At 39.0% G+C, this 236,484-nt stretch overlaps 6 protein-coding genes and 1 long non-coding RNA gene across 11 annotated transcripts; 1 reads left to right on the top strand and 6 right to left on the bottom strand.

The window, feature by feature from the left end:
• Nucleotides 1-3,904: 3,904 nt before the first annotated feature.
• On the bottom strand, nt 3,905-12,759 carry eef1a1a (eukaryotic translation elongation factor 1 alpha 1a). 4 transcript variants are annotated; one of them, XM_062995585.1, is made up of 10 exons: nt 12,715-12,749; nt 11,912-12,124; nt 9,187-9,304; nt 8,846-9,028; nt 8,518-8,697; nt 7,530-7,826; nt 6,932-7,082; nt 6,080-6,336; nt 5,717-5,951; nt 3,905-4,741 (listed from the first exon to the last, which is right to left on the bottom strand). In XM_062995585.1, exons 4-10 carry the CDS (start codon nt 8,987-8,989, stop codon nt 4,617-4,619), a joined length of 1,389 nt encoding a protein of 462 aa, XP_062851655.1. In that variant the 5' UTR covers nt 8,990-9,028; nt 9,187-9,304; nt 11,912-12,124; nt 12,715-12,749; the 3' UTR covers nt 3,905-4,616. The 4 variants fall into 4 exon arrangements, with proteins under 4 accessions (XP_062851655.1, XP_062851656.1, XP_062851657.1 ...); XM_062995586.1 differs by lacking the exon at nt 9,187-9,304; XM_062995587.1 differs by lacking the exons at nt 9,187-9,304; nt 11,912-12,124 and having other exon boundaries at nt 12,715-12,759.
• A 3,258-nt stretch (nt 12,760-16,017) lies between these two features.
• slc17a5 (solute carrier family 17 member 5) lies at nt 16,018-23,967 on the bottom strand. The gene is made up of 11 exons (XM_062994795.1): nt 23,883-23,967; nt 21,275-21,471; nt 20,466-20,699; nt 19,476-19,563; nt 19,304-19,390; nt 19,096-19,214; nt 18,812-18,973; nt 18,262-18,394; nt 16,807-16,954; nt 16,328-16,418; nt 16,018-16,149 (listed from the first exon to the last, which is right to left on the bottom strand). Exons 1-11 carry the CDS (start codon nt 23,965-23,967, stop codon nt 16,018-16,020), a joined length of 1,476 nt encoding a protein of 491 aa, XP_062850865.1.
• A 4,767-nt stretch (nt 23,968-28,734) lies between these two features.
• On the bottom strand, nt 28,735-77,052 carry rin2a (Ras and Rab interactor 2a). The gene is made up of 12 exons (XM_062995584.1): nt 76,908-77,052; nt 63,047-63,148; nt 53,770-53,858; nt 51,651-51,849; nt 49,639-49,750; nt 48,102-48,174; nt 46,550-46,641; nt 41,625-42,902; nt 34,718-35,026; nt 34,437-34,568; nt 32,700-32,863; nt 28,735-31,859 (listed from the first exon to the last, which is right to left on the bottom strand). Exons 2-12 carry the CDS (start codon nt 63,104-63,106, stop codon nt 31,539-31,541), a joined length of 2,829 nt encoding a protein of 942 aa, XP_062851654.1. The 5' UTR covers nt 63,107-63,148; nt 76,908-77,052; the 3' UTR covers nt 28,735-31,538.
• A 2,729-nt stretch (nt 77,053-79,781) lies between these two features.
• si:dkey-187a12.4 (uncharacterized) lies at nt 79,782-83,648 on the bottom strand. The gene is made up of 4 exons (XM_062995590.1): nt 83,110-83,648; nt 81,545-81,762; nt 80,964-81,123; nt 79,782-80,804 (listed from the first exon to the last, which is right to left on the bottom strand). The coding sequence occupies exons 1-4, from the start codon at nt 83,411-83,413 to the stop codon at nt 80,629-80,631; spliced, it is 858 nt and encodes a 285-aa protein (XP_062851660.1). The 5' UTR covers nt 83,414-83,648; the 3' UTR covers nt 79,782-80,628.
• Nucleotides 83,649-89,430: 5,782 nt separating this feature from the next.
• slc24a3 (solute carrier family 24 member 3) lies at nt 89,431-158,848 on the bottom strand. The gene is made up of 17 exons (XM_062994794.1): nt 158,657-158,848; nt 143,209-143,328; nt 109,795-109,871; nt 103,477-103,551; nt 103,292-103,376; nt 103,062-103,165; nt 97,265-97,339; nt 96,584-96,609; nt 95,826-95,879; nt 94,337-94,464; nt 94,053-94,213; nt 93,224-93,494; nt 92,900-93,066; nt 91,672-91,786; nt 90,942-91,054; nt 90,358-90,423; nt 89,431-90,214 (listed from the first exon to the last, which is right to left on the bottom strand). Exons 1-17 carry the CDS (start codon nt 158,829-158,831, stop codon nt 90,071-90,073), a joined length of 1,956 nt encoding a protein of 651 aa, XP_062850864.1. The 5' UTR covers nt 158,832-158,848; the 3' UTR covers nt 89,431-90,070.
• A 9,984-nt stretch (nt 158,849-168,832) lies between these two features.
• Nucleotides 168,833-203,921, top strand: ccdc85a (coiled-coil domain containing 85A). 2 transcript variants are annotated; one of them, XM_062994792.1, is made up of 4 exons: nt 168,833-169,162; nt 174,602-175,586; nt 202,131-202,188; nt 203,689-203,921. In XM_062994792.1, the coding sequence occupies exons 1-4, from the start codon at nt 168,923-168,925 to the stop codon at nt 203,705-203,707; spliced, it is 1,302 nt and encodes a 433-aa protein (XP_062850862.1). In that variant the 5' UTR covers nt 168,833-168,922; the 3' UTR covers nt 203,708-203,921. The 2 variants fall into 2 exon arrangements, with proteins under 2 accessions (XP_062850862.1, XP_062850863.1); XM_062994793.1 differs by having other exon boundaries at nt 203,692-203,713.
• On the bottom strand, nt 203,665-213,961 carry LOC134314238 (uncharacterized). The gene is made up of 3 exons (XR_010012355.1): nt 213,898-213,961; nt 211,007-211,147; nt 203,665-203,777 (listed from the first exon to the last, which is right to left on the bottom strand). It is a non-coding gene; the product is annotated as an uncharacterized LOC134314238 (long non-coding RNA).
• Between the last annotated feature and the right edge of the window lie 22,523 nt (nt 213,962-236,484).

The following is a 236,484-nucleotide window of genomic DNA, read 5'->3' as shown; positions in this document are numbered from 1 at the left end:
CCAACCTCTGGATATGACGCCGAACACGTGGACTCGACTTCTTTGGTCGACCCTGGCGAGGCCTGTTCCGAGTGGAACCTGTCCTGGAAAACCGCTGTATGACCTTGGCCACCATGCTGTAGCTCAGTTTCAGGGTGTTAGCAATCTTCTTATAGCCCAGGCCATCTTTGTGGAGAGCAACAATTCTATTTCTCACATCCTCAGAGAGTTCTTTGCCATGAGGTGCCATGTTGAATATCCAGTGGCCAGTATGAGAGAATTGTACCCAAAACACCAAATTTAACAGCCCTGCTCCTCATTTACACCTGGGACCTTGACACATGACACCAGGGAGGGACAACGACACATTTGGGCACAATTTGGACATGTTCACTGTGGGGTGTACTCACTTATGTTGCCAGCTATTTAGACATTAATGGGTGTGTGTTGAGTTATTTTCAGAAGACAGTAAATCTACACTGCTATACAAGCTGTACACTGACTACTCTAAGTTATATCCAAGTTTCATGTCTATAGTGTTGTCCCATGAAAAGATATAATGAAATATTTGCAGAAATGTGAGGGGTGTATATATATATATATATATATATATATATATATATATATATATATATATATATATATATATATATGTTTATAATCTGTTTTATTCCATATATATCAGTGTTTGCTATATATTTTCTGTTTGGCTTGCCATAATACATGCATAATACGTGCAGCCAATGGGGGGGCAGTGAGGTGGGTGGTTGAGTTCATGTGGAGGGCCCCCCCCTGCCATGGGCCCCAGTGCACCTGTCCCCCCTGTAGTTACGCCACTGTTGCCAACCGTCCCGTAAAATACGGAATCGTTCCTTATTTGGAAACTAAACGTGGTGTTCCGTATTGAACTGATATGGGACACGCTTTGTTCCGTTATTTTATCAGTGGGAGAGAAATGCTGCAGATTAGACTGAGACAGGTCGATATGTAGGAAACCGAAGGAAACTGCTGCTACAGTGGTAATCAGAAAGCGTTTGGTTATTATTTTAAGTAGTGTTCACTTTTAGTCTTAGTAACGCCGTGTGTGCGCAGGCATATCAGCATAACAACTTATTTATTACTCTGCTGTTTGAGTAGCGCAGTGGGCAGAGCGCAGCGCGCGTATTTTTCCGCCCTAGGTTCGAATCCAGCTTAGGGTGAAACTAAAGTAACACAGGCAGGCCCGGCGCTATGAGGGCGCTGGGGTCAGCATTGCCTCCCTAAGCAACGCAGTCCAGTACCGGGGCTGCATGTCAGTGTGAAGATGGATTATGTAAAAATGTTGTTGCACTATTGAGAATAAATGTTACATGATGTTCTTTATGCATGTTGTTTTACCTAAAATATGGTTCTGATTTATTATTATAAAGAATGAAAATAATAAATGTTAAACAGCCTAAATAAAACATTTTGATAATGTTCCTATGATGGTGTAAGACCCGTTATATTTTTTATAGGTGCAACCCTAACCACCTACCCCCCGCTCCCGCTCAAGTAAACACCCGCCATCACAACCCACACCCTATGCCGTCCGCCAACCCGCCAACCCAGGGTGTTCCTTATTTCCAGTTTTGAAAGTTGGCAACCCTAGCCTCTGTGCTACTATGCAGTATCTGCCTGATGGTTACTGTACACTGATCACCTCTTTAGTTTGTCTTGCATTGAACACAGTAACATTGTTATATAATTTAATTTCTTATATTTCTTTTAAGTACATTTTTGTAGACACTATATAGCACCCTGCACTTTGGGAGCTTGGCTGCCTCATATGTGTACCTTATATCTGAACTGAATTCTGTTTACTGTTCTTAAATTGCTGCCACACTGTTACATTGAGTAAGTTTATTTAGTACTCAGATTAGTTTTATCGCATCACCCACCTTACTGACTAGCAGAGGGAATTCCACATTTGTTCTCTACCACCTGGAATTCAAATCTGTACAGTTTTTGGTTTTTGAAGTTTCTCACTTTCACGTTTCACTTTTCATTTGCCTATCAGACACAGTTCTGTTTTGTTGTACATTACTGTCTGTGTGATTCAACTCACACCAAGTGGTTCAGAAACCTGTAAAGGGCTCTGAACCTCTGAAAGCTGTTCTTTTTGTGCTCTCATTAGTTTTTCCCCATTGTATACAAGGGAACTACACACAATGTTCTGAAGATAAGCTCATGTATTAACAATATGACTGCAAACTGCTAAATTCTTATCAGAAGTCCATTTGTTCTCACTCAAATATTCTGAATCAAATTTGGAAATCCCTGAACACATTGCATCATTGAGCACACTTTGGTCACCTAGAAACACTGGCTTTCAAAAACCAACACACTGATTACTAGTTCATTCTAACTCATATTGTACCTGTGCAAAACTCAGTTGGAAGAAACTTCAGTCATTCGCCAGAGCATAAAAATAACATCGCTGCTCTTTCCCTCGATCAGCGCTGCACTCAAGACATGATAAACCAGTTGGTGTTGATTTAATACATCACATACCTGTTAGTCTGGTCCATGACTGGTTCACCAAGAATTGTAACACCACATTTTGTAGTGCGGTTACTGTACCTTCCACCATATTCCTCATAAATTTAATAAATGAAAGTGTATTAACCCCAAACCTGCTTGGCCAGGGAGAACATCACAGCTGATGTGGATGAGGTCCTCTGGGCTGACCAGGATGCAGAGTGATGGCTTTATCCTGGTCAGGGTTGTGGTGGGTGGCCAGTCCATCACAGGGCAGACACACACTCACAGTTAGGGCAATTTATAGCTCCTGACTGCATGTCTTTGGACTTGTGGGTGGAAAACTAAGCACCAGGAGAAAACCAACTTGGACTCAGGGAGAGCATGCAGTCTCCCCACAAAAAGGACCCTGGCTGCCTGGCTGGGGGCAACTCAAACCTAGTATACCTGAGCACTTGAGTAAACCAAGGGGCAAGGTGATGGAATTTCACAACCTGTGTCTGGAGAGGGGCATTCTGATTGAATGTGGCTGAAAGGTCAGTGGGAGTGAAAACTGGTAAAGGGTGTTCAAAAGAGCAGTTGGACTGACTTTTTTAATATTCCAGAAAGTGATGCTACGAGGAGTGTGTGTTCTTTTAGAATGTGAGATTAATGATAGTTCAGAAAGAACTGCTCTGTGATCAGAAATATGATAATCAGTAACATGCTGGTTGGAGGGAGACACACAGGGAGTGGTACAAAGAAACGCAAGGATATGACCCTTATTGTGAGTGGGAGTGGCTACATGTTGGGTGAGATCATAACAGTGCAGCAAATTAAGAAAATCCACAGCATGGATACACTTATTTGAATCAATGTGAATATTAAAATCACCCAGCACTATCACTGAGGAAAACAGAGGAGAAAGTGAGTTAGATTTAGTTGGACGGTAAGACCAACAGAGGTGAGGACTCAGCTATTTTTTAGAGCAAGGCATTCAAATGACCTTGTAGGATCCACGACCAGAAGTACTTGGCTTATCAACATACTGATACCCAGAAGGTTTGGCTTCATTCAGTGCTAGAAATTCACTTGGTTGCTGCCAAGTTTCAGTCAACAACATAAAATCAATATTATTGTCCAGAATGACATCAGATATATTTCTTACTAATTACCAGCACTATCGTTTTCTTAGGCCAGAGGTTGTTAGCCAGTACTGTAACCTTGTAATTGTGAGAAGGCCCAGCTAATTACTAAAACGGTTAGGAACCACTGTGTTATGGTGCCATCTAGAGACCAATGGGAGTTTTACTGTTGTAAAACTTGAAGAGCCCCAGCATGCAGTCCTTAGAGCTGTGTTACATATTAGGTATACAGATTTACTGCTACTTTTATCACTGAACCCAGTTTATCAATTTAATTAAAAAATCAAACAATTAAAACTGAATGGATGTTGAAAGGATTATCTTTAATGTGGCATTAACATTTCAAAACTTTAAACAGTAAGGTGCATAAGCTAGAGCCAATTAAAGTTAACAAGTGCATGTGCAGTACCAGCTTAACGCCAATCAAAGTGCTTAGAGGTTCAGTCAGTGCACCAAAGCTAGAGACCACTACGATAGATTAGTGCAGAAACTAAAAAACACAGCAGTACTCTGAGAACACATAACAATAGCAAGACAACTGTGTCAGAACCAGAGTGAAACTGCACTCCAGAGTAAGAGAGGTCAGAATAACATTTCCTTTCAGAAATTGTAATTTCACTTAGTTCCATGAAACACCTTGACGGTGCGGCTTGGACACATCGTCAGTGATGAACCGATGTGTCCAAGCCGCACTGTCAAGGTGTTTCATGGAACTAAGTGAATTTACAATTATTTCACTTAGTTTCAATTATAATAGTATTATAATCATAACCCAACCTTTAAAAAAAGGAAAATCACATTCCAGATGGTAAGAAGCTAATATTACCAATAACTAAGATGGTATGCAAGTCAAACAAGTCATAGTTTGTATTTTTTTTTCCTTCTGATGCTTTTGCGATGCATTGGAATAATTAAGCAGTCTCTGACTATAGAGTTTAGGCAGCCAATCAGATATCGTTGGATGACCTCTGTTCTGCTGTATGTGACTCTGGAGTTGGCAGTTAAACACAAAATTCATTTGGCCTTCTGGGCTTTCTGAGCAGACTTGGTGACCTTGCCACCGGTCGGAGCTTTCTTTTCAACTCCCTTGATCACACCGACAGCCACGGTCTGACGCATATCACGAACAGCAAAGCGCCCTGTACAACACACACAGCACAGATATTTTTCTACATTAGTGACTTCAATACATTAATCAACTACTTTGAGTTTCTGTATTTATTCTCAGTGTTGAAATGTAAACATCCCAGTCAACACTTCTTCTTTCAAAATAACTAATCAGTAAAAAACAAACTTTTACCTTGAAATGTATTAAGACAGAAGTGGCAGGTTATTACAGAGCACAGCTAATAGGTTAAACCTACATACACCGATCAGCCATAACATTAAAACCACCTCCTTGTTTCTACACTCACTGTCCATTTTATCAGCTCCACTTACCATATAGAAGCACTTTGTAGTTCTACAATTACTGACTGTAGTCCATCTGTTTCCCTACATACCTTTTTTTAGCCTGCTTTCACCCTGTCCTTCAATGGTCAGGACCACCACAGAGCAGGTATTATTTAGGTGGTGGATCATTCTCAGCACTGCAGTGACACTGACATGGTGGTGGTGTGTTTGTGTGTGATGTAAAGTCAGAGACGATCGCTCATCTATTGCTGCTGTTTGGGTTGATCTTCTAGACCCTCATCATTGGTCACAGGATGCTGCCCATGGGGCGCTGTTGTTTAAAAACTCCAGCAGCGCTGCTGTGTCTGATCCACTCATACCAGCACAACACACACTAACACACCACCACCATGTCAGTGTCACTGCAGTGCTGAGAATGACCCACCACCCAAATAATACCTACTCTGTGGTGGTCCTGACCATTGAAAAACAGCATAAAAGTGGGCTAACAAAGCATGCAGAGTAATAGATGTGTAATAGGAGTAATAGGAGGTGGTTTTATTGTTATGGCTGATCGATGTAATTAGCAATTATTAAACGCTCTAGCTAAACGTATTGCGGTAGTTCCGGACAGGATACCAATCCATCCCAAGGCCTAGTGCAAACCCACCTGTTTTGGACAAGAATATCATTGTGAATTGGGACAAAATTCAGGCACTTACCAAGTGGGGGATACTCAGAGAAGCTCTCCACACACATAGGCTTTCCAGGGATCATGTCCACAATAGCGGCATCTCCAGACTTGAGGTTCTTAGGATTATCCTCAAGCTTCTTACCAGAGCGACGGTCGATCTTCTCCTTGAGCTCAGCAAACTTGCAGGCTATGTGTGCAGTGTGGCAATCCAGCACTGGAGCATAACCAGCACTGATTTGGCCTGGATGGTTCAAAATAATCACCTAGTGGAAAAAAGTAGACTTAATTATAACTGTACAGTCACTGTTAACCAATAATTCACCAAAAACCTGCATTAAGCTGCAATAATGAAGATGATTTGGGGTAAATTGGCAGCACAAAATGAGCTTACTTGAGCAGTAAAGGAGGCTGCCTCCTGCGGTGGATCATTCTTGCTGTCCCCTGCAACATTTCCACGACGGATGTCTTTCACAGAGACGTTCTTGACGTTGAAACCCACGTTGTCTCCAGGCATGGCTTCAGACAGAGCCTCATGGTGCATCTCCACAGACTTCACCTCAGTGGTTACATTAACGGGGGCAAAGGTTACCACCATGCCTGGTTTCAGAATGCCAGTCTCCACACGACCCACAGGGACAGTTCCAATACCTAATAAAAAATTTTATTCAGCTTTCCTTTTTTTTTTTTTTTTTTACCCCTTTTTCTCCCCTTTTTAGCGCATCCAATTGTTCAATTAGCATCGTGCTTCCTCTCTGTCTATGCCGAACCCTGCCCTGACGGAGGTGATTGAAGCTAACCCGTATCCCCTCCGAAACACGAGCAGCAGCCAGATGCATCTTTGCCACCCACACATGGACGAGTTTGGCGCCACCCAGCGTTGCATGCGGAGAGACACACCCTAAGTGCACCCCCTCCCATCTCTGTGTAAGCGCCTCCAATCAGCCGGCAGAGAATGCAACCGCATTCTGACAGAGAGAGACCCACATCCGGTTCTTTGTCCCACCCCCCACATGAGCAACCGGCCAATCGTTGCTCATATAGCCACTCAGCTTCGAACCGGTAAAGCAAGGCTGGATTCGATACGACGCTTCTCAGAATCCAGCCCTGGTTGCAGCGCGTTTCTTTTTACCGCTGCTCCACCTGAGCGGCCCTATTCAGCTTTACTTAACTGTTTGGTTACTTAAACAATTAAATCAATAATAAATCAGATAAGAATGAATCAGATTCTTGCTGAATGAATCACCTCCGATCTTGTAGACATCCTGCAGAGGCAGGCGGAGTGGTTTATCAGTGGGCCGACTTGGGGGCTGGATCGCATCCAGAGCTTCCAGAAGAGTAGTTCCTGATACACTGCCGTCTTTACGGTTAATCTTCCAGCCTTTAAACCAAGACATCTGAAAAATGACAAAAAACATGAAAGTATTATTTTCATATTAATCAGAAATGTGTTGAAAATGAGCTAAAGCTAGCTGTTTACAAACTTAACATTTGAAGAGTACAGCCAGTTCCTTTAATGTTTCATTTAATCCACAGTCCATACTACACATGCACTAATGCTGTTTAAGATTGGATACTGATGGTCCACATGTTTTTTTCCAGTTTACAGAGCCTGCAGTCCACAAGTCCTGATATTTCCGAGAATAGATTTGATTGGCAGCTTTCATAATAGGATATGACAAAATGTTTTGGCTTGAAAATCACTGACCACGCCTTTAACTGCTGTAGCCAAGTTTTAAGTAGAGGATTTGTCAAAGATGAATTAGTACTTATAATAACAACAACAACATTAATAATAATTGTATTTTGATGAATAGTAATTGGTTGTGATTGGGTGCACATACATTGGGGCTGGCCTCCAACATGTTATCACCATTCCAGCCAGAAATGGGGACAAATGGCACGGTTTCTGGGTTGTAACCAATTTTCTTGATGTAAGTGCTGACTTCCTTAACGATTTCTTCATAGCGCTTCTGGCTGTAGTTGGGCTCAGTGGAATCCATCTTGTTGACGCCTACAATAAGTTGCTTGACACCCAGTGTGTAGGCCAGTAGTGCATGCTCTCTAGTTTGGCCGTATTTAGAGATACCAGCTTCAAACTCTCCGACGCCAGCTGCCACGATCAGGACAGCGCAGTCAGCCTGAAGTAGAAAAACAAAACACCAACAAATACTTTTATTAATGAAGTGTACTTTCATTGAAATCTATCCATTTTACCTTGATGCTGGAAATCAAAGAAATCACTAACAGATAAAAAGTTGAATAGCGTGCTGCTGAACTAATGTTTATGAGCTCAGCCAGCCATACATTCTGTGTGGTGGAATCAATATAGGATGAATCAATATTCACTTTAAACAGCAGAGGGCGCTGGCGCTATTCACCTCGCCTGGTTGACAGCACTTCACGAAGTTGCCAGGTAGGGGATTTTCCAGCCAAATGTATTTATGTGAGGATACTTTCTTTATTTGTATTATTCATTTATTTATATAATGTTGGATTTGTTTTAAAATTCAAATTTAATTTTTTTTACACAATAAGCATTATTTGGCATAGTTTGTACCTACCTCAGAAATAAAAGGGAATTCATTATTTAGATAAATAAAAGATAAGCACAAATACAGTATTTTATTTTAAGAGAAATAATAAAAGAAAACTTTGTCTTAATTTGAAAAATCAGGAAAAAATCTTATCGTAAACCCAGTATCGTGAATAGCATCGCATGGTGGGTAGAGTGTATCGTTACATCCCTAACCACTAGACCTTGTGGTTTTTACATTTTATCCAAAGCAACAAATGTAGATTTAAAAGATCAACAAAACTTTAAAGACTTACCTGGGAGGTGCCAGTGATCATGTTTTTAATGAAGTCCCTATGACCAGGAGCATCAATGATGGTGACATAGTACTTGCTTGTCTCAAATTTCCACAGGGAAATGTCAATAGTGATACCACGCTCCCGCTCGGCCTTCAGCTTGTCCAACACCCATGCATACTTAAAGGACCCCTTACCCATCTAAAACAGTTATAATATAACATAATCAAATGACATGTCAGGATAAGCACTACCATGTATGAATGTAAAATCCAGTACATTATATTACACAACAGACAAGTTATCTCATTTAAAATAAATAATAATAATAATTACACAGCCGCACTACCTCAGCAGCCTCTTTCTCAAACTTCTCAATGGTTCTCTTGTCAATCCCGCCACACTTATAGATGAGGTGGCCAGTGGTTGTGGACTTTCCAGAGTCAACATGGCCAATGACCACAATGTTGATGTGGAGCTTCTCCTTCCCCATCCCTGGTTAGATTGTTAAAGATGCAACAATGCCTGAATTCTAAAAATATAAGAGTACAAGTATAGCATTAAATACAAATGTTGCAGGCTATTACATTACTCTTACGACTCTTTGTAGAAGTCCATGGAATTGGATGGAGCCATTTTAAGCTTAGCAATACAACTTGACATTGTTGTCATCCCAGTGAGCACAAGTACATTTAAAGTAGGGATGCACCGATCCAACTTTTTCAGTTCCGATACCGATCCAATCCATGTAGACAGTAAGACAGCAAGGCAGCTCCTTAGGTTTTCGAACACACCCAAAATGTGGCTGCTGACAATGAGAAAAACAGTAGTAGCTTAAATAACTTTTTCAAATAAACGTATCCGTAAATATTTAGTGCAAACAGTAATTCAAAATAAAATATAGCAGCTAAACATGAGTAATAAACATGTTGCCATCGAACTTGTTAGCATAGCAAGCGTGAAATACCTCCATGCAGCTGACTCTTTGGCTCGCTCCATGTTGCTCTTTTTGTTTGTGTTATTCGCCATATGTCAGCAGCGCGTCCTGTATGGGCTTAGCATGCGTCGCAAACGAACTAATGTGAACGTATCGGACCCATGGATCGGCCTGATTATCCGATATCCGATCCATCTCATTTTGGTAATATCGGGACCGATATCCGATCTTAATATCGGATCGGTGCATCCCTAATTTAAAGGCAGTAAATTATCCCTCAACTTAAAAACATTATTTACAAATGGTTAATTGCTCCTGGATGACTGTTTTCAAAATACTGACAAGGCAAAGGGTAAGACTGTCTGCAAATTCCCATGAATGCAAATGTATTTAAATAGGTTTGGCTACTAGAAGCCTACCTATGTTAACAAGGTTAAAATGCAAATGACGTAGGATACTAATAATTAAACTGGAACCACCCTTGGCAAGTTGTTTTAACATTAATTTGTGTAACCAGACTTACATTATAAATATCTGGAATTCATTTATGACTGAATTAAGGTATTTCTAATTATATTTAGACTAGGCAAAATACTAGTTTGAAATATCTCTAATTATATTTTGATTAGGGAGGCACGGTGGCTCGGTGGGTAGCACTGTCACCTCACAGCAAGAAGGTCATGGGTTCGATCCCCAGGCAGGGCGGTCCCAAACCTAATTGGATAAGAGGTTAAGAGAGTGTGAGTGAGTGAGTGAGTAAGTGAGTATATTTCGATTAGTGTGAATAAAGTTGTATGGAAGCTTTATTTCAAATATCTGCGTTTAACTTCTAACTATCTTAAGCATAAATTTCAGATATCTACAATTAAATTAGAACTAGTCATAAAGTTAACTAAAATATGTCACCTTTTGTTCTGATTAGTCATGAATCCAATTAAACATATCTTCAATTTCCTCTTTATTTAGGATATCTTAAATATATTTTATACTTTACTAGTGCAGATTAAATTGTTAATATGTTGAATGCAAGTCAAACGAAGTTAAAACTTTGGATTTAAAATTATGGATATCCAAAATTGTACTTTTGACTACCCAAAAGGGTTAGGATAAAGCCAGAGGGGGAGACGCAGTTTGAGCATAATATTTTTGCTGTGCCAAATTCACTAAAGTAAGCACGTGGCCTTGATTGCGGTCACAAATCAGTGGTCCGTACGCTATGTCAGGACAGTCTGATTCACATTCCTGTGTTTTTAGCACATTTTTTAAAATGCTGCAGCAAATTTAGCCACCTGAAATTCTGCAGGCTGCAGTTAAGACGACCCTGTGACAGCGCATACAGCAGGGCTTAATGCACGCAATGTCTATAATTCAGATATCTGAAAAATGTAATTTTTATTATTATAAATTAGGATTCGTATAACATCCGTGCAATTGATAAGTACAGTGATGTTGTTTGAGATATCCTAGACGGCAGTTTGACTTGTCGAAATGTAATAGTAGATAACTTGCTATTCGTACTAGTAAGATTGTAAAATATAATTGTTACTAGTCATACAGTTAATAGTTGTACAGTGATGTCATTTGAGATATCTTAAAAGGCAGTTTGACTTGTTAAAATGTAACTTGTTATTCTTACCAGTAAGATTGTAAAATATAATTGTTACTAGTCATAATCGAAGCAGAGATAGCTTTTATTATAAATTAGGATTTGTATAATATCCGTGCAAATGATGAGTACAGTGTTGTTGTTTGAGATATTTTAGAAGGCAGTTTGACTTGTCGAAATGTAATAGTAGATTGCTTGCTATTCTTACTAATAAGATTGTAAAATATAATTGTTACTAGTCATAATAAAAGCAGAGATAGCTTTAATTATAAATAAGGATTTGTGACTTTGCAAATGATGAGTACAGTGATGCCATTTAAGATGTCTTAGAAGGCAGTTTGACTTCTAAGTTTGAAATGTAACAGTAGATAACTTGCTATTCTTACTAGTAAGATTGTAAAATATAATTGTTACCGGTCATAATCGAAGCAGAGATAGCTTTGATTATAAATTAGGATTTGTATAATATCCGTGCAAATGATGAGTACAGTGTTGTCATTCCACATAACTTAGAAGGCAGTTTGACATCTAAGTTTGAAATGTAATAGAAGATAACTTGCTGTTCTTACTAGTAAGATAAATACAGTTGTTACTAGTCAAAACTAATGTTAGAAATGTTAGAAATCTAACATTTAAAAGGCATTTAATGTTAAAACAGCTTGCTACAGTCTAACCACTGCATTGAAGCAAAGATGCAGTGTGTTTACAGCACCATGGACAAGGACAGAAACCAAAGCCCAGCTCATACATGTACCATTCTTATGCATTTTCACATCAAAATCAGTGAGTGAATACTGAACTGAGATCATTACATGCTTATGTTTAGATTTTATTATAATTAAGCTTGCAGTATTATTTCTAAGCAATGCTACCTGACACCACACTGACGTCCAGCCAGGGCTCATTATTCTGTCCCACACACCCTGACCTGCTCCTGCGTGTTTGCAAATTCTTGGTTTTCCTAAAGCACAGCTGATGCAAGTGCAGGAGAATTTCCCTGTCCTCACAACAGGGCCAGTCGTTCAGACGTCCATTTTGTACAACTAAAAGCCTCCAGCAGCCATTTAAGATTTAAGAGTTGAAATCTGCCATAAACACAAGCATTACATCTTACATACACATGTCAGTCAATAAACTGTTCAAAGCTGAACTGTGTATGCAACTCAGAACTAATAGTTTATTCTAAAACTGGCTGATATTATAAGACTGAGTTTAATAATAATATAGAATAAAACATTTAGCTTGTTTTCAGGATCAATACGTCATGCTGTTCAGATTAAACTTAATCTCATGTTAGCCAACATTCACACACTAGTTTAACATGCTGACTGAATAACCGCCTCACTAACAGCTTATGACAGCATAATACACTTTAAATGTCACACTTAGATTACTAATTACTCTTATAACGTTATATTGTGGAGAGTTTACTAGAATAAATGTACTAAAACGCATATGTAATCCATCAGCAATGCAGGCGCCGCCATATTCTCTCATCCAACAACAAATATACAGCCTGTAGTGAATCCAACCGCAGCATCACTAACCATCACAAAACTCAACTAATAACTCACAAACGTAATCACATCTTTTAAAATAACAATGTCATACAAAGTCGAATTCCAAATCAAATAAATAAACAACATACGTGAGTGTTTTAAAGCTGATACTGTACCTGTGTTTGAGAAATTTACTGTGACAGTGCTGAAGCGCTCAGACGCGAATTATATACAGCCGCAACGCGCATGCGCACTTTCGCCCAGCAATAAGGTCCAACGTCATTTGTAATGTTTACTGTGTTGTTCTCTGTTGTTTTGTTAGATTTTTAATTCTTAAGTTACTTTTTAGATCTTATTTCAAACTATTTTTATTGTTATACTTAATAAATGGGCATTGGTCTGTTAAAGGCACGTTAATGAATAATAAGGGGTTACTGTTTGTGCACACAAGGCACATATGCTGTGGATCAAATGTCAAAAAAATTCCATTATTGACAAAAAAAAACCTAAAATCGATTAACTAAAGACATTTATGTAAATGTGCGCCTAAGGGCAGTTAAACATTAAATTTATTTTTATTTATTAGAATTATTTTGGTTACATTAATGACAAATGGTAGTTGCTGGTTACACAAGATTCATCAGTTCACATGGTTATATCGAACATAGTCATGGACAATTCAGTGTCTCCAATTAACCTCACTTGCATGTTTTTGGACTGTGGGAGGAAACCGGAGCTCCCGGAGGAAACCCACACAGACACCAAGAGAACATGCAAACTCTACACAGAAAGGACCCAGACCGCCCCACTTTGGGATCGAACCCAGGACCTTCTTGCTGTGAGGCAACAGTGCTACCCACTGTGCCGCCCAAAACAGTAAAATGATTGAAATGTGACATTAGGTTATAACAGGAATTTACAACTACGGTACAAAAAACAGTGAATGCATTTGGATGAAAGAAATATTTAAGAATGTTGTACAAAAACGTTTCAGATTTAAGCAATAGAGCATGAGAGAAGAGAAAGTGTACTATAGCAAATAACATCACAGCCACAAGTTGAAGACGAGCGCTGCAGATTATTGCTGCCCTGATGTTATTTGTGATAACACATGAGATTAACTGATCTATTGCAATAATACAACCAACATACCACAAAACATAGTATGCCTTTCAGTTAGTTTATCTTATTTAATGGTAAATGAATAGCATATGAAGCAGACATCACTGCTAAATGGGAATCCATGTAAAAAATACATGGCTTATACAGTATACTCCTGCAGCTTGAAAAAATATTTCTGACATAAAGAAGACATATGAGCTCTTTTAACTGAAATTTTTATTCTTATACTTGACCAGCTTTTTTTACCCTGAGGTATTTGATGTCATCTTAAGTAAACAACAGACTTCAATAAAATGAAAAGAAAAAATTGTAAAAAAAAAAACAAAACTATATAAAAAATTTATAACAATAATCATTAGAAAGAAAATACACCCATTCCCTTTTATGGTGTCACATTACAACACATTACAAAGCAAAACAATGTAAAGTATAATGCTTAACCATTTTGTGCAAAGTGTTTTAGAAGTGTTTTATGTTTTCTAAAACATAAACAAGCAACGGCTTTACAGTAAAATTAAGGCACAGTAACAATAAAAATAAGAATGTTGTTCCCTTTTAGCTAATAAGAGCAATGGCATGTTACAGTTGTAATGAGCAATGACAGTTTGCAGTTGTAATGAGCAATGGCAGGTTACAGTTGTAATGAGCAATGACAATTTGCAGTTGTTATGAGCAATGGCAGGTTACAGTCTTCATAAACATTAAGTAGGAAATAACCAAAATAATGAAGCATTTAACTTACATGTATATTAGTGAGGAGACTTGATTTGCGGTTTCAGAGGAGCCATAAATTAAACTCGTTTTCTTTTACACTGTTCACAATTAAACAACCCCCCTCCCCATTTACTGTACATTACAACCATTTATATATATATTGGGAAAACTGGGTTTCTTTGCCCAAACCCAATTTTAATCTAGCACAGTTTAATAATCCTGTTGTAAACACTGCTAGCATAAATGTACATATAATGTACCAGTTCATACTGTAAACTTGCATTCAATAGTTTATACAGTATGTACACCTAGGATACATTTAATAAGTGTTATTGACCTCTAGTATATCAGTGTTAACACTGCTGAAAGTGACATGCAAGGTATATTGTGTAGCCTGGTTAGCATTCTGGGTCATTAAGACTTAATAACCACTTTTGTTGTTATTTAATAAACATCCCATGTATATTTCCACTTCACATTTACTCACCTTTTTATATGTTAAAAACATAATTAATAGGGAAAACATATTTACATGTTATATTAATTACTTACTAAAGCTACCTTAAAAATAATAAGTAAATAATACTAGTAAACCACAAGTAATTATGTCTGGACAGGTGGGTCATGCAAGATGCGCTCATCTTGCTTACAGGCTAACAAAAAAGTGAGCAGTTGCCCAAAAACTGTCATAGGTTGATCTGAAAGCAGCAGGAACCACAGTTGTATAGTGAACGATAGGCAATAAATAGACTGCAACACAATCATCTCAGTTTCTTCGACCCACACAAGCTACAGAGATTCATATATAAAAATTTTACACAGGACAACAACACCAAGCATGGCCTAGCAAATACTCTCACATTAAAAACTTATACACTATATGACCAAAAGTATTTGGACACTTGACCATGAGCTTGTTGGACATTCCATTTAAAAACAAATGGTATTAAAATAGAGTGACCTTTATGTTATCTTCTTAGCTATAACAACAGCCACTCTTCTGAGAAGACTTTCTCACAAAACTGTAAAGTATGTCTATGGGAACTTGTTCCCATTTAGTAATCTGTCTGGCTGAGTACTGATGTTGGTCAATAAAGCCTAAATTGATGTTTGTGTTTATTCCAAAGCTGTTCAGTGGGGCTGAGGTCAAGGCTCTGTGCAGGCCACTGGAGTTTCATTAGGGCAAGACTTTCATCATAGCTTTATAGTCTTTTATAGATAACAAAACAATTAGGACTTTAAGTCATTATTTGCATTTAAAGCCAAATTTTTCTTTTTTTTGTGGCATCAGGGAGCTTTTACCCTAATAATTTTATTGTTTAAGTATATTTGTTTATGCTTATAAAAGCCTATGTCTATGTTAAGATTCATAGGTACAAGGATTTACAAAAGATGTGTGAATCTGAAGTGGATATATGCACAGGAAGTTTTTCAAATATTAAAATTAGTTATGCAAAATGTTTAAATACAACATAATTGCAATTACTAGAAAGAGTACAAAAAAAACAATTTTATAACATAGAAATCTGATTTCTGAAAAAGCAGATGTGCATTATTCTTCATTTAGAATAATCTAAATCTTCATCTTCAGGTGCACAAGATTTCAAACACTAGGTCCCTTTAGGCACTTAGAAAATACTTTCTTATTGGTTGTGCGCTCTTTGGACGGCCCAGGGCTGGACTGTACCTTTTCCGAACAGAGTGTAGACGAGAGCACCAAACAGATTAATTGCAGCTGAGATGAAGAAGACTGTCCTCCACTCAGCAATTGTGTTCTGAAACCAAAACCACAGATTAGTACTTAACACAGTGTAAAGACATTAAACTGCTGCATGACAAGTGTAATTTTATATTGACATCAGAGTTCTTACACTTCATATTGCCCGAGAATGTCTTTCAAAAGCAGACCTGTTGAAATATAAATGAAATATACAGCAAAATATGTAAACTTACAGATTTGGTCAGCGATCTTGCTATCACAGGACCCACCATGCCTGGTATGGTTGCAAATGAGTTTGTGATTCCAAGTAATATTCCAGCATACCTAAGAACACAATGTTAGAAAAAATACACTGTAATCAATGTTTTTAATAATAGAAAATGAATATTGCTACAAGTAGATACACTGATCAGCCATAACAGTAAAACCACCTCCTTGTTTCTACATTCACTGTCCATTTTATCAGCTCCACTTACTCAGAGAAAAATAAACCAATAAACCTCAAGCATGTTTTGGACAATAAAAGAAAGCCAAAGTGCTTTTAAGATATCTGCACATGGCTTTTTACAGACAGTGACTCGAGGAGAGGATTTACCTCAGGAACCCATGAGTTACATTGCTGGACAGCACAGACTTTACCAGCTGCACCACTCTACTGAAAATGGGTTCAGAATATTCTTTTAAAAGGAAGAACCTGCAAAAAGAGACTTACGAAGGTGCAATGTCAAGATGGTTGATGTTAAAGCCAGATGCTGAAAAGCCACCCAGAGATGAGGAGATGGTCAGAAAAACCACAGCCAGAATGTAGTTGCAGTTAGTGTATCCTGCTGCCACTAGAAACACTGCTGGTCCCACCATACCTAAACATACGCACAGTTACTACGATGAATCAGTTATAATTATTATAATTCCCTTTAAAATTATGATTTTAAGCACAATTCCATGACTCAGCAGTTTATAAATTCTATCTACTTTAACTACCAGTAGTGAGGGCTAGATGTACTTGTTTTATAGGGTGTCCCAAAATTCACGCAAGATTTGAATTTGGACCATTCTTCATTAGAAAATGCGGTTGGTCAGGCAATAACAGTTAATGGTGCTCGCTATCGCGACATGATAATCCAGCTTTTTGTGCCTAAATTGCAAGATATGGATGTGGACGACATGTGGTTTCAACAAGACGGTGCCACATGCCATACAGCCCGAGAAACAATTCAATTACTGCATGAGTCATTTCCTTGTCGTGTAATTTCCCGTTTTGGTGATCAGAATTGGCCGTCCAGATCATGCGATTTAACGCTGTTGCACTTTTTTCTTTGGGTTTTTTTTAAGTCTAAGGTTTATGCCATCAAGCCCACGACCACCCACGCCTTGAAGGAGGAAATTGAGCGCTGTATCAATGAAATTCAGCCACATTTATGCAAAACGGTCATGGAAAATTTCGACAAAAGAGTGCGTATGTGCCAGCAAAGCCGTGGAGGCCATTTACCCGATATGCTATTCCATACATAACCCTATACTGTATACTTTATAAATCAATTAAAAATTTAACATTTTTAATTAAAAACCTGTGTTCTCTATCAAAATTACTTCTTGCGTGAATTTTGGGACACCCTGTATATGTGCAGTTTGGTCACATGCTGCACTAAAAATGTATGACTGCTGTTATGCAGATATGACTTTATATTATGTAATATGTGCTTCACTTTACAGGACAAGTAACAAAATTACATTATTCTCTTCATCAAACAAACAATAGTGGAGCTCTGCTCATTTTATATTCTGTTCCATTATGTAAGGTGTGGGCGGTACATTTCTAAATCAGGTGTAAACCAAAACAGCTGTGTTGCTGGAAGTACGACCGTTAAATCAGTTAAAAAGGAGAGCATTAATGAGCTGCCATTTGATGTGGTGTCTTTTTAAAAATCCTCTTGTTCATCAATCATTCTCTGTTACTGGATTCTGACATTTAACTTATTAAATCCAACTGTTCTCATTTTTGTGTAAAAATAATAACAATAATGTCAGATGCAATGTGAAGGCGACTGAAGCAGATTGCACAGATTTGCATTGCACCATGTCATCTTTGTTCATCTTGCCCGTGGTGCAACTCAGTATGGCTTTCTTACATACCACAGGCTTTCTGTAGAGGCAACAACTTCCTTACCCACTATACTGAAGGCTTTGCGCACAGACACGGTGCGGAACAGGCAAGTTTCCCTTAGGTAGTCAGCCAGCTGGCCTCCTCCCATAGCCAGCAACCAGCAACCAAGGTAGGGCAGAGCAGAAAGCATCCCGTTCTAATGTAACAAACACCAAACCAATACTTTTATTACCAAAAGACTGAATTATTTATGTGTGCAAGTGGGGTGGACAAATTGTACATTTAAAAGCTATTCCTCAGGGTCCAGATTTGGTTGCCTGGAAATGTAATAAACTGGGTTATGTGTAATGGATCCCTAATGCACAATGAATACAGACTGGCTATAAATAGAGATCATAAGTCATTATCAGTATACTGTAGTTACAAGTAACAGCAATCTATTATTGTTTATTTAATTGTATATGTTGGTTATATCATAATATAGAACTTTATACTGTATTTTTCAAAACTGCCTCATATTCAAACAACAGATCATTTGCACTGTTTTAATTACAAGACACTTTATATCTTTTTTTATGGTACTCATTAAGGAAAATAGGTGTCAAGCACTAACCTCCTTAATACTGAAGCCCAGTATGTCATTCATGTATGTGGGTAGGAGAGTCAGCAATGTGTAAAATGTCCAGTTGTAGGAGAAATGTGCAACTACGATCGCCCACAATGGCACAGAAGTAAAAATAGACATCCATGGTATGCTACCTGTAGTGGGAGAAAGCTACAACACAAAAGTTAAGGTACAATGTGCACACACAGGAATTGCTGTAGTATGTGAAATGTGTCAAGCATTTCAAGAACACTGTTAAAAATCTTCCTCAAAACAGAGGAATTGCAGATTACCTCGTTTTTTAATGAGGTTGTTATGTAGATCCTTTCAGCCTCTGATATTCTTTTGTGTGTTTCGGGGCTGTTACTGACTAGGCAAGTCCACATCATAAACCAGAGCAGCCCTGCAGCTCCTGCAAAATTATGGAACCAATAAATATTGATATAGAATTAAAGTAAAATACATATAAACTGTACAGTTACAGCATACATATGACCTTACCAAAAATGTAGAAGACATATGTCCAGTCCAAGTAAAAGCATATCTGGCCAGACAAAGGCAAGGCTATCACAGTGCCTAACTGAGCACCTGAAAAAACATTTGAGTGAATGAGTGTGAATATTTTCAATCAGGAAAACATACTGGCTGCAAATCCAAACAGGTCATGTTCTACCTGCATAACAGATGGTGAGCAGTCGACTCCTCTCAAGGGGTGGAGCCCAAGATGCCCACATAGCATGCATAGCAGGAAATGTCACTCCCTGTTAGAACATACAAAATACATTACAATCAATATTTGTATATACACAACAAAGCACAGGCTGAACATACATACCCAATCCAAAATGCCAACGGCATGGTTAACCTGCACATCTGTGAAGGCATCATTACAGATGATGGGTTTGTTTGTTTATTAGGATTTTAACGTCATGTTTTTTACACTTTGATTACATTCATGACAGAGACAGTAGTTATTCGTTACACAAGATTAATCAGTTCACAAGTTTAATTTCAAACATAGTTATGGACAATTTTGTATCTCCAATTCACCTCACTTGCATGTTTTTGGACTGTGGGAGGCAACCGGAGCTCTCGGAGGAAACCCACGCAGACACGGGGAGAACATGCAAACTTCACACAGAAAGACCCGGACCGCCCCACCTGGGGATTGAACCCAGGACCTTCTTGCTGTGAGGTGACAGTGCTACCCGCTGAGCCACCGTGCCGCCCACAGATGATGGGTACATATACATTTGGAGCAACATACACTGCAATCTAGCAATGTCTTTTTCAGGTACATCCCTGCTTGTTTTTTCAAGACACCATGGCTTCGTAGTAAGATAGTGCAGGCGGTGTACGGATCTGTCGGGGGTCCAGACCTGTCTCCTGTTAAAAACGTGGCACATTATAAAACACAATGTATGACAATGGAGACCCCAGACTGTTGAGTGGTTATATGAAACAAGAATTGGCAAAAAATCTATTGTTCTCACAATATCACAGGACGTACACTGGGGGAAAACATGCCAATGTCGCAACTTTTTGGTACATACCACAAATTTCTAAATTAGAATTAGTGTATTCAAATAAAAAACAATGAAGTTCATTAAACCCTGAATATCTTTGGTGTCTGTTTTTATTTGGAAAAAAGAAAAGAAAATACCTCCCCAATGCCCTCCAACACCCTGACGGCAATTAGATAACCAGAGCCCAGGTCTGCAGCCACAGGCGTAAGCAGAGTGAAGATCACAGTTCCCAGGATACCAAAGCCCAGCAGCCACTTGGCACCATACTTGCGTGCCAGATAGCCACCTGGTATCTGAGTGAAGATGTAACCATAAAAGAAAGAACCCAGGATCCAGCCCTGAGTCTCTGAGTCCCAGTTATACACGCTGGCCTGTGTGGGAGGTAAAAACATCTCATGTTAAATACAGTTTTCAAAATGATTCAACAGATGTGAAACAGCATAAAATGTCTATGATATATTTTAGCAACTTAGTTTTTCCTTGATTTTTAGCCCCCTTATCTAGCTTTCCGTTCATTCATTTATTATTGCTTTATGTTTTTGCTGATTGTGCTGTGGAGAACTTTTGACCTGCAACTGATACACAGTTCTCTTTTAAAAATGGCTTAATAATGTACTGTAATATAAACTGTACTGTAAAATAAAATTAAAACCCACATGTAAATGTAAATCCAATTGTTACCACTGTGTTAATACTTTTTCAGCCCTTTACCACTAGCAGTTCTGTTTTGTGGTAGGCAGAAAACTGCTGCATCCCTATTTAAATCACCATGTAAATGTAAACCTGTGCAGAAAATGTCCCACCAACCAAACATATCTGCTCAGAGGTGATCCAATTAGTGGTGGTATCAGTTCACTGTAGGACAGCACAACACTGACTGGGATAAAGTGGCGGTAACACATGAAAGTAAAATGAAATACAGTTTGTTGTGTTTAAATCTCCTTACTGTGTGGTTGTGTTTGGGGCGTGCAGGACTGGCGTGCCTTGGGCACACAGAATCACTGGTATTGCTATTGCTGCTGCTACTGCTGTTTAGCATGTCCACCATCGCTACACTGAGATTGACCCGTAGTGCATAAGCCACAAAGAAGCCATAACAGGAAAGCAGCGCCAGGCCATAGCGTGAAGAGCAGAGCGCTGGGGCTGTGGAATAAAACAGATGTATCCTCCATCACAAACACACACTGACATAAATATGCAAAGAAATAATTTAAACAAGGAGATCAAAATTTTATAAAGAATAAAGTCAGTACCTGTAGTCTATATAGTCTAACAGCATGACTGTAGCAAAGAGCCACACCTATAGCCAGGTTATTCTAGGTAAATGTTTGCAGTGCAGCCTCAATGTTGCAATGGAAATGAATCATGTTAGTAGTCTTTACAAAAGCTAAAAGCTTAAGCTTATGAAACAAAGGCAGATGACTAAATAAGAAATGAGCTAAAGTGAACATTTGTATGCAGCTGTTAACTTTAAATGAGCACTTGCATTACAGCTATAGCAAAAGCAGCCAGGCTATTCAATGTATTTACTTTATTGTTACATATCTACATTGTAGACAATTTCACAGATAAACATTGTATTGTTTGTTTATTAGGATTTTAACGTCATGTTTTACACTTTGGTTACGTCCATGACAGGAAACTGTAGTTACTCATTACACAAGGTTAATCAGTTCACAAGGTTATATCGAACACAGTCAGGGACAATTTTGTATCTCCAATTCACCCCACTTGCACGTCTTTGGACTGTGGGAGGAAACCGAAGCACCCGGAGTAAACCCACGCAGACACAGGGAGAACATGCAAACTCCACACAGAAGGGACCCGGACCGCCCCACCTGGGGATCAAACCCAGGACCTTCTTGCTGTGAGGCGACAGTGCTACCCACTTAGCCACCGTGGATAAACATTGTATAATTTAAGCTTATGTCCAAACATTTTATGCATTTTTCCTCCTATTTTTTCCCAATGTAGTCGTATTCAATTACCTAATTTGTATTTCCTCTACTGCTGCGGACCTCCACTTCTGACCAGAGAGGGCTGTAACTAACACACGCCCAACAGATTTTTCCTACCAACCACAATGGCAAATTGGCCAACATTTTAATAATTATTTTCGTCAGTTTATATAATTTATTTTAACTAGTTAAATTAACTAGCTGTCATTTCAGTTTAAAAGGCCCACCCATCCCTGCTGCAGACTTGTTTACAATATGAAACAGATTGTCAAGCCTGTCATGTGGACTGTTGTAACACCTTATACCTAGAAAAGTGGTTCTTAACACACTGCTCGTATTTCTATATAATTTGATACTGCATTACTATATTTATTTATTAGGATTTTAATGTCATGTTTTTACACACTTTGGTTACATTCATGACAGAAACGGTAGTTACTCGTTACACAAGATTCATCAGTTCACAAGATTAACGTCAAACACGGTCATGGACAACTTCGTAACTTCAATTAACTTGACTGCATGTCTTTGGACTGTGGGGGGAAACCGGAGCATCCGGAGGAAACAGACACGGGGAGAACATATAATAATGAATAATATAATAATATAATAAATATAAATAATAATGAATGTATTTAGACCATGAGATTTCATTTTGCTTACTGCTGTCTCTAGGTTAATAAAAAACTCATTCATTGTGTTAGTGCACAATTGTCCTAGTGGACAGTTAATGTGTTAGGTAGCAAAATCAGATTTTTTTTTATCTACACTTGTTTAAAAGAAAAAGGTAAAAGTGTTGAGCTACCTAAAAGTGTACACACACCATGGATGCCACCTAAACACGTGACAGCAAGTCCAACACCACAACTTCCTGTCCCGTGACAATCAGCACACTGACTGACTGTTTGTTTGCAGTTACACACTAAGCAAATGTATTATAATAAACACATTTTATTAACATTACTGTAATATCACGTTAATGTGATATTACATTTAATGCCATCATTACAGATCACCCTAAACTAGCTATCATTACAGAATATCATGTATCCAGTCTGGTCAGAAATACTAGGTTTAAATTACAAGTGAATCATTTTACATTACATTACATTTTATTACATTTTATTTTCATACACTGAATGTGACCTACTGCACAACAGAAACGTGTAATACTGAGCTATCTAGTTAGCTAGACAGCTAGCTAGTTTAAGCACAAAGGCTGCAGCTTATACAGCATACATACTTCTGTACTAGTTAGTACGCCAGAACAGTGCACCGCAAACAAGGGCGCTGTACTTGATACATACTATTTAGTACGGTAGTATAGTACCCTTAAGCCCCAGTCAATAGTGCAATAACAACTTACGATTCAGCTAACATTAGCAAGCGTGTTTCTATAGATTAATAAAACTTATTATGCAAATAATGTTATTTATGTATGACTTTCAGCACAAAATAATACATCATAAATACATACACATAAAGCGATTTAAGTGTTCTAGAGCCATAACGCTCAATGAACTATTGTGTTATGTGCAGTCAGCTAACATCATGCTAAATCAGTTTTCCAAGCATTCACATAGAACTAATATTTACCTCTTTTTCTGTACTCGTCCTCTTTACGGTGAATTAAAGGCTGCTCATAATCGTCCGTTTCTGAATCAGACATTGTGTGATCCATTCTTTACCGAAAGTCTGCATGCAGTGTTTACCTCCCGGATACCGGCTGATTGTAAATACGGTCAAGGTTGCCAGATTGGGAAGAAAAACCCAGTACCAACACCCACAATACGCACTTCAACCTCTCGGTCGGATATAATGAAAACAGCAAAATGTAATGCATCATAACAGCAAAAACCTCACAAACATGCCGCTTTTCTACATCTTTTCCCAATTCCCTAAATGCGCCTAGAATTTACATTTACATTTACAGCATTTAGCAGACGCATTTATCCAAAGCAATACTGTGACAGTATACAGTCCAAGCAATTGAGGGTTAAGGGCCTTGCTCAAGGACCCAACAGTGGCAACCTGGCAGTGGTGGGGCTTGAACCAGCGGCCTTCTGATTACTAGTCCAGCACCTTAACCACTAGGATACAACTGCCCTTAGTATTATTAAAGCTTTAGTAAATAACTTCTGAAACTCAGGGACATGGCAACCCATTGTTGAAACCCAAGTATTCACTGTGCACAGGGATCTGCTGCAGTCATGTTCAGATAGTGCCAGATCCCAGAAACACTAGTTTGTGTACAGCTTTATTTTATTTTATACTTCATTTCCTTAAATAACAATAACTATAGTTATTCTCAAGTATAAGATACTCAAGTACCAATCACTGTAAAATGTTATCTGCATCTGTTAATTGCAACTACTACAGTCAATTACAGCACAGAAGTGGGACCAGTTGTTTTTCCAATGAGATCCTCTGCATGGATTTTTGGACTTCTGGACTTTTTTTGGACTTTTTTCACATAGCCAGGTGGATTTTGTGCTGTGCCATAATATTTGAACTTTTTATAATTCCTTCCACCTTGACTGAAACCACAGTTTTAGCTGAACAGACCCAACACATAATGCTGGTTTGTGTACAGCTTAGAATCTAGGTTAGTGGTGGTCTACTGTATTAAACTGCTGTGCCAACAAAACTCCAGACTAGGTCAGTTGAACAGACCCAACACATAATGCTGGTTTGTGTACAGCTTTATTTCATTTTATACTTTATTTTCTTAAATAACAGTAACTATAGTTAAAGCTACTCAAGTGCCAATCACTGTAAAAAAGTTATCTTCATCTGTTAATTGCAACTACTTCAGTTAGTTACAGCACAGAAATGTGCTTGCTAGTTCAATCGCACTATTGAGAGGTTACCATTGTTAGGCCTGTGAGCAAGGTCCTTAACCTAATTGCTAGCATTGTACTGTATTCAGTCACAATTGTAACTTGCTTTTTAATAAGCATTTTGCTATATGTCCTAGTGATGGGTCGGTCGCGAACGATCCGGCTCTAAGAGCCGGCTCTTTAAAGTGAACGACGGGATCCGGCTCCTGACTGGGAGCCGATTCGTTTTTTTCCGGGGGTTTTTTTCTGTCAAAACCGCACGTGATTGGTCAAGATACGTGGTGGCGTTTGTGTAATTACATTGAGCAGGAGGGGAGGGGTTTTACACACACACACACACACACACACACACACACACATACACACACACACACACAGACAGCGTGCACACGAACAGGAGGGAAAGAGAAAGAGAGTGAGAGAGAGAGAGAGAGAGAACTCAGCGCTTTACACAGCCAGACATTACACACTGGAAAGGTGAGGAAAATTAGTGAGAGGAGACATAGTAAAGTTTGGACACGAGAAGCCCCTTTTACAGAGAAGTTCAGACCCACTACATGTGATGGCACATAGACTGTGTATCTGTCCACTCAGAGAGAATCTATTTTAACAGGGCACATCATAACAGAAAGGAGAAACAGGATCAACCCATCAAAGATGAGCTCCTTGGTTTTCTGAATGCCAATCTTCACTAAATACTTACAAATACTGTCACCTGGATGCTTTCACCTGGATTTTCTTTTTGTTTTGCACATTTTCATTTATATTTTGTTGAGTTTGAGTGATGCTTCGTTGATGTTGTGTTGCTTCACTCTAGATGCTTGTTTATTTTGTTTTGTTTATTAGGATTTTAACGTCACATTTTACACTTTGGTTACATTCATGACAGGAACATTCACCTCACTTGCATGTCTTTGGACTGTGGGAGGAAACCGGAGCACCCGGAGGAAACCCACACGGACACGGGAAAGACATGCAAACTCCACACAGAAAGGACCCGGGCTCTTCACCTGGGGATCGAACACAGGACCTTCTTGCCGTGAGGCGACAGTGCCAACCACTTAGCCACCATGCTGTCCCACTTTAGATGCAAACGTACAAATAATATACACAATCAGATCTTTTTGTCTAATTGAGATGGGTCTTTGTTTTTGTATTTTATAATTTATTGTTGGAGCACTCTGTTCCATGTTGAGTATATAAATAAAGCAATTTAAATAATAAACATTTGATACAATGTTTTTTTTACATTAATAATTCATTTTACATGTAATTTGGTAATAAATTAATTTAAGCAACAAAAAAATCTAAGTAGCCACTTGGGAGCCGAAAGAGCCGGCTCTTTTTAGTGAGCCGAGCCAAAAGAACCGGCTCTCTAAAAGGAGCCGAAATTCCCATCACTAATATGTCCTAAATATATTCATCCACTGCTCATGATGAAACCTTGACCAAACAGTGAAAATTGCAGTGGCACTCCTTCAAACACAGGAGTGCCTGCTGAGTGCCCGTGGCACTGAAGAAGCTCAAACTAGGTTAGTGGTGGTCTACTGTATTAAACTGCAGTGCCATCAAAACCCCAGACAAGGTCAGTTGTATGGAAAATAAAAACTACTAGGTATGCCTTGCAGTATCCATATCTACACAGACTTATTGGCCATTTTTCTACACTTATTATTGCTAAATTCAGACAACGAAATTCTGTTGTTAAGACTTTTCATCCATTCATTTGTATGTTTTACCAATGCTTTATCGTGGTCAGGGTTGCGATGAGTCCACTTTTTCCTAAATCATTTATTTTGGCTGTATGCTTCGGTTATTGTTTTTGAAAGATGAATTGTCACCCCAGTCCGAGTTTGCATGCATTTCTACAGTTGGCGTGTTCACCACTAGATGGAGTTAAATCTCTCTTTGAGTAAATGTATGAAGCAGGAAATCTCTTGTGTAATAATTTTAGTCATCTGATAAAGATGAGGAGTAAACATGCTTATGTATACACTGATCAGCCATAACATTAAAACCACCTCCTTGTTTTTACACCCACTGTCCGTTTTATCAGCTCCACTTACCATACAGAAGAACTTTGTAGTTCTACAATTACTGACTGTAGTCCATCTGTTTCTCTGCATGCTTTGTTAGCCCCCTTTTATGCTGTTCTTCAATGGTGATGACTACAGAGCAGGTATTATTTGGGTGGTGGATCATTCTTAGCACTGCAGTGACACTGGCATGGTGGTGGTGTGTTAGTGTGTGTTGTGCTGGTATGAGTGGATATGACACAACAATGCTGATGGAGTTTTTAAACACGTCACTGTCACTGCTGGACTGAGAATAGTCCACCAACCAAAAATATCCAGCCAGGCAGACTTTCTTTCACGCCATAATATTTAAAACTTCCAGACAGTTGTATTTATAGGAATTACAGGTTATACCTACAATCTGTACAATTCAGTTGAAAAACAAAATGAAATGGTTGCATGAATATGTATACCCTTGAACTAATACTTAGTTGAACTCTGAATTTAGGTCTGGGCTCTGACTGGGCCATACCAAAACTTTGATCTTCTTCTGGTGAAGCCATTCTTTTGTTGTTGTGAGGGTATGCTTTGGGTCTTTGTTGTGCTAAAAACATCTTCAGCTTTTTAGCGAAGGCCTGAATATTTTGTGCCAAAATTGATTGATATTTCAACTGACTGATATTTCCCCCTACCTTGACTAAAACCACAGTTTAAGCTAAACAGACCTGCAGTGTTGTTTTTCGTGCCAAACACACCTTTTGGATTTATGGCCAAAAAGTTCAACCTTGGTCTCATCAGACCATAACACATTTTCAGTTGGAATATGATTGTTTCATCCTGAACACAGCCACATCCCCAATTCTATGAGGGTGGGCACACTTATGCAAACACCATTCTTTTTTGCAGTTCTGTTGGTTTTTCAATTAAATTGTACAGATTATGGGTCACATTAAATTTGAAAATGAATCTAAAATGATTTATATTATATCATAAAACCTGGCATTTTGACTGGGGTGTGTAGACCTTTTATATCCACTGTATGTTAAATTACTTATGAGAGGTGTAATATTTATTGTCATAATGTTAAAATCTTTCAAGCTTTAATCCTTGATCACTTGGCCCATTTTTCTCCATGTTTCCTTAGATAATGTATGTAGTCAATATTGCATGCAGAGATGAAGCCCCATATCATGATGCTTTCACCTTCTTTCACATTTAATGATGTGTTTCTGGGATTATAGCTAGCTAATGAAAATAAAATGTCATTAAATACTCATTATTGTACAGTATATTTACTTCTAAAAAATGTGTTAATTTAGCAGTAGCTGTATAGACTGTACACATCAACAAGCAGTCAGTAAAGCAGTCCCCCACCCAAAAACCCCAAAAAAGCTCTCACCAAATTCCCCACATCACTAGAAAAAACATCACTAGAAGCTACCAATATACACAGAAATGTCTACGTCCGTATGTCATGGAGAATTCATTTGAATTTTTTTTGTACTTCCTCAATTCTTACATCTGACCAGACCTGCCAAATAATGAGGCAACATTAGTGATACTATGATAAGAGACATAAAAAAACAAATACAGTTTTAAATTCATATATTTTTATTTTATTATGTGCAAAAGAGTGTTGTTAAAGAATAACTGTCACATACAAAACATATTCTTACTGGAGTGCTTACTGTGGAGAGTTTGCAAAAGAATCCACTAACACATTTCTGTTAGGACATCCTTAATACAGTTATTTCCAGAATATCTGTGATAATCCCTGCACAGACTGAATATAACTATATACTCAAAATATCGTGTTAAAATTACATTTGCACTAACAGCACATGTGTTTCCAGACTGACTTGACAAGTGTTTTTATCAATGCTATAGGAGCTACGTTATTGCATCACCATTTTTTACACTTCCTGTTTTCCCACAACAATAACATGAAGAAATGCACTTGGTTAATCTCAGTATTTGTCTTAATGAAGAGAATTATAGACAACCTTAATGATCCTAAATGTCAGTAAATCATAAACATAAATACTTGAGATTTTATTTTTATGTTTTACCACCCCTTGGTATCCTGGTCAGGGACACGGTGGGTCTAGCTTTCTCCGTATCACTGGGTGCACCAGACCGGGAACCAATCTATGAAGGGGCCTCAGTCAAACCCCCCAGTCAAAGCCAATCATGTCTGTATATTGACGCTGACCAGCCAGTAGCACCACTGGGGATTCAAACTCTGGACTACAGTGGTAATAGGTTAAAGTAATTTACCCCTACTACTTAAAATATTCAACTAACAAATTCAATTTTATTATTTTCATTTTATCAATCTCATCTTTCTCACACTCTTCATTGTTTATGTCTTAAATAAGCAGTCACACCACAGCAATACTTGTCCTATTCATTGCTTTACATGTTAGGTCTTGTTTTTTTTCTGCTAAATGAATCTGAGAAATCCTAAGTGACTAAAGATGGCATGTGACCTATAACTATATTCTGATTTTTAATGGTTTTTCTGACTCCACAAAACCAAACCATAATAGAGCTGACATATTAGACCAAACACATTCTGCTAATTTTAATAAAGTCTATCGGTATGCATGTTTTTGGTGCCGCCACAGTGTAATTGGCTATCGGGGCTAGTCAAATACTCCCTCTAGGGCAGTGGTCCCCAACCACCGGGCTGCGGACCAGTACCGGTCCGTGGGTCATTTATTACCAGGCTGCACAGAAAGAATAAATAATTAGAGGTCACTAGAAAAGCAATTTTCACTGCTTCCATTTTCAAAACATTTCTGGTGTTATTGTCTCTTATCATCCCTAGATGGGAGCAGCGTCTCATTGCAGCGAAAAAAGCTCATTTTCCATCATTTGTGAGCCGTATAATTAAATCCCTCCGCCCCCGCCGGTTCGTGAAATTATATATGAAAGTGGTCCGTGGTGCAAAAGATTGGGGACGGCTGCTCTAGGGTCACAATAGTTTCAACCATAGGTGTCCACCACAGGTGATTATGGGTAACCTGGGGGTAATTAATAATCAAATGTCAAGCTTTTATGGTGAAAGTAATGTGGGAAACCACAACTTAATAACTAATATAATCTCTTTTTTTGTTGTTGCAAAAATCTCAATTCATGACTGCTGTGTAACTGCTTTTTCACATCTGCAACCTGCTTTTTTCAGTCAACCTTCCTGTACCCCATTGCACACTTTTGCTAACTTGTCAGCAATGACCACAAACAACCAAGATGCAATTTAGAAAAATACACACAGAAGTCTGTTGCTTGTCAGTAGTACAGTATTTTTACAACATGGATTCAGGACTTGTATCTAGGAATGCACACATACTAGGAATTTCATTCTAATTAGCTAATACTGGCCAGGTGGTTTTAGATAAAATTTAACATTTTAAATTCTATTCATTCTATTTATTGATGGTTTATTGTATGGCTGTTTTATGTTACCAGACAACACATATTTTGCATGTGGATACAGGACACAAATTGTCCTATCAATAATCAATAACAAGTATCATGTTATAATGAAAATGATCCCTAATTCTACGTCGATTTGTAAATGTATTATATTACAAAAACATAAATGACCTGATAGTCTAAAGATTGACCACCATCGCTGACTGATTTCATTTGTACAAAACTGCATATGATAAAATATTACTGGCAACAATGCCTGGTTCTTCGTTTATCTGCTTATTAAGCAAACAAACACACAAACAAATATTGTATGGACAATATTATATATTAAAAAATAAAGCAATTGACCAGCAACTGCATACAAAAACAATGTTATTACTTACATTTTACCAGATAAAAAATGATGTTTGGATTCTGATACTGCACCCCTGCAAACTGAGTTGCTCATATTACTGGACATGAACTTATATTGTAGTAGGCTGCTTTCTGAAGATAACCACCTTTGACAGACCATTTTAATCATATCCAGTATCGCATTACTTCCTTAGTCTACTTAAAAGGCAACTGCATTTAAAAAGACGTTTCATGCAGAGTGGAATTTCTCTACATATAAAATAAACAATTAAATAATACACTATTATGCCACCACAATAATGCACATTAATACTGAACCTTTCCAGCAGATTCTAAGATTAGCAACTCTATTGTAGCGTATAGGACATAAATGTGCCTTCTACACAAGTGACTCACATTTCACTTCCCAAAAGATGAAAAATACCAAGACAAAGAACATCTAAATATGCTCCATCTGTCAGACACATCCTTCCTTCCTTATTTCCTCAAAGCCCAGCCTTGTTGTCAGTTTCCTTTGGACACAAATATTAACTGTGAGTGTTGTATAACAAGATGAAGTACTAAAGAGGAAGCTGGTCCCGTGAGTTCATAGTCTTCAGGCTCAGTTAAGACACAGAGTTGCCATTTAGTTCATCTGTAGAAGCTGTTTGGTTGAGGTTCTGGATCTGCCGGTAGACGAAGTAAAAAGGCTGCAGCTGAGGGCGACTGTGCAGCTCGGCTTTGATTTTCTGTGGGTGTGTATCAGGGGCTAGCTGCTGTTTGCTCTCCTCGGTCAGCAGGAACAGAGCGTGGTTTTCTGGGTCAGGCACTTTGAACTTTTCAGCACATATCTGGCACACCTCCTCTGTGGTGGCGTATGGCCGAACCTGCAGCGTTTTAGCCGTGCAGCCGCTGTCTGGTTCCTGAAGCGCCACTCTTAGGTAGTTCTAAAAGTACATAAAGAACAAAAAGAGAAGGATACGTTAGAACACTGTTTGCCTGACCTGCCTTTTTAAAGGAAGCTTGCTATTTTAAGCTGAAACACCATGTCCCGAACACACATAAACTTCCTAAAACACCCGAAAGCTAATTTTAAAATGATGACAGGCTAGCCTGCTTGTGCTAACTGGTTGAACTTTGCCAGATTATCTCAGTTCATGTCTCATTTACAGAGCCAGTAGCTGCAACAATTGCAGATGTTTAACCCTAAACATATTTTATTGTCAGTTGTGAGGAGAATTGTACCAAAGACTAAAATAAGTTGTCTAACAAAAACTAATTAACCTCAACCTCTCTTTAACGCAGGAATCTAGTGATTTGTAATTTTGTTCTGTATCCGAGAGTAATTTATAACAGGAATCTAGTCAATTACTAGGTTTTGTTTGTTTATTAGGATTTTAACATCATGTTTTACACCCTTCGGTTACATCCACGACAGAAATGGTAGTTACTCGTTAGACAAGATTCAACAGTTCACAAGATTACATCAAACACAGTCATGGACAATTTTGTATCTCCAATTCACCTCACTTGCATGTCTTTGGACTGTTGGAGGAAACTGGAGCACCCGAAGTAAACCCACGCAGACACGGAGAGAACATGCAAACTCCACACGGAAAGGACCCGGACCGCCCCACCTGGGGATCGAACCCAGGACCCTTTTGCTGTGAGGCGACAGTGCTACCCACTTAGCCACCGTGCCGGCCCAATTACTAGGTACAACAAATATTTTTTCCAAATACACCAATACTAAAGACATGAATCATGTAGAAAATGGCTTTAATCACCTGGAAGTCATCCACGGATGGTGTGGTGCGCTGAGCTGTGCGTCTGCGGTGCCACTGGTGCAGTGTATTACGGGTTTCTGAGCTCAGCACCCGTGCAGCCTGCTCTTCCTGAAAGTTTTTAATGAGGGACATGGCTCCATAAGCACTGGTCAAGTAGTAGCCACCTACACAACAGAGAGGAATTTCAAATTAGAAGAAAGAAAATCAGTGAGCAGTAAGTGTAGTGTCAAGTCAAGTTGCCTTGCATCTAAAATGGTAAAGTATGCATACTTTTGGTGCATAATTATTAGTTTATATAAGCTGGAAAATGATATATAATGTATTTATACCAACAAAAAATTATTATGCCCTTTTAAGCCTTTTCTAAATAGGGATGTTATGCTTACCATAACACGATGAACCCATCAGTTATACAGAATTACAGACAGTATCTTAATTTGAATAAAACTAAATTTTCCCGGTATACACAATTTTTAACTGTTTAAGCAATAATAAACCTAGTGTCAAGCCAAACAAGGCATTTTTACACCTGAAACCTGAGTACCCATAAAATACGTAATTATTTTTTCAAAACCATGCTTAAGTAGAAAGAAAATGCAAAGCTGTGTAGAAAGTCATCAAAAGCAAGGCTTAAACCCAGGTTGCCAAGACACTTACTGCAGTGCAGCACCCACTGTACCAGCAGCACCACCATGTTGCCCATGTGAATTTTGCACAACTCCTGGCACTTATTTAAGAATGCTGCTGCACTACATACACCGATCAGCCATAACATTAAAACCACCTCCTTGTTTCTACACTTACTGTCCATTTTATCAGCTCCACTTACCATATAGGAGCACATTGTAGTTCTACAATTACTGACTGTAGTCCATCTGTTTCTCTACATGCTTTGTTAGGCCCCTTTCATGCTGTTCTTCATTGGTCAGGACTCTCCCAGGGCCACTACAGAGCAGGTATAATTTGGGTGGTGGGTCATTTTTAGCACTGCAGTGACACTGACATGGTGGTAGTGTGTTAGTGTTTGTTGTGCTGGTATGAGTGGCTCAGACAGAGCAATGCTGATGGAGTTTTTAAACACCTCACCGTCACTGCTGGACTCAGAATAGTCCACCAACCAAAAAAATATCCAGCCAACAGCGCCCCGTGGGCAGCATCCTGTGACCACTGATGAAGGTCTGGAAGATGACCAACTCAAACAGCAGCAATAGATGAGCGATCGTCTCTGACTTTACATCTACAAAGTGGACCAACTAGGTAGGAGTGTTTAATAGAGTGGACAGTGAGTGTGTCTGATCCACTCATACTAACACACCACCACCATGTCAGTGTCACTGCAGTGCTGATAATGATCCACCACCTAAATAATACCCGCTCTGTAGTGGTCCTGACCATTGAAGAACTACAGTCAGTAATTGTAGAACTACAAAGTGCTTCTATATGGTAAGTGGAGCTGATAAAATGGACAGTGAGTATAGAAACAAGGAGGTGGTTTTAATGTTATGGCTGATCAGTGTATATCAATAAAGAACATTTCATTTCTGGCCGGAGTCTTGTGAGAGATTTCAGAATTGAAGAACTGGCAATAATAAAATTCTAAGAAATAATCAGGCCTAAGAGTGTTTAAGATTTTTTGTAACTAACCTATATCCTGGGTATTACATATGTCAGTACATAGTGTAAAGTGTTAGGGTAGAGCACAAAGCAGCTACTTGAGATGAATTAGAGGTAATATACCTTCTCCATGCAGAAGTGAGGGATCCAGTAACTCCATCATGTACTCAATCTCTGTGTCCAGCTGAGGCATGTTACATTGAGCCAACACATATGTCAACATAGGCAAGAAATCATCTGCCCCATATTTTCTTCCTAAAATTAAATGCGCGCACACACACACAAAAACATAAGACTTAGCATGTTTTAGAATGTATTACTAATGTTTGGTCATATCAGAAAAACACTATAAAAATGAAATCCCACACACTGTGGGTTCATTATTGTTTTTGAAGCACCACTACCTGAATTATTTTCCATGATGGTGTAGATGAGCTTGCAGACACGAAGCAGGAGTGACACTTTCTTCTCCGGTGAGTACATTTTGCTCATATTGTGGAACTTGTGACGGATCTTCTCTATGGACACAGAGTCTGGTGGTATGGCTTCGTCCACACCCATTTCTTGTGGTCGCTTTGTTTTGGCCAGAGCCAGGTTCTCTTTCAGCTGCTGCAGGATTCCACTCTTCACCTGGAAGTCGTGCAAAGCTGTCTCCACCACAGACTTCAAAGGTTTCAGGATACACTTGTGCATGGCTTTCTCCAGTACTCGGTCTGAGAGGGAGGAATATGAAGCTGGTTAGAACTGCCCACAATCACATTCAGATTTAAACAAAGTGAGGATAAACAGCTACAGGATAATTCCATGTTTAAGCTTAGCCACCTACAAAAATACAATAGATTAAAGGAAAAGCACTTTTCTAACTAAAGGTCTAAATAAAACTTTGTTCTAGTCACTGTTGTTCAGCTTTTACATTTAACTGAGATTAAAAATGCATTTTTCTTTTATGAAAAAGACATTTTTATGTATTATACTATATTTTACTCGATTAATACATACATGTTTGATAAGGAACAGCCAATTGTCAACCTAAACAATAACCCAGAATATTGCTAAAATGCTTGTGGAATTTATCGTATACATTTGCTTTTTGGTATGTGTGCTTTGTCTTGGTATTTTTTCATCTTTTACATTAGCAGATGCTTTTATCCAAATATTTAATGTTAAGAGTGTTGTTGTTACTACAGTGGTACAGTGGTAGCCTAGAGGGTAGCGCTTTCAACTGAAAGATTGGTGGTCTGCTCCAGGGGCGCCGTACGATGGCTGACCCTGCGCTTTGACCCCAGCTTCCAAACAAGCTGGGATATGCGAAGAAAGAATTTCACTGTACTGTACACCTATATATGTAAATATGACAAATAAAGTATATCTTCAAAAGTATATCTACTATGTTGGTACACAATTTACAAGAACATGTTATAGAATACATAACATGGTGGATTAAAATGTATATAATTTAATTATGGTAATTATTTTGTGTGGTGATTATGATTTAATTATGTTAGGCTAGATATATTGTTATAGGCTAGATACATTGGTATATTAGTAATGCTAGCACAGTGCTACTGACAAATGTCGGTATAGTAGCACTATTTAAATGGTACAAAAATCATTGGTCCTATTACATTAGTGCATGTATACTTGGTTATTGCTGAACTTTGATTTATTGTGTTTGTCAGTCATTTCTATACTTACAAACATCATGTACCTGTAATATCTATCTATATGTCTGTCTGTCTGTCTGTCTGTCCACAGTTTTTATAAAAGTCACATGATGCACAGTGTCTCTGCGATGCTTAGTGTGTGTAAGTTCGAATGTCAAATCCAAAAGGCTGAAACTGAATTACTTCCATGCCTAGTGAAGTTATACATTCAAAATCCCACACATTGAAATGAAATCGGTACAGTAAGTCAGCGGAATGATTAGATCTGGCTCTATATGCATATAAGCAGACTTTCCACATAACGTTGTTATGCATGAAAGTGCTGTTAAAAGTGTTAGAAACAGAAATGACTGAATACACAGAATAACTCCCACATAACTGTTATTACATTTCCTCTTCAGAAAGTGAAATGCCTTCACTCAGTATTTCCACAGCTGGTTATCCATACAATTTAAATAACAGCTTAGCCCTAAAAAAAGGTTTCAAGAAACAAGACTGCTCTTGTGACACATTTGTGCAAACCTGCTCAAAGCTCATGACTAAACTGCATATGAGAGTATTTATGAGCTAGAAATAAAACCATACAGTCAGAGCAGCAAAATTTAATGTCCAACTCTGCATACTCAGGTGGTTAATACTGCTGACTGTGAAACTTAACATGCTAGCGTCAGCATAAGAGGAAGTAATTTCTTCTTCTTCCAAAGCATTCTGCCTAAGGCTTATGAGCTCTATTGGCTAATTACTTCTGCTGGCTGATTCTCCTTTGGCTTCTTTCTTTCTGACTGCTTCCCCATTATACAGAGAACAATGTGATGTCATTTCTTGCTAATACATGTCTAAAGTACACTAGGAACTAGTTGTTTTATAACAGCTCAAGACTTGTGTTAGTAGTAAATAAATAAAAATAAGTATGAGTTAATAAGGAAGTAAATATTATAAAATGTTTAATCTATTGCAGGGAATCTTTATCTTTTCACCCTAATCACAATCAACAGAATCTATAGTTTGTCGTCACTCATCCTTCATGAATTAGTTAGGTGCTCGCTCTCCCTTTTAGTTATGCTGTAATAATTAGGGGTCCGGAGTCTAATGCTACTCTCTGCAGAACTGATATTTTACTCTTAACGATTTCACATTTTAACTACATCTTCTGTTGTTTTACCCCGAGGTGGTTCTGACGGAAACCTGTTTATCCACCTGAGGTTGTCGAGACAATGCTGCTCCTGCTAGATTTGACGGGACCCTGGCATGTTTGCACCAAAAAAAAAAAATCACAAACCTGACTGAATAATAAAGAACTACAATTACTTATCATTTTTTATTTATTTTTCTAATTATAATTTTTCATTTAATTTAATTTTGTTAAATTGGCATGGGCATACAGTGTGGAGGCATCAGACTGTGACTGAACTGTCTGTGACTGGACTGACATTTTGCTAGAACTCTGAAGGTTAGAATTGGAAAGCTAGAAATTAAACTTTATATTAAACCTTTTCTCTAGTACATGAAAACACACGTCTGTATAATGGCCTAATATTATAATGGATACAGCACTTTACTAAAATGAAGCTATTAAAATGAATTCTTTAAAAGCCTCCTTTACACTGCTATGTACTGGTTAGTGTGTAAGTGGGCCTTTGTCTTACAAGAACAGCTAAAGACCATAAGTTGGAGAACAAGAGGACACACAGTTCACAGGAAATAACACAGATTAGGAGAGTCATAAATCAAGGACAGCCAAAGTCTGAAGTACTGTCCAATGCGTGCAAACTTTTGCCACAACAGCCCTTCCTCCCACCTCGCTTCAGAATTCAGCAGGAAAACAAGTCACAGGCTAAAAGAGAAGAGAAGTGAATCCACTGCCACCTCCCACACAGCAAACACACAGCATACCATCGTAATGAAATATGACCACAGGTTGCGTCACTCTCCAACACAATGACAGAAAGAAAAAAGTCAAATTTATTGTTTGATTGCTTTTTCAGTTCCTTATCTCTTAAAATGACTCTTTTTTACCACTAACCTAGTCTCAAGTTTAGGTTCTACATACAGGAAGCACTATAAACAGTTTGAGGAAAACAGGAGACAGTATTATAAATCAGCCTTGAACATGTAAACAGTATGAAGGGAAGGAAACATCCTCTACTGTTATCAACAAGAAGTGAATTAAATACACAAACACTATTGCTCTCTCTTCCAGTTTAAAAAGAGTAGACCTTAACGTGGAGAAAGCGTTATCTGTGCTGTTACCAGTTAACACTGAAAAGCCTAGGTGATTAGACTGCACTTGTGTAACAGGGATGTTACAGTTCCCCCAAATAAAGATGAACCATTTAATTCATCATCCAGGCATTACAAGCATTGAGGATTGAGTGTCAAATGTAATGCATTATGTTAGCCCATGACCGCTGGGACCAGGGTTCAAACCCCCAGCGGTACTATCTGCTGGTCAGGTATCTACCCTAATAACTGAAGGGTTTCCGAGGCTCCGTGATGAATTGGTGTCCTGTCTGGGTGTGTTTCTGCATTGTGCCTAGTGATTCCGGGAAAGCCGGGCCCACCGTGATCATGACCAAGATAAAGGAGTGGTTAAAACATGTAAATAAAGTCGAATGAAAAAGTCTACTGTTGTTGTCTTACATGTGTTCCACTCCATACCAAAAAAAACTTGGGTGGCTAAGTGGGCACTGTCGCCTCACAACAAGGTCCTGGGTTCGATCCCCAGGTGGGGCGGTCCGGGTCCTTTCTGTGTGGAGTTTGCATGTTCTCCCTGTGTCTGCGTGGGTTTACTCCGGGGGCTCCGGTTTACTCCCACAGTCAAAAGACATGCAAGTAAAGTGAATTGGAGATGCAGAATTGTCCAGGACTGTGTTTGATATAACCTTGTGAACTGAGGAGCATTGTGTAGTGAGTAACAACCGTTCCTGTCATGGATGTAACCAAAGTGTAGAACATGACGTTGAAACTTGGTTCCAATTTAAAACCGAACAGTCTGTACCGAGTACGAACTAAATTTCAGTTCTGCTTATCGGTTACTAAACGCAAGAGCCCTTTATTATTGTAAACAAAGAATACTTATCTGCAAGGACGTATGTAAATATCTGCCAGGACCTGAGTACGTTACTACGCCACACATCTTAAGACAGTAAGCAATATGGACCAAAGTAAATGGTCAAATGTGTGGCTTTACTTTATTAACTGTTGGGTTTTATACATCTTTAACACACCATCTGTTTATGACTTTTTTTATTTGGCAAGCTTGCAGGCAGCTGTGTGTTGTGCACGGAATACAATTTAGTTTCAGCATTTTGTCCCTTTTGCTGTTTGGACAGACTGTGGGTTTTCTCAGAGATTTCAAGAATAATCACAGTTTAATATTAGTTATAGTTCGATACAGTGTATTTACGTTTATTTTAGTCAATATACTTCATGAATGCTAACACTCAAAAGAAAAATGATATTTCTTAATTAAACATTTGACTTTTCGAAACGGGGAACAGGCGGTATTCTGTCGATTTATCCTACCCATCGAGATTTTCCTACCGAGGATGCGCACATCTGTTTCGACTCGTAAAGTGAAACGTGAACATTTTTATGCGTCAATAACATACACCGATCAGCCATAACATTAAAACCACCTCCTTCTTTCTACACTCACTGTCCATTTTATCAGCTCCACTTACCAAATAGAAGCACTTTGTAGTTCTACAATTACTGACTGTAGTCCATCTGTTTCTCTGCATGCTTTGATAGCCCCCTTCCATGCTGTTCTTCAATGGTCAGGACTCTCCCAGGACCACTACAGAGCAGGTATTATTTGGGTGGTGGATCATTCTCAGCACTGCAGTGACACTGACATGGTGGTGGTGTGTTAGTGTGTGTTGTGCTGGTATGAGTGGATCAGACAGCAGCACTGATGAAGTTTTTAAACACCTCACTGTCACTGCTGGACTGAGAATAGTCCACCAACCAAAAATACCCAGCCAACAGCACCCTGTGGGCAGCGTCCTGTGACCACTGATGAAGGTCTAGAAGACGACCAACTCAAACAGCAGCAATAGATGTGTGATCGTCTCTGACTTTAAATCTACAAGGTGGATCAACCAGGTAGGAGTGTCTAATAGGGTGGACAGTGAGTGGACACAGTATTTAAAAAAATAGAGCACTGCTGCTGTGTTTGATCCACTCACACCAGCACAACACACACTAACACACCACCACCATGTCAGTGTCACTGCAGTGCTGAGAATGATCCACCACCCAAATAATACCTGCTCTGTAGTGGTCCTGTGGGGGTCCTGACCATTGAAGAACAGGGTGAAAGCAGGTTAAAAAAAAAGTATGTAGAGAAACAGATGGAGTAACAGTCAGTAAGTGTAGAACTACAAAGTGCTTCTATATGGTAAGTGGAGCTGATAAAATGGACAGTGAGTGTAGAAACAAGGAGGTGGTTTTAATGTTATGGCTGATCAGTGTATAGATCTACTGATATGTGCCACCTCTAGTGTATGATAAGATTCACATCTATCGAGATGTGTTACCTATAGTTCATAATAACATACAGATCTATCAAGATGTGATACCACTAGTTATAATAACATACAGATCTATTGAGATGTGCTACCTATAGTTTATAATAAGACATAGCTATCGAGATGTGCTGCCTGTAGTCTAGTTTTAATAAGAACAAATTTAATGAAACTTACAAATATTTACTATATCTATAAATCTGCACTACAGTAACTGTGATGTCAAAACTTGATATAAACATAACAGTAAGTTTTCTGTATTGTTCCAACACTACTTTTTATGACCTACCTACTCACTCAAAAATGTCTGTCCTAAAAGCTCTAGCAGTGACTGAAGTACAGGACACAAAAGTAAACCTTTATGAGAGCTTAGAGAAGATTGGGTGTTCTTTTATTAAAATTAGGAATAAGTAAACTGGATTGTTCAGATCCTGGTGAACTCAAACCAGGCTTAACCTAAACAAAGAGTCTTTTCACCCCAAACCCACCTCCACCCAAAGAAAATAATGCACTTCTTTGATGACTAGAAGAACTACATTAGTGCAGCTGTCTATAGTCTATTGTTTACGTTGTATTGAAACAACTGATGCCAATAAAAAGTTAAAAGATAATGTCAGAAGTTTGTTTGAACATGAATATACATGCTGACTTTTCAACTATGCCTGCATTGCTAATGTGCCAAAGTCTGTTGGCTAAGAATATCACATTCATCTCTGTTGAGACCTGGTACATGAGCACATACACTCACTAGCAGATGAATCAGATGACACCAGCTAGCACATACATTCCTGACAGATTAATACTTTCTAGCAGGTGCATTTGATAGCACTACTATATACAGCACTGAAGTGCAATGATATTTAATCTGTCCTCAAGCACCTTTACCTACTTTTTAGAAACTGATTAGTGACAGATATTTTCCAACAGGATTGTCTGGTAGATAGCAGAACCTATGCTTTCTGGTAAATTACCCTAACTCCAAAGTATCAAAGCATGCCCACATCATTAAAACACTGTGGTTTATGTCCAGTAGTAATGTTGGGATCCAAAATATCAATATTTGGGTTGATATAGCAGTTTAAAGCCTGATATATTTATGGTCTTAATGTTATTCTTACCAATCTGGTCCTCTGGGATAAGGGACTCGATGGGAGGGTCTAGTTCTGAGCTCTGGAGCAGGTAGGACTTTATTTGAGTCATAAACTGTCGTAGTGTCTGAAGCAGCTCGAGGCCTGATGTATGGCAGTTGCAGTTCTCCTGCATAAAGCTGATGTAGTCCTGTACCAGGCAGCCGAAGTAGGTGTTTTTGTTTTGCGCCTGCTCCATAATCCTCTTGAGTGCTCTCTTCTCAGGTGTCATGAGTGAGTTAAAAACACTACTGACCTTGCGCAAGTGTCCCCTAATTGACCGAGGCAGCACAAACGTTCCAGCGCTGTGCCGCTTCTTGGGCTTAAAAGGCGGCTCCATACCCAGCTCCTGATCGCTTTCCACACCAACACCGTCATCTTCCGCTTCTTCTTCCTCTTCCTCCAGGCTGCTGTCAGCTCTGGTGGGACTGAGAGTAACTGGCATTGTGAAGCTGTGTGAGTAGTCCAGAGAGTCAGAAGAGGAGGTGGAGATGCTAATATCACTGAGCCTTTCTTGACCCGCAGGACTGCCTTCCTCTGTTGAATGTCGGTTCTCCGGGGCAGCATTTCTCTGAGACTGTCTGGCCAGGCTGCGAGACACAGCCTCCTCGATGAAATGGTCATCCATTGCCAAGTGGCTCTCTACATTACAAATGCTGGTTCTATTTTCATGGGAAGATAGCATAGGAATGGGAGAGCTTATCTTTTTGGGGGGTGAGGACGAAGGTGACAAGGAGCCAAACGAGGAACCCAGGCGTCCCAGCAGGCTGCTCCTCTCTGGTGACATTTTAATCCAGCTGACACCGGTCTCAGGCATGCTTTTCTGCTTAATGTTGAGGGGTTGTTTGCGTGAAATGATGCGTGGTGGAGGGGGTCGGGGTGGAGGTGAACGTGAAACACTGTTTTGTCTTATAAGGTTGTTGTTCCTGGTGTTTTCTGCGCTAACAGCACGGCGAAGGACGCTCTGAATACTTGTGCGTGTGTTGCCCTGAGTTTCGGAGCTGTTCGTTTCTCCAGATGTTGCTGATGTGTCAGTTTCTGTAGGAGCTGACTCTGAGCGATGGGTCTGTACAAAAAGAGGATTAATGAAGCCCAGCGCACCGTTAGATGTACAGCACTCTAGCTCGGATGGGGTTCGAGTGCGCGGGACTGGTGGCGGATCATCTATGAGGGATGTTTTCTGGTCCTCCTGCTTCACTTCTGGCTGGGTAGCAGAGCCATCAGACAGGCAGCTCTTTCTCTTCCGACACAACTCAGAGAGCCAGAATTCTACAGAACACAGAGAACATAACATTCATTTAAGTCAAACTAAACAAAAACACATTCAAACTCTAAAAGTTAGCTGCACAAACAGAACAACATCCTGTTGTATACACAGAAGTGCTCAAATAATACCTGAGAAATACATCAAAGTCAAAAGCAGGTAAACACACGAATCATACACAATGAATCAAATGAACAGACTGAACAAACCAGCCAAGCTGGATTATCAAACAAACCAACAGCAGTAATGAAACAACATGAATAAACAGCAACTGTATGTGATAAACTATAACCCACACTTACAGGAATCAAGTAAAACTCCTCGTCTTTTCAGAATGCTTAAGAAAAACATGTAACTCCAACTCGGTGTATGGAAACAGACACACTCACACACACTCACACACACACTGAGTGTTATGAGTCACGCATGCTGTAGATGGTAGGAGGAGTCCTGACACTGAAGCTCTTCCCTCTTTTTGCTCACACATTCATCTTAAAGGACGTCCTTTTTACCTCAGCATTTGTAAAAGCATAGGATTTTCCCCGTTGGTTTCGGTTACTTAATACGGACCCCTGGGCTCTAGATAACACCGGAAGTTTTTAAACTTACACAAGGTTTTATCCATGTTTAATGAGACAGTAATACTTCTAATATACTCATACATTTGCAAAAAATGTGTTCAACACATGAAATAATTTTATATAGTAGTAATATGTTTTGTTTTGTTTGTTTATTAGAATTTTAATGTCATGTTTTACACACTAGTTACATTCATGACAGGAACGGTAGTTACTCATTACACAAGGTTCATCAGTTCACAAGGTTATATCAAACACAGTTTTTGGACAATTTAGTGTCTCCAATTCACCTCACTTGCAAGTCTTTGGACTGTGGGAGGAAACCGGAGCACCCGGAGGAAACCCACGTGGACACGGGGAGAACATGCAAACTCCACACAGGAAGGACCCGGACTGCCCCACCTGGGGATCAAACCAAGGACCTTCTTGCTGTGAGGCGACAGTACTACCCACTTAGCCACCGTGTCACCCCAGTAGTAACATGTAAACTACTGTATTTCACCCTATAATACAATGTCCACACTTGTAGATCAGTCTGTCTGTCTGCCCAGCTTTGTTTTAAAGCTGAGGTCAAGGCACAGTGTCAATATATGTCACACTGGATGAAGGGCCTTGCTAAGGGTCCAGAAGGTCCCTGTCTAGCCAGGATTTAAACCATCAACCTTCGGTTTGACAGAGCCTAAACCACTGAGCTAGCAAGGCATTTCACTCAGTACACACTTACTATACAAGTACAGTATAATATAGACCTAAGCAATAAAGTATTTCTGGGTCACACAGTCTCAAATGACTTTCCAAGAACTAAAGTAAATAAAGTCTGGATGATTTAAAATAAATTTTATGCATAAAATGATTTATAACAATATGATTCATGTAGCTGTTTATTTGCTTTGCACAACAGTATGAAGTATAGAAAGTACAGCTCTTCAGTTGATGTGGTTTTTCTTTACCTCTCTACTTCGAAGATTATGCATACTTCGATTTTGTCTATTTTAACAAATATGTCTTTAAAAGTTTAAAGTTTAAAAGTTAGCATAGTCTGTGCCTTTGTATGGACCAATAAGCAGCTATTAACAAGCCCCTGAAGACCCAAGCAGAAGACAGGATGTTCTGGAGAAACACTAAATACAAGGTTGCCAGGAATGTCAATGAACTTGACAACACTAATATAATATCCAACACCCACACCTTCATCATTTGCCAGCGATTTGTGTTACTTCATCATTCAGAATATGTTTGTATATTTTATGAAAATGGGACCACAAATTAAACTATTAAATGCAGAACTTTAGGTAATTCAGATGGGTATAAGCTGCATATAAATCATTTTAAACAACTAAAAAACCACTTCAATAAACAGTGTTTCCTTCACAACTGGTTTATATTGTTTGTTTAAGCTATGAGTCTGACAGGTTGTATCTTGTCAGTTCCTCGGAAGTGTGTATTTCAAACACCTGAGTATACAATCACACAATGTATTTCACTCCCATTTCTTATTCTTTGCCAAAACACTGTCAAAGTAAAGAGATCACGAATTTCAATTAAAACAACATCAAGTCAAAAAAGCAATAATAACGTGCTAAGTGTGTTTTTTAGTCTTTTTTCCCCCCTTCACATCTGTCCTCAGTTCCCCTGAATTTTCCCAGGCACAAAACTGAGCCAGATGGAAATCTAATCGGCACCACCTAAAGCCTGAATTTCCCTACAGTCTCTAGGCGGGGCAAATTTTGGAAGTGGTCCCGGTATGAGAGATTCCACATTCTGCCCCATTGTGAGCTGTAATACTGTTGGATTCTGCAATTGATTGCACGGCACTGCAAGCAATAAACCCATTGCTTCCAACATTAGCCTGTATGTTCCACATACCTTAGTACAGTGTGCCTTCTTACTAACACTTTGTTCCTTTTCTGTAACTTGATCATTCTTTACAAAATACCACATTAAAGCTTACTTAAATGAGCAAAGGTACTCAGTCAAACAATAAACAGAGTGTGGGTCTAAACAAAGGGTTCTTCAGATGCAAAATAAAGGAATTCAGATTTGCCTTCTGCTGTACTGACTGCAGACACCACATAAAACACACAAGCATAATCATACACGTCAAGTGAAGTGTTATATTGCACTGGCTGTTATATTACACTGTCTTTTTCTAACAAACTGATTACTGTGTGAAAGCCCACAGCTATAACTAACAAACACGTCTTAGACAAGCTCAAGCAAGTGACTTCACCCATATTAGTTGTACGTCTGACGTTCTGAGTCATGCTGACGTTTAAAAACCTGGCCACATAACTTGCATTTAGCTGCATACAGAGTAAAACAGAATGCCACTCTCTCCATTTGGTACAGGATTTATTTGGTTCATTTTCATGGCTCGGGAACTTGGAAAAGTTTCTTATATTCAAAAGAATTAAAAAAGGAAATTCTTAAATCTGGACGATCAATCTTTCGCATGTTCATTAAAAACACAGTTTAAAATCTAAGATTATTCAAAAGCACAATAACCACCCTGTGGAGAAATGTAACAAAATAAGGAGTATATGCAGGGTCAGTTTGAGAATGTTTAGCCAGGGCTGAATTTGAAGTGAATAAATGTTTGCCCCTCCCAAGTATAAACCGAATTCAAACAATCCTATTGAAGGGGATTTACTCTTACATTAAGTTCTGAGTTTGAAATATTTTACAAAAAATAATGGAAAATGTAAAGAAAACACAAGAAATAAGAAGACATGATGAAAAAAAGTGCTAACACTGGCTGTGTGAACAACCTAATATTCAAAATCCAAGAGTAAAACATCTTAACCAGCAAATCCTTTCAAGATACCATTCTACACTTGCCCCCAAGCATTGTTCAACCCTAAAGTTTTTTAGGGCCAATAAAACGCAAGGCAAGAAAAAAACGGGGGTGGGCAATAGAGCACCACACTTCAAATGTATGATGTTATGTATAAATATAATTTGAAATATTAAATTACCACAACATATATCAGCCCTACTTGGGACTGTTTTAGAATCATATGTGACTGAGCAGTACATGAAAAGTACAAGTACATCATAAACTACAAGCTACTTACTTGTTCCCAGCTTGGCCAACTCTTCTAAATCAAAGGTACTCTTTGCAGTAGAGATCGCCTCAGGAAGCTTTAATGTGAAAGGAAGAACATCCCTACCAAAAAAAGATCAAATTAAAAAGAGATAAGGGCATGAAGTACTACACTTATTTATTTATATGTTAAAAACTGAGAAATATATAAAGACAACAAGACAGAGAAAGATCTGTTGCTCCCAAGTGTATAACTGAGCATGTGCATAAGCTGACAAACAGTGCCTTGTGTTTGTTCACTGCGTGGCATTTACAATAAAGCAAGGCTTGGCAAAGGCTAGTTTATGCAGAACTGCATCACAGAGTATAATAGGGTTTCATGGTACATAAAATTATGAGGCAAGCTAATGCAAACAGGTCACCAATATGCATCGCTTGCTGTGTTCAGGGCTTTGGGGGTGGGGTGTACTGCCCCTACCCTCCTGTGTTGAAATTCTCTTTACTAACACCAAATGGGGGAAAGTATGTAAACACCCAAACATAAAATTTAATGGACAGTATAAAGTTTGTCTGCCATTTGTTGCCAACAACTTTTACAGTTTGGAAAGCTGTCCACAATTTTTTTTTAAGAATTAAGATGTCATTTGGCATTAAGGCCAGGGTTTACTCAAGTTATTCCACATTAAACCATTCTTTATATCTCTCACTGTAATGGGGCATTTTCATGCTGGAACAGAAAATAGCCATCTTTAAACTTTTGCCACAATGTTGGAAGCTCACAATTCCTAACAATGGACTTGTATGCTATATAATGACAAGTTATTGATTGATTGATTGAGTACTTTATTAATCCCCGAAGGGAAATTGTGGTCTAATAATATCTTAATTATTATTATCTTTTACTAAAAATGTAAATGTTACAGTTGGTACAATGTATTCAGACAGGTGAGGCGCTCCTGGTATTCACCCAGATTTGCTTTAAAATGCAAAATGAAGATTAACTGATTACATCAGAGAATGTGTTTCCACTGCTTTAGATTTCAATGGGGAAGTACTTTACACCAGTTGATTTGGAACTTGCCATTATGAAGGTTAATCTTGGGCTTGTGTGTGACTGCTCAGCCATGGACACGTCATCTATCAAGCTCATAACAAAATGCTCTTGTGCTGACACACTATGTTATAATGGGTGTTACAGCCAATAAGAGATGATTTGTATACAATATGTGCATTCAGTAGTCCCATTATGCAAGATTGTTTCTAATGCTTTATGGCTGAGTTTTCAATGCACCCAATCATTTCCACTTTAAAACAGTTAAAGACAGCAGCTTCAGCAGAACTGACATCTGACATGGTGAAAAGGTGTCATCATACGACAGAGCCATACTTATCCTGCAGGGTTAATAATTATTAGAAATACAAAACCTTTAAAAATCAACTATAATAATTAATACCAAGGTGCAAAGTGCATTCACAAGACACTACACACTTTTCTAGTTCCTCAGTCACAAAGAAATGACAGCCAGGCTACATTAAATCAGAATTTAACAATAACGATAATAATAAAATTAAGATCCTCTTACCTGCTTATGCAGCAGAAAGCCACCAGCCGAAAGAGGTCCGAGAAGCTGATCCCTGAGCCCTCCAGTGAAAATGCTGTGATACACAAACAAGTATCTTAAACACCAGCAGCAGTACTAATGCACAGCAAAGCTATAAATGTTTAAATGCTGTACATTCCAGACTAAAAATCCACATAAGCACAATTCTCTTCCAATGTGGGGAGGAAATGAGACGAAAAGAAAGACAGAGAGAGAGAGAGAGAGAATTAAACTGGGTTAATGCAAAACAGATGTGTTAACTGGCAGAAAGTCATTTTGGGAACGTCATTATCCCTGTTGTTTTGGATTGTGACTATCAATAAGAGAACAAATCATAGGGTATTCATATTTATTTCCATTATGTATGATTGTTTTTGCGAATACATAAAACTCATGCAGTGTGACTGTATGTAACACAGTGTCACAGCTAGAAACGTGGCTGTGGTGTGACATAGCCCCGGGGTTCTGGGGACTTTGGTTTGAGCTTCGCCCGGATCAGTTTATGAGTAACTTTTCCAGTGCTCACATGAATGACTTCAATCTACGAAAATATGCAGAAAGTGAATTTGCTGCTCTATATTGTATAGGTTAGTAAGTGAACAGGTACATATGTGGTGCCCTGAGATGAATTACAGTCCAGCCCAGAGTGTTTGCCCTGTGCTAAATGCATGTGCAAAACATGTGTACAAAGAAAACACTGGATGAAGGACTTTCTTTTTTGAGGATGTCAAGCTTACTTGACTATAGACAGTGGGTGTGTTTGAAAACCTAGTTAGCTCTCTACATAGAGAGCATTTTACGTCATCCTACGCGTGCTCCCAAGAAGTAGGCTGTTCGAAATCCCAGATGCCTTAACATGCTGTCTAATAAGTCACCTTAAATCTGAACGGTATTTTGACAGAATAACGAGGGAACAACGATGCTGCCTTAATGATGAAGGCAATCCCAGCATTCTGTGCGGCACAACTTTTCTCACAGAAAAAAAATATGGCAAACGGTGTGAAAACAGAGTTATTTTTAAACGTAAATAAATTATTATTGATTTTTAATTTGTATAAACTTGCACAAGTCATTTATTTGCAAATTCGAAAATTCAAAAAAAAATTCGGTACACGGAGGGAGACGTTAATTAGCGTGTTGTGCCACCCTATCCCATTGGTTTGAATGGCATGAGGCTAACTGCATTAGCTTAGTAAGCAAAAAATGATGGAATCGCTGTCTAAGAAGTGCGTTCGAATAATCTGCTCCATAAGTCAATGACTTATTAGTATCCTCTCTACTTATGTAGGCAGTAAGACAGCAAGGCAGCTCACTAGGTTTTTGAACAGATCTAATTCATAGCTGTGTTTTGGTGGCTCTTTAATTACCATTATCTGATCAACCTTAAGTTTCCATTTCCTCTTACATACATTGTGGCAACAATTTGGGGAAGGTCATTTTCTCTTTCTATTACCAAGCAGGCACAGAGAAGTAAAAAAATGGAAATGGTCACAGTTCTTTGGTATTGTGTGGTACTTACTGTACTGGCTCTCTATGACTGGGAAGTCCCTCATGGTTATTGGATCAGTGTCATCCATGCGCAAAGAAATCACCTTCTTCTGCAAGTTAACTGACTTTCTTACCAGGAAGGTCTGTTATAAAGATATTTAGAAATTAGACACAAATTACGATACTACAAACACAGCATTACACATTTTGCAAAAGGAAGTATGTACACCGATCAGCCATAACATTAAACCACCTCCTTTGTTTCTACACTCACGGTCCATTTTATTAGCTCCATTTACCATATAGAAGCACTTTGTAGTTCCACAATTACTGACTGTAGTCCATCTGTTTTTCTGCATGCTTTGTTAGCCCCCTTTCACTCTGTTCCTCAATTATCAGGGCCCCCACAGGACCACCACAGAGCAGGTATTATTTAGGTGGTGGATCATTCTCAGCACTGCAGTGACACTGACATGGTGCTGATGTGTTAGTGTGTGTTGTGCTGGTATGAGTGGATAGGACACAGCAGTGCTGCTGGAGTTTTTAAATACTATGTGCACTCACTGTCCACTCTATTAGACACTCCTACCTAGTTGGTCCACCTTGTAGAAGTAAAATGAGAGAGACGATCGCTCATCTATTGCTGCTGTCCGAGTTGGTCATCTTTGTGATCTTCATCAGGGCGCTGTTGGCTGGATATATTTTTGGTTGGTGGACTATTCTCAGTCCAGCAGTGACAGTGATGTGTTTAAAAACTCCAACCTCGTTATCTGTATAAAAGACACCTGTCCACAGCCTCAAACAGTCAGACTCCAAACTCAACCATGGCCAAGACCAAAGAGCTGTCGAAGGACACCAGGAATAAAATTGTAGACCTGCACCAGGCTGGGAAGAGTGAATCTACAATACGCAAGCAGGTTGGTGTGAATAAATCAACTGTGGGAGCAATTGTAAGAAAATGGAAGACATACAAGACCATTGATAATCTCCCTTGGGGTCAAGATCTCATCCCGTGGGGTCAAAATGATCATGAGAACGGTGAGCAAAAATCCCAGAACTACACGGAGGGACCTGATGAATGACCTGCAGAGAGCTGGGACCAAAGTAACAAAGGCTACCATCAGTATACACACTACGCCGAGAGGGACTCAAATCCTGCAGTGCCAGGCGTGTCCCCCTGCTTAAGCCAGTACGTGTCCAGGCCCGTCTGATGTTTGCCAGAGAGCATATGGATGATCCAGAAGAGGATTGGGAGAATATCATGTGGTCAGATGAAACCAAAATGGAACTTTTTGGTAAAAACTCAACTCGTCGTGTTTGGAGGAAGAAGAAAAACCCAAGAACACCATACCTACTGTGAAGCATGGGGGTGGAAACATCATGCTTTGGGGCTGTTTTTCTGCAAAGGGGACAGGACGACTGATCCGTGTTAAGGGAAGAATGAACGGGGCCATGTATCGTGAGATTTTAAGCCAAAACCTCCTTTCATCAGCGAGACGTGGCTGGGTCTTCCAGCATGACAATGATCCCAAACACACCGCTCGGGCAACGAAGGAGTGGCTCCGTAAAAAGCATTTCAAGGTCCTGGAGTGGCCTAGCCAGTCTCCAGACCTCAACCCCATAGAAAATTTGTGGAGTCCGTGTTGCCCAGCGACAGCCCCAAAACATCACTGCTCTAGAGGAGATCTGCATGGAGGAATGGGCCAAAATACCAGCTACAGTGTGTGCAAACCTGGTGAAGACTTACAGGAAACGTTTGACCTCTGTCATTGCCAACAAAGGTTATGTTACAAAGTATTGAGTTGAACTTTTGTTATTGACCAAATACTTATTTTCCACCATAATTTACAAATAAATTCTTTAAAAATCCTACAGTGTGATTTCCTGGATTTTTTTTCTCATTTTGTCTCTCATAGTTGAAGTGTACCTATGATGAAAATTACAGACCTCTCTCATCTTTCTAAGTAGGAGAACCTGCACAATCAGTGGCTGACTAAATACTTTTTGGCCCCACTGTAGTGTGTGTGTGGTTGGCATGCTCACCCCTGGTGGCTGTGGCTGCAGGATGCTTTGGGCTTCTTCATCGCTGAGTGTCAGCAGTAGCCAGATTGGGTGTGTATGTGTCAGTCTATCCAGCACACTCATACGTCGTCGCAAAGATTCATAGCCAGAGTCACGGACCCCAGCTGCACCAGCACAGACAGACGACTGCAGGAACAGACCACTTATCTCCTGTTCAAGACTGCAAAGAAAGACAGGAATACATCAGTGCTGGAGTATAAAAAGTGATGGATATCAATCGAAAACTTTATTCATTTATGAACTAATCATTTAAGGGTAAAAAAAATTCAAATTCATTCAAATTGTGGTCGGGGTCACGATGGGTCCTGTTTTGTCAGAACACCCCTTCCCCCCAAAACCCAATTGGCCAGAAATAGCCAATCATGTCTGCATAGACACCGGCCGGCCAATAACACCACTGAGATATGAACTCAGGTCTCAGGAGTGACAGGCTAGCGTAATAGACAACTGCACCACCCAAACGCCGCTTATTAAATATACACGCTAAAACAGAAGTTAACAAAAACATCTGTGCCAGCATTTTTCAGTGCTGAGGCACCAAAGAATTTTAATGTTTTCCTTATCCAACACACCAGACTTGTCAAAATTTGTTGCTTGTGATACTGTTAACATTTAACAGTCTGTTGTATTTTAGATGCAACAGTGAATTAATTTTTACATTTCACATACTGCCTGTGATGTTGATGTTTTGTAGGTTGGTTCTCTATATAATTGACAGAATTATTTATTTGTTTGTTTTTTTCATTTTTCAGAAATAAATATAAGGGAAACTAATAAAAAGTGTTAATTCTTATTTATCAAACTAATCCTTTTAGTTTACAATGGCTCTACTAGGAAAAAAGAAAAAAAAAAAGGCCCCAGCATTACAAAAGACTGACGTAGAGCACCTTCTCCATAAGGTTTTTTCTTTCTTTCGGTATATTAAATATAAGCTTTTTGCAACTAATTTGCAACTAAAATAAAGACAATATGCTTATTATTGGTTTAAAAAGCATTTGAATGAAAATAATAATGTGTATCACTGAGTTAACATGTAAACTTTCACTGTCTATTATCTATTATCTATTGTATCTGGCTTCATATAGGGGTGGATTTTCTTAAGTCATATACACACATGAGCTGGGTGTACTATTCATCATCTAAGGGTAACAAATGTTATAAAACAAAAACTTTTATAGTAAAAAAGCAGACCATTTGCAGAAGTACAACGCCTGTAATTCTAACTACGTTGGAAAGCTCAAGAGTGAAAAGCGCCCCCTAATGGACTAAAGTAAAGACAATCATACAAATCCACTGAGAAGTAAATACACAGTGCATTCAAAAAGTAAATTAAATTCCTGCACACTTTTTTGAATTGTGGGTTTGATTTTAAATGGACATATTTACAATTTTTACTCATCGATCTATACTTAATCACCCAGAATGAATGAAGCGTTTGTTTTGGAAATAAATTATATTTAAAATATTTTATTCAATACTTTGTAGAAGCATCTTTGGCAGCAAATGCAAGAGCAAGTTTTCTTGGATATGTCCTTAAAAACTTTTGTTGCCTATCCCATTCTTTATAACAGGTCTGAAGATTTTTTTACCTGGCCAAGTTTACAAAATAAATCAGAACAAAAATACAATATGTTGTCTCAATTTGGCTTAAATGCATTATTGTTTCTTTGTGTAGACTTTCTATCTTGTTACTAGAAGTATCAATATCACTCTGATTTGGTCTAGGCTTACAAGCTAAGTGTGAACATGCCATATAATGACCATGATCTGTTATCTGTTATCTCTTATGTCAGGTGAAAAAAAAAAAAAACAATGAAATGAAATGTGTTGTCAATTATTAGAATAAAAAGCAAATAATTAGCACCAGGTAATACACAAATGCTTAACAAAGATGTAAAATTGCTAAGGTAAGCAACCTCATATTTAAAATGATTACAAAGTGCTTTAGATAAACCATTACCCATGAATACAAATAAGAGAAAGACAAAACTGTCAGCAGAGAGCAAGAAGAGAGAACAAGAGAGCACGAGGAAAATGAAAGACAAAGGTTAAGAGTGAAAATGTGAGGGCATGGACTCACCCTTGTAGGACCTTGGTGTTTGGCTCTCTCGTTGTTTGAACCATCTCCTGCTTCAGCTCAGAAAGCTCAGTGGTGAAAGAGTCTATAAGCTACGGAGAGACATGCAGACAAACACACAGTGTTAAAGACTAACATGGCTCTGTGTGCTGGTGTGTGGACGCGTGTTGTAACACAACTATTTTTGCAGATTCAGACATGAGTCACTTCTCTCTAAACCCTAGTCTGGAGCTGCTTCTCCTTTATGTATAAAGTTTAAAGAAAACAAAACTTAAAGATATATATTGCATGCATTCCAATTTGTTGTTGCATGATATTATTTACATATTTAAATAATATCATGCAACAACAAATTGGAATAAAGCTATAGATAAATACATAATCTATATAAACTAGCACTAAGCTTCACCGGGGTTAATAATCATTAAAACTTAGCGAAAAGTCAGCGAATGTCTCAGAATGCTTTAGTTAAACCTACCATATAATATATTATACATTTTTTAAATTCAGTGCTAATTTTAAATAAACAAAAAAGCTTTACTTTACAGTGTATGCTATTAAACTTTAAAAGTCTCTCAATCACAGTTAGACTGTGCTCCTTTGTTACTTAATCACAACAAACATGGGTACTTCAGCATTGTTCTTTATTCAGCATAGCAAAACTGATAATGGAAGGCATTGCTTTATGTCTATTTTGAATAGTCCCAATAGTCCCAAAAGCTAATGGTTTGAGTAATCAGGTGGTTAAAAAGTACAGGAGGGCAGCACAATGGCTCAGTGGGTAGCACTGTCGCCTCACAGCAAGAAGGTCCTGGGTTCGATCCCCAGATGGGCGTTCTGGGTCCTTTCTGTGTGGAGTTTGCATGTTCTCCCCGTGTCTGCGTGGGTTTCCTCCGGGAGCTCCGGTTTCCTCCCACAGTCCAAAAACATGCAAGTGAGGTGAATTGGAGACACAAAATTGTCCATGACTGTGTTTTACATTACAGCACTTGTGAACTGATGGATCTTGTGTAACAAGTAACTACCATTGCTATCGTAAATGTAACCAAAGTGTGTAAAACATGACGCTAAAATCCTAATAAATAAAAAGTACAAGCTCATATTAACTTTGCTTCGAATATGTTGATTTTGAACGAGCTGATATACAACATTTTAGTAGTAATAATATACTTTAATGTAGTGGCTTCTTTACATTTTCTGGTTGGTAGATTTCAAAATCCTGACTGAAAATGAATGAAAAAATACCATTTTAAACAATATAAAATTTCAGCTGAAAGACACTTCAGATACAAAATGCACAAGATTTAATCAGATATTTTAGTAACTACGTGTAAAACAAATTAATAAATTTATGAACAAGTCCATCACTGTATGGAACCAAACAGATTTTGGAAATAAATGAATGAGGCTTGTTATTTTTTAAGTTATCATAATTCGATTTATTTTATTTTGCAGCAGTTATAAAATACCCAAGTTGTTTATGTAGTTCATTTAAAAGCACATTCTTGTGCAAAACAACATTCTACTGTGCATTATTCTATCTGGTCACCAGCAGAGGGCGATGTTTCTGCATCCTGTTAGTCAAGGCCTGTGCAGATCAGTTCAGGATCAAATGATAGCTTTAAGGTGCCAACGCAGTGTTACTAGCCCTATTTACAAACAAGGAAATCATTAGTTATAATCAGTTCCAAGGCCATAGCTATGAATTAAATATTTGGGTTGGAAAATCTACTGGGTGTGTGCGTGGGAAGAGGCGGCAATTTCCTGCCATTCAAAAACATTCCTGCCATATCAACAACTGTTGGGAACACGGATATATCCTAACATTTCACAACACCAGCAAGTGGAATGTTTTTATCCTTATTAAAAAATAATTATAAAAAATACATATAATAGTCATGATGACGATGATCATACTAATAATAATGAAAGTGAAAATATACACCGATCAGCCATAACATTAAAACCACCTTGTTTCTACACACATTGTCCATTTTAGCAGCTCCACTTACCATACAGAAACACTTTGTCTTTCTACAATTACTGACTGTAGTCCATCTGTTACTCTGCATGCTTTGTTAGCCCCCTTTCATGCTGTTCTTCAACGGTCAGGACCCCCACAGGACCACTACAGAGCAGGTATTATTTCTTAGCACTGCAGTGACACTGACATGGTGGTGGTGTGGTAGTGTGTGTTGTGCTGGTATGAGTGGATAAGACACAGCAGTGCTGATGGAGTTTTTAAACACCTCACTGTCACTGCTGGACTAAGAATAGTCAACAGCGCCCCGTGGGCAGCGTCCTGTGACCACTGATGAAGGCCTAGAAGATGACCAACTCAAGAGTGATCATCTCTGACTTTACATCTACAAGGTTGATCAACTAGGTAGGAGTGTCTAATAGAGTGGACAGTGAGTTGACACAGCATTTTAAAACTCCAGCAGCGCTGCTGTGTCTTATCCACTCATACCAGCACAACACACACTAACACACCACCACCATGTCAGTGTCACTGCAGTGCTGAGAATGATCCACCACCTAAATAATACCTGCTCTGTGGTGGTCCTGACCACTGAAGAACAGCATGAAAGCAGGCTAAAAAGGTATGTAGAGAAACAGATGGACTACAGTCAGTAATTGTAGAACTACAAAGTGCTTCTATATGGTAAGTGGAGCTGATAAAATGGACTGGAGTGTAGAAACAAGGAGGAGGTTTTAATGTTATGGCTGATCAGTGTAGTTTTATATTTTGAGGGTAAAAGGTTGTGCTAAAGTTAGAGTAGACACACCCAGTCATGATTACTGACAGTAATAATGAATTAAACATTACTTTACAGCAATGTAAATGAGCAGTGGACTTAGGAAGTAAAATGAGAACCTAAGAGTGTGTTTGTCTTAAAACTGCAGACCTTGCTCATCATAAAAAGTCTGCATTCATAATTCCACAACATTCCACAAAAAGGACATGTATAAATAGGACACGAATGTGGTACCATTCAGTCAGTGAAAAACAACAGTTGGAAAAATCATTAAAATACCAAACTGCCATGACATGCAGGTCTCTTTCACGTGTATAAAACTGTTTACATTAAACTTTAACTATGAAAAACTATCCAAGTTTTCCGTGTTTTAGTTCTCCCTAGCCAGCAAATTACAAATTTTTGATAGATATTTGTCTAACCCCATGAAGCCAGTCAGCAAACCACAATTACACATCAGTCTCCTGCACTCAAAGTTCAGTGTAAAGCCAAAGAAAGCACTCCCAGCTTCACACATAACAAAACATGGTCACTATGCTGTTCTGTGTATAAAGCTCAGGTACAGAAAATACTGGACTGAAGGCTAAAAACTGATGAAATATTTTCTATCTAAAAGCATCTGAAAACTGCTGAGCTGCCACATATGCTAAGGTTTGACTCTAATTGTATGCACTTTGTGATGCAAAGAAAAGCCTAACTGTGCACTGGAGCTCAAGCAAAGAATAAACGTCCAGTCTGTTCACATGGTACACTAGCAAAAGAAGTGAAATAAAGGTTAAAACTTTTAGCAGGAAATATAAGCACATACACCAATCAACCATAACATTAAAACCACCTCCTTGTTTCTACACCCACTGTCCATTTTAGCAGCTCCACTTACCACATAGAAGCACTTTGTAGTTCTACAATTACTGACTGTAGTCCATCTGTTTCTCTGCATGCTTTGTTAGCCCCCCTTCATGCTGTTCTTCAATGGCCATGACCCCCACAGGACCACCACAGAGTAGGTATTATTTAGGTGGTGGATCATTCTCAGCACTGCAGTGACACTGACATGGTGGTGGTGTGTTAGTGTGTTGTGCTGGTATGAGTGGATAAGACACAGCAGCGCTGCTGGAGTTTTTAAACACCTCACTGTCACTGCTGGACTGAGAATAGTCCATCAAACAAAAATATCCAGCCAACAGCGCCCCGTGGGCAGCGTCCTGTGACCACTGATGAAGGTCTAGAAGATGACCAACTCAAACAGCAGCAATAGACGAGCGACCGTCTCTGACTTTACATCTACAAGGTGGACCAACTAGGTAGGAGCGTCTAATAGAGTGGACAGTGAGTAGAAACGGTATTTAAAAACTCCAGCAGCTCTGCTGTGTCTGATCCACTCATACCAGCACAACACACACTAACACATCACCACCATGTCAGTGTCACTGCAGTGCTGAGAATGATCCACCACCTAAATAATACCTGCTCTGTGGTGGTCCTGTGGGGGTCCTGACCATTGAAGAACAGTGTGAAAGCAAAAACAATATGTAAAGAAGTAGATGGACTACAGTCAGTAATTGTACAGTAGAAGTACAAAGTGCTTCTATATGGAGAAGATAAAATGGACAGTGAGTGTAGAAACAAAGATGTGGTTTTAATGTTATGGCCAATCAGTATATGTCTATGCTACAAAATGATAAACACATTTATGGAAAAGAAGAAAAAATACACTGTAAGAGGGCATCTACATTGAAGAAATTAACATTTCATGCTATAAGTGTGTCATAAAGCCCTTAGGATTCAAGCCAATGTTCACAAAATTACTAGCAACAAGGAAAGAGAGAGTCAGTATTTTTTCTTACTTGTGATGCCTGAAACACTGGCAGCCTCGTGTCTGGCACTAAAATCTTTTCAAAAGGTTAAAAAATCTTCCAGATGGCATTCAGTAACTCTATTTAATGAGATCCATGGTTAAGTCATACTCTGCTTGGCCATCCAAATAAGCGAGCCTAACTCTCGGAAAATATGCAATTCCATTCAGAGTAAACTGGATCAAATGCAGCTGAAAATACTGCTAACAGTGATCAGCTACATGAGACGCACTAAATCCTAAAACGCTTCAAAATCTGTGTTTTATCATACAGAGAGACTCAAAGTCTGGTGAAAGATTCTTCTTAACTGGTCCACAGCTGGTCCACAAAATCACGCATCATAATTCTATATTGCACATCAGAAGAAATATTTATTCATTAATTTATTGTCTGTTTTACTACTGCTTTATCCTGGTCAGGGTTGCAATGGGTCTGATTTGTTGGGTGAAAGGTTGTCAGTCCAACACAAAGCAAACACACACACATAAACCTAAGAGCAATTTTTAGTAGCTCCAATTAGTTTGATTGTATGTCTTGAAAAACCAAACCACCCAGAGGAAACTACGTGGACACAGGGAGAACATGCAAACTCCAAACAGTATCAATCCCAGGTCCTTCTTGCTGTAGGGCAAAAGCTCTTCCCCCTGCACCACTTTGCCACCCACAATAAATATTATAATATTCTTATGGGCCATTTGTGAAGAAAATGACTAACAATTTATGTAGCAACCATACAGTGCTTTGTAAAGTATTTGATCCTTCCCAATTTCTTCTATTTTAGCTAAACTGGCACATTTAAATGTTTTAGACCATCTAGCAGATTTTAATATTTCATTAAAAATATTACATTCATTTTAATGTTTCATTTATTAAAAATAAAGAATTATTTAAAACCTATTGCCTCCCTTAGCTACTAAATCACCCAGCTAACCAATTCAATGGACATGTATTGCTGCTGCTGAAGCTTTTTGCATCCTGTACGTGTGTATCAGTGATCTAGTGCAATATTACAAGTTAATGTATAATGTTCATTCTAATGCTCTATGCATATTATTTATCTACACCCACATGTCTATCAACCCCAGCTTGTTGTGAAAAATAACTACATTACCTAAGGAATTAAGCTGCTGTATGCAAGTCTACATAAATAATTATAATATATTGTAAAGCCCACTAAAGATCCATACAAGCAAACACATTTCTGTCTTAGGATGGAATTGAGAAAAGATTTCCTTGCATACTAAACTATTGAACTTCTCTCCCAGACTTTAACCTTATAATTAAATTACATTACAAAAACAGACTAAATAAACTGATTCAAACCAGACTGGTCCTGCAAAGTGCAACTACAAAGGCCTTTGACTGAAGTGTAAGTTGATGAACGTCTCTACGTAGATTGTTTGTGTATAATAACCAGTAGGGCTGGGCGATATGGATAAAAAATAATATCTCGATATTTTTTCGCTGAACGGCGATATACGATATATATCTCGATATTTTTTTATCCCATAAGGTAATAACAAAAAGACACTTCTGAGACAAAGCTACATGTTCAAAATTTTTTACAGGCACTTTTATTAACATTCATGCTGGGGAAGCTTCACACAAGAACTATTTTCACTTAAAAAAAAGAGCTATTCTAAGAAAAAGAAAGTTGTTTCTAAGGTATCTCCTGTCGTGTAATGTGAATTACAAATATATTGTCTGGCTCTTTAAGAATGTTAAGTGCACTATAGGGCGCAGGGAGCGAGTGTGTAGGGAAGGTATCAGAATTTATCGTTTCCGGCTGTGCTCATGTTCTTCTGTTGTTTTGCACTGAGCTTGTGTGGTATTAAAAGTAGGGTTCTCGTTAAACCCCCCTCACATGTTTGGACTTTGAATTATTTTACATCAGCGTCGCCACAACATTTACATTAATATTTTCTTTTACTGTATAGAACTCAGTTCTGTAATACAGGCAGAACTAATCGTTCATGTTACTGTGTAACTATTACAACATTTAATGCATTTTAATCAGCGTTCTGCTTCATGCACTTTATTATTATTTAACAGCTTTATTTGTTGTTTAATTGCTGTTTGCTCCTTGTTTACTGCAGAGTTAGTTCATGCAATTTTATAAATTTTTGGTTGTTTATTGGCCGACAACAAGAAATACTATAAAAACAAGATAAATAAATAAATGACGACGTCGGGCGATCATCCAGTATAAACTAACATGACCACGTACAACATCCAGTACAGAAATCACTCCCCATAATGTTTGTTTTTTTCAGATATATGCACATCACATATACAAACACACAAGTCAGAACAACAGGAGACGCACCGTTACATTATTATTACTTTCTCAACACTTGCATGATTTACACTGTATATGAAGTAAATACATGCATGTCAGCGCGTGCATGCGCTCGTATATTTATATTGGTTTTTGAAACGAATAACAACCATGTTGAGGGAATGGTTGGGTGGACTGTTGAGAAAACGTTTGGGTGGTTCCCTCAACGTTCCTTCACGAACGTTCCCCCAACGTCCCCCCCCGAACATTCCCCCAACGGTGCCCTCCGAACGTTCCCTCAACGTTCCCCCACGAACGTTCCCTCAATGTTTCCACACAAACGTTCCCCCAACGTTCCCCCACAAACATTCCCTCAACGTTCCCCCACAAACATTCCCTCAACGTTCCCCCTTGAACGTTCCCCCAACGTTTCCCCCCGAACGTTCCTTCAACGTCCCCCCACGAACGTTCCCTCAATGTTTCCACACAAACGTTCCCCCCGAACATTCCCTCAACGTTCCTCAAATTTCCATAGGGGTGGCCAGACTGAGGCCATTGCTCACACAGGGGTCGCACAGAAACTGATACCTTATTTTATGTGGTCACTCACTCATTTACTTATACAGGCAGTGAGAGCCATGTAGAATTACATCACGAAGACCTGCATAATAATAATAAGCTTTTTTTCTCTTCATTTTCCCTGACAAGTAAAAAAAAACAAAATATAGCAACCTTAACATTATGAGGAAGAATTTCAAAGATATTCCTTTGCAATACTTTATAATTTGGCTGCCAACTTGTGTGTAATGATGACACTCAATTGAACCCCAGAACATGCTAGTGTGAATGCATGGAAAAGTAATTTAAATTTTCTTTTAACAATATGATACAGACTGACCAACACTATTAAGCCAAATCAGCATTGAAAATTGACTTTACTTTTAATAACCTTCTTCAATGCTGGAGCTTTTTAAAACGGAATATTTTCTTTAAAATAGAAGTGTTATTTAACTGCTATTAAATTGTTTCCCAACAAAATCCGCCCATTTTGGCGGATAACCGCCCAATCTGGCAACACTAGAACGCGCAGAGCCCGGTGTCGCCTTTACTCGTAGCGCGCCACAATTACTACTAAGTACAGTAGCAGTAGTACTAAGTAGCAGTAGTACTAAGTAGCAGTAGTACTAAGTACAGTAGCAGTAGTACTAAGTACAGTAGTAGTACTAAGTAGCAGTAGTACTAAGTACAGTAGTAGTACTAAGTAGCAGTAGTACTAAGTAGCAGTAGTACTAAGTACAGTAGCAGTAGTACTAAGTACAGTAGTAGTACTAAGTAGCAGTAGTACTAAGTACAGTTGCAGTAGTACTAAGTACAGTAGTACTAAGTAGCAGTAGTACTAAGTACAGTAGTACTAAGTAGCAGTAGTACTAAGTACAGTTGCAGTAGTACTAAGTACAGTAGTACTAAGTAGCAGTAGTACTAAGTACAGTAGTACTAAGTAGCAGTAGTACTAAGTACAGTAGTAATAGTACTAAGTAGCAGTAGTACTAAGTACAGTAGTAATAGTACTAAGTAGCAGTAGTACTAAGTACAGTAGCAGTAGTACTAAGTACAGTAGTACTAAGTAGCAGTAGTACTAAGTACAGTAGTACTAAGTAGCAGTAGTACTAAGTACAGTAGTAATAGTACTAAGTAGCAGTAGTACTAAGTACAGTAGTAATAGTACTAAGTAGCAGTAGTACTAAGTACAGTAGTAATAGTACTAAGTAGCAGTAGTACTAAGTACTAAGTAGCAGTAGTACTAAGTACAGTAGCAGTAGTACTAAGTAGCAGTAGTACTAAGTAACAGTAGTACTAAGTAGCAGTAGTACTAAGTAGCAGTAGTACTAAGTACAGTAGCAGTAGTACTAAGTAGCAGTAGTACTAAGTAGCAGTAGTACTACATCTGTGTTGGTGGTTGACATTAATGTTGAGAGTATTACTGGACTGTTTGGTGGAGGTGCGCTGTTGAATTGCGTCCCTGTGTGAACCTGCGTGCAGAAATACTTCCGCAAAAAAGTTGCCGGCAAAGCGGTGGTTGGGGTTTGGGTTGCCAAATATAAATTTATGGTGGACTTGGAGTTTTTGGAACGATCTCCTCCACCGCAGAGCCGCTTTCCGCCATACTCGTTGCTGTGCCCAAATGACCCACGTAACGAACGTACGCCATTTGCGTAGCTGTGTGACGTCAATAGCAGAATATCGCTATTATTACGATATGGGCTTTTTTGTATCGTTTTAAAAATTATACCGGTATTATCGGGAACGATACGGTATAGCACACCCCTAATAACCAGACAATGCATTACACTTAGAAATGCTTAGATTTCAGCATACTGTGGTCATACCCTAAAGAAGCTGCTGCTGCGGTCCATCTGGCAGGGTTGCGCTGATGCGTCCGTGGCCATGTTAGCGTCCTGGCTGACCTGCTGTGTGCTGCTGCCAGGGTTCTGTAAAGCACAAACACATAGTTTATCTGAGGGAATTTTGGCTCATTTTGCAAGAACAGGTAACAGATCTGAAAATCAGACAGCCCTCCAGCAACAGTGCAGCCTAACTACTTGCATAATCCCCAGTGCAATGCCTTTTGTAGAGTCATAAAATTGCCACCCATATCCATGCCTAACACACATAAATGCATAAATCTGTTTGGTGCATATGGTGACGCCATGTGTAGCTCTGTCGGCTCACGGTAAGAAGAGCCTGGCATGGGAATCAAACCCAAGATTCTTTCTATTTGGAGTTGGCTGGTTCTCCGTGTGCATGTGGGTTTCCTCCGGGCGCTCAGGTTTCCTCCCACAGGTCCATGCAGTCATGCCAATTGGAGCTACTAAAAATGTGAGCGAGTGTGAGAATATGTATGTGTGTGTCTGTCCTGTGAGTGTTTCCTGCCTTGACTGATTGTTTGCTGTATTTATAGTCCACCCCTTCCTGTAAAAACGTCCTAAAGCTTTGGTGTTTGTTGTTGTGTGTGATGAATCATCTCTAGACAGCAGTTTGTGCTGTGGACATGAAAGAGAGCAGCAAAACAACCAGAAGTCCATCTGATTCTGTGTTCTTGCTCAGATCTATTTGTGGTGTTTATAAAAGAGCTGGAGATACAAAGACATAAAGGACTTAAGCTGGGTGGATAAGTGTAGCCATCATGCAGTGTAAACAAAATTATTCACTCCCAATTGTTAGGTTTATTAGTGAAATGTACAAACGTATGTACAAAATGTAATTTTTAATCCTTAATATTTATAAATGACTCTAATCACAAAGTTCACAAGTTCACACCCTAAAATAAGTGCTGCCCTTCTGGGCTTTGTTGATCATGATCAGTAGGACACACTTTCTGTTTGAGTATGAATTTCACTGAGTAAAAAGCAAGCCGGTTCTGACCAATTTCCAGATGTATGAAATCCTGACACTCAGAAAACTTTGATTCAGCACAGCTGTTTGAGAAAACTCCAGTTTCCAGTGTTAGTACCAGGAAACAAATAAATCTACCTTGTTTTTCTGTGCCTTTGGCAAAATATTGATTCAAGTTAGTACATGACATTAATAGGGTTAATGCTAATAGGGTTGAGTCATGTACCAGACAATCTCACTTTATAAAAGGTCAAGTAAAATATACAGCACAGTTCAAGAAAGAATTCAATGTAATTGCTTTAAACAATCCCAATGTGTACTTTATACACCATTCTTGCTATCTTTTAGACATCATTCCTTTCATTTCTTGATTTTACAATTGTTGCATTCCCCTCTTTAAATCCCTCTGCTTATTTTTATCTTCCTGTGCTCACATAACTAGAGTTGAAAGTGAATCAAAGCCAGTGTTCTGGATCATGTCTCAGGATATTACTACATCAATGAGCAAGCAAAGCGGAGATCAACATGTACTAGCAACAGGTCTGCCTAGCAAAATGTTCTGAAAAGCTGTGAACATCTGCAACAACATGCTGAGCTTAATGTTTAATTATTTTACACTATTTTACACTACTGATTTTCATACTAGGCACTCTGTTTTAAATGGCACTATTTCTCTCCGACACACAAACCCCCTCACAGTTAAATAAACAGGAAGGCTGTAAAGACAGCGGTCATGTTTCTTTTCCCAGCTTTTGAAGTGTAACTGGCAAACACAAAAGGTGTCTGACATGAGGTACATGTTTCTTCCAAGTGTGTGTAAACTATTGACTTTAATTGTATGTAGTACACAATATGTAATTCACATTTCATATGTAATACACAGTATGCAATTAGAAGAGCAGAAGTAGCCTGGCAGTTAAGGTCTTGGACTAGTAATCAAAAGGTCACTGGTTCAACCCCTACTGCTGCCAGATTGGGCCCTGTGGCAAAGCCCAACACTAATAGTTGGGTTGTATTCAGTCACACTTGTAATTTGCCTAATATAACAGCAGAAGAAATACGTCAAAAATGTAGTCACAGCCTTTTAACTTAAATTAAAACTTGCACATCAGAAACTTAAGTAAAACATGTAATTTTACTGCTAGGGTCTCAGGTTACAAACTAACACTGGAGCTGAAGTTCACATACAGTTGAAAGATCCCTTTTCATGGCAGTGATTGTTATGATCTGTGGTTCTTTTTCTGTGATACTGTAACATTCATAAACTTTTGTGTGATTTTGTGTTACCATTTTATTGTCTGTATTACAACCTGGGTCAAAAACACTGATATTACTGATTTGGTGGTGTAGACAGCTTTGTGGGATGGCCTTTTTATTTACATTAAATCTCACATCTCAGGATACATCACTACATCCTAAGCAATTAATTTAATAATTAATTTAATTATTGAATTTAAATGTTTTAAAATCTTACTACAATAACCGAGGCGGCATGGTGGCTAACTAGCACTGTCTAGCACTAACTAGCACCCATGGTGGTGGGTAGCACTGTCGCCTCACAGCAGTTGGGCGGTTTGGATCCTTTCTGTGTAGAGCATGTTCTCCCCGTGTCTGTGTGGGTTTCCTCCGGGTGATCCGGTTTCCTCCCACAGTCCAAAAACATGCAAGTAAGGTGAATTGGAGACACTAAATTATCCAAGACTGTATTTGATATAACCTTGTGAACTGATGAATCTTGTGTAATGAGTAACTTCCGGTCATGAACGTAACCAAAGTGTAAAACGACATTAAAATCCTAATAAACAAACAAACAAATACTATAACCACAATGTCAATAACATTTTCAAATACCAGGCCGGCAGCAGCAGCTAGTAACATTAGAATGTGAATTCTTTAGCAGATTTAACTTAGTTCAATAAATTAAAGTCATTTACCTAAAAAAAATTCAAATCTTAAAGAAATCCATAAGTATAAATGCAAATTTTGCTGAATTCTTCTAATAACAACCAAGTTCAGTGTCCAAACAAAAAAAAAAAACACAGTCTTTAGTAGGGGTGGGTTTATAAAATCGATTTTTCAATTCGAATCGATCTTTATTTGAACGATCCGATATCGATTCATATAAACGCGAGATCGATCTTTTAAATACGCCCCTTTTTACGGTGCACACAGAAATCTGTTATCCCCTTTCATTTCGCGTGACCAGCCAGTGTTTTTTCATGCAACGAGATCTGACCTGCACATCAGTTTAGCATGGCAGAAGCTCAAGTTATGACCACTACACAACTTTTTGCACTGATTTTCGCTCGGCGACGGGTCGGTGCTGGATTCGGGAGGAACTCGGTGTTCGCTCTGCGATCAAAACTCGGCTCTTAATCAATGTGAGAAACAGCGAGGGGAAACACAGGGGAGAGGTTGTAAACAGGTGGAGCGCAATATAGTTTCTATCAGAATACATCAGCACACGCGAGTTTTACAGTATTTCTGACCTGATCGTTCTCTACAAAACAAAATATTTATTAACCTCCAACTCACTATAGAACAAGCCATGCTGCTCGTGTTGCCAAATCCACTCAGATTCATTTATTTCATCAGCGCACAAACTTTGATCTCTCGCTACTTGTTGATGTGCATGTTTGGACGTGGTATCATTAAACCTTTCATCACTTCTCACGTGTGTTTTCGTGACAAAACTTAGTTTTGGAGAGCAGAGAAGCTCGCCTGTGATTCCCCCTGGTGATAGATGGTGTAGTGTAAAACCCCCCATCGCCGATCAGTCGTGTAGTGTGAACATTACAGCGACCAGGTGTTAATCAGAGTGTCGTGTAGTGTAAACTTGGCATAAGCTGTTCAACAGCCAGGTGTATGTTTACATTACATTTACAATGTTGTAGCATGTCAGACATATAAAATAATAATAAAAAATTAATGTTACTGTTTTCTGTTTTGGATTAATTATTTATGTAAACAAAATACACAAATATTTTTAATAATGAGTGTTCTTTGTACAATTATCACATTCGTTCTCTGAACATCTGTACATATTTAAACAAAACCTGTTAATGTAACTCAAATATGCCTAAATGTGCTGAATCGAAATTTAATCGAAAATCTAATCAAAAATCGAAGATCGAATCGAATTGGGACCTTGTGAATCGGAATCGAATCGATCCAGGAAATTAGTGGCGATACCCAGCCCTAGTCTTTATGCTTTATTGAAAAACTATGCTATATGTATTAAAGGTGCCAGTAATGTAGAACAGTAACAGAAACACAAACACAGATGCAATCGGCGTATTAAAGCTCTTCCGAAAAACACTAGTGTAGTTAATAAAAGATGTATAGCAGAGTTTTACTTTTTGTACTGGGGCAAAAAAATCCAAATATTTTATTAGAAACTCATGCAAACTCTGTACTGATGCAAAACAGCTTCTCCATTTGTTATTTTACTGCTTCTATATCACCCTGCATCGCTTGTGTGTATGAGGGATCTGTAGCTTCACTCTTGATTCAAATTAATAGTAAACTGTTGGAAATGGTTTAAAATGACTTTTCTTATCAACAGCATGAACCAAACAATCCTAATAAATTCTAGGATTTATGTACATTGACAGTTTCATCTCCATAACTGTTCAACTGAGAGACCTGTCATTCAGAGTCAGCAAGCTAACTGGTAATTGGGTCACAAGTTTACCAATGAAATTTCAGTATTAAATATTCCTTAATTTTAGCCTAGCTTGCTCTAGACATGGGTCATAGATTCTTTTTTTTCAACTATAATTATTTGCCTGCCAAATATGACTGATTCATAATGGTTTACCTTATTGGGTCATCATTTAATAACTTAACATTGTGGTGACTATTTTTTTATGCTTTTTTGCCCCATTTTCCTTCTGATTTAGCACACTCAATTGTGTATTCCGCTGTTGAAAGATACTAAGGAGAGCATACTAAGGAGAGCACATCACTGTACACCCTCCTCTTCTCGCCCCTGCTTTCTGCACAGGCGTCTCTTCCGCCAATCAGGGTCCTTACAGTGTATGAAGACCCACCCACCCACACACAGTCCGGCCCCCACCCTGCAGATATTGTGGCCAATTGGTATCTGCTGCAGGCACTGCCAATTATGCCCACCAGATGGTGCCCAGCCGTCTGGAGGCAACACCGAGGAGTTCAGAAACTCGGTGCTGGTGTGCTAGCGGAATATCTCGCTGCGCCACCTGGGCGCCTGTGGTGACTATTTTTAATCCAAATTAATCACACCTCACCATCCAAAATGTTTTAGTCATTTAAAAATATTTGTAGTTTCTGGGCCACTTAAATTTTTTGAAGATGTTGGAACATGCAATCCATAACTTTGGATTTGGTTGGAACCAGAATCACAGAGACAATTACATTGTTACCTCTCTCCATATCTAACTGTACATTCAAAAAATGCAGCTGTGAAAGTAGCTTAGCCTACTACTGCTGAGATCCAGGGATCTGGGGTTCGAATCTCAAACGGCTAATGTCCAAGCTGAATGGCCAAATCAAGCTAGCTGTTGGAAGGTGCATTTGCCAGTGCACTCAGTGCTGGTCCCAAGCCCAGATAAAAATAGGATGGTTGCGTCAGTTGTATTTAAACTGTGCCAAGTCTGGTATGCGGACCAGATCTGCTGTGGCGAGAAAAATCTCTATGACAAACTAATTCTGTCTGATGTGCACAAAGCGAGGACAATAATGACACAGTTTAACAAGTATTACATGAAGCGCTTACCACAACCACAGTAAACACAGTGAGGAGGAATTGGAACGTCGATTGCAAGCCAAGTCTCCTCGTGCAGTCCTTGTGCAGTCTTGAGTACGACATTAACAACACAAATAAACACTGCATGCATCCTCTGGAGTGTACGAGTGTATACAGGCGCTGAAGCAAAGCTCTGATTTGCAGTTCACTTGTATCTTTGTGTGTTTCTAAACACAAAGTAGCTCTGTTTAACACACACAGGTGCAGAGGAATCAGTGTGTGCCAGGGTGGCAGTTTCCTCAGGAGTACTGGCAGCATATAAAGGAAACTAGTAGCACAGTCTAGGATTTTACCTCAACCAAACAACACTTCATAAATAAATGAGACAGACATTAAGAATTTTAATTTGGAATTAAAAAAACACATTATTAGTCAGTGAGTGTGTGTGTGTATTTTTACAGCTGCCATTTTTAATGCATGACACATCAAGGCCAAAAATGTGCAAGCCCTGTTTGTCATTACTTTTAAACTCTTTTAAGGAGATTGGTTGAGAGCAAGAAGGGAATTTAATACTAACTGAACTGGTATGCAGCAGGAAAAAATAACCTACAGCTAGCACAAACGTTTTCAACACTGAGTAACACAAATAGGTTCATACTGCTTGGAAGAGCAGTGACAACAATGCTTAAGACATGAAGGTACCAGGAAAGCATACCTTTAGCAAACCAGAAGATCAGGATCTATAACTAGCATGGGTGTAAAATAACCTTTTCTTCCTCATGTCATACATACTCAGGCTTAAAGGATTGTGCCAAGAAAAAAGAATTCAAAACTTCCTCTTACAGGAGGCATGCAGACAGGAATACATAAGGCTGTGTGGAGACCTGATTCACACATTGCTGAAACTGACATTAAGCTTCTTAATCACTGAGATCTTGGAGTACCATATTCCTTAGCGAGTTCAGTTAGGATGCATGAGACGCGGCAAAACTTTGACTTCTATATTGTTTCATTACGCTTCTCAATCGCGGAGATCCTGGAATAACGTTTTTCTTAGCAAGTTTAGTTAGACCGCTGCGCACATTGCTGCTTTGGGCTTGCGATTTTTGTGGTTGCCTCGGCACTTAAAGCGCAAAAAGCTTCTCATGTAAAACACTTACCACTTTGTTTATATTGCTCAAGTTTTGAGTAAATGTGTAGGAAAGAATCTGGGCTCATTCTGTTATTATTGTATGTTGGACTTAATGAGACGTGACCACCTCTAACTATTTTATTTCTGCTATAAGTTTAAGCACTTTGCTTTGTGTACTGAATGCCATAAACACATGTTGCACTTTGTGTAATATAGACGCTTAAGAATTTGATAATATGGACATAAACCCTGTTTACATTTAGTTTTGCCATATTATTATGCCATACAGTTTGTTGTTAAAGTAAAAGAAGCTTAAATGAGATTCTGAATAAATTTTTTTGGAGGAAAATTAATTGTTTAGATTAATAAACTAATCGATAAAATAGTCTATATAATAATCGATGGAAAGATAGTCGATAGTGGCAGACCTACTAAAACAGATGAAAAAGCTCAAAAACTAAACTCATTTAGAAGAAACATTACATGCATTAGACAGACATGAGACTGAAACACATTTATATCATCAGATGGTGTAGAACATTATATCACCCAGCCCTAATGTCAAGTGGCTGTTGCTTAAAACAAGGTACATTTTTAAAGCTTGGATGATAAAAATGTTAGATGTTTTAAATGTTGTTATGCTGTTATGCTGTTATGTTTATTTATTAGGATTTTAACGTCATGCTCTACACTTTTGGTTACATTCATGACAGGAACGGTAGTTACTCATTACTCAAGGTTCATCTGTTCACAAGGTTATATCAAACACAGTCATGGACAATTTAGTATATCCAATTTACCTCACTTGCATGTCTTTGGACTGTGGGAGGAACCAGAGCTCCCGGAGACAACCCACGCAGACACGGGGAGAACATGCAAACTCCACACAGAAAGGACCCGGACCGCTCCACATGGGGATCGAACCCAGGACCTTCTTGCTGTGAGGCGACAGTGCTACCCACTTAGCCACCGAGCTGCCCGTTATGCTGTTAGTATCAGGAGGTAAATACTATTATTGGCCCATGGCATGTCTGGGCACTCACAGATGTGTATAAACAAGTAGATATCATTAAAAAAGAATAAACACAGAGGATGCACAGGCAACACAAAGAGCTCTGGAAATGAATGGAGAGACAAAGAGCACAGTGAGGAAGTAAATCATTGTGCAAATACACTGTATTCTCATTCTGGCTAGGCCTTGAGGCTAATAATGTGGAAAACGCAAGCAGAAAGTAGTTAAGACGCAGCGATTTTGGTTAATAATGTCTGAGGCTGTGTGAGTACTTTTGTGGACAAAGTTATTTTAATAAAAGAGCAACATCCACAGTGTTTTAACTGTAAATAAAATATTGCTTAAAATGCTAGTGTCTACACTGCCAATGCTAAAGAAACTTCAGCTGTGTTCCAAACTATGAACTACATAGTATGTAAACTGGCATGCTATGTAGACAGTAGGATACAGTTTGAGACAAAACCATCTTAGATCAGCAACAATAGTGTGAATTGGACAGTTGACCTCTTCCCTGTAGTCTATTATTGCATATTTGTCACACAAAATTATTTCTGATTAAACAAAACTTACAATTGCACAAAATCAACTTGCTTAATTTTTTTCATTTATTCATTTATTGTCTGTTTTACCGCTGTTTTATTCTGGTCAGGGTCACGGTGGGTCTGATTCAATTGGGAAAAAGGCAGAAAACACCCTGGACAGGTCACCAGTCTATCACAGGGCAACAGACCTGTGGAAGGAAATCGACTGGACTTGTGGGAGGAAATTGGAGCACCTGGAAGAAAGCCACACATACACATGGACAACATGCAAACTCCACACAGAAAGGACCCTGGCCACCTGGTTGGGGGAATCGATCCCATGCTGTGAGGCAACGGTGCTACCCACTGCGCCATCATGCCACTCTTCCCTCAATTTTGCAAAACATAGTTTAATGTATTTAGGGAATAATTGCATTCAACATTTATATCACGCTTGCCCCTTAATCAATCAACATGCCGAATTTAATTGATATGCCAGTTTAGCTAATTTCAGCCAGTCATCCAGAATATATCAGACTGTCACTTACCTGCAGCAAATCTTTGCAACAATCTACGGAGATTACAAAAAAGCTGATAAAAAAGTTACGATAAAATCTAATGCTCCGGGGCTCCAGGAAAGACCCAGCTTTTATCTCTAAAATAAAAAACACACACAAAGACTACTAGTGGTTAAACCACTATATCCAGGATTGGCCAGTCTAATAAACTTCTTCAAGGAAGTAAAGACCAAATGTACAAGAACATTCTGACAAATGTGGGGAAAAAAAAAACAATTATTACATAATCTATAAAGAACTAGGCAACATGGATTGGGATTCACATGGGGGTAGCAAGAAGAAAAGTGGTGCTAACCAAGAAAATTACTGTTTTTTGTCTTAACAATTACCCAGAATACAAAGCAAGTCCACCTCAATGGCTTAGAATGAACAGTTTTAGCGTGGTTTGGTTAGTTTAGTAACAAAAATAACTAAACAGAGATGATGTGGAGAGATCTAAAACAAGCAGTTAATGCCTAAAAAGCAGCAGTGAGTATAATCTAATGATGGAAAATTGTTTCATGTGTGTTTACATTACATCATATTGTTTACATTAAAGAAACTTTTTCCCATTAGTGTTATGGGTGTTGGATAACTTTGACCCTCAAACATATTAATGTTTTACAAAATGTGTGATGTTTGTATTGAAGTGTAACTTGATGTAATGTTTTTGTTTGACTAAAGTAGTGTAATCATGCATCGTCTTTTCAGATTAAACAAAAATTTCCACCTGTACGCACCTGTCAACAAAAACTCCTCTAAACGAGTGTAGGTTGTCTGATGCTTTTCATTGTGAAACACTTGCAAACTTTGGCAAAGTGACAATAGAAGTAAGTAAGTGTGAGCAGAAGTGTGGTCAGAGGCATTTTGGGTCAGCAGTCCACAGGATGTGGGCAGATACACCCAAATTTTAAAAACACAGCGTAATGCCTCTGGCATATTTCAGAGCTTTAATGCATTTACCAAACAGTAGCCATGAGATTTAGTGTTAACTAAAACAAAACGTAATTGTTAAGGTTTATTTACCTTTTGACCTGTATTTATACACATAAAAAAGTTTGATTAAAAATGTTAAACATAAAACAATTAATTCAATTTCAGCAAATCTGAATCTGGATCCCAGAAATACAGACTTCAATTTTAATATTAAACAAATAACATATAAAGATAAAAAAACACATTAGGATTCAAAGCATACGTTGCTGTAAGAAAGTGTTCCTTCCTTTAATATTAGACAAAGCACAAACCACAGCAGGCCAAAAACACAAAGGCTTGTTTTAACATAGTAAAACACTTAGCCATTACACTGGCAAGTCTTAGCCAAGTCTTGTGTTCTAAAATAAAACAACGTTCTTGTTTTCTCTTCCACATATTAAGCAATTAGAATTAGCAATAGTTTAAACCTTCTTGTAACAGATCATAGTAAACATGGAACTAATTCAGTACATCAATTTCTGTCAAAACGTTTGTCTTGAACACACACAATCAATCAATCAATCAAATCACCTCATACCAACTTGTCAGACAATGTGAGTTTCAACACTCAAATTTAGGTCTGAAATCTTAATGATCCGCTGTAGTTTTACGTTATTGTGTAATGGGTCCTGTTACGTTACCCTCCAAAATATTTGTGCTGTGCTTTAAAATCTTGACAAATTTTAGATGCTGCAAGTCAGTGTTTTCATGAGTGTTTCTCCAATGCACCAACATTGCAAACCTTTATACCGATAACCAACTGTGATTAGTCAACTGATAACCAACAAGCTTACAGACTGCTTTCAAAATATAAAACATCACAAAAACTTTACACAAAGTTGGTTGTAAACAGTTCCTTACAAGCTCTCGTTACATATGCTAATCAGAATGAATGAAAATGTAGTCTGTATTTTCTGAAAACAGTAGTGTAGTTACTGTAAGATTCATGTAAAATATCCAAAAAAAAAAGTTGTTAAACAAAAGTACTACTTTTGATGGTAATGAACATTTTGTTGAAGTCATACCAAATTTACAGTTTATAATTTATAGTTATAATTTATGAACAAAGTTGAATACATTACTTAGACACAACTCTTGAATAGAAAGAATATGGTTCAATAGCAAAGGCATGTTAATACCATCAAAGCCAAATATGACCCACCCTATTGGCTACTGGACAACAGGCTTAATAATCTTTATTTCCACTACACCACTTACACTTACTATTGCACTGCTGATGCAAAAGGAAATCATGTTCAAAAATAATCATCCAAAGAATGCAGATAAAGAGCTCACAAACTTGCAGTAACAAATAAGCACACCACTTCCCTTTAAGTGTGATGTGGGTGCTCAGCACCAAAACACTGCGTTCTATTTAATGAGACCACAGTGAGATATTAGAACACCCCTTTGTCATGGCAGTTAACCAAGTTACTAACAAGCCTGAAACAACTCTAAAATTAGTATCCAATTAACAAGTCAGTGTTACTGTAGGTGCTTTAAACTGCACCAAACAGAGGCACAGATGGAACCCAGACAGTTATGCCTGTTTTCCTGAACTAATTTTATTATAAAAACAACATGAGGAAACACAAAATGCAGCTTTTAAATGATCATTAAATTTTTTTAAATCAATAATTTATTCAAAACTTATATGACCCGTATTACATCCATGTGATTGCTGCCTCCTTAGATATTAAATCAACCAGTTAACCAAATTCAATTGACAGCTGGGTTACCTTTTACTGCAAGACATGTTGAATCTAAACTTCTGTCTGATAATGTCTGCCTGTCAGTTCATGACCTAAAGCTCTGTCGCAGTTGGGTTACGCAGCAAGACAGTGTTCCAGAGCACACAAGCAATTTCACCTCTGACTGGCTCAAAAGTAACAAAATTTAACTTTTGGAGTGTCCTGACTCGAATACCATTGAGATGCTCGTAAACCCTCCAGTGCACCTGAATGAGAACAATTCTACAAAAAAGAGTAGAGTAAAATTCTTCCACAGCGACGTAAAAGACTCAAGGACAAGTTATTACAAAAGTTTGATTGCAGTTGTTAATGCCAAGGGTGGCACAATCAGTTATTAGGTTTGGGCAGGGAAGGGGGAGGGCAAATACTTTTTTTCTTTTACATAAAATAGGTTTTGAGGAAATCTTCATCTTTACTAAATGAAATGATTGTTTAAAAATGCATTTTGTGTTTAATCATGTCTTTGTTTTTATCTTATTTAAATTAGTTTGAAGATCTAAAACATTTAAATGTGACAAATGATAAGAGTCTAATAAGATTGAATTCTTTTCTTTTGTCTTATGTGTTTTTAACCTTTTTAATAGGCGGTAAAGGTAAAGAGATAAATTAAAAGATACACTTTTAACTGAGAAATGGTAAAAAGTCCCAAAAATCATAGCTGAAACCAAATTACTTTACCTTTGCTAAAACATTTGCATTGGTTGACATTTTTTCACCTTAGTCTGTTGTCAAAAACAGTCCACATGGATTAGATGCAAGAATATTTCAAATTGCTTTCCAGTAAACATACCTACCAGTCTTGAACTGAATTTTAGTATTGAAATGCAAGTTAGGTTTTCTATTTATTTATATTAGAATTTTAACGTCATGATTTACACACTTTGGTTACATTCATGACAGAACTGGTTACACAAGATTCGTGGGTAGCACTGTCGCCTCACAGCAAGAAGGTCCTGGGTTCGATCACCAGGTGGGGCGGTCCGGGTCCTTTCTGTGTGGAGTTTGCATGTTCTCCCCGTGTCTGCGTGGGTTTACTCCGGGAGCTCCGGTTTCCTCCCACAGTCCAAAAACATGCAAGTGAGGTGAATCGGAGATACAAAATTGTCCAGGACTGTGTTCAATATAATCTTGTGAACTGATGAATCTTGTGTAATGAGTAACTACTGTTCCCGTCATGAATGTAACCAAAGAGTAAAACATGACGTTACATTTACATTTTCAGCATTTAGCAGACACTTTTATCCAAAGCGACTTACACAATGAGCTGAACACGATGAGCAATTGAGGGTTAAGGGCCTTGCTCAGGGACCCAACAGTGGCAACTTGGTGGTGGCGGGGCTTGAACCGGCAACCTTCTGCTTACTAGTCCAGTACCTTAACCACTGAGCTATCACTGCCCTACGTTAAAATCCTAACTAACTAACTAACAAACAAACAAACAAACAAACAAACAAACAAACAAACAAACAAACAAACAAACAAACAAACACAAGATTCATCACTTCACAAGTTTAATGTCAAACACAGTCATGGACAATTTTGTTTCTCCAATTAACCTGACGGCATGTCTTTAGACTGTGGAAGGAAACCGGGGCGCCCGTAGGAAATAATGCATTCAATAAAGTATTTCTGATTCTGGTGATCCAGTGATCGTACTAATTAGGATGTGGACACTTTGTACCAGGAAAATAGTGCCATCACTAAACAAAAGAACGTGAGATATTCAAGTACTGCGTGTAGTTATTGTTTTTATCATCATGAAGGAAGGATTTAATCATGGGTTAATATGCAGTTACACAATGTTTTAGCTCCTCTCACACTGCTGCTTTGTGTCAGGACCACCCGCCTTAAGGGTTTTGGAAAGCTTATTACAACAACAGGTGCTGGACTGGGATTTACATAGGAAAACAAGCAACCACTGTTTATATTTATAATACAAACTTATGCAAAGCGTAAATGATGGAATAAATACGTGTTCATGATGGATTCGATTGTTTTGTCGAACAAAAACAACACAAACCCATAAAGCAAAACTTGCAGTTGCAGTAACTTCAGTTAATCTGCCCAAAACCCTAACCAAACCAACAATGAGCATTAAGTGTTTAAGATTCATATATTAAAACAATAAATACGCTCATGACAAACTAATGTCCGCATTCCCACGGAGGGGTGCGCGCTTACCTTGTCGACGGGGTCCCAAAAAAAATAGCGCCGCGGACTTCGACAAAACAACCAGCGCTCGTCCTTCACAACATCTTCCTCTCCGTCCCGCTTTAGCTTTGTTTCATGCCTGTACTGGGCACATTGTTTTACAGTACATATGAAGATAAAGGTTCTTCCCCCATAGTTTATCGTGCGTGCAATGTTTTCAATTCCCAGCTGAACCGAACATGCGACCTCTCCCGGTAAAAAACCAACTCACACACAACAAAAGTAAAGCCGCCTCGGGTTTCAGGGTCACGTGCTCACTCCCCGGAACGTCTTCTTAAGGACTGGCGTGCTAACAAAGAGAGCTAGCAGTGCTGCGGTGTATGGGTTACAAACACTTCAGGACATTTTTAGACAACAAAAACAACCATTGCGACATTTTAGACAATAACGGCCCCATTATATGTCTGATGTTAAGCAAACAGCACTTCACACTAAGAACAATAATAAAACAAACATAATTTTGTAGTGTTAGTTTAAGACCGTGTTTCTCAGCTAAAGTTTTAGAAGCCCATCGACCTGCTGGTGTGTTTCCCAAAAGCATAGTTGCTAACTACGTTAGCAATTTACATAGTCTCAAAACCATTGTTCAAAATAGTTCAATGTCTTTCACATTGCTGTGAAGAAAATTTGAAAATTGTACCCACTTTTTACATAATTGCTTTAATCCAGTATCATTGTAAGACTTTTGAGATCTCACAGCGTGATGTTGCCACCACCATGTTTTACCGTATGGATAGTGGGGATAAACCACAAGATCACTTAACCAAAGATTCAATGGCTAGACTCCCCAATGTACATCACTCTTAAACAAGAACCATAAAAGGGGTCAACTGGAATACGGCAGAAGGAATTTGGATAGTCCTTAAGAGTTCCGAGACACAGTTTCATAGTCTGTTTGGCCATATATAGATCAGCGGTTTGTCTGGTGCAAGAGAAGCAAGGCTTATGTCTGGAAGAATACTATTTTCACAGTCAAGCATGGAGATACAGGGGTTGGACAAAATAACTGAAACACCTGGTTTTAGACCACAATAATTTATTAGTATGGTGTAGGGCCTCCTTTTGCGGCCAATACAGCGTCAATTCGTCTTGGAAATGACATATACAAGTCCTGCACAGTGGTCAGAGGGATTTTAAGCCATTCTTCTTGCAGGATAGTGGCCAGGTCACTACGTGATGCTGGTGGAGGAAAACGTTTCCTGACTCGCTTCTCCAAAACACCCCAAAGTGGCTCAATAATATTTAGATCTGGTGACTGTGCAGGCCATGGGAGATGTTCAACTTCACTTTCATGTTCATCAAACCAATCTTTCACCAGTCTTGCTGTGTGTATTGGTGCATTGTCATCCTGATACACGGCACCGCCTTCAGGATACAATGTTTGAACCATTGGATGCACATGGTCCTCCAGAAGGGTTCGGTAGTCCTTGGCAGTGACGCGCACATCTAGCACAAGTATTGGGCCAAGGGAATGCCATGATATGGCAGCCCAAACCATCACTGATCCACCCCCATGCTTCACTCTGGGCATGCAACAGTCTGGGTGGTACGCTTCTTTGGGGCTTCTCCACACCGTAACTCTCCCGGATGTGGGGAAAACAGTAAAGGTGGACTCATCAGAGAACAATACATGTTTCACATTGTCCACAGCCCAAGATTTGCGCTCCTTGCACCATTGAAACCGACGTTTGGCATTGGCACGAGTGACCAAAGGTTTGGCTATAGCAGCCCGGCCGTGTATATTGACCCTGTGGAGCTCCCGATGGACAGTTCTGGTGGAAACAGGAGAGTTGAGGTGCACATTTAATTCTGCCATGATTTGGGCAGCCGTGGTTTTATGTTTTTTGGATACAATCCGGGTTAGCGCCCGAACATCCCTTTCAGACAGCTTCCTCTTGCGTCCACAGTTAATCCTGTCGGATGTGGTTTGTCCTTCTTGGTGGTATGCTGACATTACCCTGGATACCGTGGCTCTTGATACATCACAAAGACTTGCTGTCTTGGTCACAGATGCGCCAGCAAGACGTGCACCAACAATTTGTCCTCTTTTGAACTCTGGTATGTCACCCATAATGTTGTGTGCATTGCAATATTTTGAGCAAAACTGTGCTCTTACCCTGCTAATTGAACCTTCACACTATGCTCTTACTGGTGCAATGTGCAATTAATGAAGATTGGCCACCAGACTGGTCCAATTTAGCCATGAAACCTACCACACTAAAATGACAGGTGTTTCAGTTATTTTGTCCAACCCCTGTAGGTCAATGATGATGTGGGAATGTTTTTTTCTGCAGCAGGAACTGACTGTCTTGACTGAATTTACAGAAATACCAAGGCATTTTGAGCTAAAATCTTCTGTGCTAAAATTAAAACATGGTGATAACTGTTTTCCACAAGAAAATTATCCCAAGCACACTCCCAAATCAACCAAACATTGGTTAAAGAATCTGTCCCAGGATATACTGGAGTGGCCTTTTCAGTCTCCAGATTAAAATCTAATAGAAAACCTTTGGTAAGATTAAAAGAAAGCAGTTGCAGCAGGAAAGCCATTCAACATAAAATGGCAGCTTTTGCGCAAGAAGTATGGGCATAAATTGCACAAGAGAGGTTCCACATAATTGCTTATTAGAGGATATTGAGGCAAAACGATGTTCCACCAAGTACTAAGACAGGGTGTTAAATAATAGTGCACACGATTATGTCAAAATTTCTGTTATTTATGAATAAATATTCTTTCTCTGTTTACCGAGACTTTTTGTTTAATATTTTCATTCATCATAATATCTTTTAAAGTGAGGGAGATGTAATGTATTCTATTGCAACTATATATTTAGTAAGACTGATACACACGCATTAAAACATTTATTGTTATGTTGCACTAACAAGGTATATAAACCTCCAATTGTTAATATCTGAAAAACAAGGACAATTAAACGTAGACAACTGTATTGATGTGCAAAAACAACAGTGTCCATTAGGAAAAGTGTGAGAAAATATACATTACACTATTTCTATACAGGGATGAAGTGCTTCAAAAATGTGATTTACAAATACAATTCTTATTCATATTCCATAACATCCAGGTCAGTCAAAAAAGCACTAAATCAATGCATCACTTATCTTTAAATACAAAATACAAACTGTTATGGTTTCAAAGACAGCGGCTCCCCCAGCTTGTTTTAAGGGTGCGCTAAAGTATACTGTAGTGTAAACTTGACTCCCACAGATTTTCATGTGGAATAAAAAAGACAATGAAAATTTTATTACAAAAATTATAATAGACTTACTATAATTTTCAATGTGCTGTTCCGTCTTATCTTTCCTAAATTTTCATAAAAATGCTTCTTCTTTTTTTTTTTTTTTTCAAAATTAGAAGCAATTTACAAGTTTAATTTACAGTTTACCTACTGAAATGATTTAGGGGTAAGAGAGTACCCAGAGAGGTCCCATAAGGGAATGGGGAAACATGCCAAACCCCACTCAGACGAGGGTTAAATTTGGTAACTGAATTGTGAGGCACCAATACTACTTACTGCACCATGGTGCTATACCATAAAATTACCAACTTCCTTTAATTACTTATAATCCAAATTCAATTTATGTCATTTTTGATGTGTTTTTTGAACTAATTATATGAAATATGCCATTAAAACTGTTTATATTGAAATGAGTTAAAAGGATTTGGAGTAAGTCATCCTTCTGTGTTAGTTTGATACTTAGGGCACATTAACTCAACAGGAGTTTTGTAGTGATGTCTCCGACCGCTGCCTCCTTGTCTGAATGGAGCAAATCGAAGCCATTTCTTTACCACATCTGCAAACTGATGAAGCGTGGCTTCCTTCCCTACAGGGGTCTTTTTTAACGCACCTGTACAAAATAAAACTGTGATCATTTACTTTGTCTGAGGATCTACATTAACATAATTCAACAAACATACATATATTATATATTTGATTTATGCTGTGTTGCAAAATAAGGTTGCAAAAAAAAAAAAAATAAAAAAAAATAAAAAAATAAAACACTTACGGAACAAAACTCCCTGTAGCCTGGTGTTCCTGAAGCTCCTTTTTTGTCCTCTGCCAACCCAGTTTAGCTCAGAACCCACAGCAAAAGATAAAACTGCCTGCATTAGACGCCTGACTGCATCATCTACTGTTGCACCGCCCATTTGTGAGAGGTGGGAGACCTGTCATTTTAGAAACATATAGTTTTGTTATATGACAGGTTTATTTTATACCATTCAAAGATGACATCTAAGTTCATTTCATTTTGGATGTTTTTATTACAACTCATTTATTCCCACCTTCTAACCAAGTCGTTCCTATTGCAGGGCAGATACTAACCGAAAATTGCACACGCAACCTCTTGGCCTATAAATTCTCCAGATCTTAATATAATCTAGGATTTGTGAAATGCACTGGACAGACAAGTCCAATCCATGGAGGCTCCACCTCCCAACTTATAGTCTTATCAATATTTCAAGATCACAAGTTTAGTTTGCCCAACTCTGTCCCAAACTGTAGCACTACATAATTAAATACAAAATTAAAGGTTTGTTATGATATAAAAATTGTGTTCAACTTAACACATATTACCAAAAGTTTTACCATTCTCTTTTGTGCTTCAGCATCCTCCAAATGTCTTTCTGCTTCATCTAGCTGTTCCAGAGTTAACAATGGTAGGTCCATATCGAGAGTTTCAACGTCTTCCTCAGACATGTGTCCTTGAATCCTGGCTTGCAGATCTTTCAGCACAACCCACTGCCGCTGTTGTTCCTCCTTTATCTCAAGTAGAAGTGATATGATTTTTCTTTGTGCTGCTGTTTCTGATGATTTTAGTCAAAAATATAGGACACAGGATTAAAATCAATGCTTGGGTGTACTCAAATGAATCTATGACATGTTAACACAGTGTTTCGCAAAATCTCAAGTCACCCCAGTCTAAAATGTATTAAAAAACTTACATTCTGCATCCCTTGGACTGCTAACACACACGGACACACACCATAAGGTGTCATTTAGGGAGGGAGGGGTAAACGTGATTTACTTTTAATGGGAAACCTGAGCCTGGGATGATGCACACAATCGCCCTATTCTGGCAGGAATGGATGAGAGGCAGAAACGGAGCTCCTGGTCCAGAGCCCTCAGTCGCCCCCTGTACTTGTTCTTGATGCAAGTTATGCTCGAAAAGCTCAGTTCGCGCAATGAACGAATCAGATTTATTTCTCAATTATTTGTCATTATACTAAGAGCACTGCTTCTTTTCTGCATGTTCTCTCTGTAGCTCGGTTACGGCTCTCTCAACTCAAACTCAAAAGAAGCTTTATTTGCATGACAAATAAAGACATTCGTATTGCCAAAGCAAGTTAGAGAGAAATAATAAAAATAACAGTAAGAAACAACAAATATATACAAAACAGCACTTTGGATGTAAATGTGCTTTATAAATAAATTACTTACTTACTAAAACAGTTACAAGTGCAAAAAAAATATTATATTAATAAAAACAGTGCAAAATAATAACAAAATTATAATATTTACAGTAATGAGGTAGTAATAACGATCAGTCTCTCTCTGTGTGTGTGTGTGTGCGCACATTAACTGATTGTTATTACTACCTCATTAATGTAAATATTATCATTTTTATTGTTAATATTTTGCACTGTTTTTATTATTATTTTATTCTATTTTATATTTTTGCACATGTAACTGTTTTGTATATATTTGTTCTTTCTTACTGTTATTTTTATTATTTCTCTGTAACTTGCTTTGGCAATACGAATGTCCTTATTTGTCATGCCAATAAAGCTTCTTTTGAGTTTGTGTGTGTGTGTGTGTGTGTGTGTGTGTGTGTGTGTGTGTGTGTGTCTCGCTCGCTCTCCGCTTTCGGATTTGAATTTCGACAATAAACAGCTCTTATTATGACTGATTAATTCCCTTCACTGATGGAAGCGGAATGCGTGGATTACAGTCGATAAGAATTGCGCAGAAATTAAAAGATATACATATATAGCGGCTTCCAGAGGCGCGACTCGGTTCCTTTTGTTCATTTTAAAGAGCCGTTCAATAGAATCGGATCGTTCGCGATACAATACAATAATGATTATTAGTTATTAATGTACAGGTCTAATATTAATCAAGATCTCAGCTCAGATCCGTTAGTACCCGCCTACCTGACAATGATGGTGGTAATAAAGTGCCTGACATCAACTTCTCCGCCACCAGCTCTGTCTTGTAGAACTCAGGGAGGGGACTGGTGTGGAAGTTGGCACCTGTCCGTCGGTGTGGATCCTCTCCGTGGTTGGGAAGATCCTCAGATCTGGACATGTTCTCTGATGAATGGTTCATTCCCTCGGATACAGCGGACAGTCTCTGTTGAAGAGTCTGCAGTGCCATGTCCGCCATGTGTTTATTTACCAGCCCCTCCACACGCCGCTCCATACACCGGTTCGACCCGCTACTGTTTTTAGCATCCATAAACTACACGTGACTTTATTAACCACTTTATCAGAGCTTAAATCTGTTAAACTCTTATTTCTGACTAACACTTTACAAAAGAACTTAGTAGAAATGAGGCGGAAGTGGTGAAAGCGCTCCCGGTCGCGAACGTTAAATCACGTTACCGCAACGTCAGAGCAACGTTCTCACAACATTGGGAGTTCCGTATGAACTACAACTCCCAGAAACACCCATCCCGACTACTCACTGATAACTTACATTAGCCTACGTGCTATTTAGTTTGACGTTATTAACAACTTTATCAGAACTGAAATCTGTTAAACTCTTATTTCTGACTAACACATTACAAAAGAACTTAGTAGAAATGAGGCGCGAACGTTAAATCACGTTACCGCAACGTCAGAGCAACGTTCCCACAACATTGGAGTTTCCGTATGAACTACAACTCCCAGAAACACCCACACCGACTACTCACTGATAACTTACACTCATGTGTCTATTTTTTAAAGCCAACCTCTGGATATGACGCCGAACACGTGGACTCAACTTCTTTGGTCGACCCTGGCGAAGCCTGTTCCGAGTGGAACCTGTCCTGGAAAACCGCTGTATGACCTTGGCCACCATGCTGTAGCTCAGTTTCAGGGTGTTAGCAATCTTCTTATAGCCCAGGCCATCTTTGTGGTATTCTATTTCTCACATCCTCAGAGAGTTCTTTGCCATGAGGTGCCATGTTGATTATCCAGTGGTCAGTATGAGAGAATTGTACCCAAAACACCAAATTTAACAGCCCTGCTCCCCATTTACACCTGGGACCTTGACACATGACACCAGGGAGGGACAACGACACATTTGGGCACAATTTGGACATGTTCACTGTGGGGTGTACTCACTTATGTTGCCAGCTATTTAGACATTAATGGCTGTGTGTTGAGTTATTTTCAGAAGACAGTAAATCTACACTGCTATACAAGCTGTACACTGACTACTCTAAGTTATATCCATGTTTCATGTCTATAGTGTTGTCCCATGAAAAGATATAATGAAATATTTGCAGAAATGTGAGGGGTGTACTCACTTTTGTGATACACTGTATATCCATAACTTTTCCTAATATGCGTCTACAGAATATCACACACACTCCTTTAAAATTTTGTTTAAAAAAAAAAAAACGTTAAAAGAACGTTCATATAACGTTACACATTAAACAGAATATTTATCAAGGTCACGTAACGTTTATAGAACGTTCTATTAACGTTATTGTGAGAACGTTTGCTCATATCATTAGGAGAACTTTCACGTAACGTTAGTGAAAGTTGTGGGAACGTTCCCTGTTAGCTGGGTTATTGCTTTATTAGCCTACGTGCTATTTTGTTTTCGTAGACCTATTTATCCCAGTCAAGGGTCGCGGTCGCGGAGGGTCCGGTTTCACCGAGAATACCGTGGACGCCAGCTGGAATGACATGGTGGTGGGCTAATTATAGACCACTGCACCATTTTGTATTTTAGGTGCAAATGGAAAATGGAAATTTAACGGTAAAACTCCCCAAAACTTTCTCAGAACTAACAATGATTAGAAACATTCATTCTTTAATTCGTTGTCTGTTTTACCACCACTTTGGTTTGGTTTATTGGGCGAAAGGTAGGAAACACCCTGGACGTGGCACTCCCACACCCACATACACTGATCAGCCATAAAAATTACAACCACCTCGTTGTTTCTACACTCACTGTCCATTTTATCAGCTCCACTTACCATATAGGAGCACTTTGTAGTTCTACAATTACTGACTGTAGTCCATCTGTTCCTCTGCATACTTTTTAACCTGCTTTAACCTTGTTCTTCAATGGTCAAGACTCCCACAGAGAAGGTATTTTTTGGTGGTGGATCGTTCCCAGGTGGTGGTGTGTTGGTGTGTGTCCTGATCATTGAAGGACAGCATGAAAGGGGGCTAACAAAGCATGCAGAGAAAAAGATGGACTACAGGCAGTAATTGTAGAACTATAAAGTGCTGCTATATGGTAAGTGGAGCTGATAAAATGGACAGTGAGTGTAGAAACAAGGAGGTGGTTTTAATGTTATGACTGATTGGTGTATGGCAATATTTCATAGCTCTAATTGGCCTGATTACATGTTTTTGGATATGTGGGAGGAAACCGGAGCACCCGGATGACACAGAATGGCTCTCTTTGCTTTACTGTGCCACTGTGCCGCCCCTGCAAATCATATTATAACGCATTACACTGTTAACACTTTTTATTTTTCTTTGTTAATGTTTTAAATATTTCATCTACATTTCAAATTTTGGTTCATATTACAGTACTGTATATTGAACTAAACTAAATTTTACAAGTATCTAAATTCTCATGCAACACATTACTTTGCCAACTTACTTATTTTGCTAACAGCTGTTCAAGAAATTTGTAAATCTGCTGTTTAGTATTTTACAAAAACAAATAGTCAATTTCTTTGTGAGATCTGTCAGTATGGAACATAATGTTCACATAAATCAAACAAGTCAAATAGTACATTATAAACAAAAATAAACACATGGAAAAATTTGATACTAAAGTTAAACTGCTTAGGTCAGACCACCCTCAACACTTGGTCTACAAACCTGTAGAATAATTGGATAGAATGGATAGAATAACCCAATGGGACTCCAACTGTCATTCTGACAGGGTTATGGTAGTCAGGGGCTGTTGATTGATGCTTACTTACAAAGAGTTTGCATAACCTTACTTAAATAACTTCCCAACAATGTGGCTTGTGGGCTGATCTGACTTTTTAAAATATTTTGTTTATGCATTTTCTCCATTTTTCTCCCTTTTTAGCGCGTCCAATTGCCTGATTGTGTCATGCTTCCTCTCCACCAATGCCGATCCCCGCTCTGATTGAGGAGAACAAAGCTAAACCATGCCCCTCCAACACGTGGGCAGCATGCTGTATGCATCTTGTCACCTACACTTTGAGGAGTGCAATGCAGCTCAGCACAGTATACGGAGAGACACACCCTGACAGCACTCTTTTCTCATCTCTGTGCAGGTGCCATCAATCAGCCAGCAGAGGTCGCAATTGCATTAGTTATGAGAGAGAGAGTCCCTATCCGGCTTAATCCCACCCATATCTGAACAACAGGCCAATCGTTGTTAATGTGGCTGCTCAGTCCAGCCGGCAGGCAGAGCTGAGACTCGATACGATGTATACGAGATCCCAGCTCTGGTTCCAGCGTGTGTTTTTACCGCTGCGCCACCTGAGCGGCTGATCTGACTTGTTAAAGTACAGTAGTTACAGGGAAGATAATAAAAATGTTTTTGGTTTCTTTCTTTAACTAATGAAAATGGTTGTGGGGATAAATACTTTTTAAGCCTCTATTTTGTAGTTGCATAATTTACAAATCACACTGGCTTTGTCTGTGCTTGGCATTTGCAGTCTTCTAATAGAGTGGAATTAGTACAAAGTGAACTTTAAGATAAAAGATTTTATTTTTGCTTGAGTAGCAAAATGTTCTCAGATATACACCATCTGATCAAAATACTCCAATACATAAAGCAAACACATCTTTCTCATAGTTTCTCTATAGTAAACCATTTAAAGTAAACCATTTAAAGTAAACCATTACTCATCATTGAACCAACGGATTTAGCAGTTTCCTTAAAGGTCAAAACCCACAGCTGTTTATCCAGTGCCCACCATTAAAGAATAACAAACAGAAGTAATCTTATATTCAAATGTCTTCATGCAGTCTAGCAAACCAAAGAAAGTTGTACTTAAATACAATGGATAAAGAACACAGACATCATACAGTATATAAGAAAATATAGTCAACAGCCAACAACAAAAACATATTTACAATGACATGTATGTATTATTTTTATTTACACCAGAAATGCACCACCCTGTAAATACCGCATGTGTTTTCAGAAGTAAATACTATCTGGGTGGGATATACTTATGGATCAAGTGTGGTCTAATTAGTTGTGCTTGCCCTTACTTATTATCAATGTGATCTCTGTGAGTAAAGGAACAGCAGCAAAGTTCATTAATAAAACAACTTTAAATAACACTGGCCATCAAACACTGAATTGTATAGCACTGTTATTATATCCTTAACATATTCATCCAAAAGTGAAGACAACTGCCTTTTTAAAATCGAGAACGCAGTAAAACGTGTCATATTTTCAAGGCCGTGGCTTTAATAGCATTTCAGAAGCAAATTAACTCTTAAATGTCAAAGCTGCTGCTGTCTAGACTTAAAGCTAAAATAATCCCTGTTACAGACTAAGCTTCATGTAAAAGCATGTAAAATATATGCATTGTTTTTAGAACAAAGAAAATATATACAGACTCTGATTTCCACACTGTTTGCTGAAAATACTTAAGTAAACGCTTCATGAAAACCACAAATTAGCTATCTAAATAAAATAAACCCCTTCTAATCTAAGAGGTACAGTTCCACATTATAAATACTATCTGAAATAGGCCAACTCAGTATTTATACTGACACATTGCACATTGCTCATCCTTCATCAATATATACAATAACTGTAATACTGTTGCTGTAAATTTGCAGTTAACAAAACCTGAAATAATCAACTGCTTTCTCATATTTCGTCAAGTGATTTTAGCAGAACTAGAAATTCATTCTTATTTTTAAATTCTAATAGCAAAATAGGAAAAATACTACAGAAACTGTGACTAAAAACAAACATTCCTGTCAGTAAGCAGACAAACTACACATTAGCTTTATAAGCTTGGTTATGTACACATCAGTTAGGTCGCACATCTTAAAACAGAGAGCTGAGAAATTTTAGAAACATCTTGCTTTATAAAGTACAAAGTTTCTTCATGATAGAAATACAGAAAATTTTTAACACATATTTTAGCTATTTAAGTTCTACTGTTCAAACAGTAAGACCTAGTAAATTTCTCAGTGCATAAATCACACGTTCATGTAATGTCACTCCTGATATGATGTTTTTGCTTCCCAATAAACCCACATGATTCCAGCGCTCAAACGACTATTCATATTCTTTACCAGAAATGAGAGATAAGTAGTAATGTGCTACATTTACTTTTGATTTAATTAAATAACTTTGTAGAGGGAGGAGTATATTTTTAAATTGGTGTTACTTTTACTCCAGTAAATTTGTAGGAACAGAAATACGTTGCATGAAATAAGTTAATAAAATAAATGTCAAACATTATTGCCTTTTTGTAATTTACTTTACAAATTACCTTCTACTGTTTAGGCGATGTCCTACTGTAGCTGTAATTGCTTTTCATCTGGATAATTTCACTCTCTGTTTTGCTACTTTATCCACCTCTAGATACTTAAATACGAAGTGGAGCCATCCAATCATTCTAAACACATGAATGCCCACTGATTACAGAGTTGTACATAATGATCTTAACTTTAGATTTAGAAATCTACTGTAAAATATACTCACTACTATGTTGTAAATGTGCATAAAACTAAAAAGTATTTTCCTAATAACAGTACAGTAGCATCATTTTAACAGGGCATATTCCTGTTAATCAGCTACTTGGGTAGAAATGTGCATTTTATTAACCAAAACACTGAATGAAACCTACATGCTGACCTCCGTTGACCTCTTTGCAGTGAGCAGGCTACTTTAATATGATGAAACTTTAATATGTTCTAATACAAAATATTTGCGCACAAATCTTTTAGTAAAGTGACATAGTGTGGCTGTAAAATGCTCTTTTCTTTGGGACAGCTGTGGATCCTTAAACTGCAAGTAGAAATTATGTGCATAAATAGTTTTCATAAATTATTAAATAGACAAATCTCTGCTTCCTTATATACAGAGTAAACATTATTCATAAACATCTTTATACATGTCCCTTATATCAAGGGCAGCAAATTCTTTACATCTTTTAACATAAATACACTATTGTTGGTAAACTACCATGTACTACTAACACTTTGCAAAAACCCTTCATAGTTTATGGTTATTTAACCTTTCAATGTTCATTTTAATATCCTCTAGTTAAAAAGTAAACATATTTATATTAACCATATTTAAAATGTTTTATTTAAACAGTCTCTGGCATCCAGACAGAGTGGGTAAGGATGGACTGAACTACATGGTCGAGGGTAATGCCCATGATAACTTCTAGTCACATGATCAACTTTGCTAGCACTATCCATAAGATTATTTAACAGACAGTTCACCAGTACCGTTTGCTAGTCCCTAATTAACGTCTGTAGAAATCATTCAAAAATAATCATCTATTATAATTTAATTATTTATAATAATTTAATAAATATTTAGTCCAACCTTTTCCCTGCCGGTTTAGCAGCCAGTTAAAGCAACATAATCACAAAACGTAATAGATAAAATAAATTTTTCTGTTTCAGTTTTTTCAATTCATATAAATATGTAAAATCCTCATTTTGTTTTCACATCAAACCAGGCAGTAGTTATCTTTGTTTATCTTCCTGTCCTGTCCAAGAAGTCTGTATCTGATCCATGATGTGCATGCGGTCCTCTTCTTCACTTTTTAACTGGCCGAAGTTGCTGACCAGGATGCCATCCGAATTCCAAAAAACAAGGAACTACAGGATCAAGGACTACTTCTTCAGATGAAGGACCCGTGGTCAAGTCCTCAAAGGACTGACCCAAAGAAAGTGTTTTTGAATCAAATTGGTGTCATTGACAAGTAGGCAGATTGACAAAGATAAAGACGTTAAATTCGATGAGGATGGAGAAACACAGGAAAACAGCATACATCAGTAGACATGCAAAGCCCAGACGTTTGTCCAGGGTCCATTTATTCAAATGCACACCCAGAACCTAAGAGAGAGAAGGAAAGTGCATTAATTTAGTATTACCTTTTTTACTGCCCTACTGGCCTAGTTTCAGATGCTTATAATCATTTCTAATTAATCATCGCTTGATAACGTGACATAAAAAAGACACAGCTGTTAATTAATTACCGTTAGAAACACAGATGCTAAGAGCAGTCCAACTGAGAAAATGAGGCCTCTGCTATTCAGATGAATCTAGGTGAAAAGAATTGTTGTTATAATACAGTGGTTACAAAACTTTTTTACAGTCCTACACTCATTAAGACATTAGAATGCTACTCAATAATATGAAACAAATAATATTATAATAATATACTTCTGTTTTTGTGACACATTTTTTTCTCACAAATGGTATTTTGACTGAACGGCCATTCTCTCAGACACATTATTTTAGTTATTTAAAATTATTGAAGTTACATTTTACAAATATATGTGACAGTTGTATCCTAGCAGTTAAGGTACTGGTCTAGTAAGCAGAAGGTTGCTGGTTCAAACCCCACCATTGCCAGGTTGCCACTGTTGGGCCCTTGAGCAAGGCCCTTTACACTGAATTGCTCAGACTGTATACTGTAAGTCCCTTTGTATAAAAGCGTCTGCTAAATGCCAAAGAATAAGTATGTAAGTGATGAACATTGCAAAATAAAATGTGTTTTATGATTTGTATATGCTCTAACTCTTGTTACTTAAATAACAATGTGATGTTGACCACTTACTGTTGAGCCATAGTCAATAGCCAGAGTCTGAATAGCCCAGGGCAGCCCCAGTCCAACAAGGATATCAAACACATTACTGCCAATGGAATTCGAAACTGCCATGTCACCCAGGCCTAGAATACAGTATGAAAAAGAACAAATGCAGCAAGATTAAAAAATACCAGTGCAAAACAACAGGTAGAGGAACTAATACCCATGGCTATTATTAAAGTTACGGCTTGTGTATGTCTATATTATTGTGTCTGAATGCTGGAGTCAGATTAATGTATTCTAGGCGCTTGGGTAGAGCAGCAGTAAAACATGCTGGCCCACCAGTACTGATATCTCAAGCCCTCGAGTTTAAATCTTAGCTCTGCTGTCAGGCGGCCCAGGTACCTATACAGACACAGTATCTGTATGGGTGTCTGAAACAGGTTTTTTTTATCATTTGGGCAATTATGACTTCTGCTGATCGGTTGAGGTGCCTGACTGAAGAGTGACTGATCATAGATGGCAGTGCATGGCTCTCTACAGGCAATACTGCGCTCTGTGAGACCATGTCCCTAGCAGGTGAAAAGACGTGATTGATGAACGAGAAAATGATTAGCTCCAACAGGCCAAAACTGGATTGGGTGAAAAATGAAAAAACATAAATAGAAGACTTAAAGACCTAAAGAAACAAGAATTAAAGAGTATTTAAACAATAACTATAAAAGTTATTTGGAGGCACATAGTTTCTGGTCCAGCTTACCTTGTCGTGCTACTATAAGACTTGCCATACAGTCAGGGACGCTAGTGCCTGCAGCCAAGAATGTAATGCCCATAATGACATCTGGAATGCCAAGAGTGTAACCGATAATTGTCACCTGGGAAAAGCAAGAGCAGGTAAGGCAAAAAGTAAAAAATGCAATGATCCCCAAAATTCCAAATTTACATATTAAAAATAAAAACAAAGACAAAGCCTATTGAATAACATTATGCATTATAAATTATTACCATTGGGTAAAACAATATGCAGTATAGTCATTATCGTCCCTCCTAGATATTACACAATCAACTTCGACAGGTATTATGGAAGCATTTAAAAACCACAGCAACTCAGACCATGTAAGGTTAAAGAGCAGGGTCGCTGAGTGCTGAGCTGTGCTGCCTTAATAACTGCAGGGTTCCAAACCTCCCTTCCATCACCAAGCGAATGGAGTGTTGTAAAGCCTGACACCACTGGACTCTGGAGCAGAGAAAACATATTATGTGGTGCGACGATTCACTCTTCTTTATCTGACAGTCCAATGGTGGAGTTTGGGTTTGGCGAATACAAGGAAAACGTTACCTGCCTGACTGCATTGTGCCAACTGTAAATTTTGGTAGAGTGATAATGCTATGGGGTTGTTTTTCAGGGGTTGGCATGGGCCCCATATCAAGACACAGTTGTATGCATCAAACTTTGTAGAAACAGTTTGTGGAACTCCCTATTCTGTTTAGCATGACTGTGCCCCAGTGCACAAAACAAGGTCCATCAAGGCATGGTTGGGTAAGTCTGGTGTGGAAGAACTTCACTGGCCCGCACAGAGTCCTCAACCCAATCAAACACCTTTGGGATGAACTAAAAATGTCAAGATTGCTAGCCAGGTCTTTGCGTCCAACATCAGCGTCTGACCTCACCAATGCTCTTCTGAATAAATGTGCAAAACCTCCCATAGACACACTACAAAATCCCATAAAAAGACTTCCCAAAGACTGAAAGCTTTAAAGAGTGTCCATATTAATGCCTATGGATTTAGAATAATATGTCATGCAAATGTAATGGGTAGCTGACAAAATAATTTTTGTCTACATAATGTATCATCACTGAAGAAATAAAAGTGAACATTATGTTTGCAAATTACATGGGACACAATATTACACTAGTTTAGCCTCATAAGAATCTTTATTGTCGCTAACAAATAGCTAACAGTCTGATCAGAAGTGAAGGCTCTCACCATCCACACCATGATGTAGGAAAAGCCAGCAATCCAGAGTGTGGACGTGATGAAAGTGACCATGAACCAGCGCTCCCAGCGTGGCGTGGCACAGTTGGGTACTGTGAAGAACAGCACCAGACTCACTGGCCATGCCAACAGCCACTTTAGCTTATTGCACATGCCCCCTGCTCACACACACACACACACAAACACACAAAGAATACATTTATGCTGGCTTGAATACAATAGGTAAACATATTCATATACAGCTTCATAACGTTAAATGGAACAAAATATCAGTGTTACAAAAATGAGAAATTAATTCAAAGATTCAAAGGCTACCTGGGCAGCGGAATGGAACAAGGGGTCCTTCATTCTCATCATCCTCTTCCTCTTCTTCATCATTCTCATTGTTCTCATTGTCTTCATTCTCATTCTCAGAGTCGGTTCCAGGATCGGCCCTTTGTAGTTCATCATCACGGTGGCCATTCCTCCATGCATTCAGTCCCCGCTCCACCCCAACAATGCCATTTTCTAATCCGTGCTTTTCAGGAAGTTTTACACCCAGGTCTGAGTCCCCATTCTTCAAATGGACATTTATCAGCCGCTGCCTCTGCAAACATAAACAATCACAATATTTTGCAACACTGATATTTTGCAAAAGTCCTACTGTCCACTACAGTGATTCTGATGATCCCTGAAGTGTTTAATAAACTGTGGATGTAAATGCCCCACAGTACCATCAGACTTGGAACTTGACTGAAATCTCCAATTAATTTAAGTGTAAAGTGTTCTTTTTTATTAAAATAACACATTAGCTAGTAAAGTATGGGATCTCCTGCAGTATATTGTGCCAAGAAGGGCCGTACATAAGCTATGCCACCTCCAACACATGTGCAGTTGTCAACCGCTTCTTTTCACCTGCATAGGATGGGTTCACACAGGGATCAGTATTGCATACAGAAAGTCATGCACTGATCCCTTTAGCCCTCCCACCTGGCATACAACAGCCAATCATGTCTGTGTATCGGTGCTCAGCCAGCCGATAACAGAGCTCAGCACTAGTGGACTAGTGTGTTTTACCACTGTGCCACCCACGCGCCATCTATTGGGTTGTTTTAAAGGAACCACCTGTGAAATAATGTTACATTTTTCAGTGTGTAATTCTGACCTCTGTGATGAGCATGCGGGAGGCCATGGTGAGGCGGGTTCGTGGGGAAAAGTGACTGGTGATCATAATTCTCATGCCAGCCTCAGAAAAGGAAAGCTGATGAGGATATGCAGACAGCAACTCGTCCACCATTAGTACTGATGGCTTCCTGTGAAAATTCGCTACACAAAAGAGAAACAGTTAATATTATTTATACTCCCTTTACAAAACTTTTTAATTGATTTACATACTATCATGATTATTAAAGTGGTAGATATTAATTTTGTCATTTCTTTTTGCATTACCTTTTTTGAGGAGAACAGCTGTAGCATCACAGCCATCATCAAGATCTGTGTTGCTGGTTGTACCATTACCCAGGTTAATGGATTTCTTCTTCCTCCGTTCTAAGTAGCGCACTACACGTGAGTTACATCTGAGTCAATAAATGAGTTAAGTCAATAAATGGTCACCAAAACAAGCATGTGTTAGTTACAGCTAAAACATACTTGCACTGTGGACACAAGCATTGGGATACCTATTCATTACAGGTGCAGGAGCTTTTATGACATCTCATTCTAAATCCACATATGTTAATATACTGTTGGTCCCCCTTTTGTAGCTATAACAGGCTCCAGTCTTCTGTGAAGTCTTTCTAAAAGATTTTGGAGTGTGAATTTTTTCCCATTTATCCAAAAGAGCATTTGTGAGGTCAGAGAGGGCCTGTATGGCTGGGGCTAACAAACCCAAGATGGATACACTCATTAACCATACATCCTAGCATACACTGCACCACTGAGCATGCCCAATTAAAATAAAGGTTAAAGCCCCAGTTTTATAAGGCTTACATCGTAACACACACCAATCATTCAAAACATCAGGACAACCCAGGTTGTCTATTTACTATTTTATAACAATTTAGCATTTCATGGTCAGGGATATATTTAGTGTTAAGTGGTCATATGACTCGGTTGAGTATCTCGAAAACTGCAAGGGGTGCTTACAGGCAGCTGTGGCAAGTACCCACCAACAGTGGGCTGAGGTGAAACGTGCCACAAACAACAAGGGGGTGGGGTGACCAGGACTCATTGATGGCAGAGGACACAAATGCTTTGGTGTCTGGTATGGACCAACTGAAGATGTACTATGGCTTAAACTTTAGATCATTTTAATACTGCTGATAAGTTGAACACACACTCCATTAAATCTCTCTGTTTATGGTGCTGCTTATTCAAGGACCAGTCACCAGCCAAAGTGACCATGCTAACTTCTGTCCACCATCAAATCTTAAAATGGACCTAAAATGGACATGCAGTCATCAAAACTGGAATCGGAGCAATGGAAGAAGGTACTGGTCAGATGAATTCTATTGTCTCCAAGATCACAAGGATAGCTGGGCAATCTATAACAAAATGTTTGAATACCACAGGACTTCTGTGAGAGTTGTTTGGAGTCTGTGGTTAGTCAGAGCCATTTTAAAACACATTAAGAAGTAATCATTAAGTTCTGGTTTATTACTGTGTGTTAAAAAAGACCCAGATTTGATTCTAGATTGGAATATGAGGAACAAGTTGGCAGCTAGAAGTCCAGTAACTCAACTGCTAAACTAGTCCACAGTGATCACGGGTGAAAAAGAGTGAGATTTAAGTATAACATAACTTACAGGTTAGCAGATAGCAAACCACAAAACAGCTAATAAACTAGCTCTTAACATTGTCATGCTAATCAAATATCCCAGGGTTAAATATTTTCAAAACCTATTTTTAAACTTAAGATTTTTAGGCAAAAGTAACTTACTTCATTATTAAAATGTAAACCAGGTACATCAAAATCAGGACAAGTGATTCCCACCTTAAAAAACAGAACAAAACCTTTGATAACAAACATTTAGCTTAGCAGGTACGATTTCTAGCAAAACTTTATTTAGAGAGCACAAAGGTATAGAAACAGTATGGAAAATATGTAATTTTTTGTTTAAATATTAAAATGTTTAGAGTTAAAGTTTACAGAACAACAGAACAATATAGACCAAGAAAAGATCTTTATTTTAGTTTCATGATGAATGTCATGATGAAGATAATAACAAATATTGGGCATCACTGGCCAAGGCGGCACGGTGGCTAAGTGGGTAGCACTGTCGCCTCAAAGCAAGAAGGTCCTGGGTTCGATCCCCAGGCGGGGTGGTCCGTGTCCTTTCTGCAGAGTTTGCATGTTCTCCCTGTGTCTGTGTGGGTTTCCTCCGGGTGCTCCGGTTTCCTCCAACAGTCCAAAAACATGCAGCCAGGCTAATTGGAGACACTGAATTGTCCTATAGGTACCTAGCCGCTAGGATGCATAAACCAGTGAGTTGTAGTGCCGGTCCCAAGCCCGGATAAATATGGAGGGTTGTGTCAGGAAGGGCATCCGGCATAAAAACTGTGCCAAATCAATAATGCGGATCATGATCCGCTGGCGACCCCTAACGGGAGCAGCCGAGGAAATAGAGAGATTGGGCATCACTGACCAGTCCACACTGGTTAAGAACTATTACCAAACTAAGAAAGATTAATACTCACCATGTAACCTTCTCGTCATAGATGAACTGAAAATAGAGAAACAAGAAAATATAAATTACTTCATGAATTGCATTTTTGTGGGGGCAAGCCGTAGCCTAGTGGTTGAGGTACTGAACTAGTAACCAGAAGGTCGCTGGTTCAAGCCCCACCACTGCCAGGTTGCTGCTGCTGTTGTAATGTAATGTAATGTAAATGTAATGTATTGGACTAACCACTAGGTGGCAGAAACAACTTACATTACGCTCTACATCAAACGATTTGTTCCAAAGATTACTAAAATTATTGCTTTTAGAACTGAGGTTTGTTACGTTGCCCAAATGTCAAATTTCAGTTCATCTTCAGCATAAATAAAAACAATATGGTCTAGCCCATTTTGCAACAGATATGCATGTGCTCCAAAATGTGTTAGGTTTACAGTATGTTTAGCTAATTTGCAATGCTAATAAGTCACTATACTAGAAGAAATTATAATTACAATTAGCTATGTCGACTCTCATAGCGCTGTGAGTACGTTGTACAATATGTATATGTGTCTGCACTGCTCTGCTTATTATAAGGGTTTAAAAAGAGGTATGTGGTTCTGAACCACTAGGGAAAGTCAGTAGTGTCCTATAGCATGTGGTGTGAAGAGAGCTACCAGCTTCAGAGGAGCCTGAGAAACCACTTAGAGCTTCTACTCACCACGATGAGAGTCGTCACTGAGAGCGTGTAGTACACCGAGTCTCTCATTAGAGTCCAATAGGAGAGACGCACGGCCTGTAAGGAGGAATAGAGAGGAGGATTGAGGACCTTTGTGAAAGCAGCTGTTTTGATGCTAATTTATATTATAAAAAGATGAGTTATAAACATGTATCAGGAGCTAACAGCTTGATTGGTTGGCCAATATTTTACTATCTATATAAATGCTCTAAATAAAACTTCGACTGCAGATAAATGGGATTTCTGCATTGTTTTACCCTTGGGATAAAGAGATTTTGCATTTTTACTAACTGTTTTACTAACTGTTAAATAGGGTTGAGATCAGTGCTACACAGAGCACTTCACCCTTTAGACACACAGCCAGTTAATTGTATGTGTACGTGCCCTGCTGAGATTTAAACTTGGATCTCGGCAGTGACGGCCTAGCGTATTAGGCTGCTGCGCCACCTGAGTGCCCCCAGGTCATGTCTTTTATGAACTTTACAGTCATGCTGGAACAGGAAACGACCCTCCCTAAAGTGAACCTTTTTTTAATTGAGTCATCTTTGCATTGATTTACAGTATTTGTCTTGAACTGCCTCAAAATGCCTCATGTTTTAATCAAGTTTACTTTACATAAGGTGTTTTTGTAAACATGTAATTAATCAATTGGTCTATCAATTAACCAATAAAATAAATATAAATGTGTTAATTTAATTAGCTATTTAAACAGAGCCAGGCTTAAATTAAATTTCTACAGATGAATAAAAAAGACCTTAAAATACTGTACATTGATCTGGAAAGGTTAACTTTTCAGTTTAATGCTAAATTCTCTTTGTTAAGGTTATCCTGATGTCAGATCTGAGTAAAAAATATTTAAGAAAGAGAAACTAGAACATTGGTGATTCTATCCAGGAGCGCAACCTAATAGAATTTTCCCCAGGGTTCAGTGACTGAACTGCAGATATCTCTGTGTTCATTATGCCACAATGTAGAAATGAATATATAAAAAGAAAAAAAGTAAACCACTGCTGGTCCCAAAACCTTACGAGCCCTATAGACAACCTGTAAAAAGCAAACACAGCATTGTATAGTTCAAACATTACACCAATTGCCAAATGGTTGTAGTGTAATGGTGTGGAGATGCTTTGCTGCATCTGAATCCGTTGCCAAGGGAACAACTTCTTGGAAAAATATGAACTAAAAGAGAAGGGGCAATTTTCTCAATGTATACAGTGTAACATGGAGGTGCAGCGGAACTCAAAAGCATGCAGAGGATGGACTGGCTACTCTGTATGTCCTATAGAAGTGAGTGAGTGAGTAAAATTGTGGTCAACATTAATGACACCCTTGACTATTTAGTATAAAATGTTAAAGAAATAAGTGGATGAACAAACTTCAAAACTGGATTGAGATTAGGACTAATTACTGGCCAGTTTAAAACAGTCCAATTTACCTTCTTCACCATCCTTTTATAGTTTTGGATGTGTACGTTGCAGAAAGCAAAATCAGCCTCAAAACATTATGGATTCTTCACCGTTTCACTGTAGGGAGGCTGCACTTTTCTTAATATGCTTCATTCTCTTATCTATGAACATAAAGATGGTATGTGTCGCCACAGAGCTCTAGTTTGGTTATATCTGTCAATAGAACATTTTCCCAGAAGGATTGTGGTTTGTTCTATGTTCTTTTTGGAAAGTTTGGCTGCCCTCTTATGTCGTTCTTTAAGCAGTGTGGTTTATAAATCCAACACTTAATTTCATGACATATTATAAATAATGCACTTAATATTCATAGGTGCCCATTATGTTGACCACTACTGTAAATGGGTAAATGAGAGGTGCCCTAAGATGACATGAGCAGGGTGTGTTTCTGCTTTGCAAAAAGTGTTTCTTGATAATGTTGTACTGGTTACTTTATTTATATATGTATCAATAAATCACAAATTACCATATTTAAATAAGATGGGACTATGCTTCACACCCTAAACAACCTCACTTCACATCTATTTAATGAGTACTACTTCAAATTTAGATTTTGATTAGTGGGCACAGGTGAGATTGTTTTTCTGCTTGGCTTAGGTACTTTACATGCTGACTAAGGTATGACCAACTAGACATCTGTCAAAGTACAGGACGTCAGTATACCAAATAAAGGCAAACTTCCTGTACGAATCCAGTTGTTGAGCATAGATTAGAAGCTACAGTGAGTGAGTAATGCTGACGTGAGAATTGTGCATGCTATATAAAGCAGCAAAGTCTGCGTTTGAGTAACCCAGGTACTTTGTACTGCTGTTAAGAGTTGCCATGGAGACCCAGCATCGTTCTGCTGTTAAAGGCTTTTAACTTTACACACAGCACACACTTGCTTGGCCCATCATACAGCGTTGATTTTCCAGTCTGATCTGATAAGGCTTGTGTGGATAAGCATGTGTGGGTACGTGTTTTTATCTTGTTGAGTGTGCTTGTGAAAGGGAGAGGTGGAATGCAGTGGAGTGCGGACATAAGAAAGCTTGTGAAACGATTACTTAAGATTCTGTTTTTTCATGCATGAGAGTTAAAGCACTTGTATACAGTCATGGATATTAGGGCTAAGTATGAAGTGTGATTAGAAAAGCCAAGTATTATCCCACAGCAGATGAAGTCAGACTGTTAATGCAGAGCTCATAAACAAAATCTGCACAGTGAGGAAATCTGTTCCCATCCACAACCATCCACCCATTCCCCTAGTACTGTCCCTAACACTGAATTCTGCCAGCACCATCCACACATACCCCAACACCAACTCTGTTCTTTCACTGCATGCCTTCACACAATTCCCATTTAATTTCTACTACTGTCGCCACCCAATACCCAAATGCTCCAACACCATCCAATCCCATCAATGTATTCACCAACACCATCCCCCGCCATCTCTACATGCCCTAACACAATCCCCAACCCAGTCCCTGTATGCCCAAAAATCCAGAGTACAGCTCTGAGTACCACAACAATGTCTCTACCCTTTCCCAATATGCCCTAACACAATGTCCGCTCTAGACCAAGGTGCACCAACACAATACCCAACCCATCCCATCCCAGTACACCCCAATACAATACCTGACCAATCCCACCCGAGTACATGCCAAAACAATACCTAACCAATGTATACAGTGTGTGTACCTAGTATAGTACAAACAATTATATCAGTTGCCAAATGGTTGTAGTGTAACGGTGTGGAGATGCTCTGCTGCATTTGAATCCGTTGCTAAGGGAACAACTTCTTGGAAAAATATGAACTAAAACAGAAGGGGCAATTTTCTCAATGTATCCAACCAATCCCATCCCAGTACACCCCAAAACAATACCTAACCAATCCCACCCAAGTACACCCCAAAACAATACCTAACCAATCCCATCCCAGTATGCCCCAATACAATACCTAATGCCTAGTTCACACTACACGATTTTTGCCCTGATTTTCGCTCTGCGACTGATCGGCGATTGATTTTCCGGGTCGGGAGCAACTCAGCGTTCACTCGGCGATCAAAACTCGGCTCTCAGTCGCTATGTGTCAACTATCCAACAACTCGACCCGACCGGCTCGCCGACCGCTCTGCGACCGGATCGAATTTTCTAGCACGCCAGATATCTGATCTCAGATGGGCAACTGGGAATGAGTGACATGTCGAACAGCCAATGAGAACACAGGATACGGTGTGAGGGGAAATGCAGAAGAGGATATAGTTTATATCAGGATACACCGGCACACACACGTAGTATTTCTCAGAGCCGTAGATAGAGAGAGTTGCGACACTCCTTGATCTCGCCGCTACGCGGTCACGTGGTTCATGTAACCCTCAATAGTTCCAAACAAACTCGGCGCTGTCATGTTCTCAAATGGGACAGGCAGCAGTAAATGAAATATTAAACGGCAAATAATAAACATTTGTACAATTTCTGGGTATTTTCAACTGCGTTTACATTTACTGCATCTTACTGCAACCATAAAGTGGAAGATTGATGTTTATAATGATTTGTTAATAGGTCGTTCTTGTTAACACACAGTACATTATATTAGCATACATTACATAATGCGATATCATTAAGTAGTAGAGACAATATACAGTATAGACATTAAAGTTTTTTATGTTTTGTTTTTTGCATAAACTAATCTCCCTTCACTTTCCTGAGGATTCATAATAATAATCATTTTGGCTAAACACTAAGTCATGTGCTGGATTCATAAGGTTTACCTGCACTGAATGAACAGATTGATAAACACATTACCGTACCAAAAACATTATAGTGCAGGTACATGAAAAAGCATTCATTCATCTCTTATTTCATGAGTGATTAATAATTGATTCCTACATGTAATACATTAATGAATTCATTATGAATATATGCACTAGTTCATTTTGTCTAATGTAAGTGGTGGACAAGGTACACAAACCATGTAGTTGAGTTAAAGTAGAGATATCCAAGGTAACATATTACTCCAGTAAAAGTAGTAGTAAAAGTAAAAATACTCTTTACCTCCACTAAAGTACTAAACTAAATTTACCTTCAAATGTACTTAAGTATGAAAGTAAAAGTATAATGATTTATTGTGGTTCTAATGTTTTATGATCATTTCTGTAACAAGACTCTTGATTAATCAACTCATTTTAGGTGAAAAGACTCGTGTGTCATTAATTAAGCTTAACTGACTAAGCTAAATTGGGTTATACCTATTAATTAAGATAAACATGTAACATTTAGTGCTGAGCAAATGCTAAACAATAACAGTATTAAGTATATTAATGACATTAAATTCATAATTTTTTTAAAACAAAGCAACAAACAGCTAAAAATGTTTGATAAGTAGTGGAAATGAATGGGGCTCTATGGGATGTTTGGAACTATACAGAGCTCCACAACCCGGAAGCTGCGCAGAAAAAATGTCCCGCCCCCTTTCCAACGGTTCCCTATGGGAGTGTCGCCACTCTGTTCTCTCTACCGCTCTGGTATTTCTGATTTGATCGTCCTCTACAAAACATAATACCCACGCTGCATTACAAAATTATTAATTAACATCCACTTTACTGCAGAACAAGCCATATACTGTTTGTGTTGCCAAATCCACTCAGATTCATTTATTTTTCCTCTTTGATTTTACGCTGCACATCAGACCACAAACACTTTGATCACTCGCTACTTGTTGACGTGCATTTTTGGACGTGGTGTCATTAAAACCCTCGTCACTTCTCACGTGTGTTTTTGTTTAAAAGAAGAAAAAAAGGAGACCAGAGAAGCTCGCCTGCGATTCCAGTTGGTGATGGATCGTGTAGTGTGAAACCCCCTATCGCCGATCAGTCGTGTAGTGTGAAATATACACCGACTGAAAGACTCCCGGGTGCAAGAGATTCAGTTGTGTAGTGTGAACTGTACAGCGACCTGACGACTTGGAAAGTCGTGTAGTGTGAACTTGGCATAACCAATCCCACCCAAGTACACCCCAGTACAATATCCCAATACAATACAATGTCTGTATGCCACAAACATCATCCCACCCACCTTTAAACACTGGCCCAACACCATTCCCATTTATGCAGATGCTGTCTTATATTTTTAATGTTTTGGCTGAACAACTTAATTGTACATACTTTTATGTCATTTTTTATGTTCAACATTTAAATTGTAGATGCATGTTCTTAAAATCTTATTAAAATAAAATTCAATTACAAGATACATAAAACAACCACAGTTTACACAGTGCTTTAGTTTAACATTACTGTGGATACATAAATCTGCTCAATAAAAAATGAAAATGTAAGTACCTGCCCAGCAAAGATCCCACATACTCCAATGATGCACAGGATGTTAAATACGGCAGAACCCACGATTGTACCAACTCCCACATCTCCCTTGGTGATGAACACTCCTATTTAAACAGATTAGATTTTACAGCAAAATTTATATCATACCTTGCATGCTGTCCGTTAGGCTTTAGTCATTAAGGGCAAATTAGTGTGAGCAGTAAAGTGGAAGATACACTGTGGAAGATTACCTATAACAGAGGTGAAGAGTTCAGGAGCCGAGCTACCAGCCGCCATGAACGTCGCTCCAGCCACATCTTCACTCAGATGAAGGCGCTGAGACACGCAAACAACACACAAATACATGTAAAATACAATAAAAATGCATTCAATCATGTTACACAAAGAAGTAGGTAACAGTACAGTGTTATTTTACCTCACAGATCTTTTCCAGGGAGGGAACAAAGTAGTCATCACACACTAGTGCCAGGGCAAAGAACATATACATGGCCTTAATGAAAACAGAAAGAACACCTTCATTCACCTTCAAGTTCAATGAATTAACAACAAACATTAACCTAACTTTATTTATTTATTTTAATGCATTTTCTCCACATTTTGCTCTCGATTTAGCACACTCAATTCTGTCTTCTGCTGCTGAAAGATACCAGATTGCATCCTAGGAGAGCATGCCTCTTCCGACATGTGTACAGCCCTCCTCTTCTTGCCCCTGCTTTCTGCACAGGCTTCTCTTCCACCAATCAGGGTCCTTACACAGCATATGAAGACCCACCCACACGTAGTTCGGCCCCCACCCTGCAGATACGGTGGCCAATTAGTATCTGCTGCAGGCACTGCCAATTATGCCTGCCAGATGGCGCCCAGCCGACCAGTGGAAACACAGAGTGTCGAACCAAGGAGCTCAGAAACTCGGTGCTGGTGTGCTAGCGGAATATCCCGCTGCACCACCTGGGCACCACCCAACTTCATTTTAACATTTGGGAACTTTTAGGACTATGGACTAAATGTCTGAGCAGATCCAGTTAAACCAGGTAAACTTTATATGCAAACCCACTTAACTCATTATCACTGAACATGTTACACTTAAATGACTTAAAAATAATGATATGACTACAGCATCTATTCATTAAGACACTTTACAAAATCAGAAGGGTCTACAAAAACAGACTTTGATCAGTTGTGAAGATTGAAGCCAAGTCCTTTGGACTAATGGTGCTGTGAGGCACATACTCAAAACCTTAATGCTTGTAAATAAGTTTACACATAATATTTGTGCAACTCTACATACTTACCCTAAATATATTATCCTGATGTTTCCTTAGGGATACATAAAACATTAATAAAGACAGAGGCTCTTTTCAAGAAAGCTCTAAACACAAAAATAACAACTGAAAAAGCAGATTTCATAAACACTCCTGAAATGACATTACACACTGTCTACGTTTTTCAACACAGTGTTTGTAGTAAGTAAGTAATACAAGAAAAAACAGTCAGTTAAAAACTTATAACAGTAATAAGTACATTCTAGGTAAATGGAAAAGGATTGACCAAAAACATAGAAACAGCATGCCTACGTAGGATATATTTACACTCTGCTGCAGCATGTTATCCAACATGGAAAGGCTTGATGAAAAAAGGATGAACCCCAACACACCCTGTCCTTCAGATGCTCCACAATTCATGGAAATATAACATAATGAATTACTGGCAGGCTCTGAGTCAGGTGTAGGAGCAAATCTTTGAAAAGTGTTATTTACGGATAAATAAACGATTCTATCTGGTGCATGTTAATACTATAGGATCAGCTGGGTTAGCACAGTGAGCATGAAGCCAGAAACAGCATCCGTCAAACGCAAATTTCCTCAAATAGAGTTCAGTGATGCTGGGAGAGCTTTAACCATTTCTGGGAAATGTGCTTATATCAGAGGCGTCCATGGTGACTGGCGCTGTGAGTGTGTGTGTTAAGGATTAGTTATTCCAACATCTGCTTGTCCAAATACACACTAACCTTCATTCAGATGCTTGCTGCTAAAACTGATCATCTGATCCAAAACTAAAAGCTATTATGTATCTGATTTATTGTTGGGCTTTCTGTACTTCAGAACGTATGTTTGAATAAAGAGCATGTTAATACTTGCAAAGTAGTTTAACAACCTAAGAAATACTTTACTTGCTGTTAAATCAACAAATATTTGTATGTATGTATGTATGTGTTCATATGAGTAATATTCAGAGGAAAGCAAGATAAATGCTGTTAAATTTATGTAATCAGTTGCTTAAGAATGTTCAGGGTCACGGCAGTTCAAGTTTTACCAGGAAACACTGGACAAGGCAACAATCCATCAACGGGTTTCAAGTCTGTGTAGACGCCCAGCCAGTTGGATTCAGTTCAGATGCTCAAGCTGTGTGTGTGTGTGTTTGTTTATTTATGTAGTTATTGTATTCGTTTTTTCTTAATGGTTCTCCTATTTTACTGCACATACACTAATCAGCCATAACATTAAAACCACCTCCTTGTTTCTAGACACATTGTCCATTTTATCAGCTCCACTTACCATCTGTTTCTCAACATGCTTTGTTAGGCCCCTTTCATGCTGTTCTTCAATGGTCAGGACTCTCCCAGGACCACCACAGAGCAGGTATTATTTGGGTGGTGGATCATTCTCAGCACTGCAGTGACACTGACATGGTGGTGGTGTGTTAGTGTGTGTTGTGCTGGTATGAGTGGATAAGACACAGCAGCACTGATGGAGTTTTTAAACACCTCACTGTCACTGCTGGACTAAGAATAGTCTACCAACCAAAAAAATATCCAGCCAACAGCGCCCCGAGGGCAGCGTCCTGTGACCACTGATGAAGGTCTCAAAGATAATCAACTCAAACTGCAACAATAGATGAGTGATCGTCTCTGACTTTACATCTACAAGGTGGACCAACTAGGTAGGAGTGTCTAATGGATTGGACAGTGAGTGGACACTGTATTTAAAAACTCCAGCAGCGCTGCTGTGTGTGATCCACTCAAACCAGCACAACACACACTAACACACCACCACCATGTCATGCTGATAATTATCCACCACCTAAATAATATCTGCTCTGTAGTGGTCCTGTGGGGGTCTTGACCCTTGAAGAACAGGGTGAAAGCAGGTTTAAAAAGTATGCAGAGAAACATATGGACTACAGTCAGTAATTGTAGAACTACAAAGTGCTTCTATATGGTAAGTGGAGTTGATAAAATGGACAGTAAGTGTAGAAACAAGGAGGTGGTTTTAATGTTATGGCTGATGCTCTAAACGGGCTGAGACCTCTACAGTGTGTGGTCCTAAAATAAACCGAAATGAAACAGGAGAAATTGTCATTTTTGCTATAAAAAGAATAAATAAATTAAGCAGTCTCCAGATGAAACTATTATACAAATACAGAGAATCATGTGCTTAGTGCACTAGTTAATAGACATTGAAAGTGTTAAACTCTCCTAAAAGGGTTGAAAACTGGAACAATATGTCATATCAGACCAAAGAATGTAATTAAAAAACACCATAGAGCAGAACAAGGTACCACAAGCTCTAACAGTGTGGTCAGATGATCTACTTGTAACTCATGTAGGTCATAGGAGAGAATATTAAAAAAAAAACAACACCTAAGGCTGGATGAGTTTTACTGCAATAATTTTTTCCCATATTATTTTATATAAATATTTATTAAAATGATCAAATATTTACATGCTGAATTAAAATTAAAACTAGGAAGTTCATTAGTATTGAAACATTAACAATTTCCATAAATGTTAAATACATTTGATATAAAATCAGGTACATGTGCCCATTGGTTTCGAGGGTGTTGGACCCACAGTGACCATGACTAGGTTAAAATGGCTTTGCAAAAAGAATGAATGAACTAAACTATGTTTTATAGGGTTTCAGGTCAAGGTGATAAAGGCAGTTATAGTACAGCAGGTATCATGGGTGCAAATTTATGCCGTTGGCTGTTGATGTTAATGTTTGTATTTTGATCTGCATTATTTGTTTTATATCCAGATATATGGGAACATTAACAAACTACTTCTGTTTTCTCTCTAAAAATGTGTGCATATACATTTTTGTAGATTTACAGGTAGTTCTGTTCTGGAAAAGGGGTGTCACGCCACCACGGGGGCAATCCCCTCTCCCAGTTCAGCTCCATTGCGACGCTCAAAGTGCGGCAAGATCGAGGGCAGTTCGCAAAAACCAAAAGAATGCTGACACCCCACATTAGCAAAAAAACGGACTGGACAAAGCAAATGTGTAAACAAAGGAGCTGGTGAGACAATCAGTGAGAAGCCATAATATATAAGTGAACTTCCACCTGGAGCGTATCAATGCTCATAAGGCTCGTTTCTCATCAAAAGAGGTTAACAAAACATGCGCTATTGCACCTCTGTGCCACATTATGCCAGCCAAAATAGGCAGCGCACAGGGACACGATTCCAAACATAGAGCGCCACCTAAACGGCTGCCACCCTGTTACATAAAGTATGATAAAAGGAGTCTGAGAATGGCCACAGTCACTCTTTAACTAGCTTCTTTCTCCACTTTCACACCCAGCTAATTAAACAGTACACCACAACAGCAGTGACACATGATGTCACCGAGGATTTCATAAGGAACACTCGGTTCTGGCTCTCCATTCGCTGTCATTTAAATAAGAGCATTCACCCGTCAGGTCACCACACACACACACACAGTTCTACACTGGCAGGGCTTTAGTTCATGTATAGTGGGAAAGAAGCTAGAATAACATGGCTTGTATCACTTTCTGCACATAGAAAGATGCTTTCCTAAAACTACTTTAAATACCAAATACACGCTGTTTCATAAAAATGATGCTAATTCAGTTCACAACACTTGTATATATAATACAGATGTATATAAAGCATGGTATTCTATAGTTTAACAAGGATTAATATTATGTGAGTGTAGATCCTTGCAATATAAACTTGTTTTAAGGTGATATTGGCATCTTTGTATACTTACTTATAAATATTAGTATTTTAAATGTGTATATAAAGAAATAAATGGTGTCGCTCATGACCCAATCCTTATTCAGCATCATTAAATGTTATAACAGTGTTATTGCATAGGTCTATTAAAATTTGTATTCCCTATGACAAAAAAGCTTTAGTCAAACAAACAAGTTTGTTACCAAATGTTACAATAATTGCCACATAACCATTAATAAATTATTTTTTTACCAAAAATTGCATGATTTATTTTAATATATGATGCGGCAGCAGTCACCAATCTCGGTGAGTAAGCCACACTATTCCGCATGTTCCTGTCTTCCTGAAGCCCAGCTGCTATCCTACACCTCCAGCATGTTTGGGTTAGAAAGCCATTTGTTAACATTTCTGCCCTGCCAACTGTGTGGCTATTTGAATGTCAGGAAAAAAGAATTGCCAGATGGAAAGAGAGAAAACAATGATGTTGGAGATGTAAACCATGGAAAAGCTGCACAGAACTTACAGTAAATCATGTTAAGACTGCTCTGTTCTCCACAACTATTGTCAGCTTTGCAAATGCCTGCTTTACTGTTAAACAGAATAAATTAGCAAAAGCAAAAACAAACAATGTCAGTGGTGGGCATCGAGCCACTGCAGAGGTAAGCTAGTTGCATATTCTCTAAACCACTTTTTCTTGCGGGACAAAATGTACAAAAATGATAGTAAAAATAATATTCAGCTCTCAGATTCTTATCTAATAACTTATTAACAATATGTGTAATAAAATGTACACGTGCACACATATACTACTATATTTTAAATAGTTTTAAATACTAGTTTTAAATACTAGTTTTAAATACACACCTTTCTCAACTGCTACACAATTATGCAGGTATTCTTATATAAAAACTTATTTTAAATAAATTAAGCAGTCTCCAGATGAAACTATTATACAAATACAGAGAATCATGTGCTTAGTGCACTAGCTAATAGACATTAAAAGTGTAAAACTCTCCTAAAAGGGTTGAAAACTGGAACAATATGTCATATCAGACCAAAGAATGTAATTAAAAAACACCATAGAGCAGAACAAGGTACCACAAGCTCTAACAGTGTGGTCAGATGATCTACTTGTAACTCATGTAGGTCATAGGAGAGAATATAAAAAAAAAAAACCGCCTAAGGCTGGATGAGTTTTACTGCAATTATTAAACTAGGACTAGGAAGTTCATTAGCATTGAAACATTAACAATTTCCATAAATGTTAAATACATTTTATATAAAATCAGGTACATGTGCCCATTGGTTTCGAGGGTGTTGTCAAAATAAAACTTATTTTAACCTGAATTCTCTTATTCACACAAAAAATGGCAAATCCTCTTAGGTTATATCAGAATTCTAAATTAGTCAACATTATTAAGGCAACTCAGTGTAAATGTAGGTCCCCCAACAGGTTTACTCCAATTGATTTTCACTCTCACTCACTCACTCACTCACTCACTCACTCACTCACTCTCACTCACTGTCTTAACTGCTTATCCAATCAGGGTTCGGGGAGGACCCGGACCGCCCCGCCTGGGGATCGAACCCAGGACCTTCTTGCTGTGAGGCGACAGTGCTACCCACCGAGCCGCCCAATTGAGTTTCAGACACATTTAAATAATTATTAAAGCAAACCAGATGGAGCTAACCACAAGTGTCACAGCAAAGAGTCTGCATACTTTCACGTGTTTATACTTTTGTAGCAAAACTTACTGCTATGATGTGCACGGCCACAGCTCCCTCCATCCGCTCCTCTTTGGTGAAGATGTCAGAAGGAAACTCATGAACACCTGAAGAAAAATAACACACACAAATGTCAAGTTCGGAACTGCAAATTTATCTCAGATGGAACTAAATATAAGTTTTAATTCAGTTCCTGTAATATATCTTTTTTAAATCTATATCTGTGATTAAAATATGACAAATTACTAGAGCTTTGGTTAAACAAGCATTGACATGATTTTCACCAACACAAATTGATTACGTCTATTTGAACTATTTCTATTTTTTACTCCATTAAGAGTGAAAATAGAGATTTCTCCACTTCTTGGCTCTTGGTCTTTCTCACATTAAGGTGCAAGACTATGGTAAAATGGTTTATCAAAATTTACATTAGTATTTACTCCTTTGAATGAATTTAATCCTAAGTGATTTACAGTTGAGGTAAGCATTTGATTAAGAACCTGACAGTGGCAGCTTGGTGAAGCCTTAAACCTGCCTTCCAAATGATAATCTAAAGCCTTAACCTCTCATTTACCACTGTCCAAATGTATTCTCTAATTGATAGATTTAACAGAGATGGAATATCATGCACTTTAGTGTACAATGTTGATCTGCAGGCTGTGGATCCTGTATTATGTCTGACTGTTTTTGGCACATGCTGAACTATTATTTCCTTGGTGTTTTACAGCTCTTACTGATGGTGAGCAAAATGACTCTGCTTTGGTCATTAAAGTCTCTGGTTGGTGCTACACTTTCTATTATACAAGCTACCTGACTGCTACTTAACCTTGGTGCACTGGTGAGTACTTGACAGAGCACAACGTCTGCATCAAGCTCTGTGTGTCCATGGTGCAGTGTAAAGTGGGTCACGCACTTGCAAGTGTGTGTTAGCATTTGCTGTATGTAGAACTATGACCAGCTAAATCTTCTAGTTTTGATCATGAAAATAAGTATTGAATGACTTTCAAGTAGAGAATAAAATTAAGTCCTGTGTTCCTTTAAGATTGCATCCTATTTTCACCAGCGTTGTTGGCTTTATTTACTCTGCATCTGATCTGCCTTTTGTTAGACCTAATTTAACTGTTCTGTAATTGCAGCAGTATGGCTGTGGTTGGGTAGTGGCAGCAAGAGAAAGGAGAAGTCTGTGAGAATAAGCCAGTAAGGATTATGGGTTTGTCATGATTAATAACAGCCTAAATGCCTGACATCAGGAGGTTGATGGAGTTCAGAGAAAAGTTAAGATGCAGGGCATCAGAACAGGACATGCAAGACATGCAGCAAGTAAAAGTGGAAGTAGAAGTTTACATTTTCAGCATTTAGCAGACGCTTTTATCCAAAGCAATTTACACAATGAGCGGAACACAATGAGCAATTGAGGGTTACGGGCCTTGCTCAGGGACCCAACAGTGGCAACTTGGTGGTGGCGGGGCTTGAACCGGCAACCTTCTGTTTACTAGTCCAGTACCTTAACCACTGAGCTATCACTGGCCCCACAGTTCAAGTTAAAGTGTATATTACATAAAATGGCCAAAAAAATATAAAGGATTATAGAAATGCATTGTTCACACGTGCCCCTGTAAATTTACTGAACTTAACGGGATGGATTTAATATATATTTAATACATTTACTGTTGTGGAAAGTAGGTAAGCTGACTAGTAATTCTTTCACCTGAGTCTGATTCACTGGGCGAAAGACAGAGACTCTCATATAGGGCGATATTTTAGTAGCTCCACTTAATTGACTGCATGTCTTTGGACTGTGGGACGAAACCAGAGGAAAACTCTACACAAAAAGGGCCTGGACCGCTCCACCCTGGAATCAAACCCAGGACCTTCTTGCTGTGAGGCGACAGTGTTACCCATCAATCCACTGTGTTGCCCTACTTCCAATCAGAACACTTCAAATCAATTGCACCATCAATGTGCAGGTCACGTAAAAAAGACCAGTTGTAATACAGAGCTCTATTTCCAAGCCTTGTGACTTCCAAGTTGTCTATGCTGACTATGTGGTCTATTGTAACTGTACATTTCAGAAAACACCTTACAATATTATAAATACTTTCTGCTAATTCTTCTGTGTATATAATTTAAAACATGCCAATAATTGCAGTGTACATTGCTGCACATGTGAAGCTTCTTCGCCATGGCCAAGCAGAAACCCCAACAAAAAGCCTGAAACTGGTCAGATTTTCACTTGCTGATTTCCCTGCATCTAGAAAGCTGGTGTCTCATCTGTCTAAGTGTGACTGCTTTGTTAACAAGCCATTCAGCAGCTCAGCATGCCACCTTGATGGCTCTATTGATAAACTCTAGCCCACAGATTGGACTGTAAAGTTGCAAGCAGCAGCTGCAGCAGGGCATCTGAAAGGCTAAGGCTGCACTCAGCAAACTTTAAGGTGGTGGGAATGTTTAAGTTTTAAGCTCTCTCAAGTGTTATAACTGTACTTGTTTCTATACTGACAGCTATTGATGGCAACTTCAGCACTAGTACAGCTACATTTTGGGTTTAAATCCTAATTGTAGCTGTATTGACAGCCCTGTAAAACCCAATAGTGTCAGTTTAGTAAAGTCTGGCTTTGAACTTTGAATGTTCTAATCAATATGAATGACTACATAGGAATGGTTGATATGCATTTTTCTATTTTATGTTTCTGCTTTAGGGAAAATTGGGAAAGCCAGGTAGTCAAATTTGGAAATTTTTGGCTGATTTTAGTTGCTTATAGTGAGTAAATGAATTTGAGTGTGTTGCCCTGTGATAGATTCCTGCCTTGCATCCAATACTTTTGAGTGGTGCCAGACCAACCATAATCTTGACCAGGATAAAAAGTTAGTACAAATAAATGACTAAATAAGTACTTTTGGGAAATATTGAATAATTGGTGTTTAGCCTATTTAACTTGGATACATTTTACTGCCATTGTTCAGAATGCTGTTTGTGTATATATTCAACTACATACAATAATTTTGCAATGATTTTGTACAATTAAAAGCAGTTTGAGAATTAAACCTAAGTGGTTTTTTACCAGTTGAAAGGCACAACACAAATCCGTAGATTTTTTTTCTGTTTGAAATTACCTGGATTTAGCATTCATTTTTCAGAAAATAAGATCTTAAGTCATGCTAATAGACAAACACATTTTGGCTAAACTAAAACACAAAATAGAAAACAACTAATGTTTATATTAAATACATTTCTTCATCATTTACAGTCAATCCTGGAAAAGAGTATTCCATTATGGTTGATATACAGTAGTTAGTAAAATTATAATAAGCAGTTACTGGACCTGTTGCTGGGTTGATGCCATTCTACGTCCCTGTCCCTAAATTTCATCCACATTCACTCAACCAAAAATCTAAAATCTCCACCCAACTCTTCAGTGATTGTTTAGTAAAGATGCAAGAATAAGTGTGAATGGAGCTTTAAATCCAATAATTGGCTGACATTATTGTGTATGGAAAAAAAAATATTAGCACAGGAAGCAGTAAAAAAAAAAACCAACTTAGTACATCGTAGAGTACACTGAAAGACTATTCAGTACAGTAGTATGCAGTTAGGGGAAAGAACCTTTGATTTGAGAAGAATCTGAAAGAGTTTTGAAGAGTAGTACTGTACTAATGTTCTGATACTTGGGTGTTTGTGGTGTTTAAGGCAATTAACTGAAGTTTTTTTATTTTCCTAATAGCCTATTTTTTGCATATCAACTACATTTAATTTATACATTGTGTTATTATCCTGTGCATTTTTCCATACATTTTTCTTAAGTCAATGCAAGTTGTAGGAAATAACTGTAACTGTCTTTATCTGGCTTAAGGTGGTAAGAAGTTGTTGCTCAATATTTTATTTTCCTTCCTATTGCAAATAAAGTGAAGATTTCTGATGAACATGAAAAATAAACACTAAAATGGGCTTTCTCATTTATAGCCCTCCTGCTAATTAAGTCATAGACATAACAATAAAAGCCACAAGCCAAACAGATCACAAATAAAACATTGCAGACTTCCTGGCTTAATGGCTAGCAATTAATGTTAGGCACAGAGGGGTAGAGTTTACATAAAACACATATACAGCATATAAGCATATAATCTGCTATGAAATCACATTTAATGGAAGTAATATACTGTATATACTGTATATATATACAGTGTATCACAAAAGTGAGTACACCCCTCACATTTCTGCAAATATTTCATTATATCTTTTCATGGGACAACACTATAGACATGAAACTTGGATATAACTTAGAGTAGTCAGTGTACAGCTTGTATAGCAGTGTAGATTTACTGTCTTCTGAAAATAACTCAACACACAGCCATTAATGTCTAAATAGCTGGCAACATAAGTGAGTACACCCCACAGTGAACATGTCCAAATTGTGCCCAAATGTGTCGTTGTCCCTCCCTGGTGTCATGTGTCAAGGTCCCAGGTGTAAATGGGGAGCAGGGCTGTTAAATTTGGTGTTTTGGGTACAATTCTCTCATACTGGCCACTGGATATTTAACATGGCACCTCATGGCAAAGAACTCTCTGAGGATGTGAGAAATAGAATTGTTGCTCTCCACAAAGATGGCCTAGGCTATAAGAAGATTGCTAACACCCTGAAACTGAGCTACAGCATGGTGGCCAAGGTCATACAGCGGTTTTCCAGGACAGGTTCCACTCGGAACAGGCTTCGCCAGGGTCGACCAAAGAAGTTGAGTCCACGTGTTCGGTGTCATATCCAGAGGTTGGCTTTAAAAAATAGACACATGAGTGCTGCCAGCATTGCTGCAGAGGTTGAAGACGTGGGAGGTCAGCCTGTCAGTGCTCAGACCATACGCCGCACACTGCATCAACTCGGTCTGCATGGTCGTCATCCCAGAAGGAAGCTGACGCACAAGAAAGCCCGCAAACAGTTTGCTGAAGACAAGCAGTCCAAGAACATGGATTACTGGAATGCCCTGTGGTCTGACGAGACCAAGATAAACTTGTTTGGCTCAGATGGTGTCCAGCATGTGTGGCGGCGCCCTGGTGAGAAGTACCAAGACAACTGTATCTTGCCTACAGTCAAGCATGGTGGTGGTAGCATCATGGTCTTGGGCTGCATGAGTGTTGCTGGCACTGGGGAGCTGCAGTTCATTGAGGGAAACATGAATTCCAACATGTACTGTGACATTCTGAAACAGAGCATGATCCCCTCCCTTCGAAAACTGGGCCTCATGGCAGTTTTCCAACAGGATAACGACATCAAACACAACCTCCAAGATGACAACTGCTTTGCTGAGGAAGCTGAAGGTAAAGGTGATGGACTAAACCCAATTGAGCACCTGTGGCGCATCCTCAAGTGGAAGGTGGAGGAGTTCAAGGTGTCTAACATCCACCAGCTCCGTGATGTCATCATGGAGGAGTGGAAGAGGATTCCAGTAGCAACCTGTGCAGCTCTGGTGAATTCCATGCCCAGGAGGGTTAAGGCAGTGCTGGATAATAATGGTGGTCACACAAAATATTGACACTTTGGGCACAATTTGGACATGTTCACTGTGGGGTGTACTCACATATGTTGCCAGCCATTTAGACATTAATGGCTGTGTGTTGAGTTATTTTCAGAAGACAGTAAATCTACACTGCTATACAAGTTGTACACTGACTACTCTAAGTTATATCCAAGTTTCATGTCTATAGTGTTGTCCCACGAAAAGATATAATGAAATATTTGCAGAAATGTGAGGGGTGTACTCACTTTTGTGATACACTGTATATATATATATATATATATATTACATTCAAGCATCATAGAGATCCCTGTCCTATGATGACAAATTCTAACCTTCCACTTCATGCTGGACGATTATAGTAAGTGTACAACAATCACACTATAAACCATATAAGGATCTGAAAAGTGTACACTAATGGAAAAAGTAGGCAACTTACTTGTGTTTGTATGCATATGTGCTTGTTTGAGCACTGTATTTTTATAAACAATACACAAATTTATTTGATATGTGCATGCAAAAATTTAATAGATTACAAGATCTACGTTTAAAGCAAAGTGTGAGCTCTAGCGCCTTTAAATGTCCACCTTCTCCTGCTCCTGACAACACTTACAAACATGAACATATGGTTGCATTTAGTTTTTTTTGCCACAAGTGTTTAAAAAACAACTGGGTGGCACATTATCTAATGCGAAAGACATTTGTTTGAAGAGAGTAAAGGAGACTGAGGGAAAGTGGAATCTGGAAACACAGTGCTAAACTTGTGACATCATAGTGTTATTTATTTTTCATTGTGAATGAAAAATAAATACGCTGTCTTCATCCTACGCTGCTGTAAGAAGACCTAACGTTCCATTGTCCTTTAGTTCACTGTACATAGTATACAATACTGTTCTAGCCTATTGTGCAGCACAGAGACACAACAAACTCTTTAAACTAAGTGAAGGCATAATGTAGCTGAAGAACAAAAGAAATTACAACAGGATTGTTGATCTTTTGTGCACGTTTGGGTGCACATGTGAGGAATGATTCTCATTGAACGATTTAACATGGGGTAGTGAGTTCAGTAAGCGCCAGAGGGATCCTGACACGCTCAAATCCTAGCCAGCATTTTCCACAGAACAGACCTCAGGAAAAAACAGTGAGGGAAGAGTGGGTATAGGAAATAATATGTAGAATGGGGGTTACAGATAGAAACGATTCTACTTCTACTTAATTATAATAATAATAACAGTAATAATAATAATAATAATAATGGCAGTGCTGAGGGGGTGCAGCTGTTTATTATGCTAGCCCACCACTGCTAAAATCCGAATCAAATCTCAGCAGTGCTATCGGCCAATACAGACATGATTGGCTATGTCTGATGTGGGGTGGCTGAGGTCCTGCGAAGAACTGGCGCCCGGTCTAGAGTATTCCTGCCTTGCACCCAGCAATGGAAACGGACCTGCCACGGCCCTGATCAGGAAAAGCGGTTAATGAAAGTTATATAAAATTTATAAATGGCATATACACTGATCAACCATAACAATAAAACTACCTCCTGGTTTCTACACTCACTGTCCATTTTATCAGCTCCACTTACCATATAGAAACACTTTGTAGTTCTACAATTATTGACTGTAGTCCATCTGTTTCTCTACACTTTTAGCCTGCTTTCATGCTGTTCTTCAATGGTCAGGACCCCCACAGAACCACCACAGAGCAGGTATTATTTGGGTGGTGGATCATTCTCAGCACTGCAGTGACACTGACATGGTGGTGGTGTGTTAGTGTGTGTTGTGCTGGTATGAGTGGATCAGACACAGCAGCACTGCTGGAGTTTTTAAATACCGTGTCCACTCACTGTCCACTCTATTAGACTCTCCTACCTATTATTGATCCACCTTGTAGATGTAAAGTCAGAGACGATCGCTTATCTATTGCTGCTGTTTGAGTTGGTCATCTTCTAGACCTTCATCAGTGCTCACAGGACGCTGCCCACGGGGCACTGTTGGGTGGATATTTTTAGTTGGTGGACTATTCTCAGTCTAGCAGTGACAGTGAGGTGTTTAAAAACTCCATCAGCATTGCTGTGTCTGATCCACTCATACCAGCACAACACACACTAACACACCACCACCATGTCAGTGTCACTGCTGTGCTGAGAATGATCCACCGCCCAAATAATAACTACTCTGTAGTGGTCCTGGGAGAGTCCTGATTAATGAAGAACAGGGTGAAAGGGGGCTAACAAAGCATGCAGAGAAACAGATGGACTACAGTCAGTAATTGTAGAACTTCAAAGTGCTTCTATATGGTAAGTGGAGCTGATAAAATAGACAGTGAGTGTAGAAACGAGGTGGTTTTAATGTTATGGCTGATCAGTGTATATTACAGTACATTAGCAAGTTGCCAACAAAAATACACATCACTTAACTCACTTAATTACAGCTTTTATTTAGCTTTTAGCTAAATAAAACCATGTAGATTTTTATTTAGCAGTATATCATAAAGGGCTTATAAAGGTGTCATATCCAACCAAACATTTCTGTTAGGTAATGGGTTACGGTTAAATGTAATACTCATCTGTTATTAAAATTCCTTGTGGTGCCCAAGTCTACAATCTGCAAGCTCCAGCCAAAGTATGCAAATTATAACATTTAGAGTTAGTAGCATGTTTCAGGTCTTTTGTATCCTCTGTTCACATGTATGACTGGTGTTGTGTCGGTCAACATAAAACAGGCATGTGTACACGGACCCTAGCCAACAATGAACTGAAGAACTAAATAGCTCAGTGTATAAAGATAACAGTAATTCTAGCAATAGACATTTACAAACTGAGCGCTGGTCTGGCTGACAGAAGGCAGAAACCGGTCCCCAAGCTCAAAACCAGGCCCCTGCTAGCAGCGTACAAAATTCCTGGCACCCCATTACTCTATTAATTTATACAGGCATGGAGTTGAGTTGGAGTTCCTGACTTGCAGACTGCACAAGCAGTAAGCTTGATTAGAGGCATGGTATCAGTCATGAATACACACATGGAGAAGGGCTGAGCTAAGATTACTGAGCCTAGATGTTCCATAAAGGATTACATTTTAAGTACAAAGATTCAAGATGGAGCAGCACAGTGGCTCGGTCCTGTTTTTTTTTTGCATGTTCTCCCAGTGTCTGCGTGGGTTACCTCCGGCATGCAGTCAGGTTAATTGGAGACACTGAATTGCCCTATAGGTGAATGGGTGTGTGTATGGGTGTGTGTATGTGTATGTGTGTTTGCCCTGCGATGGACTGGCACCCCGTCCAGAGTGTTACTGTGTGTCTTGTGCCCACTGAAAAGCTGGAATAGGCTCCAGTACACCCCCCCCCCCCCCCCCCCATGACCCTAACTGAACAAAAGTGAGTGCGTGAGATTCAAGATGTCATTTATAAATGCTTTATAGCATTATGAAAGGTGCCCACTGGTGTCCAAACATAAACACACTCAAGTCCTACCTGTTACGTAATCCTTAAGAGTTTTTAACAGGCTGCATAAATTATACATGGGAATCAAATCCCATCTGATACAGCGTTTAAGACCTGAATTTAATACTTCACAGGTTTGTTAATACTTGGGATCAATTTGTTGTATCACTACTTTCTTAGGCTTTGACCTCACAAAAGCATATCAATTATCTGTGCATTTCCAAATAGGTATTGGTTTTTAGAAATGTATCCAAAACAGAGAGTGTGTGTGTTTTTCTATGTCTGTGTTAGTGTACAGCTCCACATCATTACACAACGATACACTGTCCATTTAGTGTACATGCAATAGCATAATAATGAGACAATCTCAAACTGGAGTTTGGCATTTTCCCCCCAATTCTCTCCCAATTTAGTCGTACCCAATTACCCGATAGCATTACGCTTCCTTTCTACTAACTATGTTAAACCCTACTTTGACTGAGGAGAGCTGTGACTAACACACACCCCCTCCGATACTGAATTGTACCTAGCCACTAGGATGCATAAAGCAGTGCATTGTAGTGCCGTTCCCAAGCCCGGATAATTAGGGAGGGTTGTGTCAGGAGGGGCATCCGGACTTAAAAACTGTGCCGAATCAATAATGCGGATCACGATCTGCCAGCGACCCCTATCGGGAGCAGCTGAGGAAATAGAAGACGAGTTCATATGTGGATCAGCTTTGTGTACAGAGAGACACACACTGCTCCACATTATTCTCTGACTCCATCAATCAGCCAGCAGAGGTCATAACTGCATCAGTTATAAGGAATCCTCTCTTGCACCCTGCCCTTAAACAACAAGCCAATAGTTGTTTGTGTAGGTGCCCAGCCTGTCGGGTGACAGCCTGTCTGGTTTTGTCCCATGCTACACAGCTTCTGGACTAGCATGTTTTCTTTGCTGTCAAGGGTGCTCGGTGAACGTATCTATCCTAATCTTGCGTTGGCACTTTTTGGATATAATGATTCTATAAATGCTTTTTCACAACTACAGCAACAGTTCTTGATGACGAGTATGGTGGCAGCTAAGAAGATTATGCTTCTTTGCTGGAAGTCTCCCCAATCCCCTTCTTTTGGAAGGTGGCTGTCTGAGATGTCAGTGGTTGCTCAGCTGGAGAGATTGAGGTGTTCTAGCGCAGCCGCACGTGGGTGTGCTGAGTTATTATGGAACACATTGAGTTAGGAAGACCATAGGGAATTATTTGTTTATTATTATTTATTTATTTATTTTTTAATATTATTATTATTGGTTATTTTTTAATTGTTTAAATATGTATTTATTTTTCTTCTTCTCTAATTGTATTTAGTTTGATCATCTGTTTTGTATTTGTGTGTAGGGGTTGATGTTCTGTTTGTTCATGTTGTTCTTCATGAAAACTTAAAAAAAAAAAAAAAAAAAAAAAGCTGCTTTTAAATTAGTTACGTGACATCTAATGTCAATGTATAAATCAAAACTCTAAATCAGTGCAATTACCCCATCAATCATTGAACACATGAACACAAAAGGTGTCAAGTCTAAAATAAAACTCAACGTTTCTCCCCTAGTACTCATCCTGCTCTCGAAAGATGTCAAATTCTTGGAAATACGGATGTTTCTGCCAGCATGTGTGGCAGTGAATAATAAATCATGCAATGTTGAGATCAGGTCAGGCCCAGATGGAGAAAGAAACAGAGAGAAAGAAAGAAACTGACTAAGAAAGAAAGAAAGAAGAGCTCTTACTGGGACAGGACAGTCATGTTAAAGACTTCAATAGGCCAGTGGGATTGTGGAAAGGGCACATGGAAATACTGGCATTTAATCAGGACACCGCTGGACGTGGCAGGAAAGAAAGAGGGGAACTGGAAATCAGATTTCTAGGGCAGTAAGAAATTCGGAGAACTTTCTAATCATGGTGAGCAAATCATTAAAGCAAAGTGTGACTCTTTGGTTAAACTCTTGGATTGCTTTTAACCTGAGATGTCATTCGTGTACTTCTAATCAGTAATCTGTTAGTGATGCGTGAGTGCCAGGGTAAATACTGGAACTAATAAGATTGATCATATTAGTACTATTTTATTATCTCTGCACTGCAGCTACATGGCACTTCAAACTACAATTATAAAACCCACAACACTGGAATAATCTTCCTAAAGAATGAAATAGTCTCAATCTTCAAGCCCAGTGATGTCTGGCTCCATTCCTAGGGGTCCAGGGTCTGAGCAGTCTGGTAATCTCATGGTCTCTCCCACCTGCTGACCAGTTTTGTATGATATGTTGGGTCATCTGGCTGTCCTGAGTTTGGTGAGTTTGCTGTTGTTGTGTCTCTCACATGCAATCGCTCAGGTTTGTTGACATTGATGGAGGTAAGTGCTGCTGTCCCAAAAGAGCCCTCATGGCCGCTCAGGTGGTGCAGCGGTAAAAACACATGCTGGAACCAGAGCTGGGATCTCGAATACATGAGGCTGAGCGGCCACATGAAAAACGATTGGCCTGTTGTTCAGATATGGGCGGGAGTAAGCCGGATAGGGTCCCTCTCTCATGACTGGTGCAATTACGACCTCTGGCTGATTGATGGCGCCCGCACAGAGACGAGAAAAGAGTGCTCCTAGGGTGTGTCCCTCCGCACTCGTCAAAGTGTAGGTGATAAGGTGCATACGGCATGCTGTCCACGTGTCAGAGGGGGCGTGGGTTAGCGTCGTTCTCCTTAATCAGAGCAGAGATCGGCATTGGTGGAGAGGAAGCATGGTGCAATGGGGCAATTGGACGTGCTAAAAGGGAGAAAAAGGGGAGAAAATGCATAGACAAAAATATAAAATGTATATAAAAAAAAGAGCCCTCATGGCTGTGGTACCTTCTAGTTCCTCTCCTTTATAGTTATATGTAATAATGAGGGGTTCTGGAGTCCCATACGATACTCAACTTTTGATTTTGTTCATATCACATTTCAAATACATCCTCTGTTTTTACTCTGCGATGGCTCTGACGTGAACCTTTTTACCCTCTTGACGCTAAAGCCTTTTGACAAACCAAGAAGGTTGTAGGTCCCTGTTGAGTCTAGTTCCTTTTAACGTTTCCTCCTTGTAATATTTAGAAAGTTTTTCCTTGCCACTGCTGCCTGTAGCTTGCTCATCAGGGGTTTTTGGTCCTGGAATCAAAATTTAAAATAAATTTGACTTGACTTGCAGCTTCCCTGAGATGACAAATCATGCTAACATCTCCACCAGCAAACAGTCCATCCCCACTACCGCTCCCTGTTTGGGTTCAGCATAAGCTTCGGGCCCTTTTGTAAAGTAAACCATGGCAACTAGCACACCATCTAACACCAAGTGCACCAAGTGTACCTTTGGCAAAAGTAATTTATGCAATTCTGTAATGGCAGCACTAATGCAGAAAAATCCATTGAGATTTTAGAGCAACACAAGCAGCTTTCAAGACGACAATGACAAGACAATGCAAAACCACAAGCTGCTCACATTACAAAAGTATAACTGCAGAAGAAGAAGGTACTGGTACTAGACTGGTCTGCCTGCAGTCCTGACCTGTCCCCAATAGAGAATGTGTGGAGAGTTTTGAAACAAAAAGGTCTCAGTGACAAATCTGTACTGTTGCACACCTTAAGACATGTTGGCAGTAAAAATGGGACAAAATAAAACCTGAAACACTTTTAAGTCTTTTAAGTGCTGTAAGTTATTTGGAATGAGTTGCAGACCCGAAATGCAGGAATGGATGTAAATTAGGGATGTAACGATGCACCAAAAGACAGTTAAAAATCGGTGCACATGTGCCACGATTCGAATAGGTTATTCATTTATTTAAGATGAATCGATATTCACTTTAAACAGCAGAGGGCGCTGGCGCTATTCACCTCACCTGGTTGACGGCACTTCACAAAGTTGCCAGGTAGGGGATTTTCCAGCCAAATTTATTTATGTACGGATACTTTGTTTATTTGTATTATTCATTTATTTATATAATGTTGGATTTCAGTTTTTTTTTTTTTTTTTTTACACAATAAGCATTATTTGACATGTACCTACTTCAGAAATAAAAGGACATTCATTATGTAGATAAATAAAAGATAAGCACAAATACAGTATTTTATTTTAGTTTTTAAAGAGAAATAATAAAAGGAAACTTTTTAAAAAATCTTGAAAAAATCGTATTGTGAACCCAGTATCGTGAATCATATCGCATCGTGGGTAGAGTGTATCATTACATCCCTAATGTACATTAACAAATAAAATAAATTTGACCAGAAAAAACATGAAATATCTAGGGTTCATACTGTCAAATTAAAGTCAAAATAATGTTAGAAACACTGCTTTTTTAATTATTTGTATTTCCATTCTGTCCCAACTTTTTCTGATTCGGTGTTGTATATTATTTAGGTCAATCATCATTTAATTTTTTAACATTTTTGCAAACTTGGGAACGTGTGGGTATTAAGCTCAGGTGAGCAAATACAACAACAACAAAATACAAACGTATTCACAATGGGAGCCATGTGCACCTTTCAACCCCCTCTTATCCCATTCCATTCATATTTACTGTTATACTGTGTGGGAACATTTAACTGCTCTCTTTCTCTCTCTCACACACACACACACACACACACACGCACACACGCACACACACACACACTTTCTCCCTCTCTTTGTTAATCTCTCTATATATACACATGCACACAAACTAAAAGATTAAAGGAATTCTAAATGTGGACGTCTGAATAATTCATTCCTGCACTTCTTAGTAAAAGCCCTTTGCTACGCTAAAACTTCTTTAGCATCAGCATGCTGGGAATGACACACAGCGCACTGCAGCAAAACACACACACACACACACACACACACAACCACATACCCACAACACACCCGCACAATCAACAAATACTCTCTACACATGGTGCACACAAAAAACATGCATCCTAAAACTTCTTTAGCATCAGCTTGCTGGGAATGACACACACACACACACAACCACTACCCACAACACACCCACACAATCAACACACACACACTCCACGTGACACAACAACACATACACACACACACACACACACACACACATATAACCACATACCCACAACACACCCACCTAATCAACACACACAGCACAACAACACTTACACACACAGATGTATCATAAAACTTCTTTATTATCAGCCTGTTGGGAATAAAACACAGCACACTGCAGCAAAACACACACACACAAACACACACACACACACACACACACACGCACACACACACGCACAATCAACACACACTTTCTCCACATGACACAACAACACACACACACGCATCCTAAAACTGGGAATGACACACAGCACACTGCAGCAAAAAAAAACACACACACACACACACACAACCACATACCCACAACATGCTCGCACAATAAAAAAAAAAAACTCTCTCCACATGACACAACAACACATACATACAGACGCATCCTAAAACTTCTTTAGTATCAGCCTGCTGGGAATGACACACAGCACACTGCAGCAAAACACACACACACATACAACCACAACACATCTACACCCCCGCTACACATGCACACACACATCTACACACACAGTTGCTGTAGCACTGCCCTACAGGTACACACTCAGTGTTTTATTTAGGCCTCCCTGTACCGTGAGGTTGGCGCTGATCATGTGACCGGGTCTGTGTTTAATTGCAAACACATTATTGAGGTGGAATGCTCGTAAAGGAATGGGTTATGCCAGCACAACAAAAGAAAGTGAGGACAGGGAAACGGAAAAACACGCCATTGCGTGAGGTGTTGTTTTGAGATCTGACTAGACAGGAGAGACACTGACGGATCTAATCTGACGTAAGTGAGCAAATCAGCATGAGGACAGACTCCACCGATTCACAGCATAAACAGAAAAAGCACAGCAACAGACATGCTAAATAAGATACAGTGCACTCTTAAGCACTTCCTTCTCGACCATCTTGCTTTTTGCCTTTCCTTTCAAGCATGTCTTCTCTGAGCATGGTCCATATGACTCATCAGAGGTGTTTTATTGACTTTTCAAGCTCTCTGGACCTCTGGGACTCACGAGAGGAAAGCAGAAACCAAACACAGACGAGCAAAATTAAAACAGTACATGTGAGTGAGTGAATAAACGAATGAAACTTTTTAAATAGCAGATACATGGCACTGCTGTGACACTGACATGGTGGTGGTGTGTTAGTGTGTGTTGTGCTGGTATGAGTGGATAAGACACAACAGGTTTTAAACACCTCACTGTCACTGCTGGATTTAGAAAAGTCCACCAACCAAAAACATCCAGCCAACATCCTGTGGGCAGCGTCCTGTGACCACTGATGAAGGTCTAGAAGATGACCAACTCAAACAGCAGCAATAGATGAGCGATCGTCTCTGACTTTACATCTACAAGGTGAACCAACTAGGTAGGAGTGTCTAATAGAGTGGACAGTGAGTGGACATGGTTTTTAAAAACTCCATCAGTGCTGCTGTGTGTGATCAACTCATACCAGCACAACAATCACTAACACTGCAGGAACAAGGTGAAAGCAGGCAAAAAAGGTACGTAGAGCAACAGATGGACTACAGTCAGTAATTGTAGAACTTCAAAGTGCTTCTATATGGTAAGTGGAGCTGATAAAATGGACAGTGAGTATAGAAACAAGGAGGTGGTTTTAATGTTATGGCTTATCGGTGTAAGTTGAAAATGTATATTCTGTTTTAAAACCATAATGGAATTATGGAAAAGTTACTCTGCTGACATGTCAACATTTAATAGTTTATAGTTTAATAAGTTTTCACCAAATGGACTTCTCTGTATTTTTGATGCAGATCCAGCATTGTGAATTATTTACCAGTACAGTGTTTATTTATAGGCTGTATGAAGTGAAAGCACAGAGCAATCTATTAAACAAAAATCCCTCACAAATACACAAAACTGTTTAATCACATGAACAGTATGAACACCGAGGAGTCACGTGTGCGGAGACACACACAAACACAACGTACACAGCAACAGCTTTAAGACAGAAACCACTAACGACGTTAAAAAAGAAGTGTCCGCTGGGGCCTCGCTGCATTATTCACAAACTTTTAATAATTAAGCAGTAAGTTCATTTACTCCTACTCAAATCATGTATCTACAGTCAGACTTACTGCTATGAACACTAACATGATTATAATGCTCCACTGCCTGGCATCTTAAACCCACTATAGACAGAGCAAAGAGTCTTCATTTACATTCTCAGCAGTCTTCATTTACATTCAGTTTGTAAATGGATTTAAGTAGATCTCAGACCAAACTTAAAGCAGCAACAAAATACAGGTTGTGGCACCCAGGTGGCGCAGCGGGATATTCCACTAGCACACCAGCGCCGAAATTCTGAACTCCTCGGTACGAAACTCGACGTTGCCACCGGTCGGGTGAGCACCATCTAGCAAGTATAATTGGCAGTGCCTGCAGCAGACTTTAATTGGCTACCATGTCTGCTAGGGCGGGACGACCGGACTATGTGGGTGGGGTCTGCTAACACTGTGCAAGGACCCTGATTAGCAGATAGAGGCGCTTGTGCAGCGTGCATGGGTGAAAATAAAGGGTCCGCTAAGGACTGTGCACGGGTCAGAGAAGGCATGGGAAAGGAAATACAGTAGACCCTTGACTTACGAATTTAGATGGTTCCAAAGGGCTGTTCTTAAGTCAAAATGTTCGTTAGTTAAACCTATTTTTCCCATAAGAAATAATGTAAATAGAATTAATCCGTGCCAGACCTCCCAAACCACCCCCTTACCTAACCTCTCTAATGTCTTAAATGGTCTTTTTTGTTATAAATACAAGTATATTTTCCCTTAAATCTTAAATTATAGAATAGACATTCCTGTAATAAACAATATACAGTAGTACTGTACTGTACATAAAAAACACCACATTTCAGTACAGTACGTGTGCTGTATCATACACCATAATACATTTCTTTCTTTTTTTATAAAATGTATCTACCAGAAACAACAATAACTCTCATATTTCTGTATTATCTCCTTCTTTATTTCAGTAGTGTTGTATTTAGTTGGTGTAATTGCACGAAAGAAAGAATACTTTACTGAGCTGACTTCCTTCTTTCTCTCTCACATATTGTCCCCTCTGTCTGATACACAGTGACACCTACTGGCAGGAGTAATTATACAACAACAAATAATAAAAGATTTGTTAATTTTTTCACCACTGCACTATATAAAGAAAACACAGAAAAAACACCATCCACTGTCCGAATATTCGCTAACTGTATATACAGTATATATACAGTAGAGAGAGAGACGGCCGGAGTCAACTTGTTCATGACGCCACGTGTTTCGTGAATTTCGGTTCGTACTCCGAAATTTGTTTGTACGTTAAGTTGAAAAAGATCGCTCGTAACCTGAAATGTTCGTATGGTAAACGGTTCGTACTCAAGGGTCTACTGTATACCTTCTCAAATGCAATCTGGGTCCCAGCAGTGGAAGACAAATGGACTACGCTAAATCGGTCGAAAAATAGGAGAAAATGCATACATAAATAGAAAAAAATACAGGTAGTGAACACGATAAATACAGCAACAGATTGTGTTTTTCTGAGTAGTCAGACTTTTATTCAAAAGCATTACAAGTTATGGTGGAGTAATGTACTGCTGGACGCAACTATATTACTAGCAAGAGAAAAGCAAACAAAACCTGACTTTGTGTTTTTCAGATCTGTGATACACTTGCCATGATCAGATTCTTTTTATTTACGTTTTGGTTCATTGTGCTCTTCAGATATTTCTATCAAATTGAAAAAAAAAAAGTAATATATTTTATGTTTTTTTCCCATTTTCTCCCAAAAGCTATTAAAGCTGTTGATGTGGGTGCAGCTCAGCTCCAGGTTCCTGCCTTGCATCCAGCATTTCTAGGTAGTATAATAACCACTACGGCAAATATCATTTGTTTTAGGCTGTTGCCTGGAACAGTTTTACTAACACTAACTAATCTAAGTATATTAACACATGAACACTTGATGACACACCCCAAAATTGTGCAAACTAATTTCCTAAAAGGATCTGTAAAGGATTTGGGTTTGGTGTCTATATTTAGGGGTATGCTAATGTAACACACCTACCTATCCTGTCAGCTATTAAGCATTACAGCAGTTTTAAGAATTGTGACTGTATGTATGAACCTTACTTCCTGCAGGCTACATCTAAAAACATATATTATGTATTAAAAGATTTATGCTGAGGTCGTTTCAAAAACCCCAAGTAAAGGAAATATGCTGTTTATCTGGCAATGCCACATCTTTATGTGCTGTCATGTAAACTCTAATTTCCTCAGATGTTCCTTTTGTTTAACCCATATAATGAATTTAGTTGGTCTATGTTGTTCATTGTATATTTTAGTACTTTTTAAAACTACTTTTTCATTTATACTGTTTTTGGAACATCTTTTGGGATTTATTTATCCCAATTCATTTATTTATTAGGATTTTAACGTCATGTTTTACACACTTTGGTTACATTAATGACAGGACAGGTAGTTACTGGTTACACAAGATTAATCAGTTCACAAGTTTAATGTCAAACACAGTCATGGACAATTTTGTATCTCCAACTCACCTCACTTGCATGTCTTTGGACTGTGGGAGGAAACCGGAGCTCCCAGAGAAAACCCACACAGACACGGGGTGAACATGCAAACTCCACACAGAGAGGACCCGGGCCGCCCCACCTGGGGGTCGAACCCAGGACCTTCTTGCTGTTAGGCGACAGTGCCACCCACTGAACCACCGTGCTGCCCTCTTTTGGGATTTAAACTCGCAATTGATAACAGTAAGTATCAGTAAAATGTCATTTTTAACCATTTTTTATATTTGTTGAAAACTTAATTAGTAATATTAATTGACATCAAACAAATCTTAGTGTAGAGTGTTTACATCTTATTTTTAGCCGGTTTCAGCCTGTATACACATTAGAATATATTTAATCAGAAACATGCTCCATTCAAGAGATGCAACTAAACCCCTTAGAGAACTGATTGTACAGTACAAAAATCTGTTCTTTTCTCCCTGAATTTAGCTTTGTTTTTCTAAAGCCTAAGTGATGTCATGCTTTTCTCTTAGCTTGGGGCATCACCGTTATATAATCTCAGTCGACTTAAGTGTCCCTGAAGCATAGATGACATCACACACTAAGCCAGGTCTTGCCATTTATCAAGCACTACAGAGAGAGAAAAAAAGAGTAAACTAGGCATACATGCATTAGTGCAACATTGGAGCGTAAAAACCCAACGGGGGAGCTAAAAATAAACCCGGCAAACAAGACAGGAGAGTAAAGCAGCTGCAGAGACAGGCCCTCCATCAAGGGCTGCATTAGTTATGAGTGAGTGCTCGTCTGCAGTCTATTATTGCTTTACTTTATTAGAACACAAGAGATTTGACGAGCTGTCTTGGCCAGATAAAGCCAGTACTGCTGGGAATATGGTGTATAAAAACGTGGATGGGCCGAGCTGTGGCATGGCACTGAGGGTATAAAATAAAGATTGTGGAATACTGCAGCTCTTATTTTAGTTTACTGCATGAGAATTACTGGAAGTGTTATGAACAGGTTCATATTTTTAAGTTTGCTGTTAGACTTTTCTTCATAATGATGCTCAGGTGAAGCCCCACTTCGTCTTAACCTCCTGAGACCCAGAAGAAAAAAGGTTTAGATATTTTGAATTGTTTTGATAAATTTAAGTATTGTGGTTGAAAGAAACATAGTACAAAACTTTATTTTTCAACAATGTTATTTTATTATAATTTTTTTTTAATCATCTGTCCTTTGCAGTGGACATTAGGTCTTGTTTGATCAAAACATGTAATGGTATAATGTAATAATATTGTACAGTAGACCCTTGACTTACAAACCATTTACCATACAAACATTTTGGCTTATGATGGATTTTTTCAACTTAACGTACGAGCAAATTTCGGATTACGAACCGAAATTCGCGGAACACGTGACGTCACGAACAAGTTGACTCCGACCGTGTCTCTCTCTCTCTCTCTATATGTATATATATACAGTATATATATACAGTGAGCAAACATTCGGACAGCGGACGGTGTTTTTTCGATGTTTTTATTTATATTTTGTAAAATTCTATATTAAAATGGCCCCAAAGAAGGTGCAGAGGAAGTGCAGTGGTGAGAAAATGAAAAAACCCATTACTATTTTTTGTGTTGTATAATTTCTCTACTTTAAGATTTAAGGGAACATATACTTGTATTTATAACAAAAAAGACCATTTAAGACATTAGAGAGGTTAGGTAAGGGGGTGGTTTGGGAGGTCTGGCATGGATTAATTCTATTTACATTATTTCTTATGGTAAAATAGGTTTAACTAACGAATATTTTGACTTAAGAACAGCCCTTCGGAACCAATTAAATTCGTAAGTCAAGGGTCTACTGTATTTTTATTGTATTTTTTTTCTCCCCTTTTTCTCCTACTTTTAGCGCATCCAATTTCTGCCCATCAATCATCCCCTCACTAATGCTGGTCCCTGCTCCTGATTGGGGAGGATGAGACTGCTCCACGCCCCCTCCGACACGTGCACAGCATTCGAACATCTTATCACCTACACTTGACGAGTGCAGTGCAGTACAGCGCTGTGTACGGAGAGCAACACCCTCTACCGCACTCCTTTCCCATTTCCGTGCAGGAGCCACCAACCAGCCAACAGAGGTCGTAATCGCACTGGTCTGAGAGAGTCCCCATCCGGCTTAATCCCGCCCCTATCTGAACAACAGGCCAATCGTTGTTCATGTGGCCGCTCAGCCTCAGCCGGCAGGCAGAGCCAAGATTTGATACGATGTATTCGAGATCTCAGCTCTGGTGAACAGCGTGTGTTTTTACCGCTGCGCCACATGAGCGGCATTATTATTGTATTGTTTTTGTATAGATTTCAATTAAAATCTTAGAGTGGAATTTTTTTCTTTAAACTGCATTTACTTAAATAGTCACCTAAAGATCACATCACACAGCATTTATGGTATAACAGGAAGCAGTTTTTTGTCTTTAAACAAAAAACTGCAAAGACACACACAAAAACATGTTACATGTAATACATTTGACAAATGTTTGCCCTTTGCATCCAGCATTTTTGGCAAATAAAGTGCCCCATATTTTTGGACATTGTCATTGGGCTGTGGTTTAACAGGCCTCCTTTTCTCCCAGCTCTACAGTCTGGCCCTCTTCTTCCTCATCTCCTGACAGCTCTAAATCTGCATCATTCTGAATAAAATCTCTGCCTTACTCAGCCCTTTGTTTCCTTGTACAGAAATAGGCTAAAAACAGGAGGTAGTAAGTCCTGCTGTCCACTACAAAGGGCGTTGAATAAATGTTGCATTTTGAAAGGGGTAAAATTGCTGTACATTTCTGAAATCTTTCTAAATTGAAGTTAGGATTGATGAAACAATTTGATTATTAGCAACAGAAACATAATATCAGCAAAAAAAACTGCTTGCTTGTTGCCATAAAATGTGCCACACCCCCACAAATGTGACATTACTGAAAAGCCCAGGATTTGCTCTATATAGAACAGTAGTACTCAAATGGATTGTATAAATGGTGCTTGAGTTAGAGATCTCAGACACATGTCCACCACAGAGGACAAAAATGAATTGCTGGGTCTTAGGAGGATATATCAACCCAACAGGCAGGATGATTAACCAAGGCAGAACAATAATGTGGCTAGAATAATAAAAACTAGATTAAAAAAAGTAACAAAATAATGGAAACTGAAATGCACCACTATGCTGCATATTAAGCAAAGTTAATATTATTATTATTATTTTATTATTATATAGCAAAATAATTAGTATTTTTCGCTTATTGTTGTTTTTACTATTATTATAACAATTATTGTAAAAAAAAAAATTATTATTATATAATAAGAAAATATGTTTAGGAACCTGCTTTATTATCCAAAAAAGGACTTTTTTCTACTAAGCACTTACATATTCAATTTCAGTCATTCATCTTATTCATCTTCAGAAATGATTCACCCGCGTCAGGAAACAGAATCTCTGGAGATAACACTGAATGTATATTATCCATGGCAAAGGCACAAATCCATCACTCATCCATTTACTTATTAATTCAGACTCATTTAGATGCTATATAGTGTAGCCAATACATCTACAGGTACAGTGTATCACAAAAGTGAGTACACCCCTCACATTTCTGCAGATATTTAAGTATATATTTTCATGGGACAACACTGACAAAATGACACTTTGACACAATGAAAAGTAGTCTGTGTGCAGCTTATATAACAGTATAAATTTATTCTTCCCTCAAAATAACTCAATATACAGCCATTAATGTCTAAACCACCGGCAACAAAAGTGAGTACACCCCTAAGAGACTACACCCCTAAATGTCCAAATTGAGCACTGCTTGTCATTTTCCCTCCAAAATATCATGTGACTCGTTAGTGTTACTAGGTCTCAGGTGTGCATAGGGAGCAGGTGTGTTCAATTTAGTAGTACAGCTCTCACACTCTCTCATACTGGTCACTGAAAGTTCCAACATGGCACCTCATGGCAAAGAACTCTCTGAGGATCTTAAAAGACGAACTGTTGCGCTACATTATGATGGCCAAGGCTACAAGAAGATTGCCAACACCCTGAAACTGAGCTGCAGCACAGTGGCCAAGATCATCCAGCGTTTTAAAAGAGCAGGGTCCACTCAGAACAGACCTCGCGTTGGTCGTCCAAAGAAGCTGAGTGCACGTGCTCAGCGTCACATCCAACTGCTGTCTTTGAAAGATAGGTGCAGGAGTGCTGTCAGCATTGCTGCAGAGATTGAAAAGGTGGGGGGTCAGCCTGTCAGTGCTCAGACCATACGCCGCACACTACATCAAATTGGTCTGCATGGCTGTCACCCCAGAAGGAAGCCTCTTCTGAAGTCTCTACACAAGAAAGCCCGCAAACAGTTTGCTGAAGACATGTCAACAAAGGACATGGATTACTGGAACCATGTCCTATGGTCTGATGAGACCAAGATTAATTTGTTTGGTTCAGATGGTCTCAAGCATGTGTGGCGGCAATCAGGTGAGGAGTACAAAGATAAGTGTGTCATGCCTACAGTTAAGCATGGTGGTGGGAATGCAATGGTCTGGGGCTGCATGAGTGCAGCAGATGTTGGGGAGTTACATTTCATTGAGGGACACATGAACTCCAATATGTACTGTGAAATACTGAAGCAGAGCATGATCCCCTCCCTCCGGAAACTGGGTCGCAGGGCAGTGTTCCAGCATGATAATGACCCCAAACACACCTCTAAGACGACCACTGCTTTATTGAAGAGGCTGAGGGTAAAGGTGATGGACTGGCCAAGCATGTCTCCAGACCTAAACCCAATAGAAAATCTTTGGGGCATCCTCAAGCGGAAGGTGGAGGAGCACAAAGTCTCGAATATCCGCCAGCTCCGTGATGTCGTCATGGAGGAGTGGAAAAGCATTCCAGTGGCAACCTGTGAAGCTCTGGTAAACTCCATGCCCAGGAGAGTTAAGGCAGTTCTGGGAAATAATGGTGGCCACACAAAATATTGACACTTCAGGAACTTTCACTAAGGGGTGTACTCACTTTTGTTGCCGGTGGTTTAGACATTAATGGCTGTATATTGAGTTATTTTGAGGGAAGAATAAATTTACACTGTTATATAAGCTGCACACAGACTACTTTTCATTGTGTCAAAGTGTCATTTTGTCAGTGTTGTCCCATGAAAAGATATACTTAAATATCTGCAGAAATGTGAGGGGTGCACTCACTTTTGTGATACACTGTATGTTCTGAAGGTGGGTAAAAAGATGTGCAAACAGGGAGAGTATATCACACTTCACACAAACAGTAATGATAGACAGGGTTTGAACCTGGAACCAGTAAAAACCAGTAAGCTCTGCAGCCTGTTGTGCCACAATGCCATATAACATGTACCATTTTACCATATGATGAATGTGTGCTTTATTACACAGTGACTCTGCATTACATTTAATATTAAATTAATATTTACTGTAGTCTGAGCTGCCTGATAGTCAGTGAGGTTATACACAGTATTTGAGCTTACATGTTGTGGTGCTTTATGTAGCTCTGGAGCATCACAGCATGTGTTTAACAAAGCCCACCAAACAGCCGTACCACTTTCTGTAACATTTCAGCATCTGCTATTAAAGGACAGTGGTTTTTGCCATGTTTTTGTCAACAGAATCATAAATGGTAAACTTAACTAAGGTGAGCGAGATCTGCAGTTACTTACATGTTTGTATGGGCTCTTTTTTGACCTCCTGGATAAGTTTAAACTTTTAAAATTAAAAATTAAAATTTCAAAGTTTTTTTTATTTAGATAAAAATTATTCTTGATTCAGGGTGGCAGGGTGGCAGGGTGGCTCGGTGGGTAGCACTGTGGCCTCACAGCACAAAGGTCCTGGGTTCGATCCCCAGGCGGGGCGATGCAGAGTTTGCATGTTCTACCCGTGTCTGTGTGAGTTTCCTCCGGGAGCTCCGGTTTCCTCCCACAGTTCAAAAAACACGCAGTCAGGTTAATTGGAGACACTGAATTGCCCTATGTGTGTGTGTGTGTGTGTGTGTGTCTGCCCTGTGTCTGCCCTCCAGGGTGTTACTGTGTGCCTTGTGCCCATTGAAAAGCTGGGACAGGTTCCAGCACACACATACCACAGATCTATCTCAGCTTCACTTTAAAGTCAAACCTCAAACTTTGATTCTCGTCTCAGACAAACGAAAATAGCTATTTCCTTTTATACTATTACTCACAAACACTATACCGTGCTGTGTAACAACAATCTCCTATACGGTTCAATTCTCAAAGGATACTGACCACTTAAACCAGAGGAACAGGCTATTTTTACTGTCTTCTCATCTGCAGGTCAGGCTCGATTTAGATTCACCTCTAAGACAAATCAACCTAACGCTATATATACACACACACTTCATTCAGAATCAAAATTTAAACCTGGTCCATTAAGTACTGAAAGAGCAGCTATGTAAGGACAAGCCTATTTTTAGATGGGACAGACAGGACACTTACTGTAGAAATAAGGTCAAACACATCGTACACTTGTAAAGTATGTATGTCAAAGCAGGTTTGGAATTTGAATAAAATCTGAGGCATTCAAACCTAACAGCAATATCACTGCAGTCAAGTGTGATGGTGGTATTACACTCTGGGGCTGTTGTGCTGCCAATGAAATTCTTGTATTGCAAAAATTATATGTCTTTATTAATAAAGAAAAAACATTATATTAACATTCAGCACAAACGATCAGTCAGAATAGAGTGTTCCAAGGCTCTCAGGTGATGCAGCAGTCTACTATGCTAACCCACCACCACTGAGATCCAGGCCGGGTGTCCGCACGGATTAGCTATGTCTGAGGAACAGGGGGTGGCCAAAGACCTGCGATAAATTGGCACCTTTTCCAAAGCATTCATGTCACAGGGAAACACCCGAGGAATCCAGCTGTGGTATCAAGAGGCAACAAAAATAAGACAGAGAAAACAAAAAAGACTTCATAATAAGACTCCACTTATGGGGTGACTAGCCACAAAAGAACTACAAAAAAGCTTGAACACCGATGTTGGACAATAACATCTGGCTTACTGTCGGCAGTCCAAATCTTCCCAAATGTGTTGGATGTATTTGATAAGAAGACTCTGCAAGGACCAGATTTTTCCAAAACAAACTGGCCAAACGTGTCTTCATGGATATAGCTTTGTGTATGGGGGCACTGTCTTGCAAAAAATTTAGGTTGCGTCCCAAACTGTTGCCCAAAATGTATATAATCCTTAAAATGCTAATGTTGCCGCTCAGGTGGCACAGCGGTAAAGTACGCTAGCGCACCAGAGTTTTGAATACATCATATCGAATCTCAGCTCTGCCTTCTGACTGGGTTGGGCGGCTGCATGAACAACAATTGGCTGTTGTTCAGGGTTAGGGGTAAAAAGTCGGATCATAGGTCCTCATAACTGGTGCAACTGCAGCCCCTGCTGGCTGACTGATGGTGCCTGCACAGGGCTGAGGAATAATGCTGATGGGGGTGTGGCCCTCCATACACAGTGCCCTTCGGTGTATGAACTTGACTCATGCAGGTGAAAAATGCAGTCTGTACTGACTGTACGTGCCAAAGGGGGCGTATGTCAGTTGAGAGGCGTCCCCAGTCAGCGGTGAAGGGTCGAATCAGTATAGAGGACGCAATCAGGGTAACTGGACATGACTAGATTAGGGGAGAAAATACTATTCTAGTGTGTTACCCCACACTAGAATAAAGAATTCAAACACAAAACTTAACCCAATCAGCTCCTGATAATTTTTGCTTCTACTTTTGATGTAGCTTTGATGGCAGATGGTAAGAGTGTAAAAACACCCAACAAAACCTGCTTTGGTTCAGCAGCAGAGATGTTCACAAGTCACAAAATATGAGTCAGTGTCAAGTCACGAGTCTATAGGCTAGAGTCTGAGTCAAGTCACGAGTCTTTAGACTAGAGTCCGAGTCAAGTCACGAGTCTTTAGACTAGAGTCCGAGTCAAGTGACGAGTCAATATAATCTACACAAAACATATATTGAAAATGTAGCATAGAAACAAATAATATGTAAGTTCAGATAAAAAAACAACAACAGATTAGCAAGTGTATTTTGCCGTTTTACTTTCCTAGGTACCAGTTAAAAGCTTAAACTGATACGTTTTGTTTTCATTGCAAAAATGTTTTCATATAATCCGTTATTTTGTGCTTATAATTAAAAACCTACAAACTTTTCCCGGTTGTGAAGTAAAACACGAACTTGTTAGAAAGTCAATCAAGTGTTTCATTGACAATCATCTGTGTGATGCTGGAAACTAAATAAATACAAATAACATGATTTCTTACAAAAAATTACAACCAGAAGGTCTGATTGGTTCAGAAAGCGGTTCTTCCAACCATTAGCGTCAATTCTGTAGGAGCGTTCCATTCACCCCAGTTGTTCCAGTTAAGGGCACTACGTAGGGTATTCCACCATTTTAAGTGAGATTTTAATCCAAAGGAGGGAGTAAGGAACGACGCTTCATCGCTACGCCGGAAGCTGGCTGGAACATTTACCCATTGAGTGTGTTGTGGGTTAAAATGGCTGGAGCGTTATTAGAGAGCAGAAGTTGAGTACGAGTCATTTGAAACAAGTCCGAGTCGAGTCTGAAGTCGCTGTGTGTGTGCAGACTCGAGTCCCCATCTCTGGTAAGCAGTAAATGGTTCTAATGTAAACAACAAGCATTAACTACGCACAACCAACCATTAATGGAATTTTAAAGAAACAAGAATTGCTAACACAGGATTCTTCTTGCCTCCAGAAAGGAAACACTGAGCTATATAAGCAGAAAGCAAACAGGTCAATCACGTTAGCAGCTCGAGTTGTGCACAACTGGAAAACATCTCCACACCATCACAGCACAGTAATTAGAGAAGAACAATGGCTCGTATTAAGTCAAAGAAGGTTTATAAAAGGGTTGTGTGGTTTAAAATCGGCACTGACATATTCAGCAAGCAAGAACAGCAGTACCAAATCCTTAAAAGTGAATTTGTCCTTTAAGAATGCAGCAAATATGTTTGCCTACACAAGGTTTAACAGGCCACTCTCACACTCATTTTTTCCAACAGCCATAAGCATCCCACTGTGTAATCACTCCATCTCACTCTTAACCTCCTTTCCTCTGCTCCTCACCTGCTGCTTCTCCAAGTCCAGCTGTTCCTCTTACTGGGGCTCATTCTGTTTTCTCAAAAAACAAGAATAAAGATTACACAGAAGTGATTAAAATCATTACGCTGACTGCAGAGCACATCCCGCTGTATAAATTGCTAAGTGGGATTGCTAAAACATAATTGTATGTCAATTTAGCACCTCAGAGAGGTCCCCATAGCCTGAGACAGCAGGACGGTGATGACTAGGAACCTTCCTGAGCCTGAGAGTTTGTCTTCTAGTGACAGTAACATTCTCCTTCTGATAAGTTTACATATTAAACGTGGCTCTCAAAGATCACAGGTTACATGACATATCACCTACCCTGGACAACTGTTCAACTGCACAGTTACCACACTGGTGGTTGGAGTGATGACTGCATCCATCTAGTGATGTTATATAGCTTAAATACTCTGAGCTGAGATAGGAGGTGATGTTGTAGAGGTGCTTACACTATAAACTCTGCACTGAGTTTGAATCTGCTCTTTTTAAGAAAGATCTGTGAACCAATGCATCATTAAACCGAATTTCATTTCAAAGGAGCTCAGAAGAGGAGCTGTAGAGATTTAAGAAGCTGAAAAAGACTACAAAATCAGGTACTGTATAAACTGGATATTTTAAAATCCACAAAAAGACAAATTGTGTAAAATGTTGTACTAGACTCATATATAGTAAAGTTCAGTGTTCTATTTCCTACTTGAGGTCTGTTTGTGTACTGTACATCTTCATTGCATACTTTGTCTTATGCTGCACTGTTTATGTTGCTGTTGTATTGTTTATTGTAGGATTATACACAGATCAGGCATAACATTATGAACACCTTCCTAATACAGTAGACCCTTGAGTTACGAACCGTTTACCATTCGAACATTTTGGGTTACGAGCGATCTTTTTCAACTTAACGTACGAACAAATTTCGGATTACAAACAGAAATTCACGGAACACGTGACATCACGAACAAGTTGACTCCAACCGTCTCTCTCTCTCTCTCTCTCTCTCTATATATATATATATATATATATATACAGTAAGCGAACATTCAGACAGCGGACGGTGTTTTTCCGGTGTTTTCTTTATATTTAGTAAAATTCTATATTAAAATGTCCCCAAAGAATGAGCAGAGGAAGCGCAGTGGTGAAAAAATGAACAAATCACTATTTGTTGTGTTGTATAATTACTCCTGCCAGTAGCTGTCACTGTGTATCAGACAGAGGGGACAGTAAGTGAGAAGAAGGAATTCAGCTCAGTAAATTATTCTTTCTTTCAAGCAATTACACCAACAGAATACAACACTATTGAAATAAAGAAGGAAATAATAGAGAAATATGAGCGTTATTGTTGTTTCTGGTAGATACATTTTATATAAAAAGAAGGAAATGTATTATGGTGTATGGTACAGCACACGTACTGTACTGAAATGTGATGTGTGTTTTTATGTACAGTACTACAGTACTGTGTATTGTTTATTATTGTTTATTACAGGAATGTCTATTCTATAATTTAAGACTTAAGGGAACATATACTTGTATTTATAGCAAAAACTATTTAAGACATTAGAGAGGTTAGGTAAGAGGGGGGTTTGGTGAGGTCTGGCATGGATTAATTCTATTTACATTATTTCTTATGGGAAATATAGGTTTAACTAACGAACATTCTGACTTAAGAACAGCCCTTTGAAACCAATTAAATTCGTAAGTCAAGGGTCTACTGTATCGTGTTGGCCCCTTTGTTGCTGCCCTATACACAACAAACTGTGATGCACTGTGTATTCTGACACCTTTCTATCAGAACCAGCATTAACTTCTTCAGCATTTGAGCTACAGTAGCTCCTCTGTTGGATCGGACCACACGCGCCAACCTTCGCTCCCCACGTGCATCAATGAGCCTTGGCCGCCCATGACCCTGTCGCCGGTTTACCACTGTTCCCTTCTTGGACCACTTTTGATAGATACTGACCACTGCAGACTGGGAACACCCCACAAGAGCTGCATTTTTAGTCACCAGCCATCACAATTTGGCCCTTGTCAAAATGTTCGGATAAAATGTTCACTTGCTGCCTAATATATCCCACCCACTAACAAGTGCTGTGATGAAGAGATGATCGGTGTTATTGACTTCACCTGTCAGTGGTCATAATGTTATGCCTAGTCCGTGTATATAATATAGTGTATGTATATGTTCCTTTTTCTATTATTTAATTAGATGTATATAAGTTGACACCTGGACCAAGAGAAATTCCTTGTACATCTAGTACTTGGCGAATAATATAGATTCTGATTCTGATATTTTCAAATGCATATGTTGTAATATTATGTTTATTGATAAGAACAGCATGTGGTTATTTTGTTTTGCAGTTACCGTCTACATAAGATTGTTGAACACTTCCAAACTAATTTCAAGCTTGTCTTAATGTCTCATCGTATCACTTTTATAACCAAAACATATTTACACAGCAGAAGCCATTAAACTTACAGACCCAGAAATCTCACTCTCATACTTTAACTTGCCTCTTACCAAAAAAACATACACGGCCCCTCCGACACGTGCGCAGTAGCCGACTGCATCTTTTCACCTGCAAGAGGTGAGTTCATATGCAGATCAGCTTTGTATACTGAGCGCCACACCCTGACCAACACATTATTCCTCAACTCTGTGCAGGCGCCATCAACCAGCCAGCAGAGGTCTAATTGCATCAGTTATGAGGTCCCGGCTCCGGATACCACCCTGTATGAACAACAGCCAATCGTTGTTCGTGTAGCCGCCCAGCCTGCCGGATGGCAGAGCTGAGTTTCGTACCAACGAGTTTGAAATCAGTGTCAGCTCTGGTGTGCTACTGTGTTTTACCGCTGCGCCACCTGAGCAACTAGTTCTGTGTTTTTGATCGTTAATAACGGCACTGTTTTGTTTAAAGTATAGTCTGCAGCATTTATTTTGCTGCCATGGCAAATAATATGCATATTTCTGTGTTCATGTTTTTGTCTAATGACATTTAACTTAAACCACCACATCAAGCAATTCCCTAATTATAGGAGAAAGGTTAAGATCCCAGGAGACTAAACATAACTGTAATAGTCAGTGCTATACTGTATATTAGAATGAAATGTAAAAGTGGTCTGGCACTTAGATCTGTGTGCTCTAGCAATGTCAGGAATGACACTCACAATCAGAGGGTGAGCCATCAGATAACAACAGGAAAGCCCACAGTTTTAATACTTCCTGTTTCAGCAGCCTGGCACAGCATGGCAGACAAAGTTATGTGGTGGTTAAAATATAATTAAGCGCTTATTAACATCAGTAATCAAGCTAATCACAGCACTGCCTGAGCGTAACAGTAAAATAAATGCATTAAAATCGTACGAAGGCTGACTGTTGCAGTATCGAAAAGGTCTAAAACAAACCACGTTTCTTACTATACTGTTGACTAAAAGACTTGAGATCAAATTATAAGAGAGTAGGTGGCTCAAAAAGTATATTAACAATTAAAATTTTTACAACCTATTAATAGTAATTTCTAATTAGAAGAAACAAGCCATTGGGATTTTAATTACAGGACGTGAAGAAGAAGCTCCATCATGTATAATTAGCTGGACAGGAAAATAAACATTTAAATACAATCTGTTTAAAGCAGTGGGGGAGTCAAAGAAGCATAATGCAGAGTAAGGAAACCCACTCTCTGTGCCAAGGCGCCAGGCTGATAGAGTGGGTGGATTCCCAGCACAGGCAAAAGCTTTATAAAGTAACTCCTGCTTTATTGGCCAGATCAAGGAAATGCTTGGCAAGAAACACAGCCTCCTAAAACACCCAGGACCCCACTTGGAAACACTTACAAAATCTGCTACGGAAAAACATGAACAAACAAAAAAGAGAACCACTTTCTCTTTTTTCTTAAGACCTGATCTAATTGGCCATTTTGCATTAGTAAATAGTTTTAACAACTGTGCAGTGAAGTCAACTGCTGTACACCTCTAAAACAATCATTCAGTTTAAGAGACAGTACTCATTCATTCATTCATTCATTCCGTGTCTGTTTTACCACCGCTTTATCACTGTGGGGCTAATACATTGGCAAATACATCAAGAAACACCCCATACAAGTCGCCAGTCCATCCCAGGGCAGATACACGCACTCACACTTAAGGCAATTTTAGTAGCTACGACTGGCCTGACTGGATGTCTTTGGTCCCTTTGGGCCTTTCTTGCTTTGAGGCGACAACTTTACCTACTGCGCCACAATAACAACATTAAAGTTTGTCATTTTAATAGAAGTCGTAAATGTGCAGATAACAGTGCTTGTGGCAGTTTGAGGACCCCTCCCCTACACACACACTTTTCTAATAAAGAAAATATTGTATAGGGCAACAAACTAGCACTTTAGTTTTTCAAATTCAGCAAAAAACAAACAAAAAATGATCATGGCACAGCAGCATTTCCCTTTACTTACAATCTTTACTTATTAATATGGTAGCCTTCTGTTAGGGAAAGTGTGTACATTATGATATCATTTGCTCTTCTACCCCCACAAACAGCTGTGAACCCCTGAATTAACAATAGTGGCATCTATGTCAGCAGGATTACTCACTCAAAGGACAACAAAAGAGCCAGTCAGAATAGAAAATGCTCTGTGTCACCCAAAGCCAGACTTTTTAACGGTGTCCCTTAAAATGCTTGACACAATGTCCTTTCTAAAGCAACCTAATGTGAGTGCTCGTACAATAATAAAGAACGGGGGTCAATATATAAAATATAGACAGATGAGCTAAAACATCAGGACTACCCACCTAATTTTCTGTCAAAACACCTTTGACCTGCCAAGATATGGCTTCCAAAAAACATCTGAAAAAGTCCTGTGTGAATTACATTTACATTTTCAGCATTTATCAGATGCTTTAATCCAAAGCGACTTACATTAAACAGTCTAAGCCTAATTGAGGGTTAAGAGCTTTGCTTAAGGGCCCAACAGTGGTAACCTGGCAGTGGTGGGGTTTGAACCAGCAACCTTCTGCTTACTAGTTCAGTACCTTAACCGCTTGGCTACAACTGCCTGAATTGGTACCAAGATATTACCAGCAGGTTCTACTTGTGAGGTGGATCGTCAAACAATCCTGGTGCAATATCTTCTGAAGGCAAACAATACACACGTGCCTGGCTGTCCACATGCTCTTAGAGAGAAAAGGATTTGTCAGACAAATCAACCTTCTTTCATCGTTTTGTCCAGGTACAATGCCTGCATGCCCATTCTAGGTGCTTTCAATGGTGGACTGGGGCTAGCATGACCAATCTGAATGGCCGGAGACTATGCAGCCCCATATGCAGAAACTTTTGATCCACCGTTTGTTGTGATACATTCACATTCAGCATTAAAATCATTTGGTGGTTTGTACCAGATGCCATCCAATGATCCAGTGATTCAAGCCAATATTGGCCCCAACACTGAATTGAATCAATGCATTTTTATAAGGTATTTTTGCATAGTAACATTCATTCCATTACCTCACAAGCAGACTGAGTTCACATAATGGACACATTGAAACACAGTAAGATGTGTTCCTATGATAACTAACACAACAACGGCAATTAAGAAACACAGCTGCAGAACTAAAATCTGCAATCTTTCACATTGGTGGCACTTCTGTTCTTGCATGTAACTGATTTAATCAAAAACCTACATAGGTAATATTATTAAGCGATATAGACTGTGCCTGATGCTGGCTTTTACCTGGTGGAGTGCAGTTCCTTTCCATTTTCAGCACTTCAGTCTCATTAGCAAAGTACTGCAGTAGCTTTCGGGTCTCCCATGCATCAGTGGCTTTAGAGGACACGCTGGATAGGACATTGCCTGTAAAACACAGAGACAAACTCATTAGACTAGCTTACACTGGCTTATAACCACTAAGAAGCAAATGGAGAGTTTTGTGCTTCAACTTGCTTGCATTGTAGTTATTTACACTATAAATTTACACTTTAAATTTAAAGACAATTTTAAGTAGCCAATCTACACCGATGAGCCATAACATTAAAACCACCTCCTTGTTTCTACACTCACTGTCCATTTTATCAGCTCCACTTACCATATAGAAGCACTTAGTAGGTCTACAGTTACTGACTGTAGTCCATCTGTTTCTCTGCATGTTTTGTTTCATGCTGTTCTTCAATGGTCAGGACCACCACAGACCAGGCATTATTTAGGTGGTGGATCATTCTCATCACTGCAGTGACAATGACATGGTGGTGACAAACACATCAGCGCTGCTGGAGTTTTTAAATACCGTGTCCACTCACTGTCCACTCTATTAGACACGCCTACCTAGTTGGTCCACCTTGTAGATGTAAAGTCAGAGACGATCGCTCATCTGTTGCTGCTGTTTGAGTTGATCATCTTCATCAGTGGTCACAGGACGCTGCCCATTGTTGGCTGGGGCACTGTTGGCTGAATATATTTTTGGTTAGTGGACTATTCTCAGTCCAGCAGTGACAGTGAGGTGTTTAAAAACTCCAGCAGTGCTGCTGTGTCTTATCTACTCATACCAGCACAACACACACTAACACACCACCACCATGTCAGTGTCACTGCAGTGCTGAAAATGATCCAAATAATACCTGCTCTGTAGTGGTCCTGACCATTGAAGAACAGAGTAAAAGGAGGTTAAAAAGTATGCAGAAAAACAGATGGAGTAACAGTCAGTAATTGCAGAACTACAAAGTGCTTCACTTGTGAGTGTAAAAACAAGGAGGTGGTTTTAATGTTATGGCTGATCGATGTATCTGCATGTTTTTGGGAGATGAAACAGAATCAGAGCAAACCCACATGGACACAGAAAAACACATGGTAATTCATCATGACTCGTGACCACAGGTCAGAATAAAACTCAGGTCTTCAGGACACATGCTGCTATCCGGTACATTCTCTACCAGCTGCGCCTACAATATATAGAGCAAATTGAGGACACTTTGATTTTCACATTGTGGCATCACAGATTAAAAAAATGGATTTTAGATATAAACACAGGCATTAGCAAAAACTCAAGGATTGTGATTGCTGGAGCATGCTAGTGTTTTTTTAACTTTGTTTCCCAATGGCACACTTCTAGGCTTGAGGGTACCATTTGGGACAGGGCCATTGTGTGTTTTATTACTGCAGACACAGAGTGGTGAGTAATATTTGTAAAGGTGTACTAGTTTATGCCTAGTTCACACTTCACGATTTTTGCACTGATTTTCGCTTGCCGACTGGTCGGCACTAGATTTGCCGGCTTAGGAGCAACTCGGCGTTCGCTTGGCGATCGAAACTCGGCTCTCAATCGCTATGTGTGAACTACTCAACAACTCAATCTGAATGGCTCGAAGAGAGATATCTGGCTTGTCAAATATCTGATAGATCGTGTAGTGTGAAACACCCTATCACCGATCAGTTGTGTAGTGTGAAAAACACACACATGAAAGACTCCCGATTACAAGAGATCCAGTTGTGTAGTGTGAACTGTACAGCGACCTGATGACTTGGAAAGTCGTGTAGTGTGAACTTGGCATTACAGGACGGAAATACAATGAAAGTTTAATAATACCATGTACTTTCACTAGATCAGTTTACTATGTTGGTCTCATGGATTTCACTGAAACAATCACACAGTTCTGCCACTACATTCAGCTAGACTGAATAAAACTATTAGGTTTAGATGATACAGTATTTGTTTTACTACTTGTACAAGTTCTCTGAAATGTGTCATTTTGTGCAGCAAATGCGTCAATATGTTTTAAATAGTGAGCGATATATAATTACACCCCTAATGCAGCCTGGAACTTCACAGACACCAGGAATCCATCTGGTATCCCATGTGTCACCTGCCACCTAGAAAACCCAGGACGTGTGGTCACAGATACAGAGCTGAAAAATGTTTCCCAGTGCTAGAATCTAACAGGCGTAGCAGCTCCATGCATTTCTTGAGAAATGGGGCACACTGCTTTAACAGCCAGCATGCTGCTGTGGAATATTCATGAGCCCCGTCTGTTCTGCCTTAGCGCTGATACAGGCGTGTTCTGCAGAATTACTAGAGCACTCCGCTTAGGGGAGGAACCGTTATTCGGGCTATGCTGTCACATGATCTGAGCCGTGGTTTAAAATCCCCAATGCAGCAACCAAAACTTGCTCGTCCTCTTTTAAACAAGAGCACAGCTCTGACTTACAGCTTCTCTGGAATATGATGAAAGACATCTAACGCCTGACAAAAGATAAATAGCGCCGCTCTGTTCTTAGTGATGCAAGCACACTGATGTAAATGTTCCAGACAGACATGATTAATGTTACTGAATGTTTTTATTTGATAAATGTGATAGACTACAATATAATACAGAATAAGTTAATACTAAGTTCAGATCTTTACACCTGACTACACAAGCAGGACATACACCTATCAGCCATAATATTAAAATACACTCACTGTCCATTTTATCAGCTCCACTTACCATATAGAAGCATTTTGTAGTTCTACAATTACTGACTGTAGTCCATCTGTTTCTCTACATACTTTTTTAGCCTGCTTTCACCCTGTTCTTTAATGGTCAGGACCCCCACAGGACCACCACAGAGCAGGTATTATTTAGGTGGTGGGTCATTCTCAGCACGGCAGTAACAATGACATGGTGGTGGTGTGTTAGTGTGTGTTGTGCTGGTATGAGTGGATAAGACACAGCAATGCTGATGAAGTTTTTAAACACCTCACTGTCACTGCTGGACTGAGAATAGTCTACCAACCAAAAATATCCAGCCAACAGTGCCCCGTGGGCAGCGTCCTGTGACCACTGATGAAGGTCCAGAAGATGACCAACTCGAACAGCAGCAATAGATGAGCGATCGTCTCTGACTTTACATCTACAAGGTGGACCAACTAGGTAGAAGTGTCCAATAGAGTGGACAGTGAGTGGACACAGTATTTAAAAACTCCAGCAGCGCTGCTGTGTCTGATCCACTTATACCAGCACAACACACACTAACACACCACCACCATGTCAGTGTTACTGCAGTGCTGAGAATGATCCACCACCTAAATAATACCTGCTCTGTTGGGGTCATGTGGGGGTCCTGACCATTGAAGAACAGCATCAAAGCAGGCTAAGTATGTAGAGAAATGGATGGACTACAGTCAGTAATTGTAGAACTACAAAGTGCTTCTATATGGTAAGTGGAGCTGATAAAATGGACAGTGAGTGTACAAACAAGGGGGTGGTTTTAATGTTATAGCTTATCGGTGTAAGGCTGAATAGGGCAGCATGGAAGAAAACATAACAAAGTACTAAGAACAAAATTGTTATTAAAAAATATACACTAGAGAGTATCTGTTGGACAAATATAATGTGCAATGCTTTTCAAGTTTCACTGTGCGCCACTGTGTTGTGAGTAACGTAAGTAACTATACATAAAACACCTTATACCCTTAAGCTTTATTACCTTTACCAGCCATCCTTAATAATAAGCAGCTAAATTCAGCTGAATTTGTTGGTTTCCTAGCACATACTTACTTTTCATTATAGTCCACATATTCAGCTTCAGATTAGGGTCAGGACTTGCAGGTTATTATGCTGATATTAATGCCAGAGGAGGTTTGAACTCTGCATTATTGAGTCATCAGGTCTGAGCTGCTGTGGTTCCTATTTAAATATGTATACACACCAACGAAGCATAACATTATGACCATTATGTGAAGTGAATAACACTGATTATCTCTTCATCACGGCACCTGTTAGTGGGGGGGATATATTAGGCAGCAAGTGAACATTTTATCCTCACAGTTGATGTGTTAGAAGCAGGAAAAATGGGCAAGCGTCAGGATTTGAGTGAGTTTGACATGGGCCAAATTGTGATGGCTAGACGACTGGGTCAGAGCATCTCCAAAACTGCAGCTCTTGTGGGGTGTTCCCGGTCTGCAGTGGTCAGTATCCATCAAAAGTGGTCCAAGTAAGGAACAGTGGTAAACATATGACAGGGTCATAAGGCTCATTGATGCACGTGGGGAGTGAAGGCTGGCCCGCGTGGTCCGATCCAACAGACGAACTACTGTAGCTCAGATTCCTGAAGAAGTTAATGCTGGTTCTGATAGAAAGGTGTCAGAATACACAGCAAAAGGGGGACCAACACAATATTATATAAATGTTCTGCCTGATTGGTGTATATTTACACTGTTGAAGGCTTCAGAACAGTATTAAATAGTGGTTTGTATGGTTTGTGGCTCGAATTTGGATTGAAACGTTACCTAAAGTGTCTGTGAATCAGGTAATTATCAGTTAATGAGCAAGGTGTAGTAAAACACTTAATGTACAATTGTTGTATTCATTTAGAAAAAGGTGATATTTATTCAAAATTCATCCAACTTAATAGAAAGGTATTGTTACTTTTATGCAAGTATAAATATAATATAATTTAATATTATATATAATATTGGGTAATTTTTATAACACAGTTTGTTAGATTGCATTGAATATAACTAACTTAGTGCAGCCCTCAGACCAGATCCCACTTTGTATAACTCCAGGCATCTGGCGCAGATGCAAGTGCCTACATTAGTCATGTGTAATATAATTGACGTCTTTATTGCAGTTCTGTAATGTTTTTTTGTATCTGCTTCTTGTTTAGCAGGGATATTTTGGTTACTTGTACAGATTAGAGTATCCCATTGTTTCCTCTCATAAACAAGAAGAAGGCAAAAACCCCACAGGTTATGTAAAATACTGTTATATAAAAGCTTTGCTTTCTCATCTTTGTTCTTTGTTTCTTTGTCTTTCATCTTTTGTGTTATGTGATATCATGTTGAATGTTTGTTTTTTTAACAGTCTTACACAATCACTAATGAAGGGTAAGCACTACGTAAATACTCAAGAGGGAGAAAATCAAATTGGGATTATATAAATATTCTGTTAAAAGAGTCCAGAGGCATAGTCCAGAGAAAAGCCTGGCTGTTTCTTCCTATGTTCAAATAATTCTATAAGGGAAAGACATGACTAAGACAGGTTATGTAACTTTGCAGTGCTCACATAACAGCAGGTCCGCTCATGGGCAGCCACTTCACAGATGCTTAATCTAAACTGTCTTTGTAGTTTTTATCCCACAAAATACTATTCTGAGAGAAAAAAAGTAAAATGTACATGTTTCCTCTAAAACTACCCAGTGCTTTTAATTTATAGCATATTCTGGCTCTTACTCTATATGGCCAAATGTATGTGGACACCCCTCCGAATTATCGCTACAATTAAATAAACATTTGCAGCACTGAAAGCTTTTAGAAAGAAAAATGGAACAGTATGTCTTAAGTTGTGTGGCAAAGCTTTGTCCAGTAAATGACCCGAAGACCAAATCTGTCCCAAATTCCAGCTGTACTAAGAGCAACACTGGCCTACACATTTGGAAAGCTGCACATCTGACCCCATACTGTCATTGCAGAGATAAATTTGTCTACACAGCCGTCCACCCTGCCAAACTGCAATTACCTAGTTTATCTTCATTAGCAAAAGCAGGTTAGATGCACAATGTGGGACAGAACCAGCCAGACCTAGGAAAAGTTCTTAAGGTGTTTTATACACCTCGAAATACTGTAGCCTGTAGATTTTACATGGTGCTAACAATCCAGTACCAAAGGTTCCAGATTCACTAGCACTATGTAGTACCCTACATGAACAGAAGTGAATAAACACTTTGTGTAAACAGGAGCATAATATCAAACAAGCATGAAATCTCCACAGAAGAATACTGACAAGAACACAGATTGTACTGAAGCGTTCAGTGACTCTAACATGTCATCATAACAGAATGAAATTTCCAGCAAATTAGCTTGTTAAGTGTTTATCCAGCTAAAGCTGCAAACCACTGCTGACAAACCACAGCTGACCAAAAAGAACATGAAGGCTCGTCTCACATTTGCCAAAAAGCTCTAGATAAACCCATTTGATGATAAAGACCTTTGGGATAATTTTTTGTGGAATAACCAGTCAAAAAACAGAACATTTGGAAAACATGGGTCCCATTGTATCTGGCATAAAGCTAACAACACATTCCACCATAAGAAAATCATACCAACAGCCAAACATGGTGGAGGTAGTGGGATGGTCTGGGGCTGCTTGCATGACTTGTCATAATTGATGACGCAATAAATTCTGCTTTCTGTCAGTAAATCCTAAAGGAGAATGTTCACACATCAGTTTGTGACCTAAAGCTCAAGTGCAGTTAGGTTATGTAACATGACAGTAATCCAAAGCACACAAGCAAGTCTATCACTGAATGGCTCAAAAGAAACCAAATGAAGGTTGTGGAGTGGCAGAGATAAAGTCCAGACTTGAATCCCATTGAGACGCTGTGGCAAGACATAAGAACGGGCAGTTCATGCATGAAAACCCTCCAGTGTAGCGGAATTAAAACAGATCTGCACAGAATGTAAAAGACTAGATGCAATTACTTCTTCACATGGGTGATATGGGTTTTGAATAAATCTTTATCTTCTATACATGGAATTGCATTTAATGTTTCCTTGTGTTTTTTATATTATATTAAAATTAGTTGGAAGATTTGAAATATTTCAGTGTAACAAAGTGAAGGGCAAACATCCAGCCTCAGTAATTGCTAGAACGTCCTTTTGCCTTGAAAACCTCTAAAAAACAATTTCGGTAAGTGCTAACTAGCTTCTCACGCCTCTTGTGGAATCTTCACACATTCTTCTCATGCAAAAGCTTCCAGCTCATTGAGGTTTGATGGCTTTTGTGCTGCAGATGCTTTCTTTAAATCACACCAAAGATTCTGGAAGTGTGCTTGAGATAATAGCCTTGCTGGAAATTTTAATTATCATCAAGATTTAATATCACAACAGTAAGCATGCCGCTCAGGTGGCGCAGCGGTAAAAACACACACTGGAACCAGAGCTGGGATCTCGAATACATGCCGGCTAAGGCTGAGCGGCCACATGAACAACGATTGGCATGTTGTTCAGATGGGCGGGACTAAGCTGGATGGGGTCTCTCTCTCATGACTGGTGCAATTACGACCTTTGCTGGCTGATTGATGGCGCAGGGCTCTAGACTAACTTTTTGCACTGGTTGCACTGGTGCGCCTAACTTTTTTTCTTAGGTGCACCAGCACAAAAGTTAGGTGCACCCTAATTTTCAACTGCATCGCATTTAACACCTTAGTTTTACAGGTTCACTTGTTTTTTCGCTGTCCATATAGGCAATATTGACTTGTAAATGATTAAATAACAGTCTGGTCAACATGGCCTCGTCTGTTGATGTTTGTTGCTGTCTGCCGCTGAAAGGCAGTGGGGAGAGGGGACCCATGGGCAGTGCATTTACTGCGGCATGTAATGTGTTTTATAGATGCATTGTGCTTTTCATCCTTTCAATTCAAAATGTATTAGAACCAGTCACAAATACAATTTTGACGGCCATGGTTTTCCCATGCTCTTTACAGTTAATTATAGTATTATAATCTCATTATAGTACACTATTATAAAAATTATAACAATAATAATAGAGTATATCTATTCATGTATGTATGTATGTATGTATGTATATATATATATATATATATTTGTGTGTGTGTGTGTGTGTGTGTGTGTGTGTGTGTGTGTGTGTGTGTATGGGGCTCTAGTGTTAGAGTGTAATCTTAAATAAAGTGCATTATATTATCGGCTTTACTGGATCTTTTACACAGATTCCCAAAATCGATTGCGGTGCACTCACTGTGTATTTTGATTACATGTATTCTAACACTTCACTGTCTTTTAGTTATTTTAATATTTTACTTAACGAAAATATTATTGTGTTTTTACTTTCGCTATCGTCGCACTTAACCGCTAGCATTAGCCTATTGCTACTAGAGGGTCGGCTCACCACTGTTACGGGTCTCTTGCTGTGTGGTGATGAATGTGTGGGAATAAAAGCACACGACAAGGTAGACTTCACTGTAACGGTTTAGTCAGGACTTCAGTAAGCGTTACAACACTTTAAACTGCCTAGCTCCAGAAACCGAACTTTTATACTTTGGCCGTCCGGCGAGTCTCATATACAAAACTAAACTAACTGAACGTCCGGTGCTGCATTCTGATTGGTTGAGCTGAATGTCGCTCACATATCACCGATACAATATTGTCCCGCTCTTCACTGTCTCTGATTGGTTTAGACCATGATATGGGCCTGATGTGTGTCTGTTGTTGAACCACGGGAAAACTTTCAGAGTAGCGGAGACTTTTTTCCCCTTGAACCTTGAGATTTTTTTTAGTCGCACCATTGAGAAATTAGGTCGCATGTGCGACCAAATTGGTCGCACTCTAGAGCCCTGTGGCGCCTGCACAGAGATGAGAAAAGAGTGCTCTCAGGGTGTGTCTCTCCGTACACAACGCTGAGCTGCACTGCAAAAGTGCAAAAACTCGTCAAAGTGTAGGTGATAAGATGCATACGGCACACTGCCCATGTGTCGGAGGGTTAGCTTCGTTCTCCTCAATCAGAGCAGGGATCGGCATTGGTGGAGAGGAAGCATGACGCAATTGGGCAATTGGACGTTGTAAAGACATGTAAAAGACACGTGCAGGGCATCACTACAAACAATCACACACACACGGCATATTTCTGAGGTAAAAGAAGTACACACACACACACACATGTAAGGGGCATGATGTATGTCGTCCCTAGACCCTAAACCCAAAAAACAATTTAAGTTAATTGATGTGGGTTTTGTAAAAATACAAAACCCACTAGTTTGAATCTCTTTGTTGTCATGCTTGAAAAAATAAAATGAAATAAACCTCTCAAACTGTTACATTATGCTAAAAGCAAATCTTTCCTGAATGGTAAAACATCATTCAAAAACTACCAATAAAAACAGGTCTGCCATGACTTTTTTTCTCGCATGGCAGCCTCTATGCCCACGGCAATGTACAGCTTGATTGTCTGTTGATGATAACATCTATGTTCCAGTAGCTTCTTACTAATGGCATATTGTTTTTCAAAATAAGGTAAAGGTTTGGGTTTTCCTCAATCTTGGTAAGGAGGAAAATGTTTTTGAATAGAATTCCACCAGGAGCACACCCACACAGAAAAAGGGCAAACATGTTGTGTTAAAATGTTGTGTTCTCCCCCCTGCATTTAAATCGATTGGTTCTAATATCATTTTTGCATTTTACTTTCCATTCCACATCCAACTGACAATTATTCAGAACTAAGCAATTCTGGAGCTAATTAGTTCCTGTGCCCTAGTTACTGCAGGTGAAATGCTTTTCAGTTGTTCTTGTTTTGTTAACGTGAATCAAGGTGCCAGGCTAATTACTCAGAGGAAAGCTCAGCATGATGTCACATGTCTAATAAAGGGCTATAGGAAGACTTTTCTCATCACAACACTTGCACACAAAGTATATTCAACATTATAAGCTGAGAGAGCTTAAGCTTGACTTAGAAGAATACTGTAAGAGAACAAATTTAACAAATAAACACATATACACTGATCAGCCATAACATTAAAACCACCTCCTTGTTTCTACACTCACTGTCCATTTTATCAGCTCCACTTACCATATAGAAGCACTTTGTAGTTCTACAACTACTGACTGTAGTCCATCTATTTCTCTGCATGCTTTGTTAGCCCCCTTTCATGCTGTTCTTCAATGGTCAGGACCCCCACAGAGTAGGTATTATTTAGGTGGTGGGTCATTCTCAGCACTGCAGTGACACTGACACGGTGGTGGTGTGTTAGTGTGTGTTGTGCTGGTATGAGTGGATCAGACACAGCAATGCTGATGAAGTTTTAAAACACTTCGCTGTCACTGCTGGACTGAGAATAGTCTACCAACCAAAAATATCCAGCCAACAGTGCCCCGTGGGCAGTGTCCTGTGACCACTGATGAAGATTTCAGAGATGACCAGCTCAAACAGTAGCAATAGATGAGCGATCATCTACAAGGTGGACCAACTAGGTAGGAGTGTCTAATAGAGTGGACAGTGAGTGGACACAGTATTTAAAAACTCCAGCAGCGCTGCTGTGTCTTGCACACAAAACCAGTTTAATAGAATCTACTTTCACCTGATTGATAAAATGATCAATTTGTTTTTCTTACTAAGGTTTAAAGGTAACTGCTAGCCCTTAAAACTCTTATAAATACATAAGAAACTGCCCGCTTTTGTCCACGCAGCAACCATAAGAAGCCAGGACGATGGAACATCGTAAATCTTGTGTTTAATGAGCACATTTAGGGTGCCCTATATAGAAAGGGTAGAAAAGGTATGTAGGACACCACCTCTTTCCTCTATTAATAAAGTGAGAACTTGCTGAGAGTCACTGAGGGAAGAACACATGGAGCCTGCAGATAGGAAAACCCTTGCTCCTTTTTCATCCTGTTCTGCCTCATTTTAACCTTATCACAGTGCTCAGGGACCATGACGCAGTGACTAAATTAAGACAGCACTTAATAGTTCTGTTCTCTAGTAAGGGACCATGAAAATAGATAGAAAAGTTTAATTACCAAGACCGTTTTCTAATATTGACATACTAACCAACTGAACCCTCATTAAATTTGATTAATGACTACGCAGAATGGTGCAGATAAATGTAATGCATAAGAACGGCTATATTATAAACAGTTATGAGCATTACTCTATGCACTGAGTGGCTATGACCATAGTGGGAACACCTACCTTGCATGTATATATTTACTGGCCATTTGATCAGATTTACTTGTTCTGTTGTCACCATTTGTCCATCTTTAGTGTTTTAATAAATTGTCAACACAAGACCATTACTGAGAAGTTATATTAGATCAGATATTTTTTTTATATATATATTTTCTTTATGCACTTTCTCCCCTTTTTCTTCCTTTTTAGCACGTCCTATTGCGTCATGCTTCCTCTCCACCAATGCCGATCCCTGCTCTGATTGAGGAGAACAAAGCTAACCCACGCCCCCTGGGACATGTGGGCAGCATGCCGTATGCATTTTATCACTTGCTCTTTGACGAATGCAGTGCAGCTCAGCGTTGTGTACGGAGAGACACACCCTGAGAGCACTCTTTTCTCATCTCTGTGCAGGCGCCATCAATCAGCCAGCAGAGGTCGTAACTGCACCAGTCATGGGAGAGAGACCCCATCCGGCTTAGTCCCGCCCATATCTGAACAACAGGCCAATCGTTGTTCATGTGGCCGCTCAGCCTTAGACAGTAGGCAGAGCTGAGATTCGATACGATGTATTCGAGATCCCAGCTCTGGTTCCAGCGTATGTTTTTACCGCTGCACCACCTGAGCGGCCGTATTAGATTAGATTTTACATTTCTCATTAATACACAGATAAACTTTATACTCCGAACACATCTGATATGAAGTTACGCAACAAAGATCATTCAAAAAAACAAAGGACACATACCTAAACTCTGTAACAACAGAGAGTGTCTAACTAGAGATAGGTGCATGCACATAAGCATGGCATTTGTACTAAAGGGAGCCCCAACCTTCAATAAATAAAAGCCAGACCTATTACTGTAATACACATATGCTTCCATATATGTAATAATTGTAATAAAATAATAAACAATAACCACAGTAACTATTAGGTAATCTAGCTAAAACCTAACTTAGTAAAAACTTGTTAAAAATGTCTTTATAAGAGCTACATGGTGCATTCTCAAAGTGTTAGTACCATTATACTGTACCCTGAACAGTGCCCATGTGTACAGAAAAGGACTTTGAGGGGTGCTACCATAGAAACAGTAGCAAAATTGAAAATGCATAGCAGACAAATTGGGAAAAAACTGAAATATTAATCATTTTAAAAAATCTGCAATAATTTTAAATTAGTTAAATGATTAAAAACATCTGCTTTGCCCAGTTTTAGCTTTGAACCTACATTTCCTTAGAACAAGGAACCTGGTACAGAATGGTTGGAAATAAATGTAGTTAAACTAGTGAAAGTGTATTAATAAAGTTAGCAACTGTTCTAGTCCCTTACTGACCCGTAGTTTATTAGACACAGAAAAATTTTCAGTACAGCCTGTGTCATTATTTTTTCATAAAAATGTGTCCCATTAAAATGTCTCTTTGGGTTGTACTTTTGTGCAAAAGTGGTTTTAAAAAGGAACTCCTTTTTTTTGTTTCTCAGGTGGAGATCAAGATGACCTGAAAAAGCCGTGGCTGATCTCCAAATCATTTTAATTTTAAAAACCACTAAATAAATGTCACTTCATAAAGAGATAGAGTGTTCTCTCTGCTGCCAAATGCTGAGTGGAGGGAGTCTTAGAGTGCTAACACATTGCATTGTGAGAGATCGCGTCTTTATATTTTTTCTATTCTACATATATACATACATATATATACTGTATATATATATATATATATATATATATATATATATATATATATATGCAATTTTCTCCCATTTTTCTCCCAATTTAGTGTAGTCAATTTGTCTTCCGCTGCTGGGGGATCCCTGATTGCAGTCGAGATGGTAAATTTCTGCTCACGCCTCCTCTGACCTGTGCACAGCCCTAAGTGGAACCGTTTTCCACCCATGCACTCTGCACAGGCGCCTCTATCCGCCAATCAGACCCTGCCATATTCCGGTGATTCCCTACCTGCAGGCACTGCCAATTATGCCCGCTAGATGGCACCCAGACGACCCGTGGCAATGCCGAGTTTCGAACCAAGGAGTTCAGAATCTCGGCGCTTGTGTGCTAGCAAAATATCCCGCTGCGCTACCTGGGTGCCAGTTTGAAAAAAGAAAAGAACATGGCTAAAATAAGACTGAAATCAGAAAAAGTTGGGACAGTATGGAAAATGCAAATACAATAAAAATGCAGTGTTCTTTACATTTACTTTGACTTTTATTTAATTGCAGACAGTTTGAACCCAAGATATTTCATGTTTTGTCTGCTCAACTTCATTTCATTCCTGCATTTCAGGCTTGCAACACATTCTAAAAAAAGTTGAGACAGGGGCTCGGAGGCATCTAGGATGGACCATCACAGTGTGGAAATGTGTATTGTGGTCAGATGAATCAGCATTCCAGGTCTTTTTTTAGAAAAAATTTAAGCCATGTGCTCCAGACCAAAGACGAAAAGGACCATCCAGACTGTTATCAGCAACACGTCCAAAAGCCACGGTCTGTCATGGTATGGGGCTGTGTCAGTGCCCTTGGCAAAGGTAATTTACACTTCTGTGATGGGAGCATTAATGCAGAAAAGTACATTGAGATCTTAGAGCAACACATGCTGCTTTCAAGATGTCATCTGATCCCAGAATGTCCATGCGTTTTTCAACAAGACAATGCAAAACCACATGCTGCACAAATTAAAAAGGCATGGCTGCATAAGAAGACGGTACGGGTACTGGACTGGCTTGCCTGCAGTCCTGACCTGTCACCAGTGGCGTAACTAGGAGCTCATGGGCCCCAGTGCAAAAAAAAAAGTTTGGGCCCCCTCAACAAATTTCATATAATTTTCATATATTCCCAAAATCCCTTGCTGTGCACTCACTGTATATTTTGATTACATGTATTCTTATATTTCATTGTTTAGTTATTAATTTCAATTATCGTTATTGCTACTGTAGAGGGTCGGCTCGCCTAGCCGCTCGTCTGGCGGGGATGCTTTTGATGCGTGCGGTGGTGAAGTTGTGGGAATAAAGGCGCACGACAAGGTAGAGCTCACTTTAACTGTTTGGTCAGGACTTCAATGAGCGATACAACACTTTAGACTGCCTAGTTTCAGCACCCATATGCCGAGTCTCATATACAAAACTAACTAACTGCAGAACTTCCGAACGCACATGTATAAACCGGGTGCTGCATTCTGATTGGCTGAGCTGAATGTCACTCACATATCGCTGCTACAATATTGTAATATAATAATAACGACCTGGCGAATGCAGCCAATGGGGGTGGGGGGGTTGAGTTCATGTCGTGGTGGGCCCCCCTCGCCATGGGCCCCAGTGCACCTAACCCCCCCCCCCCCCCCCCCCCCCGCCCCCTGGTAGTTACGCCCCAGCCTGTCACCAATTAAGAATGTGTGGAGAATTTTGTAACGAAAAATGCGACAATGACGACCCCGTACTGATGCACATCTTAATGACAAAATAAAACCTGAAACACTAAATCACTTGGTCTCCTCTGTGCCAAAACGTCTTTTAAGTATGGTGAAAAGGAATGGCAACATTGCAAAGTGGTAAATGCTTTACTGTCCCAACTTTTTTTGAAATGTGTTGCAGGCCTGAAATGCAGGAATGGATGTTTATTAACAAATGTAATGAGGTTGACCAGACAAATAAAGAAATATCTCAGGTTCATCCTGTCTGCAATGAAATAGAAGTCAAAGTAAATGTAAAGAACACTGTGTTTTTTATTATTTGCATTCCCCATGCTGTCCCAACTTTTTCTAATTCGGGTTGTAAATAAATAAATACATAATACTCTGCTCTTTAACGGTGGCTAAGTGGGTAGCACTGTCGCCTCACAGCAAGAAGGTCCTGGGTTCGATCCCCAGGTGGGGCGGACCGGGTCCTTTCTGTGTGGAGTTTGCATGTTCTCCCCGTGTCTGCGTGGGTTTACTCCGGGTGCTCCGGTTTCCTCCTACAGTCCAAAGACATGCAAGTGAGGAGAATTGGAGACACAAAATTGTCCATGACTGTGTTCAATATAACCTTGTGTAATGAGTAACTACCGTTCCTGTCATGAATGTAACCGAAGTGTAAAACATGACGTTAAAATCCTAATAAGCAAACAAACCCTGCTCTTTATTTATATAAAATTCCCTTAATAAATGTAAACTGTATGAAGCACTGGGACTGTAAGGAATGCGGTGACCCCGGAGGTTACAGCATTGTATTTTCCTCCGTGTTCTCTCATATGTGTATAAACATGGAAGGTGATACAAACCACCAAACTTTCCGAAACCCCGTGTAGGCTACGTGCTGAGACCAGCCACGCCGTTATAAAAGCCAGATGTGGAGCTGTTACCCTCTCCACCTCCTAAATGCGGATCATTGGTGTAACTAAAGGCTTGTTTTTAGCCTCTCACGATAAGAACTGCTGCAGAAACAAACACAGCTTTCTGGAGAAGTGGTTCCGGTACAGCCGCAGAGCAAATGCAGCACGGTTCCAGTCTGAAGAAACACACACCAGTCCACAACACAAACACGTCCACACTGTTTCCTAAACTCACCCGAATTACCGCTCCGGCTCGCCATTAGCACCAGTACAGCCAGCATCAGCCCCATCACACACTTCACCCAGAGCAGATGCGATCTCCTCCTCCGCCTCCACACCGAGAGCTTCCCACGCTGCAGCCGGGCACATCCAGCACCCATGAACCGGACACATACATCCCCATCCATCATCAGCCCGGTCCGGAGGAGACAGATCAACGCAAGCCGGTAAATAAGCGCCGCGTATCGGCGAAAGAAGCAAAGCAACAGCGGTGGAAAGTTGATGGATGTTCTGACCAGTCTGTTCTCAGCAATAACGCGCTCTACTATATAACGCTCAATACTAACTGAATATAACCACACAGATGCTGAGAGAGAGAGGAGAGAGCGCCATAGATGCCCCTGATGTGCGGCCACTTCTGATAGGACACCTACAACTGAGGATGGAGAGAGAATAGAGTGAGAGAGAGACAGAGTAAATGAAAAAGGAGGAGTGAGAAAACGAGGAGGTGGAGGACTAGGAGGAGAAGAGAGAGAGAGAGAGAGAGAGAGAGAGAGAGATGTGAGTCTAATAGCAGCTGTTTTAACAAGCAATAAAGTGTATTAAACAAGATAACTAACTACTTACACTAACATACATCACCTTCTCTGGCTTGTACAACTGCCTAATTAAGCTGCAACAAATAGTGGAAGTGAAGGCAGGCAGATGAGATGAGAAATGATATGGTATACACACCGATCAGCCATAACATTAAAACCACCTCCTTGTTTCTACACTCTCTGTCCATTTTATCAGCTCCTCTTATCATATAGGATCACTTTGTAGTTCTACAATTACTGACTGTAGTCCATCTATTTCTCTGCATGCATTGTTAGCCCCCTTTCATGCTGTTCTTCAATGGTCATGACCCCCACATGACCACCACAGAGCAGGTATTATTTGGTTGGTGGCTCATTCTCAGCACTGCAGTGACACTGACATGGTGGTGGTGTGTTAGTGTGTGTTGTGCTGGTATGAGTGGATCAGACACAGCACTGCTGCTGGAGTTTTTAAACACCTCACTGTCACTGCTGGACAGAATAGTCTACCAACCAAAAATATCCAGCCAACAGCGTCCCGTGGGCAGCGTCCTCTGACCACTGATGAAGGTCTAGAAGATGACCAACTCGAACAGCAGCAATCAATGAGCGATCGTCTCTGACTTTACATCTACAAGGTGGACCAACTAGGTATGAGTGTCTAATAGAGTGGACAGTGAGTGGACACGGTATTTCAAAACTCCAGCAGCACTGCTGTGTCTTATCCACTCATACCAGCACAACACACACTAACACACCACCACCATGTCAGTGTCACTGCAATGCTGAGAATGACCCACCAACCAAATAATAAATGGGAGAGTCCTGACCATTGAAGAACAGCATGAAAGGGGGCTAACACAGCATGCGGAGAAACAGATGGACAACAGTCAGTAATTGTAGAACTACAAAGTGTTTCTATATGGTAAGTGGAGCTGAAAAAATAGCTGTAAATGGCTATTCCTTTACAGGGGTGATCCCTGTCAGTAAGCTATAACTTACATAGCTGTTCCTCTTTGCTAATGCTGTTAAAAATTGTTTTAATTACTTCAAATCAAAGATTCTTTTTGTACAACTCTATATATTTTCTGGCTATGTACAACTTTAATGAGCCTTTGAAAAGGATGAATTATTCATTATTAAGGTATCCCATATCTTTATCTCACAAATTAAAACATGCCTTAAATAGATAGAGATGTAAATCTGGACATAAATAGAGGAATACAAGTTTCTTTATGTTAGTCCAGCTGGCTAGAGCTATTAAACTCCAAAAAATGGTTAGAGGTTACACTATTGCTAAGTTTAAATGACTTAAAAGCATGTGCTGCCTAAAGGTAAAATAACATCCCTTATTGTCTATCTGAAAATACTGAAGGCTAGGCGTACTGAGGTCTTTTTTCTTCATGACCTCACTCAGAAAAGGATGCATCAGTCCCATGCCCCGCTCACATTGTTCCGTTGGCTAAGGTGCTTAATGCTTGGGCTGTGTGGGGACAATAATGCACTTTGCAGTGGGGAATAAAGTGAAGTGAGTGAATGAGCTGATCAGATTAAACCATGCTACAGTGTGCAGGACAGATTGCATATAATCTCAGAGCTCCAGTCTACTGTGATAAAGTGAAATATAAAAACAGGAGAGATTTTAGTGCTTACGCTGAATATTCAAAGTGTGCAGTTTCTATCTATCTATCTATCTATCTATCTATCTATCTATCTATCTATCTATCTATCTATCTATCTATCTATCTATCTATCTATCTATCTATCTATCTATCTATCTATCTATCTATCTATCTATCTATGAACATATATACATATGTATTTTACATTTCAATCCAAATAAAATAACACTTTAATAAGTCGACAATCTGGCCACCCCATTCTTCCCATCTAGTTGTATCCAATTCCCCTAGTTACAACTTCCTTTGCTGCTGCAAACCCCCACCCTGACCAAGAAGAGCAGTATTGCACATAGAGAGTTATGCATTACTGTTTGTGAATTTTTAGCATATCTTGGACGGGCACCTTGACCAGCCAGCAGAGGCCACAATTGCAGCAAGATGCAGAAATGCAGCATCACATGGTTGATCAATAGTACAGCTAAGATTCAAACTCAGATCATGAGCATTGAGTGGCATAACCAAAAATGTAGGAAGAAAAGGTGGTACCGTATGCTGCATTTCTTTTGCTGCAATGAATTATTTGAGGTGTATGAGTGTGTGTGTGTGCATTGTTTTGTTATAGGCAGTCTATGTAAACACAAGGTGTAGGTAATGATAATGTATTGATGTCACCATAGGATTAGTGCTTTTAGAGTTATTACTCACCTGATGGACTAGTATTTCTGTTATGTAACACAGCATGTATTTGAATCTGCTCTCAGTATTTCAATGGAAAAAACACTTCATAGTTTTTAAGTCTTAGATGAAACCACAAAGATTGTGAGTTAAGTGTACAAGATAATCAAGGACAGCGCTGATTTGCCATTCTATGTTGAGTAACTGGCTTTATTGTTTTTTTAATGTATGTATTTTTAAATATTTTTGTTTTTCGCATTTTTCCCCTTTTTTCTCCTGACTTTTTAGCCAAGCCCCGCTCTGATTGAGGAGAACGAAGCTAACTCACACCCCCTCCGACACGTGGGCAGCAGCCAACTGCATTTTTTCACCTACACTAGGCGAGTGCTTATGCGGATCAGCTTTTGTGTACGGAGAGCCACACCCTGATCAACACACTTTTTCCCCGCCTCAGTGCCAGCACCATCAATCAGCCAGCAGAGGTCGTAGTTGCATCAGTTACGGAGAGTCCCTATCCGGCTTTATTCACCACCCTATATGAACAACAGGCCAATCGTTGTTCATGTGGCCGCCCAGCCCAGCTGGATGGCAGAGCTGAGATTCGATACGATGTATTCGAGATCCCAGCTCTGGTGTGCTAGTGTGTGTTTTACCTCTGTGCCACCTGAGCACCGCAACTGGCTTTATCTTAATAAGAACACTGATATGTGAAGAGTAAGCCACAGTTTGTTTTATGAACGTAGTAATTAAATATATGAAATTTTTAACTGAGCACTAAACACTTTTATTTCAACATTTTTATGGGAGATTTTTTACACTTTCTTAAGTCTCCTTTTTCGTTAGTTTTGTTCTTGTTGCTGTTTGTCTGATCAGAAAATGAAATGATGAAAATGTCACTGGTCAGCATGGATGCATAAATAAAAATGACTTACAAGTACAACTATTGCCATTTGAAATGTAATTTTAAAATTGCTGCGTTTAGAAGGTCTTCAGCAAGGTAACAAAAAGCCTCTTTATTTATATCATATGAAAAACAATTACTCCTAACCATGAACATGATTGCGACTGCCGATACATGAATGGCACACTGCAAGTTCGGAATGACTCATGGAACACATCTCGGTGCTGTTACAGATACATGTATTCATACAGGTATAATTATGAACAGTCAGAGAAATAGCCAGCTTCTTGCTATAAGGATGTAACCATGGTGACATGCGTCAGAAGGCCGGTAAGTGGCTAGCCTCTCATTGTACTTGATATGCAACTAGTGTGTTCTTGTAAAACTAGTAAGGTAGGCACTAGAGTGACAGTGCAATCACTGCACTGTCACATGTAGGCAAAGTCATAAGCATTAATGTGGAGTTGGTTCCTCTTTTGCTGATGTAACACCATCGAGTCTACTGGAGAGGTTGTTCACTAGATGTTAAAACATGCTTATGATGATTCACCTCAATTTAGACACAAAAGCATTAATGAGGTTGGGTACCAGTGTATGCTAATGAGACTTTACTAATAAGCCGTTCATCTTACATTCATTGGATGGGGTGAAGGTCAGGGATCTCCGCAGGTCAGTCAAGTTAGTTATTTTACACTAAAGTATTTTTAAATAACTTTTACATTGCATTATCAATGGTCAGGACTCACCCAGAACCACCACAGAGCAGATATTATTTAGGTGGTGGATCATTCTCAGCACTGCAGTGACACTGACATGGTGGTGGTGTGTTAGTGTGTGTTGTGCTGGTATGAGTGTATCAGACACAGCAGCACTGCTGGAGTTTTTACATACCGTGTCCACTCACTGTCCACTGCAGCTAACATACCACCACCATGACAGTGTCACTGCAGTGCTGAGAATGATCCACCACCTAAATAATACCTACTCTGTATTGGTCCTGTGGGGGTCCTGACCATTGAAGAACAACATGAAAGGGGGCTAACAAAGCATGCAGAGAAACAGATGGACTACAGTCAGTAATTGTAGAACTACAAAGTGCTTCTATATGGTAAGTGGAGCTGATAAAATGGACAGTGAGTGTAGAAACAAAGAGGTGGTTTAAATGTTATGGCTAATCAGTGTATACTATTGCATTATTTGTGGCAAAAAGTGTCAAAACTCTTACTGAAAAGAAGTACCTTGATTATGTAATATTTAAAGGTTTAAAAATGTTATTAAATTAGCAGTTTAAAAGTCTGTTCACATCTGTAGGAAGAAGCTTTTTATACTTGGTTTTCAAGCACCCCTGTGTTAATTGTTAAATTGTATTGTTTTAATTGTGAGTCTGTATCACCCACTTATAAAATGTCAACATTAAACTAAAAACTAAACACAGTAACACCATGTACAGTATCTTAGCTTGTTATGTGATATAACTTTCTTAGCTTTTGGCCCAAGCAGATTTCTGATAGAACCTCTGGTAGAAACCAACGCTGCCATCTAGTGTATGGAAATATATTTCATAATTAAATGTAATTAACACATGCACACATACATACAGTACATTCATATATTTCGTAGTCATGGTGATGGTGAACGCTGGCGCATTTGGCTGCCGCTACCGTTGCCGTATTTTGTTTTATTTTATTTTATTTTTATCGTAATTTTCTTTCATTTTCATCTTTTCGCACACTCCTGTGGTCACTAGCCATTTGTGCATTTTTGGGTCGTGAGAGATAATGCTGGTGCGTTTGAATGCCGCTTCTCCCCCGGTGAAACTGTTTGAACGGAAACATTGCACGAAACATTTGACTGGATTTTATGCATTGGATTTGGGATCTTTTTTACTGTGCTTGTGCTGCTGATGCTTCTATGATGTGGAGCGGTGTATCCGGAGCAGTGAGAGTTAGCGGATTAACTGTTTTCTGTGTCCGCTGCTCTGTGTAACATCTGCTGTTGTGTCTAACTGTCAGTGTGGATGGTTTTGAATTGCTCCTTTGGCTGCTGGGATTGGATGGCTGGAGTCTCTGCAACTTTTCTGGTCTAGACAACGTCTCATCATGACGATGGAGTGCTCTTACAGTGAACTCTATGCTCTGGGACATTCACGGTATAAACCTCCAACATCTTTACTGCTCCACCGCGACCCTGGTATTTTGCAAAGGCCTAAATATTCCCACCGAGCCTCAGGTCGGACTTCTGTTTACCAACAGCATGCTAACAGCAACATTCCCTCACTCTGGTCACTGCAACGCCGTGAGGTTGCCAAGGTGATGCTAGGCTCCTCCCACCAGAAGTACAGAAATCTCATCTGCAGCAGCGTTCAAAACCCTCAAAACATCTTTTCCAGCTGACTCAGAACTGTGCCACATGTTTGGTGTTTCCTATCTTTGTAAATGTGTATTTTATTTATTTCTTGCTTAGTAAATGTGTATTTTATTTATTTATTGCTAAATGTGTATTTTATTTATTTCTTGCTTAGTAAATGTGTATTTTATTTATTTCTTGCTTAGTAAATGTGTATTTTATTTATTTCTTGCTTAGTAAATGTGTATTTTATTTATTTCTTGCTTAGTAAATGTGTATTTTATTTATTTCTTGCCTAGTAAATGTGTATTTTATTTATTTCTTGCTTAGTACATGTGTATTTTATTTATTTATTGCTAAATGTGTATTTTATTTATTTCTTGCTTAGTAAATGTGTATTTTATTTATTTATTGCTTAGTAAATGTGTATTTTATTTATTTCTTGCTTAGTAAATGTGTATTTTATTTATTTCTTGCTTAGTAAATGTGTATTTTATTTATTTCTTGCCTAGTAAATGTGTATGTTATTTATTTCTTGCTTAGTAAATGTGTATTTTATTTATTTATTGCTAAATGTGTATTTTATTTATTTCTTGCTTAGTAAATGTGTATTTTATTTATTTCTTGCTTAGTAAATGTGTATTTTATTTATTTATTGCTTAGTAAATGTGTATTTTATTTATTTCTTGCTTAGTAAATGTGTATTTTATTTATTTCTTGCTTAGTAAATGTGTATTTTATTTATTTCTTGCTTAGTAAATGTGTATTTTATTTTTTTTATTGCTAAATGTGTATTTAATTTTTTTTGCTTAGTAAATGTGTATTTTATTTATTTTGCTTAGATTTTCTATATTCTTATTGTACAGTGTCCTTGGGTGTCATGAAAGGCGCTTTTCAAATAAAATAAATTATTTTTTATTATTATACATGCACACACTGTACATACACACATATATAAATACAGTACATACATACATACAGTATATACATACATAAATACACACAGACACTATGTACATATATACAGAGCTATTTAACTCAGTGTACATAAACATGTAAATAAACTCTTTAAGTCCTAAAAGATCTTTGTGTCCCATTCTTTGTGTTTTAGAGTTGTGAGGTGTGTAAATGGATTAGATTGTGGAGCTGCAGAGGAGGTAAAGTGCAGTCTCATCACATTCTGCTGCTCAGCTGCAGAGAAAAGGAGCAATGACTAATTAAGCTGACTGCAGATCAGTCACAGTAACACTTAGTCTCTGGTGGCCTGACCCGCTTTCTCTTTTAACAACATGTACACATATGGGCATGAGATAGACAGATAGATAGATTCAACTTTATTGTCATTGCTTAGTACAGGTACAAGGCATCTACCAGAAGTGCAAATAGTAGCATTGTGCAAAAAAACATAGAATATCAGTAAACATATATCTATGATTAACATGAATATAAAGTTATAACTATTTACATATATGGAATTATATCTATGTACATAGTACTATATACATAATAACAATAATAACAATAAGCATATGAATAAAAATGGGTATGTATTATAATAATAATAGTAATAATAATACACACACACACACACTTTTCACTGCATAATAAATTTATTATTTATTATATTTATTTATAATATTATTATTTAATACTTATTGCTCTAATAAATATAGTAACTGTTTCTAAATAGTAATATAGTGACAATTTCTTTTATGGCAATTTTATATACAGTATCTTTAGATTTAAATTAGCTTACTTTATTTAAAACACCTGTACATAACCACCTCTGGTATTTGGTCGAACAGGATATTTGCAGCATAATTGTGCAGCTGACCAGTCTGGCCATTATCTTTTAACCTCATTGAATAACAAGGCGTCACTGTTATCTGATTCTCTTCTCCATGATGCACCATTCATCTACAGGCAGATCAGTCAAGCACACACACACTGTCAATGAAGCCGTATTAGTGGCTTTAGTGGGCATATTCATGTTCATGACAAAACCAAGGTGCTTCCCAACACCATCCAAGTGGCACAGAAATCACAAACAGAAGGTAAAACAAAGAAGTACCATCTTGTACCACCTGTGTTGATGCTAAGTTACACTCGTAAACTGTTTTCACTGACCATTATAGAAGTTAACAGTTCTGGACACAGACAGTGTTATATGTAGTACTGCAAAAACAACTAAAAGCTCCATAATTCATGTGCATAATAAGCTCGATCTTGGAACAAGTGCAACAAGTCATAAATGAACAAAATAAAACAAACAAAAAATTGCAATAAACCAGCCAAAAAACTATTATAAAATTAGAAATGTTATTTTAGAAAGCTGCTATTTGTAAAAATAAACAAAAAGTGGTAGCCAAGTGGGTAGAGCTGTGGGTTACCAATTAGAAGGTTGTGGGTTTAACTCTGCCATGCAGCCACAGTTGGGCCCTTAGCAAGGCCCTTACCCTCCCGGGTCCTGGAATGCCGTACAATGGATACCTGATCCCAAGCTGGGATATGCACATAAAGAACTTCGGTGTACTGTACAGGCGTATATGTATATATGACAAATAAAGGCATTCCATCTGCCCTAGATGATGAGGTTGATTATTACTATCATTATTGGTAGTAGTAGTAACTAAACCCATGGATTTAAAAAGTATAGACATAAATATTTGCCATTTTTACCCATAGATCTTTTTTTAGAAGATCAACCAATAGCTGTAATCTCCAATTTACAACAGTATTTAGCAGTCTAGGGTTTGTCACTTCATTCTTTATGACAGATTTATTCAGTCTTAGTCAGACTTGATGGCAAGCATAAATGTGAACTGCCATCTGCAGGTAAACATGTCTGAGTTTACATGCACTCAAGTGGGTGTTTCTTTAAGATAAGATCAATATAAGTCAATAAGTCAATAATAAAAGTAAAAAACTCAATTACAAATAATTGCATATGAACTCTAAAAATTGCACCTGGAAAAAATGAAAAATGTCGCACATTGTTATGCGCCATTGAGAAAACTGTTACTTCCTGTGAGTGTGTATAGTATCAAGTGTGTGTGTACGTGATCTGCCGAGAGCGGTGCTGGTTGTAAAGTCTAACAGCAGCAGGGAGGAAGGACCTGCGATACCGTTCCTTCACACATTTGGGGTGAAGCAGCCTGTCACTGAAGGAGCTGCCCAGTGCTGCCAGAGTCTCATGTATGGGGTGGGAGTCATTCTCCAGCATGGATGCCACTTTGGCTAACATCCTCCTGTCTCCCACCACCTACACTGGGTCTAAGGGGCTTCCCAGGACAGAGCCGGCCCTCTTAATGAGTTTGTTCAGTCTCTTCCTGTCCGCTGTAGAGTTGCTGTTGCCCCAGCATACCACTCCATTTAAAAAGTACATTGCTGTATTTAATGGCATTCAGGTGTCCCTCAGTTCTTATTAGTTTCCCTTACAGTGTCACCAAGCATGAAGCTGCCACCCTTATGGTTCACCATGGGTTTGGTATTAGCCAGGTGGTGTTCCTGTTTTTCATCAGACGTAGTGCTTGTTGTTCTGCCCAAATAGTTAATGTTTTGCACCAGTGCGCAATACAGGCGCCAGGTGGAGCCCGATTACAAAAAGTGAAAATGGCTATTTCCACTATTTCAGTGGGTGTGTAAGCAGTATGTGTATCTACGTGTGTGTATCGAGTGAGAGAATAAGGAGGAGAGAGAGAGAGAGAGAGAGAGAGAGAGAGCGAGCTGTGTATTGTGCACCAGGTTGGCTGGGCTGCGCACCGGTGCTGAATGAGTGCGTGTGTATGTGTGTGTGAGTGAATGGATGAGTGTATGTGATGCTGTAGCGGGCAGTACAGGGTCGCTTCATGGCGGGTTCAGCAGTGGGCATTATACATCTCTGAGGTGGAGACATGGCCAAAGACAGGGGTAAAGTACCTCTATTCCTTCAATAGAGACGGCCCTTACTCTGCAGGAAGAAGACCAGAGGAAGGACGAGTCCATCCCGACACTGTCGGGTTGCAGCACTGCGGGTTTAAATTAAAAGGAGTATCACTATGACAGTTTACTGATTAGGATCGGAGGAGAAATTAGGGCAAAGTGTCGGCGCCGGGTGGAGTGCGTCTCCTATTCCAGCGGTTGCGGGGCGCCTACTGTGCGCCAATAAGTCAGCGAAGGTAATGGAGAAGCCGGGCCAAGCTCAGCTGCAGGCAAGTGCATCCAAAATCTCAGAGAGTGCATCTGAAGATTTATCCAAACTCACCGACCAAGAGCTGCAGAAGTGGAGTAAAGAGGAGCTGGTGCGCCGGTTGCGCAAAGCCGAGGCCGAGAAGATGAGCGCCATAGTGGAGCATGGTAACCTGATCCGAGAGGTAAACCGCAGGCTGCAGCAGCACCTTAACGAGATCCGAGGACTCAAGGTAAAACAGCACAGGGGTGTATACAGCTACAAGCTTCACAGCTTCAACACCAGTACTGATGGTGCATTGTCTAACTTCTGACCAACATTTTTTACTAAATACCACATGCTTATAAAACAATGCAGAATGTTCCTAAATGTATAAAACAATGTAATTAAAAAATTTCTACAGTAAAAACTGATTGTCTATCATACTAATGTGTTAACACACACAGCACAACACCTACAGTGTTTCACAAAATTAACACAATATATAATGCTAAATTGATCCATGCAATATGGAATTAAGAGAAAGCTGAATTAAAGTAGTGGTAAATTAACATCTTACTTGTTTTAATATCAGGATATAATATTAGTCAAAACACCACCCAAATAGATTAACAACTACAATGCAAAACTAATATCCTAGGTGCAAATGTTTTACTCACAGTGCTGTATTAACACCCACTGTAATTAATTTAGTGTTTAACTATTACAAAGCTGAAATATCATTAATGAATGCCTTTGTTTAAACAGTAGTGTTGAATTAAAACCTTCAGTGTTTAACACTTAATATTTAACTTTTACAGTGCAAAATAAACACTGTAACACCTACAGTGTTAAATTAATGAGTTAGATCGCTGTATTAAAATCCAGTTCTGATTTAGTGTCTAATTAACATTTACAGTGTTTTATTAACACTCACTAATGTATAATTTTTGCAATGCTAAGTCAGTCAACACTTTTAGTATTTAATAGCAGTTTTTTTAAATTATTCATTACAATGCTACAATATAAACTGTAATGTTAATGTTATGGTAAAGTTGGCATTACAGTTAAGCAATGAAACGTTGTTTTCAATGTGAGATAAGTTTGTACTGCAGGAAGACCAGTATAGCAGCTGCACTCTTTGATACAGTTATGCTGGTATAATATGCAGATTGTGGCTTAATGCTGTCATGTAAATAAGCATGGGAACTTCTACATAGACATTGTCTAAAAGGCAGCATGTGTTGCTCCAAAACATGTAAATATATTTAATGGTTAATGGTTAATGGCTCCCTTACAGATGTTACAGTTATCAATGATATGGACACTAATGCACCCCTATAGCATGATATATCCTTGATTTTAAACATTCTGGTAACATTCTGGAGAGTTTTTTTTTGGCTTGGACAACATGGTGTTCATTGTCCTTTTAAATAATCTGTAAGGTTGGCTAGTCAGACCACCACAAGCATCCAATGAGTCCAGAAGAGTCAGCCAGATGATCATCACTTTGTACATAGTACAGTCTTAACATATAATTGCAGATGCAGCAGCCAACCTTTTTAACAACCGTTTGGCCCACATAGTGATATTTATCACAAAAGCATTCTGGTTTTAAATGTAGTTCCCTTCAGGGAGATCAAAGGCCACTAGCATTCTGTAGTGGTGTTCTTAAATGCCCTACACAATAAAATATTCTTGAAAATCCTAAATATTTTGATAGTTTTATGCACTGTAGAGGGTGAAATACCTTGCAAGAACGTATTGAGGAACGTTGTTAAACTGTTGTATTGGCAGAGTGGAAGGTTTTCACCCATTCCTGATAAAATAGGACTAAACCTTCTGAAAGCTACTTTATAGCAAAGCATGTTTGCATTATCTGATGAATCTGTTTTTTTGTTCATTTCACAATGTTCCCAGTATTAAATGGCTCATGTTTAAACTTGTTTGGATAATATATTCATTGCACTGCTTTGTTTAAATACAGACCAATGTGATGTTACAAATCAATGGTTTTTGTTTTTATAATCATTTTACATACTGTCACAATTTTTTCTAGACTTGAGATTTGTACCCTACAGCAGTCCACAACCTTTTTTGCACCAAGGCCAGTTTTAATATACAACTTCATGGACCGGCGGGGCAGGGAGGATTTAATAATACTGCTCTCAAATGAAGTAAAATTAGCTTTTTTCGCTGCAATGTGACGCTGCTCCCACCTAAGGGTGACATGAGACAATAACACCCGAAATAGAAGCAGTAAAAACTGCTTTTCTAGCGATCTCTAATTATTTATTCTTTCTGTGCGGCCCGGTAATAAATAACCCACGGACCGGTTCTTGGGGACCTCTGCCCTACAGAAACAACATCTGAGGTGTTACGTTTACTTATAGAATTGTTAATTAAATACAGCAGAAATTAACATCTACAGAGTTTAACTACCAAAGGCAGTGCTAAGTTAATACCTGTAGGGTACAATTATTGTCTAATATCTACTGTGTTGAATTGACATGCAATGCTGAATTAGCTACTACAACATTAAATTAACACATGCAGTGTTGAATTTATATCATTAAACTCTTAACATTATAGAGTAACTTTGTAGGTGCTTAGATACTTATAAAATGTACTTGTCATTTGGTTTGGTGCAGTGTAGTCTGGGATTTATATAAATAGCTCTCAGGCTGTAAACAATTCAGTTTGCAGTTGCAGATTTATTTATTTATTACATTCTGATTTTAATAATGACTTTAACACTATTACCCAGTAGCACCTGTGGTTTCTCTACATGTATGATCAGTAAAGACTGAGATTAGACCAGTCAAAGCCTGAACATCATCTAATTTAGCAGCTTATTGTGCATGCAAATGGTAACACCTGGAACGTGCAGTTCCAGCTTCTGGATGTTGGCCTGGCCTGAAGGTCAACTGTAATTTCTCTGCCATTAGGCATTGAAAGTAATGACAGAAAAAGAACACTGCACTGCATCAATTTATTAATAATGATAGTAATGACAGAAAAAGAACACTGCACTGCATCAATTTATAAATATTAAATTAGCTCCTACAAGGATACTGTCTTACAGTATTAATTTGTGTTAAGTACATATTACTGTTGTGATTTATTGTTTATGGGTTCTATCTTTCACACGACGTTAGATATTATGTTTGTTTTTACAATATGTTACTTATGGTGTTAAAATGAAATGTGGAGGTTGTTTATGATGCCAATTTGAGCATAAATAAGTCTTAATTAACAGCATTTTAATTAAAACAGTCTGAAGAGATGGCATGGCAATTTGCTACTGGCAGAGAAATTGTAGATGCAGATGAACAATGCAGTGCTAGAGAAAAGCCTGGATCTAAGGTTATTCAGCATTCTAAAAGCTTTCACAAGTGTCTTACCCTCCTTCACTATGAGGAACACAGGGTTCTTGATGTTGGTCTGACCTGACCCTGTGTTATGCATTGGAGCAAGGCAGTTCTCTCCTGAGATGCTTTAGGAGTGGTGCAATATAGTACATCTAGGTCTCTTAACCCCACCACTGGACAGGGGGCAGGATAAGAGGAAGAAAGACTACTAAAGATGATTAAATATTGCACAGTATGTGTGCTAAATACTAAAATGCAGACTGGACAGTGTATGACTAGAATAATGATTAGGAAAAAAAACACTGAGAACTGACTAATAAGTCATTATTTATTTATCGCTGTCAGTTAAAAAAGTTAATTTAAATGTAGCTCACAAATAATTTGAGATGAGAAGGCAGATGCTGAGCTTACAGACACACTGTGCCTTAAAGGGAGACTGTTGTGCAGTATTCTGACTCAGCAGAAGTTTAACACCCTCACTGCAGGCGTGGCTTGACTAAGTAAAAAAATAACTATGCATTTAAATCATAAACAGGTTATGCATTTTGCATTGCTGTAGAGTTTCTGGTAAACATATAGCAATTAAAAATAAACTTGGCACGTGTGGATATGCATATAGCATTATTGATTAACAAAGGTCATTTTGCTATATGCTTCAATATAAATTTAGGAGTCTAATTCTACTGGCTGTGTTGTATTAATTATTGCACAGCTACTGATCATGTTTAAAGTACATTAGAAATGCTGAACTATTTCTGACCATGGAAATTATGTTCATGTTATTGTTCTACACTACTGTCATATTAAGCTGATTTTTGCATTTAATGAAGCTAAAATCTTGAAAGTGTTGTGGTCAATATAGTGATGGGTTAGTAGAAGCTTGTTGGTCATCATTTATAGATTATTGACAGATTTATCACGTTAGCCAATGTTTGATACATGCATGATACACCGATCAGCCATAACATTAAAACCACCTCCTTGTTTCTACACTCACTGTCCATTTTATTAGCTTCACTTACCATATTGAAACACTTTGTAGTTCTACAATTACTGACTGTAGTCCATCTGTTTCTCTGCATGCTTTGTTAGCCTGCTTTCATGCTGTTCTACAATGGTCAGGACCCCCACAGGAGCACTACAGAGCAAACTTGGCCTGCAGTGACACTGACATGGTGGTGGTGTGTTAGTGTGTGTTGTGCTGGTATGAGTGGATAAGACACAGCAGCGCTGCTGGAGATTTTAAACACCTCACTGTCACTGCTGGACTGAGACCAGTCCACCAATCAAAAACATCCAGCCAACAGTGCCCTGTGGGCAGCGTCCTGTGACCACTGATGAAGGTCTAGAACATTACCAACTCAAACAGCAGCAATAGATGAGCGATCGTCTCTGACTTTACATCTACAAGGTGGACCAACTAGGTAGGAGTGTCTAATAGAGTGGACAGTGAGTGGACACGGTATTTAAAAACTCCAGCAGCGCTGCTGTGTCTGATCCACTCATACCAGCACAACACACACTAACACACCACCACCATGTCAGTGTCACTGCAGTGCTGAGAATGATCCACCACCTAAATAATACCCTCTCTGTAGTGGTCCTGTGGGGGTCCTGACCATTGAAGAACAGGATGAAAGCAGGTTAAAAAGGTATGTAAAGAAACTGATGGACTACAGTCAGTAATTGTAGAACTACAAAGAACTACAAAGTGCTTCTATATGGTAAGTGAAGCTGATAAAATGGACAGTGAGTGTAGAAACAAGGAGGTGGTTTTAATGTTATGGCTGATCAGTGTATACTGTCTTATAGAACATATTACATGATAAAATTAATTGTTGTATTTATTTAGCAGGCACTTTTATCCAAAATAGAGCTTGGGAGTTAGGGAGTATAGACCGTATATTGTCCTTGCAAACAGGTTATTGACACAGAACCTTAGTTTATGAGCTATTAGTGGCACTGACAATGCCTCCTGCCCTTACAATCATAATTCTGACTCTTGTTTAAAGCTCTTTTTATATATCAGTGAAACTGCAAGACACTTTAGTAGGTTTTACAAAATGTAATGTTGGCATCCAACTTAGACATAGCCCTGGAGTGGCTGTTTATCTTTTGGCAAGAGTTTTACCTTGTTTTTTATGGATGTGAAAGGCGTGTCTAAAGGGCTTCAGAACAATGCATTTGTTCAGTATGTACTATATGGATCGGTCCTTGTGTTTATTGCAGAGGTGTTAAGAACTCCATAATGGCTTTGGTATTGAATTGTAATTATCCGTTATCTGTTGCTGCTACTGAGTCATTCCTCATTCTTATTGCAGGAGGTGAATCAGAAACTGCAGGAGGATAACCAGGAATTGCGAGACCTTTGCTGCTTCTTGGATGATGACCGACAGAAGGGCAAAAGGGTTTCAAGAGAGTGGCAACGCCTCGGCCGCTACAGTGCAGGCATTATGCGCAAGGAGGTAACACTGTACCTGCAGAAGCTAAAGGAACTGGAGCAGAGACAGGATGAGGTGCTGAAAGAAAACCTGGAGCTGAGGGAGCTGTGTCTTATGCTAGATGAAGACAAGGGCTCTGGTGGTTCAGGAGGCTCGAGAGGCCCTGTTGAATTTACTGTAGGCCCAGCAGGTTGCAGAAACTCTATCGACAGCCAAAGTAGCCTTTCTCATGCTAGTGTTCCTGGACCGGGACTATTAAGGGATGTAGGGGATGGGAGTAGTACCTCCAGTGCAGGCAGCACTGACAGCCCTGATCATGTGACACACAAGCAGCAGATGCTGGCTGGTCCATCCGGAGGCAGTCATGACCATCTTCACAAGTCCCGGGCAGCAGAGGATATGCCAATTCCAGGGCAACGCTGTCGCAGAAGGAGCACCAGTCCAGAGTATGCTGCCCACACCTTTCCTCAGGTGTGTAGACCTCGCTGCGGCTCCTTCTCCAGCCCCGACCATAAAGGCTTTCAAAGTCTTAATCCAGAAAAACATGGCAAAAGAGGCAGTCTGGAGCAGTTCTCGAAGCACTTGCCAGTTTCTTCTCAGCCTCCTGGTAGCCCTGACCTTTTCCAGAAGCACAGGGCAAGCATTGGGGGAGTATGTGGCATTCCAGATCCTAAACAGATACTTTCAGGGACTCCAGAGCACCTTCAGAAGGGTCGTGCGATTGCAGGAAGCCCTGAGATGTTGAGGCACCAGTACGGTCCAGATCACAGCAAGTTTGGCAGCCATGGCCGAGATGTAGCACAGAGGAGGTCGGGAGCAGAGGAGCTGTCACCGCATCACCGGAGCATCTACAGCGGTATGAATGGTGGGTCCGACTGGAGCCTGCTGTAGCACCCACACATGGAGAGGCCTTTCAGTGAAACACATGCAGAGGGATGGTCACCATGGAGGGAATCAGTTTCAAAATAAGATGCCCTTTAGCCAGGCGCTAAATCATCTCACTCATTAAGCCATGGTCTGCATTTAGTTCAGTTTTACTTTGCTCAGCTCACATGAGGCCTTGAGGAGGTAGAGCAGGGCTGGTAAAGGTCGGTGGTGTCCAGTCTTGGTTCTCGAGGGCCATGATCTCAACAGGCTTTAGCTGCTACCTTTCAATCAGCCTATGCTATTATGCCTTGGAAGCCTTTTTTTGCACTGGAGATTTGGAGGGAACTGTAAACAGTTACACACCATAAAGTTCAGAGGCCCAACAAAAGCCAGAGGACTATGCTACCCAGCAGGACCAGGAGTGGACACCACTGTTTTTGCCATATGTTTCCAGGTGAGTGGTGTGAAAAACTAAAGACTGTTGCAATAATAATGCTGCAGCAGTTGCAGTGATGAGAAACAAGGTAATCCCTCTGCTTTCTTCCTGTGCTTACTTCTTGCTAGGAAATAGCCATAAAAAAACATCTAATAAATAGCACGCCAGTTGTGAAGTGTGGGAAACAAAACACTGCATTAGAAATGTTACATAAATGAAACATGAAATACACTCAGGTATGTACATTCAGCCATACATGGCCCCAACCTAAACACTGCTATCTACAAAACGTTAAGTCCAGTAAGAGAGTGGACTTAAACATTGGTGACAGACTAATGAAACCCACATGACACAATAACATTTTAGTAGTAATAGTAGTAGCTTGGTCTTGAAATAAGACTAAAAATAACAGTAATGACATTTTTTAGTTAAATAGTGCTTTAAATATTAAATTCTAAAGAACAGTGCAATAAACAATATTAAATAAATGATTTATAGAATTATTACTATAAATTCTGTAGTTTTATTCTTTTTAAAAGATATGCAGTCCAATTCAGAATTCCAAAAATTATGTTTATGCCAGATTAAACTAGTAGATGTTGAATTAAGTTTTAATTATATACATATCTTCTTCTATATCTTCTTTTTTGTAATTTGGAACACTACAGTTAACATATAGTCAGTCTTATGGCTTTATTTTAAGGAAAAATGCACTCGGGTGGTGTAGCAATTCATTACTCTGGACTGCCATCGCTGAGATTTCGTTCCGGATCTATTCTGTTCTATCAGCACCAGCATGATTGGGCTACTGCCTTGTGCTGAGGTCTTCCCACTGAAACGGAACCTGCTACGACCCTGACCAGGAGAAAGCGGTTGATAAAAAAGTCAATGACATTAAGAAAAAGCAATACTGGCCCTAAAAAGAACCATGTGGGACCTAAGCTCCCACTTAAAATTGGTATTAGTTTGTCAAATAAGATGAATGAATGTTTTGTCTAAACTGACAGTGTTGTTAACTAGTCTGCTATTACTAAAGTAGCTATTACTAAACTATAAAACTTGTATAACCCAGACGGTGCGTCCACCTTGTGTCAAATGGGGCTAGAAAACTAAGGTCAATTAAAACTGTGTCCATCTTAGCTGCATTGCATATGCATTACTAGCAGTAAGCAACTAGGAATAAAAAAATCAATGTTAATACAGTGCTTATACAGATATAAAGGATTGTACTGTCTGACATTTTAAACACTTCACATAAAACATGACACTAAACAGTTTTAAAGTAAATAACAGACATATTTGTCCCGCTCAGGTGGCGCAGCAGTAAAATACGCTAGCACACCAGAGCTGGGATTTCGAATACATCGTATCGAATCTCAGCTCTGCCATCCGTCTGGGCTGGGTGGCTACACGAACAACAATTGGCAGTTGTTCACAGGGTGGGATGAGCCGGACCAGGGTTCCTCATAACTGGTGCAATTGCGACCTCTGCTGGCTGATCCACATATGAACTCGCCTCGTGCAGGTGAAAAGATGCAGTTGGAACTGCACACGTGTCAGAGGGGGCGTGTGTCAGAGGGGGCGTGTGTCAGAGGGGGCGTGTGTCAGTTGTGAAGCTCCTTAGTCAGCAGTGGAGGGTAGTATTGGTAGAGGTGAAGTGTTACGCAATCACGGTAATTGTATACGACTAGGTTAGGGGAGAAAACTGGAGGGAAAAGATTGGAGTCTTCATGTTGGTGTACAATGGTGATGATACCGTACAGTAAGATTATAATTACATCAGACAAAGTAAAGTTAAGAAAATAATGAGTTTAACATTGTTATTCATAAGCGTATGTTTAACAGGTTAGCTTGCGCTGTCCATAGCAGTTTGGTTTACTAAATTTGGCTACACAATCATTTCAATCTGAATGCGATTTTTGTATAATTTGATCATTAAAAAGCAATTACACTTCAATTACTCAATTACACAAGTAAAATAAGATAGAAATGATGCACAAAACAGCCAGTGTGGATTAAGAATTAAACACATAAATCATATGTGAGGTGTTTCACATGTCAAAAAATGTGCCTTCAGAAATGTATCCAGTGTTAATTGGCCTCTTGGGTTTAGCAAAATGTACAAAACAATGACAAAAAGTCATTAAATCATTTACAACAGTGCTGAGCAATTTCATTCTAGCCCTACATGACTTTATAGCTTATGAATGATAATGAAAATACACAATAATGGCAGAATCACATTAAGTAACAAGGCACCAGACTGATGGCATTGACTTATTTAGACTCTGTCTTAGTGTGCTTTTGTCCCTTAGTAAATGGAATAATAAGTGTGTGTAAAGAAAAATATCAGCTGCTGCTGTTGGTGTGTGTTAGACATTTTCTTCAGCAGGATGTTGCTAATGATTTCCTGAAAGGGTAAAGTGCTGACTTTTGTTGCTAGCCAGGCCATGGGACGCTTCCTGAAGCTGCATTTACCTTGTGTTGCATTTAAGATGAAGATAACAGCAGTTAAATAACACCTGGTTTTACTTACTATAGCTAAAGAGCATTTATAGATGGTCTGTAGTGACTGATTTGTCTGTGTAATGAAGAGTTTTCAGTCTAATGGAAGTTTTAAAGTTTTATACTGTCCAATGAGATCTGATCATGCATCGTACAATCTAACATGATGAAAAAAGCTGTTGGAGTAGCAGTAGTGCAAATATGGGTTGCTCATTGTGGTGTCTTGTTTTATAGGAGACTGAAAATTACATCCAGTGTTGAGAGATTTGAATCTTTAAAAAACCTTTATTGTCACTTGACCTTGTAAATTGACCTTGACCTAAAATAACATGCTCCAATCCAAGAGCTCCATAAAGTGGTTCTGGCTTCACCAGCAATTGCATAGAATCCATAAAAGCTACAGTGGAGACCTGGCTAGAGGTCTATTTGTGGGAATTTGTGCTCATTTGATTAAAAGAGAATTTTCAGCCCACACATGTTGAAATAGATAGACTGACATCTTATTTAATCCCCAAATTGTTCTATAGGGTTCAGTTTGGCTCTGTGGATACTGGAGTACCAAACCTGTCAGGCCATGTATGTAACACGCATGTATGTATGGATTCGGCAGTGAGTCATGCTAGGAGCTGTGTCAATCTGTGTTGCCATTTTGGCTGGCAAAGGGGGCACAGAGGCACCTCTTAAGCGTTAATTTGCTTCAGGTGATAGTTCTTCTATATATTACGGTTTCTGTCTTTCACATTTTTTTCCACAAAGTCATTTGTTGGCACACTTGCTTTGTTTTTGGGACGTTTGACCAGACCTGGTGTTTGGCTGGTTTGCGATGCCAGGATTCTTTCGTTTTCTGGGAACTGTCGAAGCGTGCTAAATTCAAAAATATTACTACCCTATAAACAACACATGGGAACACTGATGGGTCATGAAACATTACACAAATCTAGTGAGTGAAATATTTTAACATCATTATATTGGTGGAACATTTGGGGACCATGTCCCAATATATATTGTGATTAGCAGCCTTGATTTGCAGCTGTTAGCAATGGCTGTAGATGTAACACCTGAGCTCAGTAATGATGGTCCAAGTATTTTGTCATATAGTGTACACCGATCAGCCATAACATTAAAACCACCTCCTTGTTTCTACACACCATATAGAATACCATATAGAAGCACTTTGTAGTTCTACAATTGCTGACTGTAGTCCATCTGTTTCTCTGCATGCTTTGTTAGCCTGCTTTCAATGGTTCTTCAATGGTCAGGACCACTACAGAGCAGGTATTATTTGGGCGGTGGATTATTCTCAGTACTGCAGTGAAACTGACATGGTGGTGGTGTGATAGTGTGTGTTGTGCTGGTATGAGGATCAGACACACCAGCGCTGCTGGAGTTTTTAAACACCTCACTGTCACTGCTGGACTGAGAATAGTCCACTAACCAAAAATATATCCAGCAGACAGCGCCCTGTGGGCAGCATCCTGTGACCACTGATGAAGGTCTAGATGACCAACTCAAACAGCAGCAATAGATGAGCAATCGTCTCTGACTTTACATCTACAAGGTGGACCAACTAGGTAGGAGTGTCTAATAGAGTGGACAGTGAGTGGACACGGTATTTAAAAACTCCAGCAGCGCTGCTGTGTCTGATCCACTCATTTCAGCACAACACACACTAACACACCACCACCATGTCATTGTCACTGCAGTGCTGAGAATGATCCACCACCTAAATAATACCCTCTCTGTGGTGGTCCTGTGATCATCGAAGAACAGGATGAAAGCAGGTTAAAAAGATATGTAGAGAAACAGATGGACTACAGTCAGTAATTGTAGAACTACAAAGTGCTTCTATATGGTAAGTGGAGCTGATAAAATGGACAGTGAGTGTAGAAACAAGGAGGTGGTTTTAATGTTATGGCTGATCAGTGTATATTATAGTGACAAATAAATAATTTTACAGTCAAATTTGAATGTCATTTGACATTCGCTACAGATCTGTATTAGATTGGCTGCTCTTCATTCTTTAAACATGTCTGTGTTAAATCGAGAACCACTCTTATAGTGCCAGATCCACCTGATCATTTCATGACTTCGTCCACTTTACAGTGGTCTTCGAGCCCCGGGGAGAGCCAGAAGCTCAGTCGAGTCTTTTTCATTCACAGAGGACACTTCAGTGTCCTTGAACATTCTCATGCTAAATATAATCCCATGGCTGGCCTATGAGTGTGCTTCAGTGTCTGTGTGTAGCCTGGGGCATCTTTTGGCAAAGCTCGGACTGTCTATCAATCAGATGGGCTGATGATAATTTGTGTAAATAATAAATAATGCTGCAGATTGGCTACATTTGCCTTATGTGACACATAACAAGGCCTGCAGGCCGGTTGCTGATGTGACAGTACATTTTTTTGGTGATTTGCTATAATTCCATTTGGAGGCTGAGCCGAAGAGAAGTTAAAGTGAAGCCGGATTTGGGTTGTGCATTCACTGTAGGTTTAAACAGAATGTAATTCACTTTCTGCCTTTCACTTCTCATCAAATCACACTTAGCTTCCCCTAGCTTGGATGCTGAAATCCACTTCTGAGAAGAAGGCTTAGCTGGTTGTCCGGCTTGTGTAACGGTTATGGATCAACTCTCAGAAACACTGATGTGTTCAGGCACATCACACTAACAAATTTTGAATGCATTAGTGTCATTAATGGCTTTGCCAACATTCACATACAATTTAATGTGATTGTGTGTCTAGCTATGTTGCTTTTGAAATAGAACATTCGTCCTGAATGTAGTATGTATAAATGCTGCAGTGAGACGGATGAGTCTTATTTAAAAAGCCCTGTGGAAGGATGAATGATTGTACTGTCCCAAGGAAAATGCCTCAGTGCTCGTAAATCATGCATTAGATCAGGAGTACGCAGCTGATTCAGGGCCTTACTTGCTTTATTACAAGTGCTAGCTATCTTGACTATTGCACACCAACATACAATGTTTTCTACCAAAATAAAGCACATTAGTACCACATTAGACACATTAAGCACTGTGAAAAGGTAAATGCACCCTTTGTTTCTTTGTTGTTGTATAATTATCAAACTAAATTATTATAAAGTTCTTTGAAATATTATTGTAATTATAAACAAAAAAAATGCACACTAATATCACCCTAGTAAAAAAATATGATCTACTTTTTACTCGATTAAATGCTGTAAATAAGCAAACTGAAGTGGTAAGTCAATATAGCTTATTTACATTTACATTTTCAGCATTTAGCAGACGCTTTTATCCAAAGCGACTTACAGTACTGTGATTGTATATATTATCTAAGCAATTGAGAACCCTTGCTTAAGGGTTCAACAATGGCAACCTGGCAGTGGTGGGGCTTGAACCAGCAACCTTTTGAATACTAGTCTGGTACCTTTACCGCTAGGCTACAACGTCCCCTATTGTATGATACTGCATTGAAACTATAGCCCAGTTGGATAATTTTAATCATCTTGGCGGATTACAGTATCATGCCCACCTGCACTGGCATTAAAGGCAGTGATGTTGAGCTCATGCCAGACTGTTTTTTCTGTCGACACTCTTAGCCATCACAGTGAATCCCATTGATGGATCTAGACTGGACATGAGCTGCATCAGTTGGTGGAGCGGCTGCTCTGCTTTTACAGTTGCTCCTAGTTTTTACTGAGTTCCTTCCTCTTTATTCTATTTTTAGAACTCGATTGTCACATGACGGTGGACTGAGTAGCTGACCAATTTATGACTACCAGCTTTCTTTTTTTTCCCCTTTCCTTTCTGCTCTCTCTTCTTTGGGCTGTGGATGCTTAATTTTGGATTTTGTTTAATAGTTTTATAAAAATAATAATAATAATAATAATAAATACAGGCCCAATAATAAATATTAAAGGCACGAAAATTAATCAACCCTAAATAAAAATAACAGACAACAATCAATTTCAAATAAAGAGAAAATATATTGTAATAAAACAAAATGTAAGCAAATTAGAATTACCTAACAAGAAAAGCAGTAAGAAAAATGCGGGTCTTTAGCTGTTTTTTTTAAAAGTGGTGACTGTTGAGCAAGGTCGAAGGTGCAGTGGTGAGGGATTACAACAAGTATTAGTTTGTGTTATTTTGGCCACCTGTTCATTTTGCCATTTCTCTTTTTGGTTTGTGGCTTTTTACCACAGTATTGTTTTGCTTTGGTTAAGCATCCTGCATATTAAGTTAATCTTTTAAAGCCTCACAGGTGCCCGGCTCTCTGTGGCGCCTCTATAACGAGGCACAACCCACCCCATTAAAGACGTTTATTACCTCCAAATAAAGGAACATTGTAACAGTTGTGAATCTCCCCAGGAGAGGCTGGCCTGCTAAAATTTCTTCAAGGGCTGTTAATTTTTAGCGTGTGGAGTATTCAAAGATGGTATTTAAAAAGTAATATTTTTATGTGCCTGTTTATTTATTTCAATGAAGCAGGACAACCCAAAGCTTTATTATCACCAATCCTAAAATTTAAATCTAAATATTACTTAGGCCTGTTTTCGTCAATGTGAGGTAGGTTGTAGTAACAACTGGAATTGATTACACACTAGATTCTGAGGCTCTTGGAACCCTGGAACAAATCTCATATCTCAACCCCATAACCATTAAATCAACCTAATGCACATTTTAAAGCACTTGTTTGGTTTGATAAAAGATATTTATGCTGTTTCTTGTCTGATCCGCTTCACCTCTACCGACATCTTTTCACCTGCACGAGGCGAGTTCATATGCGGATCAGCCTTGTGCACAGAGCCACACCCTGATCAGCATTATTCCTCAACTCTGCGCAGGCGCCATCAATCAGCCAGCAGAGGTTGTAATTGCACCAGTTATGAGGAACCCTGGCCCGGCTTATCCCACCCTGAACAACAGCCAATCGTTGTTCATGTAGTTTCCCAGCCCAGCCAGATGGCAGAGCTGAGATTCGATATGATGCATTCGAAATCCCAGCTCTGGTGTGCTAGCTTATTTTACCACTGTGACAGCTGAGCGGCCGCACAACGACATTTTACACAAAAACATGTTTTACTAAGGTCCCACAGGTGTGGGTTAGCTTCATTCTCCTCAATTAGAACGGGGAACTGCATTGGTGGAGAGGAAGCATGCTGCAATCAGGCAATTGGACGCACTAAGAAAAAGCTTAAACAAAATCCAAAAAAAACCCAAAACATTGGAACTTAATTCTAACTAAACTTATATAATATGTAAAGAAAATTAGAATAACAAGCCTTCCTAATGATCTTGGAGGATTCAGGATTTGCCAGACCAATTAATCTTTTTCCATTGCTCCGCCATTGTAGGTCCTTTGGGCAGTGGACAGAAGTTAGCATGGACACTGTGACTGGCCTGCAACTATGCAGCCTCATACACAGAAGGGTTAAATGCACTGTGTTGTGACACACAATGAGCCCCAGTAGCCCTTCTGTTGTTCTGTACCAGATGGATTAGCCTTCATGTCCTCTGGCATCAATAATTCTTGGCTGGAAAAAGTACTCACCCTCTCCTGATTTCCTCTGTTTTATATATTTGTCACAGTAAATGGGTTTAAACTCTTATGCAAAATGTAATGTAGTTTTAAATGTATAATTTTGCACCACCTATCACCACCTACAGTATATCATTCTTAAAACCTAATTGACACCCTAAATTGCCGTTCTGTAGTGGACTGGCAGGGTGTATTCCCATTTGTTGCCCAGAGTTCCTGATCTACTTTGACAAATAAAAAAGGTTACTGAAGATAAGTTAATTAATTTTAGGACATGTATTATCAATAATTTATTTGAGGTTATTTGTCAGTCTCTGTATTTATTCTGTGTGAAGCATTTGATCTCATTATATCACTTCTATATATCAGTGCTAGTCGAACCCTGCTGACCTTCTCTATTGACAGCAAGTTTATGAGGTAGCTGATGTGACATTCTGTTGTGTAAGAGATCCTTTTGTGGCCATGTAGGAAAAGGCAGACTACTGCAGGGAAGTATTCACACCCACTTATCATCAACAGCACAACAGACACCCCAGCTTAAATACCAAGTCAAGAAATAGAGTCTTTACATTTTGAAACGTCTTGTCATTTTTACATATGTATAACATTTAAATTTTAATCTACCTTCATTTTAATTAGCTGTCAGTGTTCTAAAGAAAAAGTTAGGCTAAGGGACAGTGGTAGCCTAGTAGGTAGAACTGTGGTTTACCAACTGGAAGGGTTTGAATCCTGGCTGTGGGTTTGAATTTCAGCCCTGCCATGCAGCCACTGTTGGGCCCTTAAGCAAGCCCCTTAACCCTTTCATCCCCAGGGTAACCATATAATGTGTGCCCCTTTGCTCTAGCCCCAGCTTCCAAAGAAACAGGGATATTTGGAAAAAAATCACTTCAATGGCCGCTCAGGTGGCGCAGGGGTAAATACGCTAGCACACCAGGGCTGGGATTTTGAATACATCGTATCGAATCTCAGCTCTGCAGTCCAGCTGGACAGGGCGGCTATGTGGACAACGTCTGGCTGTTGTTCATCCAGGTAGGGAGCCGGATAGGGACCTCATAACTGATTACGACCTCTGATCAGGGTATGGCTCTCCATGCATAGGGACAGTGGTAGCCTAGTGCAGGGGTTTTCAACCAGGGGGTATCCGCGATTGAGCCGTGCTTCATCAAGGGGAGGGGGACATGGCGGAAGGAAGCTGAATGTGGTATACGCAATTGAGCACTGTCTCACCAAGGGGAGGGGGGCGTAAGCCGCGCTTGGCACACGAAGGGGGGCGCATGCCTAAAAAGATTGAAAACCCCTGGCCTAGTGGGTAGATCTTTGGGCTATCAACCCGGAAGATTGGTGAGATGAATGGCTTCAGTCTGTCATTGTGACATTTTTCATTACTCTTAGATTAAACTGGTGATTAAAAATCTCTAATTCGTGTTGTACTTATTGATAGCACATCTGTGTAAATAATATTAAATTTAGCCACTGGCTATTGTGTACAGTCTACTCTCATACAGGTATCTCATATATTGATTTCTTAATATTGATTTATTCCACACAGAGACATAGAATTTTGCTATGAATATACATTTTATTTACATTTTACTCCAGGGGCACTGTACATTGGCTGAGCCTTCCAAAAACTCCAGGGGCACTGTACATTGGCTGAGCCTTCCAAAAACTCCAGGGGCACTGTACATTGGCTGAGCCTTCCAAAAACTCCAGGGGCACTGTACATTGGCTGAGCCTTCCAAAAACTCCAGGGGCGCTGTACATTGGCTGAGCCTTCCAAAAACAAGCTGGGATATTTGAAGAAAGAATTTCATTGTACTGTACATCTGTATGTGTATATATGACAAATAAAGGATATCTTATCTGATCGGCATATGAACTCACCTCATGCAGGTGAAAAGATGCAGTCAGCTACTGCTCACGTGTCAGAGGGGACGTGGGTCAGTTCGCTCTCCTCTATCGGGGCAGGGGTCAGCACCAGTAAAGAGGAAGCATAACGCAACTGGATAAAAATTGGACGTGCTAAAAATCGGGAGAAAATGGGAGAAAATGCAAAAAATAAATAATTGCACTGTACATGTATATATGCACATATGACAAATAAGGGTCTTTATCTGCCCTCATTGCACATTTTTACATAGCAAACCTAAAAAACATTAATGCATTAAAAGCATAAAATTATTATTTTGTATTATGTTGCTTAAATGAACACACGCTTTGTTGCCATTTTCTTACTCTAAAATGAAACTGAAATCACGTAAAACTGCAATATTTAAATAGTGAAATCTATATAAAAAGTAGTGCACTTATTTTTATTATAGTGATTTTTTTTTTGCAAAGATGTTAAGAAATTTGAGCTATTCAATAACATATTTTGTATAAAATTAGAAATTAGATAGGCAGGTATTTGGGTGCACAGATAAATCATTTTTAGGAGAATCGTGTGAGACAGATCAGGCAGAGCTTTTAACATTGCTCAACCATTAAATGTGACGGGAACACTGGGGATCATTCGCTGCACATCAGAAACCTGAAGTATTCCAGTCACCATAGGAAATATCAACAGGGAAAGAGTCCTACCAAAATGTGTGCTCAACAATTGAAGCCAGCAGTGTATATAATATGACATATAACAAATATCACAATAATATCTAGTCACGGCTGCTGTATGTATTACTGTCTCTTATGTGTGTGCAGTTGTAGCTGTTTCCGATAATACAGCATTCAGCTCTGTGTTATAATGGGTCAGTGGTGGGATGAATGGCTTCAATCTGTCATTCTGACATTTTTCATTACTCTTAGATTAAACTGGTGATTAAAAAGCTCTAATTCTTGTTGCACTTATTGATGGCACATCTGTGTATATAATATCAAATTTAGCCACTGGCTATTGTGTACTGTCTAATGGTATATCATATATTGATTTCTCACTATTGATTTATTCCACATAAATCTCACTATCCACAGACGTTATTGTTTTTTTTTTTAGTAATAATTGATTGCTGGAAATAAGAATTATTACTTCAGATGTTTGTATTTTCCATGTACTTTCCATTGGATTTAGTCACTGTTGGGTAGCTTTGTAAGTGTTTTCCACAGCAGTCATGATTAGACAGGAAACACTAATGGATGACTGATGATTCATGAGCTATTTATTAAATGTATTGCCAGCTAGGCGCCCAGATGGGGCAGCGGGAAATTCCGCTAGCACACCAGCACCGAGATTCTGAACTCCTCGGTTCGAAACTCGCCGTTGCCACCGGTCGGCTGGGTGCCATCTAGCGGGCGTAATTGGCAGTGCCTGCAGCAGACACGGTTCTGCTAGGGCGGGATGACCGGACTCTGTGGGTGGGGTCTTCAAACGCTGTGTAAGGACCCTGATTGGCAGATAGAGAGGCACCTGTGCAGAGTGCATAGGTGAAAAAGGGTTCCACACGGGTCGGAGGAGGCGTGAGCAGCAATATACCCACCTCGACTGCAATCAGGGATCCCCCAGCAGCAGAAGACAAATTGACTACACTAAATTGGGAGAAAATGCATAAATAAAAATAGAAAAAAAATGTATTGCCAGCTTAAAATGTAGAGGACACACTTTTGTATAAATATTCTTCCTATTTCCTGTGTTGAATGGATTTCTCGAGGTTTCACCTGGTTTTAGATGTGCAGTAGAAGAAACCTAGTGTTCATGGTGTTCCTGTCGAACTTAATGATTAAATAATTTACAATTTGTCTCTCTCACACAATTCTACCAAACATTATCTGTTTGTTTTACAGTGTATCACAAAAGTGAGTACACCCCTCACATTTCTGCAAATATTTCATTATATCTTTTCATGGGACAACACTATAGAAATAAAACTTGGATATAACTTAGAGTAGTCAGTGTACAACTTGTATAGCAGTGTAGATTTACTGTCTTCTGAAAATAACTCAACACACAGCCATTAATGTCTAAATGGCTGGCAACATAAGTGAGTACACCCCACAGTGAACATGTCCAAATTGTGCCCAAAGTGTCAATATTTTGTGTGACCACCATTATTATCCAGCACTGCCTTAACCCTCCTGGGCATGGAATTCACCAGAGCTGCACAGGTTGCTACTGGAATCCTCTTCCACTCCTCCATGATGACATCACGGAGCTGGTGGATGTTAGACACCTTGAACTCCTCCACCGTCCACTTGAGGATGCGCCACAGGTGCTCAATTGGGTTTAGTCCATCACCTTTACCTTCAGCTTCCTCAGCAAGGCAGTTGTCATCTTGGAGGTTGTGTTTGGGGTCGTTATCCTGTTGGAAAACTGCCATGAGGCCCAGTTTTCGAAGGGAGGGGATCATGCTCTGTTTCAGAATGTCACAGTACATGTTGGAATTCATGTTTCCCTCAATGAACTGCAGCTCCCCAGTGCCAGCAACACTCATGCAGCCCAAGACCATGATGCTACCACCACCATGCTTGACTGTAGGCAAGATACAGTTGTCTTGGTACTTCTCACCAGGGCGCCGCCACACATGCTGGACACCATCTGAGCCAAACAAGTTTATCTTGGTCTCGTCAGACCACAGGGCATTCCAGTAATCCATGTTCTTGGACTGCTTGTCTTCAGCAAACTGTTTGCGGGCTTTCTTGTGCGTCAGCTTCCTTCTGGGATGACGACCATGCAGACTGAGTTGATGCAGTGTGCGGCGTATGGTCTGAGCACTGACAGGCTGACCTCTCACGTCTTCAACCTCTGCAGCAATGCTGGCAGCACTCATGTGTCTATTTTTTAAAGCCAACCTCTGGATATGACGCCGAACACGTGGACTCAACTTCTTTGGTCGACCCTGGCGAAGCCTGTTCCGAGTGGAACCTGTCCTGGAAAACCGCTGTATGACCTTGGCCACCATGCTGTAGCTCAGTTTCAGGGTGTTAGCAATCTTCTTATAGCCCAGGCCATCTTTGTGGAGAGCAACAATTCTATTTCTCACATCCTCAGAGAGTTCTTTGCCATGAGGTGCCATGTTGAATATCCAGTGGCCAGTATGAGAGAATTGTACCCAAAACACCAAATTTAACAGCCCTGCTCCCCATTTACACCTGGGACCTTGACACATGACACCAGGGAGGGACAATGACACATTTGGGCACAATTTGGACATGTTCACTGTGGGGTGTACTCACTTATGTTGCCAGCTATTTAGACATTAATGGCTGTGTGTTGAGTTATTTTCAGAAGACAGTAAATCTACACTGCTATACAAGCTGTACACTGACTACTCTAAGTTATATCCAAGTTTCATGTCTACAGTGTTGTCCCATGAAAAGATATAATGAAATATTTGCAGAAATGTGAGGGGTGTACTCACTTTTGTGATACACTGTAGTTCTGAATTTGCTATTCATACAAGATATTTGTTATTTCTTCAATTATGTATCAATATTATGATTATTTCATTTCATTTTTCTGTTTATTGTCATCAAGCTGTCCCTGTTGTGAATGTGCTATTTAATGCATTCATCATTTAGTCTAGTTGATTATTTAAATTATATTAATGTGTAAAACATGCGTTTCAGATCAGCGTTCTTAGGCTAGACTGTAGCTGTGCTCTCATTTGGGCTTAAGCACATCAGACACAATCAGAACACAATAAGTCTGCAAAAGCCAAAATAAAGAAAAGTGCTTTTGCTATTGTAAAATAGACTTTTTTTTTTACAATGCACAAAGCTCACATTACTAAGTACAGCCAAAAATGACTGAGCTTCTCATGTATCAGCTCAGTGTGCCGTGTTTTGCTTCAGTTTGTATGCTGTATGAAATGTGATCGAGCAGCTTCTAGAAATGGACTAAAGGCATGTAGGGCAGACACTTCGTAATATGCACTACATTATCACTAACTTGTAAGGGTACAGTTGCTAAAAAATATTAGAATGACTTGGATTACTACATTAATTACTTATTATTGTGGTATAATACTTATTCAAGTCAAATCTTAGACAAATCCTGCCTACACTAATAAAATACAATTAGTATTAGTCTTAAGTTCATCATCCTGGCTGGAAAATATTTGAAAGGCCTTTTATGTAATAACAAATAGAACCTCCTTCAGCTCAATAATGTTGATTATCACTTACCTTTATTTCAAATGAATTGTGTAGTTGGAAAAGCAGTCTTACCTGTTCTTTTATTATATAGGGTAAAACACCGAAGCAACTCACCAGTAAGACACCTCACCATGTCTTCTTAATAAACTAGAACAAGTGAACTTTAGAAACTTCTGTTAATTGAAATATTCATATAGTTTCCTGCCCAATCTTCCAATAAAAACATAGAAAGTTAATAAAATACAATTATTAATATTTATTGTTGGGAGAAACTATTATTATCTATTATTATGACTTGAATAAGGATCAGGGTTCACAAACTTATTAACATTTATTATTTTGATAAGTCTGCAATTTGCAGTCTTTTGGTGCATGAAGGTAAATTGCTGAAGTACATCTGCAGTAAAAGTGCAAGCTAAAGGTTTTCATTTTGCTTGGCTCAAGCTCACCCACACACAGTTATCTACAGTACAAGGCCGCAGTGTGAGACCCACAACTAGGTGTGTGAATGCAGTTCTTCCTAATATACATAGAGCCCTCTGTAAATTATTTTAGGTTAATAAAACATTTAATGTGAATGAATGTGATAACCTGGGCATATATGAGTACACAATAACCACAAATGCTGTCATTAAAGTGGCTTAGGACTTAAAAGCTTAATAATAAATATTAATAATAAATTATGAATTTTAATACATTTTAAATATATAGGGCAGTGATAGCTCAGTGGTTAAGGTACTGGACTAGTAAACAGAAGGTTGCCGGTTCAAGCCCCACCACCACCAAGTTGCCACTGTTGGGTCCCTGAGCAAGGCCCTTAACCCTCAATTGCTCATCGTGTTCAGTTTGGATGAAAGCGTCTGCTAAATGCTGAAAATGTAAATGTAAATGTAAATATATGTTTAAAATTGATTTTGTTTGTTTGGTCAAGTACATAATCACAGGTTACCAAGTACTAAGTAAAAAATATAAATAAAAAATGTGACATTCCATCATTAGGGTTTTACAATAAAAAAATTCAATCCAACATCAATTCAATTCAATTTAATCGAACATCTATGTAGAACAATAACAAGATTCCTAAACACTCTTGAGCTTTATACCTAAAGCAAAAGCGGTGTTATTAGCTGCCCTGTTAGCTGCTAATGCTAACATCACCTACATATTATTATAGGTATGGACTATTGGACATTTGGCTTTTACTTAATCTTGAATGTAATGACCTATATTAAGATACTAAGTTGGTACTTATTTGTACCTGTAACCAATGTGGTTAGCTTTCCAGATATCTCCAATTTTCCTACCCACTGGATTATTTACGTTTGGCTACTATTACAGTGCTACAGATTAAATGATGTTTATAAAGACTCTGTTATCATGATATATTTCCTCCATATTGATCTCTGTTAATAAATTATCTCTCTAATAATAATCTCTAATAAAGTAAAAAACTACAACATCTTTAAGCTGCTGTCACTGAGGCTAGCATGGCGGTCTATATAGGATAACTTGCACCTCATAGTCTAAATAAAACTATTGTAAGTACCAGAGTGTGACTTGAAATTACACCGATCAGGCATAACATTACATTACCACCCACTAACAGGTGCCGTGATGAAGAGATTATCAGTGTTATTCACTTCACCTGTCAGTGGTCATAATGTTATGTCTGGTCAGTGTAAGTAGTTACATGTGGTTTGAGACACAGCCAAATGCTAGATGTTGTGGTTTATTATTTAGGCATTTGGAAAAATTATTTTGTCAGAAATATTTTATATTGTATTCCCCATCCGGCTTAATCCCGCCCCTATCTGAACAACAGACCAATTGTTGTTTATGTGGCAGCTCAGCCTCAGCCGGCAGGCAGAGCCGAGATTCGATACAATGTATTCGAGATCTCAGCTCTGGTGAACAGCGTGTGTTTTTTTTTTACCGCTGTGCCACCTGAGCAGCTTATATTGTATTTTTTGTTAAGGTTAAAACCTGAAGTTTTCCTGAAGTTATAAACTATTTAATATTTTTATATTATTGGATGGCAGGAAAGTATAGGAATACTAATTGCAAAGTTATTAATATTTATATAGTATTTTTATGAACTAAGGGTTAAGAAGGACACGTTTTACTAGTTTTTTCAGGTATAAACAAACATTCTAAACTAGTTAATATACTAGATGATTTATTTAAAACATGCTGTAAGTCACCAGTTCAGAGGCAGTTCAATCTCAGGTGTTGTTCTAATGCTTCAGTGCAGTTGGCCCAGAGGCCCACAGCTCCTGAGGTACAGTGCACAGCTCAGCTGGATACAGGAGTCAGCACCACCTTCCCCCACATGCTCGGTTCAGGAGGAAAGTGGTTGGCTGAGGAAAATTGAGGAAGAGAGCCAGGTTTGCTAAGGCCATTAAAATAAATGAAATTTGTATGCTGATTCGAGCTGCGTTGAGGCTCAGGACTGATCAGTTCTGCGTCACTGTAGCAAGGGGGTATAGACAGGATTCAGTTATAAGTGCAAAAACACTTTAATTATTCCTTATTTTATTTAAGTAAATGACATGATAGTCATTTTCGTTTCCTCATATGCTGACTGAATTATAAATCCAGCAGTCTGCTGAATCATTTTTCATTTAAGTTCATAAATCTTATAAAGCATGGTGACCGTGCAGCAATTAGAGGGTCGATACAGAACTTGAATATTTCCCCAAGAAAACCAGAGATCTGTAGGTTATAAAAATCCATGTCATATCTTCCAGAGCACAGCAGTATTACAGGACCTTGGATTGCTCCTCTGTTCTGTGTGGCTGCATCTGCAATGCGTCTGTTGATTTTTATAGGCTTGTTAGAGCTGTATGTACATAATACAGATAAGATTTAATCATGCAGCTACACTTAGCGACATGTTTAGATCAGACAGTGTAAATGACCACCAGTGTGGAAAACATCTTAAGTGAAAGACCACCAACATGATATGATGATTGAGGAACTGATTGATGTATTTTATGCATTCCTTCCCCCACGTGCTACAAATATCAGAGGCATGTCGTAGCATTTCATATTGATGAACACATTTGTAACCAGGCTTTTTTAAGCAGGTCAGATCATCTGAGAGTCCTTCAGAGTCAATTTTCTTGGCAGAAAAGCCCTAATCCACTGTTGTTAAGTGGCATCCACTTCATTTAGAGTAGCTATGTCATCTGAGCAATAATAAAAAATGACTTTTATTCTAAATCCTGATGCTTGTAAGGTTTAGAGCTGCTTTATTGTTTTGTGTAGGAATGTGTGCCCTACCCTGATACTTTGTTTGTAAATTAGTGAGGCATGCCTTGACACTAAAGTAAAACTACAAGTAAAATCGTTCTGTACCTGCGAGACTGGGAGGGATGAGCCTAAAATGCAGGATGCTTAACCAAGGCAGAATCACTGCAGCTAAAGAGCCACAAAAAAAGAAACACCCTTAAGAAAACTGGGGAATCAATCCAAGGCACTTCTTGCTTTAACGCCTATGGTCACTGTTATGCTCATAAAGACATAAAGAAGTTAGTATGATACTCATTAATGTGTTTGTATATATAATATATTGTAGTCAATTAGTCTTCTGCTGCTGGGGATCCTGATTGCTTTCGAGGAGGGTATATTTGCCTGCTCCACACCACCTCTGATGCTATGCAGTCCCTCAATTCGCACATGAGGCTGATCCACTTCTGCACAGGCGCCTCGGTCTGCTAATCAGGGTCCTTTCACAGCATTTGAAGACCCCACCCACTTTGTGTGGTCTTTTCACACCCAGCAGACTTAAAATTGGCTAATTTTGTCCACTTCGGGCACTGCCAGTTGTGCCTGCTAGATGGCGCCCAGCCGACCGGTCGCAAAGCCGAGATTCGAACCGGGGTGTTCAGAATCTCAGTGCTGGTTTGTTAGCGGAATACCCTGTTGTGCCACCTGGGCAGGTGTTTTATATTTTTTTAATATTTGTTTATATAAATAACATTTTGATGGGTTTGCTGTAAGCTCGTCAGTTAATCGTCAACTAATGACACTCGGTTACAAAGATTTGAAAAAAACGGCATCCCTTGTCTAGATATAATAGTGACTTCACAGATGTTACCCATGACATTTGCACAAACCATGAAATACACTGGTTCTTAAACTTTGCGTGGTAACAGTTGGCATTGTCATTTTCCTCACTTGTCAGCTCAATGTTCATTTCTTTCAAAAGCGTTTTAAAGGTAGACTTGTTAGAGCAATATCTATCCCCAACCCATAGATATTTAGAAGAAAACATGTTAAACGAGGCACTATAAGATGAAGCGTTGAAGGACGGTGGAAGGAACAGATTAACAGTAGAACTACAGGCTGTTAGTTTTCTCTTAAGTGCAAGAACTCTGGCGAGAGCAATAAGACTGGCCTCTAAAGTAGGCCAACAGCTGCTTCTCCTCCCCATTAACATTTCACTTGGAAGTGAACCGCCCCCCTGATTATTTACAGTATGTTGAAGATGTTTGATAAATTCATGAATAATCTCGCATACATTGAACCTGTTGTTGCACTCTTGACCGTTTCTTTTACCACTGGCATAAAAATTCCATCTGTGCTAGTTAGAAAAACAATCACACTAGAAAACATTGTAAGATTATATATATACAGTATATATGTACACTATATTGCCAAAAGTATTCGCTCGTCTGCCTTCACATGCATATGAATTTGAGTGACATCCCATTCTTAATCCATAGGGTTTAATATGATGTCGGCCCACACTTTGCAGCTATAACAGCTTCAACTCTTCTGGGAAGGCTTTCCACAAGCTTTAGGAGTGTGTTCATGGGAATTTTTGACCATTCTTCCAGAAGCGCATTTGTGAGGTCAGACACTGATGTTGGACGAGAAGGCCTGGCTTACAGTCTTCGCTCTAATTCATCCCAAAGGTGTTCTATCGGGTTGAGGTGCAGGCCAGTCAAGTTCTTTCACACCAAATTCACTCATCCATGTCCTTATGGACCTTGCTTTGTGCACTGGTGCGCACTCATGTTGGAACAGGAAGGGGCCATCCCCAAACTGTTCCCACAAAGTTGGGTGCATGAAATTGTCCAAAATTGAAAACTTTACACTTGGCACAATGCAGTCAGACAAGTACCGTTTTCCTGGCAACCGCCAAACCCAGACTCGTCCATCGGATTGGCAGACGAAGAGTCCAGTGCTCTAGAGTCCAGTGGCAGCGTGCTTTACACCACTGCATCCAACTCTTTGCATTGCGCTTGGTGATGTAAGGCTTGGATGCAGCTGCTCGGCCCTGGAAACCCATTCCATGAAGCTCTCTACACATTGTTCTTGAGCTAATCTGAAGGCCACATGAAGTTTGGAGGTCTGTAGCGATTGACTCTGCAGAAAGTTGGCAACCTCTGTGCACTATGCACCTCAGCATCCGCTGGCCCCGCTCTGTCATTTTACGTGGCCTAACACTTCATGACTGAGTTGCTGTCGTTCTCAATCGCTTCCACTTTGTTATAATACCACTGACAGTCGACTGTGGAATATTTAGTAGCGAGGAAATTTCATGACTGGACTTGTTGCACAGGTGGCATCCTATCACGGTACCATGCTGGAATTCACTGAGCTCCTGAGAGCGACCCATTCTTTCACAAATGTTTGTAGAAGCAGTCTGCATGCCTAAGTGCTTGGTTTTATACACCTGTGGCCATGGAAGTGATTGAACACCTGAATTCAATGATTTGGATGGGTGAGTGAATACTTTTGGCAATATAGTGTATAATAAATTGGTCTTAATTGTGCTACACTCTGAAGTGATTTTTTAAAATTCTCCTAAAATGAAAAAGCCTTTAATGTAAATACATGTGTAATTTACTGTGTGCAAGGTAATAAAGATGTGACGATCTTCTCTTTGTTCTTCATTACAAACAGCTCTGTGATCTTAATGAGGTGGCCCTTCCATATTGTGTCTGCAAGTGTGTTTAATATTTCAAGTACTAGACATGTTATTTTGTCGTTGAAAGAGTACCTGCTGTGTACCTGCTGTTCCTCTTTTTGTTGCTCTTTGTTTTCATTAATCCATTTAAACAGCAATAACTAAGCCATTTGATCTAAGAATGCTTGTCCCTTTGTGCCAGTTAAGCAGATCAGTTTTTCCCCTCCTTTTGCTTTCCCTTCTAGATTTAGCTCACCAGAGGATATGAATCCGTCTGCTAAACCTTGCTGACATTTTCTTCCCTTAAGCCTGAAATGAAAGGCAAGTATTAGTGGATAGGGTGGCATGCTGGAAGGAAAGAACCTCTAACCCAAAGGAATGAGAAACATTCAAAAAACAAGGTTTGTTTATTGAGTATTCCTGTGGATACCCTTGTGAAGGTCAGCAGGGAAGCCCTCTAATGTCTCAGATGAGATCAGGAGCAGTGTGGAGGATCTGCAGAGAGCTGGCTGAGTGCAGTAGAACAGTAATGTGAGTCGTGTCTGAAGCCTCTTTCACACTTAAAATCTGGGACGTTATTAGGTTTACTGTACTGGTAAAGTCCATGTTTTGCAGCAGTCACACTTGTAGCCTTTACACTACTACATCTATCTATCTATCTATCTATCTATCTATCTATCTATCTATCTATCTATCTATCTATCTATCTATCTATCTATCTATCTATCTATCTATCTATCTATCTATCTATCTATCATCTATCTCTCTCTCTCTCTCTCTCTCTCTCTCTCTGTCTATCTATCTATCTATCTATCTATCTATCTATCTATCTATCTATCTATCTATCTAACTGTTTGTCTGTCTGTCTGTCTGTCTGTCTGTCTGTCTATCTATCTATCTATCTATCTATCTATCTATCTATCTATCTATCTATCTATCTGTCTTTCTACCTATCTAACTATCTGTCTGTCTGTCTGTCTATCTGTCTGTCTGTCTGTCTAACTATCTGTCTTATTCTTTATTTAAAAATGTATAAAATAGCTAAGAGGGGATCAGAGGGGATCAGACTTAAGTACTCTGAACTCTACATTCTATACAGATCATGTAAGTGAGAGTCCTGTAGCTTTGCTCTCAATTCTATTTAAATATCAGCTGTTGTTCATTAATTTAAAATACATGTCAAACTAGCAGTGTTAATTGAACAATGTCCTATTAGTCAAATACACAATATATGGCCATAAGTATTTGGACACCAGACCATGAGCTTGTTGCACACTCCATTTAAAAAACAAATGGTATTAACATTGCATGACCTCTGTGTGACTTCTTAGCTGAGATGTAGTTTGTAGTATTGTTTCACAATTGTCTTCTTGTGGTTGGTTATTTTATCATTAGGCACATATAAGGAAAAAAAAGTGATGAGATTAGCATGACCTTTTTCTCACCATAGTAATTACTCCAGTGAGGTCCTTGAAGTCAAAAAGCCATTATTTTGTTTTGCAGAAGCCATCACTCACTTAGATTAAATTAAACCTTGTAGACAAGGTATAACCATACAAATAAGGGTGCTAAAGTGCCCAGAAATACTCTATAAATGTTAAGGGGTGTTTGATTGCTAAAGTGAAATTCCAAAACAAAAACTCACCATAAATAAATGTCACGTTAAGATTGTTGAGGTGGTACTTTAATATTAGGTAAGCCCTGTAAGGAACTTTGGCATAAGTCCACTTAGAGGCACACTCAGTGTGAGATCTGGGGTGTTTCATTAGAGGGTTAGACACCCTAAATTACTCCTGCACACTTGGCTCGTCCTCTCACATGCTGCTATTGCTGAAGTATCTCTTTAAAATAATATTGTCTTAAGAAAGTAATACGTCTTATTAGCATTTATGTAAATTGGCAAGCATTACTGAGTCATTGTGGAAGAAAGTAGTATTCTTATTTGTGTCTTTAAATTTTTTGTCTTTTAAAGGATCTTAACATCTGTATTGTAGAGATTAATGATCAATCCACAGGCATAGTGAAGATAGCTTTACAATTATTAATGCAATTTATTACCTGCCAAGCTCTAGTTAACACATTTCACACATTTAAAAAATAAGTACACAAATAAATAAAATCATCGTCGATTATTATGCTTTTCTTGGAATTGTTATGCGATGTGTTCATAGTGGTTTGTCTCATTTGCAGAGAAAAAGATTTGCAGAGATTTAGATTAGTTTTATTTTATCATATTTTGCCATTACCACCACAACAGGTTATATATTTTGCATGCTTCTAACTTTTCTTCTAACTCCAAAGACACAAAAATGTTTAAAAGCATAAAAAAAGAAAACATTTATTTAATTTTTCTTATAAGAGAACGAAAGATGTAACTGTATGTGCAGTGCTTTAACGTTTTGCATTAGATTGTGTATACACTTCATAAACCTGCTTACAGATTTAAATATCCAATTATTGGATGATTGGCTTTACACAAAATAGTGCCAAAACAAATGATAAAAAACATCCAGTAAGTGGCAGTTCTATTGACGAAAAAGCCTCAATGATAGGGGAGGTTATAGAAAACTAGCTTGAACACAGAAATAAACTGGAAACTGAACCACTTTTTACACCTGTAGTGAGCTGAAAACCATCTCAGAATGCACAACACATTGAACACACAGGTGAAACATTCCTGTTTGACAAGAGCATGCTGTTTTTGTCAGATTCTGACTTTACTGTATCTCCATGTTGCATCAGAAATCTAGATTCAATATTTATTCCTGTTTTAGTTAGCATGTACTAATTGTAGCTTTAATAACTGCCTAATTCTGGTAGGAGTTAAAGCATGTCTAGTGCTACCCAGACCCAGAAACATCAGGGAGTGAAGTACATTCTGGACAAGGTGTCAATCAATGGCAGGGCAATACGTACATATTTACTTAGTCACACATAAGGGCAATTTAGAGCAGTTCATTGTTTGTTTGTTTTGCACTTTGATTACATGACAGGAACGGTAGTTACTCATTACACAAGATTCATCAGTTCACAAGGTTATATCAAACATAGTCTTGGACACAGTCTTTAGTGTCTCCAATTCACCTCACTTGCATGTCTTTGGACTGTGGGAGGAAACGGACACGGGGAGAACATGCAAACTCCACACAGAAAGGACCCGGACCGCCCCACCTGGGTATCGAACCTAAGACCTTCCTGCTGTGAGGGGACAGTGCTACGCACTTAGCCACCGTGCCGCCCAAGCAGTTAATGAACCCTCTGCATGTTCCTGGTAGGTGGGAGAAAGCCAGAATTTCTGAGAAAAGCAAAAGGAGAATAAGCAAAAGTCCTCACAGACAGTGATTGGATTTAAGGATGTTGCATTATTCAAGGCCATATCAGAGAATGTGAGGGTAAATCAGATTTGTTTTGTGTTTACAATCAATATCCTTGTAAGCAACTGCCTCGCACGTCCAAGCCTCCCAAAGCACCTGATCCAGCTCATAAAGGGCTTAATAATTATTTTGAGCAGGCATGTTGGGAGTACAAATAAAAAACAAAAGAAAAATGCTTGAAACCGTGTAGGGCAGTGGCTGTCAATGCTAGATATGAGAAACCCTGCTCTAGAGGTGTTAATAAAGACAGCCACTGCAAATATTCTCTCCCAGCTCAGCTTTATATCAGACAGCGACACAGCAAAAGGACCACTGGGAAAATAAGAACCCATTTCCACTATGACTCAGTGAATCCTGCAGTTTCTCTGCAATAATAAATTACACACTGAAGAAAAAATGTTTTGTGTAATGTCACACTAGATGAAAAGAAAATGTAGGCATTCTTTAATATCAGTTACTTTAGCTTTACTCACTGCAGGCAGGTGTATAAAATACAATTTCTACAAACAAACAATGGCAGTAATATCGACTGATCTAAATAGCTCACTTCAAGTGTGGCACAATCATACGATGCCTCCTTTTCAGGCAATTGTTTAAACTGTAATTGTGAAGGGGGAATGTCTAAAAGCTCAGCTTTACACAGACATAGTAGGCCACATAAGCTCAACAAAGAACCAACCAAAAAGCAGCCCAAATAGGGACTCAATATTAAAAAGGTCGATCAGAGATCAGGAACTGGACATTGTGACCCTGACCGCTCAAGAACTTTGGAGGGAAGGTAGGGTCACATTAGTAGCACCATTGTACTTCACACAATGTGATCACCAGGAAACTCTGGAAACAAAAAGTAAGACTTACGAAGAGACCAAAGAGCTATTGGGTGCAGCTCAATCTGCTACTTAGTCCACCTGTGAGTTACAACCCAAAATAAACCATTGCACCAGTAAGAAAACTCAAAATGCAATGATGCAGTGTCTTAAAAAAACCAACAATGTATTGCAACTTTAGTACACAGTATAGACAAAATGATAGGGACACCCATTCTAATTATTGAATTATTTTTTGAATATACAGGTCCTTCTCAAAAAATTAGCATATTGTGATAAAGTTCATTATTTTCCATAATGTAATGATAAAAATTAAACTTTCATATATTTTAGATTCATTGCACACCAACTGAAATATTTCAGGTCTTTTATTGTTTTAACACTGATGATTTTGGCATACAGCTCATGAAAATCTAAAAAAATTAGCATATTTCATCCGACCAATAAAAGAAAAGTGTTTTTAATACAAAAAAAGTCAACCTTCAAATAATTATGTTCAGTTATGCACTCAATACTTGGTCGGGAATCCTTTTGCAGAAATGACTGCTTCAATGCGGCGTGGCATGGAGGCAATCAGCCTGTGGCACTGCTGAGGTGTTATGGAGGCCCAGGATGCTTCGATAGCGGCCTTAAGCTCATCCAGAGTGTTGGGTCTTGTGTCTCTCAAATTTCTCTTCACAATATCCCACAGATTCTCTATGGGGTTCAGGTCAGGAGAGTTGGCAGGCCAATTGAGCACAGTAATACCATGGTCAGTAAACCATTCACCAGTGGTTTTGGCACTGTGAGCAGGTGCCAGGTCGTGCTGAAAAATGAAATCTTCATCTCCATAAAGCTTTTCAGCAGATGGAAGCATGAAGTGCTCCAAAATCTCCTGATAGCTAGCTGCATTGACCCTGCCCTTGATAAAACACAGTGGACCAACACCAGCAGCTGACATGGCACCCCAGACCATCACTGACTGTGGGTACTTGACACTGGACTTCAGGCATTTTGGCATTTCCTTCTCCCCAGTCTTCCTCCAGACTCTGGCACCTTGATTTCCGAAAACAGTACTTTGGACCACTGAGCAACAGTCCAGTGCTGCTTCTCTGTAGCCCAGGTCAGGCGCTTCTGCCGCTGTTTCTGGTTCAAAAGTGGCTTGACCTGGGGAATGCGGCACCTGTAGCCCATTTCCTGCACACGCCTGTGCACGGTGGCTCTGGATGTTTCTACTCCAGACTCAGTCCACTGCTTCCGCAGGTCCCCCAAGGTCTGGAATCGGCCCTTCTCCACAATCTTCCTCAGGGTCCGGTCACCTCTTCTCGTTGTGCAGCGTTTTCTGCCACACTTTTTCCTTCCCACAGACTTCCCACTGAGGTGCCTTGATACAGTACTCTGGGAACAGCCTATTCGTTCAGAAATTTCTTTGTGTGTCTTACCCTCTTGCTTGAGGGTGTCAATGATGGCCTTCTGGACAGCAGTCAGGTCGGCAGTCTTACCCATGATTGCAGTTTTGAGTAATGAACCAGGCTGGGAGTTTTTAAAAGCCTCAGGAATCTTTTGCAGGTGTTTAGAGTTAATTCGTTGATTCAGATGATTAGGTTAATAGCTCGTTTAGAGAACCTTTTCATGATATGCTAATTTTTTGAGATAGGAATTTTGGGTTTTCATGAGCTGTATGCCAAAATCATCAGTATTAAAACAATAAAAGACCTGAAATATTTCAGTTGGTGTGCAATGAATCTAAAATATATGAAAGTTTAATTTTTATCATTACATTATGGAAAATAATGAACTTTATCACAATATGCTAATTTTTTGAGAAGGACCTATAAAACAGTTTTAGATGTATATCCTGTTTTTATCATTCTTATGTAATTGACATATTTTCTCCTCCACAGCTTTGATATCTGCTGGCTGCTGTACCACCGGCTGTAGAAGTGTAAAGCTTTGGGACGGGTAAGTAATAAAAATCCTGACAACTCATTAAGAATGTGATATTCAGTAATTAACAAACCCTGTAGTCCTGGGTTTAACGTCAGAGCTATCATACATTCAACAGAAATGGATACAAATTCAGATCATAATTTGTGTGCATGAGTTTAATAAATAGTAAAATATATGCTTTTCTGGAATGCAGGGTCATTTCATGTCAACCCTTTATCTTCAAATGCATATTTAGTAAAAAACTAGTTAAGATGTTAATAGTTATTAATGAATCAGAAGTTGCTGACAGACTGTGCCATGAGAAAGCATTAAAGACGTACAAGATCAGCCATAACATTAAAACCACCTTCTTGTTTCTACACTCACTGTCCATTTTATCATCTCCACTTACCATATAGAAACACTCTGTAGTTCTACAATTACTGACTGTAGTCCATCTGTTTCTCTGCATGCTTTGTTAGCCCCCTTTCACCCTGTTCTTTAATGGTCAGGAACTCCACAGGACCACCACAGAGCAGGTATTATTTAGGTGGTGGATGATTCTCAGCACTGCAGTGACACTGACATGGTGGTGGTGTGTTAGTGTGTGTTGTGTTGGTATAAGTGGATCAGACACAGCAGTGCTGCTGGAGTTTTTAAATACTGTGTCCACTCACTGTCCACTCTATTAGACACTCCTACATGGTTGATCCACCTTGCAGATGTAAAGTCAGAGACGATCGCTCATCTATTGCTGCTGTTTGAGTTGGTCATCTTCTAGACCTTCATCAGTGGTCACAGGTGGCTGCCCACAGGGCGCTGTTGACTGGATATTTTTGGTTTGTGGACTATTCTCAGTCCAGCAATGACAGTGAGGTGTTTAAAAACTTCAGCAGCACTGCTGTGTCTGATCCACTCCTACCAGCACAACACACACTAACACACCACCACCATGTCAGTGTCACTGCAGTGCTGAGAATGATCCACCACCTAAATAATACCTGCCCTGTGGTGGTCCTGACCATTGAAGAACAGCATGAAAGGGGGCTAACAAAGCTTGCAGAGAAACAGATGGACTACAGTCAGTAATTGTAGGACTACAAAGTGCTTCTATTGTATATGGTAAGTGGAGCTGATACAATGGACAGTGAGTGTAGAAACAAGGAGGTGGTTTTAATGTTATGGCTGATCAGTGTCAAATTTTGCACACACACACACACACACTCACACGTTGCGACTTCATGGCTGAGGATTAGCACATGGGTTGCTAGTGAAATCATATATTTATACATAAAGTCGGATGCAGGCCTCATGTTTTAACTAATTTTCCAGTTGAAAATAACACAACCTATTAAGCTTGGAAACATAACTTCTAAATGTAACATTTCAAACAGTAAATGACACATCTGCAAGTGTTTTATTGTATGTTTAATTTTTACAATATTTTACTTAGCAAATAAATTAAAACTTTACATTAAAGTTTGAAGAAAACAGGATTTTTACCTGACTAAACTCTAAAATGATTTCATCCAGCAGCTTCGATGCCTCCTGACTGATGCCATTACTGGATCCAGTGGTGGGTTCCTGGTCCTGCAGGAGCTTTTTACCTGCTGTCTTTTGCACTGAGAGGAAGAACAAACAAGAAACAGAAAGTAAAGAAAAATGTGAAGAAAATTGTGCAGCAGTCAGGGTCTTGTGTTTTTTCCACCCCACACTGGTACAGGTTTCCTGTTTCCCTTGTTAAGAGCCCAGCACAACACATGACTGCAGAAGGTTTTCACTTCAGAGGAAGAATGGTAGAAAGCTCTAATTGGAATTATGAAACGTGAGATGAATGATGCTCTTGATTTTGCCAACAAAGTAGATCTACCTCTACTTAGATAAAATTAAAGGAATACATTAGTGTTTCTCTACCTGATTTCTGTCTATCGTGTGTGAGCGATTACCATAGACAATGATTCTGATACATTTCTCTGTACTGAGATTTCATTACATTTATTTATACAATTTTTATAATTTATACTTTAAATGACTATTCAGATGGAATAGGTTTAATGGACATCGATGTGTGTTAAGTAATGTTTTCATGGGAATATTTACACAAGATAATGAATCTGTATCAATGATGCATTTGTGTCTATACTGTAGGCGACATGGCCACAACATGTATGTAGGCTGTATGGACCTGTGCTAGTAACAATAGCTTACTTTAAGTATTCTTGAATGTTGTGCACACAATATTTTATTGTTTGGCTTTGCTAATACTTGATCTAGTCTGGTTTGGATTAGAAACAATTCACAAAGCATGTTCTGGAGTGTCTCTTTAAGGGAATTGCTTGTTTGGCAATTTTAACACAATAATCAATTTTAACAATAATCAAATTGATATTTTAGACACAGAAATGTGCAGTGTATACAAAATGCCTGGCATGGTTAATTGGAAAAGAATACAATAATAGAGACACTCTGGTTAAAACAGCAGAAGTCTTGGTTTAATACTAGGTGTTATGTCTGGACTGATACGTGCCTGCAATGATGGATTGCATTTTAAGACTTTGACATATTTGCTAGTCTGTTATGTGACTGATGTTAACACAGTTTATTCAAACCAACAATAATCTTAAACACTAATCCATAAAACTGTTGACATTTTGCATAACTCGCTCACAGGTAGTCGGCAGGTACTGAAGGAAATTACAATTGCTATTGCTATTGACCAACAGTCAAAATTCATTCATATATTCATTTTCTGTTTTTCCGGTCTCGGTGGGTCAGATTCATTAGGCGAAAGTCCATCACAGAGCACGCACACACACACACACACACACACACACACACACACACACACACACACACACACACACTTAGTAGCAATTTTAGTAGCTCCAATTGGCCTGACTGCATGTCTTTGTACTTGTGAGGGGGAAACCGGAGCACTCGGAGGAAACCCACACAGACCTAGGGAGAACATGCACACTATACACAGAATCAGACCCAGACCCTTCTTGCTGGGTGATGACTAATTTTTTATAGAATAATTAAACTGATGATAAAATCCATACTATTAACTGCATAACACATTTCAATTGAAAACAAAACCCATCCAAAACCACTGTTAAGCATATAGCTACATTTTATTGGTTATAACTTTTTAATTTTCATTTTATAGCTTTGATTATTAGAAGTAATTGTCTCTCCATTATTTTTCCAGTACAGTTAAATGGGTCAAAATTCATTTCCATGGTAATCTTCTATCTAGCACAGACACAAAGCGGTAAACAGAGATTAGGTTTACCTGAGTAATTCTTAATATAATGAAATGGGATTTAAAGCTAACCCCTACTGTTTACAGCCACCGTACACAACCACATATAAACAAACAAGCACTGACAAGAAAGTATTTTTAGTTGAACTACTTGAGTTGAATTGTATATTCTGTGCATCACAGGAAATTTGAAATTAATCATAGCATTCACTGCCTTGCTTCTGTTTAGAGCTTTGCAACGATCATGAGTTCTTTATTACCACAATGTTAGTGATGAATATTTATAACATTTATTCTAATATGTGCTCACCAGATACATTTAGGATAGGAGGCATACAAAACATTTCTCTGTAATCTGTAATCAGTCTGTAATAACCCATGTGGTAGATCAATTTCTGACTAATCTGATGCTTTAGAAGCACAAAGCCAGCCTTAAACTGCACAAGTCCTTGTATCTGAGTTAATGGATTGTTCTAATATTAAATACATTGCAAACATTCTGTACACAAACTCATATCCAACCTTCCCATACTACAAATACCATCATGCCTTGCTTCTACCCAGGTGTTCCTGTGAGCTTTTAACTCTACAGACAGTAGATTAAATACGCAAACACACACAAACAAAGATACTTATAAACACAACACACACACACACACACACACACACAGAAACACCCATGGACATTGCACACTATATTTCCATGGACATTATGCTTCATGATGAAAAGCTGCACAGCACACAGTTGTATTCCTGCGTAAGTGAATTTTGGTAGCCCTTTATTTATTAGGCCTAGATTACAAATCCTGTGTGCCAACCATTGATCCTCTGGTATAACATACAGTATTACATCCAGTAAAAACTACTTTGTAACCTCTTTAACTTGTGATCTTTTTTATTTTTGTTGACAGATTATATGAGACAGATCTGATATTAATATATTAATCTTTTATGTTTTTAAAAAAAGTAAATAGTAGTTTATCTGCTTAGTTTTCTAAATATGATATCTATGATTATTATTTTTGACGTACTGGTACTATATAAATATATATGGTTATTATACTGAGAGATCTGTATGTCTAATAAAAGTGGCTTCTTTAAGTAAATTACTTTGACTTGAGTGATTTATTATTTTTTTAAATTTATTTTTTTATGCATTTTCTCCCCATTTTCCTCCTATTTTAGCACAGTCAATTTGTCTTCCGCTGCTGAGGGATACCCGATTGCATCCGAAGAGCATGTCACTGCTTACGCCTTTTCCGACACGTGCGCAAGCCTTCTCTTCTCACCCCTGCATTCTGCACATCGGCATCTCTTCCACCAATCAGGGTCCTTACACAGAAGATCCCACCCACATGTAGTCTGATGGTCCTGCCCTAGCAAATGTGGTGGCCAATTAGTATCTGCTGCAGGCACTGCCAGTTATGCCCGCCAGATGGCACACAGCCGACCGGTGGCAATGTCGAGGTTCGAACCTATTAGTTCAGAATCTCGGCGCTAGTGTGCTAGTGGAATATCTGCCTCTCGGGTGACTTATTGTGCAATCACTGAGATTTACTTATTATTTAGACATCAGATTGGTAATCCGTGTAATGTTTATTAAACGGAAATCAAGCCAAAAGATACAATCTAAAGTACAAGGTTGAAGATACAGGAAGTAGTTTTAAACGCTGGAAAATCTAAAAAAATGTCAATGTAAAATTACCTGCTTGACAGGTAGAGCATTTCAGAACGTAGCACATTAAAACACACAAAACGTAAGTGACACTGTACACAGTGAAGTGAGCCTAACATTACTATGGACCTAGAAGCAGCCATGCAAGCTTATATAGCACAATTCATTAGATACACTGATGAGGCATAACATTATGACCACCTCCTTGTTTCTACACACACTGTCCATTTTATCAGCTCCACTTACCATATAGAATCACGTTGTAGTTCTACAATTACTGACTGTAGTCCATCTATTTCTCTACATACTTGTTTAGCCTGCTTTAACCCTGTTCTTTAATGGTCAGGACCCCCACAGAGTAGGTATTATTTAGGTGGTGGATGATTCTCAGCACTGCAGTAACAATGACATGGTGGTGGTGTGTGTTGTGCTGGTATGAGTGGATCAGACACAGCAGCACTGCTGGAGTTTTTAAACACCTCACTGTCACTGCTAGATTGAGAATAGTCCACCAACCAAAAGTATATCCAGCCAACAGCGCCCTGTGGGCAGCGTCCTGTGACCACTGGTGAAGGTCTAGAAGATGACCAACTCAAACAGCAGCAATAGATGAGCGATCGTCTCTGACTTTACATCTACAAGGTGGACCAACTAGGTAGGAGTGTCTAATAGAGTGGACAGTGAGTCGACACAGTATTTAAAAACTCCAGCAGCGCTGCTGTGTCTGATCCACTCATACCAACACAACACACACTAACACACCACCACCATGTCAGTGTCACTGCAGTGCTGAGAATTATCCACCCTCCAAATAATACCTGCTCTGTGGTGGTCCTGGGTGAGTCCTGACCATTAAAGAACAGGGTGAAAGCAGGTTAAAAAGGTATGTAGAGGCGGCTCACATGACACTAGCATACAGAAAGTGTCTGGTTAAGTGTACATAATGTATTAAACAGAAAGTATTCCAGTAATTCCACTAGGTATCAATTAATGTCCTTCATTTAGACACCCTGTAAGGTATGAAATTCTCCTATTCAGAGAGGAAACAAATACTTAATACACTGGCCAACTGCAGATGTATGATCCTGTATAATATTTAAACTGTAAGCTGTTGAAACAATAATACATCAGGACAACACTGAAGATTTATTTATTTATTTTACCAGCCACCCCCAAATGTGTGAATCTATTACAAAAATAATTCAAGGAACGACATGTTTGTAGGCCATGAATCAGGTGTTTGTTTAGAGGGGATAGAGACTGTCAGTGTGAGTGTGTGTGTATGTGTGTGTAAGAGAGAAAGAGAGAGAGAGAGAGAGAGAGAGAGAGAGAGAGAGAGAGAGAGAGAGAGAGAGAGAGAGAGAGATTTGATTTTTTTTATTTTTTTTTATTTTTAAAATTACATTTTATTACAAATTGCAATTTTTATAAATTACTTTTTAAAAACAATCTTCACACAGGATACCAATGCAATACCTACATTATAAAGTAAAGTGCAATTCATTCTCACTCAAAATACACAATGCATCCCCACAACACCATATGTCTTCAAATTTTTCAAAGTCATGCATCAGTTTATAAAAACGATATTCTATTAGAATCCTTGATTTGACCAATACATAGAATACACCCACTACTTCATGTCCATTTTGTTCGTCAATCTTGTTTTTTCTACTACTATAAATACTCATTTTCGCTATACCTAAAATGAAGTTCAGTAGTTTACAAACATTTTGTCTACGCTGAAGATATTTAAAACCAATAATAAAAATCTCCAGTGTAAAATCTTCATTAAAACACTTGAACAGGCGTTGTAAAATCAGAAACAGTGGTTTCAGTCTTTCGCAGTATGCAAAAGCGTGAAAGATTGTTTCCCTTTGGCCACAGAAAGGACAATCTTGACTAACTTCTGGATTTAACACTGAGACAAAGGCGTTCACGGCTACAGCTCCATGCAGAATTCTCCATTGCAAATCCCCTGTTTTTTTAGCCACAGGTGGTTTGTAGAGTGATCTCCATTCTGGTCTTTTGTCTTCTGTGAGTTTTAGGACAGTTCTCCACGGTGTGTCCACCTTGTTGTTTAGAGTTCTTTTATTTAAGATTTTTACACACACTCGATATAATTGTTTCCCACCAACACAATCTAAGTGCATGGGTGTTATGTCCTTGGAATTTAGAAAACAGCCTGTAGCTTCTCCAAATTCCGGAGATAGTACGATTTTAGGAAACTCATCTTTTTCATTAGGATTGAGTTCACCTATATAATGTTGTTTAATCATCTTTGTTTCTTCTTCTGTGAGAACAGCTCGCCATTTCTGTAGAATTTTTCCAGTCATTCGGTTAGATTTTATTCCTAGTGCCTTTGCTGTTTTATCCACATTGTTGAAATCTGGTCCAGCCAAGTCACAGATGTTTTTCAATGTCACAGTCTTTGAGTTAATAAGGATTTTCTTGAGCGCAGGAAAACCGCAAGCTGTAATGTCCAAGTGTGCCCCGCAGACTAACGGCTCCTGCAAAAGCCAGTATAGAGAACTTGTTAGTCTTTCTCTTTGTGTGTTAAAAAATCCCCAGATTTTAAAAAGACTTTGATAAAAGGTTGGTAGCTTAGAGAAGTCCACTTCACGTGGTGCCATTAGGAAGAGGCCTTTATCTAGTCCAACTCCTCCTAAGCTTTTCAGAATTTTGCAGCTTATGGTTCTCCATGCAACGTCTCTGGGCCCATTTAAAAGTCTCTGTACAAATTGTACTCTGAAGGTGGCAACCCTGCTCTGCAAGTGTATCAGGCCTTGTCCACCTTCTTCTTTGTGTAGGAAAAGGATTGACTGTGTAGTCCAATGTAAATTGTCCCAGAAAAAGTTGACCAACATAGCTTGTATCTTACTTAGAAGATCTGGGGGTGGGTTTACACAGGCTAGTCGGTGCCAGAGGGACGATGCCACCAGATTGTTAATGATGAGTGTTCGTCCTCTGTATGACATTTTAGGTAGCAGCCATTTCCATTGTTCAAGTCGGTTTTTTACTCCTTGAAGTGTTCCTTCCCAGTTTTTTCGGGTGTTTGTTTCATTTCCAAGATAAACTCCAAGGTATTTAAGTCCATCTCTCTTCCATTTTAGTCCATCTGGGAGCTTTGGCTCTCCCTCTGGCCACTGACCAAACAGGAAGGCATCGCTTTTGGACCAGTTTACTCTTGCTGATGAAATGGTTTCAAAATTTCTTAGTAATTCTACTGTTTCTTGTATATCTCTCTCATCATTAACAAAAATGACTACATCATCAGCATATGCTGATAATCTGGGATTAGTAGCACAATCAGATATTATCAATCCTTTTAGCGTAGATCTCAACTTTTGTAGGAGAGGTTCTATGGCAATTGAATACAACATTCCAGAGAGAGAGCATCCTTGTCTTACTCCTCTTTGTATTTTAAAAGGAGCACTTAAGTCCCCATTAATCTTTAAAGTACTCTCTATGTTGTTATATAAGGTCCTGATTTTATGAATAAACCCCTCGGTAAAACCAAAAGCTGTTAGTACATCCCATAGATATTTGTGTTCTACCCTGTCAAAAGCCTTCTCTTGATCAAGTGAGATCATACCCACCTTTAACCCTAGGCGTTCTGACATTTCTGCAATATCCCTGACTAGAGAAATATTGTCAAATATGGATCTTCTAGGAACACAATAAGTCTGGTCTGGGTGAATAATTTCATTTATTATTTGGCGCAGTCTATTAGCTAGTACTTTAGACAATAATTTGTAGTCACTACACAGGAGTGATACGGGTCTCCAGTTTTTAATGTCGGTTAAATCTCCTTTTTTGGGGAGTAGAGTCAGTACTGCTCTACGACAACTCACCGGTAGACTTCCTGTTTTTAAACTATCATTAAGTACTGTTAAAAGATCATCTCCTACCTCTGACCAAAAAGTCTTGTAAAATTCTACTGGAATTCCGTCTAGCCCTGGTGCTTTTCCACTTTCCGTGTTTTTAAGGGCTCTTTCCAACTCTTCCATTGTTAAATCAGCATCCAGTTCTGCCAAGGATTCTCTTGATACCTGAGGTAGGTTATTTAAAAAGACATTGTGAATAAATCGTTCATCGTTAATATCACTCCTGTATAGATCCTTATAAAAACGTACTGCTCTACTTCGAATTTCAGTGGGGTCTGATAACATATTTCCAGATTCTGCTCGCAACGAATGAATAAATCTTTTTTGTCCATTCTTTTTTTCTAAACTGAAAAATTTTTTTGATGGTGCGTCCATTTGATTTATATGTTGGAAACGAGACCGGACTAGTGCGCCTTGCACTTTGGTTCCCAGAAGTTCTGCTAAAACTCCTTTTTTTAATATTAGTTTTTCTGTGTGTTCATTATTCTTAGTGTTATAAGCTAGATTTTCCATGTTTACTATTTCTTTTTCCAGGGTTTCTATTACTCCAATTCTTTCTCTTGTTGTGTTTTGTGTGTACTGCTTGCATAATTGTTGTATTTGAACTTTTCCTATTTCCCACCACTGTTGTATTGAATTGAAAGATGTTTTTAAAGTTCTGAAATTATTCCAGAAAAAAGTAAAAAAGATTTTAAATTGTTTATCCTGTGTTAAATTTGTATTGAAGTGCCAATATGCACTTTTTGGTTTTACAGAATTCAAATAAATTACACACTGTACTAAACTATGATCTGAAAAACACACAGGAGTAATGGAACATTTTAGAAAGATGTTAAGTTGATGTTTGAAACTATAGAATCTATCAAGTCTTGCTAAAGAGAATAATTTTTCATGAGCATGAGCCCAAGTGTATTGTCTTTGTTCGCCATTTAAGTTTCTCCAAACATCACTTAGATTGTGAGTTTTGATACACTGAATGAGTCTTTTTCGAGATAACATATGGGGTTCAATGTGATTTCTGTCTATGTTGTGTTCTGTGCAGTTAAAATCTCCTCCCAATAGTAATATTTCTTCACTATTACAATGTAAATTTTTAGACAGTGTGTCTAGAAACCTTAATCTTTCTAACGCGTTTGTTGGTGAATATACACAGATTAAAATGAACACGTAATTTTCAAAAAGGGCTTTGACTTTAAGTATTCGCCCTTTTAGAACTTCCTCAACTTCATAGGACACTGGAATGAAATGTTTGGCAAATAATATTGCAACACCTCCACTAACTGAGGTGTTATGACTCATTAGAGATAGACCATCCCACTCAATGGTCCAATCAGCAGCGTTTTTTGAATCGCTATGTGTTTCTTGTAAGAAAACTATATCTGAGCGTTTTAATTTTAATAGCTCGAAGAGTTCTGCCCTCTTTATTCTGTCCCTTGCACCATTGAGGTTTAAGGAAGCGATATGGATCTCACCCATGAATATAAATAAAAATGTATATATACACCCAACATCAGTCATCATTCTAGACACTGTCTTCTTTGTCATTTCTAATCAATTTTCTTTTAGCTGCTGTTAATACTTTCTTAAGACGAAAAACTTCTGTGTTTTCAAAAGCACCCTTGCTCATGAACCATTTTGCTTTCTCAACAAACTTTGATAAGTCTGGGAAATATTCTTCGGTTTTTACACCTCTCACATTTTTAGTTAGTTTCAAAAACTGTTTGATCTCTTCAACATCATAATTTTTCTGACTCTCACTATGGGAACTCTCTAATGTGCTTGAGTCTGAGTAGTCATCTTCGCTGCTCATTTCATCAGTGTCTCTATCTATTTTTTTGGCCTGAATTTTTACTTCATTACTACTAGCTCTTCTTTTAACTGGTGTTTTAAACACAGATTCTTCTGTTTCCACTGTTTCGTCGTTCTTATTTTTAGCTTTATTGTCAAAATCAGTATTTATTACCGCATCTACTGTGTCTTTTTTTTTATTAGTTTGATCTGGGAATTCAGAACCTCCAGCACTCGGTTCTGTCATTTGTTCTTGAGTTGACTTAGCCTCATCTGGGTTAGTTGTCATTGTGTCTTCACCGACAGTATCAGTTAGGTGGCATTCTTCTACAATATTATTTTCCCTTCTGTCTATCTGTGTATTTTCTTTTTCTCCAGTATTGGAGATGGGTTGTTTTTCAGTGTTATCTGGCACATTATCTGAACTGTCTTTCTTTTGTGGGCATGCACGAATGAGATGCCCAGGTTTTCCACACCCAAGGCACTTCATTATGTCAGTAGAAGCAAAGATTGTGTAGTCAAACCCATCAACATGAAAATTAAAGGACAGGTTCAACTCCATGCTACTGTCATTTGGTATTATATATACACTGCGTCTAAACGAGACTACATGTTTCAGTAGGGGGGATTTGCTTCCAATCGAGATTTTCTTTACGGGGGAAATTATTTTACCATAACGAGATAAAATCCCTAACAGCTGCTCATCTTTAATAAAAGGTGGTACGTTTGATAGGGTTACTCGTTTTGCCGGTGTAGATAGGGGAAAAACACTGATATGTAAGTCTCCTATGACTATACCGTTCTCAACTAGTTTATTCGCTTTTTCAACGGTGTTTAGAAAAATAACCATTGCGCTATTCATTCTGGACGCTGATAAAATACTATTATGTCCAACTACTTCTCCGACCGCTAAGCTGCATTCTTCTACACTCACAGCCGAGCCCACTTTAACAGCGTGACGCAAGGTGAGAAAACCGAGATCACCCCCACCTGCCTCCATTGTGCACAAGCCGGCACCTGGCCGGAGGGCAGGTGGATTCTGTAAACAAAGCGTAACCTATACCAAACAACTAAGTTCCTCAGTAGCACTATTAGCTAAATATTATAATAACAAATCAATTACTTACAATCAATCAGTAGAAAAGAAGATAGAAAAAATTAGAATGCAAAAACTTGGCACAAACGCCACAGCTCACACACGCTCAACACACGCTCCGCCCACTCGCTCCCAGCATGCACTCAGAGAGAGAGAGAGAGAGAGAGAGAGAGAGAACTACAAGCTTTTTAACCTATATGCTTTGACCAACCACAGTAAGTAGGTAAGTATATCAGACAGAAGGTATGGGGCAAGGAGCAGCAGGATGTGCGCCCTGATTAAGATGCATTATATTCTGAGGATGCATGTCTATTCGACACCCACCCTAAACACAAGCACATGCACACACAAACAAAACAGGTCTGAGACTGTTTAAACACACCATTCCTAATATCTGTATTTATCTTTTCCACTGCATTGCAGCTCACAATGAAGTCCTGCTGTGAACTGGCCTGTGTGTCAGCTGGACCTAAACACCCAATCCATCAACACACCATCAGAGCAAGGGAAACGTAGAAGTCTATAAATCTCTCTCTCCCTCTCTCTCTGTTCCTCTTTCTTGAACATACACACGCACAGATGTTACAGAAAAAGGATCTTCAACAATCAATGAAATAATGTTTTATACTGGATGTGGATGCAGCCAGGTCAGTTGGGACAGCTGATCACATAACAGTGAATACATGCAGAGGAAAGGTCTCCAACATGCAGCACTGATAAATGCATTAAAAAAGAACAGACCCAAAAGAGAAATGCTGAGCTGTTGGAATACAACACCCTGTCTTGGAATTTCTCTGGGGTTTGGGTCAGCATTGGAAAAAATGCTGGCTATCAAATATGAAAAATAACTTGTCTCATAGTTATATATAAAAGAAAGCACATTTTATTTGTGAAATTAAGAACATGTTCATGATTATACATTATTCAGTAATAACATTAGGTGCATTTATACCTACCATGTGACCAAATGAAGCACCTACATAGCTTTTGTACAACTGGAGGATTATGTTGGAAGACAGAACACCAATACTTTATCACTATCAGAACATTTTAAACTGTGTCTGAACAGTACACACACTTATAAACCAAATAGTTAGCCGTTAGGACACTTCCAATCACGTTCTTATCATTAGACATGGGTGGCACAACAGATTTGAGTTAGAATTTCAATGGTGCCACTTACCTGGTTGGCAGACAGAAATAAACTGCTTAATGGAAGTTCACATTCTTATCACTCTGACTATCTGGCTAAAGCACAGACACAAGTGGTGGAAAATTACAGAGGATGTACTGTGGTCCTCCATATGTGCCAAAGCTGCTGGCTGAAAAAAAAAACTTACTTGGTAATCACCACAGTGTCTTTTGTTACAATGATTTGTCTAGTGTTCTCTACACCAGCCTGTCTGTAATATTAGAAAACCAACTGGTGTGTATCCCATATAACCTAGTTATATTCTAGTTAAGTGTGCTGTGAAAAAAGTTCAACATTTACAGAACAACAGGCTTTTATTGCATCATTTTGGCGCTTGTTCTGGATGCATTGCTTTGCTAAGAGACAATAAACTACAGTGTTCTTTTAACACATGGCATTTGCTGTTTATATTTTTTGACTCAACTGGGTTATTATTCTGCTTTTAAGTCACTAATATAGTTTCTCATTGTAATCGCATTAGACTGCAGATCAGTGATACTCAAAGCCACAGAGGCAACAGCTTTTTATATTAAGCAGCAGCATTAAATAAATTATAAAAATCATTATATAAAATATTAAGCAATAACAATATAATTTTGCAATATCATACAAGTAAACATAATTGCTTTAAAAGCACATTTTAAGAGGTAAAAAGTTGCAGCCTTTTCCTCTTTGCTTTGATGTGTTTTTTTCTAGACCGTGAATTTAATGAATTGAGAAATTAATTTAATTACAAAGTTATGCACAAAGTTTAATGTTAGCCATAACATTAAAACCACCTCCTTGTTTCTACACTCACTGTCCATTTTATCAGCTCCACTTACCATATAGAAGCACGTTGTAGTTCTACAATTACTGACTGTAGTCCATCTGTTTCTCTGCATGCTTTGTTAGCCCCCTTTTCATGCTGTTCTTCAATGGTCAGGACCCCCACAGGACCACTACAGAGCAGGTATTATTTGGGTGGTGGATGATTCTCAGCACTGCAGTGACACTGACATGGTGGTGGTGTGTTAGTGTGTGTTGTGCTGGAATGAGTGGATCAGACACAGCAGCACTGCTGAAGTGTTTTAAACACCTCACTGTCACTGCTGGACTGAGAATAGTCCACCAACCAAAAATATCCAGCCAACAGCGTCCCGTGGGCAGCGTACTGTGACCACTGATGAAGGTCTAGAACATGACCAACTCAAACAGCAGCAATAGATGAGTGATCGTCTCTGATATTACATCTACAATGTAGGAGTGTCTAATAGAGTGGACAGTGAGTGGACATGGTATTTTAAAACTCCAGCAGCACTGCTGTGTCTGATCCACTCATACCAGCACAACACACACTAACACACCACCACCATGTCAGTGTCATTGCAGTACTGAGAATGATCCACCACCTAAATAATACCTGCTCTGTGGTGGTCCTGTGGGGGTCCTGACCATTGAGGAACAGAGTGAAAGCAGGCTAGAAAAGTATGTAAAGAAACAGATTGACTACAGTCAGTAATTGTAGAACTACAAACTGATCCTATATGGTAAGTGGAGCTGATAAAATGAACAGTGTGTGTAGGAACCAGGAAAAGAAAGCACCAGCTGCTTATATTTTAAAGAAAGGCATTTCTGGTGTTCAGATTTTATTAACACCAATTAAAATCATGTGGCATTTATAAAGCTGATCACAGGCTTTATTGGTTTGGGATTAAAGTATTAACAGCATCATCCAGAGATTTGAACATCTGATCATTTCTTGCTCCCTGTGCATGCTGGGAATAATGTGTAACCAAGTAACCAAGAGCCAAGTTTTCTTTATCTTTTCAACCTTAATAAATAAATGAGAGTCAGAGGCTACGCAGCATCTAGAATTGTTGAGCTGTTCAACATACTGACTGGTTATGTGAGGTAAAATACAGCTCTTCCTTTTTTAATGCCTTACACAGTTGCATCAATAATGCACCACTTTATCTCTGCTACTCCACTCATCCTCTCTGTTATTATCCGATGGCTAAGTTGATGATTGGATGCTACTGGGAATCCCAGGCCTGCTGTTATGGCAATGTCTTACCCATCCCCCACAGATAGGTACACGAGTATGCAAGTGTATGTGTGTGCCAGCAAGTGGGGCTTGTAAGAGGGTACACTGTCACTGCTCTTTGGAGACTTGTCTCCATGGTGACATTTTCAGACTTCCATTTCTGCTTTTAGCTCACACCCATTACTTTGCACCCTCTATACATCACTCAACCTCTCCAGCTTCCAAAAGAAGAAACATTTCTGTTAAATCTCTCTTCTCTATATCGGATATTATTGTTCGGCTGGTTACTGCGCTTTTAAATCCATAGAGCTTCTTAGTCTGTTATGTCACTAACATAAGACATTAGTAAGACTGAGCTGATATAATATTTATTTATTTATTAATTAGGATTTTAACATCATGCTGTACACATTTTGGTTACATTCATGACAGAACAGGTAGTCAAGGACAATTTTTTATCTTCAATTCACCTCACTTGCACATCTTTGGACTGTGGGAGGAAACCTAGCAGACACGGAAAGAACATGCAAAATCCACACAGAAAGGACCCAGACCGCTCCACCTGGAATCGAACCCAGAACCTTCTTGCTGTGAGGTGACAGTGCTACCCACTTAGCCACCGTGCCACTGAGCTGATATAATAATTTCAATAATTTCCTTTGGGATAAATAAAGCATCTGTCTGTCTGTCTGTTTATCTGTCAGTCAGTCTGTCTGTGTGTGTGTCTGTCTGTCTGTCTGTCTGTCTGTCTGTCTGTCTGTTTATCTGTCAGTCTGTCTATTTATCTGCCTGTCTGTCTGTCTGTCTATTTATCTGTCTGTCTGTCTGTCTGTCTATCTTTCTATCTGTCAGTCTGTCTATTTATGTGCCTGTCTGTCTGTCTGTCTGTCTGTCTATCTATCTATCTATCTATCTATCTATCTATCTATCTATCTATCTATCTATCTATCTATCTATCTATCTATCTATCTATCTATCTGTCTGTCTGTCTGCCTGCCTGCCTATCTATCTGTCATTCTGTCTATTTATCTGCCTGTCTGTCTGCCTGTCTATCTATCTGTCAGTCAGTCTGTCTGTCTGTCTGTCTGTATATCTGTCTGTCAGTCTATCTATCTATCTATCTATCTATCTATCTATCTATCTATCTATCTATCTATCTATCTATCTATCTATCTATCTATCTATCTATCTATCTATATACATTTTTGGAATATGTCCTAGTGACTCTTGGATCATTTAAAATGTCTAAAACCTTGATGTTTCCTGTATAGCCAGCACTTCCTCTTGGCTCATGCTACCAACCTGACCCGATCATGCTGGTTCCTCCTCTACAACATCAGAGAGATCTGGCAATTCATCTCTATGGAAATCACTTAGATCATTGTCCAGTCTCTTGTCATTTCAAGGTTGGACTATTGCAACCCCCTCTTGACAGGTCTTCTCATGTCCACCATCAGACCTCTGCAACTAAATCAAAATGCAGCCACATGTCTGGTTTTCAATCAACCCAAGCACCGCTACTTCACTTCACTGCTGCAATCTTTTCACTGGCTTTCTGTAGCATCCTGCATTTAATTTAAAATAAAGACCAGTCACATATGGACCAACCTTGGCCCATCTTAGAGTAGTTAGCAAGCCATGTTGGGAACCATGTAGTTTTCAAGCCAAAGGTTTGGCTCATCTTGATCCACCAATCAGTACTTGAGGAAGTCACTGCACTTGCACCCATTTGAACTTATAGCTGATTCTTTTGCTGGCTTTAAAAGAAAACTAAAAATCTTTTTTTTTTTTTTACCTAAATGGAAACCTACCTTGCACTTACTAATGTCTCTATCCTTAAAACATTCTGTTCTACCTCTATTTTTTATTATCGTTCTGTGTTTTTATTCTTATTAGACCAGGCATGTGGCCCGCGTCCTCTGTCTTAAATTGCATTACTTGTGGCCCGCCAGCACAGTCAAAAAAAAAAAAAATTATCGTTTATCTGATATTTATATGGACTAAGTGTTCACATGGACTGTATTAATTAACAAAATTGAACTTTTTATAGCTAGTCAATAACTTGATTTACAAAGTAAAGATAATGTCTGGTAACTTGACTGTTTCAGGTATTTATAGGTCTTTAAATGGTAATTTAGAACAGTATTTCCCAGTCTTGTTTCTTCACAACACAGTATTAAAAGGTTTTCTTAATAGATCTATGAAATAATCGTATCTGTGTTTTGATGCACTGATGCACAATATTAGATCAAAATATTTTAACGCATGATTTCTGAGTTAGCCAGATAACTTAAGCAAAATGTCAAGGGTTGTTGTTGTTGTCTTTTGTCTTATGGTTATGTATGCCAGGAAATACTCCAAAGGTAGCCATGCATTGTTATAGTTTAAACCCAAACCATGTTTGGCACCTGAATGCTTACATCTGGTTGTTGTTCGCTGTGTGAAAATAAAATGACTAAATAACAGCGTATTATATGCATATTTTATTGTTTAAAATAATGTCATCGGGGACTGTTGGCCCTCGGGCACTTTCACATTATCAAATCTAGCCCTCCTAGAAAAAAGTTTGAACACCACTGAATTAGACTGTTGTCTCCTTATACTACAGTATGGGAAGGCTTAGTGATCTGGAGACGATTATCTGCTAAATGCTGTAAATGAACAACATTTTCTTTGTATTGATTTAGTTTTAGAAACAATAAGACATTTTCTAAGCACTTTCTCAAATGTAACAAAACCCCCTTGGAATTATAAGCAAAGGGCAAACCATCCATGAATATTCAGCCTTATTTAAATGAAATGTCATTTTAAGAGGACATTTTAACAGACAAGTAACAGATAGATATACCAGTCAGTCACTCGTCTCTGATTCAGCAGAGAACGCATTACACTCCAGCACATTACCATTTAAAAACATGCCAGCAGCCAGGGGCACTTTGTGCCTGTGATTGGGACGATTCTCTTAGGGCAGCTACTTCTGCTATTGATTTCCTTTCTTAACACCTATTCTTGTCACCCAATCTCTCAGGTCCAGCAGTCTCATCAATTTACATCTGCCTTCCATGTGTCATATTACATTTGGCGCTCATATTAAAAGACATGCTGACACAACTGTTGGGTTTTTTGGCTCATGACATACGTATAATAAGTCAGTTGCTTTTTTATCTTCTGTGTCCTATCCATATTTTCGCTGTAATTGTAACTAGTTTTCAGCATTTATAACCCTCATTTTATTTTCATTACTTTACTTTAAGCATAGTTCGTAAGAGCTTAATAAAGAATTGCACACCCCATCAAATAAACCATTACCAGAAATAAGACTATAAAGAGTCATGCTCCCTATTATCTCCTCATTTACAGATTACTTCTGCTCTGCAATAGAACCATCAACTCCTGTTGTACTGCAATTACTGCATCATGGAGATAATAGCACAGAGTAATGACATGATTCTCATCTCTGCTCTGCTTAAACGCATAAGCCGAGCACCACATACAGCTACACAGTAAATTCATTTACTACATTTTCTCCACTCCATGTTATATTAACTATGATCTCGGAAATACTTTTAAGAATAATGGATCTGACATCCGGTGATCAAATCCAATTTGTAAATGCTTTCAACAGTTCATTGTGCAACAAATTCTGATGTATGTATATCTAAACCCTGATAGATCATCACAAATCTGATTAATTAATTAATTTATTTGAAATTATTTCTTTTTTAAACTTCTTTATATTGGTCAGTGTTGCTTTGGGTCACCAGTTACCACAAAGAACTGGATGCAGGGCAGGAGTACACCCTTGATGGGTTGTCAGTCGCAAGGCATTACACATTTAATCATTTATTTACATTGTGGAGTTGTTATTGAGTTCTTAATGGTTTATTTATTTATTAGGTTTATTATTTTTTTTACACACTTTGGTTACATTCATGACAGGACAGTTAGTTACTGGTTACACAATGTTCATTAGTTTAAGTTTTTAATGTCAAATACAGTCATGGGCAAGCACCACCAAGCAGCACCACCAAGCAGCTGAGCACCACATACAGCTACACAATACATTTATTTACTACATTTTCTCCACTCCATGTTATATTTACTATGATCCCGGAAATACTTTTAAGTATAATGGATCTGACATCCGGTGATCAAATCCAATTTGTAAATGCTTTTAACAGTTCATTGTGCAACAGATTCTGATGTACAGTGTATCACAAAAGTGAGTACACCCCTCACATTTCTGCAAATATTTTATTATATCTTTTCATGGGACAACACTATAGAAATAAAACTTGGATATAACTTAGAGTAGTCAGTGTACAACTTGTATAGCAGTGTAGATTTACTGTCCTCTGAAAATAACTCAACACACAGCCATTAATGTCTAAATGGCTGGCAACATAAGTGAGTACACCCCACAGTGAACATGTCCAAATTGTGCCCAAAGTGTCAATATTTTGTGTGACCACCATTATTATCCAGCACTGCCTTAACCCTCCTGGGCATGGAATTCACCAGAGCTGCACAGGTTGCTACTGGAATCCTCTTCCACTCCTCCATGATGACATCACGGAGCTGGTGGATGTTAGACACCTTGAACTCCTCCACCTTCCACTTGAGGATGCGCCACAGGTGCTCAATTGGGTTTAGCCATCACCTTTACCTTCAGCTTCCTCAGCAAGGCAGTTGTCATCTTGGAGGTTGTGTTTGGGGTCGTTATCCTGTTGGAAAACTGCCATGAGGCCCAGTTTTCGAAGGGAGGGGATCATGCTCTGTTTCAGAATGTCACAGTACATGTTGGAATTCATGTTTCCCTCAATGAATTTCAGCTCCCCAGTGCCAGCAACACTCATGCAGCCCAAGACCATGATGCTACCACCACCATGCTTGACTGTAGGCAAGATACAGTTGTCTTGGTACTTCTCACCAGGGCGCCGCCACACATGCTGGACACCATCTGAGCCAAACAAGTTTATCTTGGTCTCGTCAGACCACAGGGCATTCCAGTAATCCATGTTCTTGGACTGCTTGTCTTCAGCAAACTGTTTGCGGGCTTTCTTGTGCGTCAGCTTCCTTCTGGGATGACGACCATGCAGACCGAGTTGATGCAGTGTGCGGCGTATGGTCTGAGCACTGACAGGCTGACCTCCCACGTCTTCAACCTCTGCAGCAATGCTGGCAGCACTCATGTGCCTATTTTTTAAAGCCAACCTTTGGATATGACGCCGAACACGTGGACTCAACTTCTTTGGTCGACCCTGGCGAAGCCTGTTCCGAGTGGAACCTGTCCTGGAAAACCGCTGTATGACCTTGGCCACCATGCTGTAGCTCAGTTTCAGGGTGTTAGCAATCTTCTTATAGCCCAGGCCATCTTTGTGGAGAGCAACAATTCTATTTCTCACATCCTCAGAGAGTTCTTTGCCATGAGGTGCCATGTTGATTATCCAGTGGTCAGTATGAGAGAATTGTACCCAAAACACCAAATTTAACAGCCCTGCTCCCCATTTACACCTGGGACCTTGACACATGACACCAGGGAGGGACAACGACACATTTGGGCACAATTTGGACATGTTCACTGTGGGGTGTACTCACTTATGTTGCCAGCTATTTAGACATTAATGGCTGTGTGTTGAGTTATTTTCAGAAGACAGTAAATCTACACTGCTATACAAGCTGTACACTGACTATAAGTTATATCCAAGTTTTATTTCTATAGTGTTGTCCCATGAAAAGATATAATGAAATATTTGCAGAAATGTGAGGGGTGTACTCACTTTTGTGATACACTGTATGTATACCTAAACCCTGAAAGATCATCACACATCTGATTCATTAATGATTAATGATTAACTTCTTTATCTTGGTAAGTGTTGCTTTGGGTCACCCGTTACCCCAAAGCACTGGATGCAAAGCAGGAGTACACCTTTGATGGGGTGTTAATTCATCAAAAGGTATTACGCATTTGATCATTTATTTACATTGTGGAGTTGTTATTGAGTTTAATGTCATGTTCTACACACTTTGGTTACAATCATGACAGGACAGGTAGTTACTGGTTACACAAGATCCATTAGTTCAAGTTTTTAATGTGAAACACAGTCATTGACACTTGTGACTTTGTGACTTCCAATTCACCTCACTTGCACGTCATTGGACTGCTGGAGGAAACCCACACAGACACGGGGAGAACATGCAAACTCCACACAGAAAGGACCCGAACCGCTCCTTCAGGGTACTGAAACCAGGACCTTCTTGTTGTGAGGCGAAAGTGCTACCCACCAAGCCACTGTGCCATCCTCCCAATGGTTCAATCATGTTGTAACCCAACTGTCATAAGTAGCTTTGAAGATCAGCAATATAATGAAGGGTCTGAATTATTGTGACATGGTAGTACTAACAAAATATCCTGCCATTCTAAAACATTACATGATTCATATTCTTTGTTTATTTGCTTCATCATTCAACTGATAACATGCAGTCGTAGTAAGGGGATAAACTAGAGGCGCACTATATTTGTAGCCTGTATGCCAGCTTCTATTTTCTCTACAGACAAAATTAACCTAATTTCTTGTAAACTGAACTGAACACATAAAACACACAAGCACATTTTCAGTAATTTATTAATTGCAACTTCATAATCAGGGTCAATTTGTTCAGCAATTTAGAAAAAAAGGAAACCAGAAAAAACAAGCGCAGACATTTGTACTGTGCTAATGTCCTCGTGAACGACTGAATGCTTTCTTCACACACATACACTTCCAAACTACATTTTGGTTGACGTGTAGCATTACAATTCAAATGTACCATAAGCACTTTTACCTGATTATATGATTTATATAATTAAATCCCAATAAATCAGCAAAACAATATACAGATATCTTACCAGGTTAAAAGTTGCCCATCAGAAAATTCTTGGCTGATTGCAATTGTGCAGCTTTAATAACATTTTTGTAAACATGGAATAATTTAAAAATGATAATAGATTGATTTTATATTTATCACACCCTGAAATACACAACAGGCAAACACAAACATAAACAATAGGCTGCTCAGGTGGCGCAGCGGTAAAAACACACACTAGCATTCCGGAGCTGGGATCTTGAATACATAGTATCGAATCTCAGATCTGCCATCCGGCTAGGCTGAGCGGCCACATGAACGATTGGCCTTTTTGTTCATATAGGGGTGGGGTAGTAGTAAGCCGGATAGGGTCTCCTCTTAACTGATGCAACTACGACCTCTGCTGGCTGATTAATGGTGCCTGCACAGGGGTGGGGAAGCAGTGTGCTGATCAGGGTGTGTCTCTCTGTACACAGTGCTGATCCGCATTAGCACTTGCCTAGTGCAGGTGAAAAGATGCATACGGCTGATGCTGACATGTCAGGCGGGGCGTGGGTTAGCTTAATTCTCCTCTAATCAGAGCCGGGATCGGCATTAGTGGAGATAAAGCGTGATGCAAACTTAGGGCAATTGGACGCGCTAAAAATAGGGAGAAAAAGGGGAGAAAATGCACAAACAAAATACAAAAAAAACATAAAAAATAACATCTAATTTAAACCTTTTTCTGTCCTCTTTTTTACCTATTTAAATCAACAGCACTCACTCTTTTTCTTCCCTTACAGTCGAGAAAGTAAGAAATAAGGCTCTACTTAATCATAATCACCATAGTAACATTTATATGACATTTCTCCTTTGCAGCTTCCTGTAGCAGACATTTAATTGTGCATTACAGCTCAGTATGTGTTTTACAGGTCATTATGTAATGGAAGCATCACACAGACTCTGACCGTATGTATAAAACCACATCCAGTGCACTATAAAGTGCACTAATTAGTGAGCTTGAATTTTAATTATTATTAAGAGTAGACTTCAGAAATAAGTCCAAACAGTGTAGCCTGGGACAATCTCTGCACCCAGAATGAAATTTACATGTAAATACAGATAAAACCAGATCCTGTAAATGCTGCTCCATTACATTTAAAAGAAACTCCAATTTCCTGAAGTGATCAAACGTTTGACCAAAGTATCTACAACCCCAAATCAGAAAAAGTTGGGACAGTATGGAAAATGCAGATAAAATAAAATGCAGTGTTCTTTACATTTACTTTGACTTTTATTTGATTGCAGACAGATATTTCATGTTTTGTCTGCTCAACTTCATTTCATTTATTAATATACCTCCATTCCTGCATTTTAGGCCTGCAACACATTCTAAAAAAAGTTGGGACGGGGACAATTTAGGGCTAGTAATGAGGTGAAAAAACTAAATAATGATGTGATTCCAAACAGGTGATTTCAACAGGTGATTGTAATCATGGTTTGGTACAAAAGCAGCATCCAGGAAAGGCTGAGTCTTTGATGAGCAAACTTTTGCATATGCAGATTTGCATATTTTTCCCTTCACAGTGCATAATATCATTAAATGGTTCAAGGAATCAGGAGGAATTTCAGTGCTTAAAGGCCAAAGGCGCAAGCTTAAGCTGAACGCCTGTGATCTTCGATCCCTCAGATGGCACTGCATCAAGAACCGCCACTCAACAATAGCTGATATAACCACATGGGCAAGGACTTTACTTTACAAGGGCAAATTTTACTGTGCAAAAAAGAAGCCTTATGTTAACCATGTCCAGAAGCGGTGTCGACTTCTCTGGGCTCAAAGGCATCTAGGATGGACCATCACACAGTGGAAACGTGTATTGTGGTCAGATGAATCAGCATTCCAGGTCTTTTTTTTGGAAAAAATGCAACATTACCAAGTGGTAAATGCTTTGTACTGTGTTGCAGGACTGAAATGTAGGAATGGATGTTTATTAATAAATGAAATGAAGTTGACTAGACAAAACATGAAATATCTCAGGTTCAAACTGTCTGCAATCAAATAAAAGTCAAAGTAAATGTAAGAAACTCTGTTTTTTTATTATTTGCATTTTCCATGCTGTCCCAACTTTTTCTGATTTGGGGTTGTACATTGGTCTAAATTACTGACTCACTGTGTTGTTTAAACACACTGTGGTTTCATCAGTAAACACTGTGAGTAGGCTTTGAATAAAAGCCATGTTATGAACAGAATGTGGGAATGTGAACAGGATCAGGATAAATGTAATGGAAATGTTTCTGCACAGGCCTGGTAAGGAATTGAAAATAGGGTACTATTTTAGACACACAAGCTATTTTAGTCAGCTAAACTCATTCAAAATGAGCTGCAGGTGTTTTTATGTGCATGCATGTATAGACCAGCCACTGGAAGATTGTGATGCAGTTTGAACCACCTGCAGCCATAATTTCTCTATCTACTGCTCAAAGCAGAGTGCATACAGCTGGGCCAGCCTGGGTCAATGGACAGGCCTGGGCTGGAGGCCAAGTGGATACAGAGAATATGAACCCCTGCAAGGAATCAACAAAACACAACCCATCCCTACTGTCAAATATAATTTGACAGTTCCAGCTCATTGAAGCTCCGGGTTGCTTATTGAACACTGGCCTTGGCTGGTGAGAGGATGAGGAATATAAAATCATGCATCATCACAGGGTCACATGCGCAAGCTGCTGCCCAAAGCAGGAGGAGGGCTGAGGTGACCTGAAGCCATTCTGCTAAATTAGCACAAGATTCAGAGGTGATAGAGTGAAGAGCAACCTGGAAGGTGAGAGGGAAGATAAGATTGTACAGACACCAGAATAATGCCAACAATTTAGTATGTCAGTTACTGGCAAAAATATTATATTTTATTTAATTTTTACAATAAAAATGTCATTTTTCTTGGTTCAAATCTTGGTTTATATTTCTATGGGTGTGTTCGAAAACCTAGAGAGTGGCCTTGCTGTCTTAACTGCCTACATAGGCAGCTATCTAAGTAGAGAGGATTCTAATAAGTCATTGACTCATAAGGCAGGTTATTCGAACGCACTTAGACAGCGATCACATCGGGTTTTGCTTACTAAGCTAACACAGTTAGCATCATGCCATTCAAACCAATGGGATGAGGTGGCACAACGCGGTAGCATGTCAAATAACATCTCCCGCCGTGTACCGAAAACGGTTAAATTCACAAATAAATACACTTGTACACGTTTATACAAATTAAAAATCAATAATAATTTATTTAAGTTTTAAAATAACTTGTTCGTTTCTCTGCACCGTCCGCCATATTTTTATTTTTCTGTGAGCAAAGTTGTGCCGCAATGAATGCTGGGATTGCCTTCACCGCTAAGGCAGGATCGGATGCTCTCTAGTTCTGGCGTCCAAATAACGTTGAAATTTTAAGATACTTTAGTAGACAGCATGTTAAGGCATCTAGGATTTTAAACAGCCTCCTTCTCCTTCTCTATGTAGAGAGCTCGCTAGGTTTTCGAACACACCCTAAGTTGCCATAGGTTAATTAGCTCCATATAATTAGATCTGGTCAAAAATAATCACAGTCCATTTAAAATGGACTGCAGAACTGCAATACTGGCCAAGCCATTTGGAGGGGTCCGCTTAGGAAAACAACATCATGCGGTCTCTGGAGTCAACACGGCCGTCCAGGATGGTTTAATCGTGAAGGCCAAAAAATGCTGCGACAGTGGCTGAGTTTCCAGGACAAAGATAAAACGAATGACAGTATATGAGCTGGCAGAAACAAAAGAGTCTGCAGGTGTTGGATAATGCAATGAATTAATACTAATGAAATGTAGCAACTGTGTGAATAAAGAAATCACCACTGTCAGCTATACTGGCATGGCAGGTGGGCATGAGTCTGTAACTCGCACCCCCTGCTGGTCTCTGTGGCAGGTGGGCCTGTTGTAATTCCACAGCAAAATTCTACTACATACAGTATATTTGCATTAGAAGAACATGTAAAGTAATAAATCAATTAAATAGATAGATAGATAGATAGATAGATAGATAGATAGATAAATAGATAGATAGATAGATAGATAGATAGATAGATAGATAGATAGATAGATAAAAATAGGCAGACAGATATTTTATTGATCCCGAAGGAAATTAAAAAATATTTAACGTAGCATGTATAGCTAAATACTTTACAGCTGTTAAAGTGTAAGACACAAGTTTCTTTGCATAAGACAACAACCAAAAGATCTAAAGCATGACATAGCATTGCAGAATTATAGCCCTGTGAGCCTATCCCAGCTTTTCAATGGGTGCAAGGCACACAGTAACACCCTGGACGGGGCACCAGTCCATCGGGGGCAGACACACACACGCACCCATTCACCTGTTGGGCAATTCAGTGTCTCCAATTAACCTGAACCTGATTCTGGGAGGAAACCGGAGCTCCCAGAGGAAACCCACGCAGACACGGGGAGAACATGCAAACTCCGCACAGAAAGGACCCAGACCGTCCTGCCTGGGGATCAAACCCAGGACCTTCTTGCTGTGAGGCGACAGTGCTACCCACCGAGCCACCGTGCCGCCTAGCTAACTTCAATAAATAACTATTAAATCTGTATTTTTCTATACTTAGAAACATACAAATCTGCAGTATCATGGAATAAGTAAGATAACACCTGATAAACATGCTGTAATAAAAAGATCTCTCTGCGGCTTTATTAGATACAACTAGGGGTAAACAAGGGGGTGCAGAAACACATAACACTTAAATCTGCAGTATGCAAAAAAAGGTTTCAAATCTTTAAAAAGCACAGATATTTTGTCCCCGTTCACCATCTGTTGGTCCATCAGATGCAGCTGGATTAAACATATTAGAGAGAACTAGAGCTCATTATCGCAGATGAACACCAGTGCTTTCATCAGCCCTATTCCCTTAAGTGTTGTACACCATACGGAGCTACTAGCAAAAAGCTTGCTATTTACATACATGCCCTGCAACATACAGTACACAGACCATCTTATCTCTCTCAGCTGAATAAAATTCATATAAAGTTACTTACTGAATAACCAGATGTATTAAATGTTGCTTAATCTAGATCACATGTGTCAAACTCAAGGCCCGCGGGCCAAATCCGACCCGCCACGTCATTTTATGTGGCTTGCGAGAGCTTGAAAGACGTATGGTTGTCTTAAAATACACTGTAAAATTGTACATAAACTGCATCTCCCTAAATGCATGCTTATTTTTTTACTCGCAAAGTGAACGCATCCCGCCACTAGATGGCAGTGTTTCCACATCAGCGTTTTACTGAGGCGGTTTTCCAACAAGTGATGTTGAGAAATATTTACAAATAATCCCAACATGTACAAGAAGAGAAAACTGAAGCAGAAGGAGAAATTCAATGAAAGATGGGAAAGTGAATACAAGTTTGTGCTTCAAAAAGAAAAAACGGTACGTCTCTTGTGTTATGAGGCCGTGTCTGTGGTAAAGGAGGACAATATAAATGTAGATATACATTATAAATATACAGTATAAATTTGCCATTTTGACACCAAACACAGAATTTAGCTTCCAAGAAAAACAACAAATTGTCCAACACTTAAAAGACAGACTGCAATCACAGCAGGATATGTTACAATCCGCCTATTGAGGGCCACCATAATGCAGATGTGGCCCTCGGTGAAAATGAGTTTGACACCCCTGATCTAGGTAGTCAAGTTGATTCTGACTCCGATTCGATCAATTGAATAGAGATTCTTCAAAACATCTTGTTTTCTGTTTGGGTCTCCAGGCTTCCTCTAATTGTATTAACATATTGTGTTGTTACTGGCCTTCCTCTTCTTCTTTTACCTTCAGTTCTTCAGAGCATATTTGTCTTCTGCAAAGAATTGGTAATTTTCATAATGTGTTTAAAATAACAGATCTTCAGTGTGGTTATCTGGACTAGAGTAAGAGGTTTGGTTTGATTTGATTGAGGATCCATTTGTTTGTCCTTTTTGTCATCCAAGGTTCTCCCAGAAGTCTTCACTGGCACCAAAGTTCAAGTTTTTTATTGTATAGCTCTCACATCCATCAAAAAAAACAAAAAAAATTCTGATCTCTGGAGACGTGTGTAACACAAATAATAGTTTAACACTTTCACACTATACAGTAATATTCCAACAGTACTATTTTTATAGAGATAGTCATATCAGTTAAACACTAATATTTAATATCAATATGATTTTCATCTTAATTTGTCATTTGTTCATTCATTATTTGTCTATTTTGCCACTGCTTTATACTGGTTAAGGTCACAGTATCTGATTCATTAGGCAAAAGGCAGAAAACACCCCGGACACCTGGACACCCCCTGCACAAACACGTTCTTATAATGTTCTTTAAAAGATTGTTTCACCCTGGTTGTGCGAGGAAAGTGACCCATATCTAATGTTTGTTTGTTTGTTTATTAGGATTTTAACGTCATGTTTTACACTTTGGTTACATTTATGACAGGAAATGTACAGTAGTTACTCATTACACAAGGTTCATCAGTTTTTTAATATCAAACACAATCTTTGTTTGATATCTCTAGTTCACCTCACTTGCACGTCTTTGGACTGTGGGAGGAAACCCACACGGACACGGGGAGAGCATGCAAACTCCACACAGAAAGGACCCGGACCACTTTCCTCCCACACAGATTGTATGCTTTATTCACAGGGTCATTATCCTGGATTAGTTGGAAGCATGACATTGATTTTATGTAATTAATTTATTTTAATACACGTTAGCAATAGGTATGGCTGAACAAATAATTATAAGGGATACCTACTTACCTTTGGTTACCTTTTGAATCCACCTAAGTTGTTAAAGTGTATTTGTTGTAGACACTGAAAAGATTAATTGAAACATTATAAATGACTATAAAATCTATTCTGTCCAAGGGGTTGTCGGAACCACCTGATTGTTCCAGAAGATAAACCTTTTCTGGCATGTATTAAATCTAGTAAAAAAACTACAACAAATATAAATATATATTTGTTCTGAAACCCTAATGGCCCAATCCAGTGGTTCCAACAACCCCTTGGACAATATATATATATATATATTTTTTTTTTGTGTAATTACATGAAATCAATGTCATGCTTCCAACTAATCCAGGATGACTGTGCTCCTGTGCACAAAGCATACAATCTACATGGGAGAAAAGAAGAACACCAAAAAAAAAGTACATGTTATTACATGTGGGTCTTTTGCCTGGCATGACCAGGGTGAAACAATCTTTGAAAGAACATTATAAGAGCATGTTTGGACAGGGGGTGTCCGCCCTGTTATAAGCTGGCAATCTGTCTGGGATGTTTCCTGCATTTTGCCTAGTGAATCAGATGCAGCGACCTTGACCAGTATAAAGCGGTGACAAAATAGACAATGAATGAATGAATGTCAAGATGAAGATCATATTGATATGAAATATTAGTGTTTAACTGAAATGACTACAGTACTGTTGGAATTACTGTACAGTGTCTCACACACGTCTCCAAAGATCAGAACTTTTTGTTTTTTGATGGATGTAAGAGCTATACAATAAAAAAGTCGGACAGGAAGATAAACGTTTTTTGGGATGTATTAAATCTAGCAAACAAACTACAACAAATACAAAGATGCATTTGTTCTGAAACCCTTAAAAATAAATGGCCCAAATGAATAGATCATGAAGCCACAGGCACAGAGATTAAAGCTATGAAATAAACATATTTTAAAGATTTATTTTTTTTCCTATCTTGAGTATTTAAAGTGCAAAATTAAAGCTTTGTTTCTTTAACTGGACACAGATGTACCCAGAGAGGAGTATGACACTTCCACCAGTTTCTGGTTGAGATGATTAGATATCAATAGGCAGGCAGCTGCTTCTCTGAAAACTCTATCCAGATGGAATCACTCGAGTGGAGCCACAAATAGAATCACATAGAAAATCTCAAATCTGTTAATTCTTGGTACGGCTTATAACACTTTAGATTTGATCATTTTGCACCTTATATGCTGATAATTTGATGGTTTTTCACCCTAGTGAGATCAGCAAGAAAATGTATTATTCGTTCATTCATTTAATAATTAATTCATGTATCTATTCATCTTTAGTCATTGCTTTAAAGCCCATCTTGCTACAGTAGCCTAATAAATATAACCACATGTGCTTGGGAGTGCTTTAGAAAACCACTGTTCTTTAACACAGTCCACCACTGCATCAGAAAATACAACCTGAAACATTTAACCTCACATCAATTCTATGCAGCAACCCAGCTCATCACATACATTCAGAAAGGCAGTAAAATAGTGAGCTGTGGTCAGATAAGTTGACAGTTCAGTTTGTTTTCTGGAAAACAACAGAGGTCAAATTATTGGTGCCAAAGACAAAATGGACCATCCAGACTGTTATCAGCCTAGGGTGCAAAAGCCAACATCTGTCATGGTTTGGGGTGAATCAGTGCACGGGTGACTTGTGTCTGTGTGAAGGTACTTTAATGTGGAGATGCATATTGGGATCTAAGAGACACACCCTGCCATCAGGGTGACAATGCCCCAGCTTTTCATGCAAATATTTACATACTAGCCAATCTTTTATTCACTTTTTAATAAATAGTCACTAATTGATAACAACAATGATGGAGTTTAGGTAAAAATCAGTTCTTTTATGACTTAAACATTGTCTGTTATTATTGCTAATTTTCTTACCAATAATAATAATAATAATAATAATAATAATAATAATAATAATAATAATAATAATAATAATAATAATAATAATAATAATACACTGATCAGCCATAACATTAAAACCAATCACCTTATCAGCTCCACTTACCATATAGAAGCACTTTGTAGTTCTACAATTACTGACTGTAGTCCATCTGTTTCTTTACATACCTTTTTTAGCCTGCTTTCACCCTGTTCTTCAATGGTCAGGACCCCCACAGGACCACCACAGAGCAGGTATTATTTAGGTGGTGGATCATTCTCAGCACTGAAGTGACACTGACATGGTGGTGGTGTGTTAGTGTGTGTTGTACTGGTATGAGTGAAATAGACACAGCAATGCTACTGAAGTTTTTAAATACCGTGTCCACTCACTGTCCAGTCTATTAGACACTCCTACCTAGTTGGTCCACCTTGTAGATAAAAAAAAGTCAAAGACGATTGCTCATCCATTGCTGCTGTTTGAGTTGGTCATCTTCTAGACCTTCATCAGTGGTCACAGGACGCTGCCTAGGAGCGCTGTTGGCTGGATATTTTGGTTGGTGGACTATTCTCAGTCCAGCGGTGACAGTGAGGTGTTTAAAAAATTCTGTCAGCACTGCTGTGTCTGATCCACTCATACAGCACAACACACACTAACACACCACCACCATGTCAGTGTCACTGCAGTGCTAAGAATAATCCACCACCTTAATAATACCTGCTCTGTGGTGGTCCTGTGGAGGTTCTGACCATTGAAGAACAGCATGAAAGGGGGCTAACAAAGCATGCAGAGAAACAGATGGACTACAGTTAGTAATTGTAGAACTGAATTATAGTGCTTCTGTATGGTAATTGGAGCTGATAAATGGACAATGTGTGTAGAAACAAGGAGGTGGTTTTAATGTTATGGCTGATTGGTGGATTAATAATAATAATAATAGGTTTTGGTTGAAGTTCAATGTGGAAGTAGCTTAACTTTATTTTCAAACTAATGGAATAGTGTGAAAAGTTAAACTGAATAGCTCAGGACCAATTAATCTTGATGTTTGTTCCATTATGTTATAAAAATTTGATTCCATTTGGAAATCCTGACTACCCAGTTCAGACAAGATAAATGTTTGAGTGAGATTTTAATCTGAGCCAGCATCTGTCCATGCGAGCAAGGCTGAACAGCAGAAACTGACTAAACCTCAATTTGCATTTGAAAACAGGAAATGAGATTTTATCCTTGACAACTAAGTACTGTACATTGGGTGACATGGTGGTGCAGTGGGTAAGGGTGTCACCTCACAGCAAGAAGGGCCAGGGTTCAGTTCTCCGGGCTGGGCGGCCAGGGTCCTTTCTGTTTGGTGTTTGCATGTCCTACCCATGTTTGCATGAAAGTCCAAAAATTACATTTAATTGCCTTAAGTGTGAGGGTGTTTTCCCTGTAATGGACTGTTGACCTGTCGGGTGTGTTTTCTGTCTTTCTCCCAGTGAATCAAACCCACCATAACCCTGACCAGAATCAAGTGGTGGTAAAACAGACAATGAATATGTAACAAGGTAAATGTAAATGTACCTAAAACATAATGGAATGACAAAGTGTTTTTGTTCCATTTGAAAAATATTAATTACCAGCCACCAACAAGCAGAGATGTTCACAAGTCACAAAATACGAGGCAGAGTCAAGTCACGAGTCTTTAGGCTAGAGTCCCGAGTCAAGTCACGAGTCAATATAATATATACAAAACATATATCGCAAGTGTAGGGTAGAAATAAACAAATAATCTGTAAGTTCAGATAAAAAACAACAACAGATTAGCGACTGTATTTTGCCATTTTACCTAGTGCCTTTACTTTCCTAGGTACCAGTTAAAAGCTTAAACTGACGTTTTGTTTTCATTGCAAATTACAGCACAGCGGCCAAAATCCTGAACACAGCTTATCTTAGCTTATGTTGTTCCAGATGCTATTAAATGTATAACTGTGTGTCCCATTAGGAATATAATCCGTTATTTTGTAAATGTGCTTATAATTAACTTCCGGTTGTGAAGTAAAACACGAACTCGTTAGAAAGTCAATCAAGTGTTTCATTGACAATCATCTGTGTGACGCTGCAAACTAAATAAATACAAATAACAGCATTTCTTACTAAAAATTACAATCAGATGGTCTGATTGGTTCAGAAAGCGGTTCTTACAATCATTAGCGCCAATTCTGTAGGAGCGTTCCATTCACATTATCTGTTACTGTGAAGTGCGCTATGTAGGGTATTCCACCATTTTAAGTAGGGACCGACGTTTCATCACTTCGCCGGAAGCTGGAACATTTACCCATTGTGTGCGCTGTGGGTTAAGACGGCCGGAGCGTTATTAGAGAGCAGAAAATGACACGATCAGAATGATGTCGGATCATATATATATAAAATTGTCACACGTAACCAGTGTTGCTGACTTTTGCTGTCCACAAGTCATTTTTTGCAAGTCACGAGTCGTCAGAGTCAATTGAAAGTTAGAGTCTGAAGTCGCTGTGTGTGCGATTTACTCCCCATCTCTGCCAACAAGCAAATAAGGAATAGCAAAGGCAACTATGTGAAAGTCCAACCAGGCAAAGCACCAAGCCAGTTTAGCAGACAAGATAAACAATACAAGGTCAAACACAGGACGAAGGCAATTCTACGACAACCTTTCTGGTGGAAAACCTGGTTTAGGTTTATGTCATTACAAGAGGTGAATTTATTCTCCCCGTGTCTGCGCGGATTTCCTCCCACAGTCCAAAGACGTGCAAGTGAGGTGAACTAGAGATACAGAATTGTCCAGGACTGCGTTCGATATAACTTTGTGAACTGAAGAATCTTGTGTAATGAGTACCGTTCCTGTCATGAATGTAACCAAAGTGTAAAGCATGACATTAAAATCCTAATAAACAAACAAGAGGTGAATTAAGGAATACAAAATGCCCTCTGATGGGCTGGACTTACTAAATCTCTAGAAACGATCTTTTACTCAAGAAATGATCAGAATCCAAACAAATTATCATAGTTCTTATCAAGTAACTGAACATTTTATTATGTAAGGTGTAAGACTACACACACACACACACACACACACACACACACACACACAACTACAAAACTGGTTTCATTACTTATTCAGCTCCTCAGCTATACTTTGAAACTGCTTATTCAAAAGTGCACAAACTGATAGACTAACACTTCAAAGATGAGCAGTAAACACATTCAAGTGTTCATAAGAACTCTCCGCTCTATCTGCAGAAGTAACATCAAATCCTCAGGAAAAGTCACTTCCTCCTTACGTCTCTAATCTGCCACAGAGTGAAGAACACACTTTCCGTCTCTGCTCCACATTAACGAATCCTCTGAAGCCTGAAGTGGGTGGACAGGTGGAACTTGCTGTTTGCACAGAGGAGCTGAAGGACAAATGTACGAATTCAAATTCTCTAGATTCACCCATCCTAATTCCCTGCAGCTCCTCTTCATTTTCTGGGGGAAAGCGAGGCTCACCATACACCAGAGCTTTTATCAAACAGTAAATAATCTGTCAACCCTTAACTGTATGTAAAATTCACTGTAAAATGCGGTCTGATCCTTATCCAATCATATTTATTTTCTTCCTAAATTATTTAATTACATTTATTATTCTTTAAAATTATTTGATTACAAAACAGGTCAATTTCAAGTTTCAAGTCAAGTGTGTGATGATGTAAGTACTTCTTACACATCATCAAGTCTGTCTGTATTGATTACCAGGAGACTAGACTAATTTATCCAATGTAAATAGTGTAAATAAATAAATAGGTACTTACCTGTTGTGTGGAGATGATCCGGGTGTCGACAGGGTC

This window comes from Trichomycterus rosablanca, chromosome 5 (assembly GCF_030014385.1).
Source record: "Trichomycterus rosablanca isolate fTriRos1 chromosome 5, fTriRos1.hap1, whole genome shotgun sequence".
Classification (NCBI taxonomy): Eukaryota; Metazoa; Chordata; class Actinopteri; order Siluriformes; family Trichomycteridae; genus Trichomycterus; species Trichomycterus rosablanca.
The sequence above is the reverse complement of the archived record's forward strand: the minus strand, read 5'-3'. Positions and strand labels throughout refer to the sequence as shown.

What these genes read in the sequence shown, in the direction of transcription:
- eef1a1a (XM_062995587.1), bottom strand. Translation starts at nt 8,989, where the DNA reads ATGGGGAAGGAGAAGCTCCACATCAACATTGTGGTCATTGGCCATGTT. An exon ending in GGATGTCTACAAGATCGGAG is followed by an intron (nt 6,337 to 6,931) that starts GTGATTCATTCA and finishes ATTTTTTATTAG; the next exon opens with GTATTGGAACTGTCCCTGTG. An exon ending in CTCTGAGTATCCCCCACTTG is followed by an intron (nt 4,742 to 5,716) that starts GTAAGTGCCTGA and finishes TGTGTTGTACAG; the next exon opens with GGCGCTTTGCTGTTCGTGAT.
- slc17a5 (XM_062994795.1), bottom strand. Translation starts at nt 23,967, where the DNA reads ATGGATCACACAATGTCTGATTCAGAAACGGACGATTATGAGCAGCCT. An exon ending in GGACGAGTACAGAAAAAGAG is followed by an intron (nt 21,472 to 23,882) that starts GTAAATATTAGT and finishes TTTATTCCACAG; the next exon opens with CCCCAGCGCTCTGCTCTTCA. An exon ending in GCTCACCATCTGTTATGCAG is followed by an intron (nt 19,391 to 19,475) that starts GTAGAACATGAC and finishes ATGTTTTTTCAG; the next exon opens with GTGCTCAGTTAGGCACTGTG.
- rin2a (XM_062995584.1), bottom strand. Translation starts at nt 63,106, where the DNA reads ATGGCCACGGACGCATCAGCGCAACCCTGCCAGATGGACCGCAGCAGC. An exon ending in GCAGCAGCAGCTTCTTTAGG is followed by an intron (nt 53,859 to 63,046) that starts GTATGACCACAG and finishes GTCTCTCCGTAG; the next exon opens with CTTATAGACTCTTTCACCAC. An exon ending in GTTGGCCAAGCTGGGAACAA is followed by an intron (nt 42,903 to 46,549) that starts GTAAGTAGCTTG and finishes TGTGTTCTGTAG; the next exon opens with AATTCTGGCTCTCTGAGTTG.
- si:dkey-187a12.4 (XM_062995590.1), bottom strand. Translation starts at nt 83,413, where the DNA reads ATGGATGCTAAAAACAGTAGCGGGTCGAACCGGTGTATGGAGCGGCGT. An exon ending in CTGAAGCACAAAAGAGAATG is followed by an intron (nt 81,124 to 81,544) that starts GTAAAACTTTTG and finishes CTAAAATGACAG; the next exon opens with GTCTCCCACCTCTCACAAAT. An exon ending in GCTACAGGGAGTTTTGTTCC is followed by an intron (nt 80,805 to 80,963) that starts GTAAGTGTTTTA and finishes TATTTTGTACAG; the next exon opens with GTGCGTTAAAAAAGACCCCT.
- slc24a3 (XM_062994794.1), bottom strand. Translation starts at nt 158,831, where the DNA reads ATGATGGATGGGGATGTATGTGTCCGGTTCATGGGTGCTGGATGTGCC. An exon ending in ACTCTTCACCTCTGTTATAG is followed by an intron (nt 103,166 to 103,291) that starts GTAATCTTCCAC and finishes CTGTTTAAATAG; the next exon opens with GAGTGTTCATCACCAAGGGA. An exon ending in TAGCATCTGTGTTTCTAACG is followed by an intron (nt 90,215 to 90,357) that starts GTAATTAATTAA and finishes TCTCTCTCTTAG; the next exon opens with GTTCTGGGTGTGCATTTGAA.
- ccdc85a (XM_062994792.1), top strand. Translation starts at nt 168,923, where the DNA reads ATGGAGAAGCCGGGCCAAGCTCAGCTGCAGGCAAGTGCATCCAAAATC. An exon ending in ACGAGATCCGAGGACTCAAG is followed by an intron (nt 169,163 to 174,601) that starts GTAAAACAGCAC and finishes TTCTTATTGCAG; the next exon opens with GAGGTGAATCAGAAACTGCA. An exon ending in CATCTACAGCGGTATGAATG is followed by an intron (nt 175,587 to 202,130) that starts GTGGGTCCGACT and finishes TCTCCTCCACAG; the next exon opens with CTTTGATATCTGCTGGCTGC.